Below are 288,358 nucleotides of genomic sequence, written 5' to 3' on the forward strand. Positions count from 1 at the left end.
GGTACCTCTGCTGCCGCCCAAATAGAGTTGCTCTTTTTGCCGGAGAACCAGGGGCGCATAATGTCCGCAAGGAAGTCCATGGACTCTTGTCTGTCAGCCCTACAGGCTGCTGATCTGGGAAATGCTACCCAGCTGGCCAGTCTCCAGCAGGAGCTGGGCCAGCAGCGTGACACTCAGGCCCATATTCTAACCTAAATGGCCTCTGTCAACAATCGTTTGGTGGCTCTCCAGTCTGCCGCCGCGGCATCTACTTCATCTCCTGACTCCGTTTCTTTCCCATCCCCTCACCTCGCCAAGCCACCACGGTTCAATGGCGACCCCAAACTCTGCAGGGGGTTCTTAAACCAGTGTAGCCTCCACTTTGAATTGCAACCTCAGCAATATCCCTCCGATAGGGCCAAAGTGGCCTTTATTATGTCCCATCTGGAGGGGGAGGCCCTGTCTTAGCTAAACCCTCTCTGGGAACGGGACGATCCCGTGGTTTTGAACCTTCCGGTCTTTCTGGATATCTTTCGTAGGGTCTTTGACAAGCCTGGCCGGTTAGCCTTTCTTACCGAGTCCCTTTTTTAGGCAAACCATTATTTCTTATATTTAGAGACTCTATAGCGATGGGGTCCACAGACTGGCGCATAGCAAATGTGGTACCAATATTCAAAAAGGGCTCTAAAAATGAACCTGGAAATTATAGGCCAGTAAGTCTAACCTCTATTCTTGGTAAAATATTTGAAGGGTTTCTGAGGGATGTTATTCTGGATTATCTCAATGAGAATAACTGTTTAACACCATACCAGCATGGGTTTATGAGGAATCGCTCCTGTCAAACCAATCTAATCAGTTTTTATGAAGAGGTAAGCTATAGAATGGACCAAGGTGAGTCATTGGATGTGGTATATCTTGATTTTTCCAAAGCGTTTGATACCGTGCCACACAAGAGGTTGGTACACAAAATGAGAATGCTGGGTCTGGGGGAAAATGTGTGTAAATGGGTAAGTAACTGGCTTAGTGATAGAAAGCAGAGGGTGGTTATAAATGGTATATTCTCTAACTGGGTCGCTGTGATCAGTGGGGTACCGCAGGGGTCGGTGTTGGGACCTATTCTCTTCAACATATTTATTAACGATCTGGTAGAAGGTTTCCACAGTAAAATATCGATATTTGCAGATGATACAAAACTATGTAAAGCAGTCAATAAAAGAGAAGATAGTATTCTGCTACAGATGGATCTGGATAAGTTGGGAACTTGGGCCGAAAGGTGGCAGATGCAGATTAACAATGATAAATGTAAGGTTATACACATGGGAAGAAGGAATAAATATCACCATTACACCCTGAATGGTAAACCACTGGGTAAATCTGACATGGAGAAGGACTTGGGGATCCTAGTTAATGATAAACTTACCTGGAGCAGCCAGTGCCAGGCAGCGGCTGCCAAGGCAAACAGGATCATGGGGTGCATTAAAAGAGGTCTGGATACACATGATGAGAGCATTATACTGCCTCTGTACAAATCTCTGGTTAGACCGCACATGGAATACTGTGTACAGTTTTGGGCACCAGTGCTCAGGAAAGATATAATGGAACTACAGCGGGTACAAAGGAGGGCAACAAAATTAATAAAGGGGATGGGGGAACTACAATACCCAAAGAGATTAGCAAAATTAGGATTATTTAGTCTAGAAAAAAGACGACTGAGGGGCAATCTAATAACCATGTATAAGTATATAAGGGGACAATACAATTATCTCTCCGAGGATCTGTTTATACCATGGAAGGTGACGGTCACAAGGGGGCATTCTCTGTGTCTGGAGGAGAAAAAGTTTTTCCACTAACATAGAAGAAGATTCTTTACTGTTAGGGCAGTGAGAATCTGGAATTTCCTTCCTGAGGAGGTGGTAATGGCAAACTCAGTCGAAGGGTTCAAGAGAGGCCTGGATGTCTTCCTGGAGTGTAACAATACTGTATCTTACAGTTATTGTTAGGTTCTTTAGAAGGACGTAGATCTGGGGATTTATTCTGACAGAATTTTGTAGGCTGAACTGGATGGACTAATGTCTTTTTTCGGCCTTACTAACTATGTAACTATGTAACTATATGTAATTTTCAACCTCCACCAGGGCGCCCTCACTGTCGGACAGTATGCTATCTGTTTACGCACGCTTTCTTCTGAACTGGGTTGGAATAATGCGGCACTGGTAGGGGCATTCTGGCATGGTCTCTCGGGCAGGATAAAAGATGAGCTGGCAGGTCAGGAGGACCTTATCTCCCTGATAGATCTACGGTTCCAGGAACGTGCCCGGGAGTCGGCTAGAGACAGGAGGCCCACTAGACCAGTCCTTTCTGCCAATCGGCCCTCTAGTCTACGCCCAGCCGGGGCTCCTTATACTCCTCCTTCCACACCCATGCAGGTTCATCGTGTCAAGTTGGCTGAGTTACGTCAGAAGGAGAGGTGGGCGCAAGGTCTATGTCTCTATTGTGGAGAAGTTCCTTATTTCATCCTTTCCTGTCCTGAGACACCGGGAAACTCTTCCACCTAGGCCAGGTAAGAGAGGCCTTCCCAGGTCTCAATGATTCCTCTCAACCTCTTACGATGTCTGCTCATTTGGTTTCGGGGCAGAGACGTGGCTCTGAGGTGGTCTATGTGGATTCGAGGTCAGCAGGTAACTTCATCCGGCGTGAAAATGTGGACAAGTACCAAATTTCCATGGTCACCCTAAAGAATCCTCGGCTAATTGCTTCAGTGGATGGCAGACCGCTAAAGGAATCCGTGACTATGGTCACCGAGGAGGTAGAGTTGCAAGTCTGTGCCTTACACCGTGAAAAAATGGCCTTCTACGTGCTGCCTAATCTTTCCCATGCGATTCTACTTGGACTTCCGTGGCTACGGACACACCAGCCAGTCCTCGACTGGTCTTCTGGGGAGGTACTTCGCTGGGGACACTCGTGCCATGACCGGTGCCTGAACCCTATTCGTCTTGCTGCCTCCTCACACCCACCTTTTGATCTCTCGGGGCTTCCCTCTGCCTACTGGTCCTACGCAGACGTCTTTGATAAGAAGGAAGCAGAGATCCTTCCCCTGCACCGGCCTTTTGACTGTCCGATCGAACTAATCCCCGGTTCCACCCCTCCTAGGGGTAGGCTATACCCACTATCTCCCACAGAAACCTTAGCGTTGTCCGAGTACGTCTGGGAGAACCTTGCCAAAGGTTTCATATGGAAATCCTCCTCACCGGCAGGAGCCGTTTTTTTCTTCTTCAAAAAGAAAGACGGTTCTCTGCGGTCGTGCATTGACTATAGGGGCTTGAACGACATCACCATCAAGAATAGGTACCCCCTTCCACTCATTCCGGAGTTGTTTGATCGCCCCAGAGGGGTGCAGATTTTCTCCAAGTTAGATCTCAATGGAGCCTACAATCTGATCCGTATCTGCACAGGCGATGAGTGGAAGACCGCCTTTAACACTCGAGATGGCCATTATGAGTACCTAGTCATGCCGTTTGGTCTGTGCAATGCCCCCGCCGTGTTTCAAGAATTCGTCAATGAGATCTTCCGGGACCTCTTGTACTCCTGTGTAGTAGTGTACTTGGATGACATTCTTATATTCTCGCCAGACCTTTCGTCCCATAGAAGGAGTGTCCACCTGGGTCTTCAGCGTCTTCGAGAGAATCGCTTGTACGCAAAGATTGAGAAATGTCTGTTTGAACAGACATCGTTGCCGTTTCTGGGCTACATCATCTCCGACGCTGGATTGAAGATGGATCCTGAGAAACTGTCTGCCATTCTCAAATGGCCCCGTCCCGTCGGAGTAAGAGATATCCAACGGTTTCTCGGATTTGCCAATTACTACAGGCAATTTATTCCTCATTTTTCTTCAATCGTCAAGTCTATTTCCGCCCTCACCCGAAAGGGGACGAGTCCCAATTCTTGGACCACGGAAGTTGAAGAGGCCTTTCTGACACTAAAACGGACATTTTCCACGGCTCCAGTGTTGTCCCGTCCCGATAGCAGCAAACCCTTCGTGCTTGAGGTGGATGCCTCCTCCACAGGAGCTGGGGCAGTACTGTCCCAGAAAACCCTCTCCGGTCGACTGCGCCCCTGTGGATTCTTTTCCAAGGCCTTTTCTCCATCTGAGAGCAATTACTCGATCGGCGACCGTGAACTGTTAGCCATAAAATTGGCCTTGGAGGAGTGGTGTCATCTTCTGGAGGGGGCTGTCCATCCTTTTGTGATTTACTCAGACCACAAAATCTTGGCCCACCTCCAGTCCGCCCAGAGACTCAATCCTCGACACGCTAGGTGGTCCTTGTTTTTCGCTCGCTTTGATTTTGAGCTCCATTTTCGCCCTGGTGACAAGAACACCAAAGCCAATGCCTAATCCAGAGCCTTACAGCCGTCTGAGATTGGGGAGGAATCCTCTCACATTAGTGAACCCACAAAAATTATCACCGTGGCTCCCGTCAATCTGCTTTCTCCACCCCAAGGCAAGACTCTCGTGCCCGAGGATGCCAAAAGAAAAGTCCTACTTTGGGGTCATTCCTCCAGACTGGCGGGCTATGTCGGAGCTAAGAAGACTCTCGCTCTCATTTCTCGGCACTACTGGTGGCCGACTCTCCGCCAAGACGTGGCTGATTTCGGTGCCTCTTGTCCTTAATGCGCAAAAAAACAAAGTACCACGACAGCCTCCGTCCAGCTTGCTGCTTCCACTGACGGTTCCTATGGTACCTTGGGAACACATCTCCATGGATTTTATCACTGACTTACCCCGTTTATCCAGTTGTACAGTGGTTCTAGTGGTAGTGGATCGCTTTTCCAAAATGGCACATTTTATCCCTGTGACCGGACTCCCCAAAGCCCCTGAACTAGCCAAAATCTTCATGCATCAGATTTTCAGACTTCATGGTCTACCTCGACGTATTGTGTCTGACCGAGAAGTCCAGTTTACTTCCAGGTTTTGGAGGGCACTTTGTAAACTCATGGATATATCCCTGGATTTTTCATCCGCCTACCATCCACAGACCAACGGGCAAGTGGAGCGAACTAACCAGACGTTGACTGGGTATATACGTCATTTTTCCAACGTCCACCAAAACGACTGGGTTGACCTACTCCCCTGGGCGGAGTTCGCCTACAACAATCATACCGGTGAATCCTCAACCAAGTCTCCGTTTTTTTATGGTGTTTGGCAGACATCCCGGTGTTCTTCTCCCTGTAGACCCTGCTTCCGAGGTACCTGTTGCCAGCTCCTTGTCCCTTGAATTTTCCGAGATCTGGGCCAAGACCAACACAGCACTCGTGAACCAGTGAGCGGATGAAGAATCACGCTGACAAGAGGAGATTGGATCCTCCACCGTATCGCATCGGGGATAAAGTCAGGCTCTCATCCAAGTATATCCAGCTAAAATTACCCTCATACAAGTTGAGCCCCCGGTACATCGGTCCTTTTGAGAACCTTGAACATGTCAATGAAGTCGCCTACAAGTTGAGGTTGCCTGCTTTGCTCCGAGTCCTGAACACCTTCCACATTTCTCTCCTGAAACTTGTGGTACTAAATCAGTTTCACTCCTCACCCTGTTCCGTTCCTCGGCCGGTTGGTACCGACAATACCTTCGAGGTAAGAGATATTCTTGCTAAGAAAAGGGTTAGGGGGAGGTCCTTTTTTCTTATTGACTGGAAGGGTTTTGGTCCCGAGGAGAGGTCCTGGGAACCCTGGGAGAACATCAACGCTCCCCGCATTCTCAGGGGATTTTTTGCCAATCGCAGTGGGGGGCGGCTTAAGGGTAGGGGTATTGTCACGGCCACGTCTCGCCCGTATCTACTCACCTGCTCGCTCCCGCACCACAGCCTCTCTCCTCCCATCAGCCGCGGCGCTCCCCTCTGACTGGCCGCGTCTCCCTCCACCTCCTTGTGCTCCGGCGGTGCCCTGACCCCGAAGCACCGCCGGACCAATGGGGGGCTGTCCAGGGGTATTTCAGGCCATCCTCCTATAATGGAGGTGCCTGATCGTAGTGTTTAACCTGCATACTAGGCCTTCCCCTGTGCCCTGTGCTCTGTGCCCTGTGCTCACCTCTCTCCTGTGCTTTCTTCCATGCAGTCCCTGCTCCGTCCTGCTGTCTGTGCCTGTTTCCTGCCGTCTTACTCCGGTCCTGTGCCCTTGCTCCGTCCTGCTGTCCGTGCCCGTTTCCTGCCGTCCTACTCTGGCCCTGTGCCTTTGCTCCATCCTGCTGTCCATGCCTGTTCCTGCCATCCTACTCCGGTCCTGTGCCCTTGCTCCGTCCTGCTGCCCCTGTCTACCTCCTGCTATCCAACTCCGGTCCTGTGCCCCTGCTCTGTCCTGCTATCCGTGTCTATCTCCTGCTGTCATACTCCGGTCTCGTCACCTGAATCCTACTTTGTCCTGTGCTCGTGGTACCTCGCACTTAGTCCTACTCCAGTCCATCCCGAGCCACCCCTCTTGGTACCGACTTCCGTGGTATTCGAACCTCTGGGCCTGCTCCTAACGATCCCTCCATAGGGGTCGGCTCCACCTGGTTGCTCGCCCAGGGACCCCTCGGTGCCACGGTCCAGAGGTTCCACTCCTGGAGTCTTGCCTCACCAAGCTAGGACGCTAACAGTGTGCCTCTTCATCCTTCCACATGCTCTGTTGAGCGCCCCCCTTGACGTCCTCCCAAATCTTAGAGAATTCCAAGGATAGAGAATCAGCTGCGGGTACCCCCGAGGCTAGAAAAACTGGAAGGAGCATCTACGGATGTTGTCCAAAGACAATGAAGAAAGGTGTCTTGGCAGAGGACTCGCTTGAATGATTATTGTTAGCAAATTCCGCCCAAGGAAGCAGACTTACCCAACCGTCTTGATGAGCGTTAGTGAAGTGCCGGAGATAGGAAGCTAAGACATGATTAGTACCCTCCACCTGACCGTTGGACTGAGGGTGGTAGGCCGAAGAGAAGTCCAAAGTCACCTTCATAATTTGACAAAGAGCCCTCCAGAATCGGGACGTAAATTGAACCCCCCTATCGGATACGATGTGCCGAGGAAACCCGTGAAGCCTGAAGATATGAGCAATGCAAAATCTTTGCCAGCTCAGGGGCTGAGGGTAGGCCTGGCAAAGTGACAAAATGAGCCATCTTAGAGAAGTGATCCACAACCACAAAAATAACAGTACAGCCAGAGGAATTCAGAAGTTTGGTAATGAAATCCATCGCAATATGCCGCCAAGTTGAGGGAATGGGGAGAGGAAGCAGAGGTCCCTGAGGCAGTTGTCTAGGAACCTTGTGTCTGGCACAGGATGGACACAAGGCGCAGGGTAAGCCATCAATAATAGCAGGAGATGAGGAGAAATGTCTTCTTTACACCGGCATTTCCGGCCTATTTGGATGAATGTCCACAGAGTAGCACTCTCCTTCTGTCACCCTCCACTACAAAAGTCTTACCAGGCGGCGGAATGGTCAAACTTAAGGGAACCACGGTGATGATTTTAGAAAAGTCCATAATATGTGCCGGTTCCTCCTCCATGTCACCAGACTGAAGAGACCTAAACAGCGCATCCGCCTTGACATTCTTCTTGCCTGGCTGGAAGTGAAGTTCAAAATCAAAATGGGCGAAGAACAGGGACCATATGGCCTGTCGAGGGTTGTCTTTGTGCGGATCGGAGATACGCCAGATTCTTATGGTCAGTGATGATTACAAACGGATGCACAGCCCCCTTGAGAAGATATAGCCATTCCTCCAGAGCCATCTTTATGGCCAGTAATTCACAGTCTCCAATGGTATAGTTGCGCTCTGATGCAGAAAATTCTTTGGAGAAAAAGTCACAGGGAACCAACTTCCCTGCAGAGGTTTTCTTGTGATAGCACGGCTCCGGCTCCTGTGGAGGAGGCGTCCACCTCGGGAATGAAGGGTCTGTTGGTCTCCGGATGATGTAGTACTGTAGCTGCGGAAAAGGCTTGTTTCAGGGCTAAGAAGGCGCTCTCCGCCTCCGGAATTCAAATATTGGGACTTGCTCCTTTCCGGGTGAGGTACAAGATAGGTTTAGTCAGTGAGGAAAAATGAGGAACAAACTGCCTGTAATAATTGGCGAATCCGAGGAACCGTTGAATGGCTCTTACCCCACGGGGTCGCGGCCAGTTCATAATGGCCAACACTAGAGTTGAGCGAAACGGGTCGAAAAAATTCAAAAGTCGAAGACTTTTGGCAAAGTCGGGTTTCATGAAACGAAACCCGACCCTAGGATGAGGTCGGCCACGAGGTCGGCGACTTACGCGCCAAAGTCGAGTTTCAAAAGTTTGTTTTGCGCTCTTTTTCAGCCAATCAGGATCCACGGACACTGTGGGCAACGTGATGACATAGGCACGGGTCACCACCATCTTTCAGAAGGGCATGCAAGTGATTGGTTTGCTTTGGTGGGCGTCACAGGGGGTATAAAAGGGCGTGCACGCCGACCGCCATCTTACTTCTGCCGATCTTAGTATAGGGAGAGGTTGCTGCTGATTCTGTAGGGAGAGCGTTAAGCAGGGAAGAAGACAAAAAAACTGCTTCTGCTGCTAGCGATTTGGCCTGCACAACACACAAGTCACTGTGTGTGCAGTGCAAGGGGAGGCTATATTGTGGTGTATCAGTGGTGTTGGTTGTTGGGCTGCCTTCTAAGGCTTCCTGACACGCTGGCATTGCTGTTTACCCACTGCTCCGCAAACTGCTTTTTTAAAAGCAATCCAATCTCCCTTATCCTCTCGTCACTTTGGTCACAGGCAGCTGTGCCATCGAGCGTGTCACATAGCGCTCAGATATCAGTGGGCCGCACACAATCCACAAGTGTCCAGTGTCCAAAAGTGTACGCAGAGATTCAAAATCTCCATTATCCTCTCGTCACTTTGGTCACAGGCAGCTGTGCCATCGAGCGTGTCACATAGCGCTCAGATATCAGTGGGCCGCACACAATCCACAAGTGTCCAGTGTCCAAAAGTGTACGCAGAGATTCAAAATCTCCATTATCCTCTCGTCACTTTGGTCACAGGCAGCTGTGCCATCGAGCGTGTCACATAGTGCTCAGATATCAGTGGGCCGCACACAATCCACAAGTGTCCAGTGTCCAAAAGTGTACGCAGAGATTCAAAATCTCCATTATCCTCTCGTCACTTTGGTCACAGGCAGCTGTGCCATCGAGCGTGTCACATAGCGCTCAGATATCAGTGGGCCGCACACAATCCACAAGTGTCCACTGTCCACAAGTGTACGCAGAGATTCAAAATCTCCATTATCCTCTCGTCACTTTGGTCACAGGCAGCTGTGCCATCGAGCGTGTCACATAGCGCTCAGATATCAGTGGGCCGCGCACAATCCACAAGTGTCCACTGTCCACAAGTGTACGCAGAGATTCAAAATCTCCATTATCCTCTCGTCACTTTGGTCACAGGCAGCTGTGCCATCGAGCGTGTCACATAGCGCTCAGATATCAGTGGGCCGCACACAATCCACAAGTGTCCAGTGTCCAAAAGTGTACGCAGAGATTCAAAATCTCCATTATCCTCTCGTCACTTTGGTCACAGGCAGCTGTGCCATCGAGCGTGTCACATAGCGCTCAGATATCAGTGGGCCGCACACAATCCACAAGTGTCCACTGTCCACAAGTGTACGCAGAGATTCAAAATCTCCATTATCCTCTCGTCACTTTGGTCACAGGCAGCTGTGCCATCGAGCGTGTCACATAGCGCTCAGATATCAGTGGGCCGCACACAATCCACAAGTGTCCACTGTCCACAAGTGTACGCAGAGATTCAAAATCTCCATTATCCTCTCGTCACTTTGGTCACAGGCAGCTGTGCCATCGAGCGTGTCACATAGCGCTCAGATATCAGTGGGCCGCACACAATCCACAAGTGTCCACTGTCCACAAGTGTACGCAGAGATTCAAAATCTCCATTATCCTCTCGTCACTTTGGTCACAGGCAGCTGTGCCATCGAGCGTGTCACATAGCGCTCAGATATCAGTGGGCCGCACACAATCCACAAGTGTCCACTGTCCACAAGTGTACGCAGAGATTCAAAATCTCCATTATCCTCTCGTCACTTTGGTCACAGGCAGCTGTGCCATCGAGCGTGTCACATAGCGCTCAGATATCAGTGGGCCGCACACAATCCACAAGTGTCCACTGTCCACAAGTGTGTGCAGAAATTCTAAAACTCCCCTGTCCTATAGACACCTTGTACCTTGTTTTACATTACTATATAGTTTGTTGGATTTTGTCTACATTTCTACCAAAAATGAGGAAGGCTGGTGGAAGAGGCCGTGGAATTGGGCGGGGGTTGGCAGCTGGTAATGATGGTGTTGGTGGTGGATCTGATGGTAGTGGCAAGAGCAAAATAGGACCAAATGCAGGAGGTGCTGACCCTGCGTCATCGTCTGTCTACATAAGGCCTCGAACGCTTAGTTTTCTAGGAGTTGGCAAACCGCTTTTAAAGGCAGAGCATCAGGAAAAAGTTTTGTCTTACATTGCTGACTCAGCCTCCAGCTCTATCGCCTCCTCTTCTTCAGTTGTAAAAAGTAAAAGCACTGAGTCGTCATTGGAGGCTCATGTTCATGAACCACACCTTTCCTTGTGTCCTTCACCCCAACCAAGATTGAAGGATGACGCAGGCCATACTACTGATTACTCCATGGAGCTGTTTTCACATACCATGCCTGGACTATCAAGTCAAATGGTGAATTACCCTGGCCAAGATGAATCTGACATGGAGTGCACTGATGCACAGCCGCTGATGGATGATTCTGCTGGTACATTCACTCAGAGCACTACATTGTCCTCGCAGTGTACAGAGCCAGATTTTGACCCTGATGAGACTCAGGTGCCCCTTCCCGCACACTATACCACCATACACGGTGACACAGAGAAAGGTGCACATGACATAGAAGAGGAGGTGATGGATGACCCAGTTGTTGACCCAGTTTGGCATCCATTGGGGGAAGAGGGTGCTGCTTCCAATAGCTCAGATGAGGAGCATCCACAGCAGACATCGACATCGCAACAGCTGTTATCTGGCAGGCCCGGAGCACTCCAAAGACAGGTTCCAAACATCAAAAGAGTTGCTGGACAGCTTGTCCAGAGGGTCAAAAGATCACAGCGTGCTAGGCCGCAAAATGTCTGCCAAAGTAGGAAGAGTGCAGTGTGGCAGTTTTTTGAACAAAATCCTCATGATCAGGCCAAGGTTATCTGTAAGAAGTGCGCAAAGACCTTTAGCCGAGGGAAAAATCTGAAAAATTTGAATACCAGTTGCATGCTTAGACATTTAACCAGCATGCACTTGCAAGCGTGGACACAACACCAAACCTCAAGTGCCACATGTGCAACTGATCACAACGAAGGTAGTCAGCAACGCTACATTGTTTCCCCCACTGTAAGCACACCGGTTAGCACAGCAGCAAATGTTGAGGTGTCGTTGCAAGGCCACAGCAGTCAGGGAATCCCACTGTTATATCAACGAAAGACTGATTCTAGGCCATCAGAAAGAACACCAACTCCATCACCATCATCAACCCTCTCTCAGTCCGCCCTGTCCACCGCTACTTCCACCATATGCAGCTCTCAAGTCCAGCTCACCCTCCCAGACACTATGAGTAGGTCAAGAAAGTACTCAGTCTCTCATCCGCGTACACTGGGTTTGAACGCCCACATTGCCAAACTAATCTCGTTTGAGATGATGCCCTTTCGGTTGGTGGAAAGCACAGCTTTCCGCGAACTCATGGCCTATGCAGTACCACGCTATGACCTACCCAGTCGCCACTTCTTCTCTCGCAAAGCCATCCCAGCCCTCCACCATCATGTGAAAGACCACATTGTCCATACACTCAAGCAGTCAGTGAGCGGAAAGGTGCACCTCACAACTGATGCATGGTCCAGTCGGCATGGCCAGGGCCGTTACGTGTCCATCACTGCGCACTGGGTTAATGTGGTGGATGCAGGGTCCACAGGGGACAGCGGTGGTGGGACAGTGCTGCCTAGCCCACGGTCTAGGAAACAGTTGGCTGTAGGCGTTCGACCCTCCTCCTCCTCCTCCAGAAGCGACAGCTCGTCCACAGAGCGCAGTCGTACGAGCACTCCATCTGCAGCTGCCACTGTTGCACACGATGTGTCCCCCTATCGAGCAGCTAGTGGAAAGCGTCAGCAGGCTGTGTTGCAGATGATGTGTTTGGGCGACAGACACACCGCCGAGGTGCTGGCCGAGTACTTGAAGCGACAAACTGAGTCATGGCTGGGCAGTGTACATCTTGAGGCAGGCAAGGTAGTTAGTGATAACGGCCGTAATTTTGTGGCAGCCATAGCCCTTTCAAAACTCAGCCACATACCTTGCTTGGCTCACACCTTGAACCTGGTGGTGCAGTGCTTCCTCAAAAATTATCCGGAGTTAACAGCCCTGCTCCAGAAGGTGCGAAGACTGTGCTCGCACATCCGCCGGTCGCCTGTACACTCCGTTCGTATGCAGAAGCTGCAGCGATTGCTCCACCTTCCCAACCACCGCCTCATTATCGACATTGCAACAAGGTGGAACTCCACCCTGCACATGGTGGAGCGGCTGTGCGAGCAGAGGCAGGCCACAATGCATTTGTGGGAGGATACACGGCCAGGCACTTTGAGAGCAGACATGGAGTTGACAGGCGTGCAGTGGTCGAAGCTGAAAGACCTTTGTAAAGTCCTTCAGTGTTTTGAGGAATGCACACGGCTGGTAAGCGCAGACGACGCCATCCTAAGCATGAGCATCCCACTTATGCGTCTGCTCATGCAAACTTTGACGCACCTTAAGGAGAAGGCGTCTGCAGCCAATGTTGATGAGGAGGAAGAGGAGGAGGGAATCCTTGATGACATTCAGCCATTGTCTGCTCAGGGACCTCTCCTCGACGAGGTGGAGGAAGAAGAGGAGGAGGAGGAGGAGGATGATGGGGATGATTACTTAGGGGAGGAGGATGCATCTCGTGGGGCAAGTGAAAATGTTGGCGTGGCAAGGTCTGGTACAGGGTTTGTGCGTGACTGGAGGGATGTGGATTTGCCAGAAAATGCTCCTCCACCCAGCACTCGCAGTGCATCATTGACACCGGGAACATTGGCCCACATGTCAGATTATGCCTTGCGGATCCTAAAAAGGGACACCCGCATTGCCAAAATGATGAACGATGACGACTACTGGTTGGCCAGCATCCTGGATCCACGCTATAAAGGCAAATTACAAAACATCATGCCACAGGAGAACCTTGACCTAATATTGGCTAATAAACAAGCAACTCTGGTAAATCGGTTGCTTGAGGCATTCCCAGCACACAGCAGCGGTGATGGTTCTCACACGAGCCGTACGGGCCGGGGGCAGCTTGGCAGAGGTGTTCGTGGTGCACACAGCAGAAGTGGCGTTGGAGACAGGGGTTTCATGACAATGTTGTGGACTGATTTTTCAAATACCGCTCACACAACTGGTAATACTGCATCGATGGAAAGTGACAGGAGACAGCAGTTGTCAACTATGGTTACAAACTACTTTTCCTCCCATATCGATGTTCTCCCACACAGGTCATTCCCCTTTGACTATTGGGCCGCTAAACTGGACACCTGGCCTGAATTGGCCCAATATGCCTTACAGGAGCTCGCTTGCCAAGCTGCAAGTGTGCTATCGGAAAGAGTCTTCAGTGCAGCTGGATCAATCCTGACAGAAAAAAGGACCCGTCTGTCAACCCAAAATGTGGATGATCTAACCTTCATTAAAATGAACCACGCATGGGTTTCCAAGGATTTTGTCCCACCTTCCCCTGATGACACATAGGGTGACAGAAAAATGGCTTGCTTTGGTCCACCTCTTCCTGGTACTTCACCTATTTCGCCTTTTGCATCAGTTGAATGTCCAACATCAACATATGCCACTTTCTAAAACTCCCTAACTGTGCTGCCTCCCCCCCCATGGCCGGGGTCACCACCTAGCGCACGACACCGTGCGAGTGCCGTTGCCCTGGACAGGTGGGTAGGCCGACTCTTGGGCGCGGGCACTGGCACAGGGTCCCTCATAGTGCAATCAAGTGTCTCTGACGGTGGTGGTGCACACCCGCCGTCAGACACACCGCTGTACTATGAGGGGCCCAGTGCCAGTACCGACGCCCACGAGTGGGCCCCCCTTGCTTGGCCAGGGCCCCAGCATTTGCAATCTTTACCTCTCCCTGCTCCTCCGCTGTGTAATCTGGGCCGTCAAATCCATACTGTGCCTGACACCGTCTGAGCCTGCCTCCTGATGTATAGACATATATTTTGAATGTGTACGCTATCCATACATGTTATCCGGGGATACGTTACACCTTCTAAACTTTGTGCAATGACGTGCAATCCATACTGGGCCTAACACCGTCTGAGCCTGCCTCATGCTGTATAGACATATATTTTGAATGTGTACGCTATCCATACATGTTATCCGGGGATACGGTACCCCTTCTAACCTTTGTGCAATGACGTGCAATCCATACTGGGCCTAACACCATCTGAGCCTGCCTCATGCTGTATAGACATATATTTTGAATGTGTACGCTATCCATACATGTTATCCAGGGATACGGTACCCTTTCTAACCTTTGTGCAATGACGTGCAATCCATACTGGGCCTAACACCGTCTGAGCCTGCCTCATGCTGTATAGACATATATTTTGAATGTGTACGCTATCCATACATGTTATCCGGGGATACGGTACCCCTTCTAACCTTTGTGCAATGACGTGCAGTCCATACTGGGCCTAACACCGTCTGAGCCTGCCTCATGCTGTATAGACATATATTTTGAATGTGTATGCTATCCATACATGTTATCCAGGGATACGGTACCCTTTCTAACCTTTGTGCAATGACGTGCAATCCATACTGGGCCTAACACCGTCTGAGCCTGCCTCATGCTGTATAGACATATATTTTGAATGTGTACGCTATCCATACATGTTATCCGGGGATACGGTACCCCTTCTAACCTTTGTGCAATGACGTGCAATCCATACTGGGCCTAACACCGTCTGAGCCTGCCTCATGCTGTATAGACATATATTTTGAATGTGTACGCTATCCATACATGTTATCCGGGGATACGGTACCCCTTCTAACCTTTGTGCAATGACGTGCAATCCATACTGGGCCTAACACCGTCTGAGCCTGCCTCATGCTGTATAGACATATATTTTGAATGTGTACGCTATCCATACATGTTATCCGGGGATACGGTACCCCTTCTAACCTTTGTGCAATGACGTGCAATCCATACTGGGCCTAACACCGTCTGAGCCTGCCTCATGCTGTATAGACATATATTATGAATGTGTACGCTATCCATACATGTTATCCAGGGATACGGTACCCTTTCTAACCTTTGTGCAATCACGTGCAATCCATACTGGGCGTGAGAACGGCTGGCGAGCTGTTAAGCAAGCTACAGCACCTGTCCAGACAAGTACAGGGATTCCCTAGCGAGGAGACTTATTTGATTGTTTTCTATGTTGGGACAGCAATTTTTGGGGAGCACTATACTCTGGAGAATGATAGATGGGGCCTACCATACACTGGAACATTCCAAAGGTGGACATCAGACACTGGAGCAGCATTTACAGGGCCCATTATACACTAGAGCATTAGAAATGGGGCCCATTATGTTTGGAGCATTATTTGGGCCCATAAGACAGTGGAGCTTCATCCATGGGGACCAACATATACTGTAGCATTATGTGGAGCTCATCATATACTGTTTCAAACATTATATGGGACCAATGATTTTGTATGGAGAAATAGATGGGCCTCGTCATGAGATGTAAAAAGTGAGGTATTTTTCATTGTACTATACCGCTATTTCTCTGCCGTATCGGAGCATGATGAGTTGTGGTATGTGTTAAAGGGGCGCTCTTTCGCCCAGGGCACATGAAAACCTGCAGCCAGCCCTCCCCCCCCACAAATTTAGCCAAATAACCCCCATTTTTCAGTGCGTAACTTGTATTATGAAGTTAATTAAGGTTGACAAGCTTAAGTAAGAAGAATTGATGCTTTTGGCATTCAAATGGGCACTGTAGGTGTGTTTCCTGTCCTCCTCTCACTGCCGACTTTTATTCCCCATTGACTTACATTGGGTTTCGTGTTTCTGGACGACCCCGACTTTTCCCTATAATCGGACGATCTTGCTCGACCCGACTTTTGGAAAAGTCGGGTTTCACGAAACGAAACGCGACCCTAAAAAAGCAAAAGTCGCTCAACTCTAGTAAAGAGGTCTGCTCAAAGACACATTTTTCGAGCTTGGCATATAGATGATTCTCCCTCAAACACTGCAGACCAGACAGACACTCCCTCTGTGGGTCGGAAGATCTGGAGAAAAGAAAAGGATGTCATCCGGGTACACCACGACACAAGAATATAGGAGATCCCGGAAAATATCATTAACAAATTCTTGGAACACTGCAGAGGCCGCACGACATGACCAAATACTCATAATGGCCGTCCCGAGTGTTAAAAACGGTCTTCCACTCATCTCCGGAGCGAATAGGGATCAAGTTATAGGCGCCCCGAAGATCGAGTTTAGTGAAAATCCGGGCCCCCCTTAGACGATCAAAGAGCTCTGGGACAACTGGCAATGAGTACCTGTTCTTGACTGTGATGTCATTCAGGCCTCTGTAGTCTATACAGGGACGAAGAGAACCGTCCTTTTTAACAAAGAAAAATCCCGCACCTGTGGGGGGAGGAAGATTTCTGAATGAATCCCTTGGCCAGGTTCTCCTGGATATATTCAGACATGGCCTGGGTCTCAGCAGGAGACAACGGAGAGATCCTACGCCTAGGCGGTGTGGAGCCGGGAATGAGCTCAATCGAGTAGTCATATGGACTATGTGGGGGAATATTCTCAGCCTCCTTCTTGTTGAAAACGTCAGCAAAGGACCAATAGACCGAAGGTAATCCAGCAGGAACAGAGGAATGTTGTGGAGAGTTAACCGGATGAACAGACTGCTGACACCGTTCCTGGCAGGAGTGTCCACAACGAAGCATGTCACACGTGCACCAATCTAGAGTAGGCTCATGCGCCCGGAGCCAGGGTAGACCAAGTAAAAACGCATGAGAGAGGTGCGGCAGCACGTGCAAGGCAATCTTCTCCTGATGTAGAACCCCAATTTGCAGCTCCACCTCTTCAGTCACCATAGTGATGACCTCTTGTAGTGGTCTACAGTCCACCGAAGCAATCAAACGTGGTCTCTCCGGGCTAAGGACCGGAATTCGGAGCCTCCTAACAGGCTAATCAGAGAGCCGTCTCTGATTGAAAATTACCAGAACAGTAAAGGTCAGGGGTAGAGAGGAATCGGGAACACCTAGGGAGGCCTCTCTTACCTGTCCTAGGTGGAGGAGTTTCCCGGTCTCTCCGGACAAGCGCGTAGTAGATGGGAAGCACTTCCGCAGTAAAAGCAAAGACATGGAGCCAGTCTCTCCCTGCGGTGCTGCTCCGCCATGTTGAGCCGATCAACTTCCATCGGTTCGGGTACGAAAGCAGAAGCAGATACCGTTGGTCACGGGCTGGATGCCCTGTGAGCAGATGCGATAGATTAAATGGGTCTTCTCTCTCTAGCAGACTTGCGGGATCTATGCGCGTGGCAAGGGAGATTAGATCCTTTAGGGAAGTCGGAGTATCTCGTCCTGCGAGCTCATCCTTAATTCTGCCCGACAGTCCTCACCAAAAGGCGCTAACTAGTGCCTCATTATTCCATACCAGCTCGGAGGACAAGGTCCGGAAGCGGATGGCATACTGGCCTACCGACAGGGAACCCTGGTGAAGGTGAAAAAGAGACTCAGTCATGGAGGCCAACCGTCCAGGCTCATCGAAGACCATGCGAAAGGTCTCCAGAAAAATTGACAATTGAGACACTATGGGGTCACCAGTCCCCACAAAGGATTTACCCAAGCCAGGGCCTCTCCCTCTAAATGGCATACTACAAAAGCCACTTTGGCCCAGTCGGGATATTGGGATATTGCAGAGGAAGGAGTTCAAAATGAAAGAGGCACTGGTTCAACAATCCTCTGCAAAGTTTGGGATCCCCATTATACTTGGGAGGCTTGCCAAGATGAGGCAGGGGATGAGGCACGTGAGCAGAACCAGAGTCACTGGGTGCTACCTGAACAGGAACCGTGGCAGCGGACTGCAGATTGTACAAGCTGTTGTCCACAGAGGCCATGTAGCTCAGCATGCGAGCCTGCATTTCCTGCTGTTGGGAGAGCTCCTGCTGGAGGCTGGCAAGCTGAGTGGCATTGACTGGATCTGAGGCCTGCAATGAAGTCAGACGAGACTCCATAGATTGCATAAAGGTCATAATGTGCTGTTGATAGTCGCGCAAATGTGCCAGATCCTTCTGAGCGGAGAACGTGTTACCGGCGGAGTCCATGGCCTGATTATACTATAACGCTTCCAGAGAGCGAGCTACCTGGAGTGGACCCTCTGTACTGTGGAACTGGCCTACCCCTGGGCGAGCTGGCCTGGTGAGGACTGACCCCAATACAGGGACCATTAGGGGCAAGCCCAGAGGTCTCGGAAACCATAGTTGCCTATACCAAGAGGGGCGTCTCAGGAGGCAAACAGATAAGGAGACAGGGAGGGACCGAAGGAAGGCGGGAGACCATACAGGTACCAGGGACAAGGATCCAGGCAGGCAGGGAAGACTGGACCCGGGACGGTCGAGGGACCAGGGACGAGACTCCTAGAGGGCAGCCAGGACAGGACTCTGGACGGAAGACAGCAGGAGGCACCGTGACAGAACTCCGGACAGCCGGTAGCCGAAAGAACTATGGAGGGAAACAAAATTATACGTGTGTGCGGTATTGCTGGCAGCGCAGTGCACAGAGACACACAGGGGCCTGGGACAAATAGGCAGAACCTATAAGATAATCAGGCGCCTCCAATAAGAGGAGGCAGCCTAAAATACCCTAACCCTACCCCTGATTGGCCAGAAGGATTTCTGGGTCAGGACACCTAGTGTCTTTAAAAGGCAGATGCTGCGCGCCAGCGCTCTAACTGATCCAGGGCGCATGCGCAGGTGCCGGGAGTCCATCGCAGAGCGTGCACCCGGAAGCCAAGTAGAGGTGCGGCGGGGCCGCACAGAGACAGCGCTCCAGGACACAGCAGCGGCGGGAAGGCGGGCGGTAGCAGCGGAGGACCAGGCAGCGGCGGTGGATGACCCGGCAACAGCAGGGACCCTGGCAGCGGTAGTGGCAGCGGAGATAACAGATTCTGCTTGTGCTACCACATTTTTAGCCATGGAATGGGATTTTTTACTTTTACGCTACCCCATGTTTTGGTATTGGCACTTTTTCTTTTACCCTACATTTTTTACAACACAATAATCAAATAAATTGTCAAACTTTTCAAGCACAATAATTCCACCCTTGCCAAAATTGATGTAACAAGAAATGTAAGTTAGGTGGGTACACTTTCAAAAGGCCAGAAACTGCAGCAGGCTGCTCTATTGCTGTCGGATGTATGTGTCATGATCCAGTCCTGAGTTTGCTTTACGCTGTCTTCTCTCTGGACAGGTCATGTGTGGGTTAATCTCCTCTGCCTCGTTTTGGAGCTGGCGGGGCTATTTCAGTCCTCTGCAGCCTGCGGGCCAATGTCAGCTATAGTTCATGCTTCCTGGCTAGAACCTCTGACCCTACTGTATACTGGTGATCCTTTTGCCTCTGACTTCCTGACTTGTGTATGACTTGGCCTGATCTCTGGACTCTGCCTCTTGTTTTCCATCTCTGATACCACGCTCTCTGACTGGTTTTCACTCTGGTTTGTACTCCGATTACGTCTTGCGTCTCACGTTTTTGACACTACTTTCCCGGTAGGTTCTGACTTCGGCTTTTCTGACCACTCTTTCATTACCTGTGACACCTGTGCTGCTGCTCTGTGTTACTACTTTATGTGTACGACCTCTCTTCCTTCACCAGCACCCCTTGGTAGAGGTTGCGCTATACTGCACTGCAGCAGCACATTACAGTACGGTTACCAAATTTAACTAGTAAAACAAATGTGCAACAAAAGACATTCATAGTCAAATGTATGTGATTTTAAAAAAAATTTTTGGTTATTTATTTATTTATTTATTTATTTTTTTATAAAATCCTTCCCATTTTCCCCCTTTTCCTAAAAAGGACATAGAAAGAAATGCTAGGCAGGCATTAGGTAGGTGCGCTTCCAGAAAGCCAAATGCACCAATAGTGTACTGGAGTGATATGTATGGGTGTCAAAATGGACTAGTAAAAAACCATAGGTCTGCAAAAACACACTTGCAAAATTAGAGGTCTGGCTTATTAAAAAATAATTATTCCTACCTTTCGAAAAGATGAGAAAGGCAAGGTAGGTGAGTATGTGGCGCCCCCATTAGTATGGTCGCCACAGTGGCTTTGCCTTCCTCCAGGGGAGGGTAATGCCAGGCTTGGAGACAATGATGGGTCTCTCTCGCAGTCAACCCATACATGCAACACAGTTCCACTCCAGGCCAGCAGGGGGAACTCTGAACCAGGATTAAGGGGAGGAGTGCCATCTGAGGGCCAAGAGGAAGGAGTGGTCAGTTAGTCGGCGGATGGTAAAGTGTGCAGACGTGGAGAGAGAAGCTGGAGGTTGAGCTGGGAAAGGAGAGCTCCCTCACAGTGAGCGCATGAACTGGAGCCTGGTCTCCACGGTTGTACGGATACTAACGGTCCTACAACAGATACCAGAGGAGTAGGAGGCTGTAAATGCCCTACTCCCATCTAAGACTTGAGGCACATCAGCAGCTTGGATAGAGAGCCGGGACTCAGGAGAGAGGAGTCCCAGAGTGAGGCTACAGCTGTCTGCCATGCAAGTAAGGGTCTTGGGAACATCTGACAGGAGGAACTTCAGTGTAACTCAGTACTTGGAGTACTTCATTCAAACAAGCGCTAGGAAGGAGACAGCACAGCCCGTCTGCTGAGAGAGAATCCCTGAGTTGCTTCCAGGCTAGCCTGCTCCGTTACCATCTGTAATCCGGACCCTTGCCTGCAGTTATCAAGTAAAGGTACAGAAATTGCACCCCGCTGTGTCTTGTCTGCTTCCTACCCTTACGGCACTGCTATATCCCCGTGCCAACCACCTCTACACTGCCCTGGGACTATAGCTTCACCTGTGGGGAGCTTTTACACCCTTGCTGCACCCTACCATCAGTCCCAGCGAATCTGTCTGCAGCGTCGGCTTAACACCTCCCTTGCCGAACACTACAGGTGGCGTCACAAACTATTCCATTACATTAACTACATTCCCCCATTGCTTGGGCGCCCAGGGCCACGGACCGAGTCACCGCTGCTGTGACACATTCCCCTGACACCGGTCCGGTACCGAGTACCCCACAGCCCTGGGAGGGCGACCCAAATACACGTTCAAAATACCAGCAAATTCAACAGGCCGCTGTATGTATTGGTGTGGCCGGTACAGATGTGAAATTTGACTAGCAAAACAGGTGTGCAAAAAAATGGTTTATGACATGCATTTGTGAGGTAGACAGTTAAACATCTGTTGTTTTTTTAATTATTTTTTTAGTTGTATTTTTAATAGACTTTTATTCCCCCAATTCACAAAAAAGATTGCACAACAAATTCAAAACTCATCACAGTTTCAGGTGACAAGCAAGAATGCCACCTCTAGCTGACGCTGACTTCAGGGTTTCTTTTTAGTTTAAAAAATATTGTGCTGACTTGCTGCTTTCTAGTGCATAAAGAGTAAAAAAAAACATTTAATTCAAATGCAGCAGGACAGATGCCAGCCCAGCTACACCATATTACTGATCAATCACGCTGACACCTCTCCTATCATTGTCTCTCCCAATTAATTAAATCTCTGTATTATTCACAAATTACTACACTCATCTACTTCACAGCTGCAGTTGTACAACATGTTACTGCCTGGAGTTTTTGTCCAAAGTATTCTCTTCCTACATCTATTGCTGACTTGTGACATTCCTCTCACTACATGGAATCACCCTAGAATGCCTGCTGCATTCTCTGCCTCAGCTTTTATACAGGCTCTGAAAGTCTTTTCAGATTGGATGTGCTATGCCATTTGATATGATGGTTGCAACACACAAAGCATTCACTGCACACTGGAGACTCCAGATGCGGCGTGACTTATGCTATCACACTTTCCCCTTTCTCATTCATCTGCCAACCCAGCAACTATAGTGAAAAAGACCCGGGAGGTTCGAAATGCTAAACACTATTCTGGTTGCTAATGGCAGAGATCCTACTGAAGTGTGGCACTATCTGTGTGCTGAAATAAATAACTATTCAACTATTTACATCAAGTATGAGAATGTGTAGTGAATCCTTCATGTCTTCTGACATTGGGGATTATATACCACACTTCATTTAAAGAGTATCATGTTTATTCCATAGACGTGTTCCTCTCCTTTGCATACTAGCTTCCTGTTTGCCAGGGGGCAAGGAACTCCTGAAGATTGGCAGTTCAGGCCGATGGCATGGCTGAGCTGCTGGCCCGAACTGTGTGCTCGCCCATACTGCTATCACTGGCAGCTTTTACTTTGAAGCATCGGAGATGCTCTAGAGCTTTGAAGCTAGCAGCCGCAGAACAGCGCTTGCAAGCTCCTTGGCGAGGAAAACAGCCACTGCATAGCTAACCGCTAACCTAGACATCTGTCCGTTTTTGACAATGGAGAAGATTTTTAATAAGAAGTCAATTGCAAAGTTGCTTGCTTTTACAAGCACTTTGCAATTTCCACCATTTACAAACATGAGACAATGAATGCCTTTAACCTTAAAGATTTGTTCCAAAAGTTATATCTTTCAAGAAGAAAAAGTTGATAAAGTTATCATTCCAAAGGGGTATTTCTATCATAAAAACTGATGATATATCACTTACATATGCCATCACATGGACGTGGGACCCCATCTAATCTTAGAAATGAAGGGTCTGCAGCTCCTCTATCAATTGACTTATAGATGTATTGTCAACAGTCAAGCAGGGGCGTAATGATCGTAGTTGCCAGCGCTGCTTATACTGTAGTTGAATGTGCGTCCTCGAACAACACGTTCAACTGAAATGTTTTGCAGTGCAGAGAGCTGCTGGCTCCGTGCACCACAATCGCTGTACAAACTGCTGGCCAATCAGAGACCATCTATCTTAGGCGGTGCATGACATCACTGCCATGCGCTACCCTGCCCCCATGTCTAAGTAGAAGTCAGAGATCCGGAGAGTTTACATCCTTCAGTAAGATTAACATTTCTCCTAAAGTCCCATCTGCCAAATAAGTTTTAGAAAAAAATGTGCAAAATTTGTTTATTTCATTAGAAGTAAAATAAAAAAAAAAACGAAAACAGAAAAGTCGAGTTTTTTGTTTGCAGAAAGAGCTCGTCTTTTCATTGCGGTGAGCCCCGAGCACAACAGCCGATAATACCTATGGCAATTACAGTCATTAGACCAGGACGTGATTAGTTTTGTTTCCCCAATTACTGGAGTAGAACTGGGATTATTGGCTATTCATCCCTCCAAGAAATATTTACAGGGTTTTAATCTGTTTTTATGACTATGGTGTTTAATCTCCGCTTCCTAACGGCGGGGTGTTTTGTGTGTTTTCTGATTGTCTCTTTTCTGTAGAGAGTGAATGGGATAATCTTCCAGTCTAATAGTGACACTGAGTTCAATTTTTCATTCACTTACTGGATAACAAAGACGTCTCTTGCAAAATATTCTGTAAACTATCATTTGGACATAGACGTTTTATCTGAAAGAAGCAGTAACTTACCGTAAATCTAAAAGTTGTTGAAAAGTCATCAACTGGGGAAAAACGTTTATGGATATTTTACTTGCATGTAGGAGTATGGTGTAGTGTAAAATTAGCCACATCTGAAATTAAATCTCTAGAATAGAAGATATTGAAAAAAGACCCCGGCTTTGGAGCTAGAGCAAAAACAACCGCAAAGGCAACCTAAAGCTCCACCGAAAAACACCTAGTGGAAAAAAGGGCAGCACAGATCACTTTTATCAATCCGCTCCAATCTGGGCACAGTGAAGTAAGAAGGTTGGTAAAAAAAAACTTTTCTGTATATAAAAAAAAAAAACTTTCCAAAAGGCTTCAGGAAATGGAAACTTGAAAAACGCCTCAAAAGTCTCTTCAAAGTGGAGCGTTTCTTGACAAAGTTTCTACTGGAAAACACGTTGTTTTTGACTTCCTCAAAAAAAACCGTTAAGGCACAAAGCCTCGCTCAGCTCCATCGAAGGAAAAATAAAAAAATGATGTGTTTCGGAAAATGGTGACACAAACAACATTTTATTCCATTTATTTTTTCAATATAAAACTATACAAGATTGGTAAAAAAAAACTTTAAAAAATTGAGTACGCTCATAAATTCTAAATGCAGTGAAAAAGTGAAAATAAAACACACGTCCTTCAATGCAGGCGCATAACTAGAGTTGGTTGGGCCCTGATTTTCAAAATTTGGACCAGGGCCCCCAACATGTTGGTCAGATGTATGGGGTCCTTGTAATGTTCTAAATATGAAAAGGACATATGTTTTGCAACCCGTCCCCCATGATATAGTAATGTCCCTCATCCAGGCCCCGCTTTATAAAAACCCAGCCTCCTCTAACCTTGTGCCAAAAACAATAGCCATGGGGTCTTCTAAGCAGTAGCCTAGCACTCTGAAAATGAAAATGGTGGAGGCCCACAGAGCAGGAGAAGGCTATAAGAAGACAGTAAAGTGGTTTCAAGTTGCCCTTTCCTCAGTTCAAAATGTAATTAAGAAATTACAGTTATCAGGAACAGTGGAGGTCAAGATAAGGTCTGGAAGACCAAGCAAAATTTCAGTGAGAGCTGCTCGTAAGATTGCTAGAGGCAAACCAGAACCCCCACTTGACTGCAAAAGACTTTCAGAAAGCTTTAGCAGACTCTGGAGTTGTGATACATTGTTCTACTGTTCAGAGACACCTGCATAAATATGACCTTCATGAAAGAATCATCAGAAGAAAACCTCTCCTGCGTCCTCACCATAAAATTCAGAGTCAGAAGTTGCAAAAGAACATCTATACAAGCCTGATGCATTTTTTAAACAAGTCCTGTGGACTGATGAGGTTAAAATAGAAGTACAGGGTGGGCCATTTATAATAATAATCTTAATCTTTATATAACGCTAACATATTCCGCAGTGCTTTATAGTTTGCACACATTATCATCACTGTCTCCGTTGTGGCTCACAATCTAAATTCCCTATCAGTATGTCTTTGGAATGTGGGAGTACCCGGAGGAAACCCACGCAAACACGGGGAGAACATACAAACTCCTTGCAGATGTTGTCCTTGGTGGGATATGGCAGCCATTTTCAAGTCGGCCATTTTGGATCCAACTTTATTTTTTTCAGTGGGAAGAGGGTCATGTGACATATCAAGCTTATTGAGAATTTCACAAGACAAACAAGGGTGTGCTTGGTTTTAACGTAACTTTTATCTTTTATGAGTTACTAGCTGAAGAGCCCGACGTTGCCCGGGCCTAGTAACTAACTACGGTTATAACAAATTATAATGATTATATCTATATATATATAAAGCTGAGTGTAGAGCCCCGCCCACTCCGCATAGCCACATTCACTATAATATCCCACATCATCCCGTCAGCCAGAGCCACCGGACTACTACCACTAATATCCCACATCATCCCGTCAGAGCCACCGGACTACTACCCCTAATATCCCACATCATCCCATCAGCCAGAGCCACCGGACTACTACCCCTAATATCACACATCATTCCGACAGCCAGAGCCACCAGACAACTACCACTAATATCCCACATCATCCCGTCACTGCCGCCGGTCTATTACCCATAATATCCCAAATCATTTCGTCAGAGCCACCGGAATACTACCCCTAATATCCCACAACATCCCATCAGCCTGGGGTCAGAACCAGAGGGCTGAGTGGAATGGTTCTAACTTCCATACCGGGGATCCCTTTAAGAGAGGCCTGGCATCAGAACCAGGGCGCTGAGTGGATTTGCCCTGACTTCCATACCAATGATCCCATTAATAGAAGCCCGGGGTAAGAATGAGAGCTCTGAGGGATTTACCGTAACCTCCATACCGGATATCCCTTTAAGAGAGGCCTGGGGTCAGTACCAAAGCACAGAGTGGATTTGCCCTCACTTCCATACCGGGGATCCCTTTAAGAGGGGCCTGGGGTCAGAACCAGAGCATTTGAAGGCAATTGCCCTGACTTCCAAACCGGGGATCCCTTTAAGAGAGCCTGGGGTCAGAACCAGATTGCTGAGTGGAATTGCCCTCACTTCCATACCGGAGATCCATTTACTGTAAGAGAGGCCTGGGGTCAGAACCAAAGGGAGGATGGATTTACCCTTACTTCAATACCAATGATCCCTTTAACCCGTTCACTACCAAGGGTGGTTTGCACGTTAACTCCCGGGCCAATTTTTACAATTCTGAACACTGTCCTTTTATGAGGCCATAACTCTGGAACACTTCCATGGATCCCGGTGATTCTGACAATGTTTTCTCATGACATATTGTACTTCATGTTAGTGGTAAAATTTCATTCATATAACTTGCGTTTATTTGTGAAAAAAATGGAAATTTGGCGAAAATGTTGAAAATTTCACAATTTTCCAACTTTGAATTTTTATGCCCTTAAATCACAGAGATACGGCACACAAAAAACTTAATAAGTAACATTTCCCACATGTTTACTTTACATCAGCACAATTTTGGAACCAAAATTTTTTTTTGTTAGGAAGTTATAAGGGTTAAAAGTTGACCAGCGATTTCTCATTTTTGCAACACCATTTTATTTTTACGGACCACATCACATTTGAAGTCACTTTAAAGGGTCTATATGATAGAAAATACCCAAAAGTGACACCATTCTAAAAACTGCACCCCTTAAGGTGCTCAAAACCACATTCAAGGAGTTTATTAACCCTTCAAGTGCTTCACAGGAATTTTTTGAATATTTAAAAAAAATTAACATTTAACTTTTTTTCACAAAAAAAATACTTCAGGTTCAATTTTTTTTTATTTTACCAAGGGTAACAGGAGAAATTGGACTGCAAAAATTATTGTGCAATTTGTCCTGAGTACGTTGATACCTGATATGTGGGGAGAACCACTGTTTCGGCGCATGGCAGAGCTCAGAAGGGAAGGAGCGCCGTTTGACTTTTACAATGCAAAATTGGCTGGCATTCAGATCGGATGCCATGTCACGTTTGGAGAGCCCCTGATGTACCTAAACAGTGGAAACCCCCCACAAGTGACCCCATTTTGGAAACTAGACCCCCCAAGGAACTTATCTACATATGTAGTGAGAACTTTGAACCCACAAGGGCTTCACAGAAGTTTATAACGTACAGCGGTACAATTAAAAAATCATATTTTTTCCACAAAATGATCTTTTCACCCCCAATTTTTATTTTCCCAAGGGTAACAGGACCCTAAAAGTTATTGCGCAATTTGTCCTGAGTACGCTGATACCTCACATGTGGGGGTAAACCACTATTTGGGCGCATGGCAGAGCTCGGAAGGGAAGCAGCGCCATTTGACTTTTTTGTCTGGAATTGAGATCGGACAAAATGTCGCGTTTGCAAAGCCCCTGATGTACCAAAACAGTGGAAACCCCCCACAAATGACACCATTTTAGAAACTAGACCTCCGAAGGAACTTATCTAGATGTGTGGTGAGAACTTTGAACTCCCAAGTGCTTCACAGAAGTTTATAACGCCCAGGCATGAAAATAAATCATATTTTTTTTCCACAAAAATGATATTTTTGCTCCCAATTTTTTATTTTCCTAAGGGTAACAGGAGAAATAGGACCCCAAAAGTTGTTTAGCAAATTGTCCTGAGTAGGCTGATACCCTACATGTGGGGGTAAAACACTGTTTGGGTGCATGACAGAGCGTGGAAGGGAAGGAGCACCATTTGACTTTTTCAACGCAAAATTGGCTGGAATTGAGATCAGACGCCATGTTGCGTTTGGAGAGCACCTGATGTGCCCAAATAGTGGAAACCCCCAATTCTAACTCCAACCCTAACCCCAACACACCCCTAGCCCTTACCCTAACCCTAGCCCTAATGGGAAAATGGAAATAAATACATTTTTTTAATTTTATTATTTTTCCCTAACTAAGGGGGTGATAACGGGGGGTTTGATTTACTATTTATGGCGGTTTTTATTTTTGGCAGCTGTCGCACGCTAAAAGACGCTTTTAATTGTAAAAATAGTTCTTGCATCACCACATATTGAGAGCTATAATTTTTCCATATTTTGACCCACCGAGTCATATGAGGTCTTATTTTTTGAGGGACGAGTTGACGTTTTTATTGGTACCATGTTCGGGCATGTGACATTTTTTGATCGTTTTTTATTTTGCTTTTTGGGACGCCAAATTTACAAAAACCAGCGTTTCATGAATTTCTTTTGGGTGGTGCATTTACGCCGCTTTCTTCTTCGGGTCAGTACGGTTACAGCGATACCTCATTTAGGTCGTTTTTTTATGTTTTGTCGGTTTTATGCAATGAAAACAATTTTATATAAAAAATAATTATTTTTGCATCTCTTTATTCTGCGAGCTATAACTGTTTTATTTTTTCGCTGATGATGCTGTGTGGCGGCTCGTTTTTTGCGGGACAAGATGATTTTTTCAGCCTTACCATAGATATTTATATACGTCTTTTTGATCGCGCGTTATTGTACTTTTTGTTCGGCGGTATGATAATAAGTCATTATCTTTTGCTTCGTTTTTTATTTTTAAAGGGGTTCGTTTAAGGGGTTAACTAATGGGATAGTTTTATAGGGCGGGTTGTTATGGACGCGGCGATACCAAATATGTGTACTTTTATTGTTTTTTTCTTTTTTATTTCCAAAAAATGAATTTATTGGGGAATATTTTTTTTTTTTTAAATTTATTTAGTGATTGTTTTAAAATTATTTTTACACTTTTTTTTTTTTTTACTTCATTACAATGTCCCAGGGGGGACATAACTGTCATGTGACAGATCGCTGATCTGTCACATCACAGATCGCTGTGACAGATCAGCGATCTGTCACAGGCACTGCTGCAGGCTTCCTCATGCCTGCGCTCTGCAGCAGTGAGGAAGCCAGCTTCCTGCAGGCCCCCGGAGGTCCCCGCCGCCATATTGGATCCGGGGACCTGCAGGAAAGGAGCCCCCCGCAGCAGCGCTGCACATTGCGCTGCCGTGGGGGGCTCAGGGAAGCACGGAGGGAGCCCCCTCCCTGCCGATGCTTCCCCTTAACCCCCGGTACACCGCGATCGTGTTTGATCGCAGTGTGCAAGGGGTTAACGTGTCGGGGGCGGTCCGTGATAATCAGCTGACACCCGGCCACGATCAGCGGCGCTCACCACGTGGGCACCGCTGATCGCACTAGACGTACTATTCCGTCCTTGGGACTTAGGTCCCAGGTCACATGGACGGAATAGTACGTCCATTGTAGGAAAGGGGTTAATATAAGCCTGGGGTGAGAATCAGAGCACTGAGGGATTTACCCTAACTTCCATACTGGAGATCCCTTTAAGAGAGGCCTGAGGTCAGTACCAAAGCGCAGAGTGGATCTGCCCTCACTTCCACACCGGGGATCCCTTTAAGAGAGCCCTGGGTTCAGAACCAGAGCACTTAGTGGAATTGCCCTAACTTCCATACCAATGATCCCTTTACGGACCCTGGGGTCAGAACCACAGCGCTGAACGGAATGGTCCTAACTTCCATACCAGGGATCACTTTAAGAGAGGCCTGGGGTCAAAACCAAAGCATTGGGTGGATTTGCCCTGACATCCATACCAATGATGCCTTTAATAGAAGCCTGGGGTCAGAATCAGAGCGCTGAGGGATTTGCCCTAACTTCCATACCAGAGATCCCTTTAAGAGGGAAGATGTGCCTATGGGATGGAGGATGTGTGATGGGGATATGGGCACGGGAAGACGTGATTCATTTCTGTCATGTGCTCTGTGCTCCTTTCTGGGTGGCAATCAATGGCTGGGAGCCTATGTTCCCGGGGATGCTGGATTTTTCCCACCCCGTCAGTGTCTGCTGAGGTGTTGTGGAGTGGGAAAACTGTTGCTCATAGCTCCACACACACAGTGCCTCTCAGGGCAGTCTCTCTTCTCTTCTGGAAGCTTCCCTTACAGCTCTAGATAGTCGACACTAGGCCCCACCCCAGCACACACAAAGTCCCAGGCACTCGCAGCACCTGCTCTTAGCTGGTGTAATCACAGCTCACCCTCTTACACCAATGCTCACATGCTCTCCAATGGTCCTGTTCCTCTGTGTGTCTTCAATGGCACATGGCAATTGCTTTCTTGAAAAACAACCACAAAGATGCAGCAACATTGCACTTAGCGCTTGACATGGGGCTGCAGCATTTTTAAAATTGCTTTTGCCTTGTAGTCACAGCCGCGTGCATTGATTGCAACTTTTTGGGAGATGCACACTAACATTGTCTTTCACATCATACATGTGGGGGAACTCACTGCCTCCATCTTGTTTTCTCACTCCTGTCTGTACACATGCAAACAATGTTTAAGTGGCTCTTAAAATGCAACGCCAGGATAAAATGAAAGGTCATGGACCTTAAGTGAGAGAAGTCCACGAACCGTGTATCATACATTGAGGCTAACAATGCCCTTACCTATTCGGATTGATTATCACTGAAAATGATTATTTTATATGTAAATATTATACATGAGTCAATCTGCAAATACATTACCGATCCTGAGTTACCTCCTATATTATCCTCCAGAGCTGCACTCACTATTCTGCTGGTGCAGTCACTGTGTACATACATTACATTACTGATCCTGAGTTACATCCTATATTATACTCCAGAGCTGCACTCACTATTCTGCTGGTGCAGTCACTGTGTACATACATTACTGATCCTGAGTTATATCCTGTATTATACCCCAGAGCTGCACTCACTATTCTGCTGGTGCAGTCACTGTGTACATACATTACTGATCCTGAGTTACATCCTGTATTATACCCCAGAGCTGCACTCACTATTCTGCTGGTGCAGTCACTGTGTACATACATTATATTACTGATCCTGAGTAACATCCTGTATTATACCCCAGAGCTGCACTCACTATTCTGCTGGTACAGTCACTGTACATACATTACTGATCCTGAGTTACATCCTGTATTATACTCCAGAGCTGCACTCACTATTCTGCAGGTGCAGTCACTGTGTACATACATTACATTACTGATCCTGAGTTACATCCTGTATTATACTCCAGAGCTGCACTCACTATTCTGCTGGTGCAGTCACTGTGTACATACATTACTGATCCTGAGTTACTTCCTGTATTATACCCCAGAGCTGCACTCACTATTCTGCTGGTGCAGTCACTGTGTGCATACGTTACATTACTGATCCTGAGTTACATCCTGTATTATACTCCAGAGCTGCACTCACTATTCTGCTGGTGCAGTCACTGTGTACATACATTACATTACTGATCCTGAGTTACTTCCTGTATTATACCCCAGAGCTGCACTCACTATTCTGCTGGTGCAGTCACTGTGTACATACATTACATTACCGATCCTGAGTTACATCCTGTATTATACCCCAGAGCTGCACTCACTGTTCTGTTGCTGGGTCCATGTTTGTATGTTTGCAGTGAGGACAGTGAGATCTCATTAGCAGTCTATCAATATATCTGTGCTCATGTTTACAGGTTATGGACTCAATATTGTATGTTACAGGGTTAGCTGTGCTGCGTCCCATTGTACAGGAACACACACCGGACATGGAATGCTTTTCCACCTGAAGAGGCTGTAAATCTGGGATGTCAGATACTTGATACAGATCACAACGCTGGCCTCATCAAATCATGAAGGATGAATATATATATATATATATATATATATATATATATATATATAATTCTATACAGAACTCCTGTGTCATCCATACATTGATGGTTGTCAATCCTGGGAGCTGGGAAGACGCTGTGGGACATACTGGGAGTACATTCATTGACAGGCCCGATATTTATTGTACTGGGAGGAATGAGTAGTATTGATGGTTGAGCTATGGATAGAAGGGCTTTAAATTATGTCCTGTAGGATGGGAATACATTATTGACTGGTGGGGGGGTGGACATACTCTGTATGGGGGAAGTGGTCATTGTATAGTTACAAATGCATTGTATTGTGGGGGCTGGGATTACATTGTATTGGCATACAGGATAATGACACTGACACTCGGGGTGTAGGATAATGACACTGACACTCGGGGTGTAGGATAATGACACTGACACTCAGGGTACAGGATAATGACACTGACACTCGGGGTACAGGATAATGACACTGACACTCGGGGTACAGGATAATGACACTGACACTCGGGGTACAGGATAATGACACTGACACTCGGGGTGTAGGATAATGACACTGACACTCAGGGTACAGGATAATGACACTGACACTCGGGGTACAGGATAATGACACTGACACTCGGGGTACAGGATAATGACACTGACACTCGGGGTACAGGATAATGACACTGACACTCGGGGTACAGGATAATGACACTGACACTCGGGGTACAGGATGATGACACTGACACTTGGGGTACAGGATAATGACACTGACACTTGGGGAACAGTATAATGAAGCTGACACTTGGGGTACATGATAATGACACTGACACTTGGGGTACAGGATAATGACGCTGACACTTGGGATAAAGGATAGTGACACTGACACTTGGGGTACAGGATGATGACACTGACACTTGGGGTACAGGATAATGACGCTGACACTTGGGATAAAGGATAGTGACACTGACACTTGGGGTACAGGATGATGACACTGAAACTTGGGGGACAGGATAATGACACTGACACTTGGGGTACATGATGACACTGACACTCAGGGTACAGGATAATGATACTGACACTTGGGGTACAGGATGATGACACTGACACTTGGGGGACAGGATAATGACACTGACACTTGGGGTACAGGATAATGACGCTCACCCTCGGGGTACAGGATAATGATACTGACACTTGGGGTACAGGATAATGATACTGACACTCGGGGTACAGGATAATGACGCTGACGCTCGGGGTACAGGATAATGATACTGCCACTTGGGGTACAAGATAATGACGCTGACTCTCGGGGTACAGGATAATGACACTGACACTTGGGGTACAGGATAATGACACTGACACTTGGGGTACAGGATAATGACGCTGACACTTGGGGTACAGGATAATGACACTGACACTCGGGGTACAGGATAATGACGCTCACCCTCGGGGTACACGATAATGATACTGACACTTGGGGGACAGGATAAAGACACTGACACTTGGGTACAGGATAATGACACTGACACTTGGGGGACAGGATAAAGACACTGACACTTGGGTACAGGATAATGACGCTCACCCTCGGGGTACACGATAATGACACTGACACTTGGGGTACAGGATAATGACACTGACACTTGGGGTACAGGATAATGACGCTGACACTTGGGGTACAGGATAATGACACTGACACTTGGGGTACAGGATAATGATACTGACACTCGGGGTACAGGATAATGACGCTCATCCTCGGGGTACACAATAATGATGCTGACACTTGGGGGACAGGATAAAGACACTGACACTTGGGTACAGGATAATGACACTGACACTTGGGGGACAGGATAAAGACACTGACACTTGGGTACAGGATAATGACGCTCACCCTCGGGGTACACGATAATGATACTGACACTCGGGGTACAGGATAATGACACTGACACTTGGGGTACAGGATAATGATACTGACACTCGGGGTACAGGATAATGACACACTCGGGGTACAGGATAATGACACTGACACTCGGGGTACAGGATAATGACGCTCACCCTCGGGGTACAGGATAATGACACTGACACTCAGGGTACAGGATAATGACACTGACACTCGGGGTACAGGATAATTACAATGACACTCGGGGTACAGGATAATGACACTGACATTCGGGGTACACGATAATGATACTGACACTCGGGGTACACGATAATGATACTGACACTCGGGGTACAGGACAACGATACACATTACTATGGTGTGACAACTGGTTCTAGATGTCACCACTGTATAAGTTCCCTTTTGTGCAGTATGGACATTGATTGTCAGCTCCTCTGCAGAAATTCTTCATGGTTCTTCTATAATTGAATATAATAGCTGTACATGGACGCTCTTGTATATAGTCAATAATGTAGCAAATTTCCCTTCGCTATATACTCTACATGTTTTATAGCACATCTGCCTATTGCATGTTTCTGGTTTCCTGGCTCCGTCCCCCTCCTCCGCTATAAAACATCGGCAGATGTTCCAGGTACATGATTAAAATTGTTCTATCAAACCATGTACATTGACCTATATACCCACACGCCTCACCCCCTGCACCCGGGGCACCGTCATCATCAGCAATACACATTAGACACAGCATCTGACGCCTGTGTTCTACAGATCACTGTTTTCATCTACAAAGCCAAAAGGGGGAATAGACATTTCTAACGTATTATTTGCTTTATTTATTTATTTTTTATTTTTTTAAGCTAAATACGTTGCACGGATTGCTGCAGGCAGAATCCACCATATGTTATGACATAGCAGCGCAATATCATTTGCATGGCATAACCTAATCAAAATACAGGAGCATTTACCCGTAAATAAATCCTTACATCCCAAAAAAACCCCTTTTGTTATGTTTTTATTGTTAATCTTTTCAGCATGATTTTTAAATGTTTACCTTTTACATTTTCAATATGAATTTTGTTCATATTTTTTATTTTAAAATAATGGAACTCTTATTTGTCATAATTTGACAATGCATTATTATCATTATTGTTGTTTTTGCTATGATTATTAATTACAAACATTTTAATTATTATTTTAATTAACCTCTTCGCAATAATCTTTTTTTTATACTTTTATTGCAGACATTTTTATTTTTTTTACCTTTTTTATTGTTCATCATAATTTTTTCATTATTTTTTAAGGTTCGTTATTATTATTGTTATTTTTATTCTGATTTCTCTTTTTATTTATTTATTTTTATTATTTTGATTCTTAGCTAAAATGCTTTTTTTCGCAGGATATAAAAATTTTAAAAAATAATTAATATTAAACAGATAAAATTAAAAAAAAAATAAATGAAAGGCATAAAATTGCTGCTTTGGGATAAATTTAATATAACAGATCTGTTCTAGTGATCGACACACTAGGAATATCGCCGGGTTCTTTGTTAAACCTGGAAGCCTTAGATGGCATATTAATATGCATGTAGTCGATTTGTCACCCCCCTACCCCCCCCACCATATCTCAATAATGGACTCAGATTTCTAGTGTAAAAACAATCACAACAATATTAATAAAGGGTAACAATGGCGCTGTGATTCAGTCGCTGTTTGTTGTTAATGTCATTGTCGCCGCCGTCTCCGGATGTTGTGACACATGGGACAGAGCTGAAGGCATCTCGAATACGTTTGTTTGTGAAGGTTGTATCACAAGCAGCAGCGTTTTTGCACAAAGGATGCCACATCTATTGTTTGCGTGACATCCCCCTGATCTTCTATTCTTTTATCTGATTTAACGCTTCAGCTTCTGGAAGAGCTTCTCTAGAATCACTGTCCTCTCGGGAATCATTTTTCAATCTGTGGCTGGTTTCACACTTGCGTTTTTTTGCGCTGTATTTTAGCGCTAAAAAACGCATGCGCTTTTTTTCCCTATATTTTGCATGGGATGCGCTTATGTGCGCATACACATGCGTTTGTATGTGTTTTTACGCGCATGCGTTTTTTGGTGGTGTGCGCTCGGGCGCACAAAATGCATCCTGTTGCATTTTTTGGGCATCCGACTTGCCTCAAAAAAACGCACGTGCGCGCAATGCGTTTTTTTACAGCAAGACACCCATTATAAGTCTATGGGTGAGCATATGTGCGTATTGGCATGCTCATGTATGCGTTTTTTTGCACATGCGTTTTTTTGTTGACCATTGGTTAGACAATGGAAATTAGGGGTTTGGGTTAGAGTTAGGGTTAGTTAAGGGGGTTTAGGGTTAGGGTCAGGGTTAGGGTTTGGGTTAGGGTTAGTATGGTTTGGTTAAGGGATAGGGTTTAGGGTTAGTTAGGGTTTAGGGTTAGGGTTAGCGTTTGGGTTAGGGTTAGTAGGGTTTGGTTAAGGGTTAGGGTTAGGGTTAGTATGGATTGGTTAAGGGTTAGGGTTAGGGTTAGGGTCAGGGTTAGGGTTAGGGTTAGTAAAGTCATGGTTTGGGTTAGTGTGAGGGGCCAACTAATGTTGGAAAAAAACGCAAACGCGGTAAAAACGCACTAAAAACGCATACAAACGCATAAAGACGCTGCGTTTTTTCATGCATGCTCATAAAAATGCTTGAAAAAACCGCAGCATTTGTATGCGTTTTTTCCATGCGTTTTTTTGTGGGAAAAACGCGCTGCAAAACAAAGCAAGTGTGAAAGTAGCCTGTGACACACATTTGGGCCTATAGTGTTGAAAATATGGGGCCTAGTGTAACATAATGGTCTACTACTAAGACTGCTGCCCATAGCAACCAATCAGAACACAGCTTTCATTTCTTAAACTGCTATGGAAAACTGAAAGCTGAGCATTGATTGGTTGCTAGGGGTTACAAGGACAGTCTTAGTAGTAAACAGCGATGGCCTCAATATTTTATTTCCATGGGGAAAATAGTTTATCTGATTTAATGCTTCAGCATCTAAAAGCTTAACCCTGTATTCCTATACGTCATTTTTCAGTCTATAACACAGATTTGGCCCAATAGTATTAGATATACGGGGCCTAGTATATCACAATGGTCCACTACTAAGACTGTTACCCATAGCAACCAATCAGAATGCAGCTTTCATTCTTTAAACTGCTCTGGATAAATGAAAGCTGAGCTCTGATTGGTAGATAGGGGTTACAAGGAAAGTGTTTCTTTGCACTAAGTAGTAAGCCTATGTTGTTGTTTTTTTACCTTTGGGTCAATTTTTGAGCTAGGATTAGGATTATGCTGTTTCCTAAAGGGATTTTACCTCTAAACACAATTATTACCTATCCAATTCAGAATCGAGGTCACTGCTGAGCGAATAATTGAAGAGGACCTCCGCTCCATTCACATCTATGGGATTGATGGAGAAAGGTCCCCTATAGAAGCCTCACCAAAATCACAAAGTTCAGTAATGTCTTTAACCCCTTAAGGACCGGACGATTTTTCATTTTTGCGCTTTCGTTTTTTTTTTTTTGCCGCCATTTATTCCAAGAGCCATAACTTTTTTATTTTTCTGTCCTCAAAGCCGGGGCTTGTTTCTTTGCAGGACAAGTTGAACTTTTTGAATTATACCATCCATTTTATCATGTGATGTGATGTACTGGAAAGCAGGAAAAAAAATTCCAAGTGTTGGAGTAGATGTGATGTTTCAGTCGCTTCTTATTACATTTTTTGTGTTGTTGTGGTAGCTGAAAAGAAAAAACGCAATTGAGGCATTTTGATTTTCTTCTCGTTACGCTAGTTACTCATCGGATTAATTAATTTATTTTAGCTTTTGATAGACCAGACTTTTATGAACGCAGTGATACCAAATATGTGTAATTTTTTTATTTCTTAATTTTTAATGGGGGAAAAAAGGGGGTGATTTGAACTTTATATATATATTTTTTTTTCTATTTTTTTTTACTTTTCACAGCATTTGTCCCCTTAGGGGACTTGAACCTACAATCGTCTGATCGCTTCTACTATATACAGCAATAGAATCATAGAATCGTAGAGTTGGAAGGGACCTCCTGGGCCATCTGGTCCAACCCCCTGCTCAAAGCAGGATTTGCTAAATCATCCCAGTCAGATGTCTGTCCAGTCTCTGTTTGTAGACTTCCATTGAAGGAGAACTCACCACTTCTCGTGGCAGCCTGTTCCACTCATTGGTCACTCTAACTGTCAAAAAGTTTTTTTTAATATCTAATCTGTGTCTCCTCCCTTTCAGTTTCATTCCATTGCTTCTAGTCTTTCCTTGTGCAAATGAGAAAGTTGATTCTTCTACAATGTGACAGCCCTTTAGATATTTGTAGACAGCTATTAAGTCTCCTCTCAGTCTTCTCTTTTGCAGGCTAAACATTCCCAAATCCTGCATCCTTTCCTCATAAGACAGGGTTTGCAGACCGGTCACCATTCTGGTTGCTCTTTTCTGAACTTGCTCCAGTTTGTTGATGTCTTTTTTAAAATGTGGTGCCCAAAACTGGACACAATATTCCAGATGAGGTCTGACCAAAGAGGAGTAGAGGGAAATAATGACTTCACGTGATCTAGACTGTATGCTTCTGTTAATACATCCTAGAATTGCATTTGCCTTTTTTGCTGCTGCATCACACTGTTGACTCATATTCAGTTTGTGATCTATTAGTATACCCAAGTATTTTTCACATGTGCTGTTGCTTAGCCCTATTCCTCCCATTCTGTATATGCTTTTTCATTTTTATTGCCCAGATGTAGTACTTTGCATTTTTCCCTGCCATAGTATCATATAGCAAAAATCACTATCTCCTATGAACGCGAGCCAGGGGCAAGCTTTCACTGAAGTACCGTCATGACAGACGCAAGGGTCTGCAACAACTGTCATGGTAGCATATCGGCGCCCCGCAATCACGTCAGTGGTGTGCCCCCTGACTGCTCGTCAATGCCCATGTCACAGATCGACAGAGGCATCTTACTGACCTGAAAAAAAATCACGTTACCGGGTGATTCACATTGTAAAAATAAAATCCCCAAATCAGTGAAACAACTGAGTTTTCTTTTCACTGTTTTACCAAACTAATAATTCACTACTTACATTAAAGAGCATAAGGTCGGTTATTTTTTAATTGTAAGTTTTTACCCCACTAGTTTTCATAGCTTTTTACCCTAGTGCCCATTTATGTACAGAATATATTACCTGGTGGTGAGAAGTAATTTAATCTTCTGTACTTGTTTTATTGATTTTATGCAACCTTTTGATGGTTTTCTTTGTAACTTTCCTAATTTTATATATTTTTAATTATTATTCATCAAGATAATAATATTAATACTTTTTGTCATTTAGTATAATATTCCAGCGTTGGACACAGCAGCCATTTTCCACCTTTCCTATAGGTGATTGGATATTTATAGGTTGTCAGTACATAATATGATGAAATGAATGGTGACATCTCATCTCACAAGAAACAAACCCTCTTACCGCTATGTCAAGAGAAAAATATAAAAGTTATGGCTCTCAGAGGAAGGGAAGAAAAAAACAAAAGAGCAAAAATGAAAATTGGGGTAAAAGAACAGTTATTAATGGATTATTCTTCTAGTATGACTTCAAATATAGCCATGGGTGGGTGTGAAATCCCCGTATTTTTCGCTTTGTAAGACGCACTTTTTTCCCCCAACTTTGGGGGGAAAATAGGGGTGCATCTTACAATGTGAATATACCTTTTTTTGTGCTGCCGCTGCGGGTGTCCGGTGCTTGCGCCGCCGCGCTCTGTCCCCCGGTGCGGCCGGGTGCTGCCGCCGCACTCTGTCCCCCGGGGCTTGTCGCTGCTGCCGCGCTCTGTCCCGTGCTGCATGGGGGCTCTGCCGTTCCATCCATGTACAGAGCGTGGCGCAGCGCCAGGGGACAGAGCGGGCGGCAGCACCGGGGGACAGAGCGGCTGGCAGCACCCGGCAGCACCAGGTACAGAGCGCAGCGGCAACAACGGGGGGCAGAGCGGGCGGCAGCACCAGGTACAGAGCGCGGTGACGGCAACACTGGGGACATAGCACAGCGGCAGCATCGGACACCCGCACATCAAAACACCCCCTCATTCTAGCAGCAACGTTCCACTCCTGCCTCTTCCAGCAGCAACCCTGGGACCCCACTTCCCACCACCCCCGGTAAGCAATAAGACGCCTGGATTATAAGAATCACAACCATTTTATTAAAAAAAAATTTTTTTCTCCTCAAAATTTGGGGTGCGTTTTATAATCCGGAGCATCTTATAAATATGAAAAATACGATAAATGCTAAATTCCCACAACCCAAAAGTTTGAACCCATCTTTTACTATCTCAGGTCCTTTAGTGGAAGTTTAGGGAGACTTTTTTTTTTTTAATTATTATTCTTTAATTAAATATATTTAATTTACAGATACATAGTTTTTCAGTTTAGAGATATTTAGAAGAGTCTTTAGTAAGTGGCTGCTTACACATTTCTTAAATAAGATAGACAGCCACATACTAGTGACAGGTACTCTTTAAATGACCCCCAGTGAAGACTTGTGACGTATTTTCGGTCCGAGAGCGATCCAGCAAAACATTGGATCGCACTGGGACCAATTTTTATTCCTTGGGGCCATGATTTTTTACAAGAACCGAGCCAGTCCAATGAAAAAAGTCTGCATGCCTGAGTTTGATCCGATATTCAGATAGCTGTTGTGAGTTCATTTTTCCCTTCACCATTGAGGTCTGATGAACTCCCTCCTCTGGTGAAGGAAGGTAGTGAGGCTGATTACCAAACACATGGTCAGCTAGATGATGACTGGGTGGCTGGAATTGAGGACTGGATATAAGGCTGCCGACGCCCTTCTTCCTCGCTGGTGATTTTCCTGCTGGATTCTTGGAGACCAGTCTGATTCCTGCATCTCAAAGCTAAGTTTTTCTGCTCTGCTTTGTACTCTTCAGTTTTGTTTTTGTTTTGCCTTGTTTTTTGGGAGTTCTGCCATCCCCGGCCGGGGGGTGAGCTGAATTCCATTTTTGTCTCTAATCTGTTGATCTTTTGCTCTGTTTTCAGAATATACCTGAGTGCTGATATGGTCTTTTGAAGCCTAGCGACTTCAGGGCCTGTTTTTCCTATCAGTCGGTTGGCTCATTTTGATAGGGGTTTTGCGGATGGCAGACAGCAGCTTTCCTATCCTGTCCTATGTAGTTAGCTTGGGCCCCATCATTTGCTCAACCTATCTTTCTATCTGTGTTAGTGTTTTCATCTTGCTTCACCGTCATTATATGTTGGGGGCTGCCTATTGCTTTGGGGTCTGCTCTGGGGCAGTTTAGTTTTTCCCCTTTCTGTCTTTAGGCTATGTAGTTCTCCGGCTGTGATCGAGGGGTCTAGGGCACCGTAGGAACCTACCACGGCTACTGCTAGTTGTTGTGGATAGGTTCAGGGGTCTGCAATCCGATAGCTGCCAACCTCTCTGGTTTTTCTGGACTTAGCTGGTATTTTGTTTTTTCCTCCTTCGGTGACTCATCATAACAGATAGCACTTGGTCATGCAAGTCAATGGAAACCATTGGACTGCACTTGGATGACATCACAAAATGGAGAAGGTAAAGACATTTTTTCTCCATCTTCTCCAAGAGAATGAGATCGCACTATGATCAGAGCGAGACTTGCATAATCGACCCCATTCTCTCCAACGAGAGAATCTATAGCCATTTCCACCTGCCTGTAAACTGCATATCTGTATTTATCCATATATAAAAAGAAAGATAGGCAGCACTCCAATAATTTGGTAAAATAAAAAGTGGACTTTAATTAGCCCATGTAGCAACAGTTTGGCTCATAATTTTTTTTCAAGACTGGTATACAGTACATAGCAGTGTTACGCCATCACATCATCATAATCTCATTGACATTTTAGCAAAAAAATAATGTAGACATTTTAATAAAGTGTAATTATATAACACATCTATAGATATAGCCTTTCATGTGGTTTCATCGCAAATATAAACATTTGATTGATATATGATACAAAAGATAAAGTGCATTGTGCCATAATAATTGATAATTGTGCATAACTGGAGAAACATCTCAATAGCAACATTTTTTTTTTTTAATTATTATTTATTTATAAAGCACCATTGGTTCCATGGTGCTGTACATGAGAAGGGGTTACATACAAATTACAGATATCACTTACAGTAAGCAAACTAACGATGACAGACTGATACAGAGGGGAGAGGACCCTGCCCTTGCGGGCTTACATGCTACAGGATGGTGGGGAAGGAGACAGTAGGTTGGGGGGTTGCGGCAGCTCCAGTGATGGTGAGGCGGTAACTCCAGTAGTAGTGAGGAGGCAGCAGGCTGTAGGCTTTCCTGAAGAGGTGGGTTTTCAGGTTTCGTCTGAAGGATCCGAGTGTGGTTGATAGTCTGACATGTTGGGGCAGGGAATTCCAGTGGATGGGGGCTATTCTTGGAGGTGGTTGGGTGAGGAGCGAATAAGTGTGGAGGAGAGAAGAGGTCTTGGGAGGACAGGAGATTACGTGAGAGAAGGTATCGGGAGATTAGTTCAGAGATGTATGGAGGAGACAGGTTGTAGATGGCATTGTAGGTCAGTATTAGTAATTTGAATTGGATACGCTGAGGGAATGGGAGCCAGTGAAGAGATTTGCAGAGGGGAGAAGCGGAGGAGTAGCGAGGAGAGAGATGAATTAGTCGAGAGGCAGAGTTGAGGATGGACTGGAGAGGTGCAAGGGTGTTAGCAAGGAGGCCACAGAAAAGGATGTTGCAGTATTCGAGGCGGGAGATGATGAGGGCATGCCTAAGTAGTTTAGTAGATTGAGGGTTGAGGAAGGGACGAATTCTGGAAATATTTTTGAGCTGGAGGCGACAGGAGGTGGAGAGAGCTTGGATGTGCGGTTCGAAGGACAGGGCAGAGTCAAGGGTTACTCCGAGGCAGCGGTCCTCCGGTACGGGGGAAAGCGTGATGTTGTCAATTGTTATAGAAAGGTCGGGTAAGGCTGAGTGCACACGTACTTTTTTGCCCTGCGGATTTTTCCGCGCAGAATTGAAGAAATCCGCAGGTCAAATGACCTGCATTTTTCCTGCGGATTTCTTCAATTTTTACTGTGGTTTTCTTGCGGTTTTCCACTGCGGTTTTCCCCCTGTGGATTTGAAGACTGGGGAGGTGGAAAACCGCACAAAAGAAGTGACATGCTGCGGATTTTGTACCGCAGGAAAACCGCACGGAAAAATCCGCAGCGTCTGCACAGCGTTTTTTTTTTCATTGATTTAAATGCTACTGTACATCAGACCGCAGATATGCAATGTTTCTGCGCGGTAAAATCCGCTGCGGATCCGCTGGATATCTGGATGGGGGAAAGATGATTAGTTCAGATTTGTCCACATTGAGCTTGAGGAAGCGAGAGGAGAAGAAGGAAGATATGGCTGATAGACACTCTGGGATTCTGGAGAGCAGAGAGGTGACATCTGGGCCAGAGAGGTAGATCTGAGTGTCATCGGCATAAAGGTGGTAGTGGAATCCGTGGGACTTTATGATTTGCCCCAGGCCATTTATATCAGTTACTTTAGAATTAGTTAGATCGCTAGTCTCGGTGTCCTGTGTATTCTTCTACACCTGTCTGGACGCATCGCGACAATCCAGATGGTAGAGGAATAAAGTAACATCATAAGAATGATTGGCGCAAGCGCACAGAAGATTGAACAGTTGTAGGCGCCATCTTTGATGCGGGAATGTTCCCATACACAGAGCTCGTTGCGCGCATGCGTCAGATGACAAAAAGCTTCATGTTTAGATTGAGAGTTAATGTAAAAAGCCCAAAAGCTGTATTATAAAAGGACGTGTAATAAAGATTAAGCAAATGGACATTGCATATAAGGAGGTATTGGGATTATCACCATAATAAATCATTCATATCAACAACCTTCACCTTAGGTCACAGGTCCTGGTTCCATCCACCCACCAGCATGAAACTCAGATACGTGGACCCAAGTAGCAGTGATAAAGTCTGTGTTTTCAACCCATAAAAATAAATAATACACATCCAAATATAAATTTGACAGAAAGACACGGCAATAAAATAATTTTCTAAGTAATACCGTACTTCTAATTAATACAGTCATATAGTTATCAAGTAACAAATATTGTCTTACTATTACTGAACAAAGTCCACTATACCAAGACCAATATACCAATAATGTCGCCATACCCGGCAAAATAAAGTTGCCATATCATGACCATATATTACCACCAATTCTTTCAGTGTTTTTGCTGCAGATTTCACCCATACTAATGTGTGGTGAAAAATCTGAACCACAAACGCTTCAGAAACGCACCTATTTTACACAGCTTTTTTCCTGCCAAGATATGCAGAAATTATGAAGAAATTCTTAATGTGTGCACATACCCTTATACTACCTTTATACAGTACAATGACCATATAGTGAAATGTACCTGTACAGTTACTCACTAGAGTTGAGCGACTTTTGTTTTTTTAGGGTCGCGTTTCGTTTCGTGAAACCCGACTTTTCCAAAAGTCGGGTCGAGCAAGATCGTCCGATTATAGGGAAAAGTCGGGGTCGTCCAGAAACACGAAACCCAATGTAAGTCAATGGGGAATAAAAGTCGGCAGTGAGAGGAGGACAGGAAACACACCTACAGTGCCCATTTGAATGCCAAAAGCATCAATTCTTCTTACTTAAGCTTGTCAACCTTAATTAACTTTATAATACAAGTTACGCACTGAAAAATGGGGGTTATTTGGCTAAAGTTGTGGGGGGGGAGGGCTGGCTGCAGGTTTTCATGTGCCCTGGGCGAAAGAGCGCCCCTTTAACACATACCACAACTCATCATGCTCCGATACGGCAGAGAAATAGCGGTATAGTACAATGAAAAATACCTCACTTTTTACATCTCATGACGAGGCCCATCTATTTCTCCATACAGAATCATTGGTCCCATATAATGTTTGAAACAGTATATGATGAGCTCCACATAATGCTACAGTATATGTTGGTCCCCATGGATGAAGCTCCACTGTCTTATGGGCCCAAATAATGCTCCAAACATAATGGGCCCCATTTCTAATGCTCTAGTGTATAATGGGCCCTGTAAATGCTGCTCCAGTGTCTGATGTCCACCTTTGGAATGTTCCAGTGTATGGTGGGCCCCATCTATCATTTTCCAGAGTATAGTGCTCCCCAAAAATTGCTGTCCCAACATTGAAAACAATCAAATAAGTCTCCTCGCTAGGGAATCCCTGTACTTGTCTGGATTCCTCGTCGTCCCCATCTTCCATCTCACTGCACAGTATTTCAACTTTGCAAGTGCTGTGATCCTGAGCAAGCAGGGGGGGCCCACTCGTTGGCAACGGCACTGGCACAGGGCCCCTGATAGTACGGTGGTGTGTCTGATGGCGGGTGGGCCGAACCTGCACTTTCATCTGCAGCTTCCTCTTTGTCACCGTGTAAGATGGAACTGTATATGGGAAGGGTAACCTGAGTTTCATCAGGGTCAGATTCAGGCCATGTAGCGTGCGAGGGGAATGTAGTGGTCTGGGTCAATGTACCAGCAGATTCATCGAGCAGTGGCTGGGCATCAGTGCACTTGTGTCGCCCCCAGGAGTACGGTCGCCACAGTGGCATTACCTTCTTCCTAGAGAGTGTGATGTCATGCTTGGGAGCAACGAACGATCTCTCTAGCAGGTTAACTGATTGGGCGGCGTTATTCCCACGAGTCATGACCCTCCAAACAGCGTTCATGAAGGCAAAGTGTTTGTTTTACGTGGGCAGTATGGTTGCAAAGCTGAACCTTAAAGGAATGTCCAGAAGGGCACCACCAGGAGTGGAGCCTACGGTTAAATTCGACTCCACCTGGGAAACCTCAACCATGCCAGCTACAGAACAGATGCACACATTGCAAGCTTAATTCCGTTAACGAACGAGACTCCGTCATGCCCCGCGGTCCGAGTCCGGCTTACTAGAGGGACACGTGAGGCTCTGGCACATGAGATTGGCCAATAACTGGTGTGTCATGCCCTTACATGTCCGTGGCTGCATGTGCGCTACACTGAAAAGGCCAGCGTTTGTCGCTTACAGGTGCAGATAACCTGCTGAACAACGTTAGTGATGGGGATCACTGATTACAATTATTACCCGCGAACAATGATTTCCCAGTAAGTGCAGGTCAACCGCAGTTCCGGAATTAGGCCTAACCGTCATTCCTGAAAAAATGAAAAACTTACGTGTGCAAACCACAGGTGCTGTAGCTTGCTTAACAGCTCGCCAGCCATTCTCACGCCCAGTATGGATTACACGTGATTGCACAAAGGTGAGAAAGGGTACCGTATCCCCAGATAACATGTATGGATAGCGTACACATTCAAAATATATGTCTATACATCAGGAGGCAGGCTCAGACGGTGTTAGGCCCAGTATGGATTGCACGTGATTGCACAAAGGTTAGAAAGGGTACCGTATCCCCGGATAACATGTATGGATAGCGTACACATTCAAAATATATGTCTATACATCATGAGGCAGGCTCAGACGGTGTTAGGCCCAGTATGGATTGCACGTGATTGCACAAAGGTTAGAAAGGGTACCGTATCCCCAGATAACATGTATGGATAGCGTACACATTCAAAATATATGTCTATACATCAGGAGGCAGGCTCAGACGGTGTTAGGCCCAGTATGGATTGCACGTGATTGCACAAAGGTTAGAAAGGGTACCGTATCCCCGGATAACATGTATGGATAGCGTACACATTCAAAATATATGTCTATACATCAGGAGGCAGGCTCAGACGGTGTTAGGCCCAGTATGGATTGCACGTGATTGCACAAAGGTTAGAAAGGGTACCGTTTCCCCGGATAACATGTATGGATAGCGTACACATTCAAAATATATGTCTATACATCAGGAGGCAGGCTCAGACGGTTTTAGGCCCAGTATGGATTGCACGTGATTGCACAAAGGTTAGAAAGGGTACCGTATCCCCGGATAACATGTATGGATAGCGTACACATTCAAAATATATGTCTATACATCAGGAGGCAGGCTCAGACGGTGTTAGGCCCAGTATGGATTGCACGTGATTGCACAAAGGTTAGAAAGGGTACCGTATCCCCAGATAACATGTATGGATAGCGTACACATTCAAAATATATGTCTATACATCAGGAGGCAGGCTCAGACGGTGTTAGGCCCAGTATGGATTGCACGTGATTGCACAAAGGTTAGAAAGGGTACCGTTTCCCCGGATAACATGTATGGATAGCGTACACATTCAAAATATATGTCTATACATCAGGAGGCAGGCTCAGACGGTGTTAGGCCCAGTATGGATTGCACGTGATTGCACAAAGGTTAGAAAGGGTACCGTATCCCCGGATAACATGTATGGATAGCGTACACATTCAAAATATATGTCTATACATCAGGAGGCAGGCTCAGACGGTGTTAGGCCCAGTATGGATTGCACGTGATTGCACAAAGGTTAGAAAGGGTACCGTATCCCCAGATAACATGTATGGATAGCGTACACATTCAAAATATATGTCTATACATCATGAGGCAGGCTCAGACGGTGTTAGGCCCAGTATGGATTGCACGTGATTGCACAAAGGTTAGAAAGGGTACCGTATCCCCAGATAACATGTATGGATAGCGTACACATTCAAAATATATGTCTATACATCAGGAGGCAGGCTCAGACGGTGTTAGGCCCAGTATGGATTGCACGTGATTGCACAAAGGTTAGAAAGGGTACCGTTTCCCCGGATAACATGTATGGATAGCGTACACATTCAAAAGATATGTCTATACATCAGGAGGCAGGCTCAGACGGTGTTAGGCCCAGTATGGATTGCACGTGATTGCACAAAGGTTAGAAAGGGTACCGTATCCCCGGATAACATGTATGGATAGCGTACACATTCAAAATATATGTCTATACATCAGGAGGCAGGCTCAGACGGTGTTAGGCCCAGTATGGATTGCACGTGATTGCACAAAGGTTAGAAAGGGTACCGTATCCCCAGATAACATGTATGGATAGCGTACACATTCAAAATATATGTCTATACATCAGGAGGCAGGCTCAGACGGTGTTAGGCCCAGTATGGATTGCACGTGATTGCACAAAGGTTAGAAAGGGTACCGTATCCCCAGATAACATGTATGGATAGCGTACACATTCAAAATATATGTCTATACATCAGGAGGCAGGCTCAGACGGTGTTAGGCCCAGTATGGATTGCACGTGATTGCACAAAGGTTAGAAAGGGTACCGTTTCCCCGGATAACATGTATGGATAGCGTACACATTCAAAAGATATGTCTATACATCAGGAGGCAGGCTCAGACGGTGTTAGGCCCAGTATGGATTGCACGTGATTGCACAAAGGTTAGAAAGGGTACCGTATCCCCGGATAACATGTATGGATAGCGTACACATTCAAAATATATGTCTATACATCAGGAGGCAGGCTCAGACGGTGTTAGGCCCAGTATGGATTGCACGTGATTGCACAAAGGTTAGAAAGGGTACCGTATCCCCAGATAACATGTATGGATAGCGTACACATTCAAAATATATGTCTATACATCAGGAGGCAGGCTCAGACGGTGTCAGGCACAGTATGGATTTGACGGCCCAGACTACACAGCGGAGGAGCAGGGAGAGGTAAAGATTGCAAATGCTGGGGCCCTGCCCAAGCAAGGGGGGCCCACTCGTGGGTGTCGGTACTGGCACTGGGCCCCTCATAGTACGGCGGTGTGTCTGACGGCGGGTGTGCACCACCACCGTCAGAGACACTTGATTGCACTATGAAGGACCCTGTACCAGTGCCCGCGCCCAAGAGTCGGCCTACCCACCTGTCCAGGGCAACGGCACTCGCACGGTGTTGTGCGCTAGGTGGTGACCCCGGCCATGGGGGGGGAGGCAGCACAGATAGGGAGTTTTAGAAAGTGGCATATGTTGATGTTGGACATTCAGCTGATGCAAAAGGTGAAATAGGTCAAGTCCCAGGAAGAGGTGGACCAAAGCAAGCCATTTTTCTGTCACCCTATGTGTCATCAGAGGAAGGTGGGACAAAATCCTTGGAAACCCATGCGTGGTTCATTTTAATGAAGGTTAGATCATCCACATTTTGGGTTGACAGACGGGTCCTTTTTTCTGTCAGGATTGATCCAGCTGCACTGAAGACTCTTTCCGATAGCACACTTGCAGCTGGGCAAGCGAGCTCCTGTAAGGCATATTGTGCCAATTCAGGCCAGGTGTCCAGTTTAGCGGCCCAATAGTCAAAGGGGAATGACCTGTGCGGGAGAACATCGATATGGGAGGAAAAGTAGTTAGTAACCATAGTTGACAACTGCTGTCTCCTGTCACTTTCCATCGATGCAGTATTACCAGTTGTGTGAGCGGTACTTGAAAAATCAGTCCACAACATTGTCATGAAACCCCTGTCTCCAACTCCACTTCTGCTGTGTGCACCACGAACACCTCTGCCAAGCTGCCCCCGGCCCGTACGGCTCGTGTGAGAACCATCACCGCTGCTGTGTGCTGGGAATGCCTCAAGCAACCGATTTACCAGAGTTGCTTGTTTATTAGCCAATATTAGGTCAAGGTTCTCCTGTGGCATGATGTTTTGTAATTTGCCTTTATAGCGTGGATCCAGGATGCTGGCCAACCAGTAGTCGTCATCGTTCATCATTTTGGCAATGCGTGGGTACCTTTTTAGGATCTGCAAGGCATAATCTGACATGTGGGCCAATGTTCCCGGTGTCAATGATGCACTGCGAGTGCTGGTTGGAGGAGCACTTTCTGGCAAATCCACATCCCTCCAGTCACGCACAAACCCTGTACCAGACCTTGCCACGCCAACATTTTCACTTGCCCCACGAGATGCATCCTCCTCCCCTAAGTAATCATCCCCATCATCCTCCTCCTCCTCTTCTTCCTCCACCTCGTCCAGGAGATGTCCCTGAACAGACAATGGCTGAATGTCATCAAGGATTCCCTCCTCCTCTTCCTCCTCATCAACATTGGCTGCAGACGCCTGCTCCTTAAGGTGCGTCAAAGTTTGCATGAGCAGACGCATAAGTGGGATGCTCATGCTTAGGATGGCGTCGTCTGCGCTTACCAGCTGTGTGCATTCCTCAAAACATTGAAGGACTTTACAGAGGTCTTTCAGCTTCGACCACTGCACACCTGTCAACTCCATGTCTGCTCTCAAAGTGCCTGGCCGTGTATCCTCCCACAAATGCATTATGGCCTGCCTCTGCTCGCACAGCCGCTCCACCATGTGCAGGGTGGAGTTCCACCTTGTTGCAATGTCGATAATGAGGCGGTGGTTGGGAAGGTGGAGCAATCGCTGCAGCTTCTGCATACGAACGGAGTGTACAGGCAACCGGCGGATGTGCGCGCACAGTCTTCGCACCTTCTGGAGCAGGGCTGTTAACTCCGGATAATTTTTGAGGAAGCACTGCACCACCAGGTTCAAGGTGTGAGCCAAGCAAGGTATATGGCTGAGTTTTGAAAGGGCTATGGCTGCCACAAAATTACGGCCGTTATCACTAACTACCTTGCCTGCCTCAAGATGTACACTGCCCAGCCATGACTCAGTTTGTCGCTTCAAGTACTCGGCCAGCACCTCGGCGGTGTGTCTGTTGCCCAAACACATCATCTGCAACACAGCCTGCTGACGCTTTCCACTAGCTGCTCGATAGGGGGACACATCGTGTGCAACAATGGCAGCTGCAGATGGAGTGCTCGTACGACTGCGCTCTGTGGACGAGCTTTCGCTTCTGGAGGAGGAGGGTCGAACGCCTACAGCCAACTGTTTCCTATACCGTGGGCTAGGCAGCACTGTCCCACCACCGCTGTCCCCTGTGGACCCTGCATCCACCACATTAACCCAGTGCGCAGTGATGGACACGTAACGGCCCTGGCCATGCCGACTGGCCCATGCATCAGTTGTGAGGTGCACCTTTCCGCTCACTGACTGCTTGAGTGCATGGACAATGCGGTCTTTCACATGATCTTGGAGGGCTGGGATGGCTTTGCGAGAGAAGAAGTGGCGACTGGGTAGGTCATAGCGTGGTACTGCATAGGCCATGAGTTCGCGGAAAGCTGTGCTTTCCACCAACTGAAAGGGCATCATCTCAAACGAGATTAGTTTGGCAATGTGGGCGTTCAAACCCAGTGTACGCGGATGAGAGACTGAGTACTTTCTTGACCTACTCATAGTGTCTGGGAGGGTGAGCTGGACTTGAGAGCTGCATATGGTGGAAGTAGCGGTGGACAGGGCGGACTGAGAGAGGGTTGATGATGGTGATGGAGTTGGTGTTGTTTCTGATGGCCTAGAATCAGTCTTTCGTTGATATAACAGTGGGATTCCCTGACTGCTGTGGCCTTGCAACGACACCTCAACATTTGCTGCTGTGCTAACCGGTGGGCTTACAGTGGGGGAAACAATGTAGCGTTGCTGACTACCTTCGTTGTGATCAGTTGCACATGTGGCACTTGAGGTTTGGTGTTGTGTCCACGCTTGCAAGTGCATGCTGGTTAAATGTCTAAGCATGCAACTGGTATTCAAATTTTTTAGATTTTTCCCTCGGCTAAAGGTCTTTGCGCACTTCTTACAGATAACCTTGGCCTGATCATGAGGATTTTGGTCAAAAAAGTGCCACACTGCACTCTTCCTACTTTGGCAGACATTTTGCGGCCTAGCACGCTGTGATCTTTTGACCCTCTGGACAAGCTGTCCAGCAACTCTTATGATGTTTGGAACCTGTCTTTGGAGTGCTCCGGGCCTGCCAGATAACAGCTGTTGCGATGTCGATGTCTGCTGTGGATGCTCCTCATCTGAGCTATTGGAAGCAGCACCCTCTTCCCCCAATGGATGCCAATCTGGGTCAACAACTGGGTCATCCATCACCTCCTCTTCTATGTCATGTGCACCTTCCTCTGTGTCACCGTGTATGGTGGTATAGTGTGCGGGAAGGGTCACCTGTGTCTCATCAGGGTCAGAATCTGGCTCTGTACACTGCGAGGACAATGTAGTGCTCTGAGTGAATGTACCAGCAGAATCATCCATCAGCGGCTGTGCATCAGTGCACTCCATGTCAGATTCATCTTGGCCTGGGTAATTCACCATTTGACTTGATAATCCAGGCATGGTATGTGAAAACAGCTCCATGGAGTAATCAGTAGTATGGCCTGCGTCATCCTTCAATCTTGGTTGGGGTGAAGGACACAAGGAAAGGTGTGGTTCATGAACATGAGCCTCCAATGACGACTCAGTGCTTTTACTTTTTACAACTGAAGAAGAGGAGGCGATAGAGCTGGAGGCTGAGTCAGCAATGTAAGACAAAACTTTTTCCTGATGCTCTGGCTTTAAAAGCGGTTTGCCAACTCCTAGAAAACTAAGCGTTCGAGGCCTTATGTAGCCAGACGATGACGCAGGCTCAACACCTCCTGCATTCGGTCCTATTTTGCTCTTGCCTCTACCATCAGATCCACCACCAACACCATCATTACCAGCTGCCAACCCCCGCCCAATTCCACGGCCTCTTCCACCAGCCTTCCTCATTTTTGGTAGAAATGTAGACAAAATCCAACAAACTATATAGTAATGTGAAACAAGGTACAAGGTGTCTATAGGACAGGGGAGATTTTGAATTTCTGCAGACACTTGTGGACACTGGACACTTTTGGATTGTGTGAGGCCCAATGAATATCTAAGCGCTATGTGACAGGCTCGATGGCACAGCTGTGACCAAAGTGACGAGAGGATAAGGGAGATTTTGAATTTCTGCACACACTTGTGGACACTGGACACTTTTGGATTGTGTGAGGCCCAATGAATATCTAAGCGCTATGTGACAGGCTCGATGGCACAGCTGTGACCAAAGTGACTAGAGGATAAGGGAGATTTTGAATTTCTGCACACACTTGTGGACACTGGACACTTTTGGATTGTGTGAGGCCCAATGAATATCTGAGCGCTATGTGACAGGCTCGATGGCACAGCTGTGACCAAAGTGACTAGAGGATAAGGGAGATTTTGAATTTCTGCACACACTTGTGGACACTGGACACTTTTGGATTGTGTGAGGCCCAATGAATATCTGAGCGCTATGTGACAGGCTCGATGGCACAGCTGTGACCAAAGTGACTAGAGGATAAGGGAGATTTTGAATTTCTGCACACACTTGTGGACACTGGACACTTTTGGATTGTGTGAGGCCCAATGAATATCTGAGCGCTATGTGACAGGCTCGATGGCACAGCTGTGACCAAAGTGACTAAAGGATAAGGGAGATTTTGAATTTCTGCACACACTTGTGGACACTGGACACTTTTGGATTGTGTGAGGCCCAATGAATATCTGAGCGCTATGTGACAGGCTCGATGGCACAGCTGTGACCAAAGTGACTAGAGGATAAGGGAGATTTTGAATTTCTGCACACACTTGTGGACACTGGACACTTTTGGATTGTGTGAGGCCCAATGAATATCTGAGCGCTATATGACAGGCTCGATGGCACAGCTGTGACCAAAGTGACTAGAGGATAAGGGAGATTTTGAATTTCTGCACACACTTGTGGACACTGGACATTTTTGGATTGTGTGAGGCCCATTGAATATCTGAGCGCTATGTGACAGGCTCGATGGCACAGCTGTGACCAAAGTGACTAGAGGATAAGGGAGATTTTGAATTTCTGCACACACTTGTGGACACTGGACACTTTTGGATTGTGTGAGGCCCAATGAATATCTGAGCGCTATGTGACAGGCTCGATGGCACAGCTGTGACCAAAGTGACTAGAGGATAAGGGAGATTTTGAATTTCTGCACACACTTGTGGACACTGGACACTTTTGGATTGTGTGAGGCCCAATGAATATCTGAGCGCTATGTGACAGGCTCGATGGCACAGCTGTGACCAAAGTGACTAGAGGATAAGGGAGATTTTGAATTTCTGCAGACACTTGTGGACACTGGACACTTTTGGATTGTGTGAGGGCCACTGATATCTGAGCGCTATGTCACAGGCTCGATGGCACAGCTGTGACAAAAGTGACGAGAGGATAAGGGAGATTTTGAATTTCTGCAGACACTTGTGGACACTGGACACTTTTGGATTGTGTGAGGCCCACTGATATCTGAGCGCTATGTCACAGGCTCGATGGCACAGCTGTGACAAAAGTGACTAGAGGATAAGGGAGATTGGATTGCTTTTAAAAAAGCAGTTTGCGGAGCAGTGGGTAAACAGCAATGCAGGAATGTCAGGAAGCCTTAGAAGGCAGCCCAACAACCAACACCACTGATACACCACTATATAGCCTCCCCTTGCACTGCACACACAGTGACTGGTGTGTTGTGCAGGCCAAATCGCTAGCAGCAGAAGCAGTTTTTTTGTCTTCTTCCCTGCTTAACGCTCTCCCTACAGAATCAGCAGCAACCTCTCCCTATACTGAGATCGGCAGAAGTAAGATGGCGGTCGGCGTGCACGCCCTTTTATACCCCCTGTGACGCCCACCAAAGCAAGCCAATCACTTGCATGCCCTTCTGAAAGATGGTGGTGACCCCTGCCTATGTCATCACGTTGCCCACAGTGTCCGTGGATCCTGATTGGCTGAAAAAGAGCGCAAAACAAACTTTTGAAACGCGACTTTGGCGCGTAAGTCGCCAACCTCGTGGCCGACCTCATCCTAGGGTCGGGTTTCGTTTCATGAAACCCGACTTTGCCAAAAGTCGGCGACTTTTGAAATTTTTCGACCCGTTTCGCTCAACTCTATTACTCACAAGTGATGCCTCCAATTAAAGTCAGATCATTATGAATTATTCCAGCCAGGACTTATTTCGGTAAGACTTAACAGGCAGACATCTATGGCTTTTCACCAATTCTACAGTAACCGTATCCCTAAAAATAGTTTATGCTGATTTTTGGTCTACCATCACTACAGTAGTAGAACTGTAAAGTTTGGGGTTCGTAGCGGACACCTAGGGTTCTGTGCTGAACTCCAAACACAGACTTTTCCTGGAAGTCCGTTTTACAATCCGGGGAGGAGAGCGAAAAAGAGAGAGAAGGGAGGAAAAACGGAGAAAGAGGGAGGAGAAAGAGAGAGAAGAGGAGAGAGAGAGAAAGAAAGGGGAGGGGAAAACAGAGAGGGGAAGAGAGAGGAAGAGAGAGACAGAGAGGAGAAGAGAAAGAGAGGTCAGAAGAGAGAGGAGGCAAGAGAAAGAGAGGGGAGGAGAGAGGGGGAGGAGAGATGTGGAGCCCCTGAGGCTCAGTCGCCACAGAGGTACTGCACCTCCTCCTGAGGTGTGGTGCCCCACCATCCAGGTAAGTTGGAGGCTCCTGACCACGCTCCAACACTCACACCCCACACAACAGAGTAGTTCAGCAAAGCCACATTGCGGCTCCTTGCTTAGAGAGTAGCAGAGCACTTTTGGTGGTTCCCTGCTTGGAACACGAAACGTGCTGGGAGGCGGGTGGAGTTGAGAATACATAAAAGAGCGGGAAGGTTTAGAATTACAGGTCAGTCTAGGAGAGGAAGCCACTCAGAGACGAGTGAGGAAAGAAGATCCCTGAGAGAGGGATGGAGGAAGGAGGTGCTGCAGCAGACCTGAGTGACCTGGGTCTGCTGGCATGGGAAAGGAAAGAAGGAGAAAGACATTGAACTGAAACCTGATCTTCCATAAGAGAGAGAGATTAGAATGGAACGAAGGAGTAAAAGGGAACAGAGAGGACGTGGGTTAGAGGAAGAACTCTGCCTAGAAGTTCTAAGCGCAAGGCCAGGGCCCGGTCCCCGAGGTTGTATGGACACTAATGGTTCTGCAGCAGACACCGGTGGAGTAGTGGGCTGTAAATGCACTACTCCTATTTAAGACTTGGGGGCACAACAGCAACTTAGATAGTGAGCCAGGACTCAGGAGTAGGGAGTCCCCGAAGTAGGCTACAGCTGTCTGCCATACAAGTTGAGTTCTTGGGAACATCTATCAGGAGGCACTCCAGTTTAACTCAGTACTGGGAGTACTTCACACATAAAGGCGCTATAGAGGAGACGTTCAGAAAGGCACGTGTTGGCGGAGCGTTGGAAGGGAGCATTCCATCTTGCCTGGAGGTTGACTGAGTCCCTGACCCGGAGGACACGGAATGGAGGCAGGCACCTGTGTGTACTACAGACAGTGAGTAAAGCTTTGGAACTGCAAGCCCTGGTGTCCTCCATTCATTCTTGCGCCAACGCATCTAGCCCCGCTACATCTTGGCACCAGCTTCTACACCGCTTGTGCCTCTCCTCTTCCCCCACATCTACACTGCCCTGGGGCTACAGCTCCACCTGTGGGGAGCTTCACCATCTTGGCTGCAACACGCCACCAGCCCCAGAGGATCTGCATGCGTCGGCCTAACATCTCACTTGCCGAACACCACAGGTGGCGTCACAAACTATTCATTCAAATCATAACATTACCCCATTACTTGGGCGCCCAGGGCCACGGACCGGGTCCCCGCTGCTGTGACACATCCCGCTGATACCGGCCCGGTACCCACCACCTCACAGCCCAGGGAGGGTGACCCAGAGACAGAGAGTGAAGTAGAGAGGGAAGGACAGAGAGGGGAGGATAGAGAGGGGAGGGGAGGAGAGAGAAGGAGAGGGTAATAGAGAGGAGAGAGCAAGAGAGACAGGAGGAGAGAGAGAGACAAAAGGAGAGAGAGGAGGGGAGGGGAGAGAGGAGGAGAGAGAGGGGAATAGAGTGCGAAAGAGACAGGAGAGAGGCGAGAGGAGAAAAAGAGAGAAAGGGGAGAAGAAAAAGAAAGAGAGGGGAGGGGAAAGAGAACAAGAGAGAGAGGGGAGGAGAGAGAAGGGGAGGGGAGGAGAGAGAAGGTAGGAGAGATAAAGAGGGGAGGAGAGAGAGAGGGGAAGAGAGAGGGTAGGAGAAAGATAGAGAGAGAAAGGAGAGGAGGGGAGGAGAGAAAGAGGAGGGGAGAGAGAGGGGAGGAGAGCGAGGAGGAGAGAAAGCGAGTGGAGGGGAGGAGATAGTGATGGGCAGTCCGGCTCTTTTTGGTGATCTGGCTCTCATGGCTCCGCTCGCCAAAAAGAGCTGGTTTCTTTTTGGATCCTAAATGGATCCTTATCGCATACTTGTTCAGACTTCCAAAACTCCGCCCACCTACTGAATAACCCCACCCACTTGCTAGGAACCAATTAAATTGCTGAGTGTGTGGAGTTTTGTTCTGGTGGGCGGAGTAACGTCTGCCGAACACTGGGATTTTATGCCCAGTGAGAGCCATTCATGGATTTTATTGTCTCTCACTGGGGTTCCGGCTCCCATCGTTTACAGCAGGGAGCCAGCTCTTTGTGTCGGATCGTTTGCGAGCGACACATAACTAGGAGGAGAGAGGCGCGGAAAGAGGTGGAAAGAGAGGAGGATAGAGAAGGAGAGGGGAGGAGAAAGAGGGATGTAGAGAGAGTGGAGGAGAGAGGGGAGCAGAGAGATAAAGGTGCAGAAGAGAGTGAGAGACAGGAGAGAGAGGAGAGAACAGGAGAAGAGTGACCAGTGGAGAGAGTTAGAAAAGAGGAGGAGAAAGAGAGAGAGGGGAGGAGAGAGAAAGAAAGGGGAGGGGAAAAACAGAGAGGGGAAGAGAGAGACAGAGAGGAGAAGAGAGAAGAGAGAGAAAGAGAGGGCAGAAGAGAGAGGAGGCAAGAGAAAGAGAGGGGAGGGGAGGAGAGATGGGGAGGAGAGACAGAGAGTGAAGCAGAGAGGGCAGGACAGAGAGGGGAGGAGAGAGGGGAGTGGAGGAGAGAGGAGAGAGTGAGAGAGAGGAGGAGAGAGAGCAAGAGAGACAGGAGGAGAGAGAGGAAAGGAGAGAGAGGGGAGAGAGAAGAAAAGAGAGGGGAATAGAGGGTGAAAGAGACAGGAGAGAGAGGAGAGAGAGGAGAAAAAGAGAGAAAGGGGAGAAGAAAAAGAAAGAGGAAAGAAAGAGGGGAGGGGAAAGCGAACAAGAGAGAGAGAGGGGAGGAGAGAGAAGGGGAGGGGAGGAGAGAGAAGGTAGGAGAGATAAAGAGGGGAGGAGAGAGAGGGGAAGAGAGAGGGGAAGAGAGAGGGGAAGAGAAAGCAAGGGAGAGAAAGGAGAGGAGTAAGGGGAGGAGAGAAAGAGTAGGGGAGGAGAGCGAGGAGGAGAGAAAGAGAGTGGAGGGGAAGAGAGAGGGGCAGAACGAGGTCAAAAGAGAGGGAAGGAGAGAGGAGGAGAGAGAAGGAGAGGGGAGGAGAAAGAGGGATGGAGGGAGAGTGGAGGAGACGGGAGCAGAGCGAGAAAGGGGGAGGAGAGAGTGAGAGAGTCAGGAGAGAGAGGAGAGGAGAGCACATGAGAAGAGTGAGCAGTGGAGAGAGTTAGAAAAGGGGAGGAGAAAGAGAGAGAGGGGAGGAAAGAGACAGGAGGAGAGAGTGAGAGAGGGGAGGAGAGAGAGGAGGAGTGATAGGGGAAGAGAGCAAGAGAGATGGGAGGAGAGAGAGGAGGAGAGAAAGGCAGGAGAAAAAGAGAGAAAGAGGGGAGGAGAGAAAGAAAGGAGAGGGGAGAGACAGTGGATGAGAGAGAGGAGGAGAGAGGAGGAAGGAGAACTAGATTAGAGGGTAGGAGAGAGAGGGGGAGGAAAGAGAAAGAGGAAAGGAGAGAGATGGGAGAAGAGAGGAGAGAGAGGGAGCAGAGAGAGGAGGAGAGAGAGGGAGGAGAAAGAGAAAGGGGAGGCGAGAGAGAAAGGAAGAGATAGGGGGAGGAGGGAGAGACAAGGGAGGAGAGAGAGAGGAGAGAAAGATAGAGGGGAGAGAGGGGAGGAGAGAGAGGGAACAAGAGAAAGGAAGAGTGTATTGCCAACTGTTCAGCAATAAGGTTCGGATACGGCTTTAAAGAAGGCTACTACTTGGATATAACACAATTTTATTATACAATGATTATAAAACACCAAATTAATGGAATGTATGCTAATGATATCGAAATAGAAAATAGTATGATATTGCGTATACTTATATATTCAAATTACAAAGGTTTTGGTACATATACTTACATCAGAAAGAAGAAAAGAAAAGGATCTTCACTAGGGGCATTTACGTCTGTCTGGAAAATATTGCAGCTGGAGGAGTGGTCAGCGAAGACAGAAATGCGCCCTAGGACCCACATTGTGAAGAGCGTCCTCTCACACAGGTCCACAAAGCTCCTGTCTCTTCTGGCTGCCTCTCAGCTTTTATATGCTTTAAACAAAGGCTTACTCAATATAATATTGGGTAAACATGAAAATACACAAGTTAGTTGTCTGATGTTCCAATCACATGACAGTGGCCACCTATCATGAATAAATAACATCAAACAAGACTTGCCTCTTCGGACTATTTACTTTTGCCCTGATATTTACATATGATAAGAACAAAGTTTCCAACAACTTTCTATGACTAGCGCCCTAGCACAAAATATATTTCAGACTACGGTTAAAGAGATCTCTAAGATTGAATATACTATAATGGTTTCAGATCGCCAACTATATTTCTGGTTTTACATCAGGCTTCCCCAACTATATTTCTATAGCTTTATGTAAAAGAATCTGCAATTGTCTATGCTATGGTCTATGCCTAGTCCACTTTTAACCCCCATATGACACAAATATCAGGTAATACTTTGTCAATATACTCCCACCATTCACTACTCTTGAAATTCAAGTAAGTCAACAGCGTACACAAAGGTTAATCCTTTCCAGTAATCCAGATTAAACATACTGTCTCAACAAGCATTGTCTTTCAGTATACTCAACACACAGGCTGCATTTCAAAAGCCATTGCAGGTCTGACCTCATGAACTCTGGTACTGGATATGGGGCCTTCTAATGCTGACATTACAGGTTAATTTCAATATGGACTAATCAATATATTACAATATGTAGGCTATAAGATATCCATATTTTTATTAGCACCACAAAAGAGGTGAGGAGAGAGAGAAAAATTTCCAGCTCTAAAGTTCGGGTTCCCTTTGACTTTGGACTAAAGTTCAGTCGAACCTGAACTTCTACGGGTCCGCTCATCCTTAATCAATAGATATAAAAAACCTTCTTACCTTAATTTTCCTCAGTGTCTGCAAAACTTCCACTCCCAAGAGGCGCTGAGAGCCCTAACCTGTCATAGTGCGCTGTGAGTGGTACTTCAGTCCAACCTGGGAAGCACCGCCTTACCGGCAGCATATCCTACAATGATCCTACAATGATCCTACACTTCTTTATACAATTGTAAAAGAAGTGTTGTTGTTTTTTTGCCACTGGAACATATTGTATATATTATGCTGTTTCACTTCTATCTAGCTAATATAATGACTAAAACTCTCAAACTTTCCATAATGTCATGCATTTGTCGGCTTCTCCAAGATATGACCATGAACGTCTCAAACTAGATCCGGTCAACATTTCAGAGAAAGTATTTCCAAAAAATAGGTACAATAAAGTATGTCAGAAAAACTAGAAAATCATGTTTGTTATCCTTATGTTTCTATTCAGCACAAATTACATTCTTTATCAGCTGCAAGCAAACACTGTCCTATAGAAATGTGGAACATGGGTTATTACAGTTTGATGGTGCTGCATTTCTTTACCAGAATATATTTGTGCAGTCCCATATGTGTATGAATATGTATAAGAATATAGCTACTATAATACTGCTCCTATATATAAGAATATAACTACTATAATACTGCTCCTATGTACAAGAATATTACTATAATACTGCCCCTATGCACAAGAATATAACTACTATAATACTGCCTCTATGTACAAGAATATAACTACTATAATACTGCCCCTATGTACAGGAATATAACTACTATAATACTGCTCCTATGTACAAGAATATAACTACTATAATACTGCCTCCTATGTACAAGAATATAACTACTATAATACTGCCTCCTATGTACAAGAATATAACTACTATAATACTGCCCCTATGTACAAGAATATAACTATTATAATACTGGCCCTATGTTCAAGAATATAACTACTATAATACTGCCCACTATATACAAGAATATAACTACTATAATACTGCCCCTATGTACAAGAATATAACTATTATAATACTGCCCATATGTACAAGAATATAACTACTATAATACTGCCTCCTATGTGGAAGAATATAACTACTATAATACTGCTCCTATGTACAAGAATATAACTACTATAATACTGCTCCCTATGTTCAAGAATATAACTACTATAATACTGCCCCTATATACAAGAATATAACTACTATAATACTGCTCCTATGTTTAAGAATATAACTACTATAATAGTGCTCCTATGTTCAAGAATATAACTACAATAATACTGCCCCTATATACAAGAATATAACTACTATAATACTGCTCCTATGTACAAGAATGTAACTACTATAATACTGCTCCTATGTACAAGAATATAACTACTATAATACTGCTCCCTATGTTCAAGAATATAACTACTATAATACTGCCCCTATGTATAGGAATATAACAACTATAATACTGCCCCTATGTACAGGAATATAACTACTATAATACTGCCCCTATGTACAAGAATATAACTACTATAATACTGCCCCTATGTACAAGAATATAAATATTATAATACTGCCCCAATGTTCAAGAATATAACTACTATAATACTGCTCCTATGTACAAGAATATGACTACTATAATACTGCTCCTATGTACAAGAATATAGCTACTATAATACTGCCTCCTATGTACAGGAATATAACTACTATAATACTGCTCCTATGTACAAGAATATAGCTACTATAATACTGCCTCCTATGTACAGGAATATAACTACTATAATACTGCTCCTATGTACAAGAATATAACTACTATAATACTGCTCCTATGTTTAAGAATATAACTACTATAATACTGCTCCTATGTACAAGAATATAACTACTATAATACTGCCCCTATGTACAAGAATATAACTACTATAATACTGCCCCTATGTACAAGAATATAACTACTATAATACTGCCCCTATGTACAAGAATATAACTACTATAATACTGCTCCTATGTACAAGAATATAACTACTATAATACTGCTCCTATGTACAAGAATATACTGTAGCTACTATAATACTGCCTCCTAGCTGTGAGGTTGTGTGTCAGTGGTTCTCCTGATGTCTGGAGCAAGCCCAGGGAGGGGCCACCCTGGGCGGGGAAGCTCCCCTGGCAAGGCCTAGGCTTCCAGGCCTACACTGGGACTAACCTCCCAGGCTTCTACTAATGGGAATGTTAATCCCAAAGCCACTGTGAGTCCAGTGAATGCAGCGAGTCAAAGCTGCAGCAGTTCGGTGAAGGAGGAAAAGGCTTTGACTAAAATTTTGGGAGGAAAACCTCCAGTTCCAGCAAAGAACCAAGAAGGAAAAGTGTCAGTGAGTGATGGAAACCAGCAGAATGTGAAGTCTTGTAGCTCCCCAGTCAGTAAGCAGCTCCTGCCAGGTGCACAGGTGAGATCGGCCCCAGCTGTGCAGACCAGCTCTGCTGCTTCCAGACAGAGACGGACGTCTTTGGAAAGGCAGACAATGCAGGAAAACCTACAGCAGCATGGCAGTATGGCGCGGTCAGGACGCACACAGTCGCAATCGGGTGGCAGCAATAACCCTGCTGCGGAGCCTGCATCCAGCCAAGGGGCCACAAAACCATCCATGGTGGACCCGCACAAGACTGTGTTCAAAACCCCTGTACCCGTGGTCAAGACTAAACCTGTGGGGCCGGCGCGTGCACCCGAGCTGCAGCTAGCAAAAAAAAGCGCTGCAAATGGAGGTAGACTTCATCTATAGTCTAAAGACCACTAATCCTGCCAGTAATGACGCCTATGACCTGAGACTGAACACACTGGGTGTACAGCTGGCGAGTGTTGTGCAGGACACTGAATCTGTGCTGGAGAGCATGGGGCCCCTGGCAGAGACCTACAGGAACCGCGAGCGGTTCGCCTCCTACAAGCAGGGCTGTGCTCTAGAGGCCAGGACCCCTGATGTTCAGGACGGGACCCCCCAGCAGCGGACACGGCCAGTGTTACAGGCTGCCCGCTTCTGCTTCCAGGAGGGAAAACAACTCCAGCAGCCGGCAGCTCAGTGTGAACAGGAGCACACACTTCAGACTGCAGCAGAGGCACCACAGGTCCCAGAATGCCCCACACAGGAGCAGGACAGTATATGTGAGACTGTTTGTGCTGATGAGGCCGAGGCTGAAGCACAGACTGTGGCTGGGGATGCTGTGTCCATGGGGTCGGGGGTTGGAGGGGTTTCACATTCTGTAATGGACGTCGCACTGTCTGATGATAATGATGCTGCTCATGATAATGTGCATGATATGTGTGATTATCCCCCTTTGCCATCTAATCCACAAGGTGTGACAGCCCCCCCTGCTGCAGGCCCTCTCCCTGTCAGTCAGCCCAGTGTGACCCGGCAGGTGCCCCCCAGGAATGCCTGGAGCCGCGGCGCCCCATCCTTCACTTCCAGCGCCAGGTATACCGGCCAGACATTCAAACGCATTAATGTGGTGCGGTTTAAATACATAGGTGCCAAGGAGGATCTGCCACAACGCAGGTATGTGGTGAGAGAGCTGCTCTGCGGCCAGATGGGGTTTGTGGCAAATGAGATACTGGCAGTGTCTAATCTTCAGGACAGGCAGGGCTACGAGGTCAGCTTCAAGCTCATGTCTGACCTGGACAGATTCTGGGCTAATTACCCCAAGTTCAGAGATGCTGAGGGCTGGAATAAGTTTGTGTTGGTTCCTATCTCCAGGCCGGACACTGTCACAGTGAATATCACGTTCTGGAACGAGGCCGTTCCTCCACAGGACATCGAGGTGTGGCTCCGGAGACACTGTGACCTCGTCTCTGGACTCACCAAGGTCAGAGATGAGGATGGTATCTGGACAATGGGGTGGCGGGTCTTGGTAAAATTGCAGCAATATAATAACATCACTGACCACTTACCCAACTCCTTCTTCATTGGGAGGGAGAAGGGAAGGTGCTATTATCCCGGGCAACCCAGAAAGTGTTTCAAATGTGGTGGGAAAGGTCATCTGGCTAACGCCTGTACTGTGGTGAAGTGCAGTCTGTGTGGAGCAATTCGCCATGTCGCTGCAGACTGCCGGGACGTCAGGTGCAACCTCTGTGGTAGGATGGGCCACCCTCACAGGGACTGTCCAGACGCCTGGCACAACATCTGCAGAGTCTTCCCTGATGAGTTAGTGATGGCAGGGGCAGAGGCTCAGGAGGATGAGGATGTGGTGGCAGGGACCCATGAGGAGGAGTATTTAATGTCAGGAGAGATGTTGACCAACTCAGATGCCCACCAGGAGTCCACTCAGGCAGCACCAGAGAAGCAGGGTGCAGAAGGGAACATGGAGGTCGTCCATCAGGTCCAGCAGCCTCAGATACCCCCCCTTCAGCATCGCTGTCTGTATCTGATGACTGGAACCTTAATAATAATAAAAGGAAGAAAAAGAACACATCCTCCCGTAAACCTGAGGCAGAATATGACACTGGTCAGACTGCTAGTAAGAAGGTTCAGAATTCTGCAGGAGTGATGGTCGTGTCCAACAAGTATGGAGTTTTATCTGACTCCAATGGTGACGATTATGAGGAAGAGTTGAGGAAAGTTGATGCTGAGTGTGACAGGGACATAGAGGACCATCCCCCGCCAAAGCGGAAGCCCTTATCTGTGGACCCTCAGGTAGAGTCTGACATGGACACCAGTGGTGGACAGAACATCTCTGACTCATGATGATGGCTGTTACTCTGCTCCTTCTATATTGTGTTGTGATGGCGGGGTTCTCATTGACAGTGACTTCGAGCAATGTGAATAGCATTAAGCTGAGGAGAACTAGACACGTGGTGTATGAACATCTCAAATATCTGGACACAGATGTCATCTTCCTGCAGGAGACACGACTGACATCTCTGGGGCTTATGAGAGAGGCTGAGAGGGAATGGCGGTCCGGTCCTTCTTTCTGGTCACTGGCTGTGGAGCCTTACGCCGGGGTCGCTGTCCTGTTTAACACCAATTATGTGACTGTGCATAGGATGACGGAGGTGGTCATGGGAAGATGTCTGGTCCTGGAAGTCACTATCCATGGGAGGCGACTCCGACTTATTAACATCTATGGGCCACAGACAGTGACTGACAGGATCCAGCTGTTTAATGACGTCAAGCCTTACCTCTTCACTTCTCTTCCAGTGGTGATGGCGGGGGACTTTAATGCCATAATGACATCAGGTGACAGCTCCTCAGGCAGGGCAGTGACCAGGGACGGTAAGGTCCTGCATAACGTCATAATGCAGGCAGGACTGACTGACGTTTTCACGCAGGGTGGGCGACAGCCAAAATTCACATATTCATGTTCCAACAGGAGCAGTAGGATAGATTTTGCTTTTGTCAGTCCTACTGAGGCTGTCGGCGCCCTGAGTGAGAAGGTCATCCCTTACTCTGATCACCTCGCCTTGTGCTTCTCTTTGGGTTCCTCTAACCGTCCGGACATTGGTAGAGGGTTGTGGAAGCTCAATTCCAGTCTCCTGGATGATGCCTATGTTCAGAGCCGTGTTTACTCCCTTATCCAGCTTCATCTAGACAGGGTTGACTTCTATGACAACATGACCGACTGGTGGGAGGACGTCAGGGAGGATATCAGATCCCTCTTAAAGAGACTGTCAGTTAATAAAGGGAGGAATAAGTACAGCCAGTACCTAAAGCTGCGCAAAGAATCTGAGTCACTGTATTCGGCGGGCGGGGATGACAAAGTGAAGATCGACCGGCTGAAATCTGTGATAAAGCAGTATCAGTATAGCAGGTATACCTCCCTGGTTCTTGAACGGGATTATGGGTCCTTAGGGGCCCCTGATCCCTTTGAGAATTGCAGGGAGAGGGTGGCCAAAAAAATAGTCACGGGTCTCACCGACTCCCAGGGTGTATTGCAGGATTCACGGGAGGGTATCCTGGAGGTGTTGAGATCTTACTATGCTGACTTGTTTCAGAGGAAAGTTTTGGATGAAGATAAGATGGCTCAATTCTTGGAGGCAACTCCAGTGCCTGATACTAATGATCTGGACTTTTCTCCTTTGACAGCAGAATTAACGGTGGAGGAAGTTAAGGAGGCTATTGATAAGTTATATCTGAAGAAGGCACCAGGTCCAGATGGTATAACAGTAGAATTTTATAAGAAATTCAGAGACCTCCTGGCTCCAATTCTCGTGGATGTGTATAGAAATTGTCTAGAAAATCACCTGATGTCTCCATCCATGAGAGTGTCCTCGTTAATTCTGCTGTCTAAAGGTAAAGAGCCGAGCGACATCAAGAACTGGAGGCCGATTGCCCTCTTGAATGTGGACAGGAAGATTCTAGCAAAGATCCTATTTTCTAGATTAGTCTGTTTGTCCCCGGCACTGTTGGCAGGCTCTCAGTTTGGCACAGTAAAAGGGCGGAACATCTCTGGAGCAGTCATCTCGATACGAGAGATGTTTGAGAGATGTAAAGCTCTGCGGTGTGGGAGATATGTTGTTAGTCTGGACCAGGCTAAAGCCTTTGACAGGGTTGATCATGACTATCTGTGGGCCACTTTGTCAAAGTACGGTATTCCGGGACAATTTGTGGATTGGCTGAAGACGTTGTACAGAGAGGCGGTGAGCTTTCCTCTGATTAATGGTTGGCAGGGTGACACTTTTGGAGTTGGGGCGGGGGTGAGACAGGGCTGCCCAATGAGTCCGCTCCTGTATGTTTTTGCCATAGACCCGTTTCTGAGGTCACTGCAGTAGTGCGATTTTCAGGGGGTGCCGGTCCCCCACTGCCCGCCTCTGAATGTTGTTGCCTATGCGGATGATGTGACGCTGGTGATCTCCAATCCTCGTGAGGTGCAGATGTTATCTGCGTCCATCAGAAGCTACTCAGAGGCCTCCGGGTCTCTGGTTAACCTTGAAAAGAGCCAAGCTCTGTGGACATTAGATACTGAGCCCAGATTTGATCTGCCGCAGTTTTCCAAAGCCTCCACCCATATTAAGATCCTAGGGGTTAAATTTGAGAGGGATGATAATGCCATGCTAAATTGGGAGGAGAAATTGGAAACCGGAAATGCAAAGGTTCAGCGATGGAAGAACTGGAGGCTGACCTACAGAGAAAGGGTCACAATGTTGAAGACGTACCTGGTCCCCATTTTCTTGTATGTCTCTGTCGCTTTCCCTTTGCCAGAATCTTTCTCAGCGAGGCTCTTCAGCCTGTTCTTCCAGCTCTTGTGGGGGAATAGGTTGAACCTAATAAAGAGGGGAATAACGTACCTACGGCGGAGAGAGGGTGGGCTGGATATGTTGAATCCAAGGGTTTTCTTTGACTCCTTGTTTCTAAAGGTGAATTTTGGGAACATGGACTCAAACAGTAGCTCCCTGTGGGTAAATAGTATCAGGTACTGGATATTGCCTTTTGCAGAATCTTGGGTGCGAGGCGGCAGTCTCAAGAGGAGGAGATGGACAGGTGACCACCTCCCCCAGTATCTGGACTATGGTCTGAAGTGTGTTAGGAGGTGGGGACTGGAGAAGTCTTACATTGAGAGCAGTATGAGAAGAGACCTGTATGCTCATGTATGTAGGACTTTCTTCTACTCTCCACTGGCCCTGAGAGATTGTGTCACCACCACCCTGCAGGAAAGCCTTAGGTTCCTAAACGGGAAACGGCTACCTCCTAAACTGTTTGATGTCACTTGGCTTTCACTGCATAGTCGGCTCTTTGTCAGAGGGAACCTGAAACATCTGTGTGTCTCTGATCGGAATTGTCCCCTTGGTTGTCAGCAGGAGGAAACTATGGAGCACTTTATATGTGATTGCTGGGGAGGGAGGAAGATCTGGGAGGAAGTGTCAGATAATCTAAAAATCCCCAGACTGCGGACCCTAAAGTATCCCGACATAATCTATGGTGTCCCCTCCACTGTTAGTAACATCAACAGAGAGACGATGTACATTATAATCAGTGTCATCAAATATTATCACTGGCACATGAGAACCCGGGTGTCACTGCACAATGAGCCGTTCGATCACACCGCTGCCGCCAATCAGGTTATGTCAGAACTCCGGTGGATAAAATCACTGGAAGTTGGAAGGAGTCCGAGAAACATAACGTTATGGAGAAACGTAAAATTCAGTTAGAAAAATATGATTTTTTTTTTTTTTTTTCCTAACTTTCTTTTTCCATCCCCAGGTGTGAACACTTTAATTTATTTATGAATATGATGTGATTATGTAGTGCTGTGTATATATTACCTAAGTGGTTTGTGTTTTGTAATACTGGATGATTTTTGTTTTATTATAATTGTATTTATGTTAGGTTTATAATAAAAATTGCCCCTATGCACAAGAATATAACTACTATAATACTGCCCCTATGTACAAGAATATAACTACTATAATACTGCTCCTATGTACAAGAATATAACTACTATAATACTGCCCACTATGTACAAGAATATAATTACTATAATACTGTCCCTATGAACAAGAATATAACTACTATAATACTGCCTTCTATGTACAAGAATATAACTACTATAATACTGCTCCTAAGTACAAGAACATAACTACTATAATACTGCTCCTATGTACAAGAATATAACTACTATAATACTGCTCCTATGTACAAGAATATAACTACTATAATACTACCCCTATGTACAAGAATATAACTACTATAATACTGCCCACTATGTACAAGAATATAACTACTATAATACTTCCTCCTATGTACAAGAATATAACTACTATAATACTGCCCCTATGTGCAAGAATATAACTACTATAATACTGCTCCTATGTACAAGAATATAACTACTATAATACTTCCTCCTATGTACAAGAATATAACTACTATAATACTGCCCCTATGTACAAGAATATAACTACTATAATACTGCTCCTATGTACAAGAATATAACTACTATAATACTGCCCACTATGTACAAGAATATAACTGCTATAATACTGCCCACTATGTACAAGAATATAACTACTATAATACTGCCCCTGTGTACAAGAATATAACTACTATAATACTGCCCCTATGTACAAGAATATAACTACTATAACACTGCTATGTACAAGAATATAACTACTATAATACTGCCCACTATGTACAAGAATATAACTACTATAATACTGCCCACTATGTACAAGAATATAACTACTATAATACTGCCCCTATGTGCAAGAATATAACTACTATAATACTGCTCCTATGTACAAGAATATAACTACTATAATACTTCCTCCTATGTACAAGAATATAACTACTATAATACTGCCCCTGTGTACAAGAATATAACTACTATAATACTGCCCCTATGTACAAGAATATAACTACTATAACACTGCTATGTACAAGAATATAACTACTATAATACTGCTCCTATGTACAAGAATATAACTACTATAATACTGCCCACTATGTACAAGAATATAACTACTATAATACTGTCCCTATGAACAAGAATATAACTACTATAATACTGCCTCCTATGTACAAGAATATAACTACTATAATACTGCTCCTATGTACAAGAACATAACTACTATAATACTGCTCCTATGTACAAGAATATAACTACTATAATACTGCTCCTATGTACAAGAATATAACTACTATAATACTGCTCCTATGTACAAGAATATAACTACTATAATACTGCCCACTATGTACAAGAATATAACTACTATAATACTTCCTCCTATGTACAAGAATATAACTACTATAATACTGCCCCTATGTACAAGAATATAACTACTATAATACTGCTCCTATGTACAAGAATATAACTACTATAATACTTCCTCCTATGTACAAGAATATAACTACTATAATACTGTCCCTATGAACAAGAATATAACTACTATAATACTGCCCCTATGTACAAGAATATAACTACTATAATACTGCTCCTATGTACAAGAATATAACTATATAATACTTCCTCCTATGTACAAGAATATAACTACTATAATACTGCCCCTGTGTACAAGAATATAACTACTATAATACTGCCCCTATGTACAAGAATATAACTACTATAACACTGCCCCTATGTACAAGAATATAACTACTATAATACTGCTCCTATGTACAAGAATATAACTATTATAATACTTCCTCCTATGTACAAGAATATAACTACTATAATACTACCCACTATGTACAAGAATATAACTACTATAATACTGCCCACTATGTACAAGAATATAACTACTATAATACTGCCTCCTATGTACAAGAATATAACTACTATAATACTGCCCACTATGTACAAGAATATAACTACTATAATACTGTCCATATGTACAAGAATATAACTACTATAATACTGCCCTTATGTACAAGAATATAACTACTATAATACTGCTCCTATGTACAAGAATATAACTACTACAATACTACCCACTATGTACAAGAATATAACTACTATAATACTGTCCCTATGTACTAGAATATAACTACTATAATACTGCCCCTATGTACAAGAATATAACTACTATAATACTGCTCCTATGTACAAGGATTTAACTACTATAATACTGCCCACTGTGTACAAGAATATAGCTACTATAATACTGTCCCTATGTACAAGAATATAACTACTATAATACTGCTCCTATGTACAAGAATATAACTATTATAATACTGCCCCTATGCACAAGAATATAACTATTATAATACTGACCCTATGCACAAGAATATAACTACTATAATACTGCCCCTCTGTACAAGAATATAACTACTATAATACTGCCCCTATGTACAAGAATATAGCTACTGTAATACTGCCCCTGTTATGAGCTCATTTTCTCGTTCACCTTTGATGTCCGATGAACTCCCTCTGCTGGTGAAAGGAGGTGGTGAAACTGATTTGGATGTGAGAAACCTGTCACCTGAACAGGTGGATTGCGATTGGACATCCGGAATCTCTGAGTGGATATAAGGCAGCCGACGCCCTGTAGGGTTGCTGGTGATTTCTCTGCTCTGAGCTCTGGCCTCCAGTTCAGTTCCTGTCTTCTAAAGCTAAGTTTTTGCTCTGTTATTGTTCCATGAGATTTTGTCTGATTTGCTTAGTTTTGTGTTCAGCCAGCCTCGGCTGGGGCTTTGCTGAATTTCCATTTTTGTCCCTGATCGGTTAATTCTCTTTTGCTCTGTCTTCAGAATATATCGGAGTGCTGATATAGGGATTTTGAAGTCTAGTGACTTCAGGGCTGTTTTTCCTATCAGACGTGTTGGGACATTTTTGGTAGGGTTTTTGCGGATTGCAGCCAGCATCTTTTCTGTCCTTTCCTATCTAGTTAGTTGGGCCCCATCGTTTGCTCTGCCTGTCTTTCTGTCTATGTTTGTGTTTTCATCTGTTTTCACCGTCAATACATGTTGGGGGCTGTCTATTGCTTTGGGGTCTGCTCTGGGGCAGTTTAGATTTCCCCTTTCTTTCTTTAGGCTTATTTAGTTCTCCGGCTGTGACGAGGCGTCTAGGACCACCGTAGGAACGCTCCACGGCTACTGTCAGTTGTTGTGAATAGGATCAGGGGTCTGCAATCCGCTAGCTACCAACCTCTCCGGCTTTCTGGACTTAGCTTGTATTTTTGTTTTTTCCTCCTCCGGTGACTCATTCATAACATGCCCCTATGTACAAGAATATAACTACTATAATACTGCCCCTATGTACAAGAATATAACTACTATAATACTGCCCATATGTACAAGAATATAACTACTATAATACTGCCCCTATGAACAAGAATATAACTTCTATAATACTGCTCCTATGTACAAGAATATAACTACTATAATACTGCTCCTATGTACAAGAATATAACTACTATTATACTGCCCATATGTACAAGAATGTAACTACTATAATACTGCCCATATGTACAAGAATATAACTACTGTAATCCTGTCCCTATGTACAAGAATATAACTACTATAATACTGCCCATATGTACAAGAATATAACTACTATAATACTGCCCCTATGTACAAGAATATATCTACTATAATACTGCTCCTATGTACAAGAATATAACTACTATAATACTGCCCCTATGTAGAAGAATATAACTACTATAATACTGCTCCTATGTACAAGAATATTTCTACTATAATACTGCTCCTATGTACAAGAATATAACTACTATAATACTGCTCCTATGTACAAGAATATAATTACTATAATACTGCCCCTATGTACAAGAATATAACTACTGTAATACTGCCCCTATGTGCAAGAATATAACTACTATAATACTGCCCCCTATGTACAAGAATATAACTACTATAATACTGCCCCCTATGTACAAGAATATAACTACTATAATACTGCTCCTAAAAGCAGAACTCAAAAAGTATCTAAAATAAATCACTCTGTTTTCTCACTTTTTTCTCAGTATCTTTGATATTATTTCCTATGTTTTGATCTAGGAAGCTTTTTTTTTGTTACTGTAAGGTGATGTGCGCCCCCTTTGGGTCAGTTTGTTTTCTCCTTTTCTAATAACACAGATTATTGGTAATCTTTAATACATTCTGTTCATGGGAATCATCTGGCTCGAGGTAGAAAGTTCTGGATGATTTCACTTCTGTCCGACCTTTGCAGGTAATGTATATGTTTATATGGACATCACCCTCTTGCTGCTGGCTCTACTTGTCAAAGCCGTGTGTAATCATTTTCAGTACTTTTATTTTCCAAAATGTCAAATCAGAGTGTTCTGTCCGGTGTTTTGTCATAACTTTGGCAATGGCGATCTTATTTCAGGACATAATACGGAAATTATAGGAAAGCTTGTTTTCTAGATCAAAATGTCATGTGTTGGGAATGGGGGCTGCACTCAGCACAGAAGACTTCATAAACCTCCTGTATTTGTATCCTGACAGCTACGATAGCCATGATTCCCATAGGGATAAGCCACTTCTGAACACTTAGGCTGTGTGCACATGTTGCATTCCTGATGCCGGCAAAGTGAATGAGACTCATAAAGTCTCGTCCACACCTTGCTTATTTTTGACAAGAGATGCTCCAGTTCTGGTGCTTCTCCTTCGCTCTTCCGGATGCCCTGGTGCATTAGCAATTGGAGTAATAAGGCTTGGGGTTGATGGCGGCTGTGAAGTGGTCAAGAACACAACTGGAACCAAGCCCTGGTGTTAGTGTGCTGCACTGTGTGAGACCCAGCGACTCTGATAAGAGGTGACGTCACAGAGTTACTCACGTCACCGCTCTCTAGATTCGCCGTATCCCGTAAGTGGCTGTTTGCAAAAACTATAGAGCGTCAGAATAAGGCTGGACCAATCCACCAGGGTAATTGGGAAGAGATGGGTATAGCGCCAGAATTGTAGGAACATCATGTGATGTGCCATTCCTGGGATGGCTGAGGGCTGGTGTCACGATCCATTTTTGGATGCGTCGCAGCTCTGGTTCCACTATGATTTTTTTTGCTTTCAGGCCAGCAGGGGTTAATGTCAGTTTTCCTTGATGCAGCTGCAGAGTTGATAGGTCAGCTGATGTGGGTGGTAACCACTCCCACCATCCTTTAAATAGTCACCTGATGCATCAGCTGACTGTCGGTGATAGAGCAATCTATGTTGACCAAGCCGGGAGTAAGGAGCTCTCTGGTTGCAGTGGTGAATCTGCTGGTTTCGTGGAGTCCGTGGTCCTGGTGCCTTTCTTCTGTTGTGCGGTGCTTTGCAGCAGAGAAAGTTGTTAAGCTATGTGCTGTGTTTTCACCTTTTCTGTCTCTTGTTTGTCTCTATCCCCTGTATTGCACTATCAGCAGTGGTGACCCTTGCGAAATTGCCAGCCAGTGCACTAGCCAGGGCAGTGTGAGGTGACAGTGGGGGACAAGGTTTGTGATGATGGCAGGGGAAGGTCCTACTTAGGGCATTAGGGGAGTGCAGGGACAGGCTCAGGTTCGAGCTCAGGAGGTGTCCATCCCTCATTCCCTGTTGGTAGGGCCTTCCTTTCTCCTGTACCATCCCGTTGTGTGTGTGTGTTATGCGTCTGCTGTACCGACCCCTGTTGAGTCATCACATATCGTAACAGCTGGCATTTTTAGGCTGGGAAGGGCCCAATAACCATGGACCTTTTCAGCCTGATAATATAAGCTCTCAGCTGTCTGCTTTACCTTGGCTGGTTACATAAAATGGGGCGGGGACCCCATGTCATTTCTTTCATTTATTTCAGAGAAGTGGCAGCATTCACCATCCCTTTAAAAGCAATCCTTTATTTTGAAGTCACATAAAACAGCAGAGGCAGGAGGGAACGATGTGGACAGAACGTCAGGACGACGGCCGTTTCGCACAGGTGTGCGCTTCTACGGGTTCTACTGGTGAGACAAACAGGCACCATTTTACAATGTGAACGACACCCAGGCGTAGAAATATGGTGAACAGCCATTCCGCTCAACTCTTTAGCTGTTCACAATAAACCCAGCGCTGTCATGGCCAATTGGATACCTCTCAGTACTATGCAGCTGAGCGCTCCGGTCCCAAGTGCCGGCGGCAGTGCCGAGTATTAAGATGCAAGACTCGTGCGAGTTTCTCGCAAGACTGACCCTGGCCTAACAGACATTATCACAATGCATCCACTGCCCGCTTTATGGCCAAGCATTCCTTTCCTACAATGGAATAATTTTCATACTCAGGTAGAGAAACAAGGAGCTCCTCTCCGTGTAACTTCTGAGAAATGACCACTCCTAATATGACTTCTGAGGCATCCGTAAAAATTCCTTCTTAAAGTCGGGGTAATCAGGACTGGCTGCTTACACAGAGCCACTTTTCGTTCCTGAAAGGCCGTTTCAGCATCCAACATCCATGTGGCTATGACCGATTTTATTTCTTAAAAGAAGTTAATCAGGATTGTGGCCACCATAGGCAAACCAGAACTATAATATGGACTTTTTGATTTATTTCAATTAATGCCAGACAAGGGCTGTATTTAAGTTTTCCTGTGATGTGGTTTGAGGACTGAAATAAACCATCTGGATTTTTAAGCAGAAACGGTTCTTGTGATGACTCATATCGCTCCCAAATGAATAGCGTTGTTACACCAAGTTAAAGAGGTAATCCAGGACAATTTACATGTTATTACTATGAGCCTAAGAACTAACAAGCAAGTCGTTGCTAACTACCTGGCTGTTGTGCCTGGCACCATTCTCTACCGACATAGAGGAGTCATTGACTGATTCTGCAGCTTCCACTGATGTCACATCGACAGAGCAGTGGCTTCTCTTCCGCTCTGCTCTGTTGACGGGGCGTGACTGCAGACATCATGCTGATTGGCAGCTGGCTCCCTGCTGCCTAAATGTGGGGAGCCAGCGGGCAATCAGCATGACGTCGGCAGTCACGCCACATCAAAAGAACAGAGTGGAAGAAGAGCTGCTTGGTTGACATGGAGTGGCTGATATACTTGCAGGAGCAGTCGGTGACCAATCAGAGCCAGTGCTGGTTAGAGCAGTTATCAACTACCTGGCTGTTAGTTTTTAGGCCCATAATAAAATAGTTGTGAATGACCCCTTTAAGCTTTTTTTTTTATTTGATAACAACATATTTGATACTTGCTGCTGCAAAACTACAGCTCCGAACATGTGCAAAAGTCTAATAGCTTTTTTTTTCGGTACTAGAAAAACGGACGGATTTTCATCACTGTTTTTGGACAGATTTTCGTCAGATTTTTAATCAGAGCTTAGTGCAAGTTTCATCATTTTTACTCGGATGAGAAATAATAAAAAACAGACGTCTGAACGAACCCTTAGGGCCGAGTGCTGGATCCAAATTGGCAATGCAAGTCTATGGGTCCGTGAAATAATCGGACGCCATCCAGGTGCTAGATAGAAAACGATGGAGACACTTTTATTTTTCTCATGGGAGAAAAACTGATTAAACTTGGAGCGAACACTGATTTTAAAAACTGACACTGACTAAAGTCTGATGAAACTGCAGAAAAAAAAAAGTCACTGCTGAAACTGGGACCAATGTTCTCGAACGAGAAAATTACTGACGTGTGAATGAGCCCTTAGTCATTTCACGAGAGCGAAAAGGTTATAGACAGCCAATGTTTATACATCCCCATATTGAGCTAAGGCCGTGTTTGTTATGCCATGGCTCTCCAGCTATTGAAAAACTACAACTCCCAGCATTCCCATACTAAGGGTTGTAGTTTTACAAACAACTTGTTTTTTGCTGGGTTTTTGCAGCGTTTTTATTTTTCTTGTCTCTTGTGCATGTTGATAAAGTTTAGTGGCTCAGAAAAAAAAAAGGCTGACCGAAGTTCCTTAGGTTTTTGCAACAAAAACGCAGCAAAAACTGATACCTGCGTTTTTTGCTGCATTTTTGCACATTGTTTCCTACGAGTGAGAAAACGTGGCAAATGCGCAGAATAAGTGTTGAAAGAAGTGACGCACTGCAGTTTGCAAAAAAACGTAGCCGTTCGGTCAGGAGAATAAATCTAATGTGTGTGCATGAAATTTCTGTAATCGCATACATTTTGCCATTACTGTAAAAAAAAAGAGCTGAAAATTTACATAAAAAGGCAGCAAAAAAAAAAAAGCTGCAAAAACGCAACGTGTGAACATAGCCTTATTGTTATTTATTAATGGACACACGTGAAAAGTCAGTGTGATGAACACGCAAGTTAATGGTTGACAACATCTCTGCTTGCTGTCAATCTATAGGAACCTTTTATTGCTTACTCAAATAGAAATCTGTCCCGGGGATGTGATGGACACACAGGTGTACTACGGTCATCATGATCTCTGCTTGCTGTCATTTAGTAGAAATCTATGTTGTTTAGTTTCACTGGATACACTTATGAATATCAAAGACTAACCGTTACTTCCAAAACAGAGAACAGGTGTGAACAGGTGCGTACTAAGTGTAGCCGTCTCTATATATAATTTACAAAGTTGCCCTCTGTAGTGCGATAGCATGCAAACATCAAATATATGAAATTGCATTACTGCTCTAGAAAGTAGGAAAAGACAAAGATACTTAGTGCATAAATTGGCAAATTTGTGTTTGCCCAACAGCCATGACAAGGTGACTTTCTTTGCTGGGAACCTAATCTATAGGCCCCGTCACACACAGAGAGATCGCCAGTGAGATCGCTGTGTGCAACATGTATCAGTGACCGCCCCCCCCCCCGCCGGGTATCGCTGATCTCGCTCGAACGTCCTGCGCCATTTTTTTATCATTGGTCTCCCGCTGGCCAGCGCGCATCACTACGTGTGACAGCGAGAGACCAACGATCAGCGACGCTGGGACCTGGTTTCCAATGTAAACAGCGGGTATCTAAGAGCCACCCTCTGTTTACCTTGGATAGCAGCTTGCTCACTGGTTCTGATCGCTGGTGGGTCTGTCTATGTGACAGCTCACCAGCGATCAGCCTAACGATGTCCCAGCGATCCCATCCACGTCGGATCGTTGGTGGGATCGCTGGGACATTGATGCGTGTAACGGGGCCTTAATGTGAGTCCTCTCCTGGGCTGAAGCCTACTATTTTAGAGGAAGATAGGATCCTGCTGTGATAAAAACTGCCACAGGCTGATGGGTGGGAAGCTCAGTAAGACAGCCTATATGTACAAATATCAAAGAAGATCACCTTGTCGTGGCTGCTGGGCACATGTGAATTGGCCAATTTATGCGCTAAGTATCTTTGTTTTTTTCCTATTTTCTAGAGAAGTAATGCAATCTCAGTTTCATATATTTCATGTTTCAGTGCTATAGTGCTACTTTGCTAGTTGGATACAGTTATGTACTGGACACATGATGGACGCACAGGTGCATGGTTATTGAAATCTCTGCTTGCTGTCATTCAATGGGATCCTTATTCCTGTCCGCACAGGTGAATAACCCATAACATAACCAGGACAGATTACACCAACAATGAAAGCTCCTAGTGAATGACAGCAAGCAGAGATCCTGACCACCTGCGTGTCCATCAGGTGACCAGGACAGATCATCCCCACTGGAAATAAACCATAAAGGTTCTTACTGAATAACAGCAAGCAGAGATCCTGACCACCTGCGTGTCCATCAGGTGACCAGGACAGATCATCCCCACTGGAAATAAACCATAAAGGTTCTTACTGAATAACAGCAAGCAGAGATCCTGTGCTGAAACGACACAAGAAGCAGATTGTAAATCTTTCAAGGATATTTTTGGTAATGCCGGAATATTCCTTTACCGGGTGCCATTGTGTTCGCTGCCGGGCCGGATTATCTGACGGTCTGGTACTAAAACGCCCCTCTCTATTCTGACCTTTTGTTGTACAATCGTCCCTCTCCCCCATTACCCCCCATTAATGTCAGGACCCCGCATTGGATATTTTCTTATTTCCGTCGTGTTACTAAGTAACAGTCTTTGTTAATGGGAACGTTTAATTAACCGCAGGACACGTGACCAAGAAAATGCACTTAGGGTAAAAAGTGTGACCCCCTCCTCCTACTGCTGCTATATGGGGGGAGAACAAAGAGCCGCCTTACAGTACATTACACGCAGAGGGCGGACCCTCCTCGTATACAATGGATCCACGCCAGGGAGAAGCCGCATCACTCATCCTGTCACCGGGTCCTTAGCTGCTCCCATTCATTACCCCGATAACCTTTCCTATTTATTTCCTATTTACCCCTCTAAATGAATGAACTCATTGAGAATCCGAGGATAAAACACACAGCAGACACCAGATCTGAAATTTCTGCTAAAATACTCTGTGCTGCTGGGACTCTGCAGTCTGCGACCACTGGCAGAAGAGTCTCGCCCTAAAGCGTTCAGTGACAGAATTTTTGAAAAAATGGCGTACGAGCTTCACGATTTTGGCACAAAGTAAAAAAAAAAGAAAAAAAATTGTCTTTATTTTTGTCTTTAACGCTTTTTTTTTTTTTGCAACTTTTTTAGTGAAACGTTTAACAAAATATCCAGCGTGTGTAAAACTACTCCAGGAGAGACTGGAGCACAGTTACAACAAAGTTCACGATTTTTTTTTGTTTTTTAAAAAGATGCAAATAATGAATTAGGAGAAAATATCTGGGAGCCGAAAACTCTATAAAAAAAAAAATAGGCGGACACATATCATAGGCTTCAAAAAAGGCAGAAAGGGAAAAATGAATATGGAGAAAACAAAAAAAGGCGCAAAACGCGAAAAATTCTGCAAAAAAAAAAAAACTGGCGCAAATGCAGCAATGAATCCGGCTGAAAGAGCAAATTTTCATTACGGGGAAAAAAACCTCTGAAAATCCTCTGTGCTGCAGGGTTCACGCTCCTTCCAATGTCAGTCTTCACCTCCTGGGACAACATTCCTATCCTGAAATCCTCTGTGCTGCAGGGTTCTCGCTCCTTCCAATGTCAGTCTTCACCTCCTAGGACCACATTCGTATCCTGAAATCCTCTGTGCTTCTGGAGACCCTGATTTTCTGCTATATAACCCACTTTTCTCCTGAAACACTCAGTGCTGCTGTGAGCCCCATCTCTATCTATTCATCGATCTGTGACTTCTTACTGATGGATCCTTGTAATACTGTATATTGTGCAGCCAAGACCCTGCTTAATCCACTGCCTCCCATAAGACCCTTTCCATTGTCTCCTGAAAGGCTCTGTGCTGCTGGAAAGCCTAATTTTTCTTTGTAACTGTTGGCCGCCATATTGGCACACTCCATACCTGAAATACTCTGTGCTACTGGGTCTCCCACCCACCTGATATTCATTTGCTGCCTCCCATAATGTCTGCACATTTCTCACCTGAAATACTCTGTGCTGCTGTTTTCCTAGATCTCTTCTACTATCGGTCTGCTCAGTCCTGTCATATCTGAAAATCACACGGTCTGCTCTATTTGCCTTCTGTCCGTGACCTCCTGTAGGAGCAGGACACCTCTGTCCTGAAATACTCTGTGCTGCTAACTCCGTCTATACATTTAGGACCTGATTCAATAAGACGGGCCAACTCGTTCCATTCAGACCATCCTCCTGTTAAATTCCACTCCCCCCCATAACAAATTCCTCCACTCCTAACACTAGCCCGTGTTCCCCTTTGTACTGCCCCACCATATTTTCTAATGGTTGAATGCCCTAACTCCATTTCAAAATACCCTTTTTCTCCAGGCCCAGTCACAGTCATATGGGCCTTTGCCCAAGTACAGCTTCAGCCCCATCTTATGTAAGAGGAACAACTGCAAATAAGTCTGAGAAATACGGATTTTATCTTCCATCACACTGTATACCTTTACAAATGAAAGATCATTAAACCCATATTCTTCATTTAGGCTGTGTGCACACGGTGCGGATCCTCCCACGGATTTTTCCGCGCGGATTTTACTAAATCCGTAGGTCAAATGACCTGCATTTTTCCTGCGGATTTAGTGCATTTTTTGTGCGGTTTTACTGCCGTTTTTGTGCGGTTTTCCACCTGCGGATTTATAGAATGGAGCAGGTGGAAAACTGCAGCAAAACCGTACAAAAGAAGTGACATGCTGCTTCTTTCATTCCGCACGAAATCCGCGTGGAAAAATCCGCAGCATGTGCACAGCGGGTTTTTTTTTTTTTACATAGGCTATAATGCTCCTGTACATCACCTGCAGTTCTGCTGCGGATCCGCACCGTGTGCACACAGCCTTAAGATGCTTAATCAATGGATTTTTATACTTTGTTAACAATATTATAGTAGATCTGTTCTTGTACAGTGGGAAAAATAAGTATTTGATACACTGTCGATTTTGCAAGTTTTCCCACCTACAAAGAATGGAGAGGTCTGGAATTATTATCGTAGGAACACTTCACCTGTGAGAGACAGAATCGATTTATATAATTGCCTTGTAATGTTTTCACTTCCTGTTCTGTCCAGATGTCACCGTATCCCAGAATTCCGAGGAAGTTCGCCGACCGCCATATTGGGACACCCAAGTGATGGGTGTCTCAATATGGGAACTGCTGCTGGTACCAACCTATTGCGCGGCACCACCAGCAGAACACCGTCGCACCACACACACACTCTAGCCGTACGCACCACACTCACACACACTCACACACTAACACACTCTCACACTCACTCACACTCTCTCAGTCACACGAATGCACACACACTGACACACTCAAAATGACACAATCACACACTCACGCAGCCTCTTGCGCGGTACCACCAGCGAAACACCATCGCAATGCGCATGCACAAATTCCGCGCAAGCGTAGTGAATCATTCAGCTGATCCCTGCGGCAGATGCGCGACGTGTCTACAGGCAGAGGAAGCCGGTCACATTAAATGGGGTTTTCAGACAAACGAAAGTTCATTTTAAAAATTGTCTGTGTCTGACCATGTACGGAGCACACCACATCTCCTGGGCAGGGGAGGAAGCAAAAGACAATACTGACATTACAGCAGGGGATCACAGAGGATTCATTTTGTGAGGTAAAATATTTCACTGACTGATTTTAAACAATATTTTATCTCACAAAATGTATCGTCTGCGATCTCCTGCTGTAATGTCACTATTGGCTTTTGCTTCCTCCCCTGCCCAGGAGCTGTGGTATGTTCTGTACACGGTCAGACACAGGGGTGGGAGAGACAGAGCACAGGGGTGAGACAGCTCAAACAGGACAGCACATGAGGGGAGAACACCGCACAGGAAGGAGAGAGACAGCAGACAAGGGGGATAGCACATTGGGCAGACAGGTCAAAGAAGAGAGCACAGATGGGACAAGTCACCACATGGGAAAAGAGAGAGTGGATAGGTGGGTGAGCACATGGGGGGAGAGATTCTCAATGCTGCAAAGCCTGCCCCCATCGTGACATTACCGTCCTCCCAATGCGATAGCATCCCGCCTCCATCTAGTCTAAAAATAAAATCCAGAAAATCACGTTGTAAGATTTTTACATAATTATTTTGCATTTTATTGCATGACATAAGTATTTGATACACTAGAAAAACAGAATTTAATATTTGATCCAGAAACCTTTGTTTGTAATTACAGAGATCAGACGTTTCCTGTAGTTCTTAAACAGGTTTGCACACACTGCAGCAGGGATTTTGGACCCCTCCTTCTCTCAGATCTTTCAGGTTTTCGGGGCTGTCACTGGGCAACACTGAATTTCAGCTTCCTCCAAGGATTTTCTGTTGGGTTCAGGTCTGGAGACAGGCTAGGTGACTCCAGGATACTGAAATGCTTCTTATGGAGTCACTCCTTAGTTGTCCTGGCTGTGTGTTTCGGGCCATTGTCATGCTGGAAGACCTAGACACAACCCATCTTCAATGCTCTTACTGAAGGAAGGAGGTTGTTGGCCAAAATCTTGCAATACTTGACCCCATACATCCTCCCTTCAATGTATTGCAGTCGTACTGTCCCCTTTGCGGAAAATCACCCCCAAAATATGTTTCCCCCACCATGCTTCATGGTTGGGACGGTGTTCTTGTGTTTGTACTCATCCTTCTTCTTCCTCCAAAGACGGCGAGTGGAGTTGATACCAAAAAGTTCTATTTTGGTCTCATCTGACCACACAACCTTCTCCCATGCCTACTCTGGATAATCCAGATGGTCATTGGTATACTTCAAATGGGCCTGGACATGTGAAGGTGTGAGCAGGGGAACTTTGCATGCCATGCAGTATTTTAATCCGTGAAGGTGTAGTGTGTACCTAACAGTAATGTTTGAAACTGCTGTCATGGCTCTTGCATGGAGTCTCAGACCGAATAAGATTGACGGTTCTCATGTGTTACTTCCATTTTCTGATAATTGTGCCAAAGTTGTTGCCTTCTCACCAAGCTTTTTGCCTGTTGTCCTGTAGCCCATCCCAACCTTGTGCAGGTCTTCAATTTTGTCCCTGGTGTCCTTAGACAGCTCTTTGGTCTTGGCCATGGTGGAGGGTTTGGAGTGTGATTGAGTGTATGGACAGGTGTCTTTTATACAGGTAACAAGCTCAAACAGGTGCAATTAATACAAATAATGAGTGCAGAGTACAGAAAAATAACAGGTCTATGTGAGAGAGAATTCTTGATGGTTGGTCAGTGATCAAATTTCATGAAATAAAATGCAAATTAATTATGTAAAAATCATATAATGTGATTTTCTGGATTTTATTTTTACATTCTGTCTCTCACAGTTGAAGTGTATCTACAATAAAAATTACTGACCTCTCCAATCTTTGTAGGTGGGAAAAATTGTCAGCGTATTCAATACTTATTTTCCCCACTGTACATAGGTCACAGTATTATAGTAGTTATATTCTTGTATATAGGAGCAGCATTATAGTAGTTATATTCTTGTACATAGGGGCAGTATTATAGTAGTTATATTCTTGTACATAGGGGGCAGTATTAAAGTAGTTACATTCTTGTACATAGGAGCAGTATTATAGTAATTATATTCTTGTACATAGGGGCAGTATTAAAGTAGTTACATTCTTGTACATAGGGGCAGTATTATAGTAGTTATTTTCTTGTACATAGGGGGCAGTATTAAAGTAGTTACATTCTTGTACATAGGAGCAGTATTATAGTAGTTAAATTCTTGTACATAGGAGCAGTATTATAGTAGTTATATTCTTGTACATAGGAGCAGTATTATAGTAGTTATATTCTTGTTCATAGGGAGCAGTATTATAGTAGTTATATTCTTGTATATAGGGAGCAGTATTATAGTAGTTATATTCTTGTATATAGGGGCAGTATTATAGTAGTTATATTCTTGTACATAGGGGCAGTATTATAGTAGTTATATTCTTGTACATAGGAGCAGTATTATAGTAGTTATATTCTTGTTCATAGGGAGCAGTATTATAGTAGTTATATTCTTGTATATAGGGGCAGTATTATAGTAGTTATATTCTTGTACATAGGGGCAGTATTATAGTAGTTATATTCTTGTACATAGGGGCAGTATTATAGTAGTTGTAGTCTTGTACATAGGCGCAGTATTATAGTAGTTATATTCGTCTGCATAGGGAGCATTATTATAGTAGTTATATTCTTGTACATAGGGGGCAGTATTATAGTAGTTATATTCTTGTACATAGGGGCAGTATTATAGTAGTTATATTCTTGTTCATAGGGAGCAGTATTATAGTAGTTTTATTCTTGTATATAGGGGCAGTATTATAGTAGTTATATTCTTGTACATAGGGGCAGTATTATAGTAGTTATATTCTTGTACATAGGGGCAGTATTATAGTCGTTATATTCTTGTATATAGGGGGAAGTATTATAGTAGTTATATTCTTGTACATAGCGGGCAGTATTATAGTAGTTATAATCTTGTACATAGGGGCAGTATTATAGTAGTTATATTCTTGTACATAGGGGGCAGTATTATAGTAGTTATATTCTTGTACATAGGGGCAGTATTATAGTAGTTATATTCTTGTACATAGAGAGGAGTATTATAGTAGCTGTATTCTTGTACATAAGGGCAGTATTATAGTAGTTATATTCTTGTACATAGGGGCAGTATTATAGTAGTTATATTCTTGTACATAGGGAGCAGTATTATAGTAGTTATATTCTTGTACATAGTAGCAGTGTTATAGTAGTTATAGTCTTGTACATAGGGGCAGTATTATAGTAGTTATATTCTTGTACATAGGGGCAGTATTATAGTGGTTATATTCTTGTACATAGGAGGCAGTATTATAGTAGTTATATTCTTGTACATAGTAGCAGTGTTATAGTAGTTATAGTCTTGTACATAGGGGCAGTATTATAGTAGTTATATTCTTGTACATAGGGACAGTATTATAGTGGTTATATTCTTGTACATAGGGGGCAGTATTATAGTAGTTATATTCTTGTACATAGGAGCAGTATTTTAATGATTACTATAGGCCGAATAGACACCCATTACTGGTAACTTTGAGCCTCATGAAGGGGGCAGCGTTGTTTGTACTGTTGAAACCAGAAGTTTCCATACACTATATAAAGAGACACATCTCCATGTTTTTCTCATTATCTTACATGAAATCAGAATAAACCTTTCCTGTTTTTGGTCCATTAGGATTACCATAATTATTAATATGTGCCAAATGCCAGAATAATGAGAGAGGAGAATGTTTTAAGGCATTTTTATTACTTACTTACAGTACTTAGTATTTGGTACCATTATCCTTAAACTGAATGACTTGGGTCACATGCTTGGAATTTTCTTCCACAAGCTTCTCACAATAGTTGGTTGGAATTTGGGCCCATTCCTCCTGAAAAAACTGGTGTATCTGATCCAGGTTTAAAGGTTGCCTTGCTCGCACCGGCCTTTTCAGCTTTGCCTATAAATTATCCATAGGATTGAGATCAGGGCTTTGTGATGGCCACTCCATACCATTAACTTTGTTGTCCCTAAGCCACATTGTTACCACTTTGGCAGTATGCTTCGGGTCATTGTCCATTTGGAAGATCCATTTCCCCCAAGCTTTAACTTCCTGGCTGATGTCTTGAGATGTTGATTCAATATTGCCACATAAACTTCTTTTGTCATGATGCCATCTATTTTGTGAAGTGCAGCAGTCCCTCCTGCAGCAACATAACCTCTTAACATGATGCTACCACCCCCATGTTTCACAGTGGGGATGTTGTTCTTAGGCTTCCAAGCTTCTCCTTTTTTGCTCAAACGTAACAATGGTCTTTATGCCCAAAAAGTTCAATTTTAGTTACATCAGACCACAGGACATGTCTCCAAAAAGTAAAAATGGCTTCTCTCTTTTTTTGTTACATATTGGTTTGTGGTTGACCACCACTGTTGCCGTGCACGCTGGGTTACGTTCACCATTTTTGCTGTGTTCATTGTGATGGATCTAGGCTGCTGTGCACACACACAGCAGCCCCGCCCTGCCCCAGGCTTTATTTAATTTGTGCATCTGTGTCTGAGCCTGCATCGCCCTTCATCTGTGTTTGCTGGTTAGGCAATGTGTGGAGGTCAAACCTGAGATGTCTATGTTTAGACCTGGTTCCCTTTATCTGCACTTGCTTCATCTGGCTGCACGGGAGTGATGCAGATATGCCCCAGGTACGGATTACATTTGATATGGTCTTGCTTTTAAAATATCTAGGAGGCCGTAATGGCACAGTGAATAATAATAATGTAGATTAGGACCCCCCACATGAGATTGCCTTGGCGCGGCGGGGTGGCTCAATTTATTGATCAATATTTTGCCAAATGTCTCATTTCGAATACAGTTAGATGTTAATATGTGCATGTGCACCTCATGTTATGCGTTCTAACCACAAGCAGCGCTGGCTTCTCTCTTTTTTTGTTCCAAAAATTAAGGTCTGTGTTCCTGTGTGCATTTTCAAACATTAATCTGGCTTTTTTATGTTTCTTTTGGAGTAATGGTTTCTTCTTGGCAGAGTGGCCCTTCAGCCCATGTTGATATAGTACTCATTTCACGGTGGATAATGACACAATCATACCAGCTTCCGCCATCAATTTCACAAGGTATTTGGGTTGATATGCATGTCAGACCAAAGCACGTTCATCTCTGGGACACAGAACCCATCTCCTTCCTGAGTAGTATGATGGCTGGACATTCCCGTCTTGTTTGTACTTGCGTATAATTATTTGTATAGATGAACGAGGCACCTCCAGGTATGTTGAAATTGTACCCAAGGATGAGCCAGATTTGTGCAAGTCCACAATTCTCTTCCTGATATCTTGGCTGATTCCTTGAGACTCTTCCATGATGTTACACAAATAAGCAGTGTTTTTCAGGTGTGTATTAAAATACATCCACAAGTGTGTCTGTAATTAACTCAGATGTTGCCAAAAGCTATCAGAAGCTTCCAAACACATGACATCATCATATGGGCTGTCCAGAATTGTTTACAGGCATAGTAATCTTACTATATGTAAACTTTTGACTTTGCACTAAGTAATAAAAATTCCTTAAAACATTTTCTCTCCCATTATTCTAACATTTGGCAAATATTAATATTTATGGTAATCCTAATTTGACCTAAAACGGGAAATGATTTTTCTGACTTCATGTCAGATATTGAGAAAAAACATGCAGATGTGTCTTTTTATATAGTAGATGGGAACTTCTGGTTTCAACTGTGTTCAGTTTCAATGAGGTTTCTCCTGTTTTTGACCTTTGTTATCATCCTTGCGTTGCTTTTTGGAGCTTTGAATAAATACCGAGTGTCCTGTATGTTTATGGAACTGTCTGCGTCCTGGTTCTTACTTACCTATCGTATCTTTAGTTGCCTTGGTATCTTTCACACTCAGTAAGACCCTAGCACATATCTTCATGCCAACGCACGGTGACGTGGACATTGATGCATGTTTTCTGATACCCCGTCTGCACTCAGGTGGTGCTCGAGTGTTCTACCGTCTCAGCACTGAAACACTGGGCGGCACATGCCAAAAAAATAGTAAAATACTCAAGATATTGGTAGAAGCTGCATGTAACCTTGGAGATATACACGGCTGTGCTGTATACATAGACTAGCTGCTGTATTTAGGCTGATTATATCAAAACTTTGTTATCTCTCCCTACAGCCGGAATCCTATCCTGCCACTCCTCCTGTGTAAGGAACTATTCATCGGAAGTCTCCAGAATAATCAGATGTCCCTGAGAGTGCCGAGTCCTCTCCAGAAGAGATCCGGATTCTTTCTGGAGCAGAACCAAATATCACAGATGTTCTGTCACATCTATGGGGTCGCATGCAGCAGTCTGTTCTGTTGTGATTCTCTGGGGCTGAAAAAAGGCAGAAGAAGCAACGTCTGCGAGCAACGCCGATGTTCCCCTGCGGCGCAATTCTTCCCATCACCTACATCCCCAGCTGCCAGAAGCCGCCATACACAACACTGTGCAATGAAACAAGAAATAAACATATGGCCAAGACAAGAGGCTTGTTTTATTCTCCTCCATGTTTTGGCGCTTATGTGCTGACGTCAGTACAACTCCCAACAAATCTCTAAAAGGACATCGAATTTCTGATCATTCAAAAAGAAGTCAAGTCAGCAATAAGACGGTGTCTCATGCACTACTGTCATGCACTACTGTGATAATAATTGTGAAATATTTATTTATTGTGTTATCAACTGCTATAGTATAAGCATTATATCTGTATCCTTATGACAAGATTTCCAATAAAAAAATAAAGATTCCAGCCTACCCATATTATTCTACAAAGGGTGCAGTATTATAGTAGTTATATTCTTATACATAGAGGCAGTATTATAGTAGTTATATTCTTGTACATAGGGGAAGTATTATAGTAGTTATATTCTTGTACATAGGAGCAGTATTATAGTAGTCATATTCTTGTACATAGGGGGCAGTATTATAGTAGTTATATTCTTGTACATAGGGAGCAATATTATAGTAGTTATATTCTTGTACATAGGGGCAGTATTATAGTAGTTATATTCTTGTACATAGGGGGCAGTATTATAGTAGTTATATTCTTGTACATAGGGGGCAGTATTATAGTAGTTATATTCTTGTACATAGGGGAAGTATTATAGTAGTTATATTCTTGTACATAGGAGCAGTATTATAGTAGTTATATTCTTGTACATAGGGTATTATAGTAGTTATATTCTTGTACATAGGGGGCAGTATTATAGTAGTTATATTCTTGTACATAGGGAGCAATATTATGGTAGTTATATTCTTGTACATAGGGGCAGTATTATAGTAGTTATATTCTTGTACATAGGGGGCAGTATTATAGTAGTTATATTCTTGTACATAGGGGGCAGTATTATAGTAGTTATATTCTTGAACATAGGGGCAGTATTATAGTAGTTATATTCTTGTACATAGGGGCAGTATTATAGTAGTTATATTCTTGTACATAGGGGCAGTATTATAGTAGTTATATTCTTGAACATAGGGGCAGTATTATAGTAGTTATATTCTTGTACATAGGGGCAGTATTATAGTAGTTATATTCTTGTACATAGGGGCAGTATTATAGTAGTTATATTCTTGTACATAGGGGCAGTATTATAGTAGTTATATTCTTGTACATAGGGGCAGTATTATAGTAGTTATATTCTTGTACATAGGGGCAGTATTATAGTAGTTATATTCTTGTACATAGGGAGCAATATTATAGTAGATATATTCTTGTACATAGGGGCAGTATTATAGTAGTTATATTCTTGTACATAGGGGGCAGTATTATAGTAGTTATATTCTTGTACATAGGGGCAGTATTATAGTAGTTATATTCTTGTACATAGGGGCAGTATTATAGTAGTTATATTCTTGCACATAGGGGCAGTATTATAGTAGTTATATTCTTGTACATAGGGTCAGTATTATAGTAGTTATATTCTTGTACATAGGGGCAGTATCATAGTAGTTATATTCTTGTACATAGGGGCAATTTTTATTGTATAAAAACCAACAAATACAATTAAAAGAAACAGAATTCTTCCTCAATACAAAACATAAATTCTCATGAATGCATCAGACAATAATTATAGAACTAAATTAATACATTAGGAATAAAGGTAACTTAGAGTTCACTCCTGTGGAAGGAAGAATATGAAATAAACACTTTTAGTAACATGATCATGTTATTATCCCACAGACACATTCCTCCATAGTTTCTCATTACTCTGACTTTTCTTTATCTCTATCGCTCTTATCCATCTGAGCTCGGACAGTATCTTTGTGGCTGCGGTGACGGGATGGAAGGGCTCGCTGTGGAGGGACACTCGGGTTCTCATGTGCCAGTGGTAATACTTAATGGTGGTAATGATCAGGTACATTGTCCCCCTGTCGATGTTACCGTCAGTGGATGGGACACCATAGATAATGTCAGGGTAATTCAGGGACAGCAGTCTGGGGATTTTCAGCTTGGTCGATACTTCCGTCCATATTTCCCTACCTCCCCAGCAATCACAAATAAAATGCTCCATGGTTTCCTCCTGCTGCCAACCAAGGGGACAGTTCCGATCCGAAACACTTAAATATTTTAAGTTCCCCCTCACAAAGAGCTTCCCATGTAGCGACAGCCAAGCAATGTCAAAAAACTTTGCTGGAAGTCGCCTCCCGTTGAGGAATCGGAGACTGTCCTGAAGGGTCCTGGTGGCACAATCTCTTAGGGCCAGTGGAGAGTAAAAGAAACTCCTACATATATGAGCACACAGATCTTTCCTCGTATTACTCTCAATGTAGGACTTCTCCAGTCCCCACTTCCTGACACACTTCAGACCATATTCCAGATACTGGGGGAGGTGGTCACCTGTCCATCTCTTCCTCTTGAGACTGCCGCCTCGCACCCAAGATTCCGCAAAAGGCAATATCCAATACCTGATACTATTCGCCCACAGGGAGCCACTGTTTGAATCCATGCTCCCAAAATTTACTTTCAGAAACAAGGAGTCAAAGAAAACCCTTGGATTTAACATATCCAGCCCGCCCTCACTCCGCTGTAGGTACGTTATACCCCTCTTTATCCGGTTCATCCTGTTCCCCCACAAGAGCTGGAAGAACAGGCTGAGGAGCCTCGCCGAGAAGGATCCTGGCAAAGGAAAAACGTCAGAGACATACAAAAAGACGGGGACCAGGTAAGTCTTCAACATAGCAACCCTTTCTCTGTAAGTCAGCCTCCAGTTCTTCCATCGCTGAACCTTTGCATTTCCGGTCTCCAATTTTTCCTCCCAATTTAGGCTGGCATTATCGTCCCTCCCAAATTTAACCCCTAAGATCTTAATATGGGTGGAGGCCTTAACAAACTGCGGCAGATCAAAGTCTGGGTCAGATTGCAATGTCCACAGAGCTTGACTCTTCTCAAGGTTGACCAGAGACCCGGAGGCCTCTGAGTAACTTCTGATGGCCGCAGACAACATCTGCACCTCATGAGGATTAGATATCACCAGCGTCACATCATCCACGTAGGCAACCACCTTCAGAGGCAAGCAGTGGGGGACCGGCACCCCCCAAAAGTTACACTCCTGCAGTGACCTAAAAAACGGGTCTATGGCAAAAACATACAGGAGTGGACTCAGCGGGCAGCCCTGTCTCACCCCCGCCTCAACTCCAAAAGTGCCACCCTGCCAACCATTAATCAGAGGAAAGCTCACCGCCTCTCTGTACAAAGTCTTCAGCCAATCCACAAATTGTCCTGGAATACCGTACTTTGACAAAGTGGCCCACAGATAGTCATGATCAACTCTGTCAAAGGCTTTAGCCTGGTCCAGACTGACAACATATCTCCCACACCGCAGAGCTTTACATCTCTCAAACATCTCCCGTATCGAGATGACTGCTCCAGAAATGTTCCGCCCTTTTACTGTGCCAAACTGAGAGCCTACCAACAGTGCCGGGGACAAACAGACTAACCTAGAAAACAGGATCTTTGCCAGAATCTTCCTGTCAACATTCAAGAGGGCAATTGGCCTCCAGTTCTTGATGTCGCTCGGCTCCTTACCTTTAGACAGCAAAATTAATGAGGACACTCTCATGGATGGAGGCATCAGGTGATTTTCTAGACAATTTTTGTAAACATCCACAAGAATTGGAGCCAGGAGGTCTTTGAATTTCTTATAAAATTCTGCTGTTATACCATCCGGACCTGGTGCCTTCTTCAGATGTAACTTATCAATGGCCTCCTTAACCTCCTCCACCGTTAATTCTGCTGTCAAAGGAGAAAAGTCCAGATCATTAATATCAGGTGTTGGAGTTGCCTCCAAGAATTGAGTCATTTTATGTTTATCCAAAGCCTTCCTCTGAAACAAGTCAGTATAATAAGATTTCACAACCCCCAGGATACCCTCCCGAGATTCCTGCAATACACCCTGGGAGTCAATGAGACCTGTGACCAATTTATTGGCCACCCGCTCCCGGCAATTCTCAAAGGGATCAGGTGCCCCCAAGACCCCATAATCCCGTTCGAGAACCAGGGAGGTATACCTGCTGTACTGATACTGCCTTATCTCAGATTTCAACCGGTCGATCTTCTCTTTGTTACCCCCGCCCTCCGAATAGAGTGACTCCAATTCTTTGCGCAGCCTTAGGTACTGGCTATACTTACTCCTGCCTTTCTTAACTGACAGTCTCTTCAAGAGGTATCTGATATCATCCTTGACATCCTCCCACCAGTCGGCCATGTTGTCATAGAAGTCCACTCTCTGTAGATGACCCTGCAAAAGGGAATGGACACAACTCTGGACAGAGACATCATGGAGGAGGCTAGAATTGAGTCTCCATAACCCCCTACCTACATCAGCTCGCTTAGTGGCCCCCAGGCAGAAATATAGGGCAAGATGGTCTGAGTATGGGACGACTCTCTCACTCATGGCACCAATGACTTCCATGGGACTTACAAAAGCCAGATCTATTCTACTGCTTCTATTGGAGCAGGAATAGGTTAATTTTGGCTTTCGTCCTCCCCGTTTAAAGACGTCCCCTAATCCGGCCTGCAGGACTATGTTATTCAAGATCCTACCATCCCTCGTCACGGTTCTACCTGAGGAGCTGTCACCTGATGTCAGTATGGCATTAAAGTCCCCCGCCATTATCACTGGAAGAGAGGTGAACAGATAAGGCTTGACATCATTAAATAACTGTATCCTGTCAGTCACCGTCTGTGGCCCATAGATGTTAATAAGCCGGAGACGCCTCCCATGGACAGTGACTTCCAGGACCAGACACCTTCCCATTACCACCTCCGTCATCCTATGTACTGTCACATGCCCGGTGTTAAACAGAATGGCGACCCCGGCGTACGGCTCCACAGCCAGTGACCAAAAAGAGGGACCAGACCGCCATTCCCTTTCAGCCTCCCTCATGAGTCCCTGAGTTGTCAGCCGCGTCTCCTGCAGAAAGATGACATCTGCGTCCAGGTATCGGAGATGGTCATAGACAGCGTGCCTCGTCCTCCTCACCTTAATGCTGTTCACATTACTGGATGTTACTTTTAATGAGAAATCTGCCATCACAATACCACAACAGAGGAGCAGAGATGCAAAAGCCGCCATCATAAGTCTAGGTCACAGATGTTCTGACTACCACCGGTCTCCATGTCAGACTGTATCTCAGTGTCAGCAGGTACGGGCTTCCGTTTTGTAGGGGGATGGTCCGCTACGTCCCTGTCATACTCAGTCTCTATTCTTTTTATCTCTTCCTCCAAGTCCCCATCAGACTCAGACAAAACATCAAACTTATTGGACACAACCATCACACCTGCCAAACTCTGGACTTTTTTCCTGCCACCCTGGCTAGTGACATACTCCTCCTCAGGTTTACGGGAGGCCTTGTCCTTTTTTTCCTTTTAACCTGATTACAGCCACTTTCTTCAGCTAGAGATGGTGATACTGAAGTGGCTACATGTGGCTGCTGGACCTGAGGGACGACCTCCATGCTCCCCTCTGTACAAAGCTGCTCTGATGTTACCTGAGCGGACCCCTGGTGGACCTCTGACCTGGTCAGTACTGTCCCTGACATTAAAGCCTCCTCCTCCTGAGCCTCTGTCCCTGTCACTAACTCCTCATCAGGAAGGAGCTTGCATATATTGTGCCAGGCATCAGGACAGTCCCTGTGAGGGTGGCCGACCTCCCCACAGAGGTTTCACCTGATGTTCTGGCAATCTGCCGCTAAGTGGCCAACTTCCCCGCACAGGCTGCACTTTACCACGGTACAGGTGTTTGCCAGGTGACCCACTTTACCACACTTAAAACACTTTCGTGGCTGCCCAGGGTAGAAGCAAACTCCCTTCTCCCTCCCGATAAAGAAGGAGTTGGGTAAGTGAGCCGTGATATTGTTGTGCTGGCGCAATTTCACCAGCACCTTCCATCCACCGATCCATATACCGTCCTCATCCCTGTTTTTGGTGAGGTCGGAGACAAGGTCACAATGCCTCCGGAGCCACACCACAATGTCCTGCGGGGGAACAGCCTCATTCCAAAAGATGATATTAACCGTGGCGGTATCCGGCTTAGATATTGGAATGAAGCTGAACTTGTTCCAGCCATCAGCGTCCCTGAACTTGGGGAAATTGGCCCAGAATCTGTCCAGATCAGACATAAGCTTAAAGCTGGTGTCATAGCCCTGTCTGTCTGGCAGATTGATGACCGCCAAGATATTAACCGGCGCAAACCCCATCTGGCGGAACAGAAGCTCCCTGACTACCAGCCTCCTGTCCGGCAGGTCCTCCTTGGCCCCTCTGTGCCTGAACCGCACCACATTCCTCCTTTTGAAAGCCTGCCCAGTGTAATTGGCGCCAGAGGTAAAGGACGGAGCGCCGCGGCTCCAAACATTACTGGGAGGGACCTGTGGGGCCACACTGGGCTGACTGACAGGGCGAGGGTCTGCAGCGGAGGGGCCTGTTACACCTTGTGTGCTGGAAACCAAAGGGGGGAAATCACAAACATTTTGCACATTATTATCATCAATCTCAATAACATCATCAGGATGCGCAATGTCCACCACAGTCTCTGTACCCCCTTCAGCCCCCAACCCCACATGAACAGTATCAATATCCCCAGAATTAGTGCTCTCCTGGACACCAACAATAGATGCAGTCTCATGTCCACTGTCTTGCTGTTGTGCTGGGCATGCTGGGATTTGTGGTACCGCTGGGATCTGAGCCTCTTGCTCCTGCTTGGGGTCTGCCGCAGGTAGTTACGGCTGCTGGTGCAGTATCTGACCCTCCTTAAAACAGAAGCTAGCGGGCTGCTGCACCGGCCGTACCTGCTGCCGGGTCCCCCCTGGGACAATGTCTGTGCGGGAACCAGCAGAGTCCTGCGTGTAGGACCTAAACCGCTCTTGGTTCCTATATGTCTCTGCCAGGGGCCCCATCCTCGCCAGCACACGGTCTATGTCCCACACCACAGTCGCCAGCTCTACCCCCAGTGCATTCAGTCTCTGGTTATATACAGAGTGATCCCCTGGATTCGCAGCCTTCAACTTGTAAATGCAGTCAATTTCCATTTGCAGAAGATTCCTCTGCTGCTGCAACTCACCCATCCTCCTGACCAGTCCTGGTATCTCCTCTGCCAGCTGTAGCTCCGGGGCACGCGGCGGCTCCTTCTGGGGTCTTGCTTTAGGGGTAGACACATTGGTTTTTAATGTCGCTGGTTTTGTGACTCCAGTCTCCATAACACTTTTACCGCTGCCACCAGCCTGCAATCTCGTGCGTCCAGAGCTCGCCATGCTGGTCACCACATGTCCCAGCTGAAGGTTCTCCTGGAGTGTTTGCTTCTCCAGAGATGTCCGTCTGTGTCTGCCTGGAGTGAGCTGCACACCTGAGGCTGATGATGGACTCTGCCTCACCTTCTGTGCAGCCACCTGCCCTCCAGCACTCAGGTTCTCAGCAGAAGATGCCTTCTGGGATTTCCTTCCAGGCTCCGGACACTGTTTGCCTTGACTGGCCGACTGTTTAACAGAAACATCCTTGCACACAGACAAAACTTTCTCTTGTTTCTTTACTGTGCTGAACTTCAACACAGGATCTTTCTCCATGCTGCTGGAACTTCCATTCTGAGGTTTATTTCCTGCAGAGGCAACTCTGGGATTTCCATCCACATGAGAAGGATGGGAGTTTCCTCCCAGTGTAGGCCGGGAAGCCTGGGCCTTGCTTGGGGAGCTTCCCCGCCCAGGGTGGCCCCTCCCTGGGCTTGCTCCAGACATGAGGAGAACCACAGACACACAACCTCACAGCTAGGAGGCAGTATTATAGTAGTTATATTCTTGTACATAGGGAGCAATATTATAGTAGTTATATTCTTGTATATAGGAGCAGTATTATAGTAGTTATATTTTTATACATAGGAGCAGTATTATAGTAGTTATATTCTTGTACATAGGAGCAGTATTATAGAAGTTATATTCTTGTACATAAGGAGCAGTATTATAGTAGTTATATTTTTGTACATAGGAGCAGTATTATAGTAGTTACATTCTTGTACATAGGGAGCAATATTATAGTAGTTATATTCTTGTACATAGGAGCAGTATTATAGTAGTTATATTCTTGTATATAGGAGCAGTATTATAGTAGTTATATTCTTGTACATAGGGAGCAGTATTATAGTAGTTATATTCTTGTATATAGGAGCAGTATTATAGTAGTTATATTCTTGTACATAGGAGCAGTATTATAGTAGTTACATTCTTGTACATAGGGAGCAATATTATAGTAGTTATATTCTTGTACATAGGAGCAGTATTATAGTAGTTATATTCTTGTACATAGGGAGCAATATTATAGTAGTTATATTTTTGTACATAGGAGCAGTATTATAGTAGATATATTCTTGTACATAGGGAGCAGTATTATAGTAGTTATATTCTTGTATATAGGAGCAGTATTATAGTAGTTATATTCTTGTACATAGGAGCAGTATTATAGTAGTTATATTCTTGTACATACGGAGCAATATTATAGTAGTTATATTCTTGTACATAGGCGCAGTATTATAGTAGTTATATTCTTGTACATAGGGTCAGTATTATAGTAGTTATATTCTTGTACATAGGGGCAGTATCATAGTAGTTATATTCTTGTACATAGGGGCAGTATTATAGTAGTTACAATATATTCTTGTACATAGGGGAAGTATTATAGTAGTTATATTCTTGTACATAGGGGCAGTATTATAGCAGTTATATTCTTGTACATAGGGAGCAATATTATAGTAGTTATATTCTTGTACATAGGAGCAGTATTATAGAAGTTATATTCTTGTACAAAGGAGCAGTATTATAGTAGTTATATTCTTGTACATAGGGAGCAGTATTATAGTAGTTATATTCTTGTACATAGGGAGCAGTATTATAGTAGTTATATTCTTGTATATAGGAGCAGTATTATAGTAGTTATATTATTGTACATAGGAGCAGTATTATAGTAGTTATATTCTTGTACATAGGAGCAGTATTATAGTAGTTATATTCTTGTACATAGGAGCAGTGTTATAGTAGTTATATTTTTGTACATAGGAGCAGTATTATAGTAGTTATATTCTTGTACATACGGAGCAATATTATAGTAGTTATATTCTTGTACATACAGTAGGAGCAGTATTATAGTAGTTATATTCTTGTACATAGGGGGCAGTATTATAGTAGTTATATTCTTGTACATAGGGTGCAGTATTATAGTAGTTATATTCTTGTACATAAGGGGCAGTATTATAGTAGTTATATTCTTGTACATAGGAGCAGTATTACAGTAGTTATATTCTTGTACATAGGGTGCAGTATTATAGTAGTTATATTTTTGTACATAGGGGCAGTATTATAGTAGTTATATTCTTGTATATAGGGGCAGTATTAAAGTAGTTATATTCTTGTACATAGGGGGCAGTATTATAGTAGTTATATTCTTGTTTTTTAGAGCTGTATTATAGTAGTTATATTCTTGTACATAGGGGGCAGTATTATAGTAGTTATATTCTTGTACATAGGAGCAGTATTATAGTAGTTATATTCTTGTACATAGGGGGCAGTATTATGGTACTTATATTCTTGTACCTAGGGAGCAGTATTATAGTAGTTATATTCTTGTACATAGGGAGCAGTATTATAGTAGTTATATTCTTGTACATAGGGGCAGTATTATAGTAGTTATATTCTTGTACATAGGAGCAGTATTATAGTAGTTATATTCTTGTACATAGGGAGCAGTACTATAGTAGTTATATTCTAGTACATAGGGAGCAGTATTACAGTAGTTATATTCTTGTACATAGGAGCAGTATTATAGTAGTTATATTCTTGTACATAGGGAGCAGTACTATAGTAGTTATCTTCTAGTACATAGGGAGCAGTATTATAGTCGCCATATTCCTGTACATAGGAGTGGTATTTTAGTGGTTATTACAGGCCTCACGAGGCTTCAGGGGTGCGGTTTATAAAGCCAGATGAACAAAGTTGTTACATTTTGTAGATTAAATCCAACAATGAGGCAGTGGTTATAGAAATGTACAAGAGATAATACAAAGGGGACAAGATAATACAGAATCTACAGTCATATCAAAATGAAATGGTTAAACAAAAGACAATTTAATACATGATCTAGATTAGGGAACTGAAGGTAAACTGATCAAATTTGCAGATGATACAAAGCTAGGAGGGATAGTTAACACTAGAGAAGACAGAGAAAGGATTCAGAAGGATCTAGATAAGCTTGAACAATGGGCAGCGACTAGTAGAATGTTAGTTAACAGGGAGAAATGCAAAATTCTACACTTGGGCAAGAAAAACAAAAATTGCATCTACAAAATTGGAGCAATAGTACTAAGCAACAGCATTTGTGAAAAAGACTTGGGTATACTAATAGATCACAGACTGCACATGAGTCAACAGTGTGATGCAGCAGCAAAAAATGCAAACACAGTTCTAGAATGTATTAGGAAAAGCAAAGAGTCTAGATCACGTGAAGTAATTATCCCCCCTAATCCTTCCTGGTCAGGCTTCTTCTGGAATATTATGTCCAGTCCTGAGCACCACATTTTAAAAAAGATATTGAAAAACTGGAGCAAGTTCAGAGAAAAGCTACCAGGATGGAGTGTGGACTACAAAGTATGTCCTACAAGGAACGGTTAAAGGATCTGGGAATGTTTAACTGCAAAAAAGAAGAATAAGAGAAGACATAATAGCTGTCTACAGTTATTTGAAGGATCATCCTTATTCTCATTTGCACATGGAAACATGAGAAGCTGAAACTGAAAGTGAGAAGATACAACTTTTTGACAGTGAGGGTTGTTGTGAGTTCATTTTCCCCTCCGTCACTGAGGCCTGGTGAACTCCCTATTCTAGTGAAGGAAGGTAGTGAGCCTGATTATCAGGCACCTGGGACTAATGAAGACGATTGGCTGAGTGGAGTCACTGACTGGATTTAAGGCAGCCTACGCCCTTTCTGCCCTGCGGGTGATTTCTCTGTGGACTCTTGGACACCAGTCTGATTCCTGCTCTCCTAAAGCTAAGTTTTCTGTTTTGCCTTTTGCATCTAAGATTTGTTTTTGTTTTTCTTGCTTTTTGGATTCTGCCACTCCCTGCTGGAGTGTGCAGTGTTCCGTGAGCTCTGTCTTCTGAAAGTACCTGAGTGCTGATTTAGTTTTTGAAGCTTAGTTGTTTCAGGGCCATTTTTATATCAGCTTGTTGGCTTTTGTCTCTGATAGGGTTTTGGCAGATTGCAGACAGCAGCCTTCCTATCCGTTCCTATCTAGGTAGTTTTTGGGCCCCGTCTTTGCTCAGCCTGTCTTTCTGTCTGTGTAAGTGTTTTCATCTTGCTTCACCGTCATTATATGTGGGGGGCTGCCTATTGCTTTGGGGTCTGCTCTGGGGCAGTTAGATTTCCCCTTTCCTTCTTTAGGCCTATGTATCTCTCCGGCTGTGATCGAGGGGTCTAGGTCATCGTAGGAACCCCCCACGGCTACTGCTAGTTGTGTTGATAGGTTCAGGGGTCTGCAATCTGATAGTTGCCAACTTCTCTGGTTTTCAGGACTTAGCTAGCATTTCTGTTTTTGCCTCCTACGGTGACTCAATCATAACAGAATCACCCGCCAAGACCGCAGATCCTGGGGTACTCAATAGCAGGAAAGAATTGTGTTTAAAAAAAAAAAAGTGTGTGTATATTCTTTCCTCTATATCTCTGAGGCCGTAGGGGGAATTTTTTTTTCTCTCAATGGAGATAAAGCAAGTGTCTGATCGTGTGGAGCAGCTCCCTGCTGAAGTGCGAGGAATTTCCGCCTATCTTGCTCATTCACATGCTGTTGAACCAAAGATCCCCACACCTGATGTATTTTTTGGGGATCGATCTAAATTTTTGAGTTTCAAAAATAATTGTAAATTATTTTTTGCTTTGAAGCCTAACTCGTCAGGGAGCCCCGCGCAGCAGGTTAAAATTGTCATCTCTTGGATTGGGCGTTTTCTTTGAAACCAGATGACCATATTCTGACTAATGTGAATGCATTTTTTCAAGCCTTGGGGTTGCTGTACGACGAACCTAATGCTATTGATCAGGCTGAAAAGACCCTGTTAGCATTGAACCAGGGTCGAGAATCTGCAGAGTTGTACTGTCAAAAGTTCCGAAAGTGGGCGGTCCTTACTACCTGGAATGATAGTGCCTTGGCTGCTCTCTTTCGGGAGGGTTTGTCAGAAGCCGTAAAAGATACTATGGTGGGATTTCTTGTTCCCTCTGGTCTGGACGATTCTATGTCTTTAGCCATTCAGGTTGATCGGCGTTTACGTGAACGCAGGATTACACGAGAGGTGTTGCCACCGGTTGAACAGACGTCTGAGCCTATGCAATGTGATAGAGTTTTGTCTAGGGCGCAACGTCAGGAATTCAGAAGGCATAATAAGCTGTGTTTTTTCTGTGGAGATGCCTCACATGTTATTTCTGTTTGTCCTAAACGTGAGAAACGCTTTGCACACACGTTTTCTGTTGGTGGGGTTCAGCCTAAGTTTCTTTTGGCGATTACTCTGATCTGTTCCCTGTCCACATTTTCCTCCAAGGCTTTTGTGGATTCGGGAGCAGCGTTAAACCTAATGGACTTGGATTTTGCTAAACGTTGTGGATTTCCGTTGACACCTCTGCAGACGCCTATCCCTTTGAGGGGGATTGATGCTACCCCTCCTGCTAAAAATAAACCTCAGTTTTGGACCCAGTTGGTCATGCGGGTCGCCCCAGACCACCAAGAAAATTGCAGATTTTTGGTGTTGCATGGTCTGCATGATGCCGTTGTTCTGGGGTTTCCCTGGTTGCAGATTCATAATCCAGTTTTGGATTGGAAGTCTGTGTCTGTGGTGAGTTGGGGTTGCCGGTGTACCTTTAGTGAGGCTCCGGTTTTTTCCACCTCTCCTCAGTCGCATGAGGTTCCTGACTATTTGGCGGACTACTATGATGTATTTAGTGAGAATGAGTCTGCGTCCTTGCCTCCTCATAGGAGTTATGACTGTGCAATTGAACTAAACCCGGGGTGTAAATTTCCTAAGGGTCGGCTCTTCAATTTATCTGTACCCGAGCACGAGGCTATGCGGTCCTATATTAAGGAGGCGTTGGAGAAGGGTCATATTAGACCATCCTCTTCACCCTTAGGTGCCGGTTTTTTTTTGTGGCCAAGAAGGATGGTTCTTTAAGGCCTTGTATTGATTATCGTGCCCTCAATAAAATTACTATTAAATATCAGTATCCGTTACCCCTGATTTCGGATCTATTCTCTAGAGTCAGAGGTGCTTGCTGGTTTACCAAGCTTGACCTCAGGGGGGCGTATAATCTTATCCGCATTAAGCAGGGGGATGAATGGAAGACGGCGTTTAATACTCCGGAGGGACATTTTGAGTACCTGGTGATGCCTTTTGGGCTCACTAATGCCCCTTCTGTCTTCCAGTGCTTCATGAACGATATTTTCCGAGACTTTGTCGATAAATTTTTGATTATCTATCTGGATGATATTTTGATCTTCTCCAAGGATTGGGATTCTCATGTGGAACATATTCGGACTGTGTTCCGGATCTTGAGAGAGAATTCTATGTATGTCAAAGGATCAAAATGCCTCTTTGGAGTACAGAGAATTTCTTTTTTGGGATTTATTTTGTCTCCGTCAACTATTGAAATGGACCCGGCCAAGGTACAGGCCATTTATGATTGGGTTCAGCCCACTTCTTTGAAGGCCCTCCAGAAGTTTTTGGGTTTTGCTAATTTTTATCGGAAATTTATAGCAAAATTTTCTAGTATTGCCAAACCATTGACTGACCTGACCAGGAAGGGTGCTGATGTGTTGAATTGGTCTCCGGAGGCGGTTGCTTCCCTTCAGGAGCTGAAGCGTAGATTTACCTCCGCCCCGGTTCTGCGGCAACCTGATGTCTCACTCCCGTTCCAGGTAGAGGTGGATACTTCTGAGATTGGTGCAGGAGCGATGTTGTCCCAAAAGGATCCGGTAACATCTAAAATGAATCCCTGTGCTTACTTTTCCCGTAAGTTCTCTTCATCTGAACGTAACTATGATGTGGGTAATCGGGAACTGTTGGCCATGAAATGGGCATTTGAGGAGTGGAGACATTGGTTGGAGGGAGCCAAACATCAAGTTGTGGTCCTCACTGACCACAAAAATTTGATTTACCTAGAGTCGGCTAAACGCTTGAACCCTAGACAGGCTAGGTGGGCCTTGTTTTTTACACGTTTTGATTTTGTGGTCTCTTTCCTTCCTGGAACTAAGAATGTCAAGGCAGACGCCCTCTCTAGGAGTTTCTTTGCTGATTCTCCTGTGGTGACCAAGACTTCCACCATCTTAGGTGAAGGGGTAGTTCTTTCTGCCATCTCGCCCGATTTGAGACTTGCTCTGCAAGAGTTCCAGGAGGACAAACCTGAGCGTTGCCCCAGTGGAAAGTTGTATGTTCCTGACCAGTGGAAGAAGAGAGTGATGTCTGAAGTTCATTGCTCTGCATTGGCTGGTCATCCGGGTATTTTTGGTACTAGAGATCTGGTGAGTCGCTCTTTTTGGTGGCCCACCTTGTCTCATGATGTCAGGAATTTTGTGCAGTCCTGTGGGACTTGCTCCCGGTCTAAATCTTGTTCTCACTCTAGCGGGTTGTTGATGCCTTTGCCGGTCCCCAGGAGGCCATGGACCCATATTTCAATGAATTTCATCTCTGATATGCCGGTCTCTCAGAGAATGACTGTTATTTGGGTGATTTGTGATAGGTTCTCCAAGATGGTTCATCTTGTACCACTCCCTAAGTTGCCATCTTCCTCTGAGTTGGTGCCTCTGTTTTTGCAACAGGTGGTTCGCTTGCACGGGATTCCTGAGAACATTGTATCTGACAGAGGAGTTCAATTTGTGTCTAAATTTTGGAGGACGTTCTGTTCCAAGTTGGGAATTCAGTTGTCCTTCTCCTCTGCTTTTCACCCTCAGACCAATGGGCAGACAGAGAGAACAATCCAGACCTTGGAGTCGTATTTGAGATGTTTTATTTCCGCTGATCAGGATGATTGGGTTTCATTTTTGCCCTTGGCCGAATTTGCTTTAAATAATAGAGCTAGTTCTGCCACTTTGATGTCACCTTTTTATTGTAACTTTGGTTTTCACCCTCGATTTTCTTCAGGGCAGGTGGAGCCTTCTGCCTGCCCAGGTGTTGACACTGTGGTGGAGAGAATGCACCAGATCTGGGACCAAGTGGTGGATAAGTTATCTCTCTCCCAGGAAAAGGCCCAACGGTTTTCCAATCGACATAGGACCATTGGTCCCCAGTTTAAGATTGGTGATATGGTGTGGTTATCATCAAAAAATATTGCTATGAAGGTGGCTTCTCCAAAGTTTAAGCCTAGATTTATTGGACCTTACAAGATTTTGGAGATTATTAATCCGGTCTCTTTTCGTTTGGCTCTTCCTGTCACATTTAAGATCCATAATGTGTTCCATAAGTCCTTGTTGAAGAGGTTTGTTGAGCCAGTTGTGCCTGAGGTGGCACCTCCGGACCCTGTATTGGTTGAAGGTAACTTGGAATATGAGGTAGAGAAAATTCTGGATTCCCGTCTGGCTAGACGGAGACTCCAGTATTTGGTTAAGTGGAAGGGTTATGGTCAGGAGGATAATTCCTGGGTCTCTGCCTCTGATATTCATGCCAAAAGATTGGTGCGTGCCTTTCATCGGGCTCACCCTGATCGCCCTGGTAGCGTTGTTGAGGGTTCGGTGACCCCTCCTCAAGGGGGGGTACTGTTGTGAGTTCATTTTCCCCTCCGTCACTGAGGCCTGGTGAACTCCCTATTCTAGTGAAGGAAGGTAGTGAGCCTGATTATCAGGCACCTGGGACTAATGAAGACGATTGGCTGAGTGGAGTCACTGACTGGATTTAAGGCAGCCTACGCCCTTTCTGCCCTGCGGGTGATTTCTCTGTGGACTCTTGGACACCAGTCTGATTCCTGCTCTCCTAAAGCTAAGTTTTCTGTTTTGCCTTTTGCATCTAAGATTTGTTTTTGTTTTTCTTGCTTTTTGGATTCTGCCACTCCCTGCTGGAGTGTGCAGTGTTCCGTGAGCTCTGTCTTCTGAAAGTACCTGAGTGCTGATTTAGTTTTTGAAGCTTAGTTGCTTCAGGGCCATTTTTATATCAGCTTGTTGGCTTTTGTCTCTGATAGGGTTTTGGCAGATTGCAGACAGCAGCCTTCCTATCCGTTCCTATCTAGGTAGTTTTTGGGCCCCGTCTTTGCTCAGCCTGTCTTTCTGTCTGTGTAAGTGTTTTCATCTTGCTTCACCGTCATTATATGTGGGGGGCTGCCTATTGCTTTGGGGTCTGCTCTGGGGCAGTTAGATTTCCCCTTTCCTTCTTTAGGCCTATGTATCTCTCCGGCTGTGATCGAGGGGCCTAGGACATCGTAGGAACCCCCCACGGCTACTGCTAGTTGTGTTGATAGGTTCAGGGGTCTGCAATCTGATAGTTGCCAACTTCTCTGGTTTTCAGGACTTAGCTAGCATTTCTGTTTTTGCCTCCTACGGTGACTCAATCATAACAGAGGGTGATCAACGAGTGGAACCACGAGAGGTGGTGAGTTCTCCTTCAATGGAAGTCTTCAAACAGAGGCTGGGGTGGTTTAGTGAATCCAGCATTGAGCAGGGGGTTGGACACGTTGACCCTGGAGGCCCCTTCCAATGCTAACATTCCTAGATTCTATCATAATTACTAGTAGGTATAGAGATGTTCTTGCAAAAGGGAGCATTCCATTGAGAAAATGGTTAGTCCTTTCAGCAAGCTGTATCTCACAGCACTGAACATGGGTTCTAGGCTAGAACCTGCTTTTATCAGGCAACTCAATTCTTATGGAACTTATTTTTGGATGTCCATGTCATCCCCTGAGGAAGAAGTAGTTCTTACTTCGAAACGCATTGGGAATAAATTATTAATCTTCTATTATAACTGCAATCGTCTATTATGTCAAGCAGCGCATGGAAGTCCAAAAATAAGTTCCATAAGAATTGATATATCAGCGGTCACTTATTTGACCATTGGACTTGCAGCAGCTGACTACCAATTTTATATGCGTGATCTCTCCTATAGCAGGTGAGTGGATTTCTTATATTTCTTAATATTATCTTCGGATAAGACCCTATTTGCGCTTTTCTGTTCCTATAGTGCATTATACTTTATCAGGTAACTGCCATCCTCATCTACCTTCCCTGGTGAACTCAGATGGGGACTGCTAAATAAGACGTGAGCTGTAGTACCAGAAATGATGAGATCACTGATCTTATGGATATCTGCCCCCCTGGAGGTCCCAGGTGGAAGATATTAACACCATATTTCCTATAACAATTTTCTATATGAATGAGACTTTGCATATACATCTTTATCCTTCTGGCCGATATTAATTCTTTAATAAACACACTTAGTCATAAAGATAATTACGTAAACCTTCAAGATAATGGTCAACAATACTACACGGGTTACTAAATCTCATGACAAGAAGGCAAATATGCTATACATGTATTTAAAATATTCATTATTATAGATCCATCTAATATATAAAGCTCAAGTGTGTGTATGTATGTATGTATGGGTGTGTGTATGTATGTGTGTATGTCCGGGATTGGCATCCGCACCGTCGCAGCTACAGCCACAAAATTTGGCACAGTCACACGTCTGGACCCCGAGAGTGTCCTAGGCTATGTTGTTAGGTGAAATTTTAACCCCGCGCATTCCAATTCACCAAACAATTTTGCCCCTATCTACATAATGGGGAAAAAGTGTGTGTGTATCAAGCCCCGCCCCTTATTATGATGTCATAATGGTTGCCATGGCGACGCTGATGTCATCATAGGTTGCAAGCCCCGCCGCTCATTATGATGTCATAATGGTTGACTATGGGATGGAGGATGTGTGATAGGTATATGGGCACTGGACTATGGGGTGGAGGATATGTATGACGGGTATATGGCCACAGGACTATGGGATGGAGGATGTGTGATGGGTATATGGGCATTGGACTATGGGATGGAGGATATGTATGACAGGTATATGGGCACGGGACTATGGGATGGTGGATATGTATGATGGGTATAAGGGCATGGGACTATGGGATGGAGGATATGTATGATGGGTATATGGGCATGGGACTATGAGATGAAGGATGTGTGATGGGTATATGGGCACTCGACTATGGGAAGGCGAATATGTATGATGGGTATATGGGCATGGGACTATGGGATGGAGGATGTGTGATGGGTATATGGGCATGGGACTATGGGATGGAGGATATGTATGATGGGTATATGGGCACTCGACTATGGGATGGCGAATATGTATGATGGGTATATGGGCATGGGACTATGGGATGGAGGATGTGTGATGAGTATATGGGCACGGGCCTATGGGATGGAGGATATGTATGATGGGTATATGGGCACGGGCCTATGGGATCGTGGATATGTATGATGAGTATATGGGCACTGGACTATGGGATGGAGGATAATTATAATTTGCTACAACTAACCATAGTTAGTTACTATGCCCTGGCAGCGCCGGGCTCTTCAGCTAGTATAAAATAAAGTTAAAAACAAGCAAGGATTTCCCAAATTTAGCAAACTAATATCATGCAGACCTTTACATAGCAATGTATGCACAGTAGACCAGAAAAATGCACAAACATGAGTTTTACAGATAAGAATATCACTAGCGATGAAAAGTAAGGTGATCACTGCAGAACTATATGCAGTTGTAAAGTAAAGTGCAAGTGCCTCCATACTCAAGAGAAGTTCCACTATCTAGAGCTAATTTTCATCAGTGATTCACATTGAGATAAATAGCATGATCTATTAAAGGTGCATAGTCTCTCTAAGGTGCTATGTGTTTTTACTTACAGTCATAGACTGAAGAGTCTGCATGTATCAGGGTTACCACCCTTGCACTTGCACTTTACTTTACAACTTCATATAGTTCTGCAGTGAGCACCTTATTTTTCTTGCATTTTTATTGCATGATATTAGTTTGCTACATTTGGGAAATCCCTGCTTGTTTTTTAACTCTATTTTATATAGATTTGCAATAAATAATGAGTATTTTAAATCCATACAGGTGCTTCTTGCAAATTAGAATATCATCAAAAAGTTAATTTATTTCAGTTCTTCAATATAAAGAATGAATCTCCTATGTTCTATAGAGTCATTACACACAGAGTGATCTTTTTCACGTGTTTATTTCTGGTAATGTTGATGATTGTGGCTTACAGCCAATGAAAACCCAAAAGTCATTATCTCAGTAAATAAGAATACTTTATAACACCAGCTTGGAAAATGATTTTAAAATCCAAAATGTTGGCCTACTGCAATGTATGATCAGTAAATGCACTCAATACTTGGTCCTGGCTCCTTTTGCATCAATTACTGCATCAATGCGGCGTGGCATGGAGGCGATCAGCCTATGGCACTGCTGAGGGGTTATGGAAGCCCAGGTTGCTTTGATAGCAGCCTTCAGCTCGTCTGCATTGTTGGGTCTGGCGTTTCTCATCTTCCTCTTGACAATACCCTATAGATTCCCTTACATGTCAATGACTCCCCAGCTTCAATCTCAGACAAGTCAAGGGAATTACCATAGAGGACACGTGGCAGGCGCTGGTCATGCCCAGGGATAGGATAATATTCTCTGTATCATTATGGATGGGTTCAGCGGATTATTCGATGCCGGTTTCTTCCTTAGCAGCAGTGGCTTTCTGAAATCAAACAACCTTTTATTAAAGTAAGAAGAAGGTGAAGAAAAAAGCCGCAGGTTTCACATTTTTACGCCTCCACTCTGCCGCACACAAAAGCGACAGAAAATTGCAAAAACAAATAAGACTAAAATTTGGGGTTGAATGCAGGCGGCCGGCCACAATGGCGCCATTGTGAGAGGCACGTCGAGATCTTGCCTCAGTAAAATGACTCCCATTACTCGCTTAATTTTTTTTTTTCATTTTCAATATTACAGACCATCAATTATAGTTGAACGGTAATCAGCCGAGGCGGCGTGGTAAGGCAGCAGTGTGTGCGACCAGGATTACTCATTATTAAAAGTGGACCTAATTGATTCTGAACTAATATAGGAGGAGATGAAACTGTCCATTTTTATTCACTTTGCCCTTCATATAAATGCACAATACATTTCAAATATCAGAATATTCCCATGTTATACCAGTATACTATAATAAGAAGATGTAGAACTTATACCAGTAGGATATAAATAATTATATACAGGAGATGCCCAGGTTATACCGGCTGTACATATATAATTATATACAGAAGATGCCCAGGTTATACCAGCTGTACATATATAATTATATACAGGAGATGCCCAGGTTATACCAGCCGTACATATATAATTATATACAGAAGATGCCCAGGTTATACCAGCTGTACATATATAATTATATACAGGAGATGCCCAGGTTATACCAGCCGTACATATATAATTATATACAGAAGATGCCCAGGTTATACCAGCTGTACATATAATTATATACAGGAGATGCCCAGGTTATACCAGCTGTACATATATAATTATATACAGAAGATGCCCAGGTTATACCAGCTGTACATATATAATTATATACAGGAGATGCCCAGGTTATACCAGCCGTACATATATAATTATATACAGAAGATGCCCAGGTTATACCAGCTGTACATATATAATTATATACAGGAGATGCCCAGGTTATACCAGCCGTACATATATAATTATATACAGAAGATGCCCAGGTTATACCAGCTGTACATGTATAATTATATACAGAAGATGCCCAGGTTATACCAGCCGTACATATATAATTATATACAGAAGATGCCCAGGTTATATCAGCTGTACATATATAATTATATACAGAAGATGCCCAAATTATACCAGCTGTACATATATAATTATATACAGGAGATACCCAGGTTATACAAGCTGTACATATATAATTATATACAGAAGATGCCCAGGTTATACCAGCTGTACATATATAATTATATACAGAAGATGCCCAGGTTATACCAGCTGTACATATATAATTATATACAGAATATGCCCAGGTTATACCAGCCGTACATATATAATTATATACAGAAGATGCCCAGGTTATACCAGCTGTACATATATAATTATATACAGAAGATGCCCAGGTTATACCAGCTGTACATGTATAATTATATACAGAAGATGCCCAGGTTATACCAGCCGTACATATATAATTATATACAGAAGATGCCCAGGTTATATCAGCTGTACATATATAATTATATACAGGAGATGCCCAAATTATACCAGCTGTACATATATAATTATATACAGGCGATGCCCAGGTTATACCAGCTGTACATATATAATTATATACAGGACATGCCCAGGTTATACCAGCTGTACATATATAATTATATACAGGAGATGTCCAGGTTATACCAGCTGTACATATATAATTATATACCGGACATGCCCAGGTTATACCAGCTGTACATATATAATTATATACAGGAGATGCCCAGGTTATACCAGCCGTACATATATAATTATATACAGAAGATGCCCAGGTTATATCAGCTGTACATATATAATTATATACAGGAGATGCCCAAATTATACCAGCTGTACATATATAATTATATACAGGAGATGCTCAGCTATTCATATATAATTATATACAGGAGATGCCCAGGTTATACCAGCTGTACATATATAATTATATACAGGAGATACCCAGGTTATACCAGCTATACATATATAATTATATACAGGAGATGCCCAGGTTATACCAGCTGTACATATATAATTATATACAGGAGATGCCCAGGTTATACCAGCTGTACATATATAATTATATACAGGAGATACCCAGGTTATACCAGCTGTGCATATATAATTATATACAGGAGATGTCCAGGTTATACCAGCTGTTCATATATAATTATATACAGGAGATACCCAGGTTATACCAGCTGTGCATATATAATTATATACAGGAGATGCCCAGGTTATACCAGCTGTTAATATATATATATAATTATATACAGGAGATGCCCAGGTTATACCAGCTGTACATATATAATTATAAACAGGAGATTCCCAGGTTATACCAGCTGTACATATATAATTATAAACAGGAGATGCCCAGGTTATAGCAGTTGTACATATATAATTATATACAGGAGATACCCAGGTTATAGCAGCTGTACATATATAATTATATACAGGAGATGCCCAGGTTATAGCAGCTGTACATATATAATTATATACAGGAGATACCCAGGTTATACCAGCTGTACATATATAATTATATACAGGAGATGCCCAGGTTATACCAGCTATACATACTGTATATAATTATATACAGGAGATGCCCAGGTTATAGCAGCTGTACATAAATAATTATATGCAGAAGATACCCAGGTTATACCAGCTGTACCTACATAATTATATACAGTGGGTATGGAAAGTATTCAGACCCCTTAAAATTTTTCACTCTTTGTTTCATTGCAGCCTTTTGGTAAATTCAAAAAAGTTTATGCACCCCATGAAAACCTCTTCCAGAGTTCTCTGGACCCCAGACTTGGCCGAAGGTTCACCTTCCAACAAGACAATGACCCTAAGCACACAGCTAAAATAACAAAGGAGTGGCTTCAGAACAACTCTGTGACCATTCTTGACTGGCCCAGCCAGAGCCCTGACCTAAACCCAATTGAGTGTCTCTGGAGAGACCTGAAAATGGCTGTCCACCAACGTTCACCATCCAACCTGATGGAACTGGAGAGGATCTGCAAGGATAAATGGCAGAAGATCCCCAAATCCAGGGGTGAAAAACTTGTGGCATCATTCCCAAGAAGACTCATGGCTGTACTAGCTCAAAAGGTGCGTCTACTCAATACTGAGCAAAGGGGCTGAAGACTTATGACCATGCGAGATTTCAGTTTTCTATTTTAATAAATTTGCAAAAATTTCTGTTTTTTCAGTCAAGATGGGGTGCAGAGTGTACACTAATGAGAAAAAAATGAACTTTTTGGGATGCAGTGACGGACAGGAGGCAGTGCAGGGGTTAACAGTTTTACTTAACAGGGGAATACTCCACGCAGGGAGGCAAACAGTTAAAGTGAGGACAAAAACAGTTCAGTTGCAAAAAGATGTGAAGAGTCAATGAAAACAAGGGAAAAGATTGTGGCAGTTCGTGTTAGATCAACTTAGCCTGTCAGTCGTCGTCCAGGCAGTGGCAATTACGGAGCAGGCGATAACGCCAACAACGGCTGGCGCGGGGTCAGCGTCGGACTGGCCCACCGGGGAACCGGAGGATTCTCAGGTGGGCCCTGGCATCTGGTGGGCCCTGGCACCTGCTGGCATACAGGGCCAGCAGTTGCCTAGGGCCCCCGCTGCTCCAGGGGCCCCCAGCCAGTGGTGTGTCGCACACCATGCAGCTGCTATGGGGGCCCCTGCCAGTGGAGCAGCAGCGGGTGACAGGAGGCAGAAGTCCCTGTCCCCGCTGCTAAAGAGAAATGAATATTCACTGCGAAGCAGGTCTCCACCCCCAGAGGCCCCGCCCCCAGCCCAGTAAGCCGCTCTGCATCAGGGCCGGCGCCGCCCTCAGTCCTCTCTGCTCCTGGCTCACAGCCAGTGCGCGATGACGTCACTACATCGCGCATCCGCTGTGTGTCTGGCAGAGGGGGCAGCTCCTGACACTGAGGCCGGGATCAGCGTGGGAGCGAGGAGGAGAGGTGAGTATTGTGTTTTGTTTGTTTTTTTATATCTCTCTCGCTCTCTCTATCTGTCTCTATCTATCTATCTATCTATCTCTATTTCTCTATATATATATCTCTCTCTCTCTATCTCTCTTATATCTATCTATCTATCTATCTCTATTTCTCTATATCTCTCTCTCTCTATCTCTCTTATATCTATCTATCTTTCTATCTCTATCTATTATCTATATCTATCTCTATATCTCTATCTATTTCTATATCTATCTCTATCGCTCTATCTTTATATCCATCTTTCTATCTCTACATCTATCTCTATATCTATCTATCTATCTCTATATCTTTCTATATATATCTCTATATCTATCTATTATGTCTATCTATCTCTATATCTATCTATCTTACTCTATCTATCTCTATATCTATTATCTCTATATTTATTATCTATCTAGCTACCATCTATATCTATCTATCTTTATCTATATATATCTCTATCTAATATCTATATCTATCTATCTCTATACCTATCTATCTATTTATCTATCCGTTATCTTTCTCTATATCTTTTCTCTGTATCTATCTATCTATCTCTATATCTATATCTCTCGCTATCTATCGCTCTATCTCTATATCTATCTCTATATCTATATATCTATCTCTATCTATCTCTATATCTATCTCTATTTCTCTCTATATCTATCTCTATATCTCTATAGCTATATCTATCTATATATCTCTATCTATCTCTATATCTATCTCTCTGTATATCTATCTATCGCTCTATCTCTATATCTATCTATCTTTATCTATTTATCTCTATATCTTTTCTCTGTATCTATCTCTCTCTATATCTATATCTATCCATCTCTATATATATCTATTATCTCTATATCTATATCTATTTCTCTCTAGTCTCTATATCTCTCTCTATATCTATCTATCTATTTATCTCTATCTCTATATCTATATATCTATCTATCTTTATCTATTTATCTCTATATCTTTTCTCTGTATCTATCTCTCTCTATATCTATATCTATCTATCTCTATATATATCTATTATCTCTATATCTATATCTATTTCTCTCTATATCTCTCTCTATATCTATCTATCTATTTATCTCTATCTCTATATCTATCTCTCTGTATATCTATCTATCTATCTTTCTATCTCTATATCTATCTCTATATCTATCTTTCTCTATCTATCTATCTATTTATCTCTATCTATTATCTATATCTATCTCTATCTATCGCTCTATCTCTATATCTATCTTTCTATCTCTACATCTATCTCTATATCTATCTTTCTATCTATATCTATCTATATCTATATCTATCTATCTACTAGCTATCTCTATTATCTATATCTACCTATCTCTATATCTTTCTATCTTACTCTATCTCTATCTGTTATCTCTATATTTATTATCTATCTTTATCTATCTATCTCTATCTATTATCTATATCTATCTCTCTATTTATCTATCTCTGTATCTATCTCTCTCTATATCTATCTCTCTCTATCTACCGCTCTCTCTATCTATCTTTATATCTATATCTATCTATCTCTATATCTATTATCTCTATATCTATCTACCTATCTATCTCTATATCTATCTCTATATATATATCTGTTTCTCTCTATATCTATCTCTATATCTCTATAGCTATCTCTATATTATCTCTATATCTATCTATCTATCTATATATTATCTCTATATCTATCTATCTCTATATCTATCTATCTCTATATCTCTATATCTGTTATCTCTATATCCATATCTATCTCTATATCCATATCTATCTCTATATCTATCTATCTCTATATCTATCTTTCTATCTAACACTATATCTCTATATCTATCTCTATATCTCATTATCTATCAATCTCTATCTCTATCTCTCTCTCTTTATCTATCTATTGATCTATCCATCTATCTCTATATCTATCTCTATATCTATCTATTATCTCTATTATCTATCTATCCATCTATCTAGCTATCTCTATCTATCTCTATATCTCTCTATATCTATCTTTCTAACTCTATATCTATCTATCTCTATACATATCTCTATATATAGCTATTATCTCTATATCTATCTTTCTATATCTATCTGTCTCTATATCTATCTCTATATCTATCTATCTATCTCTATATCTATTATCTCTATATCTATCTATCTCTATATATCTCTATATCTATTTTTATTTATAGCCATCTATCTATATATATTTATCTCTATATCTATCTATATATGTCTATATTATTATTATATCTGTATATCTCTATCTATTATCTATCTCTATCTATTCTCTATATCTATCTCTATATCTAGCTATCTATCTATCTATCCATTATCTATTTTCTATCTATCTCTATATCTATCTACCTATCTATCTATCTATCTATCTATCTATCTATCTATCTATCTATCTATATTTCTTTCTATATCTATCTTTATATCTATCTCTATGAATCTTTCTATCTATATCTATCCATTATCTACTTTCTATCCATTATCTACTATCTATCTCTATATCTATCTATTTCTACATCTATCTTTCTTTCTATATCTATCTAACTCTATATCTATATATCTATATAGCATTATACCCTATGAGGGGGGCATTATTATACCCTATGAGGAGGCAGCTTTATACCCTATGAGGGGGTGCATTATTCCCTATGAGGGGGGCAGTATTATACCCTATGAGGGGGTGCATTATTCCCTATGAGGGGGGCAGTATTATACCCTATGAGGGGGGCAGCATTATTCCCTATGAGGGGGGCAGTATTATACCCTATGAGGGGGGCAGTATTATACCCTATGAGGGGGCAGCATTATACCCTATGAGGGGGTGCATTATTCCCTATGAGGGGGGCAGTATTATACCCTATGAGGAGGCAGCATTATTCCCTATGAGGGGGGCAGTATTATACCCTATGAGGGGGGCAGTATTATACCCTATGAGGGGGGCAGTATTATATTCTATGAGATGGCTGCATTATACTATGTGAGGGGGCTGCTTTATATTCTATGAGGGGGCTACCCCAACTCCTGCTACATAATTAAGATATGTACAACCTTATATTATACCCAGATATTAGCGTGTTTTACCGCATAATTGGTGGTCTGGTATTTAACTCTATGCAGCTACATAGTGGGCCCCAAGAATGATTTTCTCTGGTGGGCCCAAGGTGTTCCAGTCCGACGCTGCGCGGGGTTGTTCCAGTGCGGTTCTGTAGTAACGATGGTCTGTCTTCTGGTGGCAGCGGTCAGTCTCCAGTACCTTTCGCTGAGCCCCTAGTCCATATGATGCAGTGGCTGACAAGGGCGGGGGCCACAGTCCTGTACGAGCCCAACGTGGCTCGGCAAATATACACCGGCAGAGTCAGGGTGCAAGTGTCTGTCCCGTACCCAGTCACTCTTATGAGGCACGTGCACTTTACTAACGGACATGGAGCGGACGGCGCCTTGCTCTCTGGTAGTCACCGGGCACGTCTTCCTCTCTCTAGTCCTCGCTGTTGGCGGCGGGAGACAGTGGACGCTGGCCCAGATGGAGCACTCCTCTCTCTGGCTGCTGCTCAACGCACGGATTCACTCAGCACAGCGGTCCCTCTGTAGACGGCAGGGGACCCTCTCAATGCGGCCTGTCGCGGCGCCGGTAGAGGAGGAGCAGAGCGTGCCGCTCACCTGACTGCGCACTGCCCCGGGTTGGCGCCAAACTGCGCTGCTGCACGCACTTTTTCCTTATATCCCCCGTCCCCCTCGGTCAGGAGGAAGGTCCAGCTTGCTATTGCTTCCCCCAGACAACAGAGGATGCAGCCTCAACAGTTCTGGACCCGGCACACAGGTACCCACGGTACGGTCGTCCCCCTTACAGCTGCAATAAAACAAAGAGTGAACAACTTAAGGGGCCTGAATACTTTTTGTACCCACTGTACTTTAGTTTGTGGTGCCACTGTATGACAGAAGTCTTAGCCTGTTATTATCCTCCTAAGTCCTCTATAATCAATGTTACTGTACCTGCAACCAGGTTTTCACAATACCCCAGTGCCCTCAATCAGTCCTTATACCATGGCCATGAACTGCTGAGCGTTCTCAGCAGCTCTCATTATATTTTTATAATAGTTTTGAGAAATTTCTCTTACAGATTGCATCAAGAGTTTTATCTTTTGAGCACAAACTTCTATTTAAAAAAAAATGTCAACCTAAGACCCATTATACACGTGAATACAGCTGCAGATGATGTTACCAAGGGTGCTATACTAAAGAATCACTGATCCCTAATTTTGTGTACTGTGACATCACTGTTTATTATCCCTGTACTGTGACATCACTGTTTAGTATCCCTGTACTGTGACATCACTGTGTTTATCATCTCTGTACTGTGACATCACTGTGTGTATTATCCCTGCAAAGTGACATCACTGTGTGTATTATCTCTGTACTGTGACATCACTGTGTTTATTATCTCTGTATTGTGACATCATTATGTTTATTAACTCTGTACTGTGACATCACTGTTTATTATCTCTGTACTGTGACATCACTGTGTGTATTATCCCTATAAAGTGACATAGCTGTGTTTATTATCTCTGTACTGTGACATCACTGTGTTTATCATCTCTGTACTGTGACATTACTGTGTGTATTATCTTTGTACTTTGACATCACTGTGTTTATTATCTCTGTACTGTGACATCACTGTGTTTATTATCTATGTACTGTGACAACACTGTTATCCATGTACTGTGACATCACTGTGTGTATTATCCTTGTACACTGACATCACTGTGTTTATTATCTATGTACTGTGACATCACTATGTGCATTATACATGTACTGTGACATCACAGTTTATTATCTCTGTACTGTGACATCACTGGGCTTATTATCTCTGTACTGTGACATCACTGTGTGTATTATCCCTGTACTGTGACATCACTGTGTGTATTATCCTTGTGCTTTGACATCATTGTGTTTATTGTCTCTGTACTGTGACATCACTGTGTTTATTGTCTGTACTATGAGATCACGGGTTAGTTTCCCTGTACTGTGCCATCACCTTGTTTGCTAGCTCTGTACTGTGACATCACCTTGTTTATTATTCCTGTACTGTGACATCACTGTGTTTATTATCTCTGTACTGTGACATCACTGTGTTGATTATCCCTGTACTGTGACATCACTCTGTTTATTATTCCTGTACTGTGACATCACTGTGTATATTATCTCTGTACTGTGACATCACTGTGTTTATTATCTCTGAACTGTGACATCACTGTGTGTATTATCTCTGTACTGTGGCATCACCTTGTTTGTTATTTCTGTACTGTGACATCACTCTGTTTATTATCTCTGTACTGTGACATCATTATGTTTATTATCCCTGTACTGTGACATCACTGTGTTTATTATCTTTATACTGTGATATCACTGTGTTTATTATCTCTATACTGTGACATCACTGTGTTTATTATCTCTTTACTGTGACATCACTGTGTGTATTATCTCTGTACTGTGGCATCACCTTGTTTGTTATTTCTGTACTGTGACATCACTCTGTTTATTATTCCTGTACTGTGACATCACTGTTTATTATCTCTGTACTGTGACATCATTATGTTTATTATCCCTGTACTGTGACATCACTGTGTTTATTATCTCTGTACTGTGACATCACTGTTTATTATCTCTGTACTGTGACATCACTGTTTATTATCTCTGTACTGTGACATCACTGTGTTGCACACTTAAAACTCATTGAGTAACAGATTTTGAATAATCAATTGTTACTGAAGAGGACACATACAATCAGCTGCACATTATCCTGCTGTGGCCACTGATGAAAACAAGAGTCCGTTAAATTTATTGATTAACTGAAGTAATGTACGTCTTGCTGATTCCTCCAGAGCTGCGGTTCCTGGAGGCTTTCTGCTTTGGTAATATAGTAGAGACTTGAATGGGATGTTCCACTGCCGCGATAGACCATATGGACAGCCGTTCTAGTACCTTCTTCATTAGAGACCTGCTTCCCGAGAGGAGAACTCCCCTTCATAAACTCTATATGCCCTAATTGGGTCTACGGAGAAAAGTTTCCACATTTGGTACAAATTAGGAATGAAGAACTCTATCAATGTCCCTCCAGCTTGGCCGCTCTGGGTATCCGCTGCCAGTAATCAACTATAAATGGGGATCTATTGTATGTGGGAAAAGTTGAAGAGACTTAATTTCCAAAACAGACGCTCTCGTCCACAAGGAAACAGCCAATAATGAAGCCGAATACTTAACATACTAATGACTCAGATGAGCAGATTGATTTTCTCCTTTCCTATGGAACAACATTGACACATTAACGTGGATAATTTGCATCTCTTGTAAAATGCTTTTATTTCTTCCCTTGCCTCTTTTCTCTGTTTCCCGTGCTTTCTGCCTCCTCAATTGTGCTATAAGTATTAAAACTATGCTACCTTGATGCATTTTTTTTTTTATCTTTATGGAGGATGGAATCTTCTTTATGCATAAAATTATTATTGTTTTTATTATCTTAAAGGAATTTTGGTATAAAATATTCATCTTTTTTCTATGAAGGTTTCCTACTAAACCAAGTCTTTGGAATACCCAATATTTATTCACCTCTACTTTTAACAGACTTGGATCCTAACACATTACTTTATTATATATAATCATCCAATATATAATTACCTTGTAATCGGATCCCAGAATTCCAAGCGGCGGAAGTTCACCGACCGCCATATTGGGACACCCAAGTGATGGGTGTCTCAATATGGAAACTGCTGGTGGTACCAGCCCCTTGCACGGCACCACCAGCGGAACACTGTCGCGCCACACACACACACACACTGTATACGCCGTAAGCACCACACAAACACACTGTATACGCCGTACGCACCACACACACACACACTCTGTATATGCTGTACGCACCACACACTGTATACACTGTACGCAGGCTCTTGCGCGGTACCACCAGCGAAACACCATCGTGAACACGCCGACGACCGGGATCAGCCGAATGATTCACTGCCCGCCGCCATCTTTGTACAGGAGGATCGCATGCACAGTTTTAATGTGACCGCCACTATCTGTCTTCACAAAGATGGCGGCGGTCTGATTTACCGCGCCTTCACGAATTCTGTGCGAGTGCAGTAAATCATTCGGCTGATCCCGGCAGCAGATGCATGACGTGTCTACAGGCAGAGGAAGACGGTCACATTAAAGGGGTTTTTCACACGAATAAAAGTTCATTTTAAAAATTGTCTGTGTCTGACCTTGTACGGAGCATACCACAGCTCCTGGGCAGGGGAGGAAGCAAAAGACAATACTGACATTACAGCAGGGGATCACAGAGGATACATTTTGTGAGATAAAATATTTCACTGACTGTTTTTAAACAATATTTTACCTCACAAAATGTTATGTTTACCTACTTTGCTTTCATTTTAACACAGGGGGAGGTGTGAGTGCACATGGGAAAGAGGACACACGGGGAGACAGCTCAAACGAGAGAACACATGAGGGAAGAAGACAGCACAGTGGAGAGAGAGCAGACAAAGGGGAGAGCACATGGGGTACACAGGTCAAAGAAGAGATGACATGAGAGGAGAATAGAGCAGATGGGGGAGAGAGAAAGGGCACAGGGGTGAGAGAGACAGAGCACAGGGGGGAGACAGCTCAAACGGGACAGCACATGAGGGGAGAACACAGCACAGGAAGGAGAGAGACAGCAGACAAGGGGGATGGCACATGGGGTAGACAGGTCAAAGAAGAGAGCACAGACGGGAGAAGTCAACACATGGGGAAAGAGAGAGTGGATAGGTGGGTGAGCACATGGGGGGGAGAGATTCTCAACGCTGCAAAGCCTACCCCCATTGTGACATTACCGCCCTCCCGATGCGATAGCATCCCGCCTCCATCTAGTACATGATAAATATCACACTATTATGTTGGAACCTGATTATTGCGCACATATGTGCATCAGCATATTGGTGCTCCCCATCTTTTCCCCAAAAGTTGTCTATTATGGATCACTTTTGTAATAGTTTCCTTTTTCTGTGACAATCATTGATTGACTTATGTAGTTCTTCTCTCTTTAAATTACAAGGAGATTTATAAAGTTTGAATATGTAGACGTGTTTATTTCTTTCTTTGATTTGTGAACATGTGTAGGGTTGAGCAGGTTCGCAGGATGCAGTGACGAAACACTAGACGGATGGTGGTTTGCGAAATAACTTTTATCTAACTGTAGCCACTGGGCTTGGCTGAACAAACATAAATTAAGGACAAAACAAACAGTCCACGCAGGGACTCAACAATCTAAACAAGACTGCTCGTTTCATGAACGTGGCCGCTGTGGTGTAGTTACCACTATGTCAGCTAGGGGGCGCTGCGTGGGTGTCCCAGGACGGGTGTACAGGCACATTCAGTGTGGTAACAGGAGCAGGGTCCTAAATGACCATTATGGGTCTCAAGGTGGGTGGCCTTGGGATGCAGGCTCCAGGGTGTATTGATCAGCAGAGGTACTGCTGATCTTTCTGTTACACTGTGTCAGGGAAGCCTGTGTGTGTCTATACAACGTTTAGTGATGTCATAGTCATGTGATCACATGTGGGTGTGGTTACAGGGCTATGTAATTGAGATGTTTGGCACATGTGAGAGAGTGTGGAGGGAGTCTGTCTGAGTGTGGACAGACTTCCATGTGTCCAGGTGGGACACTACAGAGAGTGTATATGGGGAGGACTACAGCTCCCAGCATGTGCTGAGACTCTCAGTCCGAGTCTGAAGCCACGGACATTTCTGTTCCTTTGCCTGAAGTGAAGGTTACATTTCAGTGTTATGCTGTCTATGGTTTATGGAGTAATAAACCTGGTGGAATTTTAAAGGAACGTGCCTCATGTTTGTCTCCCGCTGCACCTAAGCGAGTCACATCCCTACAATTGGTGAGGCGTGTGTTGGGCAGTCTCAGGTGGAGACGGATGTCCTGAAGAGCACTCGCTGAGCCCCTGGACCTGGTGAGAACGGTGTGTTGGGAAACCCTGGGAGGAGGGCTGCTCCCTGAATAGCACCCGGTGTGCGCCTGTGTGTTGGACGGTCTCAGGCGGAGACGGTACGTCCTGAACAGCACACGGACAGGACATGAGAGACTGTGCATGTGTTTTTGTTTTTTTTTTCTTTTCCTCTGCAAAACCTGAAGGTGCTTGCTGTGGCTCAGTGGGGTCACGAAGGTCTCGCAGCACAGGGACCTGGTGTTTTTCCTTTTTTGGGATCTGCCCTGGGAGCATTGGTAGCAGACGCTGTCTGTCTACACCATCCTGCTGCAGCTTTATTGCATGTGACTAAGCGGATACAGTAGTTGTGGCTTTACACAACTATTAAGGGTGAGTACCCTGTATCATTGCTTCATAACCCATTATACCTGCACTGGTAAGGCCCTATGGGTGCACTTTTGTGGTTTTTATCTTAGAGGGTGACAAGCGGTTTCCGGTAACCCGGCGGGGTTAAGAAGGGGACAAGCGGCTTCTGGTGGATCGGTGGGTCCACGAAGACTGCGCAGCAGGAGCTGCAGTGACACCAGCCGCTGTGTATGTGTGTGAACAACAGCCGGAGGTGCCGGTGACCAGTGACAGCAGGAGCTGTGGTGGTGCCAACAAAGACTTGTGTGGTATCGTTAAAAGACAAACTGTACTGTGTGAACTGTGGCATAAGAAGTTCTGCAGAACGGACATGGGGAAATCCCAAAAGGGGGCGGTGACCCAAAAGGGAGTGGTAACCAAAAAAGGGGTGGAGTCCCAAAAGGGGGCGGTGACACAAATTGGAGTGGTAACCCAAAAAGGGGTGGAGTCACAAAAGGGGGCGGTGACCCAAATTGGAGTGTAACTCAAAAAGGGGTGGGGTCCCAAAAGGGGGCGGTGACCCAAATTGGAGTGGCAACCCAAAGTGGGGTGTTGGTCCAGAAAGTGGCCAAGTGTGAAGAAGTGACAGCACTGGGTGACTCAGTAGGTATGTCTGGAGTACCGCAGTGTATGTGCAGGTCTTTTTCAGAATGTGGAATATCCTTTCCGGGTAGTAATGATGGGCCACAGATGTGTACAGTGATGCTGCACCGGGAAGGAGCCTTTGGTCGGCTGGACCCAGAGAGTCAGGTGACTCTGACAGGAACGCCTCTCGTTTTCTCTCTGACCGAGAAAAACGTCAGGGTTCGCTGTAAACACGGGGTCACAGTGAAATACGCAGTAGACACAGTAGTGTTTGAGGGGACCAAAGGTGGTGAGTGCCAAGGTAGAGGGATACCACGGGACTTAGTCTATGCCTGGGAGAGGGGCCGGGACTTTCTTTTGTTTGATGACGTTTGGTTGGACGGTGGAGATGCTTCGACTGTGGGGCAAGCAGACACTGAAACAGTGACGGCTCCTGACATGGACAGGTCAGAGGTAGAACTGACCAGAGGAAGAAGTACATCTGCCCAACTGACGGACCTGACGTCTCGTGATAAGACAGATGGTGGGCTGGGAGATGAGACTACTGGACTAGACACATTGGTGCTGGACGGTAACTGGAGGGTTCACTCGACTGGGGTGACTGACCCAGTGGTACCCTTTAACGATAAAATTAAAGAGGTAGTGGTGCGACACGTGATGGACAAAAGAGAACAAGATCGTGAGATACAGCTGATAAAGGAGACTGTAACAGAACATGTCGAACGGGAAAGAGTCCTAAGGCAAGCAGCTGAGCACAGAGTGGATGAGCTGGAGAAGGAAGTCTCTGAGCTCAGAGGTCACCTGTCTGCTTGTAAAACCATGAACAAGACCCTGTTGGAAGATATGGAGGGGCTCAGAGAGGCCCAAGAGAAGCATCAACAGGAGATTCTCAGGAGAGAGGATGAGCGTCGCTACCTGGCAGAGGAGTGAGATAAAGTTCTGCAAGAACTCAGTGGAGTAATAAAAGGTCTTCTACAGGAGAAGAAGTGGATGGGCAAAGACGTACAGCGGCCTTGCCCGACTGATAGCAAGGCAGAACTGCCAAAGCCCATCTTGGAAAAGGGTCCTGAAGACTGTAAATCTCAGGAAGATGGTGAGCCAAGAGCTGCACAAGACAGTCACCCGGTCTTGGCAGATACCTTGAGGGAAGTGTCCGTGGGGAACCCAGAGCCATCTGTCCAGGATGAGAGCAAGTCCATGACCTTCAAGTGCGTGATGGAGGTACCCGAAGACGTGCGAGAAGCGTGTGCCAGCGAAGGTGTGCATGAGACCTTTAAAAAGGCAGTAAAGGCCTATAGTGTGAGCTGGGCACCAGAAACAGACCAGTTGGTGATACTGGCAGAAATGGAAGACACAGAGAGAAGGGTGGCTGTCCTGAAGGAGATGCACCTACAATGTCTCCGCACGAAACAGATGCTCGTGGAGCGTAATTGGAAAGCCGCTCGACGTCTGGAGCTTGCAAGGGAAGCGCAAAGTCGGCTGGGCTTTGTGGAAGACATAATTCCGGTACCCAAAAATCTGGTGGGGAAAGTTGTTGGCAGACTTGGAAAGGTAATGCAGGAGATGGTGAATCGATCCAGTGTGAAGAGAGTGAGGATCCCACCTGCTGCTGAAATCCAAGTCGCTGTTGAAGATGACATGGTTCCTGTCATTGTGGTTGGTTCGGTGGAAAGCATTGGGAAGCTTCGCATGCTCCTGGAATATCGGGTAGCGTACCTGAAGGAGATTGAGCAGCTAAGACAGGATCGACTGCAGGTGAATAAGCAGATACAGAATGTCAGGTGGCGTCCCCCTCCAACCCAAGGTGTAAGGACCCGAAGGGATCCTCCAAGGAATGAAAGGACAGGTAGTCGAAGGCAAGAACGTCGAGAGTCCGCAAGAGGCCATTCTAATCTTAGTAACAGAGGCACTAGACTCGATGGTGAACATAGCGACAGAGGGTCAGACTCAGACCAGCCAGTTGGCCCAGCTGGACGTGGGACTCATGACCGTGCGAACTGGGAGAGCCAGCCAGTGAGAGAAAGGTCGCGTGATGAAGCACACTGCAGACAGGTGGAGACTAAAGAGTGTCTGGTCACACTGACGGACGTTGACGGGAAGGCCAAAGCCCAAGGCCGAGATACTGACCGCTGGGGGCAGGGGAGGCCTAACGTAAATATGCAGTATGACTACCGAAACAGACGGAGATGGTCCTCCCGACTGGTAGGGCAAGGTGACATGGGTGCCAGGTCTCAAGATCCCTGGGTGATGTCATGTGTTCAACCCCACAAGTTTGAACAGAGGGGGGAGGTATATGTGGTTTATTACCACTATGTCAGCTAGGGGGCGCTGCGTGGGTGTCCCAGGACGGGTGTACAGGCACATTCAGTGTGGTAACAGGAGCAGGGTCCTAAATGACCATTATGGGTCTCAAGGTGGGTGGCCTTGGGATGCAGGCTCCAGGGTGTATTGATCAGCAGAGGTACTGCTGATCTTTCTGTTACACTGTGTCAGGGAAGCCTGTGTGTGTCTATACAACGTTTAGTGATGTCATAGTCATGTGATCACCTGTGGGTGTGGTTACAGGGCTATGTAATTGAGGTGTTTGGCACATGTGAGAGAGTGTGGAGGGAGTCTGTCTGAGTGTGGACAGACTTCCATGTGTCCAGGTGGGACACTACAGAGAGTGTATATGGGGAGGACTACAGCTCCCAGCATGTGCTGAGACTCTCAGTCCGAGTCTGAAGCCACGGACATTTCTGTTCCTTTGCCTGAAGTGAAGCTTACATTTCAGTGTTATGCTGTCTATGGTTTATGGAGTAATAAACCTGGTGGAATTTTAAAGGAACGTGCCTCATGTTTGTCTCCCGCTGCACCTAAGCGAGTCACATCCCTACACCGCGTAGAGGTCGCTGAGGCGGCTGTCCTGAGGCCTCGCTACTTCGGGAAGGAATGGGCTCAACAGGCCCTGAAGAAAGCGATTCGATGGGGCGCAACAGGCCCTGAAGAAAGCGATGCCGATGGGGCGCAACAGGCCCTGAAGAAAGCGATGCCGATGGGGTGCAACAGGCCCTGAAGAAAGCGATGCCGTTGGGGCGCAACAGGCCCTGAAGTAAGCGATGCCGGTGGGGCGCAACAGGCCCTGAAGTAAGCGATGCCGGTGGGGCGCAACAGGCACTGAAGTAAGCGATGCCGGTGGGGCGCAACAGGCCCTGAAGAAAACGATGCCGGTGGAGCGCAACAGGCCCTGAAGAAAACGATGCCGGTGGGGCGCAACAGGCACTGAAGTAAGCGATGCTGGTGGGGCGCAACAGGCCCTGAAGAAAACGATGCCGGTGGGGCGCAACAGGCCCTGAAGAAAACGATGATGGTGGCGCGCGGTGATGACTCAGTTCCCCAGATGACCTGTAGCCGTCCTTTAGCGAGGAGTCTTTCCCAAAGCCGGGGTAGTGGGCCTTTTATCTCGCTTGTGACGAGGTGGCGTATCTTCAGGCCGGTGACAGCCGGGTCGGCGTAATGGGGGAAGGCTGGGGGGAAGTGTCCAGGCCTCTGTGGCCTGGTTACGTGTACTCACGGCCACAACCTGAGGTAAAGCTCCTCTCCCACCAGGGCGGGGGGCAGCGGGGATGATTCTATCAGAACGGGGTCGGGGAGCAGTCTCTGGTAACAGTCTCTCACGTCTCTCTTGTCAGTCAATGCGCAGCTTTCTACTCTCAGGCTCCTCTCGGTGCCCCAGCAAGTCACCCTGCCTCCTGCCTTTTCTCTCTCTCCCAACTGCCACCGCAGCACGCCCCCTGCTCATTTTACCCTAGCCCCGCCCCCTGTTGCCCTGACAACTTCAGTCGCATGTCTCCCTGTGTAATTCTCCTGATGTGGTTCCTTCAACAACCCTGATGGCGGTCCCCCTGGCTCCGGCCCAACCACTACACGGGGGCCCTCCTCCCCACACATGTACAGTGGCATGTAAAAGTTTGGGCACGCCTCGTCAAAATTACTGTTATTGTGAACATTTAAGCAAGTTGTGACGACTCCTGGAGTGGACCCTCTGGGTCGTGGCACCAACCTTCCCAGGGCGAGCTGGCCTAGTAAGGACCACCCCCTATACAGGGAGTGTCAGGGGCAAGCCCCAGGGGGTATGGTACCACGACTGCTGGCACCAGGTGGCCGGCTCTTTGGAGACACGAGTGAGTGTGTTTAGGAACTGGGGGTGTGCAGAGTGCCAGAGTGCAAAGCGTGGGCACAGGGACTCGCAGCGTAAACAGGATGAGTGTACGGGAGCACAAAAAGTACAGAACAATACTAGGAGTGTACACAGGAGTGCGCTGGATGCTAGGTGAGTACACGAGAGCACGTATGGCGTGTACAGGCAAGCATGCCCGGGTGAGAGCAACGCAGGGTGCGTGCAAAGGTGCACGCCACAGTACAGCGTCAGAGAGTGCGCAAAGAGCGTGCCGAAGTGCAGAGTTAGACAGAACACAGAGCAGAGTGTATGCACGGAGCATGTGCTGGGAAGTATGGCTGGGCAGAGTATAGGAACAGCGCACAAGGCACAGTCTAGGAACAGAGGAAAAGGCAGAGGACCTGAATACAGAGCACAGCCAGGCAAGGACTAACAAGACCTAGCCAGGAAGCACAACAATAAACAGACACCTCCCATAGGAAGAGGTAGCCTGATATTGCACATGAGTACAAGGACTTCCGGGTCAAGGCCTCCAGTATCACAGAGAGGACAAGACCGAAGACAGAGCTGGGCAGAGTGCGCGTGCGCACTGGAACATAGCGTAACCATGGAGCTAGGAGTGAGAGGTGCGCATCCGACGAGACCCTCGGAGCGGCCGCGGCAGCGGAAGTGGTGACGATGGGCCCGGGGTCCCGCCCCCAGGTGGGAGCGGCGTGACAGGTGGTGTGACACAAGTTGAAGATCATTTCATTCTCAACTTGCTTAACTGTTCACAATAACAGTACTTTTGACCAGGGGTGGCCAAACTTTTACATGCCACTGTAGTTTAATGTATATATCTTAATACTGTCATATTAATTCACTGGATGTATCTGTTTTTGTTGAAAATAGGAAGCATTTACTAGGAAGTGAGTCCTGTGTGGCTGAGGTCTCATGGTATGCAGAGGCCAGTTAGAACCTGGCCAAGGGGCATGGAGCAGTTGTTGCTGGTGAGTAGTTTCTTCCTGTGCATCTTGAGGTCTGCTGTCTCCTACCTGATCCTGCATTTTTCAGTTAAGTTGTTCAATTGCTAATCCTTTGCATCTGATCTGGTTTTGCCTCTTTCTGCTTTGCTGTGAGGGTTCAGCGTGCTCCCTGCTGGGGCTGTGCTGGACCCCGCTCCATATGTTACAGCTTGTGTCAGTTTGTTCAGTCCCCTGTTATATTAGTTTTGCTTTGCTGCTAGTTCACACCAGAATACTGATATAGTGGGGGAGAGGTCGTGTGACCTCAGTGTTTTTTGTACATCAGATGTGTTGAATTTTTTAGGGTTTTTGCATGATTGCAGACAGTGTCTTTCCTTTAATGACCTATCTAGACAGTTTGAGCCCCATCATTTGCTCAGTCTATTCTCTGCCTGTGCTTGTGCCTCATCTTGTCTCACCGAATATATTTGTTTGGGGGCTATCTATTTCTTTGGGGTTCTACTCCAGGGCAGTTTAGATTTCACCTTTCTTGCTTTAGGCTTAATTAGTTCTCCGTCTTTGCCGAGGCGTCTAGGGCATCGTAGGTACGCTCCACTGCTACTGTTAGTTGTGTTGCTAGGATTAGGGGTCTGCAATCCGCTAAGTGACCAACCTTTCTGGTTTCCTGGTGGCCTGGCCTATTCCTGCCATCCTCCTCGGTGACCTATTCATAACACTTCACTCAAATGAGCTGATTGACTTTTCTCCTTTTCTTGGGACACCTCTGAGACATGCCTAAGAAGATTATTGTACAGAAAGGTAACCTATATGATTAAGGAATGTGTTTATATCATGCATGATGTGTTGTATTTTCAATATTGTGCACTATTGGTCCCTTGCTAGTCATGGACAGGTAGGTTTTGCTATTCGGTGCTGCCATGTCCCGTCTACAGCAGGAGGTCTGTCAAACTCTATATTAGCTTGATGCTGATGTATGTGGGGAAAAAAGTGGAGTAACTTTGGCACAAAGGAAATGAGTAGAGGAGTGATTGGTACTCATGTGGTAGAGTTGGTGTAATTAGCAGGCTTGAACTTGCCCATCTGTATCATCTTGGTGGGTTGAATTGGTCTTCTTCAGCGCAAAAGAGTTAATCAACTGATCCAGAAAAGGTTGTCATGTGCCTGTGGACATACGCCATACTAAGTCATCTAGTTTGCTTTTGGAGACCCATAACCAATCACATCAGGTGGCTCCTTGTATGGCTTTCAAGAAGGTTTCAGTGAGCTGACACTGGGGAAACAGTGGTGTGAGAGAGCATCTAAACTCTTTGACGGCCGAAGAAAATAAGTTTATATTAAGAGCTGTTACCAGGAAATGGGTCACTGTGTGGAGGTGTGGTGGAGAGAAAGTAAGCTAGAAGACCTTCAGAAAAACATTGAGACACGTCTAAGGAGATGAAGGATTATGCAACAGAAAGATGATAAATGTGAGTAGGGAATGTGTATATGATTTTGTGGGAAAATGTTTGCTGATTTTTGTGATGCAGCTGTGTTGTGGATGCTCCATGTGTGTATGATATACAGTATGTGTTGTGTGGTACTATTTCAGTGCATCTTTTCAAACTTAGTCATGGACTGGCGGCTTTGATACTCACTGCCATGTCTTGTCTACACTCAAGGGTGGCAACAACAACAAGGGCCATGTTGGAGCTTTGTGCTGATACACAGAGGCTTGCACCCCACTAAAGTCAGTACTTTGTAGAGCCTCATTTTGCGGCAATTTAAGCTGCAAATCGCTATGGATAAGTCTCTATGAGCTTTCCACATCTTGCCACTGGGATTTGTGCCTATTCCTCAAGGCAAAACTACTCCAGCTCCTTCAAGTTAGATAGTTTCCTCTGGTGAACAGCGATCTTCACAACTGACCACAGATTCTAACTTGGATTAAGGAGTGGGCTTTGACTGGGCCACTCCAGAACATTTAAACACTTCACCTTACACCACTCAAATGTTGCGTTATCAGTAAGCTTTGGGTTATTGTCTTGTTGAAAGGTGAATCTCCGTCCCAGTCTCACATCACTGAAAGACTGAAACAGGTTTTGCACAAAAGTATTCCTGTATTTCTCACCACCCATCTTCCCCTCAACTCAGACCATTTTACCTCTTGCTGTTTCAGAAAAACATCCCTACAGGATGGTACAGCCACAACCATGTTACACTGTGGGGATGGTGTTCTTGGGGTGATGAGCTGTGTTGGTTTGGTGCCAGACATACCCTTTACCTTGGTGGCCAAAAAGTTCAATTTTGATCTCATCTGACCACAGCACCTTCCTCCATACATTTAGGTAGTCTCCCACATGTCTTTTGGCAAACTCAAAATGAGTGTTACAGTTTTTGTGTGTAAGCAAAAGCTTTTTTCTGCCCACTCTTCCATAGAGGCCTCCTCTACGGAGTGTACGGCTCATTGTGATTGTATGGTCAGATACTCCAGCTTCTGCTTGGTAACTCTGAAGCTCCTGCATTGTTATTTTTGGTCTCTGCTGCTTTTCCGATTAATGCCCTACTTGCCCAGGCTGAGAGCTTTGGAGGGTGGCCCTCTCTTGGCAGGTTTGTTGTGGTGCCATGTTCTTTCCCTCTGATGATAATAGATTTGAAGTTGCTGCAGGGAAACATCAGAGATTAGACGACTTCTTTATAACCCAACCCTGACTTCTACTTCTCAACAACTTTGTCCCTGACTTGTTTAGAGATGTTAGTCTTCATGGTATTGTTTGGCAATCTCCTTGGTCTTCATGGTTTTTGGAGATCTCCTTGGTCTTCATGGTGATGTTTTGAGATCTCCTTGGTCCTCCTGTTGTTGTTTGGAGATCTCCTTGGTCTTCAGGGTTTTGTTTGGAGATTTCATTGGTCTTCATGGTATTGATTGGAGATCTCCTTGGTCTTCATGGTGGTGTTTGTACATCTCCTTGGTCTTCATGGTATTGATTGGAGATCTCCTTGGTCTTCATGGTGTTGCTTGGTTAGATTGCACACAGGGGGACATCATTTCACTAAGCATGTGACGTATGAAGAGAATTGCTTGCACATGAGATTTTTAAGGGATTCATAGCAAAAGGGATGACTACATGTGCCATTAGTATTTCAAAGAAGGAATGCTATCACGCGCAAAACGGCCGTAGTCCATTTTCTCTTTCTCTGCATGCCTCCTTAATCTTAATGTGTGACACACTGTCCAAGCCGCACATGGTGAAATAAAGGACATTGGAATTTTTGCTCAACTTGATGAGTGCCGCATTCTTTCTATGAACTCATGATACATTTGTGTTTTTTTCATGCCGAGCACTGCATACCAGTTGATGGTTTCTGCCCTGCCTCAGTAAAATGGGATCAATCATCTCCATGAGTGTTTTGCATGTTCCACTGGTGCCGTTCACTTTTTTCTTTGTTTGAAAAATGACTACATAGACACATGCCAATATTTAGTTATTTGATGCCACAAAAATTCAGTTTAGGCCAATATTTTTTGTACTTCACCAACTTAGGCTATTTAGGTCAGATGCATCACATGCAAATTTGTTAGACCATAAAATTCCCCAGTGAGCTGAATAGTTTAACCTGAGGAGGGGGAGTAAAGCACAGCCAGGGATGAATGGGCTTTCTGAAACTGGAAAAACCCTTTAAGTCTGTTTTAGTATTCATCCAAGACATAACGCCATGGATGATCTGCAGAATCAAATCCAATATGTAGTGTCAGTGTTGGGGTTCCTGTGGAGGAACGCACACAGACCCGTTCCTCCCACGTCACCACCGTGACGTAACTACACAGGCACAGCTCTCTGGCGCCCCCTTTGTCTCAGGTCAGTAAGGGAACTGCACCTAGAGCAAATGGTCGCTGGGGAGGAGGTCCTGTTACCCGCTGGGGGTTCTAAGATTCGTGATCAGAGTAAAAGCATCAGCCCAAGATTAAGTTTATAGTTTAATTGCCTTAAGGGCGCACTAGATAATTACAGAAATATACAGTAAATTTGCAGTCAGAGAAAAGATATAACAATAAGGGTACAAGACTTAAGATATTAAGCTGGAGGTCAATTTACCAGATTGTAGAGTGCATGCGGTTGCCGGGGAGCTCTGCAGTCCACAGGTACAAGAATCTTAGTTGCCAGACAGACCCCCAAAGCATGGGCCGCTGCTCCCCTCGGCAGGTCTGTCCTCAGGTCCTTCTTAGATCGTCATCGTCCGGATCTTCTGTGTGAAGGAATGCATCTCTGCCAGAGGCTGCTAGTCCTTAAACACGCTAGGTTCCTCCCCCTGTGTCAGAGGGTGGGCTAATAATCCATGCTCCTAGGATGGAGCCAAAGCATCTGGGACACACAAAGGACGTATATTCCTGCGTCTGCTAGCAGGTACATTCTAATTGAAGCCCTATGCTTTTTTCCGGCCCCCTGCTGGCACGGCTCCGTACCTGAGCTTTGAAGCTCTGTTTTGGGCCTATCCTCATTATCACACCAATGGCCCTGGCTATTTAGCATTGGAACACTAAATCCTGCTTGTATTTACTAAGTACACAGCACCTGGGAGTATAGAAGCCGTTAGCTGCCTGTAATCCCTGAACTTAGACCAAAATGGATGCCAAGCTCAGACATGTGGCCCCATATCTAAGATGGCGGCTGCTCCTTCATCACAGTTCCTAAGGTCCATAAGAGAAAAGTCCACTCGTACTTTGGTGGCCCCGACAAACTCCCTGATATATATTGCAGGACCTAAAGACTGCTGTTCTCTCTTCACGCGGAGACCACGGTTATTTCACAATAAATAATCCTGCAGAAGATTTGTATAAAATAGTTGATCATTTCTTTCTGCTGAAACGTTTGGATTCACTGTAAACTCTATGAATATATAGCAAACATTGATCCTACACCCCGAGGGGTCTCATCTATGCCTGACAGGCGAACCCTGTGTCTGCATTTACAGACCTTTTCTTAATTCACTTTTTGGAATGATTAGTTTTGCTCCTGATGCAACAGATACAGACTGATCTCTGCACATAACAGATGGTCCTGAAGGAGCGCGAAGAGGATTCTTCACAGGCCGCTCACGCCAGTATCGATTATACATCCATAATAATTATATTAAAGGCTACGGAGCTGCAGGGCACACAGTATATATATATATATATTGTCACAGAGTCTTTCTCCGGTATCACACAATCAACAGAGCAAGGGAAGAACAAACAATCCTAAGACCTTTATTTTAGGCAAAGAAAACGAAAGGTCCATATACAATGCACCACACAAAGGATAAGATAGTCCAGAACCTGAATGCAGTTCAGTAACAGGATAAAAGTCCTGGGAAATAAGAGTCCAACAATCCAGCAGACAGAGGATAACATAGTCCATATACTCTCTGATCTCTTGTCTCTCCTTGTTGATATTTTAAAAGTCCCTCTCCTCATTCACAGGTCAGGGGGAAGGTCACAGGGGCTCATGTTTCATCAAGCTAGGTCAATATGTCATGACTTATGGATATGGGACAGACCCCCACTCCATCTTAAAACCACCATAACTACAGTAAACCTAGGCACTAGAATAAATACACAACACATTATTTTGGTTGTCAAAATGGCCACAGCTTTATTTAAATCACAGGATTAAAACAATCACAGTAGGAGTCAGGTGAAGTGCTAGTACATTGGGATTCACAAGTACTGTGATATCCCCAGCTGTCTGACATACAGAACCAGGACAGACAGCCAGAAAGGGGCGGCACGCACTGGCTTGCCATTCAAGCAGAGCCAGTAAACTTTCAGGGCACCAATGACCCTATTATCCTCACTCCTGTGCTTAACCACTGTGCCCGCCCCTGATTGACGTTACCATTACAGCGTCCTTGAGGCTGGCCACCAAAGCCGAGCCTGTTCACCACCATGAGGTTTTACATCCTCTATTAGTTAAAATGAGTCCACCTTAACTTGTCCGCAACTTCCACCTGACTCCTAAACCGCAAAGCTGTGACGGGTTATAAATTCACATTTGACACCTTTTTTTTTAATAAATCACTTTAGTAAACTTATAAACTAGAAGTCCCTGCAAAAGCATTAAGGGGACTAACTTGGCAAACCTCCGACTCACAAAGAGTCATCCTACAGCACTCAGGAGAGGAAAAACCCCTGTGGAGGAAACCTCTAGGGAACCATAGATGAATGATTGCCCTTCCCTTGGGCTTAGAAGGTTAATGCTGTTAACTCTTTATAGCCATGATAAAATTGAACCTGGAACAAAATATACAATGGTAAGTTCAAAAATAAAATAAAGCATTCATCATACAAGCAATAATTAAACGTTTTAGGACAATGATTATAAACAGGGCGGGTGGGCGGGAAATGCTTCCTCCTGTTCATCCTGTGCAAGAAAGAGGGAGAGACACAGATTTCCTGCTCTATATAATCCCACCCTCCTCACAGTAACCCCCCAGGCACAGACATACTGGGCTTCTTACTAATAAAGCAACATCCCTCGTGCTTAAAAATCTACACGACTATACCAAAAAAGCTGCAGGAGTAAAGGTCCACCCATCCCCAAGTCATGTCCTCCTCCGCCTATGGCTCCAGTGGTTTCTTTAGCAAATTAGCAAAGAGCATTATTCACTGACACTTTGGAAAGATAACAGTACAGTACTGTGGGGGCTGATATCAGATGGTAACAACAGCCATTCATCAATTAGCAAATAACAACTCACCCTACAAGAGAACACCATGAAAATCAGTAAAATATTAATACAAACAAAAGCTGACTTTGTGGAACTTTCTCCCATCTCCCTACGGCATCTGTGGAGCTCAGCCACAGTGATCTTGGGGTTCTTCTTTACCTCTCGCACCAAGGCTCTTCTCCCACGATTGCTCAGTTTGGCTGGACGGCCAGGTCTAGGAAGACTTCTGGTGGTCCCAAACTTCTTCCATTTAAGGATTATGGAGGCCACTTTGCTCTTAGGAACCTTCAGTACTGCAGAAATTCTCTTGTAACCTTGGCCAGATCTGTGCCTTGCCACAATTCTGTCTCTGAGCTCCTTGGCCAGTTCCTTTGACCTCATGATTCTCATTTGGCCTGACATGCACTGTGAGCTGTGAGGTCTTATATAGACAGGTGTGTGCCTTTACAAATTAAGTCCTATCAGTTTAATTACACACAGCTGGAAGGAGTAGAATCATCTCAAGGAGGATCACAAGGAAATGGACAGCATGTGACATAAATATGAGTGTCTGAGCAAAGGGTCTGAATACTTCTGACCATGTGATATTTCAGTTTTTCTTTTTTAATAAATTTGCAAAAATGTCTATATTTCTGTTTTTTCAGTCAAGATGGAGTGCAGAGTGTACATTAATGAGAAAAAAATGAACTTTTTTGAATTTACCAAATGGCTGCAATGAAACAAAGAGTGAAAAATTTAAAGTGGTCTGAATATTTTCTTTACCCGTACCCACTATATATATATAATATGTAAAGCTCAAGTGTGTGTATGTATGTGTGTATGTCCGGGATTGGCATCTGCACCGTCGCAGCTACAGCCACAAAATTTGGCACAGTCACACGTCTGGACCCCGAGAGTGTCCGATATTGTGAGGGGAAATTTTAACCACGTGCGTTCCAATTCACCAAACAATTTTGCCCCTATCTACATAATGGGGAAAAAGTGTGTGTGCATCAAGCCCCGCCCCTCATTATGAGGGCACAATTGTTGCCATGGCGACGCTGATTCATCATAGGTTGCAATGGTGACGGTTATGTCATAACAGTTGCCATGGTGATGATAATGTCATAATGGGTATATGGGCATGGGACTATGGGATGGAGGATATGTGTGATGGGTATAAGGGCACGGGACTATGGGATGGAGGATGTGTGATGGGTGTATGGGCATGGGACTATGGGATGGCGAATATGTATGATGGGTATATGGGCACGGGACTATGGGATGGAGGATGTGTGATGGGTATAAGGGCACGGGACTATGGGATGGCGAATATGTATGATGGGTATATGGGCACGGGACTATGGGATGGAGGATGTGTGATGGGTGTATGGGCACTCGACTATGGGATGGAGGATGTGTAATGGGTATATGGGCACGGGACTATGGGATGGAGGATAATTATAATTTGCTGTAACTAACCACAGTTAGTTTCTATGCCTGGGCAGCACCGGGCTCTTCAGCTAGTATATATATATATATATGTCAGACTGAAAATTTGCCAAAAAATCTTTACTTTTAAAGTTTATTATTTTGACTTGTTGTCTTGCTTCTATTCAATAGTCATCTATATACAGTGTGTCTGTAAAGTCATGGTGCACTTTTATAGTTTACATTTTGGCCCATTCTCTGGCCCAATCATATCAGACCTGTTCATGAGGAGGAATAACAGGAACCAATCAAACAACACAAACTCATTTAAGCTGTTGCTGAGCCCCCAGTCAGATTAACCCCTGATAAACTGAACTCTGATTAATACAGTGCCAGGTCTGTGACATCATGCAACCACAAGTTTAAATGTATACATATATGATAATGCCCAGTATCAGAGAACGAGACAAGGCGGTGACCATGGTCCAAAAACGCCTTGTGCATGGATTACCACTCCATATGCTAATCTTAAAAAGGAGAAAACGGAGTAACGGATACAAAATATATGCAAAAGTATAAATTTTATTAATACTCACATCAAGTGCTGACAAGTATACAAGTTGACTAAAATAGGGGGGATAAGCCCCAATGATACAACAATCAGGACAGACAAGGACAGGGTAAATAAAATGATACCAGTGCTCGAAATCTACATGGCACAACGTTCAGTCAGCCCATGGGCATTGCACATAACAGACATGTGTCTAATGGTAAAAGATAGTCAAATATGGCATACTCAATTAAATGTGTATTGTACATAGTTGTACATGTCTAGAGCGCCAAAAAGGGACTCCCTTGATAAAGCGCCTGTGGCGGGCGCGAAACGTACGTCGGGTGTCGTTGCATGGGCCTTCACCTCCTCTGCTCCCCGGTAAGCAGCCTGCCTTTACTTGTTTCCACACTTCGGTCATTTGGACCGCTGGGCGGGTCGTCTCCTGGGTTCTCTCTGGCACAATTGCGCAGTTTTGATATGCTGATACATATGTTATTTACTATGTAAGAATCCTTCCACATGTCATTGATTCATTTATGTTCAGTGTCCATTGGACTTGCACATTGACCCCTCTGGATGGTTTTTTTTTTTTTTTTTGGCGCTCTAGACATGTACAACTATGTACAATACACATTTAATTGAGTATGCCATATTTGACTATCTTTTACCATTAGACACATGTCTGTTATGTGCAATGCCCATGGGCTGACTGAACGTTGTGCCATGTAGATTTCGAGCACTGGTATCATTTTATTTACCCTGTCCTTGTCTGTCCTGATTGTTGTATCATTGGGGCTTATCCCCCCTATTTCAGTCAACTTGTATACTTGTCAGCACTTGATGTGAGTATTAATAAAATTTATACTTTTGCATATATTTTGTATCCGTTACTCCGTTTTCTCCTTTTTAAGAAGTTTAAATGTATGTAGGGCAACAAATGGAGCCCACATCGACCAGCACTAAATTTGTATGAAACTGGGAGAGTTTTTCTTTTATTTGGAGCACATTTCACATTTCTATCGTCTTTTCTTGCTTTCCAGTGACTGGTCAAAAGTGCACCATGACTTTACGGACACACTGTATTAATAATGTATCTAAATATAATGCATTTTTTAACGTGTTTGTTTTTTCTCTCCCTTTCTTCCCAGAGCCATACATTTTTTACTTTTCCATCAATATGACCATATGAGGTCTTACATTTTGTGGGACAAGTTGTACTTTTGAATGACACCAATGATTTTACCATATAATGTACTGGAGATATATCTATTCTAATACTGCCCCTATGTACAAGAATATAACTACTATAATACTGCTCCTATATACAAGAATATAACTACTATAATACTGCCCCTATGTACAAGAATATAACTACTATAATACTGCCCCTATGTACAAGAATATAACTACTATAATACTGCCCCTATATACAAGAATATAACTACTATAATACTGCCCCCTATGTACAAGAATATAACTACTATAATACTGCCCCTATGTACAAGAATATAACTTGTTGTGAGTTCATTTTTCCCCTCACCATTGAGGTCTGATGAACTCCCTCCTCTAGTGAAAGAAGGTAGTGAGACTGATTACCAAACACCTGGGCAGCTGGATGATGACTGGGTGGCTGGAATTGAGGACTAGATATAAGGCTGCCGACGCCCTTCTTCCTGGCTGGTGATTTTCCTGCTGGATTCCTGGAGACCAGTCTGATTCCTGCATCTGAAAGCTAAGTTTTTCTGCTCTGCTTTGTACTCTTCAGTTTTGTTTTTGTTTTGCCTTGCTTTTTGGAAGTTCTGCCATCCCCGGCCGGGGGTGAGCTGGATTCCATTTTTGTCTCTGATCTGTTGATATTTTGCTCTGTCTTCAGAATATACCTGAGTGCTGATATAGTCTTTTGAAGCCTAGCGACTTCAGGGCCTGTTTTTCCTATCAGTCTGTTGGCTGTTGTGAGATCATTTTCCCCTCCGTCACTGAGGCCTGGTGAACTCCCTATTCTAGTGAAGGAAGGTAGTGAGCCTGATTATCAGGCACCTGGGACTAATGAAGACGATTGGCTGAGTGGAGTCACTGACTGGATTTAAGGCAGCCTACGCCCTTTCTGCCCTGCGGGTGATTTCTCTGTGGACTCTTGGACACCAGTCTGATTCCTGCTCTCCTAAAGCTAAGTTTTCTGTTTTGCCTTTTTGCATCTAAGATTTGTTTTTTGTTTTTCTTGCTTTTGGGATTCTGCCTCTCCCTGCTGGAGTGTGCAGTGTTCCTTGAGCTCTGTCTTCTGAAAGTACCTGAGTGCTGATTTAGTTTTTGAAGCTTAGTTGCTTCAGGGCCATTTTTATATCAGCTTGTTGGCTTTTGTCTCTGATAGGGTTTTGGCAGATTGCAGACAGCAGCCTTCCTATCCGTTCCTATCTAGGTAGTTTTTGGGCCCCGTCTTTGCTCAGCCTGTCTTTCTGTCTGTGTAAGTGTTTTCATCTTGCTTCACCGTCATTATATGTGGGGGGCTGCCTATTGCTTTGGGGTCTGCTCTGGGGCAGTTAGATTTCCCCTTTCCTTCTTTAGGCCTATGTATCTCTCCGGCTGTGATCAAGGGGTCTAGGTCATCGTAGGAACCCCCCACGGCTACTGCTAGTTGTGTTGATAGGTTCAGGGGTCTGCAATCTGATAGTTGCCAACTTCCCTGGTTTTCAGGACTTAGCTAGCATTTCTGGTTTTGCCTCCTACGGTGACTCAATCATAACAGAATCACCCGCCAAACCGCAGATCCTGGGGTACTCAATAGCAGGAAAGAATTGTGTTTAAAAAAAAAAAAAAAAAGGTGTGTGTATATTCTTTCCTCTATATCTCTGAGGCCGTAGGGGGATTTTTTTTTTCTCTCAATGGAGATAAAGCAAGTGTCTGATCGTGTGGAGCAGCTCGCTGCTGAAGTGCGAGGAATTTCCGCCTATCTTGCTCGTTCACATGCTGTTGAACCAAAGATCCCCACACCTGATGTATTTTTTGGGGATCGATCTAAATTTTTGAGTTTCAAAAATAATTGTAAATTATTTTTTGCTTTGAAGCCTAACTCGTCAGGGAGCCCCGCGCAGCAGGTTAAAATTGTCATCTCTTTGCTGCGCGGCGATCCCCAGGATTGGGCGTTTTCTTTGAAACCAGATGACCCTATTCTGACTAACGTGAACGCATTTTTTCAAGCCTTGGGGTTGCTGTACGACGAACCTAATGCTATTGATCAGGCTGAAAAGACCATGTTAGCATTGAACCAGGGTCGAGAATCTGCAGAGTTGTACTGTCAAAAGTTCCGAAAGTGGGCGGTCCTTACTACCTGGAATGATAGTGCCTTGGCTTCTCTCTTTCGGAAGGGTTTGTCAGAAGCCGTAAAAGATACTATGGTGGGATTTCCTGTTCCCTCTTGTCTGGACGATTCTATGTCTTTAGCCATTCAGGTTGATCGGCGTTTACGTGAACGCAGGATTACACGAGAGGTGTTGCCACCGGTTGAACAGACGTCTGAACCTATGCAATGTGATAGAGTTTTGTCTAAGGCGCAACATCAGGAATTCAGAAGGCGTAATAAGCTGTGTTTTTTCTGTGGAGATGCCTCACATGTTATTTCTGTTTGTCCTAAACGCGAGAAACGCTTTGCACACACGTTTTCTGTTGGTGGGGTTCAGCCTAAGTTTCTTTTGGCGATTACTCTGATCTGTTCCCTGTCCACATTTTCCTCCAAGGCTTTTGTGGATTCGGGAGCAGCGCTAAACCTAATGGACTTGGATTTTGCTAAACGTTGTGGACTTCCATTGACAACTCTGCAGACGCCTATCCCTTTGAGGGGGATTGATGCTACCCCTCTGGCTAAAAATAAACCTCAGTTTTGGACCCAGTTGGTCATGCGGGTCGCCCCAGACCACCAAGAAAATTGCAGATTTTTGGTGTTGCATGGTCTGCATGATGCCGTTGTTCTGGGGTTTCCCTGGTTGCAGATTCATAATCCAGTTTTGGATTGGAAGTCTGTGTCTGTGGTGAGTTGGGGTTGCCGGTGTACCTTTAGTGAGGCTCCGGTTTTTTCCACCTCTCCTCAGTCGCATGAGGTTCCTGACTATTTGGCGGACTACTATGATGTATTTAGTGAGAATGAGTCTGCGTCCTTGCCTCCTCATAGGAGTTATGACTGTGCAATTGAACTAAACCCGGGGTGTAAATTTCCTAAGGGTCGGCTCTTCAATTTATCTGTACCCGAGCACGAGGCTATGCGGTCCTATATTAAGGAGGCGTTGGAGAAGGGTCATATTAGACCATCCTCTTCACCCTTAGGTGCCGGTTTTTTTTTTGTGGCCAAGAAGGATGGTTCTTTAAGGCCTTGTATTGATTATCGTGCCCTCAATAAAATTACTATTAAATATCAGTATCCATTACCCCTGATTTCGGATCTATTCTCTAGAGTCAGAGGTGCTTGCTGATTTACCAAGCTTGACCTCAGGGGGGCGTATAATCTTATCTGCATTAAGCAGGGGGATGAATGGAACACGGCGTTTAATACTCCGGAGGGACATTTTGAGTACCTAGTGATGCCTTTTGGGCTCACTAATGCCCCTTCTGTCTTCCTGTGCTTCATGAACGATATTTTCCGAGACTTTGTCGATAAATTTTTGATTATCTATCTGGATGATATTTTGATCTTCTCCAAGGATTGGGATTCTCATGTGGAACATATTCGGACTGTGTTCCGGATCTTGAGAGAGAATTCTCTGTATGTCAAAGGATCAAAATGCCTTTTTGGAGTACAGAGAATTTCTTTTTTGGGATTTATTTTGTCTCCGTCAACTATTGAAATGGACCAGGCCAAGGTACAGGCCATTTATGATTGGGTTCAGCCCACTTCTTTGAAGGCCCTCCAGAAGTTTTTGGGTTTTGCTAATTTTTATCGGAAATTTATAGCAAAATTTTCTAGTATTGCCAAACCATTGACTGACCTGACCAGGAAAGGTGCGGATGTGTTGAATTGGTCTCCGGAGGCGGTTGCTTCCTTTCAGGAGCTGAAGCGTAGATTTACCTCCGCCCCGGTTCTGCGGCAACCTGATGTCTCACTCCCGTTCCAGGTAGAGGTGGATATTTCTGAGATTGGTGCAGGAGCGGTGTTGTCCCAAAAGGATCCGGTAACATCTAAAATGAATCCCTGTGCTTTCTTTTCCCGTAAGTTCTCTTCATCTAAACGTAACTATGATGTGGGGAATCGGGAACTGGCCATGAAATGGGCATTTGAGGAGTGGAGACATTGGTTGGAGGGAGCCAAACTTCAAGTTGTGGTCCTCACTGACCACAAAAATTTGATTTACCTAGAGTCGGCTAAACGCTTGAACCCTAGACAGGCTAGGTGGGCCTTGTTTTTTACACGTTTTGATTTTGTGGTCTCTTTCCTTCCTGGAACTAAGAATGTCAAGGCAGACGCCCTCTCTAGGAGTTTCTTTGCTGATTCTCCTGTGGTGACCAAGCCTGCCACCATCTTAGGCGAAGGGGTAGTTCTTTCTGCCATCTCACCAGATTTGAGACTTGCTCTGCAAGAGTTCCAGGAGGACAAACCTGAGCGTTGCCCCAGTGGAAAGTTGTATGTTCCTGACCAGTGGAAGAAGAGAGTGATGTCTGAAGTTCATTGCTCTGCATTGGCTGGTCATCCAGGTATTTTTGGTACTAGAGATCTGGTGAGTCGCTCTTTTTGGTGGCCCACCTTGTCTCATGATGTCAGGAATTTTGTGCAGTCCTGTGGGACTTGCTCCCGGTCTAAATCTTGTTCTCGCTCTAGTGGGTTGTTGATGCCTTTGCCGGTCCCCAGGAGGCCATGGACCCATATTTCAATGGATTTCATTTCTGATATGCCGGTCTCTCAAAGAATGACTGTTATTTGGGTGATTTGTGATAGGTTCTCTAAGATGGTTCATCTTGTACCACTCCCTAAGTTGCCATCTTCCTCTGAGTTGGTGCCTCTGTTTTTGCAACAGGTGGTTCGCTTGCACGGGATTCCTGAGAACATTGTATCTGACAGAGGAGTTCAATTTGTGTCTAAATTTTGGAGGATGTTCTGTTCCAAGTTGGGAATTCAGTTGTCCTTCTCCTCTGCTTTTCACCCTCAGACCAATGGGCAGACAGAGAGAACAAACCAGACCTTGGAGTCGTATTTGAGATGTTTTATTTCCGCTGATCAGGATGATTGGGTTTCATTTTTGCCCTTGGCCGAATTTGCTTTAAATAATAGAGCTAGTTCTGCCACTTTGATGTCACCTTTTTTTTGTAACTTTGGTTTTCACCCTCGATTTTCTTCAGGGCAGGTGGAGCCTTCTGCCTGCCCAGGTGTTGACACTGTGGTGGAGAGAATGCACCAGATCTGGGACCAAGTGGTGGATAAGTTATCTCTCTCCCAGGAAAAGGCCCAGCGGTTTTCCAATCGACATAGGACCATTGGTCCCCAGTTTAAGATTGGTGATATGGTGTGGTTATTATCAAAAAATATTGCTATGAAGGTGGCTTCTCCTAAGTTTAAGCCTAGATTTATTGGACCTTACAAGATTTTGGAGATTATTAATCCGGTCTCTTTTCGTTTGGCTCTTCCTGTCACATTTAAGATCCATAATGTGTTCCATAAGTCCTTGTTGAAGAGGTTTGTTGAGCCAGTTGTGCCCGAGGTGGCACCTCCGGACCCTGTATTGGTTGAAGGTAACTTGGAATATGAGGTAGAGAAAATTGTGGATTCCCGTCTGGCTAGACGGAGACTCCAGTATTTGGTTAAGTGGAAGGGTTATGGTCAGGAGGATAATTCCTGGGTCTCTGCCTCTGATATTCATGCCAAAAGATTGGTGCGTGCCTTTCATCGGGCTCACCCTGATCGCCCTGGTAGCATTGTTGAGGGTTCGGTGACCCCTCCTCAAGGGGGGGGTACTGTTGTGAGTTCATTTTCCCCTCCGTCACTGAGGCCTGGTGAACTCCCTATTCTAGTGAAGGAAGGTAGTGAGCCTGATTATCAGGCACCTGGGACTAATGAAGACGATTGGCTGAGTGGAGTCACTGACTGCATTTAAGGCAGCCTACGCCCTTTCTGCCCTGCGGGAGATTTCTCTGTGGACTCTTGGACACCAGTCTGATTCCTGCTCTCCTAAAGCTAAGTTTTCTGTTTTGCCTTTTTGCATCTAAGATTTGTTTTTTGTTTTTCTTGCTTTTGGGATTCTGCCTCTCCCTGCTGAAGTGTGCAGTGTTCCTTGAGCTCTGTCTTCTGAAAGTACCTGAGTGCTGATTTAGTTTTTGAAGCTTAGTTGCTTCAGGGCCATTTTTATATCAGCTTGTTGGCTTTTGTCTCTGATAGGGTTTTGGCAGATTGCAGACAGCAGCCTTCCTATCCGTTCCTATCTAGGTAGTTTTTGGGCCCCGTCTTTGCTCAGCCTGTCTTTCTGTCTGTGTAAGTGTTTTCATCTTGCTTCACCGTCATTATATGTGGGGGGCTGCCTATTGCTTTGGGGTCTGCTCTGGGGCAGTTAGATTTCCCCTTTCCTTCTTTAGGCCTATGTATCTCTCCGGCTGTGATCGAGGAGTCTAGGTCATCGTAGGAACCCCCCACGGCTACTGCTAGTTGTGTTGATAGGTTCAAGGGTCTGCAATCTGATAGTTGCCAACTTCTCTGGTTTTCAGGACTTAGCTAGCATTTCTGTTTTTGCCTCCTACGATGACTCAATCATAACAGTTGGCTCATTTTGATAGGGTTTTTGCGGATGGCAGACAGCAGCTTTCCTATCCTGTCCTATGTAGTTAGCTTGGGCCCCATCATTTGCTCAACCTATCTTTCTATCTGTGTTAGTGTTTTCATCTTGCTTCACCGTCATTATATGTTGGGGGCTGCCTATTGCTTTGGGGTCTGCTCTGGGGCAGTTTAGTTTTTCCCCTTTCTGTCTTTAGGCTATATAGTTCTCCGGCTGTGATCGAGGGGTCTAGGGCACCGTAGGAACCCCCCACGGCTACTGCTAGTTGTTGTGGATGGGTTCAGGGGTCTGCTATCTGATAGCTGCCAACCTCTTTGGTTTTTCTGGACTTAGCTGGTATTTTGTTTTTTCCTCCTTCGGTGACTCAACATAACAGAATCACCAGCCATACCGCAGATCCTAGGGTACTCAATAGCAGGAGAGAATTGTAAAAAAAAAAAAAAAAAGTGTCAGAATTTATTTTTTTTTGTGTGTGCATATTTTTTCCTCTATATCTCTGAGGCTGTGGGGGGAATTTTTTTCTCAATTGAGATGAAGCAATTGTCTGATCGTGTGGAGCAGCTCGCTGCTGAAGTGCGGGGAATTTCCGCCTATCTTGCTCATTCACATGCTGCTGAACCAAAGATTTCTTCTCCTGATGTATTTTTGGGGGATCGGTCTAAATTCTTGAATTTCAAGAATAATTGTATTTTATTTTTTGCCTTGAAGTCTAACTCGTCGGGGAACTCCGCGCAGCAGGTTAAAATTGTCATCTCTTTGCTGCGCGGCGATACCCAGGAGTGGGCGTTTTCTTTGAAGCCTGATGATCCTATTCTGAATAATGTGAACGCAGTTTTTCAAGCCTTGGGGTTGTTGTATGATGAACCTAATGCTGTTGATCAGGTTGAAAAGACCCTGTTGGCATTAAGCCAGGGTCGGGATTCGGCAGAGTTGTACTGTCAAAAATTCCAAAAGTGGGCGGTCCTTACTACCTGGAATGATGGTGCCTTGGCAGCCCTCTTTCGGAAGGGTTTGTCAGAAACTGTAAAAGATACTATGGTGGGATTTCCTGTTCCCTCTGGTCTTGACGATTCTATGTCATTAGCCATTCAGGTGGATCGGCGTTTACATGAACGCAAAACTACACGAGAGATGTTACCACCTGTTGAACAAATGTCTGAACCTATGCAATGTGATAGAGTTTTGTCTAGGGCGCAACGTCAGGAGTTCAGAAGGCGTAATAAGCTGTGTTTTTTTTGTGGAGATGCCTCGCATATTATTTCTGTCTGCCCTAAACGAGAGAAACGTTGTGCACACACGTTTTCTGTGGGTGGTGTTCAACCTAAGTTTCTTCTGGCAATTACTCTGATCTGCTCCCTGTCCACATTTTCCGCCAAGGCTTTTGTGGATTCAGGAGCAGCTCTGAACCTGATGGACTTGGATTTTGCTAAACGTTGTGGATTTCCTATGACACCTCTGTGGACGCCTATCCCTTTGAGGGGTATTGATGCTACTCCTTTGGCGAAGAATAAACCTCAGTTTTGGACCCAGGTGGTAATGCGGGTCGCCCCAGACCATCAAGAAAATTGCAGATTTTTGGTGTTGCATAATTTGCATGATACCATTGTTCTGGGGTTTCCCTGGTTGCAAATCCATAATCCAGTTCTGGATTGGAAATCTTTGTCTGTGGTGAGTTGGGGTTGTCGGTGTGCCCTTAGTGATGCTCCTGTTTTCTCCACCTCTCCCCAGTCACATGATGTTCGTGACTATTTGGCTGACTTTTATGATGTATTTAGTGAGAATGAGTCTGCGTCTTTGCCTCCTCATAGGAGTTATGACTGTGCTATTGAGCTGAACCCGGGGTGTAAATTCCCCAAGGGTCGGCTTTTCAATTTATCTGTACCCGAGCACGAGGCTATGTGATCCTATATTAAGGAGGCATTGGAGAAGGGTCATATTAGACCATCCTCTTCACCCTTAGGTGCTGGGTTTTTTTTCGTGGCTAAAAAGGATGGATCATTAAGGCCTTGTATTGACTATCGTGCCCTCAACAAAATTACTGTTAAATATCAGTATCCGTTACCCCTGATTTCTGATCTATTCTCCAGAGTTAAAGGTGCTTGCTGGTTTACCAAACTTGACCTCAGGGGGGCGTATAATCTTATTCGCATTAAGCATGGGGATGAATGGAAGACGGCGTTTAATACTCCAGAGGGACATTTTGAGTACCTGGTGATGCCTTTTGGGCTCACTAATGCCCCTTCTGTCTTCCAGTGCTTCATGAACGATATATTCCGAGACTTTGTGGATACATTTTTGATTATCTATCTGGATGATATTTTGATCTTCTCCAAGAATTGGGACTCTCATGTGGAACATGTTCGGACTGTGTTCCGGATTTTGAGGGAGAATTCCCTGTATGTCAAGGGATCGAAATGCCTTTTTGGGGTACAGAGGATTTCATTTTTGGGATTTATTTTGTCTCCGTCAACTATTGAAATGGACCCGGCCAAGGTACAGGCCATTTATGATTGGGTTCAGCCCACTTCTTTGAAGGCCCTCCAGAAGTTTTTGGGTTTTGCTAATTTTTATCGGAAATTTATAGCTAATTTTTCTGGTATTGCCAAGCCATTGATGGATTTGACTAGGAAGGGTGCTGATGTGCTAAATTGGTCTCCGGAGGCTGTTTCTTCCTTTCAGGAGCTGAAGCGAAGATTCACTTCTGCTCCGGTTTTGCGGCAACCTGATGTCTCACTCCCATTTCAGGTGGAGGTGGACGCTTCTGAGATTGGTGCAGGAGCGGTGTTGTCCCAAAAAGATCCTGTGACATCTAAAATGAATCCTTGTGCTTTCTTTTCCCGAAAGTTCTCCCCATCCGAACATAACTATGATGCGGGGAATCGGGAACTGTTGGCCATGAAATGGGCATTTGAGGAGTGGAGACATTGGTTGGAGGTAGCCAAACACCAGGTCGTGGTCCTTACTGACCACAAAAATTTGATTTACCTGGAGTCGGCCAGGCGCTTGAATCCTAGACAGGCTAGGTGGGCCTTGTTTTTCACACAGTTTGATTTTGTGGTCTCTTTTCTTCCGGGCACTAAGAATGTCAAGGCAGACGCCCTCTCTAGGAGTTTCCTTGCTGATTCTCCTGTTGTGACTAAGCCTGCTACCATCTTAGGCGAGGGGGTAGTTCTTTCTGCCATCTCGCCCGATTTGAGACGTGCTCTGGAAGAGTTTCAGGAGGACAAACCTGAGCGTTGTCCCAGTGGAAAGTTGTATGTTCCTGACCAGTGGAGGAAGAGAGTGATGTCTGAAGTTCATTGCTCTGCATTGGCTGGTCATCCAGGTATTTTTGGTACTAGAGATCTGGTGAATGGATCTTTTTGGTGGCCCGCCTTGTCTCATGATGTCAGGAATTTTGTGCAGTCCTGTGGGACTTGCTCCCGGTCTAAACCTTGTTCTCGCTCTAGTGGCTTGTTGATGCCTTTGCCGGTGCCCAGGAGGCCATGGACCCATATTTCAATGGATTTTATCTCTGATATGCCTGTCTCTCAGAGAATGACTGTTATTTGGGTGATTTGTGATAGATTCTCTAAGATGGTCCATCTTGTACCACTCCCTAAGTTGCCATCTTCCTCTGAGTTGGTGCCCTTGTTTTTGCAACAGGTGGTTCGCTTGCACGGGATTCCTGAGAACATTGTATCTGACAGAGGAGTTCAGTTTGTGTCTAGATTTTGGAGGACTTTCTCTTCCAAGCTGGGAATTCAGTTGTCCTTCTCCTCTGCGTTTCACCCTCAGACCAATTGGCAGACGGAGAGAACAAACCAGACTTTGGAGTCATATTTGAGATGTTTTATTTCTGCCGATCAGGATGATTGGGTTTCATTTTTGCCCTTGGCCGAATTTGCTTTAAATAATAGAACTAGTTCTGCCACTTTGATGTCACCTTTTTTTTGTAACTTTGGTTTTCACCCTCGATTTTCTTCAGGGCAGGTGGAGCCTTCTGCCTGCCCAGGTGTTGACACTGTGGTGGAGAGAATGCACCAGGTCTGGGACCAAGTAGTGGATAAGTTGTCTCTCTCCCAGGAAAAGGCCCAGCGGTTTTCCAACCGGCGTAGGACCGTTGGTCCCCAGTTTAAGGTGGGTGATATGGTTTGGTTGTCATCAAAAAATATCGCTATGAAGGTGGCTTCTCCTAAGTTTAAGCCTAGATTTATTGGACCTTACAAGATTTTGGAGATTATTAATCCGGTCTCTTTTCGGTTGGCTCTTCCTGTCACATTTAAAATTCATAATGTGTTTCATAAGTCCTTGTTGAAGAGGTTTGTTGAACCAGTAGTTCCTGTGGTGGCACCTCCTGACCCTACATTGGTTCAAGGTAACATGGAATATGAGGTAGAGAAGATACTGGATTCCCGTCTGGCTAGACGGAGACTCCAGTATTTGGTTAAGTGGAAGGGTTATGGTCAGGAGGATAATTCCTGGGTCTCTGCCTCTGATATTCATGCCGAAAAATTGGTGGGTGCCTTTCATCGGGATCACCCGGATCGCCCTGGTGGCATGGATGAGGGTTCGGTGACCCTTCCTCAAGGGGGAGGTACTGTTGTGAGTTCATTTTTCCCCTCACCATTGAGGTCTGATGAACTCCCTCCTCTACCAAACACCTGGGCAGCTGGATGATGACTGGAATTGAGGACTAGATATAAGGCTGCCGACGCCCTACTTCCTGGCTGGTGATTTTCCTGCTGGATTCCTGGAGACCAGTCTGATTCCTGCATCTCAAAGCTAAGTTTTTCTGCTCTGCTTTGTACTCTTCAGTTTTGTTTTTGTTTTGCCTTGTTTTTTGGGAGTTCTGCCATCCCCGGCCGGGGGTGAGCTGGATTCCATTTTTGTCTCTGATCTGTTGATATTTTGCTCTGTCTTCAGAATATACCTGAGTGCTGATATAGTCTTTTGAAGCCTAGCGACTTCAGGGCCTGTTTTTCCTATCAGTCGGTAGGCTCATTTTGATAGGGTTTTTGCGGATGGCATACAGCAGCTTTCCTTTCCTGTCCTATGTAGTTAGCTTGGGCCCCATCATTTGCTCAACCTATCTTTCTATCTGTGTTAGTGTTTTCATCTTGCTTCACCGTCATTATATGTTGGGGGCTGCCTATTGCTTTGGGGTCTGCTCTGGGGCAGTTTAGTTTTTCCCCTTTCTGTCTTTAGGCTATATAGTTCTCCGGCTGTGATCGAGGCGTCTAGGGCACCGTAGGAACCCCCCACGGCTACTGCTAGTTGTTGTGGATGGGTTCAGGGGTCTGCAATCCGATAGCTGCCAACCTTTTTGGTTTTTCTGGACTTAGCTGGTATTTTGTTTTTTCCTCCTTCGGTGACTCATCATAACAATAACTACTATAATACTGCCCCTATGTAAAAGAATATAATTACTATAATACTGTCCCTATGGACAAGAATATAACTACTATAATACTGCTCCTATGTACAAGAATATAACTATTATAATACTGCTCCTATAAACAAGAATTTAACTACTATAATACTTCCCCTATGTACAAGAATATAACTACTATAATACTGCCCCTATGTACAGGAATATAACTACTATAATGCTGCCCTTATGTATAGGAATATAACTACTATAATACTTCCCCTATGTACAAGAATATAACTACTATAATACTGCCCCTATGTACAAAAATATAACTACTATAATACTGCTCCTATGTACAAGAAAATAACTACTATAATACTGCCCCTATGTACAAGAATATAACTACTATAATATTACCTCTATGTACAAGAATATAACTACTATAATACTGCCCCTATGTACAAGAATATAACTACTATAATACTGCCCCTATGTAGAAGATTATAACTACTATAATACTGCCCCCTATGTACAAGAATATAACTACTATAATACAGCCCCTATGTACAAGAATATAACTACTATAATACTGCCCCTATGCCCCTATGTACAAGAATATAACTACTATAATACTGCCCCTATGTACAAGAATATAACTACTATAATACTGCCCGTATGTACAAGAATATAACTACTATAATACTGCCCCCTATGCACAAGAATATAACTACTATAATACTGCTCCCTATGTACAAGAATATAACTACTATAATACTGCCCCTATGTACAAGAATATAACTACTATAATACTGCTCCCTATGTACAAGAATATAACTACTATAATACTGCCCCCTATGTACAAGAATATAACTACTATAATACTGCTCCTATGTACAAGAATATAACTACTATAATACTGCTCCTTTGTACAAGAATATAACTACTATAATACTGCCCCTATGTACAAGAATATAACTACTATAATACTGCTCCCTATGTGCAAGAATATAACTACTATAATACTGCCCCCTATGTACAAGAATATAACTACTATAATACTGCTCCTATATACAAGAATATAACTACTATAATAATGCTCCTATGTACAAGAATATAACTACTATAATACTGCCCTTATGTACAAAAATATAACTACTATAATACTGCCCCCTATGTACAATAATATAACTACTATAATACTGCCCCTATGTACAAGAATATAACTACTATAATACTGCCCCTATGTACAAGAATATAACTACTATAATACTGCCCCTATGTACAAGAATATAACTACTATAATGCTGCCCCTATATACAAGAATATAACTACTATAATACTGCTCCTATGTACAAGAATATAACTACTATAATACTGCCCTTATTTACAAAAATATAACTACTATAATACTGCCCCCTATGTACAATAATATAACTACTATAATACTGCCCCTATGTACAAGAATATAACTACTATAATACTGCCCCTATGTACAAGAATATAACTACTATAATACTGCCCCTATGTACAAGAATATAACTACTATAATGCTGCCCCTATATACAAGAATATAACTACTATAATACTGCTCCTATGTACAAGAATATAACTACTATAAGGCTGTGTGCACACGCTGCGGATTAGGTGCGGATTCATCCGTGCGGATTTTGTAAAATCCGCAGGTGAAACCGCAGGTCAAAAGACCTGCGGTTTTACCTGCGGATTGCTCTGCGGTTTTGCCCTGCGGTTTTTCATCTCCTCAAATGGAGGAGATGTCAAACCGCAGGGGAATCCGCAGAAAGAATTGACATGTCAATTCTTTCTGCGGATTGAAAACCGCAGATAATCCGCGCGGAAAATTCCGCACCGTCTGCACTGCGGTTTTTGATTCCCATAGGGAATCATGGTACTGTACACCGCAGCAAAATCCGCAGCGTGTGCACACAGCCTAATACTGCTCCTATGTACATGAATATAACTACTATAATACTGCTCCTATATACAAGAATATAACTACTATAATACTGCCCCTATGTACAAGAATTTAACTACTATAATACTGCCCCTATGTACAAGAATATAACTACTATAATACTGTCCCTATGGACACGAATATAACTACTATAATACTGCTCCTATGTACAAGAATATAACTACTATATTACTGCCCCCTATGTACAATAATATAACTACTATAATACAGTCCCTTATGTACAAGAATATAACTACTATAATACTGCTCCTATATACAAGAATATAACTACTATAATACTTCCCCTATGTACAAGAATATAACTACTATAATACTGCCCCTATGTACAGGAATATAACTACTATAATGCTGCCCCTTATGTATAGGAATATAACTACTATAATACTGCTCCTATATACAAGAATATAACTACTATAATACTTCCCCTATGTACAAGAATATAACTTCTATAATACTGCCCCTATGTACAAGAATGTAACTACTATAATACTGCCCCCTATGTACAAGAATATAACTACTATAATACTGCTCCTATGTACAAGAATATAACTACTATATTACTGCCCCCTATGTACAATAATATAACTACTATAATACTGCCCCCTATGTACAAGAATATAACTACTATAATACTGCTCCCTATGTACAAGAATATAACTACTATAATAATATCCCTATGTACAAGAATATAACTACTATAATACTGCTCCTATGTACAAGAATATAACTACTATAATACTGCCCCCTATGTACAAGAATATAACTACTATAATACTGCTCCTATATGCAAGAATATAACTACTATGATACTGATCCTATGTACAAGAATATAACTACTATAATACTGCTCCTATGTACAAGAATATAACTACTATAATACTGCTTCCTAGCTGTGAGGTTGTGTGTTTGTAGCTCTCCTGATGTCTGGAGCAAGCCCAGGGGGAGGCCACCCTGGGTGGGGTAACTCCCCAAGCAAGGCCCAGGCTTCCAGGCCTACACTTGGAAGTAACGCTCAAGTTGTGTCTAAGGCAGATGCAAGTCCCAAAGTTGTTTCTGAGGGAAAGAAAGCTCAGAATGGAAGTAGCAGCAGCAAGAAAGATGAAGCTGTGAAAGTGCAAAAAGTAACGGAACAAGGAAAAGCCATGGCTGTGGGTAAGAAAGTTCCAGTTAAGCAGTCGGCCAGCCAAGGCAAGCAGAGTGAAGGACAACTAGGAGAAATCCAAAAGAAATCTACTGGTGAGAAGCTGAATGGAGGAAAGCAGCCTGCAGCTCAGGAGGTGCCATCACCGGCTTCAGGTGTGCAGCTGACTCCCAGCAGACAGAGGAGAACCTCACTGGAGAGACAGACGCTCCAGGAGAACCTGCAGCAGAAGCATGTGGTGGCCAGCATGGCGAGCTCTGGGCGCACAAGGTCGCAGTCAGGTGGCATAGTCAAAGTGCTGTGGAGCCAGGAACCACGAAACCAGCGGTGGTGAAAGTTAAGGAGACGTGTGGTTTCAAGCATCCAGGGACATTGCTGAAAGCAGGATCCCAGGAGGAGACGCCATGTGCACCTGAGCTTCAGGTCGCAGAGGAGATCCCAGGACTGGTCGAGAGGCTCGGTGAGTTACAGCAGCACAAAGACTTGCTGCAGAACTAAATAGAAATGGGCTATAAGGTAAAGGCTGCTAATCCTGGTGGGGATCACACCTTTTGTGATCAGACTCTGAACATGCTTGGTATACAGCTGGCAAAAGTGGTGACGGACATGGACTGTGTCCTAGAGAAGTTGGGGCCCCTGGCAGAGTCTTATAGGAACCAGGAACTGTTTATGTCACACAAGCAGGACTCTGCAGGTTCCAGCTCAGACATTGTCCCAGGTGAGCCCCAGAAGCCGGTGCGGCCAGTGCTGCAGCCTGCAAGTTTCTGCTTCCAAAAGGGTCAAATACTGCAGCAGCCTGCGGCAGACCCCAAGCAGCAGCATGTTATGCAGATTCCAGCAGGTGTACCACAAGTCTCAGAATGCCCAGCACAGCAGCCTGCAGCAGATTCCAAGAAGCAGCATGGACTGCACTTTCCAGCAGAGGGACTACAAGTCTCAGAATGCCAAGCACAACAGTTGGGCAGTGGACATGTGCCGGTCATTACTGATGGTGCCCAGCAGGGCTCTGATGCTGGGGATAACCGCACTGTATCTGGGGGGTTGGGGGCTTGGGGGAGCACAGTATCTTTGGTGGACGCTGCACAGTTTGATAATGACATTGATGCTGATGATAACAATGTGCATGATAATGTCTGTGATTTCCCTACTTTAATTTCAAGCACACAAGGTGTGGCTGCCCCTCCTGCTGCAGACCTTCACCCCGTCAGTCAACCCAATGTGACCCCGCACGGTCCCCCCAGTAATGCCTGGAGTCGTGGTGCTCCGTCCTTTACCTCTGGTACCAATTATACAGGCCAGGCGTTTAAACGGAGAAACGTCGTGCGTTTCCGGCACAGAGGTGCCAAGGAGGACCTGCCAGACAGGAGGTTTGTCGTCAGGGAGCTCTTGTGCCACCAGATGGGGTTTGTGCCAGTCAGCATCCTGGCAGTGATTAATCTTCCAGACAGGCAGGGCTATGATGTCAGCTTTAAGCTCATGTCTGACCTGGACAGATTCTGGTCTAGTTTCCCCAAGTTTAGAGACACGGAGGGCTGGAGTAAGTTCAGCTTTATTCCTATCTCTAAGCCAGATACTGTCACTGTAAATGTCATCTTCTGGAATGAGTCTGTTCCCCCGCAGGACATTGTGGTGTGGCTCCGGAGGCATTGTGACCTGGTCTCTGACCTCACCAAAAGCAGAGACAGTGATGGTATCTGGACGGGAGGGTGGTGGGTTTTGGTGAAACTGCGCCAATGCAATAACATCACTGCCCATTTACCCAACTCCTTCTTTATTGGGAGGGAGAGGGGTGTGTGTTTCTATCCTGGGCAGCCTCGTAAGTGCTTTAAATGTGGCAAGGCAGGTCACCTGGCAAAAACCTGTACTGTGGTGAAGTGCAGCCTGTGTGGGGAGGTCGGCCATCCAGCTGCAGACTGCCAGAACATCAGGTGCAACCTCTGTGGGAAGATCGGTCACCCTCACAGGGACTGTCCAGACGCCTGGCACAATATCTGTAAGGACTTTCCTGACGAGGACTTGGTGGCAGGGGCAGAGATTCTGGAGGAGGCAGCTTTACTGTCAGGGGAAATACTGACCAGACCAGAGGTCCGCCAGGGGTCTACTCAGCTAACACCAGAGCAGCAGGGTTCAGAGAGAGAACAGGGGAGTATGGAGGTTGTACCTCAGGGGCAGCAGTCTCAGGAAGGCATTACTTCAGTGCTACCATCTGTGTCTGAAGAGTATAGCAATAATCAGAAAAGGAAGAAAAAGGACAAGGCCTCCCGTAAACCTGAGGAGTATGACACTGGCCAAGGAGCCGGGAAGAAATTCCAGAGTTCTGCAGGTGTAATGGTCGTATCTAACAGGTTTGATGTTCTGTCTGAGTCTGACTGCGATTTTGAAGATGACCTTAAGAGAATTGACGGAGAGTGTGATAGGGACGTAGAGGACTGTCCTCCGCCAAAGCGGAAGCCCTTACCTGAGGGCACTCGGGTAGAGTCTGAGATGGAGACCGGTGGTGAACAGAATAACTCCGACTCAGATCTGTGACGCTGTCAACCAGATAATGTCCAAACTCAGATAGGGAAAATCATTAGGAGAAATTAGGAAATGTTAAGATAGTGAAGGATGAGTCACTGGGTAGGAACATGATGAGCTCTGTTTGCAAAGTGTTTTTTTTTTTTTTTTCTTTTCTTTTTTTTCTCTCCTCAAACTAGGAGTATGGACTCTAAGTTAATTTGACATATATAAACTGGATATGTAATGAATGTATGTACAATCCTAGTGAATTCAGTTTTGTATTATTGGAGGAATGTTATTTGTATTTGTTTGGTTTTTACAATAAAAATTGCCCCTATGTACAAGAATATAACTATTATAATACTGCTCCTATGCACAAGAATATAACTACTATAATACTGCCCCTATGTACAAGAATATAACTACTATAATACTGCTCCCTATGTACAAGAATATAACTACTATAATACTGCCCCCTATGTACAAGAATATAACTACTATAATACTCCTCCTATATACAAGAATATAACTACTATAATACTGCTCCTATGCACAAGAATATAACTACTATAATACTGCCCCTATGTACAAGAATATAACTACTATAATACTGCTCCCTATGTACAAGAATATAACTACTATAATACTGCCCCCTATGTACAAGAATATAACTACTATAATACTGCTCCTATGCACAAGAATATAACTACTATAATACTGCCCCTATGCACAAGAATATAACTACTATAATACTGCCCCTATGTACAAGAATATAACTACTATAATACTGCTCCCTATGTACAAGAATATAACTACTATAATACTGCCCCCTATGTACAAGAATATAACTACTATAATACTGCTCCTATATACAAGAATATAACTACTATAATACTGCTCCTATGTACAAGAATATAACTACTATAATACTGCCCCTATGTACAAGAATATAACTACTATAATACTGCCCCTATGTACAAGAACATAACTACTATAGGGCTGTGTTCGCACACAGCGGTTTTTTTTTCACGTTTTTCCCACGGATTTACCAAAATATCCACTCAAAAAACGCTTAAAAGAAGCTTCCCATTCATTTTGATGCAGTTTGCACTTTTTGTGCATATTGATGCATTTTTTACAGTGAAAAAAAAACTTTGCGGTAAAAAACACAGCATGCTCATTAATTTTGCGGTAAATTCTGCATTTCTGGCTATTTTCTATGTGTCTGGGACACGCGGCAAAAACGCGCGTTTTCTGGGAAGGAGTCCTGTTTTTATGCAGAAATTTTCTGCATACGTGTGCACATAGCCTAATACTGCCCCTATGTACAGGAATATAGCTACTATAATGTTTATATTCTTCTACATAGGGGCAGTACTATAGTAGTAATATAATTTATGCCTGTATTTTTCTCACATCACTAACTTAGACGATTTAGTGCTGATACATCAGATAGAAATAAGATTACAAAAATATTTACACGCAGGTTGTAATGTAACAAAATAGGTAAAAAGACAAGGGGGTGAATACTTTCACAAGCCACTGTACATTACAACTACTATACCACTTTTACTTGCTGGCTTTTATGCCAAGTTTTCTTGCTTCCACTGGATCCTGATGACATAGTAGTTTATGTGTTTCACAGATTACCTGTCGCTCACTGCTGTGTTTTATTAGGAAATAACTACAAGTTGTTCTGATTTCTTTTAGATTATTCATTTTTTGTCCTCGGACTTGATGGAAATGGCGTCTGCTGGCAGTATTGGTTCATCCATCTTGGTCACTGCTTTGCTGCCAAGCTTTTTAATTGGTTCTGGTTGAGTTCCCTGATAACAGTAAAAAGATTGTGAACAAATGAAGGTGAAAGAGAAGAGAAAAAGAAACGATCATAATAAATTTATATATTACAGAGAACATCTGAACTCTGCATTACTACAGACGCGGAGCAACTAAACGCAAATATTTCCCTCATCTATAATGAACATAGATCATATTGACACATTTATTGGGTAAATAGATTCTGATACAGAAGTATTGTACCTGTAACACAGATGGAACAAAATAATTGTAGTTATATTCTTGTACATTCGGGCAGTATTATAGTAGTTATATTCTTGTACATAGGGGCAGTATTATAGTAGTTATATTCTTGTACATAGGGGTAGTATTATACTAGTTATATTCTTGTACATAGGAGCAGTATTAAAGTAGTTATATTCTTGTACATAGGGAGCAGTATTATAGTAGTTATATTCTTGTACATAGGAGCAGTATTATAGTAGTTATATTCTTGTACATAGAGGGTGTGATGGTGTGATATGCTATGTGGATGTCATTTTTTGTGATGTCATTCCTATTTTTAACAATTCCAGTTATTTTCATAGTGTTTTTCTTATTACATTGTAAGTCTACAGCCTCACTGTATCTGTCTCTTGATGACCCCCTGTAGTGCATTAATCCCTAAGGCCTTTTGTTCTCCTCTGGGAGGCAACTTGTTGGACTACCCCTGGACAAGGAAGGGGGTGGGGGGGAAGAACGGCAGCTGGACAGGTCTGTTCCGGTATAGACATGATGGTGAAAAGGCTGCATTTCAGAGAGAAGGATCCATTTTTATCCTCTGAATGCTAGAGTTGTGGAATCTCTTTTCCCTGGATATTTTATCCTGATACTGGACTGCATTCTTATTCTGGACTATCTTATCCTTTGTGTGGTGGACTGAATGTGGACCTTTTCGTATTTTTGCCTGAATAAAAGGTCTTGGAATTGTTCACTCTTCGCTTGCTCTGTTGATTGTGTGATACCAGAGAAGGACCCCGTGACAACTTGGTGGCAGCAGTGGGATCAACAGAGCGTAACCCAATGGAGAACCACCCACAGAGTGAGTACAGAAATTGTTGGACTGTATGCAGTTTACAGGAGAGAGCCAGAGACCTGGGCCTGAACTACCAGGGACTGACTAAAGAGGCCTTAATCGATCTACTGGTGGGCGCTAGCCCGGCCACCTCCTCCCAGATGTCTGAAGGACAAGCACTGGAGACCGGGATCCCCATCCAGAAAAGCCAGTGGTTGGTGTGGTATGAAGAAGAGATGGCGGTTCTGGGCCCCGGCATCTCTCAGGAGTACAAGGAGGAGGCTGCCCGCCGGGCACAGCAGAGACAGGAAGCAATGGAGCTTTAAAAAGGGAGTAACGCAATGTGGAGTGTAACCCCAACAATCCAGGAGCCTGTACGGATCACCCGGACAGAGTTTAAGCCATTTGATGAGGCTTCTGGAGATGTGGAGGGGTTCTTCAAAGACTTTGAGCAGCAGTGTGCTGTGATGGAGGTGCCCCACTCTAGCTGGATGCGTTTGTTAGTGGGGCTCCTGAACGGAAGCTTGGCGGAGGATTACCGAACCATTGATACACTGCGGAATCGGGATTATAACATTGTAAAGCGGACTATCCTGGATTACCATGCTATCACCCCAGACTCATATAGGGCCAAGTTCCGAGACCTCCCATGCACCACGGGGGGATCGTTTAGGATGTATGCACATAAGATGTCCGAGGCATGTCGGATATGGCTGGAAGCAGAAAACTCCTTTACTGTGGAAGATGTTATACAGGCGTTCCTTATAGAACAATTTCTTGCCAAGTACCCTGCAGAGGTACGGGAATGGGTCCGGGAGCGCACGCCGTGTACCGTGGATAGAGCTGCAGCCCTGGCCGATGAAGCCCTTACTATCTGGCCGCAATGGAGGAGGCTTCTGGACAATGAACCACGGCCTGCTCCCGCGCCCCGTCCCCCTCCAATTATATCTGCCCTTCCACCTAGTCGCAAGCCGATGACAATCACGGCTCACAATCCTAGGCCCCAACAGTTCCGACCACGACCTGGGGGTATCACAGAGAGGAGGTGTTATGGGTGTGGGCAACCTGGACATTTGCAGTCTGGCTGCCCCTCCAAGATTCGGAGGGAGCCCCACGCAGCCCCACCTCGTCCAGTGCATCTTATGCACTCCACCCCGCCTGAGGAAGAGCTACCACCACCCCCACCAGAGTGGACCACCGACCACGGCACCATAGATACCCCTCCACGGAGTGTACGGACTCCGGCCTCTGTCCTTTAGCTACTCAGAGCAACGGCAACGCCACCTGCAGGATGTCTTTATTGATGGATACAAAGTGTCAGGATTTAGAGACACGGGGACATTCTTGACTATCGCTGACCCCTGTGTGGTTCGACCCGAGGCAATTTACCAGGGTCCGGGAATTCCCATTGTCCTGGCGGGCGGTGCCCGCAAATATATACAGCGAGCTTCTGTGCGTTTAGATTATGGTTGTGGAGAAAAACTGTGTTGGATTGGAGTTATGGGAGGACTTCCTGCAGATACCCTCCTTGGGAACGACATTGGGGAGTTACAGTGCCAATTTGTGGGAGCAGTCACCCGACTACAGGCCCTTCAAGCACTACGTCATCCGGACCCCACCGGGGAGCAACCACCACAAACCGCATCAGAGTCGGTAAGCAATACTTTCACTGCTACTACATTGGGAGAGTCTTGGGACAGAGAGGAGTTTAGGAGAGAAATAGAAGGTGACACTACCTTAGCAGCCCTTAGGCGAAAGGCAGAAACTGGGCACATGGGAGATAATGGGGATGGCTTCACTCGAGAAAATGGACTGTATTATCGTGTAACAAAGGGCAGTGACCAGGGCAACCCTGACGCAACGACCAGGCAACTCATTGTCCCTCAGAAGTACAGGGCACAGCTACTTCAACTGGCCCATGACATCCCCTTGGCTGGGCATCAAGGGAGAAAAAGGACTGATAAGAGACTCACCCAAAGTTTTTACTGGCCTGGCGTCTCGCAGTCTGTAGCCCATTATTGCCGCACCTGTGATGTGTGCCAGCGAATGCGGCATCCAGGAGCTCGACATAAGGTACCCCTGCAATTCATGCCCATAATTGAGGAACCATTTCAACGTGTAGCCGTCGACATCATAGGTCCTCTGGCCCACCCCAGCAGGTCGGGGAAAAAATATATCCTGACCGTGGTGGACAATGCCACTAGGTATCCTGAAGCTGTGGCCCTGTCCAGTATTACAGCAGTAAAGGTAGCCGAGGCCCTTGTTACCATCTTTACCCGGGTAGGGTTTCCTAGTGAAATATTGTCAGATCAAGGCACTCAGTTCATGTCAGATCTGGTCCAGTCCCTATGGCATACCTGTGGTGTTCGAGCCATTCGCACCACCCCATACCACCCGCAGACCAACGGACAATGTGAACGCTTTAATGGAACCCTAAAAAATATGCTGAGGGCTTTTGTTGACGTTGAAAAAGACTGGGAAAAGTACCTGCCACATCTCCTCTTCGCCTATTGGGAGGTTCCCCAAGAGTCCACAGGGTTCTCTCCCTTCGAACTACTGTTTAGCCGGAAAGGTCCGTGGGCCTCTCACTCTTCTGAAAGAACATTTGGAGGGAGACATCTCAGATACCGGAATGCCCATCGTTCCCTATGTTCTAGAGCTCAGAGACCGTCTCGCCCAGCTAGCTACCTTCGCTAAAGAACATCAGCGAATGGCCCAGTCCAGACAAAAAACCTGGTATGACCGTAATGCCAGGAACCGGGAATTTATGGAAGGACAGCAAGTGCTCATGATTACTGCTTCCCCTGCCAACAAGCTTCAAGCAGTGTGGGAAGGCCCTTACCAGGTTGTCAAGAAACTTAATGACACTAACTATGTTAAATGCCCTGGACTCTAGTGGTCGACGACAGAAAACAGTCCACATTAACATGCTGAAAGACTACCACGACCGATCTCTGCCTGTTCTAGCTGTCTGCCACCCCCCTAGTGATACCGCCGCCGCCGAGTATCTCCCAGATCTCCTCCAGGTTGCCCAAGCAGGAGGATCACTGGAACAAGTGCCCCTGGGCTCCCATTTATTGGATATACAAAAGGACGATATTGTCGCCGTACTAAGGCCGAGGGCTGCTGCTTTCTCCTCAAAGCCGGGGAAGACTACTCTCACCAGTCACCATGTGGAAACCCCCGGACAACGCCCCATCCAGCAGGCTGCCTACCTGGTTCCAGAGGCTGTTCAAGGCATGATAAAGAACGAACTAGAGGAGATGAAACAACTGGGAGTTATTCAGCCATCTCACAGTTCTTGGGCTTCTCCTGTCGTCCTGGTCCCTAAGAAGGATGGTACAACACGATTCTGTGTTGATTACAGACGACTAAATGATGCCACCAAGAGTGATGCTTATCCCATGCCCAGGATTGATGATCTATTGGATCGTCTGGCCAGTGCCCAATTTGTGACCACGTTAGACTTGAGCAAGGGGTACTGGCAGATACCCCTAACGGAGGACGCTCGGGAGCGCTCAGCCTTCATTACTCCATTTGGGCTTTATGAGTTCCTGGGAATGCCCTTTGGGATGAAAACTGCCCCCGCTACTTTCCAGAGACTGGTGGATCGACTGTTACAACAATGTCAGGACTTTGCCTGTGCTTACTTAGATGACATCGCCATTTTTAGCACAACCTGGGAGAAACATCTTAAACACTTGGGCATAGTGCTGGACTGTTTCCTTACTGCAGGACTGACCATTCACCCTGATAAGTGCCAAATAGGGATGGCTGAGGTGCAGTACCTCAGGCATAGAGTAGGGGGTGGGACACTAAGGCCTGAGCATGCCAAGGTGGAAGCCATTAGCAACTGGTGTAGACCCCAGACTAAAAAGCAGGTACTTGCGTTTTTAGGAACTGCTGGTTACTATCGCAAATTTGTTTCTAACTTCAGCACCTTGGCCAAGCCCCTAACCGACCTGACCCGCAAGAACATGCCTAGGAATGTGACGTGGACGACGGCATGCGAGGATGCCTTTTCAGCGTTAAAGACTGCCCTCGTCACTGCTCCTGTCTTGGCTGCCCCGGATTATAAACGCAGGTTCCTCGTGCAGACAGATGCATCCACCTTTGGGATTGGGGCAGTACTTAGCCAAGTGAACGCCACCGGAGAAGAACATCCTGTTGCTTTTGCCAGTCGGAAACTACTGGATCGAGAAGTTGCCTATGCCACTATTGAAAAGGAGTGCCTTGCCATCGTATGGGCGCTAAAAAAATTGCAGCCCTACTTGTATGGCAGAGACTTCACAATTGTTACAGACCACAACCCCCTCACATGGCTGAACCGCGTATCAGGGGACAATGGAAGATTGCTGCGGTGGAGCTTGTCCTTACAACCCTACAGCTTCTCCATCCAATACAAGCAGGGAAGCCAACACCAGAACGCCGATGGACTGTCTCGACAAGAAGAACCATAGGCTCCCCAGGCCGACCTACCCCTGCCACTGTACAAGGAACTATAAATAACTGAGCAATATGGACTAAAGTGAGCAGGCCAGAGGTCTGTGTAGACTTCATGGCGTGCTCACTTATTATGGGGGGGGGTTGTGATGGTGAGATATGCTATGTGGATGTCATTTTTTGTATATTCCTATTTTTAACAATTCCAGTTATTTTCATAGTGTTTTTCTTATTACATTGTAAGTCTACAGCCTCACTGTATCTGTCTCTTGATGACCTTCTGTAGTGCATTAATCCCTAAGGCCTTTTGTTCTCCTCTGGGAGGCAACTTGTTGGACTACCCCTGGACAAGGAAGGGGGTGGGGGGAAGAACGGCAGCTGGACAGGTCAGTTCCGGTATAGACATGATGGTGAAAAGGCTGCATTTCAGAGAGAAGGATCCATTTTTATCCTCTGAATGCTAGAGTTGTGGAATCTCTTTTCCCTGGATATTTTATCCTGATACTGGACTGCATTCTTATTCTGGACTATCTTATCCTTTGTGTGGTGGACTGAATGTGGACCTTTTCGTATTTTTGCCTGAATAAAAGGTCTTGGAATTGTTCACTCTTCGCTTGCTCTGTTGATTGTGTGATACCAGAGAAGGACCCCGTGACAACTTGGTGGCAGCAGTGGGATCAACAGAGCGTAACCCAATGGAGAACCACCCACAGAGTGAGTACAGAAATTGTTGGACTGTATGCAGTTTACAGGAGAGAGCCAGAGACCTGGGCCTGCACTACCAGGGACTGACTAAAGAGGCCTTAATCGATCTACTGGTGGGCGCTAGCCCGGCCACCTCCTCCCAGATGTCTGAAGGACAAGCACTGGAGACCGGGATCCCCATCCAGAAAAGCCAGTGGTTGGTGTGGTATGAAGAAGAGATGGCGGTTCTGGGCCCCGGCGTCTCACAGGAGTACAAGGAGGAGGCTGCCCGCCGGGCACAGCAGAGACAGGAAGCAATGGAGCTTTAAAAAGGGAGTAACGCAATGTGGAGTGTAACCCCAACAATCCAGGAGCCTGTACGGATCACCCGGACAGAGTTTAAGCCATTTGATGAGGCTTCTGGAGATGTGGAGGGGTTCTTCAAAGACTTTGAGCAGCAGTGTGCTGTGATGGAGGTGCCCCACTCTAGCTGGATGCGTTTGTTAGTGGGGCTCCTGAACGGAAGCTTGGCGGAGGATTACCGAACCATTGATACACTGCGGAATCGGGATTATAACATTGTAAAGCGGACTATCCTGGATTACCATGCTATCACCCCAGACTCATATAGGGCCAAGTTCCGAGACCTCCCATGCACCACGGGGGGATCGTTTAGGATGTATGCACATAAGATGTCCGAGGCATGTCGGATATGGCTGGAAGCAGAAAACTCCTTTACTGTGGAAGATGTTATACAGGCGTTCCTTATAGAACAATTTCTTGCCAAGTACCCTGCAGAGGTACGGGAATGGGTCCGGGAGCGCACGCCGTGTACCGTGGATAGAGCTGCAGCCCTGGCCGATGAAGCCCTTACTATCCGGCCGCAATGGAGGAGGCTTCTGGACAATGAACCACGGCCTGCTCCCGCGCCCCGTCCCCCTCCAATTATATCTGCTCTTCCACCTAGTCGCAAGCCGATGACAATCACGGCTCACAATCCTAGGCCCCAACAGTTCCGACCACGACCTGGGGGTATCACAGAGAGGAGGTGTTATGGGTGTGGGCAACCTGGACATTTGCAGTCTGGCTGCCCCTCCAAGATTCGGAGGGAGCCCCACGCAGCCCCACCTCGTCCAGTGCATCTTATGCACTCCACCCCGCCTGAGGAAGAGCTACCACCAACCCCACCAGAGTGGACCACCGACCACGGCACCATAGATACCCCTCCACGGAGTGTACGGACTCCGGCCTCTGTCCTTTAGCTACTCAGAGCAACGGCAACGCCACCTGCAGGATGTCTTTATTGATGGATACAAAGTGTCAGGATTTAGAGACACGGGGACATTCTTGACTATCGCTGACCCCTGTGTGGTTCGACCCGAGGCAATTTACCAGGGTCCGGGAATTCCCATTGTCCTGGCGGGCGGTGCCCGCAAATATATACAGCGAGCTTCTGTGCGTTTGGATTATGGTTGTGGAGAAAAACTGTGTTGAATTGGAGTTATGGGAGGACTTCCTGCAGATATCCTGCTTGGGAACGACATTGGGGAGTTACAGTGCCAATTTGTGGGAGCAGTCACCCGACTACAGGCCCTTCAAGCACTACGTCATCCGGACCCCACCGGGGAGCAACCACCACAAACCGCATCAGAGTCGGTAAGCAATACTTTCGCTGCTACTACATTGGGAGAGTCTTGGGACAGAGAGGAGTTTAGGAGAGAAATAGAGGGTGACACTACCTTAGCAGCCCTTAGGCGAAAGGCAGAAACTGGGCACATGGGAGATAATGGGGATGGCTTCACTCGAGAAAATGGACTGTATTATCGTGTAACAAAGGGCAGTGACCAGGGCAACCCTGACGCAACGACCAGGCAACTCATTGTCCCTCAGAAGTACAGGGCACAGCTACTTCAACTGGCCCATGACATCCCCTTGGCTGGGCATCAAGGGAGAAAAAGGACTGAAAAGAGACTCACCCAAAGTTTTTACTGGCCTGGCGTCTCGCAGTCTGTAGCCCATTATTGCCGCACCTGTGATGTGTGCCAGCGAATGCGGCATCCAGGAGCTCGACATAAGGTACCCCTGCAATTCATGCCCATAATTGAGGAACCATTTCAACGTGTAGCCGTCGACATCATAGGTCCTCTGGCCCACCCCAGCAGGTCGGGGAAAAAATATATCCTGACCGTGGTGGACAATGCCACTAGGTATCCTGAAGCTGTGGCCCTGTCCAGTATTACAGCAGTAAAGGTAGCCGAGGCCCTTGTTACCATCTTTACCCGGGTAGGGTTTCCTAGTGAAATATTGTCAGATCAAGGCACTCAGTTCATGTCAGATCTGGTCCAGTCCCTATGGCATACCTGTGGTGTTCGAGCCATTCGCACCACCCCATACCACCCGCAGACCAACGGACTATGTGAACGCTTTAATGGAACCCTAAAAAATATGCTGAGGGCTTTTGTTGACGTTGAAAAAGACTGGGAAAAGTACCTGCCACATCTCCTCTTCGCCTATCGGGAGGTTCCCCAAGAGTCCACAGGGTTCTCTCCCTTCGAACTACTGTTTAGCCGGAAGGTCCGTGGGCCTCTCACTCTTCTGAAAGAACATTTGGAGGGAGACATCTCAGATACCGGAATGCCCATCGTTCCCTATGTTCTAGAGCTCAGAGACCGTCTCGCCCAGCTAGCTACCTTCGCTAAAGAACATCAGCGAATGGCCCAGTCCAGACAAAAAACCTGGTATGACCGTAATGCCAGGAACCGGGAATTTATGGAAGGACAGCAAGTGCTCATGATTACTGCTTCCCCTGCCAACAAGCTTCAAGCAGTGTGGGAAGGCCCTTACCAGGTTGTCAAGAAACTTAATGACACTAACTATGTTAAATGCCCTGGACTCTAGTGGTCGACGACAGAAAACAGTCCACATTAACATGCTGAAAGACTACCACGACCGATCTCTGCCTGTTCTAGCTGTCTGCCACCCCCCTAGTGATACCGCCGCCGCCGAGTATCTCCCAGATCTCCTCCAGGTTGCCCAAGCAGGAGGATCACTGGAACAAGTGCCCCTGGGCTCCCATTTATTGGATATACAAAAGGACGATATTGTCGCCGTACTAAGGCCGAGGGCTGCTGCTTTCTCCTCAAAGCCGGGGAAGACTACTCTCACCAGTCACCATGTGGAAACCCCCGGACAACGCCCCATCCAGCAGGCTGCCTACCGGGTTCCAGAGGCTGTTCAAGGCATGATAAAGAATGAACTGGAGGAGATGAAACAACTGGGAGTTATTCAGCCATCTCACAGTTCTTGGGCTTCTCCTGTCGTCCTGGTCCCTAAGAAGGATGGTACAACACGATTCTGTGTTGATTACAGACGACTAAATGATGCCACCAAGAGTGATGCTTATCCCATGCCCAGGATTGATGATCTATTGGATCGTCTGGCCAGTGCCCAATTTGTGACCACGTTAGACTTGAGCAAGGGGTACTGGCAGATACCCCTAACGGAGGACGCTCGGGAGCGCTCAGCCTTCATTACTCCATTTGGGCTTTATGAGTTCCTGGGAATGCCCTTTGGGATGAAAACTGCCCCCGCTACTTTCCAGAGACTGGTGGATCGACTGTTACAACAATGTCAGGACTTTGCCTGTGCTTACTTAGATGACATCGCCATTTTTAGCACAACCTGGGAGGAACATCTTAAACACTTGGGCATAGTGCTGGACTGTATCCTTACTGCAGGACTGACCATTCGCCCTGATAAGTGCCAAATAGGGATGGCTGAGGTGCAGTACCTCAGGCATAGAGTAGGGGGTGGGACACTAAGGCCTGAGCATGCCAAGGTGGAAGCCATTAGCAACTGGTGTAGACCCCAGACTAAAAAGCAGGTACTTGCGTTTTTAGGAACTGCTGGTTACTATCGCAAATTTGTTTCTAACTTCAGCACCTTGACCAAGCCCCTAACCGACCTGACCCGCAAGAACATGCCTAGGAATGTGACGTGGACGACGGCATGCGAGGATGCCTTTTCAGCGTTAAAGACTGCCCTCGTCACTGCTCCTGTCTTGGCTGCCCCGGATTATAAACGCAGGTTCCTCGTGCAGACAGATGCATCCACCTTTGGGATTGGGGCAGTACTTAGCCAAGTGAACGCCGCCGGAGAAGAACATCCTGTTGCTTTTGCCAGTCGGAAACTACTGGATCGGGAAGTTGCCTATGCCACTATTGAAAAGGAGTGCCTTGCCATCGTATGGGCGCTAAAAAAATTGCAGCCCTACTTGTATGGCAGAGACTTCACAATTGTTACAGACCACAACCCCCTCACATGGCTGAACCGCGTATCAGGGGACAATGGAAGATTGCTGCGGTGGAGCTTGTCCTTACAACCCTACAGCTTCTCCATCCAATACAAGCAGGGAAGCCAACACCAGAACGCCGATGGACTGTCTCGACAAGAAGAACCATAGGCTCCCCAGGCCGACCTACCCCTGCCACTGTACAAGGAACTATAAATAACTGAGCAATATGGACTAAAGTGAGCAGGCCAGAGGTCTGTGTAGACTTCATGGCGTGCTCACTTATTATGGGGGGGGGGTTGTGATGGTGAGATATGCTATGTGGATGTCATTTTTTGTATATTCCTATTTTTAACAATTCCAGTTATTTTCATAGTGTTTTTCTTATTACATTGTAAGTCTACAGCCTCACTGTATCTGTCTCTTGATGACCTTCTGTAGTGCATTAATCCCTAAGGCCTTTTGTTCTCCTCTGGGAGGCAACTTGTTGGACTACCCCTGGACAAGGAAGGGGGTGGGGGGAAGAACGGCAGCTGGACAGGTCAGTTCCGGTATAGATATGATGGTGAAAAGGCTGCATTTCAGAGAGAAGGATCCATTTTTATCCTCTGAATGCTAGAGTTGTGGAATCTCGTTTCCCTGGACATTTTATCCTGATACTGGACTGCATTCTTATTCTGGACTATCTTATCCTTTGTGTGGTGGACTGAATATGGGCCTTTTCGTATTTTTGCCTGAATAAAGGTCTTGGAATTGTTCACTCTTCGCTTGCTCTGTTGATTGTGTGATACCAGAGAAGGATCCCGTGACAGAGGGCAGTATTATAGTAGTTATATTCTTGTACATAGGGGCAGTATTATAGTAGTCATATTCTTGTACATAGGGGGCAGTATTATAGTAGTTATAGTCTTGTACATAGGAAGCATTATTATAGTAGTTATATTTTTGTACATAGGAGCAGTATTATAGTAGTTATATTCTTGTACATAGGGGGCAGTATTATAGTAGTTATATTCTAGTACATAGGGGCAGTATTATAGTAGTTATATTCTTGTGCATAGGGGGCAGTATTATAGTAGTTATATTCTTGTGCATAGGGGGCAGTATTATAGTAGTTATATTCTTGTACATAGGGGCAGTATTACAGTAGTTATATTCTTGTACATAGGGGACAGTATTATAGTAGTTATATTCTTGTACATAGGAGCAGTATTATAGTAGTTATATACTTGTACATAGGGGCAATTTTTATTGTATAAAACCAACAAATACAATTAAAATAAACAGAATTCTTCCTTAATTCAAAACATAAATTCTCATGAATGCATCAGACAATAATTATAGAACTAAATTAATACATTAGGAATAAAGGTAACTTAGAGTTCACTCCTGTGGAAGGAAGAATATGAAATAAATACTTTTAGTAACACGATCATGTTATTATCCCACAGACACATTCCTCCATAGTCTCTCATTACTCTGACTTTTCTTTATCTCTAACGCTCTTATCCATCTGAGCTCGGACAGTATCTTTGTGGCTGCGGTGACGGGATGGAAGGGCTCGCTGTGGAGGGACACTCGGGTTCTCATGTGCCAGTGGTAATACTTAATGGTGGTAATGATCAGGTACATTGTCCCCCTGTCGATGTTACCGTCAGTGGATGGGACACCATAGACAATGTCAGGGTAATTCAGGGACAGCAGTCTGGGGATTTTCAGCTTGGTCGATACTTCCGTCCATATTTCCCTACCTCCCCAGCAATCACAAATAAAATGCTCCATAGTTTCCTCCTGCTGACAACCAAGGGGACAGTTACGATCCGAAACACTTAAATATTTTAAGTTCCCCCTCACAAAGAGCTTCCCATGTAGCGACAGCCAAGCAATGTCAAAAAACTTTGCTGGAAGTCGCCTCCCGTTGAGGAATCGGAGACTGTCCTGAAGAGTCCTGGTGGCACAATCTCTTAGGGCCAGTGGAGAGTAGAAGAAAGTCCTACATGTATGAGCACACAGATCTTTCCTCGTATTACTCTCAATGTAGGACTTCTCCAGTCCCCACTTCCTGACACACTTCAGACCATATTCCAGATACTGGGGAAGGTGGTCGCCTGTCCATCTCCTCCTCTTGAGACTGCCGCCTCGAACCTAAGATTCCTCAAAAGGCAATATCCAATACCTGATACTATTCGCCCACAGGGAGCTACTGTTTGAATCCATGCTCCCAAAATTTACTTTCAGAAACAAGGAGTCAAAGAAAACCCTTGGATTTAACATATCCAGCCCTCCCTCACTCCGCTGTAGGTACGTTATTCCCCTCTTTATCAGGTTCATCCTGTTCCCCCACAAGAGGTGGAAGAACAGGCTGAGGAGCCTTGCCGAGAAGGATTCTGGCAAAGGAAAAACGACAGAGACATACAAGAAGACGGGGACCAGGTAAGTCTTCAACATAGCAACACTTTCTCTGTAAGTCAGACTCCAGTTCTTCCATCGCTGAACCTTTGCATTTCCGGTCTCCAATTTTTCCTCCCAATTTAGGCTGTCATAGAATCATAGAATCGTAGAGTTGGAAGGGACCTCCTGGGCCATCTGGTCCAACCCCCTGCTCAAAGCAGGATTCGCTAAATCATCCCAGTCAGATGTCTGTCCAGCCTCTGTTTGAAGACTTCCATTGAAGGAGAACTCACCACTTCTCGTGGCAGCTTGTTCCACTCATTGATCACTCTAACTGTCAAAAAGATTTTTCTAATATCTAATCTGTGTCTCCTCCCATTCAGTTTCATCCCATTGCTTCTAGTCTTTCCTTGTGCAAATGAGAATAAAGTTGATCCTTCTACAATGTGACAACCCTTTAGATATTTGTAGACAGCTATTAAGTCTCCTCTCAGTCTTCTCTTTTGCAAACTAAACATTCCCAAATCCTGCAACCTTTCCTCATAAGACAGGGTTTGCAGACCGGTCACCATTCTGGTTGCTCTTTTCTGATCTTGCTCCAGTTTGTTGATGTCTTTTTTAAAATGTGGTGCCCAAAACTGGACACAATATTCCAGATGAGGTCTGACCAAAGAGGAGTAGAGGGAAATAATGACTTCACGTGATCTAGACTGTATGCTTCTGTTAATACATCCTAGAATTGCATTTGCCTTTTTTGCTGCTGCATCACACTGTTGACTCATATTCAGTCTGTGATCTATTAGTATACCCAAGTCTTTTTCACATTTGCTGTTGCTTAGCCCTATTCCTCCCATTCTGTATATGCTTTTTTCATTTTTATTGCCCAGATGTAGTACTTTGCATTTTTCCCTGTTAAAAACCATTCTGTTAGTTGCTGCCCACTTCTCCAGTTTATTTATATCTTTTTGAATCCTCTCTCTTCTCTAGTATTAGCTATCCCTCCTAGCTTTGTGTCATCAGCAAATTTAATCAGTTTACCCGCAATTCCTTCATCTAAATCATTGATAAAGATGTTGAACAATACAGGGCCCAGGACAGAGCCCTGTGGTACCCCACTTGAGACATTCTTCCAACTGGATGTGCAGCCATTTACGACAACTCTTTGGGTCCGATCACTAAGCCAGTTATGAATCCACCTAACAGTTGCCTTGTCCATTCCATACTTAGTCATTTTTTCAATAAGGATTGTATGAGATACTTTGTCAAATGCTTTGCTGAAGTCAAGATATACTATATCTACAGCATTTCCTTGATCCACCCAATCAGTGATTCCGTCATAGAAGGAAATTAAGTTAGTCTGACATGACTTATTAGTTACAAACCCATGCTGACTCTGTTTAATCACTTCATTCTTATCCAGGTACTGACATACATGTTGTTTAATAATTTGTTCAAAGATCTTTCCTGGTATAGAAGTCAGACTCACCGGCCTATAGTTGCCTGGGTCCACCTTCTTCCCATTTTTGAAGATAGGAACAACATTTGCTCTTCTCTAGTCTTCTGGGACTTCTCCTGTTCTCCAAGAATTTTCAAAGATTATGGAGAGGGGTTCAAAAATTTCTTCTGCTATCTCCTTCAGTACTCTGGGGTGTAATTCATCTGGACCTGGAGACTTGAATTCATTTAGGTTAGCTAAGTGTTTCCGCACTATCTTTCTGTTTATAGATATCCTGGATTCTTCTATACCCTTAATAGGACAGTGAAGAACAGTTGATGTTACATTTCCTTTCTGAGAGAAAACAGATGCAAAATAGGAATTTAAAAGTTCGGCCTTCTCAACATCCTGTCTTACCATTTCATCATTTTCATCCTGTAAAAATCCTATAGCATCTTTGACTTTTCTTTTACTTTTGACATATCCCCAAAATCCTTTATTATTGCTTTTGACATCTCTTGCAAGCCTCAATTCATTTTCAGCTTTAGCTAATCTGATTTGTGCCCTGCAGGTTCTGCAGACAGCATTATATTCTTCTTTAGATATGCCTCCCTCTTTCCATTTTATAAACATTTTTTTCTTCCTTATTAGCATGTGCTTAAGGTCTGTGTTCATCCATCCTGGTTTCCTTAAATGCTTCCTATTCTTCCCTCTTTTCGGAATTGTTAACAATTGTGTTTTGAGAATTTCATTTTTCAAGATTTCCCATCCTTCCTGGACATTTTTGTCTTTAAGGATATCCAGCCATTGGATCCCTCCAATTCTCTTTCTGAATCCCTTAAAATCTACCTTTCTGAAATCTAACCTTGACGTCTGAGTCTTCACAGGTCTTCCTCCTCTAGTTATCCAAAATTCTAAAATAGCATGGTCGCTACCTCCTAGGGTCCCAGCCACTTTTACCTCCTCAACCATTTCCTCCCTGTTTATAAGGATTAGATCCAAGGTAGCAGTTCCCCTTGTTTTCTCCCTTACCTTTTGGAAGATAAAGTTGTCAGCAAGAGAGGATAAGAATTTCCTTGGCCTGTTAGTTATGCCTGAGAGAGATTCCCAACAAATGTCTGGATAGTTGAAATCTCCCATAACAACTATATCATATTTTTTGGAGAACTTGGCCATTTGATGCATAAAGAGTTCATCCATATCTTCAGCTTGCACAGGCGGCCTGTAGTAAATGCCTACAATGGTGTCCTTTCCATTGTTCTGTCCTTGTATTCTTACCCAAACAGTTTCCACAGAACTCCCAGTCTCTGAAGCTTCAATCTCTGTGCAGATATACGCGTTTCTAACATACAATGCGACACCCCCTCCTCGTTTATCAAGTCTGTTTCTTGCAAATAAGTTGTATCCTTCTAGTCTTGTATTCCAGTCATGTGTATTGTCCCACCAAGTTTCAGTGATTCCAATGACATCATATTTCTTTTCCTGTGTTAGTAGTTCCAATTCTCCTTGTTTGTTGCCCATGCTTTGTGCATTAGTATAGAAACATTTTAGTTTGTGATTGGTTTCTCTTTCTCCAATTTTTTTATTAATTAGCCCCTTCACCCCCAAGGGTGGTTTGCACGTTCATGACCGGGCCAATTTTTACAATTCTGACCACTGTACCTTTATGAGGTCATAACTCTGGAACGCTTCCATGGATCCCGGTGATTCTGACATTGTTTTCTCGTGACATATTGTACTTCATGTTAGTAGTAAAATTTCATTCAAATAACTTGCGTTTATTTGTGAGAAAAACGGAAATTTGGCAAAAATTTTGAAAATTTCGCAATTTTCCAACTTTGAATTTTTATGCCCTTAAATCACAGAGATACGGCACACAAAAAACTTGATAAGTAACATTTCCCACATGTTTACTTTACATCAGCACAATTTTGGAACCAAAATTTTTTTTGTTAGGAAGTTATAAGGGTTAAAAGTTGACCAGCGATTTCTCATTTTTACAACACCATTTTATTTTTAGGACCACATCACATTTGAAGCCACTTTGAGGGGTCTATATGATAGAAAATACCCAAAAGTGACACCATTCTAAAAACTGCACCCCTTAAAGTGCTCAAAACCACATTCAAGAAGTTTATTAACCCTTTAGGTGCGTCACAGGAATTTTTTTGAATATTTAAAAAAAAATGAACATCTAACTTTTTTTCATAAAAAAAATACTTCAGGTTCAATTTTTTTTATTTTACCAAGGGTAACAGGAGAAATTGGACTGCAAAAGTTATTGTGCAATTTGTCCTGAGTACGCAGATACCTGATATGTGGGGGGGAACCACTGTTTCGGTGCATGGCAGAGCTCAGAATGGAAGGAGCGCCGTTTGACTTTTTCAATGCAAAATTGGCTGGAATTCAGATTGGACGCCATGTCACGTTTGGAGAGTCCCTGATGTACCTTAACAGTGGAAACCCCCTACAAGTGACCCCATTTTGGAAACTAGACCCCCCAAGGAACTTATCTAGATATGTGGTGAGAACTTTGAACCCACAAGGGCTTTACAGAAGTTTATAACGTACAGCGGTACAATTAAAAAATCATATTTTTTCCACAAAAATGATCTTTTCACCCCAATTTTTATTTTCCCAAGGGTAACAGGACCCTAAAAGTTATTGTGCAATTTGTCCTGAGTACGCTGATACCCCACATGTGGGGGTAAACCACTATTTGGGCGCATGGCAGAGCTCGGAAGGGAAGCAGCGCCATTTGACGTTTTTGGCTGGAATTGAGATCGGACACCATGTCGCGTTTGGAAAACCCCTGATGTACCAAAACAGTGGAAACCCCCCACAAATGACACCATTTTGGAAACTAAACCCCCTAAGGAACTTATCTAGATGTGTGGTGAGAACTTTGAACCCCCATGGGCTTCACAGAAGTTTATAACATAAAGCCATACAATTAAAAAATCATATTTTTTCCACAAAAATGATCTTTTCACCCTCAATTCTTATTTTTCCAAGGGTAACAGGACCCTAAAAGTTATTGTGCAATTTGTCCTGAGTACGCTGATACCCCACATGTGGGGGTAAACCACTATTTGGGCGCATGGCAGAGCTCGGAAGGGAAGCAGCGCCATTTGACGTTTTTGGCTGGAATTGAGATCGGACACCATGTTGTGTTTGGAAAACCCCTGATGTACCTAAACAGTGGAAACCCCCCACAAATGACACCATTTTGTAAACTAGACCCCCCAAGGAACTTATCTAGATGTGTGGTGAGCACTTTGAACCCCCCAGTGCTTCACAGAAGTTTATAACGCCCGGGCGTGAAAATAAAAAATTCGTATTTTTTCCACAAACATGATCTTTTAGTCACCATTTTTTTTTTCCCAAGGGTACCAGGAGAAATTGGACCCCAAAAGTTGTTGTCCAATTTGTCCTGAGTATGCTGATACCCCATATGTGGGAGAAAACTACTGTATGGGCACACGTCGGGGCTCGGAAGGGAAGTAGTGACGTTTTGGAATGCAGACTTTGATGGAATGGTCTGCGGGTGTCATGAGCGTTTGGAGAACCCCTGATGTACCTAAACTATTGAAACTCCCCACAAGTGACCCCATTTTGGACACTAGACCCCCCACAGAACTTATCTAGATGTGTGGTGAGCACTTTGAACCCCCAAGTGCTTCACAGAAGTTTATAACACTCGGATGTGAAAATAAAAAAATCATTTTTTTCCACAAAAATGATATTTTTGCCCCCAATTTTTTATTTTCCTAAGGGTAACAGGAGAAATTGGACCCCAAAAATTGTTTTGCAATTTGTCCTGAGTAGGTTGATACCCTACATGTGGGGTAAAACACTGTTTGGGCGCATGGCAGAGCTTGGAAGGGAAGGAGCAACATTTGACTTTTTCAACTCAGAATTGGCTGGAATTGAGATCAGACGCCATGTTGCATTTGGAGAGCCCCTGATGTGCCCAAACAGTGGAAACCCCCCAATTATAACTCCATCCCTAACCCCAACACACCCCTAACCCTAATCTGAGCCCTAACCCTAACCCTAGCCCTAACCCTAGCCCTAACGGGAAAATGGAGATAAATACTTTTTTTTTAATTTTATTATTTTTCCCTAACTAAGGGGGTGATAACGGGGGGTTTAATTTACTATTTATGGTGGTTTTTATATTTGGCAGCTGTCGCACGCTAAAAGACGCTTTTTATTGTAAAAATAGTTTTTGCATCACCACATATTGAGAGCTATAATTTTTCCGTATATTGACCCACCGAGTCATGTGAGGTCTTATTTTTTGCGGGACGAGTTGACGTTTTTATTGGTACCATTTTCGGTCACGTGACATTTTTTGATCGCTTTTTACTCCTATTTTTGGGACACAGAATGAACAAAAACCAGCGTTTCATGAATTTCTTTTGGGGGGGTGCGTTTACACCGTTCCGCGTGCGGTAAAATTGATAAAGCGGTTTTATTCTTCGGGTCAGTACGGTTACAGCGATACCTCATTTATGTCATTTTTTTATGTTTTTGTCGGTTTTATGCAATGAAAACTATTTTATATAAAAAATAATTATTTTTGCATCGCTTTATTCTGCGAGCTATAACTTTTTTATTTTTTCGCTGATGATGCTGTGTGGCAGCTCGTTTTTTGTGGGACAAGATGACGTTTTCAGCGGTACCATGGATATTTATATGCGTCTTTTTGATCGCGCGTTATTACACTTTTTGTTTGGCGGTATGATAATAAATCATTATTTTTTGCTTCGTTTTTTATTTTTATTTTTTAAGGGGTTCGCTAAAGGGGTTAACTAATGGGACAGTTTTATAGGGCGGGTCATTACGGACGCGGCGATACCTAATATGTGTACTTTTATTGTTTTTTTTTTATTATTTCCAAAAAATGGATTTATTGGGGGAATTTTTTTTTTTTTTTTTAAATTATTTTAACACTTTTTTTAATTTTTTTTTTTACTTTATTAAATAGTCCCAGGTGGGACATCACTGTCCTGTGACAGATCGCTGATCTGTCACATCACAGATCACTGTGACAGATCAGCGATCTGACACAGGCACTGCAGAAGGCTTCCTCATGCCTGCGCTTTGCAGGCACTGAGGAAGTCAGCTTCCTCAGGCCCCCGAAGGCCCCCCGTCGCCATCTTGGATTCGGGGGCCTGGAGGAAAGGAGCCCCCCGCAGCAGTGCTGCACATTGCGCTGCCGTGGGGGGATCAGGGAAGCACGGAGGGAGCCCCCTCCCTGCCGATGCTTCCCTTTAACCCCCGGTACACCGCGATCATGTTTGATCGCGGTGTGCAAGGGGTTAACGTGTCGGGGGCGGTCCGTGACCGCCCCTGACACATTGTGCCGGGTGTCAGCTGTGATAATCAGCTGACACCCGGCCGCGATCAGTGGCGCTCACCACGTGGGCGCCGCTGATCGCGCTAGACATACTATCCCGTCCATGGGCATAGGGGCCCAGGTCCCATGGACGGGATAGTACGTCTCATGTCAGGAAGGGGTTGGATTCTTTTGTCTTTGTTCTTCCTTTCCACTTCTAATAGCAGAGTTCTCAATAGCATTTGTCATGTGTATGGCTTTTTCTGGTCTTTTGCTTCCCTTCCCATGTTGTTCTAGTTTAAAGCTCTCCTTACAAGTGTAGCAAGGCGACTTCCAAATACATGTTTTCCAGTCTTCGTAAGGTGCACCCCATCTCTAGCAAGCAGTCCATTGTAAAGGTAATTCACTCCGTGATCCATGAATCCAAATCGTTGCTGACGGCACCATCGACGTAGCCAGTTGTTCACCTGCAGAATCTTATTCCACCTCCTTGTCATTATCTTCCCTCCCAAATTTAACCCCTAAGATCTTAATATGGGTGGAGGCCTTAACAAACTGCGGCAGATCAAAGTCTGGGTCAGATTGCAATGTCCACAAAGCTTGACTCTTCTCAAAGTTGACCAGAGACCCGGAGGCCCCTGAGTAACTTCTGATGGCCGCGGACAACATCTGCACCTCATGAGGATTAGATATCACCAGCGTCACATCATCCGCGTAGGCAACTACTTTCAGAGGCAAGCAGTGGGGGACCAGCACCCCCCAAAAGTTACACTCCTGCAGTGACCTCAAAAACGGGTCTATGGCAAAAACATACAGGAGTGGACTCAATGGACAGCCCTGTCTCACTCCCGCCTCAACTCCAAAAGTACCACACTGCCAACCATTAATCAGAGGAAAACTCACCGCCTCTCTGTACAATGTCTTCAACCAATCCACAAATTGTCCCGGAATACCGTACTTTGACAAAGTGGCCCACAGATAATCATGATCAACTCTGTCAAAGGCTGTAGCTTGGTACAGACTAACAACATATCTCCCACACTGCAGAGCTTTACATCTCTCAAACATCTCCCGTATCGAGATGACCGCTCCAGAGATGTTCCACCCTTTTACCCTGCCAAACTGAGAGCCTACCAACAGTGCCGGGGACAAACAGACTAACCTAGAAAACAGGATCTTTGCCAGAATCTTCCTGTCAACATTCAAGAGGGCAATCGGCCTAAAGTTCTTGATGTCGCTCGGCTCCTTACCTTTAGACAGCAGAATTAATGAGGACACTCTCATGGATGGAGGCATCAGGTGATTTTCCAGACAATTTATGTAAACATCCACAAGAATTGGAGCCAGAAGGTCTCTGAACTTCTTATAAAATTCTGCTGTTATGCCATCCGGACCTGGTGCCTTCTTCAGATGTAACTTATCAATGGCCTCCTTTACCTCCTCCACCGTTAATTCTGCTGTCAAAGGAGAAAAGTCCAGACCATTAGTATCAGGTGTTGGAGTTGCCTCCAAGAATTGAATCATTTTACATTTATCCAAAGCCTTCCTCTGAAACAAGTCAGTATAATAAGATTTCACAACCCCCAGGATACCCTCCCGAGATTCCTGCAATACACCCTGGGAGTCAATGAGACCTGTGTCCGATTTATTGGCCACCCGCTCCCAGCAATTCTCAAAGGGATCAGGTGCCCCTAAGACCCCATAATCCTGTTCGAGAACCAAGGAGGTATACCTGCTGTACTGATACTGCCTCATCTCAGATTTCAGCCGGTTGATCTTCTCTTTGTTACCCCTGCTCTCAGAATAGAGTGACTCCAATTCTTTGCGCAGCCTTAGGTACTGTCTATACTTACTCCTGCCTTTCTTAACTAACAGTCTCTTCAAGAGGTATCTGATATCATCCTTGACGTCCTCCCACCAGTCGGCCATGTTGTCATAGAAGTCCACTCTCTGTAGATGACCCTGCAAAAGGGAGTGGACACAACTCTGGACAGAGACATCATGGAGGAGGCTGGAATTGAGTCTCCAAAACCCCCTACCAACATCAGCTCGCTTAGCGGCCCCATGGCAGAAATATAGGGCAAGATCGTCTGAGTATGAGACGACTCTCTCACTCATGGCACCAATGACTTCCATGGGACTTACAAAAGCCAGATTTGTTCTACTGCCTCTATTAGAGCAGGAATAGGTTAATTTTGGCTTTCGACCTCCCCGTTTAAAGACGTCACCTAATCCGGCCTGCAGGACTATGTTATTCAAGATCCTACCATCCCTTGTCACGGTTCTACCTGAGGAGCTGTCACCTGATGTCAGTATGGCATTAAAGTCCCCCGCCATTATCACTGGAAGAGAGGTGAACAGATAAGGCTTGACATCATTAAATAACTGTATCCTGTCAGTCACCGCCAGTGGCCCATAGATGTTAATAAGCCGGAGTCGCCTCCCATGGACAGTGACTTCCAGGACCAGACACCTTAACCATAACCACCTCCGTCTTCCTATGTACTGTCACATCCCTGGTGTTGAACAGAATGGCGACCCCGGCGTACGGCTCCACAGCCAGCGACCAAAAGGAGGGACCAGACCGCCATTCCCTCTCAGCCTCCCTCATGAGCCCCTGAGTCGTCAGCTGCGTCTCCTGCAGAAAGATGACATCTGCGTCCAGGTATCGGAGATGGTCATAGACAGCGTGCCTCGTCCTCCTAACCTTAATGCTGTTCACATTACTGGATGTTATTTTTAAAGAGAAATCCGCCATCACAATACCACAACAGAGGAGCAGAGATGCGAAAGCCGCCATCATAAGTCTGGGTCACAGATGTTCTGACTACCACCGGTCTCCATGTCAGACTGTATCTCAGTGTCAGCAGGTACGGGCTTCCGTTTTGTAGGGGGATAGTCCGCTACGTCCCTGTCATACTCAGTCTCTATTCTTTTTATCTCTTCCTCCAAGTCCCCATCAGACTCAGACAAGACATCAAACTTATTGGACACGACCATCACACCTGCCAAACTGGACTTTTTTCCTGCCACCCTGGCTAGTGACATACTCCTCCTCAGGTTTACGGGAAGCCTTGTCCTTTTTTTTCCTTTTTACCTGATTACAGCCACTTTCTTCAGCTAGAGATGGTGATACTGAAGTGGTGGCTACATGTGGCTGCTGGACCTGAGGGACGACCTCCATGCTCCCATCTGTACCCTCTGTGTAAAGCTGCTCTGATGTTACCTAAGTGGACCCCTGGTGGACTTCTGACCTGGTCAGTACTGTCCCTGACATTAAAGCCTCCTCCTCCTGAACCTCTGTCCCTGTCACTAACTCCTCATCAGGAAGGAGCTTGCATATATTGTGCCTGGCATCTGGACAGTCCCTGTGAGGGTGGCCGATCTCCCCACAGAGGTTGCACTTGATGTTCTGGCAATCTGCCGCTAAGTGGCCGACTTCCCCGCACAGGCTGCACTTTACCACGGTACAGGTGTTTGCCAGGTGACCCACTTTTAAGTGTGGTAAACACTTTCGTGGCTGCCCAGGGTAGAAGCAAACCCCCTTCTCCCTCCCGATAAAGAAGGAGTTGGGTAAGTGAGCCGTGATATTGTTGTGCTGGCGCAGTTTCACCAGCACCTTCCATCCACCGGTCCATATACCGTCCTCATCCCTGTTTTTGGTGAGGTCGGAGACAAGGTCACAATGCCTCCGGAGCCACACCACAATGTCCTGCGGGGGAACAGCCTCATTACAAAAGATGATATTAACCGTGGCGGTATCTGGCTTAGATATTGGAATGAAGCTAAACTTATTCCAGCCATCAGCGTCCCTGAACTTGGGGAAATTGGCCCAGAATCTGTCCAGATCAGACATGAGCTTAAAACTGATGTCATAGCCCTGTCTGTCTGGCAGATTGATGACCGCCAAGATATTAACTGGCGCAAACCCCATCTGGCGGCACAGGAGCTCCCTGACCACCAGCCTCCTGTCCGGCAGGTCCTCCTTGGCACCTCTGTGCCTGAACCGCACCACATTCCTCCTTTTGAAAGCCTGCCCGGTGTAATTGGCGCCTGAGGTAAAGGACGGAGCGCCGCGGCTCCAAACATTTCTGGGAGGGACCTGTGGGGCTGCACTGGGCTGACTGACAGGGCGAGGGTCTGCAGCGGAGGGGCCTGTTGCACCTTGTGTGCTGGAAACCAAAGAGGGGAAATCACAGACATTTTGCACATTATTATTATCATGATAATCATCATCAATCTCAACAGCGTCATCAGGATGCGCAATGTCCATCACAGACTCTGTACCCCCTTCAGCCCCCAACCCCACATGAACAGTATCAATATACCCAGAATTAGTGCTCTCCCTGACACCAACAGTAGATGTAGTCTCATGTCCACTGTCTTGCTGTTGTGCTGGGCATGCTGGGACTTGTGGAACTGCTGGGATGTGAGCCTCTTGCTCCTGCTTGGAGTCTGCCGCAGGTAGTTGCAGCTGCTGGTGCAGTATCTGACCCTCCTTGAAACAGAAGCTAGCAGGCTGCAGCACCAGCCGTACCTGCTGCCGGGTCCCACCTGGGACAATGTCTGTGCGGGAGCAAGCAAATGCAGTCAATTTCTATTTGCAGAAGATTCCTCTGCTGCTGCAACCTACCCATCCTCGTGACCAGTCCTGGTATCTCCTCTGCCAGCTGTAGCTCCAGGGCACGCGGCGGCTCCTTCTGGGGTCTTGCTTTAGGGGATGACACCTTGGTTTTTAATATCGCTGGTTTTGTGGCTCCAGCCTCCGCAACACTTTTACCGCTGCCGCCAGCCTGCAATCTCATGCGTCCAGAGCTCACCATGCTGGTCACCACATGTCTCAGCTGAAGGTTCTCCTGGAGTGTTTGCTTCTCCAGAGATGTCCGTCTCTGTCTGCCTGGAGTGAGCTGCACACCTGAAGCTGGTGATGGACTCTGCCTCACCTTCTGTGCAGCCACCTGCCCTCCAGCACTCAGGTTCTCAGCAGAAGATGCCTTCTGGGATTTCCTTCCAGGCTCTGGACACTGTTTTCCTTGACCAGCCGACTGTTTAACTGCAACATCCTTGCACACAAACAAAGCTTTCTCCTGTTTCTTTCCTGTACTGAGCTTCAACACATGATCTTTCTCCATGCTGCCGGAACTTCCATTCTGAGGTTTATTTTCCCCGGAGGCAACTCTAGGATTTCCATCCACATGAGAAGGATGGGAGTTTCCTCCCAGTGTAGGCCTGGAAGCCTAGGCCTTACTTGGGGAGCTTCCCCGCCCAGGGTGGCCCCTCCCTGGGCTTTCTCCAGACATGAGGAGAACCACAGACACACAACCTCACAGCTAGGAGGCAGTATTATAGTAGTTATATTCTTGTACATAGGAGCAGTATTATAGTAGATATATTCTTGTACATAGGAGCAGTATTATAGTAGTTATATTCTTGTACATGGAGCAGTATTATAGTAGATATATTCTTGTACATAGGGGCAGTATTATAGTAGTTATATTCTTGTACATAGGAGCAGTATTATAGTAGTTATATTCTTGTACATAGGGGAAGTATTATAGTAGTTATATTCTTGTACATAGGGGGCAGTATTATAGTAGTTATATTCTTGTACATAGGGGCAGTATTATAGTAGTTATATTCTTGTACATAGGGGAAGTATTATAGTAGTTATATTCTTGTACATAGGGGGCTGTTATGATTGAGTCACCGTAGGAGGCAAAAACAGAAATGCTAGCTAAGTCCAGAAAACCAGAGAGGTTGGCAGCTATCGGATTGCAGACCCCTGAACCTATCAACACAACTAGCAGTAGCCGTGGGGGGTTCCTACGATGCCCTAGACCCCTCAATCACAGCCAGAGAATTAAATAGCCTAAAGACAGAAAGGGAAATCTAAACAGCCCCAGAGCAGACCCCAAAGCAAAAGGCAGCCCCCCACATATAATGACGGTGAAGCAAGAAGAAAGAACACAACACAGACAGAAAGATAGACTGAGCAAAGACGGCCCCCAAGCTAACTAGATACGAAAGGACAGGAAGGCTGCTGTCTGCAATCCGTGAAAAACCCTATGAAAATAAGAGCCAACAGACTGACAGTGAAAAAGGCCCTGAAGATGCTAGGCTTCAAAAAGACTATGTCAGTACTCAGGAAAATTCTGAAGACAGAGCAACAGGCAAAAGAAGAATCAGCTCACCCCAGCAGGGAATGGCAGAATCCAGAAAAGCAAGGCAAACAAAAACAAAACACAAATGCTAATAAGCAAAGCAGAAAACTTAGCTTTAAAGGAGCAGGAATCAGACTGGTTTCCTAGAAGTCCACAGAGAAATCACCCGCAGGGCAGAAGGGCGTCGGCAGCCTTATATCCAGTCCGTGACTCCACTCAGCCAGTCATCATCATTAGACTCAGGTGCCTGATAATCAGGCTCATTACCTTCCTTTACCAGAATAGGGAGTTCACCAGACCTCAGTGACGAAGGGGAAAATGAACTCACAACAGTACCTCCCCCTTGAGGAGGGGTCACCGAACCCTCAACCACGCCACCAGGACCATCAGGGTGAGCCTGATGAAAGGCACTCACCAATCTTTTGGCATGAATATCAGAGGCAGAGACCCAGGAATTATCCTCCTGACCATAACCCTTCCACTTAACCAAATACTGGAGTCTCCGTCTAGCCAGACGGGAATCCAGTATTTTCTCTACCTCATATTCCATGTTACCTTCAACCAATACAGGGTTCGGAGGCGCCACCCCAGGAACAACTGGTTCAACAAACCTCTTCAACAAGGACTTATGGAACACATTATGGATTTTAAATGTGACAGGGAGAGCCAAACGAAAAGAGACCGGATTAATAATCTCCAAAATCTTGTAAGGTCCAATAAATCTAGGCTTAAACTTAGGAGAAGCCACCTTCATAGCAATATTTTTTGATGATAACCACACCATATCACCAATCTTAAACTGGGGACCAATGGTCCTATGTCGATTGGAAAACCGCTGGGCCTTTTCCTGGGAGAGAGATAACTTATCCACCACTTGGTCCCAGATTTGGTGCATTCTCTCCACCACTGTGTCAACACCTGGGCAGGCAGAAGGCTGCACCTGCCCTGAAGAAAATCGAGGATGAAACCCAAAGATACAAAAAAAAGGTGACATCAAAGTGGCAGAACTAGCTCTATTATTTAAAGCAAATTCGGCCAAGGGCAAAAATGAAACCCAATCATCCTGATCAGTGGAAATAAAACATCTCAAATACGACTCCAAGGTCTGGTTTGTTCTCTCTGTCTGCCCATTGGTCTGAGGGTGAAAAGCAGAGGAGAAGGACAACTGAATTCCCAGCTTGGAACAGAAAGTCCTCCAAAATCTAGACACAAACCGAACTCCTCTGTCAGATACAATGTTCTCAGGAATTCCGTGCAAGCGAACCACCTGTTGCAAAAACAGGGGCACCAACTCAGAGGAAGACGGCAACTTAGGGAGTGGTACAAGATGAAACATCTTAGAGAACCTATCACAAATCACCCAAATAACAGTCATTCTTTGAGAGACCGGCATATCAGAGATGAAATCCATTGAAATATGGGTCCATGGCCTCCTGGGGACCGGCAAAGGCGTCAACAACCCACTAGAGCGAGAACAAGATTTAGACCGGGAGCAAGTCCCACAGGACTGCACAAAATTCCTGACATCATGAGACAAGGTGGGCCACCAAAAAGAGCGACTCACCAGATCTCTAGTACCAAAAATACCTGGATGACCAGCCAATGCAGAGCAATGAACTTCAGACATCACTCTCTTCTTCCACTGGTCAGGAACATACAACTTTCCACTGGGACAACGCTCAGGTTTGTCCTCCTGGAACTCTTGCAGAGCAAGTCTCAAATCAGGCGGGATGGCAGAAAGAACTACCCCTTCGCCTAAGATGGTAGCAGGCTTGGTCACCACAGGAGAATCAGCAAAGAAGCTCCTAGAGAGGGCGTCTGCCTTGACATTCTTAGTTCCAGGAAGAAAAGAGACCACAAAATCAAAACGTGTAAAAAAACAAGGTCCACCTAGCCTGTCTAGGGTTCAAGCGTTTAGCCGACTCTAGGTAAATCAAATTCTTGTGGTCAGTGAGGACCACAACTTGATGTTTAGCTCCCTCAAACCAATGTCTCCACTCCTCAAATGCCCATTTCATGGTCAACAGTTCCCGATTCCCCACATCATAGTTACGTTCAGATGGAGAGAACTTTCGGGAAAAGAAAGCACAGGGATTCATTTTAGATGTTACAGGATCCTTTTGGGACAAAACAGCTCCTGCACCAATCTCAGAAGCATCCACCTCTACCTGGAACGGGAGTGAGACATCAGGTTGCCGCAAAACTGGGGTCGGAGGTAAATCTTCGCTTCAGCTCCTGAAAGGAAGCAACAGCCTCCGGACACCAATTCAACACATCAGCACCCTTCTTAGTCAGATCAGTCAATGGCTTGGCAATACTAGAAAATTTTGCTATAAATTTCCGATAAAAATTAGCAAAACCCAAAAACTTCTGGTGGGCCTTCAAAGAAGTGGCCTGAACCCAATCATAAATGGCCTGTACCTTGGCCGGGTCCATTTCAATAGTTAATGGAGACAAAATAAATCCCAAAAATGAAATCCTTTTTATTCCAAAAAGGCATTTCGATCCTTTGACATACAGGGAATTCTCCCTCAAGATCTGGAACACAGTCCGAATATGTTCCACATGAGAATCCCAATCCTTGGAGAAGATCAAAATATCATCCAGATAGATAATCAAAAATTTATCGACAAAGTCTCGGAAAATTTCGTTCATGAAGCACTGGAAGACAGAAGGGGCATTAGTGAGCCCAAAAGGCATCACCAGGTACTCAAAATGTCCCTCCGAAGTATTAAACGCTGTCTTCCATTTATCCCCCTGCTTAATGCGGATAAGATTATACGCCCCCCTGAGGTCAAGCTTGGTAAACCAGCAAGCACCTCTAACTCTAGAGAATAGATCCGAAATCAGGGGTAACGGATACTGATATTTAATAGTAATTTTGTTGAGGGCACAATAATCAATACAAGGCCTTAAAGAACCATCCTTTTTGGCCACAAAAAAAAAACGGCACCTAAGGGTGAAGAGGATGGTCTAATATGACCCTTCTCCAATGCCTCCTTAATATAGGACCGCATAGCCTCGTGCTCAGGTACAGATAAATTGAAGAGCCGACCCTTGGGAAATTTACACCCCGGGCTCAGTTCAATTGCACAGTCATAACTCCTATGAGGAGGCAAGGACGCAGACTCATTCTCACTAAATACATCATAAAAGTCCGCCAAATAGTCAGGAACATCATGCGACTGAGGAGAGGTGGAAAAAAACGGAGCCTCACTACAGGCACACCGACAACCCCAACTCACCACAGACACAGATTTCCAATCCAAAACTGGATTATGAATTTGCAACCAGGGAAACCCCAGAACAACGGCATCATGCAGACCATGTAACACCAAAAATCTGCAATTTTCTTGATGGTCTGGGGCGACCCGCATGACCACCTGGGTCCAAAACTGAGGTTTATTTTTCGCCAAAGGAGTAGCATCAATCCCCCTCAAAGGGATAGGGGTCTGCAGAGGTGTCATAGGAAATCCACAACGTTTAGCAAAATCCAAGTCCATTAGGTTTAGCGCTGCTCCCGAATCCACAAAAGCCTTGGCGGAAAATGTGGACAGGGAGAAGATCAGAGTAATTGCCAGAAGAATCTTAGGTTGAACACCACCAACAGAAAACGTGTGTGCAAAGCGTTTCTCTCGTTTAGGACAAACAGAAATAATATGCGAGGCATCTCCACAGAAAAAACACAGCTTATTACGCCTTCTGAACTCCTGACGTTGCGCCTTAGACAAAACTCTATCACATTGCATAGGTTCAGACGTCTGTTCTACCGGTGGCAACACCTCTCATGCAATCCTGCGTTCACGTAAACGCCGGTCAACCTGAATGGCTAATGACATAGAATCTTCCAGACCAGAGGGAGCAGGAAATCCCACCATAGTATCTTTTACGGCTTCTGAAAAACCCTTCCGAAAGAGAGCAGCCAAGGCATTATCATTCCAGGTAGTAAGTACTGCCCACTTTCGGAACTTTTGACAGTACAACTCTGCAGAATCTCGACCCTGGTTCAATGCCAACAGGGTCTTTTCAGCCTGATCAATAGCATTAGGTTCGTCATACAACAACCCCAAGGCTTGAAAGAATGCGTTCACATTAGTCAGAATAGGATCATCTGGTTTCAAAGAAAACGCCCAATCCTGGGGATCGCCACGCAGCAAAGAGATGACAATTTTAACCTGCTGTGCGGAGCTCCCTGATGAGTTAGGCTTCAAGGCAAAAAATAATTTACAATTATTTTTGAAACTCAAAAATTTAGATCGATCCCCAAAAAATACATCAGGTGTAGGGATCTTTGGTTCAACAGCATGCGAACGAGCAAGGTAGGCGGAAATTCCCCGCACTTCCGCAGCGAGCTGCTCCACACGATCAGGCAATTGCTTTATCTCCATTGAGAGAAAAAAAATTTCCCCCTACGGCCTCAGAGATATAGAGGAAAGAATATACACACTTTCTTTTTTTTTTTTAAACACAATTCTTTCCTGTTATTGAGTACCCTAGGATCTGCGGTATGGTGGGTGATTCTGTTATGATTGAGTCACTGTAGGAGGCAAAAACAGAAATGCTAGCTAAGTCCAGAAAACCAGAGAGGTTGGCAGCTATCGGATTGCAGACCCCTGAACCTATCAACACAACTAGCAGTAGCTGTGGGGGGTTCCTACGATGCCCTAGACCCCTCAATCACAGCTGGAGAATTAAATAGCCTAAAGACAGAAAGGGAAATCTAAGCTGCCCCAGAGCAGACCCCAAAGCAAAAGGCAGCCTGTTGTGAGTTCATTTTCCCCTTCACTACTGAGGCCCGAGGAACTCCCTCTTCTGGTGAAGAAAGGTAGTGAGCCTGATTGTCAAACACCTGGGGCTGATGATGATGACTGGCTGAGTGGAGTTAATGACTGGATATAAGGCTGCCAACGCCCTTCTGGCCTGCGGGTGATTTCTATGTGGACTTCTAGGAAACCAGTCTGATTCCTGCTCATCTAAAGCTAAGATTTCTGCTTTGCCTTTTTGCATTAGTGTTTTGTTTTCCTTGCTTTTCTGGATTCTGCCATTCCCTGCTGGGGTGAGCTGAATCTCCTTTTGCCTGTTGCTCTGTCTTCAGAATATTCCTGAGTACTGACATAGCTTTTTTGAAGCCTAGCGTCTTCAGGGCCTTTTTTACTGTCAGTTTGTTGGCTCTTATTTTCATAGGGTTTTTCATGGATTGCAGACAGCAGCCTTCCTGTCCTTTCCTATTTAAGCTAGCGTGGGCCCCATCTTTGCTCAGTCTATCTTTCTGTCTGTGTTTTGTTCTTTCTTCTTGCTTCACCGTCATTATATGTGGGGGGCTGCCTTTTGCTTTGGGGTCTGCTCTGGGGCAGTTTAGATTTCCCTTTCTGTCTTTAGGCTATGTAGTCCTCCGGCTGTGATCGAGGGGCCTAGGGCATCGTAGGAGCCCCCCACGGCTACTGCTAGTTGTGTTGATAGGTTCAGGGGTCTGCAATCCGATAGCTGCCAACTTCTCTGGTTTTCTGGACTTAGCTAGCATTTCTATTTTTGCCTCCTACGGTGACTCAATCATAACAGCAGCCCCCCACATATAATGACGGTGAAGCAAGAAGAAAGAACACAACACAGACAGAAAGATAGACTGAGCAAAGACGGGGCCCAAGCTAACTAGATAGGAAAGGACAGGAAGGCTGCTGTCTGCAATCCACGAAAAACCCTATGAAAATAAGAGCCGACAGACTGACAGTGAAAAAGGCCCTGAAGACGCTAGGCTTCAAAAAGACTATGTCAGTACTCAGGAAAATTCTGAAGACAGAGCAACAGGCAAAAGAAGAATCAGCTCACCCCAGCAGGGAATGGCAGAATCCAGAAAAGCAAGGCAAACAAAAACAAAACACAAATGCTAAAAAGCAAAGCAGAAAACTTAGCTTTAGAGGAGCAGGAATCAGACTGGTTTCCTAGAAGTCCACAAAGAAATCAACCGCAGGGCAGAAGGGCGTCTGCAGCCTTATATCCAGTCCGTGACTCCACTCAGCCAGACATCATCATTAGACTCAGGTGCCTGATAATCAGGCTCATTACCTTCCTTTACCAGAATAGGGAGTTCACCAGACCTCAGTGACGAAGGGGAAAATGAACTCACAACAGGGGGCAGTATTATAGTAGTTATATTCTTGTACATAGGGGCAGTATTATAGTAGTTATATTCTTGTACATATGAGCAGTATTATAGTAGTTATATTCTTGTACATATGGGGCAGTATTATAGTAGTTATATTCTTGTACATATGGGGCAGTATTAAAGTAGTTACATTCTTGTATATATGAGCAGTATTATAGTAGTTATATTCTTGTACATAGGGGGCAGTATTATAGTAGTTATATTCTTGTACATAGGGGCAGTATTATAGTAGATATATTCTTGTACAAAGGGACAGTATTATAGTAGTTATATTCTTGTACATAGGAGCAGTATTATAGTAGTTATATTCCTGTACAAAGGGGCAGTATTATAGTAGTTATATTCCTGTACATAGGAGCAGTATTATTGTAGTTATATTCTTGTACATTGGGGCAGTGTGACGAGCGTCAACTTACGCTGAGTCGTTTCTTCTTTGAATGAGTGGACCCTCTGGGCCGTGGCACCCATCCACCTAGGGCGAGCTAACCTAGTAAGAACCACCCCCTATACAGGGAGTGTGAGGGGCAAGACCAAGGGGGTGAGCCACAACGGCAGCTGGACCAGACGACCGGCTCAGGGAACAAGACAAGGCGAGACGAGACGTTAGTTCAAAGAAACTTAATTTAAGGAAGGCTTCAGGGATAACATCAGGTACAAAAATAACCAGAACAAGGACAGCATAGCAAGGTGCGTGCAAGGGCACGCCAAAGTCCAAGCATGGTACGTGCAGATGGTAGGCGGAGGCACGATGACATCAGACTCCGGACAGCAAGCGAAGATCAACCGGGACATCAGGTTCTGAAGCTCTGTAGGCAATCATCAGGATCCGGACATCCGAAAGTCAGCCAGGGTTCCATGCAAGGAAACAAGACAGGGTCAACGACATGATGCGTGTCAACGGACACGTCAGGTTTGGGTTCACAGGACGGAGGCCTGCGCATGCCAAGGGGCATGCCAGGGACGGGTACAAAGACGGAGACCAGCGCATGCGAGGGCACGCCAGGGACGGGTTCAATGGCATCGGAATCCAGGGTGCTGGCATCGACCGACAGGGTCCAGGAATCAGGCTACGGACATAAGCTCCGGACATCAGGCCGCAGTCATCTAGGTACGGACCTCTGGCAGTGGTCGGCAGGTTACGGAATCCGGCAGGCAAACTAGGGTTCAGAGCAGAGCAAAGAGAGCAAAAGACTTTGTGCAAGAGTAGCACGGAAAGGCACAGTGCGAGACCCAGCGTGCGTGCAAGGGAGCACGGAGACCACAGCTGGGGGCACCGGCAGGTGGTACCGACGATGGCATAAGCAAGCGGGCACGACTAGAGGCGGCACCGCTGCGGCCACGCAGCCGGAAAACACTATAGCACTGGACGGGGGCACGGCTGAGGCACACAGGCGAGCATGGCTAGAGGCGGCACGGCTGAGGCACACCAGGCAGGCACAGGCGACCAGGCACGTGCACGGAGGCAAGGAGCCACAAGGCAGGGCTAGGCAAAGATACAGGACAGAGACGCGTGCAGAGAGCACGGCAAAGCCTAGTACGAAAAGTGCAAGAGCGCACGAAACATCAGAGGCGAGGCATAGAGTAGTAGACAGGACCCTGCGCATGCAAAGGACATGCCAGGGGCAAAGTACAAGGCGAGGCCTGCGCGTACTGAGGGGCACGCCAGGGACAGGGCACAGAACGGAGGCCTGCACGTGTAGACAGACACGTCAGGGACAGAGTCTAGCAGCGGAGCATAGACCGAAGCCCAGAGCCGGGCCAAGGGAGAACCTTGGGAGTAGACAGGGTACAGAGCAGAGGTCTGCATGTGCAGAGAGGCACGCCAGGGACAGGGTACAGAGACGAGGCCTGCACGTGTAGTGAGACACGTCAGGGACAGGGTACAGAGAGGGGTACCTGAAGCTACAAAGCAAAGCGAGACAGGAAACATGGAAAGAAACACGGAACAGAATTAGAGCAAACAAGGACTACAAGGCAAAGCAGGGCAAGGCTAGGGACGGAACAAGGCATAGCGAAAACAGGCAAGGCAGGGAACATAGAAAGTACTACAAGACAAAGCAAGGCACGGACAAACATGGCACGAAGGACAAACACTAGACAAGACACAAGAGACGGAATACGAGCACGGAGCGTGTGCAGAGACGCACTACAGAGCAGAGTGCAAGGGCACAGAATAGAGGGAGCGCCCCACAGACCAAACAGCCATGCAGGGACACAACACAATACTCAGGCCCTGAGCATAGGAAGGGGCGGTCTGATATAGGGCATAGCACCACCACTTCCGGGTCAGGATCAGGGAAAAGCTTCCAGTTCAGTTCCTCTAGGATCACAGAGCGCGGTCACATGATCAGGACTTCAGACCTGCAGAGATAATTGCAGAACCGGACAGTGCAGGATCCTAGGAAAGGTCACATGATCAGGGTTTCAGACATGCAGAGACGAATGCAGAACCATCTTATGCTAGAACATAGGAAGGACACATGATCAGGGATTCTAGACATGATGAGATGATCACAGAAGGCAGAGCAGAAACGCAGGCATCCTGCAGCTCAACAGACATGAGGTGAGTGTGTACACAGCTCTAGGGAACATGCAGGATAGCAGACACGAGATGCACGTGCACACCGCTCCAGGGGTTCTTGAGGCAAAACAGACAAGGCAGACATGGCAGACATGACAGGCAGTATTACAGTAGTTATATTCTTGTATATAGGGGCAGTATTATAGTAGTTATATTCTTGTACATAGGAGCAGTATTATAGTAGTTATATTCTTGTACATAGGAGCAGTATTATAGTAGTTATATTCTTGTACATAGGAGCAGTATTATAGTAGTTATATTCTTGTACATAGGTGCAGTATTATAGTAGTTATATTCTTGTACATAGGAGCAGTATTATAGTAGTTATATTCTTGTACATAGGAGCAGTATTATAGTAGTTATATTCTTATACATAGGGAGCAGTATTATAGTAGTTATGTTCTTGTACATAGCAGCAGTATTATAGTAGTTATATTCTTATACTTAGGGGCAGTATTATAGTAGTTATATTCTTATACATAAGGGCAGTATTATAGTAGTTATATTCTTGTACATAGGAGCAGTATTATAGTAGTTATATTCTTGTACATAGGAGCAGTATTATAGTAGCTATATTCTTATACATAGGGAGCAGTATTATAGTAGTTATATTCTTGTACATAGGGGGCAGTATTATAGTAGTTATATTCTTGTACATAGGGAGCAGTATTATAGTAGTTATATTCTTGTACATAGGAGCAGTATTATAGTAGCTATATTCTAATTGTGATAAAACACTCCGGGATCGCCTTTGCTGGGGTCAAAGGTCACGTGCATTCAGCATGAAACTCAGGCGCAGAGCTGGGATTCGGGTGTAACTGACCATGGGTCAGATTTATTAACGGTGAAAGCAATGCAAAAGGAAATAAAACATAAAACAAATCCTTGCCTGTCCGGCACTAACTAAACAATGGACAACCTAACTACCAACTGGCGGGCTTCTCCCGTCCAGCCAAACCACAGTTGCAGTGGGCACTGCTTCCACTCACGTGTGTCTCTCACACAGACAGGCTCTCTGTGTTCCCAGGCTGAGACACTCACACAACCACCTTGCATCCTTTTATATCCACCTCCCATTATCCATTAGTAAGCAGGTGCGATACTGACCAGACTAGGCCACATAGGAAAGGAATCTGGGCAAGATATACCTGCCCTCATCCACTATTCCCACATGATTCTCACATATCCCCCCCTTCTGCTCAGACCACTCCGGTCGAGCAATGACACCCGCCAAACAGTGCACTCGGGACAGGGCATCTGCATTTCCCATCTGTACCCCTGGGCGGTGCTCCACCGTAAAAGTGTAGGCCTGCAGAACAAGGAACCACCGGGTCACCCGGCTATTCCGTTCCTTGTTCAAGTGCATCCACTTGAGAGGGGCATGGTCAGTGATCAGCGTGAACTCTCAGCCCACCAGGTAATATTTGAGGGCCTCTAGAGCCCACTTAATGGCGAGGCACTCTTTTTCTACGACTGCATACCTTTGCTCGTGTTTATTCAGCTTCCTGCTGAGATAGAGGACTGGGTGTTCCACTCCGTCCCTCACTTGTGAGAGTACAGCCCCGATACCGGTATCAGAGGCATCCGTTTGTACCACAAACTCACTGCGGAAGTCCGGAGTCACCAGTACGGGCTGAGAGCAAAGTGCCCATTTTAGGCTATAGAAGGCTTCTTCAGCCGCTAAACTCCATTTAATCATGACGGAGTCTTTCCCTTTTGTAAGATCCGTCAGGGGGGTAGCGATGGCTGCAAAATTGGGTATGAACCGGCGATAATAACCGGCGATCCCCAGGAAGGCTTGCACCTGCTTCTTGTTGACAGGTTGTGGCCAGTCCTGAACTGCCTGAATCTTATCAACCTGGGGTTTAACAACACCCCTCCCAATTACATACCCCAAATACCGGGCTTCTTCTAGCCCGATGTGACATTTCTTGGGGTTCGCAGTTAGACCTGCCTCCCACAGGTCGTCAATCACAGCTTGTACTTTCTGGAGATGAGTCTCCCAGTCCAAGCTGTAAATGACAATGTCATCCAAATAGGCCGAAGCGTACCGCCTATGTGGCCTCAAGACTCGATCCATCAGTCTCTGGAAGGTCGCCGGTGCCCCGTGCAGTCCAAACGGCATATACACATACTGAAATAAACCTTCCGGCGTAGCAAATGCCGTCTTTTCTCTGGCAGCCTCAGCCAGAGGGATCTGCCAATACCCCTTTGTTAGATCTAGGGTCGTAATATACCGGGCTTTTCCTAACCGATCTATTAACTCGTCGACCCGGGGCATAGGATAGGCATCAAATTTTGAGACCGCATTCAGTTTCCTGAAGTCATTGCAGAACCGGATGGTGCCGTCCGGTTTAGGAATTAGCACAATCGGGCTGGACCACGCACTGTGCGATTCCTCAATGACTCCTAACTCTAACATTGCCTTCACTTCCCGGGAAACGGCTTCACGGCGCGCTTCCGGGATTCGGTAGGGCTTTACGTGAACTGTGACACCAGGTTCCGTTACGATGTCATGTTTCATTAGCATAGTCTGCCCGGGTTTTTCTGAGAAAACTTTTGGTTGTGAAGTAGAAACTGCCTGACCTCAGTCTTTTGCCGCTCCGAGAGAGTCTCTGCAACCCGTACCTCTGGTACGGTATGCGAGCAGACAGGACGGGCCAGCTCCGCTGACAAGGCAGACCGATCCTTCCAGGGCTTTATCAGATTTACATGATAAATCTGTTCAGGTTTCCGTTTACCTGCCTGGTATACTTTGTGGTTTACTTCACCAACTCTTTCCTTGATCTCAAAGGGGCCCTGCCACTTTGCCAGGAACTTACTGTCCACCGTGGGGACCAGGATCAACACCCTATCTCCGGGTGCAAACGTACGGATCTTGGCGCCCCTATCATAGATTCTTTTTTGGGCTCCTTGAGCCTGTATCATGTGTTCTTTGACGATAGGCATAACAGCCGCAATACGGTCCTGCATTTGTGTGACGTGATCTATCACTGTTTTAAACGGAGTGACCTGACCCTCCCAGGTTTCTTTTGCAACGTCTAACAGTCCGCGAGGACGTCGGGCGTACAATAACTCGAAAGGCGAGAATCCCGTGGAAGACTGGGGTACTTCCCTGATGGCAAAAAGCAAATACGGAAGTAAATAGTCCCAGTTCTTCCCATCCTTGTCTATCACCTTTCTCAGCATCTCCTTCAGAGTTTTATTGAACCGTTCGACCAACCCGTCTGTTTGAGGGTGATACACGGATGTGCGTAACGGTTCAATTTGTAACAATCGGCAGAGCTCCTTCATTACCCTGGACATAAAGGAGGTCCCCTGGTCGGTGAGTATCTGTTTTGGTAAACCGACCCGACTAAACACATGCACCAGTTCCTTGGCAATCGTCTTGGTGGCCGTGTTACGCAAAGGGATGGCCTCCGGGTAACGAGTGGCATAATCCAAGATGACCAGGATATGTTGGTGTCCACGTGCAGACCGTGGAAGGGGCCCAACTAAATCCATCCCAATCCTCTCAAACGGGACTTCAATAATAGGTAGGGGTACCAAAGGGCTACAGAACCGGGGCTTAGGTGCAGAGGCTTGGCAGTCAGGACAAGACTCACAATATACTCGAATATCGTGATGCATGCCTGGCCAAACAAAACAGCGTAATATCCTTTCGGTGGTTTTCTGGACTCCCAGGTGACCTCCCATCACATGTCCGTGGGCCAGGTCCAGCACCTGCCGCCGGTAGGTTTTTGGCATGACTAATAGTTGCACCGTATCTTCCCCCTTTTTCTCTATCTGATAGAGTAAATCATTCTCCAGAACCATGTAAGGATATGCCAGCCTAGAGCCAGGTTCAACGGGTACCCCATTTATCACTTTTACATTTGTCCTAGCCTGAGAAAGGGTAGGATCCTTTATTTGCTCGCTTTGGAAGTCATCTTTCTGAACTTCCAAATCCGGCAAACGGGGAGGTGGACGGCTGTCGGCCTCCTCCTCTTCCCCGGTCTCCTCCGTATCACCCGCCATGACTGAAAACGGGAACTGTAGGTCATTTCCAGCAGACTCTTCCCCCGAGTCTTCCGGGGAGACCTCTTCCAGGGGTTCGGGACCCACACGCGCCCTGGGAGAAGAATCATGTACACTATTACCCGAGGGCATCAACTGATTCTCCCACAATTGCCAGAAGTGGAGAAAATCCCGGCCCAGGATAACATCATGCAATAACGCCGGGACGAGTCCAACTTTATGTTGCACAGACCCATAGGAAGTAGTAATGCATATGACCGCGGTGAGGTACGGTGAGGTGTCTCCATGCACACACGTTACAGAAAATTTGTCTGATGGTCCAGTCGGGGCTGACACCAGACTGGCCTTCACCAGAGTCACCACACTTCCCGAATCTAACAATGCCACCACATTTTTGCCATCAACAGTTAAATCACACAAATGTTTTTCCACATCTTTTTGACCGGCATTCACACTCACTACCCGTGCCACCATAGACATGCGGTTTTTAGAGTCTGTGACGTCGCCCTGCATGGGTTCAGTAGTGACCGGACAGTTCGTAGCAATATGTCCCATCTCTTGGCAGCGGAAACACCTAACGGGCCCCTTGCTTAGACCATAGTTCGTTACTCTCGGCCTCGCAGTGCGGGCAGTCCCGTTTTCCTCCCCCACTGTCTTAGGGATTTTTCCATCTCCCCTACTCCCTGGAACAGTCTTACCGGTTCCCCGTGGAGATGATGAAGAATGAGGTGGGGTAGCGTCGTCTTGGAGTCCTTCCGCCACGGAGTAACGTTCAACCAGATCCACCAGTTGATCTGCCGTCGTAGGATTTCCATGGCTTACACACTTCCTCAGGGCTGGCGGTAGAGCTCTCAGGTACTTGTCCATGACGACTCTCTGAATTATCTCTGGCGCTGTCAGCACCTCAGGTTGTAGCCACTTCTTCGTCACGTGGATCAGGTCGAACATCTGTGACCGCGGTGGTTTATCCGGCTGATAAGTCCTTTTGATGCACTCTCTGTGCACGGACAGCGGTCGTCACTCCCAGCCGGGCCAAGATCTCGGATTTCAATTTGTCAAAGTCCTGCGCGGCTTCAGGCTCTAAATCATAATAAGCCTTTTGGGCCTCACCGGAAAGAAACGGGGCAATCAGGCCGGCCCATCGTGCCTTCGGCCATTTTTCTCGCACCGCCGTCCGTTCAAACGTGGTCAGGTATGCCTCGACGTCATCTTCGGTCGTCATCTTCTGCCAGTACCGACTCACGTGAATCACTCTCGACTCGGCTTCCAGGTTAACCTCCTGTAGGCTTGCCAGGCGCTGTGTCACCTGCTGGAGAAGTGAACGATCGGTAGCTGTCATGTCCACCAACTCCTTCAGCTGGGCCATCATCACCCGATTAGCTTCTTGCTGGACGGCGGTGGACTGTACCAGCGCTTTCACCACGTCCTCCATGCTCATGCTTGCAACGTGATGCCCGCGTTCTCCACCACAATGTGATAAAACACTCCGGGATCGGCTTTGCTGGGGTCAAAGGCAGGGCCGGACTGGGACTAAAATTCAGCCCTGGCATTTGAAGTTACACAGGCCCACTAGTCACATGGTGACTATATAATATCTTTGTACACTTGTAGTTTACAAGAAGTGAGAGGAGATTAACACGACTATATAACATGTAGTCACAGCTGTGCCCAGTATTTCAGCTCAGTCCTATTTATTGCTTTTAGGTACAGTATTCCTCCCAAAGCTCTGTCCCCTTTTGTATGCATGATTACAGAATTCCTGGCAGAACTGCTCTCTATTGGGCAACCAGACTCCCTGGTCATAGCCGCCCCTATCATACCTCCCAACTTTTGAAGAAGGGAAAGATGGACAAAGACTGTGGCGCGCACAGCGCGCCGCTGCAAATTTTGGCCACGCCCAGCCACACCCATTTCACAACTAGTCACACCCATGTCCACACCTAATCGCACCCATTTAGCACTGCTGATCACACTGACTGGTACTGAGGGCACAGTGGCTGGCATTATGGGCACACTGACTGGCACTAAGGAAGAGAGAAAACAGAGAGAGAGAGAAAAAAGAAAACAGAGAGCGAGAAAGAAAGGGGAAAGAAAGAAAGAACAGTGAGAGACAAAGAAAGAACAGTGAGAGACAGAGAAAGAACAGAGAGAAAGAAAGAGGGGAAAGAAAGAAAGAACAGAGAGAGACAGAGAAAGAACAGAGAGAGAAAGAAAGAAGTAAAGAAAAGAAAGAAAGAAAGAACAGCGAGAAAGAGAGGAAAGAAAAAGAAAGAAAGAGGGGAAGAAAGAACAGAGAGAGAAAGAAAGAACAGAGAGAGAAAGAAAATGAGGGAAAGACAGAACAGAGAATGAAAGAACAGAGAAAGAACGAAAAAGAGAGAAAGAAATAAAGAAAGATTCTATAAAGATACTATAGCAGCCCGGCTCCCATTGTAGTGCCCACCTGAGCCTCCCGGTGCAGGACCTATCATGATCCGCTCACATGGCCGGCATCCCCGATTCCAAGGCGATCCTGCTGTCTGCGCTGTCGGAGGAGGACACGGTGATGGATCTGAAGCATTCCTGGTTCCGTCACAATCTCCTCAAGAAATTATCTCATTTCCGGTCAGCTTCCAGCACGTCACTTCCGGTGGAACGTCATGTGTGTGTTTTAAAATGCTCCTCGGGGCGCCGCCGTGTACTCCCGTGTCCGTGGGAAAAGTCCGCTTTGTATGCTTTGTACACACTTGGCTCCGCTCCGTACATCCCGTACACATATGGCTCCACTCCGCACACACACGGCTCCACTCCGTCCACCTCGTACACGCGTGGCTCCTCTCCGTACACCTCGTACACGCGCGGCTCCTCTCCGTACACCTCGTACACGCGCGGCTCCTCTCCGTACACCTCGTACACGCGCGGCTCCTCTCCGTACACCTCGTACACGCGCGGCTCCTCTCCATACACCTCGTACACGCGCGGCTCCTCTCCGTACACCTCGTACACGCGCGGCTCCTCTCCGTACACCTCGTACACACGGCTCTGCTCCGTACACCTCGTACATACGCGGCTCCTCTCCGTACACCTCGTACACACACGGCTCCGCTCCGTACACCTCGTACACACGGCTCCGCACCGTACACCACGTACACACGGCTCCGCTCCGTACACCTCGTACACACGGCTCCGCTCCGTACACCTCGTACACACGGCTCCGCTCCGTACAACTCGTACACGCGCGGCTCCTCTCTGTACACCTCGTACACACGGCTCCGCTCCCCACACCTCATACACGCGCAGTTCCGCTCCGTACACCTCGTACACGCGCAGCTCCTCTCTGTACACCTCGTACACACGGCTCCTCTCCGTACACCTCGTACACACGGCTCCTCTCCGTACACCTCGTACACACTGCTCCGCTCCGTACACCTCATACACACGACTCCGCTCCCCACACCTCATACACGCGCAGCTCCGCTCCGTACACCTCGTACACGCGCGGCTCCTCTCTGTACACCTCGTACACACGGCTCCTCTCCGTACACCTCGTACACACTGCTCCGCTCCGTACACCTCGTACACACACGGCTCCGCTCCGTACACCTCATACACACACAGCTCTGCTACATCCACACTGTAAATCCTGACCCCACACATACTTACCTCAACCAGCACCATGACAACAGCAAAGCAGAGTCTTGAAGACGGTAAAGGCAAGGCTGAGCGCACAGGACCTGTGATGAGGTCACAGGAGGGGCGGAGTCAGGGGTGACATGAACGGGGGTCTGGACAAAGGCTCCTGATCATGTGACCCCCTTGACTCCTCCCCTCCTGTGACCTCATCACAGGTCCTGCGAACAGAGCGAGCAGGCAAGCGAGTGCGACGCTGTGAGTGGCGGGGGGGGTCTCATGCTACGGCGAGGATGGGGTGCGTGGGGGGGCGTGGCGGTTTATCTCACAGCAGTGCGGGAGGAACTTGAAACTATCACCGCCATGCCCGCAGAGGGCCGGCGGCAGGAGCAACAGTGGCCGCAGCAGCTGGCAAGCGGCCAGATGCCCGCGGCCCACGTGACAGCGGCCCAGCAGGAAAATGCCCGGTTGGTTATATTGCCAATCCGGGCCTAGTCAAAGGTCACGTGCATTCAGCATGAAACTCAGGCGCAGAGCTGGGATTCGGGTGTAACTGACCCTGGGTCAGGTTTATTAACGGTGAAAGCAATGCAAAAGGAAATAAAACATAAAACAAATCCTTGCCTGTCCGGCACTAACTAAACAATGGACAACCTAACTACCAACTGGCGGGCTTCTCCCGTCCAGCCAAACCACAGTTGCAGTGGGCACTGCTTCCACTTACGTGTGTCTCTCACACAGACAGGCTCTCTGTGTCCCCAGGCTGAGACACTCACACAACCACCTGGCATCCTTTTATATCCACCTCCCATTATTCATTAGCAAGCAGGTGCGATACTGACCAGACTAGGCCACATTGGAAAGGAATCTGGGCGAGATATACCTGCCCTCATCCACTATTCCCACATGATTCTCACATTATACATAGGGGCAGTATTATAGTAGTTATATTCTTGTACATAGGGGGCAGTATTATAGTAGTTATATTCTTGTACATAGGGGCAGCATTATAGTAGTTATATTCTTGTACATAGGAGCAGTATTATAGTAGTTATATTCTTGTACATAGGGGCAGTATTATAGTAGCTATATTCTTGTACATAGCAGCAGTATTATAGTAGTTATATTCTTATACATAGGGGTAGTATTATAGTAGTTATATTCTTGTACATAGCAGCAGTATTATAGTAGTTATATTCTTATACGTAGGGGCAGTATTATAGTAGTTATATTCTTGTACATAGGGGCAGTATTATAGTAGTTATATTCTTGTACATAGGGGCAGTATTATAGCAGTTATGTTCTTGTACATAGGGGGGCAGTATTATAGTAGTTGTATTCTTGTACATAGGGGCAGTATTATAGTAGTTATATTCTTGTACATAGCAGCAGTATTATAGTAGTTATATTCTTGTACATAGGAGCAGTATTATAGTAGTTATATTCTTGTACATAGGAGCAGTATTATAGTAGTTATATTCTTATACATAGGGGCAGTATTATAGTAGTTATATTCTTGTACATAGGGGGCAGTATTATAGTAGTTATATTCTTGTACATAGGGGCAGTATTATAGTAGTTATATTCTTGTACATAGGGGCAGTATTATAGTAGTTATATTCTTGTACATAGGAGCAGTATTATAGTAGTTATATTCTTGTACATAGGGGCAGTATTATAGTAGTTATATTCTTGTACATAGGGGGCAGTATTATAGTAGTTCTATTCTTGTACATAGGAGCAGTATTATAGTAGTTATATTCTTGTACATAGGGGCAGTATTATAGTAGTTCTATTCTTGTACATAGGAGCAGTATTATAGTAGTTATATTCTTGTACATAGGGAGCAGTATTATAGTAGTTATATTGTTGTACATAGGAGCAGTATTATAAGAGTTATATTCTTGTACATAGGGGGCAGTATTATAGTAGTTATATTCTTGTACATAGGGGAAGTATTATAGTACTTATATTCTTGTACATAGGAGCAGTATTATAATAGTTATATTCTTGTACATAGGGGACAGTATTATAGTAGTTATATTCTTGCACATAGGAGGCAGTATAATAGTAGTTATATTTATGTACATAAGAGCAGTATTATAGTAGTTATATTCTTGCACATAGGGAGCAGTATTATAGTAGTTATATTCTTGTACATAGGAGCAGTATTATAATAGTTATATTCTTGTACATAGGGGGCAGTATTATAGTAGTTATATTCTTGTACATAGGAGCAGTATTATAGTAGTTATAGTCTTGTACATAGGGAGCAGTATTATAGTAGTTATATTGTTGTACATAGGAGCAGTATTATAAGAGTTATATTCTTGTACATAGGGGGCAGTATTATAGTAGTTATATTCTTGTACATAGGGGAAGTATTATAGTACTTATATTCTTGTACATAGGAGCAGTATTATAATAGTTATATTCTTGTACATAGGGGACAGTATTATAGTAGTTATATTCTTGCACATAGGAGGCAGTATAATAGTAGTTATATTTATGTACATAAGAGCAGTATTATAGTAGTTATATTCTTGCACATAGGGAGCAGTATTATAGTAGTTATATTCTTGTACATAGGAGCAGTATTATAATAGTTATATTCTTGTACATAGGGGGCAGTATTATAGTAGTTATATTCTTGTACATAGGGGAAGTATTATAGTAGTTATATTCTTGTACATAGGGGCAGTATTATAGTAGTTATATTCTTGTACATAGGGGCAGTATTATAGTAGTTATATTCTTGTACATAGGAGCAGTATTATAGTAGTTATATTCTTGTACATAGGGGCAGTATTATAGTAGTTATATTCTTGTACATAGGGGGCAGTATTATAGTAGTTCTATTCTTGTACATAGGAGCAGTATTATAGTAGTTATATTCTTGTACATAGGGGCAGTATTATAGTAGTTCTATTCTTGTACATAGGAGCAGTATTATAGTAGTTATATTCTTGTACATAGGGAGCAGTATTATAGTAGTTATATTGTTGTAAATAGGAGCAGTATTATAATAGTTATATTCTTGTACATAGGGGGCAGTATTATAGTAGTTATATTCTTGTACATAGGGGAAGTATTATAGTACTTATATTCTTGTACATAGGAGCAGTATTATAATAGTTATATTCTTGTACATAGGGGACAGTATTATAGTAGTTATATTCTTGCACATAGGAGGCAGTATAATAGTAGTTATATTTATGTACATAGGAGCAGTATTATAGTAGTTATATTCTTGCACATAGGGAGCAGTATTATAGTAGTTATATTCTTGTACATAGGAGCAGTATTATAATAGTTATATTCTTGTACATAGGGGGCAGTATTATAGTAGTTATATTCTTGTACATAGGAGCAGTATTATAGTAGTTATAGTCTTGTACATAGGGAGCAGTATTATAGTAGTTATATTCTTGTACATAGGAGCAGTATTATAATAGTTATATTCTTGTACATAGGGGGCAGTATTATAGTAGTTATATTCTTGTACATAGGGGAAGTATTATAGTAGTTATATTCTTGTACATAGGAGCAGTATTATAATAGTTATATTCTTGTACATAGGGGGCAGTATTATAGTATTTATATTCTTGTACATAGGGGGCAGTATTATAGTAGTTATATTCTTGTACATAGGGGCAGTATTATAGTAGTTATATTCTTGTACATAGGAGCAGTATTATAGTAGTTATATTCTTGTACAAAGTACAAATATTTTCCATGCAGTCTCTTGATTTGTGTTACTTTTAATTGGTATTTACTTTTATTATATTTTGGATGAATTCTAAACAGGGTGATGAAACTGTGTAAATGTCAATGAATTAAACATACTGGGTTGATCTAGGATAGAACAACTCATGAGTTTCTTTGCTCTATAAATAAGAATCCTGATGACTTTCTGTTATGATAATGGCAGAAAAGAATAATGTGTTGTCTCATTAAATAATTCTTGCATTAATTCAAATTAGAGGAGTCACCTGGAGGTGGCAGTGTTGAGAGCGCATTGTGGAACCAGTTTCCATTTCTGAGGATTTGTAAAATGCAAATATTTTGGTCTATCAGTTTTAATTTAGCTTTTTGTAATCGTAAATGTTATGACTGTTTGCTATGTAGGATTATTTTTCGGAAGTGCTGTAACAAATCGTGAAATATGCATTCATGGATCTTTGAAGTGTATACAATATTTAGAGCGGTGATAATAAGGAATAAAAAAATCAATTAAAATAATTTTAATCATAAATTAAGATAAAATAAGAGTAAAAAATAATTAAGAAAAAATAATAGAATAATCTAATATATAAAGCTCAATGTATGTATGTAAGTATGTGTGTGTGTATGTTTGTATGTCCGGGTTTGGCATCCGCACCGTCGCAGCTACAGCCACAAAATTTGGCACAGTCACACGTCTGGACCCCGAGAGTGTCCTAGGCTATGTTGTGAGGCGAAATTTTAACCCCACGCGTTCCAATTCACCGAACAATTTTGCCCCTATCTACATAATGGGGAAAAAGTGTGTGTGCATCAAGCCCCGCCCCTCATTATGATGTCATAATGGTTGCCATGGTCACGGTTGTCATAATGGGTTTATGGGCACGGGACTATGGGATGGAAGATATGTATGATGGGTATATGGGCACGGGACTTTGGGATGGAGGATGTGTGATGGGTATATGGGCACGGGACTATGGGATGGAGGATAATTATAATTTGCTATAACCACAGTTAGTTACCATGGCCGGGCAGCGCCGGGCTCTTCAGCTAGTAATATAATAAATTGCAACTAATAATGATGTAATAATTTTATTAAAAAAAATATTATAAACAATATCGTCATGTAATAATTCAAGATGGTATTACACCTACATTTTAGAATAACTGTGTTTTAAAAATTGACAAATAAAACTTCCCACCTCCCCCAAATTCAGTTTCAACAACAAGTGTCCAAATGTGGCAATAAAAACTGATTTTTTTTTCCTTTTTCTAAAGGTTAATCGTAATTGCACCCACAGCTCTGTGTATGTGCTCCATGTAAGCATTCATGACCAAAATGTCACACTTCAAGGCCGGCACCTCTAATGACTAATGGGCTGAAGGTGCAGATTTCCATGGAAACATCTAGGACTGGGGCTAGGGTCATTGTTCACAAGGTTTAGATACAATGCGAAATACATAGTATAATAAAATGTTTATAGTGTTTGCAACTGTTTGCACGACGTGTGAGTCAATTTACAAGTACAGTTTTTAAAATCAAAATAATAACAATAATGTAACTACAGTGATGTCATCACTGGTCTGTCCCTATTATGATGTCACTGTGCTGATGTCATCACTGGTGTGTCCCTATTATGATGTCACTGTGCTGATGCCATCACTGGTCTGTCCCTATTATGATGTCACTGTGCGAATGTCATCACTGGTCTGTCCCTATTATGATGTCACTATGCTGATGTCAACACTGGTCTCTCCCTCTAATGATGTCACTGTGCTGATGTCATCACTGGTCTGTCCCTATTATGATGTCACTGTGCTGATGTCATCACTGGTCTGTCCCTCTTATGATGTCACTATACTGATTTCGTCACTGGTCTGTCCCTATTATGATGTCACTGTACTGATGTCATCACTGGTCTGTCCCTATTAAGATGTCACTATACTGATGTCATCACTGGTCTGTCCCTATTATGATGTCACTGTGCTGATGTCATCACTGGTCTGTCCCTATTATGATGTCACTATAATGATGTCAACACTGGTCTCTCCCTCTTATGATGTCACTGTGCTGATGTCATCACTGGTGTGTCCCTATTATGATGTCACTGTGCTGATGTCATCACTGGTCTGTCCCTATTATGATGTCACTGTGCGAATGTCATCACTGGACTGTCTCTATTATGATGTCACTATACCGATGTCATCACTGGTCTGTCCCTATTATAATGTCACTATACTGATGTCAACACTGGTCTGTCCCTCTTATGATGTCACTATACTGATGTCAACACTGGTCTCTCCCTCTAATGATGTCACTGTGCTGATGTCATCACTGGTCTGTCCCTATTATGATGTCACTGTGCTGATGTCATCACTGGTCTGTCCCTATTATGATGTCACTGTGCTGATGTCATCACTGGTCTGTCCCTCTTATGATGTCACTATACTGATGTCGTCACTGGTCTGTCCCTATTATGATGTCACTGTACTGATGTCATCACTGGTCTGTCCCTATTAAGATGTCACTATACTGATGTCATCACTGGTCTGTCCCTATTATGATGTCGCTGTGCTGATGTCATCACTGGTCTGTCCCTATTATGATATCACTGTGCGAATGTCATCACTGGACTGTCTCTATTATGATGTCACTATGCTGATGTCATCACTGGTCTGTCCCTATTATGATGTCACTATACTGATGTCAACACTGGTCTGTCCCTCTTATGATGTCACTATACTGATGTCAACACTGGTCTCTCCCTCTTATGTTGTCACTGTGCTGATGTCATCACTGGTCAGTCCCTATTATGATGTCACTGTGCTGATGTCATCACTGGTCTGTCCCTATTATGATGTCACTGTGCTGATGTCATCACTGGTCTGTCCCTCTTATGATGTCACTATACTGATGTCGTCACTGGTCTGTCCCTATTATGATGTCACTGTGCTGATGTCATCACTGGTCTGTCCCTCTTATGATGTCACTATACTGATGTCGTCACTGGTCTGTCCCTATTATGATGTCACTGTGCTGATGTCATCACTGGTCTGTCCCTATTATGATGTCACTATACTGATGTCACCACTGGTCTGTCCCTATTATGATTTCACGATACTGATGTCATCACTGGTCTGTCCCTATTATGATATCACTGTGCGAATGTCATCACTGGACTGTCTCTATTATGATGTCACTATACTGATGTCATCACTGCTCTGTCCCTCTTAAGATGTCACTATACTGATGTCAACACTGGTCTGTCCCTCTTATGATGTCACTATACTGATTTCATCACTGGTCTGTCCCTATTATGATGTCACTGTGCTGATGTCATCACTGGTCTGTCACTATTATGATGTCACTGTACTGATGTCATCACTGGTCTGTCCCTATTATGATGTCACTATACTGATGTCAACACTGGTCTGTCTCTATTATGATGTCACTATACTGATGTCATCACTGGTCTGTCTCTAATATGATGTCACTGTACTGATGTCATCACTGGTCTGTCCCTATTAGATGTCACTATGCTGATGTCAACACTGGTCTGTCCCTCTTATGATGTCACTGTACTGATGTCATCACTGGTCTGTCTCTATTATGATATCACTGTGCGAATGTCATCACTGGACTGTCTCTAATATGATGTCACTATACTGATGTCATCACTGGTCTGTCCCTATTATGATGTCACAGTGCTGATGTCATCACTGGTCTGTCCCTCTTATGATGTCACAATACTGATGTCATCACTGGTCTATCCCTCTTATGATGTCACTATACTGATGTCATCACTGGTCTGTCCCTATTATGATGTCACTGTGCTGATGTCATCACTGGTCTGTCCCTTTTATAATATCACTGTGCGAATGTCATCACTGGACTGTCTCTATTATGATGTCACTATAGTGATATCATCACTGGTCTGTCCCTATTATGATGTCACTATACTGATGTCATCACTGGTCTGTCCCTATTATGATGTCACTGTGCTGATGTCATCACTGGTCTGTCCCTATTATGATATCACTGTGCGAATGTCATCACAGGACTGTCTCTATTATGATGTCACTATACTGATGTCATCACTGGTCTGTCCCTATTATGATGTCACTATACTGATGTCAACACTGGTCTGTCCCTCTTATGATGTCACTGTGCTGATGTCATCACTGGTCTGTCCCTATTATGATATCACTGTGCAAATGTCATCAATGGACTGTCTCTGTTATGATGTCACTATACTGATGTCATCACTGGTCTGTCCCTATTATGATGTCACTATACTGATGTCAACACTGGTCTCTCCCTCTTATGATGTCACTGTGCTGATGTCATCACTGGTCTGTCCCTATTATGATGTCTCTGTGCTGATGTCATCACTGGTCTGTCCCTATTATGATGTCACTGTGCTGATGTCATCACTGGTCTGTCCCTATTATGATGTCACTATACTGATGTCGTCACTGGTCTGTCCCTATTATGATGTCACTGTGCTGATGTCATCACTGGTCTGTCCCTATTATGATGTCACTATACTGATGTCATCACTGGTCTGTCCCTATTATGATGTCACTGTGCTGATGTCATCACTGGTCTGTCCCTATTTTGAAGTCACTATACTGATGTCCTCACAGGTGTGTACCTATTATGATGCTACTATACTGATGTCATCACTGGTCTGTCCCTATTATGATGTCACTATACTGATGTCATCACTGGTCTGTCCCTATTATGATGTCACTGTGCTGATGTCATCACTGGTCTTTCCCTTTAATGATGTCACAATACTGATATCATCACTGGTCTGTCCCTATTATGATGTCACTGTGCTGATGACATCACTGGTCTGTCCCTATTATGATGTCACTATACTGATGTCATCACTGGTCTGTCTCTATTATGATGTCACTGTACTGATGTCATCACTGGTCTGTCTCTATTATGATGTCACTATACTGATGTCAACACTGGTCTGTCCCTCTTATGAAGTCACTATACTGATGTCATCACTGGTCTGTCCCTATTATGATGTGACTGTGCTGATGTCATCACTGGTCTTTCCCTATTATGATGTCACTGTGCTGATGTCATCACTGGTCTGTCCCTATTATGATGTCACTGTATTGATGTCATCACTGGTCTGTCCCTATTATGATGTCACTGTGCTGATGTCATCACTGGTCTGTCCCTATTATGATGTCACTGTACTGATGTCATCACTGTTCTGTCCCTATTATGATGTCACTGTGCGAATGTCATCACTGGTCTGTCCCTATTATGATGTCACTATGCTGATGTCATCACTGGTCTGTCCCTATTATGATGTCACTGTACTGATGTCATAACTGGTCTGTCCCTATTATGATATCACTGTGCGAATGTCATCACTGGTCTGTCCCTATTATGATGTCACTGTGCGAATGTCATCACTGGTCTGTCCCTATTATGATGTCACTGTGCCAATGTCATCACTGGTCTGTCCCTATTATGATGTCACTGTACTGATGTCATCACTGGTCTGTCCCTATTATGATGTCACTGTGCGAATGTCATCACTGGTCTGTCTCTATTATGATGTCACTATACTGATGTCATCACTGGTCTGCCTCTATTATGATGTCACTGTGCTGATGTCATCACTGGTCTGTCCCTATTATGATGTCACTGTGCTGATGTCATCACTGGTCTGTCCCTATTATGATGTCACTGTGCTGATGTCATCACTTGTCTGTCCCTATTATGATGTCACTATACTGATGTCAACACTGGTCTCTCCCTCTTATGATGTCACTGTGCTGATCTCATCACTGGTGTGTCCCTATTATGATGTCACTGTGCTGATGCCATCACTGGTCTGTCCCTATTATGATGTCACTGTGCGAATGTCATCACTGGACTGTCTCTATTATGATGTCACTATACCGATGTCATCACTGGTCTGTCCCTATTATAATGTCACTATACTGATGTCAACACTGGTCTGTCCCTCTTATGATGTCACTATGCTGATGTCAACACTGGTCTCTCCCTCTAATGATGTCACTGTGCTGATGTCATCACTGGTCTGTCCCTATTATGATGTCACTGTGCTGATGTCATCACTGGTCTGTCCCTATTATGATGTCACTGTGCTGATGTCATCACTGGTCTGTCCCTCTTATGATGTCACTATACTGATTTCGTCACTGGTCTGTCCCTATTATGATGTCACTGTACTGATGTCATCACTGGTCTGTCCCTATTAAGATGTCACTATACTGATGTCATCACTGGTCTGTCCCTATTATGATGTCACTGTGCTGATGTCATCACTGGTCTGTCCCTATTATGATATCACTGTGCGAATGTCATCACTGGACTGTCTCTATTATGATGTCACTGTGCTGATGTCATCACTGGTCTGTCCCTATTATGATGTCACTATAATGATGTCAACACTGGTCTCTCCCTCTTATGATGTCACTGTGCTGATGTCATCACTGGTGTGTCCCTATTATGATGTCACTGTGCTGATGTCATCACTGGTCTGTCCCTATTATGATGTCACTGTGCGAATGTCATCACTGGACTGTCTCTATTATGATGTCACTATACCGATGTCATCACTGGTCTGTCCCTATTATAATGTCACTATACTGATGTCAACACTGGTCTGTCCCTCTTATGATGTCACTATACTGATGTCAACACTGGTCTCTCCCTCTAATGATGTCACTGTGCTGATGTCATCACTGGTCTGTCCCTATTATGATGTCACTGTGCTGATGTCATCACTGGTCTGTCCCTATTATGATGTCACTGTGCTGATGTCATCACTGGTCTGTCCCTCTTATGATGTCACTATACTGATGTCGTCACTGGTCTGTCCCTATTATGATGTCACTGTACTGATGTCATCACTGGTCTGTCCCTATTAAGATGTCACTATACTGATGTCATCACTGGTCTGTCCCTATTATGATGTCACTGTGCTGATGTCATCACTGGTCTGTCCCTATTATGATATCACTGTGCGAATGTCATCACTGGACTGTCTCTATTATGATGTCACTATGCTGATGTCATCACTGGTCTGTCCCTATTATGATGTCACTATACTGATGTCAACACTGGTCTGTCCCTCTTATGATGTCACTATACTGATGTCAACACTGGTCTCTCCCTCTTATGTTGTCACTGTGCTGATGTCATCACTGGTCAGTCCCTATTATGATGTCACTGTGCTGATGTCATCACTGGTCTGTCCCTATTATGATGTCACTGTGCTGATGTCATCACTGGTCTGTCCCTCATATGATGTCACTATACTGATGTCGTCACTGGTCTGTCCCTATTATGATGTCACTGTGCTGATGTCATCACTGGTCTGTCCCTCTTATGATGTCACTATACTGATGTCGTCACTGGTCTGTCCCTATTATGATGTCACTCTGCTGATGTCATCACTGGTCTGTCCCTATTATGATGTCACTATACTGATGTCACCACTGGTCTGTCCCTATTATGATTTCACGATACTGATGTCATCACTGGTCTGTCCCTATTATGATATCACTGTGCGAATGTCATCACTGGACTGTCTCTATTATGATGTCACTATACTGATGTCATCACTGGTCTGTCCCTCTTAAGATGTCACTATACTGATGTCAACACTGGTCTGTCCCTCTTATGATGTCACTATACTGATTTCATCACTGGTCTGTCCCTATTATGATGTCACTGTGCTGATGTCATCACTGGTCTGTCCCTATTATGATGTCACTGTACTGATGTCATCACTGGTCTGTCCCTATTATGATGTCACTATACTGATGTCAACACTGGTCTGTCTCTATTATGATGTCACTATACTGATGTCATCACTGGTCTGTCTCTAATATGATGTCACTGTACTGATGTCATCACTGGTCTGTCCCTATTAGATGTCACTATGCTGATGTCAACACTGGTCTGTCCCTCTTATGATGTCACTGTACTGATGTCATCACTGGTCTGTCTCTATTATGATATCACTGTGCGAATGTCATCACTGGACTGTCTCTAATATGATGTCACTATACTGATGTCATCACTGGTCTGTCCCTATTATGATGTCACAGTGCTGATGTCATCACTGGTCTGTCCCTCTTATGATGTCACAATACTGATGTCATCACTGGTCTATCCCTCTTATGATGTCACTATACTGATGTCATCACTGGTCTGTCCCTATTATGATGTCACTGTGCTGATGTCATCACTGTTCTGTCCCTTTTATGATATCACTGTGCGAATGTCATCACTGGACTGTCTCTATTATGATGTCACTATAGTGATATCATCACTGGTCTGTCCCTATTATGATGTCACTATACTGATGTCATCACTGGTCTGTCCCTATTATGATGTCACTGTGCTGATGTCATCACTGGTCTGTCCCTATTATGATATCACTGTGCGAATGTCATCACAGGACTGTCTCTATTATGATGTCACTATACTGATGTCATCACTGGTCTGTCCCTATTATGATGTCACTATACTGATGTCAACACTGGTCTGTCCCTCTTATGATGTCACTGTGCTGATGTCATCACTGGTCTGTCCCTATTATGATATCACTGTGCAAATGTCATCAATGGACTGTCTCTGTTATGATGTCACTATACTGATGTCATCACTGGTCTGTCCCTATTATGATGTCACTATACTGATGTCAACACTGGTCTCTCCCTCTTATGATGTCACTGTGCTGATGTCATCACTGGTCTGTCCCTATTATGATGTCTCTGTGCTGATGTCATCACTGGTCTGTCCCTATTATGATGTCACTGTGCTGATGTCATCACTGGTCTGTCCCTATTATGATGTCACTATACTGATGTCGTCACTGGTCTGTCCCTATTATGATGTCACTGTGCTGATGTCATCACTGGTCTGTCCCTATTATGATGTCACTATACTGATGTCATCACTGGTCTGTCCCTATTATGATGTCACTGTGCTGATGTCATCACTGGTCTGTCCCTATTTTGAAGTCACTATACTGATGTCATCTCAGGTCTGTCCCTATTATGATGCTACTATACTGATGTCATCACTGGTCTGTCCCTATTATGATGTCACTATACTGATGTCATCACTGGTCTGTCCCTATTATGATGTCACTGTGCTGATGTCATAACTGGTCTGTCCCTCTTATGATGTCACTGTCCTAATGTCATCAATTGTCTGTCCCTATTATGATGTCACTATACTGATGTCATCACTGGTCTGTCCCTATTATGATGTCACAGTGCTGATGTCATCACTGGTCTGTCCCTCTTATGATGTCACAATACTGATGTCATCACTGGTCTATCCCTCTTATGATGTCATTATACTGATGTCATCACTGGTCTGTCCCTATTATGATGTCACTGTGCTGATGTCATCACTGGTCTGTTCCTTTTATGATATCACTGTGCGAATGTCATCACTGGACTGTCTCTATTATGATGTCACTATAGTGATGTCATCACTGGTCTGTCCCTATTATGATGTCACTATACTGATGTCATCACTGGTCTGTCCCTATTATGATGTCACTGTGCTGATGTCATCACTGGTCTGTCCCTATTATGATATCACTGTGTGAATGTCATCACAGGACTGTCTCTATTATGATGTCACTATACTGATGTCATCACTGGTCTGTCCCTATTATGATGTCACTGTGCTGATGTCATCACTGGTCTGTCCCTATTATGATGTCACTATACTGATGTCGTCACTGGTCTGTCCCTATTATGATGTCACTGTGCTGATGTCATCACTGGTCTGTCCCTATTATGATGTCACTATACTGATGTCATCACTGGTCTGTCCCTATTATGATGTCACTGTGCTGATGTCATCACTGGTCTGTCCCTATTTTGAAGTCACTATACTGATGTCATCACAGGTCTGTCCCTATTATGATGCTACTATACTGATGTCATCACTGGTCTGTCCCTATTATGATGTCACTATACTGATGTCATCACTGGTCTGTCCCTATTATGATGTCACTGTGCTGATGTCATAACTGGTCTGTCCCTCTTATGATGTCACTGTCCTAATGTCATCAATTGTCTGTCCCTATTATGATGTCACTATACTGATGTCATCACTGGTCTGTCCCTATTATGATGTCACAGTGCTGATGTCATCACTGGTCTGTCCCTCTTATGATGTCACAATACTGATGTCATCACTGGTCTATCCCTCTTATGATGTCACTATACTGATGTCATCACTGGTCTGTCCCTATTATGATGTCGCTGTGCTGATGTCATCACTGGTCTGTCCCTATTATGATATCACTGTGCGAATGTCATCACTGGACTGTCTCTATTATGATGTCACTATGCTGATGTCATCACTGGTCTGTCCCTATTATGATGTCACTATACTGATGTCAACACTGGTCTGTCCCTCTTATGATGTCACTATACTGATGTCAACACTGGTCTCTCCCTCTTATGTTGTCACTGTGCTGATGTCATCACTGGTCAGTCCCTATTATGATGTCACTGTGCTGATGTCATCACTGGTCTGTCCCTATTATGATGTCACTGTGCTGATGTCATCACTGGTCTGTCCCTCTTATGATGTCACTATACTGATGTCGTCACTGGTCTGTCCCTATTATGATGTCACTGTGCTGATGTCATCACTGGTCTGTCCCTCTTATGATGTCACTATACTGATGTCGTCACTGGTCTGTCCCTATTATGATGTCACTGTGCTGATGTCATCACTGGTCTGTCCCTATTATGATGTCACTATACTGATGTCACCACTGGTCTGTCCCTATTATGATTTCACGATACTGATGTCATCACTGGTCTGTCCCTATTATGATATCACTGTGCGAATGTCATCACTGGACTGTCTCTATTATGATGTCACTATACTGATGTCATCACTGCTCTGTCCCTCTTAAGATGTCACTATACTGATGTCAACACTGGTCTGTCCCTCTTATGATGTCACTATACTGATTTCATCACTGGTCTGTCCCTATTATGATGTCACTGTGCTGATGTCATCACTGGTCTGTCACTATTATGATGTCACTGTACTGATGTCATCACTGGTCTGTCCCTATTATGATGTCACTATACTGATGTCAACACTGGTCTGTCTCTATTATGATGTCACTATACTGATGTCATCACTGGTCTGTCTCTAATATGATGTCACTGTACTGATGTCATCACTGGTCTGTCCCTATTAGATGTCACTATGCTGATGTCAACACTGGTCTGTCCCTCTTATGATGTCACTGTACTGATGTCATCACTGGTCTGTCTCTATTATGATATCACTGTGCGAATGTCATCACTGGACTGTCTCTAATATGATGTCACTATACTGATGTCATCACTGGTCTGTCCCTATTATGATGTCACAGTGCTGATGTCATCACTGGTCTGTCCCTCTTATGATGTCACAATACTGATGTCATCACTGGTCTATCCCTCTTATGATGTCACTATACTGATGTCATCACTGGTCTGTCCCTATTATGATGTCACTGTGCTGATGTCATCACTGGTCTGTCCCTTTTATAATATCACTGTGCGAATGTCATCACTGGACTGTCTCTATTATGATGTCACTATAGTGATATCATCACTGGTCTGTCCCTATTATGATGTCACTATACTGATGTCATCACTGGTCTGTCCCTATTATGATGTCACTGTGCTGATGTCATCACTGGTCTGTCCCTATTATGATATCACTGTGCGAATGTCATCACAGGACTGTCTCTATTATGATGTCACTATACTGATGTCATCACTGGTCTGTCCCTATTATGATGTCACTATACTGATGTCAACACTGGTCTGTCCCTCTTATGATGTCACTGTGCTGATGTCATCACTGGTCTGTCCCTATTATGATATCACTGTGCAAATGTCATCAATGGACTGTCTCTGTTATGATGTCACTATACTGATGTCATCACTGGTCTGTCCCTATTATGATGTCACTATACTGATGTCAACACTGGTCTCTCCCTCTTATGATGTCACTGTGCTGATGTCATCACTGGTCTGTCCCTATTATGATGTCTCTGTGCTGATGTCATCACTGGTCTGTCCCTATTATGATGTCACTGTGCTGATGTCATCACTGGTCTGTCCCTATTATGATGTCACTATACTGATGTCGTCACTGGTCTGTCCCTATTATGATGTCACTGTGCTGATGTCATCACTGGTCTGTCCCTATTATGATGTCACTATACTGATGTCATCACTGGTCTGTCCCTATTATGATGTCACTGTGCTGATGTCATCACTGGTCTGTCCCTATTTTGAAGTCACTATACTGATGTCCTCACAGGTGTGTACCTATTATGATGCTACTATACTGATGTCATCACTGGTCTGTCCCTATTATGATGTCACTATACTGATGTCATCACTGGTCTGTCCCTATTATGATGTCACTGTGCTGATGTCATCACTGGTCTTTCCCTTTAATGATGTCACAATACTGATATCATCACTGGTCTGTCCCTATTATGATGTCACTGTGCTGATGACATCACTGGTCTGTCCCTATTATGATGTCACTATACTGATGTCATCACTGGTCTGTCTCTATTATGATGTCACTGTACTGATGTCATCACTGGTCTGTCTCTATTATGATGTCACTATACTGATGTCAACACTGGTCTGTCCCTCTTATGAAGTCACTATACTGATGTCATCACTGGTCTGTCCCTATTATGATGTGACTGTGCTGATGTCATCACTGGTCTTTCCCTATTATGATGTCACTGTGCTGATGTCATCACTGGTCTGTCCCTATTATGATGTCACTGTATTGATGTCATCACTGGTCTGTCCCTATTATGATGTCACTGTGCTGATGTCATCACTGGTCTGTCCCTATTATGATGTCACTGTACTGATGTCATCACTGTTCTGTCCCTATTATGATGTCACTGTGCGAATGTCATCACTGGTCTGTCCCTATTATGATGTCACTATGCTGATGTCATCACTGGTCTGTCCCTATTATGATGTCACTGTACTGATGTCATAACTGGTCTGTCCCTATTATGATATCACTGTGCGAATGTCATCACTGGTCTGTCCCTATTATGATGTCACTGTGCGAATGTCATCACTGGTCTGTCCCTATTATGATGTCACTGTGCCAATGTCATCACTGGTCTGTCCCTATTATGATGTCACTGTACTGATGTCATCACTGGTCTGTCCCTATTATGATGTCACTGTGCGAATGTCATCACTGGTCTGTCTCTATTATGATGTCACTATACTGATGTCATCACTGGTCTGCCTCTATTATGATGTCACTGTGCTGATGTCATCACTGGTCTGTCCCTATTATGATGTCACTGTGCTGATGTCATCACTGGTCTGTCCCTATTATGATGTCACTGTGCTGATGTCATCACTTGTCTGTCCCTATTATGATGTCACTATACTGATGTCAACACTGGTCTCTCCCTCTTATGATGTCACTGTGCTGATCTCATCACTGGTGTGTCCCTATTATGATGTCACTGTGCTGATGCCATCACTGGTCTGTCCCTATTATGATGTCACTGTGCGAATGTCATCACTGGACTGTCTCTATTATGATGTCACTATACCGATGTCATCACTGGTCTGTCCCTATTATAATGTCACTATACTGATGTCAACACTGGTCTGTCCCTCTTATGATGTCACTATGCTGATGTCAACACTGGTCTCTCCCTCTAATGATGTCACTGTGCTGATGTCATCACTGGTCTGTCCCTATTATGATGTCACTGTGCTGATGTCATCACTGGTCTGTCCCTATTATGATGTCACTGTGCTGATGTCATCACTGGTCTGTCCCTCTTATGATGTCACTATACTGATTTCGTCACTGGTCTGTCCCTATTATGATGTCACTGTACTGATGTCATCACTGGTCTGTCCCTATTAAGATGTCACTATACTGATGTCATCACTGGTCTGTCCCTATTATGATGTCACTGTGCTGATGTCATCACTGGTCTGTCCCTATTATGATATCACTGTGCGAATGTCATCACTGGACTGTCTCTATTATGATGTCACTGTGCTGATGTCATCACTGGTCTGTCCCTATTATGATGTCACTATAATGATGTCAACACTGGTCTCTCCCTCTTATGATGTCACTGTGCTGATGTCATCACTGGTGTGTCCCTATTATGATGTCACTGTGCTGATGTCATCACTGGTCTGTCCCTATTATGATGTCACTGTGCGAATGTCATCACTGGACTGTCTCTATTATGATGTCACTATACCGATGTCATCACTGGTCTGTCCCTATTATAATGTCACTATACTGATGTCAACACTGGTCTGTCCCTCTTATGATGTCACTATACTGATGTCAACACTGGTCTCTCCCTCTAATGATGTCACTGTGCTGATGTCATCACTGGTCTGTCCCTATTATGATGTCACTGTGCTGATGTCATCACTGGTCTGTCCCTATTATGATGTCACTGTGCTGATGTCATCACTGGTCTGTCCCTCTTATGATGTCACTATACTGATGTCGTCACTGGTCTGTCCCTATTATGATGTCACTGTACTGATGTCATCACTGGTCTGTCCCTATTAAGATGTCACTATACTGATGTCATCACTGGTCTGTCCCTATTATGATGTCACTGTGCTGATGTCATCACTGGTCTGTCCCTATTATGATATCACTGTGCGAATGTCATCACTGGACTGTCTCTATTATGATGTCACTATGCTGATGTCATCACTGGTCTGTCCCTATTATGATGTCACTATACTGATGTCAACACTGGTCTGTCCCTCTTATGATGTCACTATACTGATGTCAACACTGGTCTCTCCCTCTTATGTTGTCACTGTGCTGATGTCATCACTGGTCAGTCCCTATTATGATGTCACTGTGCTGATGTCATCACTGGTCTGTCCCTATTATGATGTCACTGTGCTGATGTCATCACTGGTCTGTCCCTCATATGATGTCACTATACTGATGTCGTCACTGGTCTGTCCCTATTATGATGTCACTGTGCTGATGTCATCACTGGTCTGTCCCTCTTATGATGTCACTATACTGATGTCGTCACTGGTCTGTCCCTATTATGATGTCACTCTGCTGATGTCATCACTGGTCTGTCCCTATTATGATGTCACTATACTGATGTCACCACTGGTCTGTCCCTATTATGATTTCACGATACTGATGTCATCACTGGTCTGTCCCTATTATGATATCACTGTGCGAATGTCATCACTGGACTGTCTCTATTATGATGTCACTATACTGATGTCATCACTGGTCTGTCCCTCTTAAGATGTCACTATACTGATGTCAACACTGGTCTGTCCCTCTTATGATGTCACTATACTGATTTCATCACTGGTCTGTCCCTATTATGATGTCACTGTGCTGATGTCATCACTGGTCTGTCCCTATTATGATGTCACTGTACTGATGTCATCACTGGTCTGTCCCTATTATGATGTCACTATACTGATGTCAACACTGGTCTGTCTCTATTATGATGTCACTATACTGATGTCATCACTGGTCTGTCTCTAATATGATGTCACTGTACTGATGTCATCACTGGTCTGTCCCTATTAGATGTCACTATGCTGATGTCAACACTGGTCTGTCCCTCTTATGATGTCACTGTACTGATGTCATCACTGGTCTGTCTCTATTATGATATCACTGTGCGAATGTCATCACTGGACTGTCTCTAATATGATGTCACTATACTGATGTCATCACTGGTCTGTCCCTATTATGATGTCACAGTGCTGATGTCATCACTGGTCTGTCCCTCTTATGATGTCACAATACTGATGTCATCACTGGTCTATCCCTCTTATGATGTCACTATACTGATGTCATCACTGGTCTGTCCCTATTATGATGTCACTGTGCTGATGTCATCACTGGTCTGTCCCTTTTATGATATCACTGTGCGAATGTCATCACTGGACTGTCTCTATTATGATGTCACTATAGTGATATCATCACTGGTCTGTCCCTATTATGATGTCACTATACTGATGTCATCACTGGTCTGTCCCTATTATGATGTCACTGTGCTGATGTCATCACTGGTCTGTCCCTATTATGATATCACTGTGCGAATGTCATCACAGGACTGTCTCTATTATGATGTCACTATACTGATGTCATCACTGGTCTGTCCCTATTATGATGTCACTATACTGATGTCAACACTGGTCTGTCCCTCTTATGATGTCACTGTGCTGATGTCATCACTGGTCTGTCCCTATTATGATATCACTGTGCAAATGTCATCAATGGACTGTCTCTGTTATGATGTCACTATACTGATGTCATCACTGGTCTGTCCCTATTATGATGTCACTATACTGATGTCAACACTGGTCTCTCCCTCTTATGATGTCACTGTGCTGATGTCATCACTGGTCTGTCCCTATTATGATGTCTCTGTGCTGATGTCATCACTGGTCTGTCCCTATTATGATGTCACTGTGCTGATGTCATCACTGGTCTGTCCCTATTATGATGTCACTATACTGATGTCGTCACTGGTCTGTCCCTATTATGATGTCACTGTGCTGATGTCATCACTGGTCTGTCCCTATTATGATGTCACTATACTGATGTCATCACTGGTCTGTCCCTATTATGATGTCACTGTGCTGATGTCATCACTGGTCTGTCCCTATTTTGAAGTCACTATACTGATGTCATCTCAGGTCTGTCCCTATTATGATGCTACTATACTGATGTCATCACTGGTCTGTCCCTATTATGATGTCACTATACTGATGTCATCACTGGTCTGTCCCTATTATGATGTCACTGTGCTGATGTCATAACTGGTCTGTCCCTCTTATGATGTCACTGTCCTAATGTCATCAATTGTCTGTCCCTATTATGATGTCACTATACTGATGTCATCACTGGTCTGTCCCTATTATGATGTCACAGTGCTGATGTCATCACTGGTCTGTCCCTCTTATGATGTCACAATACTGATGTCATCACTGGTCTATCCCTCTTATGATGTCATTATACTGATGTCATCACTGGTCTGTCCCTATTATGATGTCACTGTGCTGATGTCATCACTGGTCTGTTCCTTTTATGATATCACTGTGCGAATGTCATCACTGGACTGTCTCTATTATGATGTCACTATAGTGATGTCATCACTGGTCTGTCCCTATTATGATGTCACTATACTGATGTCATCACTGGTCTGTCCCTATTATGATGTCACTGTGCTGATGTCATCACTGGTCTGTCCCTATTATGATATCACTGTGTGAATGTCATCACAGGACTGTCTCTATTATGATGTCACTATACTGATGTCATCACTGGTCTGTCCCTATTATGATGTCACTGTGCTGATGTCATCACTGGTCTGTCCCTATTATGATGTCACTATACTGATGTCGTCACTGGTCTGTCCCTATTATGATGTCACTGTGCTGATGTCATCACTGGTCTGTCCCTATTATGATGTCACTATACTGATGTCATCACTGGTCTGTCCCTATTATGATGTCACTGTGCTGATGTCATCACTGGTCTGTCCCTATTTTGAAGTCACTATACTGATGTCATCACAGGTCTGTCCCTATTATGATGCTACTATACTGATGTCATCACTGGTCTGTCCCTATTATGATGTCACTATACTGATGTCATCACTGGTCTGTCCCTATTATGATGTCACTGTGCTGATGTCATAACTGGTCTGTCCCTCTTATGATGTCACTGTCCTAATGTCATCAATTGTCTGTCCCTATTATGATGTCACTATACTGATGTCATCACTGGTCTGTCCCTATTATGATGTCACAGTGCTGATGTCATCACTGGTCTGTCCCTCTTATGATGTCACAATACTGATGTCATCACTGGTCTATCCCTCTTATGATGTCACTATACTGATGTCATCACTGGTCTGTCCCTATTATGATGTCACTGTGCTGATGTCATCACTGGTCTGTTCCTTTTATGATATCACTGTGCGAATGTCATCACTGGACTGTCTCTATTATGATGTCACTATAGTGATGTCATCACTGGTCTGTCCCTATTATGATGTCACTATACTGATGTCATCACTGGTCTGTCCCTATTATGATGTCACTGTGCTGATGTCATCACTGGTCTGTCCCTATTATGATATCACTGTGTGAATGTCATCACAGGACTGTCTCTATTATGATGTCACTATACTGATGTCATCACTGGTCTGTCCCTCTTATGATGTCACTGTGCTGATGTCAACACTGGTCTGTCCCTATTATGATATCACTGTGCAAATGTCATCACTGTACTGTCTCTATTATGATGTCACTATACTGATGTCATCACTGGTCTGTCCCTATTGTGATGTCACTATACTGATGTCAACACTGGTCTCTCCCTCTTATGATGTCACTGTGCTGATGTCATCACTGGTCTGTCCCTATTATGATGTCACTGTGCTGATGTCATCACTGGTCTGTCCCTATTATGATGTCACTGTGCTGATGTCATCACTGGTCTGTCCCTCTTATGATGTCACTATACTGATGTCGTCACTGGTCTGTCCCTATTATGATGTCACTGTGCTGATGTCATCACTGGTCTGTCCCTATTATGATGTCACTATACTGATGTCATCACTGGTCTGTCCCTATTATGATGTCACTGTGCTGATGTCATCACTGGTCTGTCCCTATTATGATGTCACTATACTGATGTCGTCACTGGTCTGTCCCTATTATGATGTCACTGTGCTGATGTCATCACTGGTCTGTCCCTATTATGATGTCACTATACTGATGTCATCACTGGTCTGTCCCTATTATGATGTCACTGTGCTGATGTCATCACTGGTCTGTCCCTATTTTGAAGTCACTATACTGATGTCATCACAGGTCTGTCCCTATTATGATGCTACTATACTGATGTCATCACTGGTCTGTCCCTATTATGATGTCACTATACTGATGTCATCACTGGTCTGTCCCTATTATGATGTCACTGTGCTGATGTCATAACTGGTCTGTCCCTCTTATGATGTCACTGTCCTAATGTCATCAATTGTCTGTCCCTATTATGATGTCACTATACTGATGTCATCACTGGTCTGTCCCTATTATGATGTCACAGTGCTGATGTCATCACTGGTCTGTCCCTCTTATGATGTCACAATACTGATGTCATCACTGGTCTATCCCTCTTATGATGTCACTATACTGATGTCATCACTGGTCTGTCCCTATTATGATGTCACTGTGCTGATGTCATCACTGGTCTGTTCCTTTTATGATATCACTGTGCGAATGTCATCACTGGACTGTCTCTATTATGATGTCACTATAGTGATGTCATCACTGGTCTGTCCCTATTATGATGTCACTATACTGATGTCATCACTGGTCTGTCCCTATTATGATGTCACTGTGCTGATGTCATCACTGGTCTGTCCCTATTATGATATCACTGTGTGAATGTCATCACAGGACTGTCTCTATTATGATGTCACTATACTGATGTCATCACTGGTCTGTCCCTCTTATGATGTCACTTTGCTGATGTCATCACTGGTCTGTCCCTATTATGATATCACTGTGCAAATGTCATCACTGTACTGTCTCTATTATGATGTCACTATACTGATGTCATCACTGGTCTGTCCCTATTGTGATGTCACTATACTGATGTCAACACTGGTCTCTCCCTCTTATGATGTCACTGTGCTGATGTCATCACTGGTCTGTCCCTATTATGATGTCACTGTGCTGATGTCATCACTGGTCTGTCCCTATTATGATGTCACTATGCTGATGTCATCACTGGTCTGTCCCTCTTATGATGTCACTATACTGATGTCGTCACTGGTCTGTCCCTATTATGATGTCACTGTGCTGATGTCATCACTGGTCTGTCCCTATTATGATGTCACTATACTGATGTCATCACTGGTCTGTCCCTATTATGATGTCACTGTGCTGATGTCATCACTGGTCTGTCCCTATTTTGATGTCACTATACTGATGTCATCACTGGTCTGTCCCTATTATGATGTCACTATACTGATGTCATCACTGTTCTGTCCCTATTATGATGTCACTATACTGATGTCATCACTGGTCTGTCCCTCTTATGATGTCACTATACTGATGTCATCACTGGTCTGTCCCTATTATGATGTCACTGTGCTGATGTCATCGCTGGTCTGTCCCTCTTATGATGTCACTGTCCTGATGTCATCAATTGTCTGTCCCTATTATGATGTCACTATACTGATGTCATCACTGGTCTGTCCCTATTATGATATCACTGTGCGAATGTCATCACTGGACTGTCTCTATTATGATGTCACTGTGCTGATGTCATCACTGGTCTGTCCCTCTTATGATGTCACTATACTGATGTCATCACTGGTCTGTCCCTATTATGATGTCACTATACTGATGTCAACACTGGTCTCTCCCTCTTATGATGTCACTGTGCTGATGTCATCACTGGTCTGTCCCTATTATGATGTCACTGTGCTGATGTCATCACTGGTCTGTCCCTATTATGATGTCACTGTGCTGATGTCATCACTGGTCTGTCACTCTTATGATGTCACTATACTGATGTCGTCACTGGTCTGTCCCTATTATGATGTCACTGTACTGATGTCATCACTGGTCTGTCCCTATTATGATGTCACTATACTGATGTCATCACTGGTCTGTCCCTATTATGATGTCACTGTGCTGATGTCATCACTGGTCTGTCCCTATTATGATGTCACTATACTGATGTCATCACTGGTCTGTCCCTATTATGATGTCACTGTGCTGATGTCATCACTGGTCTGTCCATATTTTGAAGTCACTATACTGATGTCATCACAGGTCTGTCCCTATTATGATGCTACTATACTGATGTCATCACTGGTCTGTCCCTATTATGATGTCACTATACTGATGTCATCACTGGTCTGTCCCTATTATGATGTCACTGTGCTGATGTCATAACTGGTCTGTCCCTCTTATGATGTCACTGTCCTAATGTCATCAATTGTCTGTCCCTATTATGATGTCACTATACTGATGTCATCACTGGTCTGTCCCTATTATGATGTCACAGTGCTGATGTCATCACTGGTCTGTCCCTCTTATGATGTCACAATACTGATGTCATCACTGGTCTATCCCTCTTATGATGTCACTATACTGATGTCATCACTGGTCTGTCCCTATTATGATGTCACTGTGCTGATGTCATCACTGGTCTGTTCCTTTTATGATATCACTGTGCGAATGTCATCACTGGACTGTCTCTATTATGATGTCACTATAGTGATGTCATCACTGGTCTGTCCCTATTATGATGTCACTATACTGATGTCATCACTGGTCTGTCCCTATTATGATGTCACTGTGCTGATGTCATCACTGGTCTGTCCCTATTATGATATCACTGTGTGAATGTCATCACAGGACTGTCTCTATTATGATGTCACTATACTGATGTCATCACTGGTCTGTCCCTCTTATGATGTCACTGTGCTGATGTCATCACTGGTCTGTCCCTATTATGATATCACTGTGCAAATGTCATCACTGTACTGTCTCTATTATGATGTCACTATACTGATGTCATCACTGGTCTGTCCCTATTGTGATGTCACTATACTGATGTCAACACTGGTCTCTCCCTCTTATGATGTCACTGTGCTGATGTCATCACTGGTCTGTCCCTATTATGATGTCACTGTGCTGATGTCATCACTGGTCTGTCCCTATTATGATGTCACTGTGCTGATGTCATCACTGGTCTGTCCCTCTTATGATGTCACTATACTGATGTCGTCACTGGTCTGTCCCTATTATGATGTCACTGTGCTGATGTCATCACTGGTCTGTCCCTATTATGATGTCACTATACTGATGTCATCACTGGTCTGTCCCTATTATGATGTCACTGTGCTGATGTCATCACTGGTCTGTCCCTATTTTGATGTCACTATACTGATGTCATCACTGGTCTATCCCTATTATGATGTCACTATACTGATGTCATCACTGTTCTGTCCCTATTATGATGTCACTATACTGATGTCATCACTGGTCTGTCCCTCTTATGATGTCACTATACTGATGTCATCACTGGTCTGTCCCTATTATGATGTCACTGTGCTGATGTCATCGCTGGTCTGTCCCTCTTATGATGTCACTGTCCTGATGTCATCAATTGTCTGTCCCTATTATGATGTCACTATACTGATGTCATCACTGGTCTGTCCCTATTATGATATCACTGTGCGAATGTCATCACTGGACTGTCTCTATTATGATGTCACTGTGCTGATGTCATCACTGGTCTGTCCCTCTTATGATGTCACTATACTGATGTCATCACTGGTCTGTCCCTATTATGATGTCACTATACTGATGTCAACACTGGTCTCTCCCTCTTATGATGTCACTGTGCTGATGTCATCACTGGTCTGTCCCTATTATGATGTCACTGTGCTGATGTCATCACTGGTCTGTCCCTCTTATGATGTCACTGTGCTGATGTCATCACTGGTCTGTCACTCTTATGATGTCACTATACTGATGTCGTCACTGGTCTGTCCCTATTATGATGTCACTGTACTGATGTCATCACTGGTCTGTCCCTATTATGATGTCACTGTGCTGATGTCATCACTGGTCTGTCCCTATTTTGATGTCACTGTACTGATGTCATCACTGGTCTGTCCCTATTTTGATATCACTGTGCGAATGTCATCACTGGACTGTCTCTATTATGATGTCACTATACTGATGTCATCACTGGTCTGTCCCTATTATGGTCCCTATTATGATGTCACTGTGCTGATGTCATCACTGGTCTGTCCCTCTTAAGATGTCACTATACTGATGTCATCACTGGTCTGTCCCTCTTATGATGTCACTATACTGATGTCATCACTGGTCTGTCCCTATTGTGATGTCACTGTGCTGATATCATCACTGGTCTGTCCCTATTATGATATCACTGTGCGAATGTCATCACTGGACTGTCTCTATTATGATGTCACTATACTGATGTCATCACTGGTCTGTCGCTATTATGATGTCACTATACTGATGTCATCACTGGTCTGCCCCTATTATGATGTCACTGTGCTGATGTCATCACTGGTCTGTCCCTATTATGATATCACTGTGCGAATGTCATCACTGGACTGTCTCTATTATGAAGTCACTATACTGATGTCATCACTGGTCTGTCCCTATTATGATGTCACTATACTGATGTAAACATTGGTCTGTCCCTCTTATGATGTCACTGTGCTGATGTCATCACTGGTCTGTCCCTATTATGATGTCACTGTGCTGATGTCATCACTGGTCTGTCCCTCTTATGATGTCACTATACTGATGTCGTCACTGGTCTGTCCCTATGATGATGTCACTGTGCTGATGTCATCACTGGTCTGTCCCTATTATGATGTCACTATACTGATGTCATCACTGGTCTGTCCCGATATGATGTTACTATACTGATGTCATCACTGGTCTGTCCCTCATATGATGTCACTATACTGATATCATCACTGGTCTGTCCCTATTATGATATCACTGTGCGAATGTCATCACTGGACTGTCTCTATTATGATGTCACTATACTGATGTCAACACTGGTCTGTCCCTCTTATGATGTCACTATACTGATGTCAACACTGGTCTGTCCCTCTTATGATGTCACTATACTGATGTCATCACTGGTCTGTCCCTATTATGATGTCACTGTGCTGATGTCATCACTGGTCTGTCCGTATTATGATGTCACTGTACTGATGTCATCACTGGACTGTCCCTATTATGATGTCACTATACTGATGTCAACACTGGTCTGTCTCTATTATGATGTCACTATACTGATGTCATCACTGGTCTGTCTCTATTATGATGTCACTGTACTGATGTCATCACTGGTCTGTCCCTATTATGATGTCACTATACTGATGTCAACACTGGTCTGTCTCTATTATGATGTCATTATTCTGATGTCATCACTGGTCTGTCTCTATTATGTTGTCATTATACTGATGTCAACACTGGTCTGTCCCTATTATGATGTCACTATACTGATGTCATCACTGGTCTGTCCCTATTATGATGTCACTGTGCTGATGTCATCACTGGTCTGTCCCTATTATGATGTCACTATGCTGATGTCAACACTGGTCTGTCCCTCTTATGATGTCACTATACTGATGTTATCACTGGTATGTCCCTATTACGATATCACTGTGCAAATGTCATCACTGGAATGTCTCTATTATGATGTCACTGTACTGATGTCATAACTGGTCTCTCCCTCTTATGATGTCACTGTGCTGATGTCATCACTGGTCTGTCCCTATTATGATGTCACTGTGCTGATGTCATCACTGGTCTGTCCCTATTATGATGTCACTGTGCTGATGTCATCACTGCTCTGTCCCTCTTATGATGTCACTTTACTGATGTCGTCACTGATCTGTCCCTATTATGATGTCACTGTGCTGATGTCATCACTGGTCTGTCCCTATTATGATGTCACTATACTGATGTCATCACTCGTCTGTCCCTATTATGATGTCACTGTGCTGATGTCATCACTGTTCTGTCCCTATTTTGATGTCACTATACTGATGTCATCACTGGTCTGTCCCTATTATGATGCTACTATACTGATGTCATCACTGGTCTGTCCCTATTATGATGTCACTATACTGATGTCATCACTGGTATGTCCCTATTATGATGTCACTGTGCTGATGTCATCACTGGTCTGTCCCTCTTATGATGTCACTGTCCTGATGTCATCAATTGTCTGTCCCTATTATGATGTCACTATACTGATGTCATCACTGGTCTGTCCCTATTATGATGTCACAGTGCTGATGTCATCACTGGTCTGTCCCTCTTATGATGTCACAATACTGATGTCATCACTGGTCTATCCCTCTTATGATGTCACTATACTGATGTCATCACTGGTCTGTCCCTATTATGATGTCACTGTGCTGATGTCATCACTGGTCTGTCCCTTTTATGATATCACTGTGCGAATGTCATCACTGGACTGTCTCTATTATGATGTCACTATAGTGATGTCATCACTGATCTATCCCTCTTATGATGTCACTATACCGATGTCATCACTGGTCTGTCCCTCTTAAGATGTCACTGTGCTGATGTCATCACTCGTCTGTCCCTATTATGATATCACTGTGCAAATGTCATCACTGGACTGTCTCTATTATGATGTCACTATACTGATGTCATCACTGGTCTGTCCCTATTATGATGTCACTATACTGATGTCAACACTGGTCTCTCCCTCTTATGATGTCACTGTGCTGATGTCATCACTGGTCTGTCCCTATTATGATGTCACTGTGCTGATGTCATCACTGGTCTGTCCCTCTTATGATGTCACTATACTGATGTCGTTACTGGTCTGTCCCTATTATGATGTCACTGTGCTGATGTCATCACTGGTCTGTTCCTATTATGATGTCACTATACTGATGTCATCACTGGTCTGTCCCTATTATGATGTCACTGTGCTGATGTCATCACTGGTCTGTCCCTATTTTGATGTCACTATACTGATGTCATCACTGGTCTGTCCCTATTATGATGTTACTATACTAATGTCATAACTGGTCTGTCCCTATTATGATATCACTGTGCGAATGTCATCACTGGTCTGTCCCTATTATGATGTCACTGTGCGAATGTCATCACTGGTCTGTCCCTATTATGATGTCACTGTGCGAATGTCATCACTGGTCTGTCCCTATGATGATGTCACTGTACTGATATCATCACTGGTCTGTCCCTATTATGATGTCACTGCAAATGTCATCACTGGTCTGTCTCTATTATGATGTCACTATACTGATGTCATCACTGGTCTGCCTCTATTATGATGTTACTGTGCTGATGTCATCACTGGTCTGTCCCTATTATGATGTCACTGTGCTGATGTCATCACTGGTCTGTCCCTATTATGATGTCACTGTGCTGATGTCATCACTGGTCTGTCCCTATTATGATGTCACTATACTGATGTCAACACTGGTCTTTCCCTCTTATGATGTCACTGTGCTGATGTCATCACTGGTCTGTCCCTATTATGATGTCACTGTGCTGATGTCATCACTGGTCTGTCCCTATTATGATGTCACTGTGCGAATGTCATCACTGGACTGTCTCTATTGTGATGTCACTATACTGATGTCATCACTGGTCTGTCCCTATTATAATGTCACTATACTGATGTCAACACTGGTCTGTCCCTCTTATTATGTCACTATACTGATGTCAACACTTGTCTCTCCCTCTAATGATGTCACTGTGCTGATGTCATCACTGGTCTGTCCCTATTATGATGTCACTGTGCTGATGTCATCACTGGTCTGTCCCTCTTATGATGTCACTATACTGATGTTGTCACTGGTCTGTCCCTATTATGATGTCACTGTGCTGATGTCATCACTGGTCTGTCCCTATTAAGATGTCACTATACTGATGTCAACACTGGTCTTTCCCTCTTATGATGTCACTGTGCTGATGTCATCACTGGTCTGTCCCTATTATGATGTCACTGTGCTGATGTCATCACTGTTCTGTCCCTATTATGATATCACTGTGCGAATGTCATCACTGGACTGTCTCTATTATGATGTCACTATGCTGATGTCATCACTGGTCTGTCCCTATTATGATGTCACTATACTGATGTCAACACTGGTCTGTCCCTCTTATGATGTCACTATACTGATGTCAACACTGGTCTCTCCCTCTTATGTTGTCACTGTGCTGATGTCATCACTGTTCAGTCCCTATTACGATGTCACTGTGCTGATGTCATCACTGGTCTGTCCCTATTATGATGTCACTGTGCTGATGTCATCACTGGTCTGTCCCTTTTATGATATCACTGTGCGAATGTCATCACTGGACTGTCTCTATTATGATGTCACTATAGTGATGTCATCACTGATCTATCCCTCTTATGATGTCACTATACCGATGTCATCACTGGTCTGTCCCTCTTAAGATGTCACTGTGCTGATGTCATCACTCGTCTGTCCCTATTATGATATCACTGTGCAAATGTCATCACTGGACTGTCTCTATTATGATGTCACTATACTGATGTCATCACTGGTCTGTCCCTATTATGATGTCACTATACTGATGTCAACACTGGTCTCTCCCTCTTATGATGTCACTGTGCTGATGTCATCACTGGTCTGTCCCTATTATGATGTCACTGTGCTGATGTCATCACTGGTCTGTCCCTCTTATGATGTCACTATACTGATGTCGTCACTGGTCTGTCCCTATTATGATGTCACTGTGCTGATGTCATCACTGGTCTGTTCCTATTATGATGTCACTATACTGATGTCATCACTGGTCTGTCCCTATTATGATGTCACTGTGCTGATGTCATCACTGGTCTGTCCCTATTTTGATGTCACTATACTGATGTCATCACTGGTCTGTCCCTATTATGATGTTACTATACTAATGTCATAACTGGTCTGTCCCTATTATGATATCACTGTGCGAATGTCATCACTGGTCTGTCCCTATTATGATGTCACTGTGCGAATGTCATCACTGGTCTGTCCCTATTATGATGTCACTGTGCGAATGTCATCACTGGTCTGTCCCTATGATGATGTCACTGTACTGATATCATCACTGGTCTGTCCCTATTATGATGTCACTGCAAATGTCATCACTGGTCTGTCTCTATTATGATGTCACTATACTGATGTCATCACTGGTCTGCCTCTATTATGATGTTACTGTGCTGATGTCATCACTGGTCTGTCCCTATTATGATGTCACTGTGCTGATGTCATCACTGGTCTGTCCCTATTATGATGTCACTGTGCTGATGTCATCACTGGTCTGTCCCTATTATGATGTCACTATACTGATGTCAACACTGGTCTTTCCCTCTTATGATGTCACTGTGCTGATGTCATCACTGGTCTGTCCCTATTATGATGTCACTGTGCTGATGTCATCACTGGTCTGTCCCTATTATGATGTCACTGTGCGAATGTCATCACTGGACTGTCTCTATTGTGATGTCACTATACTGATGTCATCACTGGTCTGTCCCTATTATAATGTCACTATACTGATGTCAACACTGGTCTGTCCCTCTTATTATGTCACTATACTGATGTCAACACTTGTCTCTCCCTCTAATGATGTCACTGTGCTGATGTCATCACTGGTCTGTCCCTATTATGATGTCACTGTGCTGATGTCATCACTGGTCTGTCCCTCTTATGATGTCACTATACTGATGTTGTCACTGGTCTGTCCCTATTATGATGTCACTGTGCTGATGTCATCACTGGTCTGTCCCTATTAAGATGTCACTATACTGATGTCAACACTGGTCTTTCCCTCTTATGATGTCACTGTGCTGATGTCATCACTGGTCTGTCCCTATTATGATGTCACTGTGCTGATGTCATCACTGTTCTGTCCCTATTATGATATCACTGTGCGAATGTCATCACTGGACTGTCTCTATTATGATGTCACTATGCTGATGTCATCACTGGTCTGTCCCTATTATGATGTCACTATACTGATGTCAACACTGGTCTGTCCCTCTTATGATGTCACTATACTGATGTCAACACTGGTCTCTCCCTCTTATGTTGTCACTGTGCTGATGTCATCACTGTTCAGTCCCTATTACGATGTCACTGTGCTGATGTCATCACTGGTCTGTCCCTATTATGATGTCACTGTGCTGATGTCATCACTGGTCTGTCCCTCTTATGATGTCACTATACTGTTGTCGTCACTGGTCTGTCCCTATTATGATGTCACTGTGCTGATGTCATCACTGGTCTGTCCCTATTATGATGTCACTATACTGATGTCAACACTGGTCTCTCCCTCTTATGATGTCACTGTGCTGATGTCATCACTGGTGTGTCCCTATTATGATGTCACTGTGCTGATGTCATCACTGGTCTGTCCCTATTATGATGTCACTGTGCGAATGTCATCACTGGACTGTCTCTATTATGATGTCACTACACCGATGTCATCACTGGTCTGTCCCTATTATAATGTCACTATACTGATGTCAACACTGGTCTGTCCCTCTTATGATGTCACTATACTGATGTCAACACTGGTCTCTCCCTCTAATGATGTCACTGTGCTGATGTCATCACTGGTCTGTCCCTATTATGATGTCACTGTGCTGATGTCATCACTGGTCTGTCCCTATTATGATGTCACTGTGCTGATGTCATCACTGGTCTGTCCCTCTTATGATGTCACTATACTGATGTCGTCACTGGTCTGTCCCTATTATGATGTCACTGTACTGATGTCATCACTGGTCTGTCCCTATTAAGATGTCACTATACTGATGTCATCACTGGTCTGTCCCTATTATGATGTCACTGTGCTGATGTCATCACTGGTCTGTCCCTATTATGATAACACTGTGCGAATGTCATCACTGGACTGTCTCTATTATGATGTCACTATGCTGATGTCATCACTGGTCTGTCCCTATTATGATGTCACTATACTGATGTCAACACTGGTCTGTCCCTCTTATGATGTCACTATACTGATGTCAACACTGGTCTCTCCCTCTTATGTTGTCACTGTGCTGATGTCATCACTGGTCAGTCCCTATTATGATGTCACTGTGCTGATGTCATCACTGGTCTGTCCCTCTTATGATGTCACTATACTGATGTCGTCACTGGTCTGTCCCTATTATGATGTCACTGTGCTGATGTCATCACTTGTCTGTCCCTCTTATGATGTCACTATACTGATGTCGTCACTGGTCTGTCCCTATTATGATGTCACTGTGCTGATGTCATCACTGTTCTGTCCCTATTATGATGTCACTATACTGATGTCACCACTGGTCTGTCCCTATTATGATGTCACGATACTGATGTCATCACTGGTCTGTCCCTATTATGATATCACTGTGCGAATGTCATCACTGGACTGTCTCTTTTATGATGTCACTATACTGGTGTCAACACTGGTCTGTCCCTCTTATGATGTCACTATACTGATGTCAACACTGGTCTGTCCCTATTATGATGTCACTATGCTGATGTCAACACTGGTCTGTCCCTCTTATGATGTCACTATACTGATGTCATCACTGGTCTGTCCCTATTATGATATCACTGTGCGAATGTCATCACTGGACTGTCTCTATTATGATGTCACTATACTGATGTCATCACTGGTCTGTCCCTATTATGATGTCACTATACTGATGTCAACACTGGTCTGTCCCTCTTAAGATGTCACTATACTGATGTCAACACTGGTCTGTCCCTCTTATAATGTCACTATACTGATTTCATCACTGGTCTGTCCCTATTATGATGTCACTGTGCTGATGTCATCACTGGTCTGTCCCTATTATGATGTCACTGTACTGATGTCATCACTGGTCTGTCCCTATTATGATGTCACTATACTGATGTCAACACTGGTCTGTCTCTATTATGATGTCACTATACTGATGTCATCACTGGTCTGTCTCTATTATGATGTCACTGTACTGATGTCATCACTGGTCTGTCCCTATTAGATGTCACTATGCTGATGTCAACACTGGTCTGTCCCTCTTATGATGTCACAATACTGATGTCATCACTGGTCTATCCCTCTTATGATGTCACTATACTGATGTCATCACTGGTCTGTCCCTATTATGATGTCACTGTGCTGATGTCATCACTGGTCTGTCCCTTTTATGATATCACTGTGCGAATGTCATCACTGGACTGTCTCTATTATGATGTCACTATAGTGATATCATCACTGGTCTGTCCCTATTATGATGTCACTATACTGATGTCATCACTGGTCTGTCCCTATTATGATGTCACTGTGCTGATGTCATCACTGGTCTGTCCCTATTATGATATCACTGTGCGAATGTCATCACAGGACTGTCTCTATTATGATGTCACTATACTGATGTCATCACTGGTCTGTCCCTATTATGATGTCACTATACTGATGTCAACACTGGTCTGTCCCTCTTATGATGTCACTGTGCTGATGTCATCACTAGTCTGTCCCTATTAAGATATCACTGTGCAAATGTCATCACTGGACTGTCTCTGTTATGATGTCACTATACTGATGTCATCACTGGTCTGTCCCTATTATGATGTCACTGTGCTGATGTCATCACTGGTCTGTCCCTATTATGATATCACTGTGCGAATGTCATCACAGGACTGTCTCTATTATGATGTCACTATACTGATGTCATCACTGGTCTGTCCCTATTATGATGTCACTATACTGATGTCAACACTGTTCTCTCCCACTTATGATGTCACTGTGCTGATGTCATCACTGGTCTGTCCCTATTATGATGTCACTGTGCTGATGTCATCACTGGTCTGTCCCTATTATGATGTCACTGTGCTGATGTCATCACTGGTTTGTCCCTCTTATGATGTCACTATACTGATGTCGTCACTGGTCTGTCCCTATTATGATGTCACTGTGTTGATGTCATCACTGGTCTGTCCCTATTATGATGTCACTATACTGATGTCATCACTGGTCTGTCCCTATTATGATGTCACTGTGCTGATGTCATCACTGGTCTGTCCCTATTTTGATGTCACTATACTGATGTCATCACTGGTCTGTCCCTATTATGATGCTACTATACTGATGTCATCACTGGTCTGTCCCTATTATGATGTCACTATACTGATGTCATCACTGGTCTGTCCCTATTATGATGTCACTGTGCTGATGTCATAACTGGTCTGTCCCTCTTATGATGTCACTGTCCTAATGTCATCAATTGTCTGTCCCTATTATGATGTCACTATACTGATGTCATCACTGGTCTGTCCCTATTATGATGTCACAGTGCTGATGTCATCACTGGTCTGTCCCTCTTATGATGTCACAATACTGATGTCATCACTGGTCTATCCCTCTTATGATGTCACTATACTGATGTCATCACTGGTCTGTCCCTATTATGATGTCACTGTGCTGATGTCATCACTGGTCTGTCCCTATTTTGATGTCACTATACTGATGTCATCACTGGTCTGTCCCTATTATGATGTTACTATACTGATGTCATCACTGGTCTGTCCCTATTATGATGTCACTATACTGATGTCATCACTGTTCTGTCCCTATTATGATGTCACTGTGCTGATGTCATCACTGGTCTGTCCCTATTATGATGTCACTGTACTGATGTCATCACTGTTCTGTCCCTATTATGATGTCACTGTGCGAATGTCATCACTGGTCTGTCCCTATTATGATGTCACTGTACTGATGTCATAACTGGTCTGTCCCTATTATGATATCACTGTGCGAATGTCATCACTGGTCTGTCCCTATTATGATGTCACTGTGCGAATGTCATCACTGGTCTGTCCCTATTATGATGTCACTGTGCCAATGTCATCACTGGTCTGTCCCTATTATGATGTCACTGTACTGATGTCATCACTGGTCTGTCCCTATTATGATGTCACTGTGTGAATGTCATCACTGGTCTGTCCCTATTATGATGTCACTATACTGATGTCAACACTGGTCTCTCCCTCTTATGATGTCACTGTGCTGATGTCATCACTGGTGTGTCCCTATTATGATGTCACTGTGCTGATGCCATCACTGGTCTGTCCCTATTATGATGTCACTGTGCGAATGTCATCACTGGACTGTCTCTATTATGATGTCACTATACCGATGTCATCACTGGTCTGTCCCTATTATAATGTCACTATACTGATGTCAACACTGGTCTGTCCCTCTTATGATGTCACTATACTGATGTCAACACTGGTCTCTCCCTCTAATGATGTCACTGTGCTGATGTCATCACTGGTCTGTCCCTATTATGATGTCACTGTGCTGATGTCATCACTGGTCTGTCCCTATTATGATGTCACTGTGCTGATGTCATCACTGGTCTGTCCCTCTTATGATGTCACTATACTGATGTCGTCACTGGTCTGTCCCTATTATGATGTCACTGTACTGATGTCATCACTGGTCTGTCCCTATTAAGATGTCACTATACTGATGTCATCACTGGTCTGTCCCTATTATGATGTCACTGTGCTGATGTCATCACTGGTCTGTCCCTATTATGATATCACTGTGCGAATGTCATCACTGGACTGTCTCTATTATGATGTCACTATGCTGATGTCATCACTGGTCTGTCCCTATTATGATGTCACTATACTGATGTCAACACTGGTCTGTCCCTCTTATGATGTCACTATACTGATGTCAACACTGGTCTCTCCCTCTTATGTTGTCACTGTGCTGATGTCATCACTGGTCAGTCCCTATTATGATGTCACTGTGCTGATGTCATCACTGGTCTGTCCCTATTATGATGTCACTGTGCTGATGTCATCACTGGTCTGTCCCTCTTATGATGTCACTATACTGATGTCGTCACTGGTCTGTCCCTATTATGATGTCACTGTGCTGATGTCATCACTGGTCTGTCCCTCTTATGATGTCACTATACTGATGTCGTCACTGGTCTGTCCCTATTATGATGTCACTGTGCTGATGTCATCACTGGTCTGTCCCTATTATGATGTCACTATACTGATGTCACCACTGGTCTGTCCCTATTATGATTTCACGATACTGATGTCATCACTGGTCTGTCCCTATTATGATATCACTGTGCGAATGTCATCACTGGACTGTCTCTATTATGATGTCACTATACTGATGTCATCACTGGTCTGTCCCTCTTAAGATGTCACTATACTGATGTCAACACTGGTCTGTCCCTCTTATGATGTCACTATACTGATTTCATCACTGGTCTGTCCCTATTATGATGTCACTGTGCTGATGTCATCACTGGTCTGTCCCTATTATGATGTCACTGTACTGATGTCATCACTGGTCTGTCCCTATTATGATGTCACTATACTGATGTCAACACTGGTCTGTCTCTATTATGATGTCACTATACTGATGTCATCACTGGTCTGTCTCTAATATGATGTCACTGTACTGATGTCATCACTGGTCTGTCCCTATTAGATGTCACTATGCTGATGTCAACACTGGTCTGTCCCTCTTATGATGTCACTGTACTGATGTCATCACTGGTCTGTCTCTATTATGATATCACTGTGCGAATGTCATCACTGGACTGTCTCTAATATGATGTCACTATACTGATGTCATCACTGGTCTGTCCCTATTATGATGTCACAGTGCTGATGTCATCACTGGTCTGTCCCTCTTATGATGTCACAATACTGATGTCATCACTGGTCTATCCCTCTTATGATGTCACTATACTGATGTCATCACTGGTCTGTCCCTATTATGATGTCACTGTGCTGATGTCATCACTGGTCTGTCCCTTTTATGATATCACTGTGCGAATGTCATCACTGGACTGTCTCTATTATGATGTCACTATAGTGATATCATCACTGGTCTGTCCCTATTATGATGTCACTATACTGATGTCATCACTGGTCTGTCCCTATTATGATGTCACTGTGCTGATGTCATCACTGGTCTGTCCCTATTATGATATCACTGTGCGAATGTCATCACAGGACTGTCTCTATTACGATGTCACTATACTGATGTCATCACTGGTCTGTCCCTATTATGATGTCACTATACTGATGTCAACACTGGTCTGTCCCTCTTATGATGTCACTGTGCTGATGTCATCACTGGTCTGTCCCTATTATGATATCACTGTGCAAATGTCATCAATGGACTGTCTCTGTTATGATGTCACTATACTGATGTCATCACTGGTCTGTCCCTATTATGATGTCACTATACTGATGTCAACACTGGTCTCTCCCTCTTATGATGTCACTGTGCTGATGTCATCACTGGTCTGTCCCTATTATGATGTCTCTGTGCTGATGTCATCACTGGTCTGTCCCTATTATGATGTCACTGTGCTGATGTCATCACTGGTCTGTCCCTATTATGATGTCACCATACTGATGTCGTCACTGGTCTGTCCCTATTATGATGTCACTGTGCTGATGTCATCACTGGTCTGTCCCTATTATGATGTCACTATACTGATGTCATCACTGGTCTGTCCCTATTATGATGTCACTGTGCTGATGTCATCACTGGTCTGTCCCTATTTTGAAGTCACTATACTGATGTCATCACAGGTGTGTACCTATTATGATGCTACTATACTGATGTCATCACTGGTCTGTCCCTATTATGATGTCACTATACTGATGTCATCACTGGTCTGTCCCTATTATGATGTCACTGTGCTGATGTCATCACTGGTCTTTCCCTTTAATGATGTCACAATACTGATATCATCACTGGTCTGTCCCTATTATGATGTCACTGTGCTGATGACATCACTGGTCTGTCCCTATTATGATGTCACTATACTGATGTCATCACTGGTCTGTCCCTATTATGATGTGACTGTGCTGATGTCATCACTGGTCTTTCCCTATTATGATGTCACTGTGCTGATGTCATCACTGGTCTGTCCCTATTATGATGTCACTGTATTGATGTCATCACTGGTCTGTCCCTATTATGATGTCACTGTGCTGATGTCATCACTGGTCTGTCCCTATTATGATGTCACTGTACTGATGTCATCACTGTTCTGTCCCTATTATGATGTCACTGTGCGAATGTCATCACTGGTCTGTCCCTATTATGATGTCACTGTACTGATGTCATAACTGGTCTGTCCCTATTATGATATCACTGTGCGAATGTCATCACTGGTCTGTCCCTATTATGATGACACTGTGCGAATGTCATCACTGGTCTGTCCCTATTATGATGTCAGTGTGCCAATGTCATCACTGGTCTGTCCCTATTATGATGTCACTGTACTGATGTCATCACTGGTCTGTCCCTATTATGATGTCACTGTGCGAATGTCATCACTGGTCTGTCTCTATTATGATGTCACTATACTGATGTCATCACTGGTCTGCCTCTATTATGATGTCACTGTGCTGATGTCATCACTGGTCTGTCCCATTATGATGTCACTGTGCTGATGTCATCACTGGTCTGTCCCTATTATGATGTCACTATACTGATGTCAACACTGGTCTCTCCCTCTTATGATGTCACTGTGCTGATCTCATCACTGGTGTGTCCCTATTATGATGTCACTGTGCTGATGCCATCACTGGTCTGTCCCTATTATGATGTCACTGTGCGAATGTCATCACTGGACTGTCTCTATTATGATGTCACTATACCGATGTCATCACTGGTCTGTCCCTATTATAATGTCACTATACTGATGTCAACACTGGTCTGTCCCTCTTATGATGTCACTATGCTGATGTCAACACTGGTCTCTCCCTCTAATGATGTCACTGTGCTGATGTCATCACTGGTCTGTCCCTATTATGATGTCACTGTGCTGATGTCATCACTGGTCTGTCCCTATTATGATGTCACTGTGCTGATGTCATCACTGGTCTGTCCCTCTTATGATGTCACTATACTGATTTCGTCACTGGTCTGTCCCTATTATGATGTCACTGTACTGATGTCATCACTGGTCTGTCCCTATTAAGATGTCACTATACTGATGTCATCACTGGTCTGTCCCTATTATGATGTCACTGTGCTGATGTCATCACTGGTCTGTCCCTATTATGATATCACTGTGCGAATGTCATCACTGGACTGTCTCTATTATGATGTCACTGTGCTGATGTCATCACTGGTCTGTCCCTATTATGATGTCACTATAATGATGTCAACACTGGTCTCTCCCTCTTATGATGTCACTGTGCTGATGTCATCTCTGGTGTGTCCCTATTATGATGTCACTGTGCTGATGTCATCACTGGTCTGTCCCTATTATGATGTCACTGTGCGAATGTCATCACTGGACTGTCTCTATTATGATGTCACTATACCGATGTCATCACTGGTCTGTCCCTATTATAATGTCACTATACTGATGTCAACACTGGTCTGTCCCTCTTATGATGTCACTATACTGATGTCAACACTGGTCTCTCCCTCTAATGATGTCACTGTGCTGATGTCATCACTGGTCTGTCCCTATTATGATGTCACTGTGCTGATGTCATCACTGGTCTGTCCCTATTATGATGTCACTGTGCTGATGTCATCACTGGTCTGTCCCTCTTATGATGTCACTATACTGATGTCGTCACTGGTCTGTCCCTATTATGATGTCACTGTACTGATGTCATCACTGGTCTGTCCCTATTAAGATGTCACTATACTGATGTCATCACTGGTCTGTCCCTATTATGATGTCACTGTGCTGATGTCATCACTGGTCTGTCCCTATTATGATATCACTGTGCGAATGTCATCACTGGACTGTCTCTATTATGATGTCACTATGCTGATGTCATCACTGGTCTGTCCCTATTATGATGTCACTATACTGATGTCAACACTGGTCTGTCCCTCTTATGATGTCACTATACTGATGTCAACACTGGTCTCTCCCTCTTATGTTGTCACTGTGCTGATGTCATCACTGGTCAGTCCCTATTATGATGTCACTGTGCTGATGTCATCACTGGTCTGTCCCTATTATGATGTCACTGTGCTGATGTCATCACTGGTCTGTCCCTCTTATGATGTCACTATACTGATGTCGTCACTGGTCTGTCCCTATTATGATGTCACTCTGCTGATGTCATCACTGGTCTGTCCCTCTTATGATGTCACTATACTGATGTCGTCACTGGTCTGTCCCTATTATGATGTCACTGTGCTGATGTCATCACTGGTCTGTCCCTATTATGATGTCACTATACTGATGTCACCACTGGTCTGTCCCTATTATGATTTCACGATACTGATGTCATCACTGGTCTGTCCCTATTATGATATCACTGTGCGAATGTCATCACTGGACTGTCTCTATTATGATGTCACTATACTGATGTCATCACTGGTCTGTCCCTCTTAAGATGTCACTATACTGATGTCAACACTGGTCTGTCCCTCTTATGATGTCACTATACTGATTTCATCACTGGTCTGTCCCTATTATGATGTCACTGTGCTGATGTCATCACTGGTCTGTCCCTATTATGATGTCACTGTACTGATGTCATCACTGGTCTGTCCCTATTATGATGTCACTATACTGATGTCAACACTGGTCTGTCTCTATTATGATGTCACTATACTGATGTCATCACTGGTCTGTCTCTAATATGATGTCACTGTACTGATGTCATCACTGGTCTGTCCCTATTAGATGTCACTATGCTGATGTCAACACTGGTCTGTCCCTCTTATGATGTCACTGTACTGATGTCATCACTGGTCTGTCTCTATTATGATATCACTGTGCGAATGTCATCACTGGACTGTCTCTAATATGATGTCACTATACTGATGTCATCACTGGTCTGTCCCTATTATGATGTCACAGTGCTGATGTCATCACTGGTCTGTCCCTCTTATGATGTCACAATACTGATGTCATCACTGGTCTATCCCTCTTATGATGTCACTATACTGATGTCATCACTGGTCTGTCCCTATTATGATGTCACTGTGCTGATGTCATCACTGGTCTGTCCCTTTTATGATATCACTGTGCGAATGTCATCACTGGACTGTCTCTATTATGATGTCACTATAGTGATATCATCACTGGTCTGTCCCTATTATGATGTCACTATACTGATGTCATCACTGGTCTGTCCCTATTATGATGTCACTGTGCTGATGTCATCAATGGTCTGTCCCTATTATGATATCACTGTGCGAATGTCATCACAGGACTGTCTCTATTATGATGTCACTATACTGATGTCATCACTGGTCTGTCCCTATTATGATGTCACTATACTGATGTCAACACTGGTCTGTCCCTCTTATGATGTCACTGTGCTGATGTCATCACTGGTCTGTCCCTATTATGATATCACTGTGCAAATGTCATCAATGGACTGTCTCTGTTATGATGTCACTATACTGATGTCATCACTGGTCTGTCCCTATTATGATGTCACTATACTGATGTCAACACTGGTCTCTCCCTCTTATGATGTCACTGTGCTGATGTCATCACTGGTCTGTCCCTATTATGATGTCTCTGTGCTGATGTCATCACTGGTCTGTCCCTATTATGATGTCACTGTGCTGATGTCATCACTGGTCTGTCCCTATTATGATGTCACTATACTGATGTCGTCACTGGTCTGTCCCTATTATGATGTCACTGTGCTGATGTCATCACTGGTCTGTCCCTATTATGATGTCACTATACTGATGTCATCACTGGTCTGTCCCTATTATGATGTCACTGTGCTGATGTCATCACTGGTCTGTCCCTATTTTGAAGTCACTATACTGATGTCATCACAGGTCTGTCCCTATTATGATGCTACTATACTGATGTCATCACTGGTCTGTCCCTATTATGATGTCACTATACTGATGTCATCACTGGTCTGTCCCTATTATGATGTCACTGTGCTGATGTCATAACTGGTCTGTCCCTCTTATGATGTCACTGTCCTAATGTCATCAATTGTCTGTCCCTATTATGATGTCACTATACTGATGTCATCACTGGTCTGTCCCTATTATGATGTCACAGTGCTGATGTCATCACTGGTCTGTGCCTCTTATGATGTCACAATACTGATGTCATCACTGGTCTATCCCTCTTATGATGTCACTATACTGATGTCATCACTGGTCTGTCCCTATTATGATGTCACTGTGCTGATGTCATCACTGGTCTGTTCCTTCTATGATATCACTGTGCGAATGTCATCACAGGACTGTCTCTATTATGATGTCACTATAGTGATGTCATCACTGGTCTGTCCCTATTATGATGTCACTATACTGATGTCATCACTGGTCTGTCCCTATTATGATGTCACTGTGCTGATGTCATCACTGGTCTGTCCCTATTATGATATCACTGTGTGAATGTCATCACAGGACTGTCTCTATTATGATGTCACTATACTGATGTCATCACTGGTCTGTACCTATTATGATGTCACTGTGCTGATGTCATCACTGGTCTGTCCCTATTATGATGTCACTATACTGATGTCGTCACTGGTCTGTCCCTATTATGATGTCACTGTGCTGATGTCATCACTGGTCTGTCCCTATTATGATGTCACTATACTGATGTCATCACTGGTCTGTCCCTATTATGATGTCACTGTGCTGATGTCATCACTGGTCTGTCCCTATTTTGAAGTCACTATACTGATGTCATCACAGGTCTGTCCCTATTATGATGCTACTATACTGATGTCATCACTGGTCTGTGCCTATTATGATGTCACTATACTGATGTCATCACTGGTCTGTCCCTATTATGATGTCACTGTGCTGATGTCATAACTGGTCTGTCCCTCTTATGATGTCACTGTCCTAATGTCATCAATTGTCTGTCCCTATTATGATGTCACTATACTGATGTCATCACTGGTCTGTCCCTATTATGATGTCACAGTGCTGATGTCATCACTGGTCTGTCCCTCTTATGATGTCACAATACTGATGTCATCACTGGTCTATCCCTCTTATGATGTCACTATACTGATGTCATCACTGGTCTGTCCCTATTATGATGTCACTGTGCTGATGTCATCACTGGTCTGTTCCTTTTATGATATCACTGTGCGAATGTCATCACTGGACTGTCTCTATTATGATGTCACTATAGTGATGTCATCACTGGTCTGTCCCTATTATGATGTCACTATACTGATGTCATCACTGGTCTGTCCCTATTATGATGTCACTGTGCTGATGTCATCACTGGTCTGTCCCTATTATGATATCACTGTGTGAATGTCATCACAGGACTGTCTCTATTATGATGTCACTATACTGATGTCATCACTGGTCTGTCCCTATTATGATATCACTATACTGATGTCAACACTGGTCTGTCCCTCTTATGATGTCACTGTGCTGATGTCATCACTGGTCGGTCCCTATTATGATATCACTGTGCAAATGTCATCACTGTACTGTCTCTATTATGATGTCACTATACTGATGTCATCACTGGTCTGTCCCTATTGTGATGTCACTATACTGATGTCAACACTGGTCTCTCCCTCTTATGATGTCACTGTGCTGATGTCATCACTGGTCTGTCCCTATTATGATGTCACTGTGCTGATGTCATCACTGGTCTGTCCCTATTATGATGTCACTGTGCTGATGTCATCACTGGTCTGTCCCTCTTATGATGTCACTATACTGATGTCGTCACTGGTCTGTCCCTATTATGATGTCACTGTGCTGATGTCATCACTGGTCTGTCCCTATTATGATGTCACTATACTGATGTCATCACTGGTCTGTCCCTATTATGATGTCACTGTGCTGATGTCATCACTGGTCTGTCCCTATTTTGATGTCACTATACTGATGTCATCACTGGTCTATCCCTATTATGATGTCACTATACTGATGTCATCACTGTTCTTTCCCTATTATGATGTCACTATACTGATGTCATCACTGGTCTGTCCCTCTTATGATGTCACTATACTGATGTCATCACTGGTCTGTCCCTATTATGATGTCACTGTGCTGATGTCATCGCTGGTCTGTCCCTCTTATGATGTCACTGTCCTGATGTCATCAATTGTCTGTCCCTATTATGATGTCACTATACTGATGTCATCACTGGTCTGTCCCTATTATGATATCACTGTGCGAATGTCATCACTGGACTGTCTCTATTATGATGTCACTGTGCTGATGTCATCACTGGTCTGTCCCTCTTATGATGTCACTATACTGATGTCATCACTGGTCTGTCCCTATTATGATGTCACTATACTGATGTCAACACTGGTCTCTCCCTCTTATGATGTCACTGTGCTGATGTCATCACTGGTCTGTCCCTATTATGATGTCACTATACTGATGTCAACACTGGTCTGTCTCTATTATGATGTCACTATACTGATGTCATCACTGGTCTGTCTCTAATATGATGTCACTGTACTGATGTCATCACTTGTCTGTCCCTATTAGATGTCACTATGCTGATGTCAACACTGGTCTGTCCCTCTTATGATGTCACTGTACTGATGTCATCACTGGTCTGTCTCTATTATGATATCACTGTGCGAATGTCATCACTGGACTGTCTCTAATATGATGTCACTATACTGATGTCATCACTGGTCTGTCCCTATTATGATGTCACAGTGCTGATGTCATCACTGGTCTGTCCCTCTTATGATGTCACAATACTGATGTCATCACTGGTCTATCCCTCTTATGATGTCACTATACTGATGTCATCACTGGTCTGTCCCTATTATGATGTCACTGTGTTGATGTCATCACTGGTCTGTCCCTTTTATGATATCACTGTGCGAATGTCATCACTGGACTGTCTCTATTATGATGTCACTATAGTGATATCATCACTGGTCTGTCCCTATTATGATGTCACTATACTGATGTCATCACTGGTCTGTCCCTATTATGATGTCACTGTGCTGATGTCATCAATGGTCTGTCCCTATTATGATATCACTGTGCGAATGTCATCACAGGACTGTCTCTATTATGATGTCACTATACTGATGTCATCACTGGTCTGTCCCTATTATGATGTCACTATACTGATGTCAACACTGGTCTGTCCCTCTTATGATGTCACTGTGCTGATGTCATCACTGGTCTGTCCCTATTATGATATCACTGTGCAAATGTCATCAATGGACTGTCTCTGTTATGATGTCACTATACTGATGTCATCACTGGTCTGTCCCTATTATGATGTCACTATACTGATGTCAACACTGGTCTCTCCCTCTTATGATGTCACTGTGCTGATGTCATCACTGGTCTGTCCCTATTATGATGTCTCTGTGCTGATGTCATCACTGGTCTGTCCCTATTATGATGTCACTGTGCTGATGTCATCACTGGTCTGTCCCTATTATGATGTCACTATACTGATGTCGTCACTGGTCTGTCCCTATTATGATGTCACTGTGCTGATGTCATCACTGGTCTGTCCCTATTATGATGTCACTATACTGATGTCATCACTGGTCTGTCCCTATTATGATGTCACTGTGCTGATGTCATCACTGGTCTGTCCCTATTTTGAAGTCACTATACTGATGTCATCACAGGTCTGTCCCTATTATGATGCTACTATACTGATGTCATCACTGGTCTGTCCCTATTATGATGTCACTATACTGATGTCATCACTGGTCTGTCCCTATTATGATGTCACTGTGCTGATGTCATAACTGGTCTGTCCCTCTTATGATGTCACTGTCCTAATGTCATCAATTGTCTGTCCCTATTATGATGTCACTATACTGATGTCATCACTGGTCTGTCCCTATTATGATGTCACAGTGCTGATGTCATCACTGGTCTGTCCCTCTTATGATGTCACAATACTGATGTCATCACTGGTCTATCCCTCTTATGATGTCACTATACTGATGTCATCACTGGTCTGTCCCTATTATGATGTCACTGTGCTGATGTCATCACTGGTCTGTTCCTTTTATGATATCACTGTGCGAATGTCATCACTGGACTGTCTCTATTATGATGTCACTATAGTGATGTCATCACTGGTCTGTCCCTATTATGATGTCACTATACTGATGTCATCACTGGTCTGTCCCTATTATGATGTCACTGTGCTGATGTCATCACTGGTCTGTCCCTATTATGATATCACTGTGTGAATGTCATCACAGGACTGTCTCTATTATGATGTCACTATACTGATGTCATCACTGGTCTGTCCCTATTATGATGTCACTGTGCTGATGTCATCACTGGTCTGTCCCTATTATGATGTCACTATACTGATGTCGTCACTGGTCTGTCCCTATTATGATGTCACTGTGCTGATGTCATCACTGGTCTGTCCCTATTATGATGTCACTATACTGATGTCATCACTGGTCTGTCCCTATTATGATGTCACTGTGCTGATGTCATCACTGGTCTGTCCCTATTTTGAAGTCACTATACTGATGTCATCACAGGTCTGTCCCTATTATGATGCTACTATACTGATGTCATCACTGGTCTGTCCCTATTATGATGTCACTATACTGATGTCATCACTGGTCTGTCCCTATTATGATGTCACTGTGCTGATGTCATAACTGGTCTGTCCCTCTTATGATGTCACTGTCCTAATGTCATCAATTGTCTGTCCCTATTATGATGTCACTATACTGATGTCATCACTGGTCTGTCCCTATTATGATGTCACAGTGCTGATGTCATCACTGGTCTGTCCCTCTTATGATGTCACAATACTGATGTCATCACTGGTCTATCCCTCTTATGATGTCACTATACTGATGTCATCACTGGTCTGTCCCTATTATGATGTCACTGTGCTGATGTCATCACTGGTCTGTTCCTTTTATGATATCACTGTGCGAATGTCATCACTGGACTGTCTCTATTATGATGTCACTATAGTGATGTCATCACTGGTCTGTCCCTATTATGATGTCACTATACTGATGTCATCACTGGTCTGTCCCTATTATGATGTCACTGTGCTGATGTCATCACTGGTCTGTCCCTATTATGATATCACTGTGTGAATGTCATCACAGGACTGTCTCTATTATGATGTCACTATACTGATGTCATCACTGGTCTGTCCCTATTATGATATCACTATACTGATGTCAACACTGGTCTGTCCCTCTTATGATGTCACTGTGCTGATGTCATCACTGGTCGGTCCCTATTATGATATCACTGTGCAAATGTCATCACTGTACTGTCTCTATTATGATGTCACTATACTGATGTCATCACTGGTCTGTCCCTATTGTGATGTCACTATACTGATGTCAACACTGGTCTCTCCCTCTTATGATGTCACTGTGCTGATGTCATCACTGGTCTGTCCCTATTATGATGTCACTGTGCTGATGTCATCACTGGTCTGTCCCTATTATGATGTCACTGTGCTGATGTCATCACTGGTCTGTCCCTCTTATGATGTCACTATACTGATGTCGTCACTGGTCTGTCCCTATTATGATGTCACTGTGCTGATGTCATCACTGGTCTGTCCCTATTATGATGTCACTATACTGATGTCATCACTGGTCTGTCCCTATTATGATGTCACTGTGCTGATGTCATCACTGGTCTGTCCCTATTTTGATGTCACTATACTGATGTCATCACTGGTCTATCCCTATTATGATGTCACTATACTGATGTCATCACTGTTCTGTCCCTATTATGATGTCACTATACTGATGTCATCACTGGTCTGTCCCTCTTATGATGTCACTATACTGATGTCATCACTGGTCTGTCCCTATTATGATGTCACTGTGCTGATGTCATCGCTGGTCTGTCCCTCTTATGATGTCACTGTCCTGATGTCATCAATTGTCTGTCCCTATTATGATGTCACTATACTGATGTCATCACTGGTCTGTCCCTATTATGATATCACTGTGCGAATGTCATCACTGGACTGTCTCTATTATGATGTCACTGTGCTGATGTCATCACTGGTCTGTCCCTCTTATGATGTCACTATACTGATGTCATCACTGGTCTGTCCCTATTATGATGTCACTATACTGATGTCAACACTGGTCTCTCCCTCTTATGATGTCACTGTGCTGATGTCATCACTGGTCTGTCCCTATTATGATGTCACTGTGCTGATGTCATCACTGGTCTGTCCCTATTATGATGTCACTGTGCTGATGTCATCACTGGTCTGTCCCTCTTATGATGTCACTATACTGATGTCGTCACTGGTCTGTCCCTATTATGATGTCACTGTACTGATGTCATCACTGGTCTGTCCCTATTATGATGTCACTATACTGATGTCATCACTGGTCTGTCCCTATTATGATGTCACTGTGCTGATGTCATCACTGGTCTGTCCCTATTTTGATGTCACTGTACTGATGTCATCACTGGTCTGTCCCTATTTTGATATCACTGTGCGAATGTCATCACTGGACTGTCTCTATTATGATGTCACTATACTGATGTCATCACTGGTCTGTCCCTATTATGGTCCCTATTATGATGTCACTGTGCTGATGTCATCACTGGTCTGTCCCTCTTAAGATGTCACTATACTGATGTCATCACTGGTCTGTCCCTCTTATGATGTCACTATACTGATGTCATCACTGGTCTGTCCCTATTATGATGTCACTGTGCTGATATCATCACTGGTCTGTCCCTATTATGATATCACTGTGCGAATGTCATCACTGGACTGTCTCTATTATGATGTCACTATACTGATGTCATCACTGGTCTGTCGCTATTATGATGTCACTATACTGATGTCATCACTGGTCTGCCCCTATTATGATGTCACTGTGCTGATGTCATCACTGGTCTGTCCCTATTATGATATCACTGTGCGAATGTCATCACTGGACTGTCTCTATTATGAAGTCACTATACTGATGTCATCACTGGTCTGTCCCTATTATGATGTCACTGTACTGATGTAAACATTGGTCTGTCCCTCTTATGATGTCACTGTGCTGATGTCATCACTGGTCTGTCCCTATTATGATGTCACTGTGCTGATGTCATCACTGGTCTGTCCCTCTTATGATGTCACTATACTGATGTCATCACTGGTCTGTCCCTATTATGATGTCACTATACTGATGTCATCACTGTTCTGTCCCGATATGATGTTACTATACTGATGTCATCACTGGTCTGTCCCTATTATGATGACACTATACTGATGTCATCACTGGTCTGTCCCTCATATGATGTCACTATACTGATATCATCACTGGTCTGTCCCTATTATGATATCACTGTGCGAATGTCATCACTGGACTGTCTCTATTATGATGTCACTATACTGATGTCAACACTGGTCTGTCCCTCTTATGATGTCACTATACTGATGTCAACACTGGTCTGTCCCTCTTATGATGTCACTATACTGATGTCATCACTGGTCTGTCCCTATTATGATGTCACTGTGCTGATGTCATCACTGGTCTGTCCGTATTATGATGTCACTGTACTGATGTCATCACTGGACTGTCCCTATTATGATGTCACTATACTGATGTCAACACTGGTCTGTCTCTATTATGATGTCACTATACTGATGTCATCACTGGTCTGTCTCTATTATGATGTCACTGTACTGATGTCATCACTGGTCTGTCCCTATTATGATGTCACTATACTGATGTCAACACTGGTCTGTCTCTATTATGATGTCATTATACTGATGTCATCACTGGTCTGTCTCTATTATGTTGTCATTATACTGATGTCAACACTGGTCTGTCCCTATTATGATGTCACTATACTGATGTCATCACTGGTCTGTCCCTATTATGATGTCACTGTGCTGATGTCATCACTGGTCTGTCCCTATTGTGATGTCATTATGCTGATGTCAACACTGGTCTGTCCCTCTTATGATGTCACTATACTGATGTTATCACTGGTATGTCCCTATTACGATATCACTGTGCAAATGTCATCACTGGAATGTCTCTATTATGATGTCACTGTACTGATGTCATCACTGGTCTCTCCCTCTTATGATGTCACTGTGCTGATGTCATCACTGGTCTGTCCCTATTATGATGTCACTGTGCTGATGTCATCACTGGTCTGTCCCTATTATGATGTCACTGTGCTGATGTCATCACTGCTCTGTCCCTCTTATGATGTCACTTTACTGATGTCGTCACTGATCTGTCCCTATTATGATGTCACTGTGCTGATGTCATCACTGGTCTGTCCCTATTATGATGTCACTATACTGATGTCATCACTCGTCTGTCCCTATTATGATGTCACTGTGCTGATGTCATCACTGGTCTGTCCCTATTTTGATGTCACTATACTGATGTCATCACTGGTCTGTCCCTATTATGATGCTACTATACTGATGTCATCACTGGTCTGTCCCTATTATGATGTCACTATACTGATGTCATCACTGGTATGTCCCTATTATGATGTCACTGTGCTGATGTCATCACTGGTCTGTCCCTCTTATGATGTCACTGTCCTGATGTCATCAATTGTCTGTCCCTATTATGATGTCACTATACTGATGTCATCACTGGTCTGTCCCTATTATGATGTCACAGTGCTGATGTCATCACTGGTCTGTCCCTCTTATGATGTCACAATACTGATGTCATCACTGGTCTATCCCTCTTATGATGTCACTATACTGATGTCATCACTGGTCTGTCCCTATTATGATGTCACTGTGCTGATGTCATCACTTGTCTGTCCCTTTTATGATATCACTGTGCGTATGTCATCACTGGACTGTCTCTATTATGATGTCACTATAGTGATGTCATCACTGATCTATCCCTCTTATGATGTCACTATACTGATGTCATCACTGGTCTGTCCCTCTTAAGATGTCACTGTGCTGATGTCTTCACTGGTCTGTCCCTATTATGATATCACTGTGCAAATGTCATCACTGGACTGTCTCTATTATGATGTCACTATACTGATGTCATCACTGGTCTGTCCCTATTATGATGTCACTATACTGATGTCAACACTGGTCTCTCCCTCTTATGATGTCACTGTGCTGATGTCATCACTGGTCTGTCCCTATTATGATGTCACTGTGCTGATGTCATCACTGGTCTGTCCCTCTTATGATGTCACTATACTGATGTCGTCACTGGTCTGTCCCTATTATGATGTCACTGTGCTGATGTCATCACTGGTCTGTTCCTATTATGATGTCACTATACTGATGTCATCACTGGTCTGTCCCTATTATGATGTCACTGTGCTGATGTCATCACTGGTCTGTCCCTATTTTGATGTCACTATACTGATGTCATCACTGGTCTGTCCCTATTATGATGTCACTGTGCTGATGTCATCACTGGTCTGTCCCTCTTATGATGTCACTATACTGATGTCGTCACTGGTCTGTCCCTATTATGATGTCACTGTGCTGATGTCATCACTGGTCTGTTCCTATTATGATGTCACTATACTGATGTCATCACTGGTCTGTCCCTATTATGATATCACTGTGCGAATGTCATCACTGGTCTGTCCCTATTATGATGTCACTGTGCGAATGTCATCACTGGTCTGTCCCTATTATGATGTCACTGTGCGAATGTCATCACTGGTCTGTCCCTATGATGATGTCACTGTACTGATGTCATCACTGGTCTGTCCCTATTATGATGTCACTGCAAATGTCATCACTGGTCTGTCTCTATTATGATGTCACTATACTGATGTCATCACTGGTCTGCCTCTATTATGATGTTACTGTGCTGATGTCATCACTGGTCTGTCCCTATTATGATGTCACTGTGCTGATGTCATCACTGGTCTGTCCCTATTATGATGTCACTGTGCTGATGTCATCACTGGTCTGTCCCTATTATGATGTCACTATACTGATGTCAACACTGGTCTTTCCCTCTTATGATGTCACTGTGCTGATGTCATCACTGGTCTGTCCCTATTATGATGTCACTGTGCTGATGTCATCACTGGTCTGTCCCTATTATGATGTCACTGTGCGAATGTCATCACTGGACTGTCTCTATTGTGATGTCACTATACTGATGTCATCACTGGTCTGTCCCTATTATAATGTCACTATACTGATGTCAACACTGGTCTGTCCCTCTTATTATGTCACTATACTGATGTCAACACTTGTCTCTCCCTCTAATGATGTCACTGTGCTGATGTCATCACTGGTCTGTCCCTATTATGATGTCACTGTGCTGATGTCATCACTGGTCTGTCCCTCTTATGATGTCACTATACTGATGTTGTCACTGGTCTGTCCCTATTATGATGTCACAGTGCTGATGTCATCACTGGTCTGTCCCTATTAAGATGTCACTATACTGATGTCATCACTGGTCTGTCCCTATTATGATGTCACTGTGCTGATGTCATCACTGTTCTGTCCCTATTATGATATCACTGTGCGAATGTCATCACTGGACTGTCTCTATTATGATGTCACTATGCTGATGTCATCACTGGTCTGTCCCTATTATGATGTCACTATACTGATGTCAACACTGGTCTGTCCCTCTTATGATGTCACTATACTGATGTCAACACTGGTCTCTCCCTCTTATGTTGTCACTGTGCTGATGTCATCACTGTTCAGTCCCTATTACGATGTCACTGTGCTGATGTCATCACTGGTCTGTCCCTATTATGATGTCACTGTGCTGATGTCATCACTGGTCTGTCCCTCTTATGATGTCACTATACTGTTGTCGTCACTGGTCTGTCCCTATTATGATGTCACTGTGCTGATGTCATCACTGGTCTGTCCCTATTATGATGTCACTATACTGATGTCAACACTGGTCTCTCCCTCTTATGATGTCACTGTGCTGATGTCATCACTGGTGTGTCCCTATTATGATGTCACTGTGCTGATGTCATCACTGGTCTGTCCCTATTATGATGTCACTGTGCGAATGTCATCACTGGACTGTCTCTATTATGATGTCACTACACCGATGTCATCACTGGTCTGTCCCTATTATAATGTCACTATACTGATGTCAACACTGGTCTGTCCCTCTTATGATGTCACTATACTGATGTCAACACTGGTCTCTCCCTCTAATGATGTCACTGTGCTGATGTCATCACTGGTCTGTCCCTACTATGATGTCACTGTGCTGATGTCATCACTGGTCTGTCCCTATTATGATGTCACTGTGCTGATGTCATCACTGGTCTGTCCCTCTTATGATGTCACTATACTGATGTCGTCACTGGTCTGTCCCTATTATGATGTCACTGTACTGATGTCATCACTGGTCTGTCCCTATTAAGATGTCACTATACTGATGTCATCACTGGTCTGTCCCTATTATGATGTCACTGTGCTGATGTCATCACTGGTCTGTCCCTATTATGATAACACTGTGCGAATGTCATCACTGGACTGTCTCTATTATGATGTCACTATGCTGATGTCATCACTGGTCTGTCCCTATTATGATGTCACTATACTGATGTCAACACTGGTCTGTCCCTCTTATGATGTCACTATACTGATGTCAACACTGGTCTCTCCCTCTTATGTTGTCACTGTGCTGATGTCATCACTGGTCAGTCCCTATTATGATGTCACTGTGCTGATGTCATCACTGGTCTGTCCCTCTTATGATGTCACTATACTGATGTCGTCACTGGTCTGTCCCTATTATGATGTCACTGTGCTGATGTCATCACTTGTCTGTCCCTCTTATGATGTCACTATACTGATGTCGTCACTGGTCTGTCCCTATTATGATGTCACTGTGCTGATGTCATCACTGGTCTGTCCCTATTATGATGTCACTATACTGATGTCACCACTGGTCTGTCCCTATTATGATGTCACGATACTGATGTCATCACTGGTCTGTCCCTATTATGATATCACTGTGCGAATGTCATCACTGGACTGTCTCTTTTATGATGTCACTATACTGGTGTCAACACTGGTCTGTCCCTCTTATGATGTCACTATACTGATGTCAACACTGGTCTGTCCCTATTATGATGTCACTATGCTGATGTCAACACTGGTCTGTCCCTCTTATGATGTCACTATACTGATGTCATCACTGGTCTGTCCCTATTATGATATCACTGTGCGAATGTCATCACTGGACTGTCTCTATTATGATGTCACTATACTGATGTCATCACTGGTCTGTCCCTATTATGATGTCACTATACTGATGTCAACACTGGTCTGTCCCTCTTAAGATGTCACTATACTGATGTCAACACTGGTCTGTCCCTCTTATGATGTCACTATACTGATTTCATCACTGGTCTGTCCCTATTATGATGTCACTGTGCTGATGTCATCACTGGTCTGTCCCTATTATGATGTCACTGTACTGATGTCATCACTGGTCTGTCCCTATTATGATGTCACTATACTGATGTCAACACTGGTCTGTCTCTATTATGATGTCACTATACTGATGTCATCACTGGTCTGTCTCTATTATGATGTCACTGTACTGATGTCATCACTGGTCTGTCCCTATTAGATGTCACTATGCTGATGTCAACACTGGTCTGTCCCTCTTATGATGTCACTGTACTGATGTCATCACTGGTCTGTCTCTATTATGATATCACTGTGCGAATGTCATCACTGGACTGTCTCTAATATGATGTCACTATACTGATGTCATCACTGGTCTGTCCCTATTATGATGTCACAGTGCTGATGTCATCACTGGTCTGTCCCTCTTATGATGTCACAATACTGATGTCATCACTGGTCTATCCCTCTTATGATGTCACTATACTGATGTCATCACTGGTCTGTCCCTATTATGATGTCACTGTGCTGATGTCATCACTGGTCTGTAACTTTTATGATATCACTGTGCGAATGTCATCACTGGACTGTCTCTATTATGATGTCACTATAGTGATATCATCACTGGTCTGTCCCTATTATGATGTCACTATACTGATGTCATCACTGGTCTGTCCCTATTATGATGTCACTGTGCTGATGTCATCACTGGTCTGTCCCTATTATGATATCACTGTGCGAATGTCATCACAGGACTGTCTCTATTATGATGTCACTATACTGATGTCATCACTGGTCTGTCCCTATTATGATGTCACTATACTGATGTCAACACTGGTCTGTCCCTCTTATGATGTCACTGTGCTGATGTCATCACTGGTCTGTCCCTATTAAGATATCACTGTGCAAATGTCATCACTGGACTGTCTCTATTATGATGTCACTATACTGATGTCATCACTGGTCTGTCCCTATTATGATGTCACTGTGCTGATGTCATCACTGGTCTGTCCCTATTATGATATCACTGTGCGAATGTCATCACAGGACTGTCTCTATTATGATGTCACTATACTGATGTCATCACTGGTCTGTCCCTATTATGATGTCACTATACTGATGTCAACACTGTTCTCTCCCACTTATGATGTCACTGTGCTGATGTCATCACTGGTGTGTCCCTATTATGATGTCACTGTGCTGATGTCATCACTGGTCTGTCCCTATTATGATGTCACTGTGCTGATGTCATCACTGGTCTGTCCCTCTTATGATGTCACTATACTGATGTCGTCACTGGTCTGTCCCTATTATGATGTCACTGTGTTGATGTCATCACTGGTCTGTCCCTATTATGATGTCACTATACTGATGTCATCACTGGTCTGTCCCTATTATGATGTCACTGTGCTGATGTCATCACTGATCTGTCCCTATTTTGATGTCACTATACTGATGTCATCACTGGTCTGTCCCTATTATGATGCTACTATACTGATGTCATCACTGGTCTGTCCCTATTATGATGTCACTATACTGATGTCATCACTGGTCTGTCCCTATTATGATGTCACTGTGCTGATGTCATAACTGGTCTGTCCCTCTTATGATGTCACTGTCCTAATGTCATCAATTGTCTGTCCCTATTATGATGTCACTATACTGATGTCATCACTGGTCTGTCCCTATTATGATGTCACAGTGCTGATGTCATCACTGGTCTGTCCCTCTTATGATGTCACAATACTGATGTCATCACTGGTCTATCCCTCTTATGATGTCACTATACTGATGTCATCACTGGTCTGTCCCTATTATGATGTCACTGTGCTGATGTCATCACTGGTCTGTCCCTATTTTGATGTCACTATACTGATGTCATCACTGGTCTGTCCCTATTATGATGTTACTATACTGATGTCATCACTGGTCTGTCCCTATTATGATGTCACTATACTGATGTCATCACTGTTCTGTCCCTATTATGATGTCACTATACTGATGTCATCACTGGTCTGTCCCTCTTATGATGTCACTATACTGATGTCATCACTGGTCTGTCCCTATTATGATGTCACTGTGCTGATGTCATCACTGGTCTGTCCCTCTTATGATGTCACTGTCCTGATGTCATCAATTGTCTGTCCCTATTATGATGTCACTATACTGATGTCATCACTGGTCTGTCCCTATTATGATATCACTGTGCGAATGTCATCACTGGACTCTCTCTATTATGATGTCACTGTGCTGATGTCATCACTGGTCTGTCCCTCTTATGATGTCACTATACTGATGTCATCACTGATCTGTCCCTATTATGATGTCACTATACTGATGTCAACACTGGTCTGTCCCTATTATGATGTCACTGTGCTGATGTCATCACTGGTCTGTCCCTATTATGATGTCACTGTGCTGATGTCATCACAGGTCTGTCCCTCTTATGATGTCACTATACTGATGTCGTCACTGGTCTGTCCCTATTATGATGTCACTGTGCTGATGTCATCACTGGTCTGTCCCTATTATGATGTCACTATACTGATGTCATCACTGGTCTGTCCCTATTATGATGTCACTGTGCTGATGTCATCACTGGTCTGTCCCTATTTTGATGTCACTGTACTGATGTCATCACTGGTCTGTCCCTATTTTGATATCACTGTGCGAATGTCATCACTGGACTGTCTCTATTATGATGTCACTATACTGATGTCATCACTGGTCTGTCCCTATTATGGTCCCTATTATGATGTCACTGTGCTGATGTCATCACTGGTCTGTCCCTCTTAAGATGTCACTATACTGATGTCATCACTGGTCTGTCCCTCTTATGATGTCACTATACTGATGTCATCACTGGTCTGTCCCTATTATGATGTCACTGTGCTGATGTCATCACTGGTCTGTCCCTATTATGATATCACTGTGCGAATGTCATCACTGGACTGTCTCTATTATGATGTCACTATACTGATGTCATCACTGGTCTGTCGCTATTATGATGTGACTATACTGATGTCATCACTGGTCAGTTCCTATTATGATGTCACTGTGCTGATGTCATCACTGGTCTGTCCCTCTTATGATGTCACTTTACTGATGTAATCACTGGTCTGTCCCTCTTATGATGTCACTATACTGATGTCATCACTGGTCTGTCCCTATTATGATGTCACTGTGCTGATGTCATCACTGGTCTGTCCCTATTATATCACTGTGCGAATGTCATCATTGGACTGTCTCTATTATGATGTCACTATACTGATGTCATCACTGGTCTGTCGCTATTATGATGTCACTATACTGATGTCATCACTGGTCTGCCCCTATTATGATGTCACTGTGCTGATGTCATCACTGGTCTGTCCCTATTATGATATCACTGTGCGAATGTCATCACTGGACTGTCTCTATTATGAAGTCACTATACTGATGTCATCACTGGTCTGTCCCTATTATGATGTCACTATACTGATGTCAACACTGGTCTGTCCCTCTTATGATGTCACTGTGCTGATGTCATCACTGGTCTGTCCCTATTATGATGTCACTGTGCTGATGTCATCACTGGTCTGTCCCTCTTATGATGTCACTATACTGATGTCGTCACTGGTCTGTCCCTATGATGATGTCACTGTGCTGATGTCATCACTGTACTGTCCCTATTATGATGTCACTATACTGATGTCATCACTGGTCTGTCCCTATTATGATGTCACTATACTGATGTCATCACTGGTCTGTCCCGATATGATGTTACTATACTGATGTCATCACTGGTCTGTCCCTATTATGATGACACTATACTGATGTCATCACTGGTCTGTCCCTCATATGATGTCACTATACTGATGTCATCACTGGTCTGTCCCTATTATGATATCACTGTGCGAATGTCATCACCGGACTGTCTCTATTATGATGTCACTATACTGATGTCAACACTGGTCTGTCCCTCTTATGATGTCACTATACTGATGTTATCACTGGTATGTCCCTATTACGATATCACTGTGCGAATGTCATCACTGGAATGTCTCTATTATGATGTCACTGTACTGATGTCATCACTGGTCTCTCCCTCTTATGATGTCACTGTGCTGATGTCATCACTGGTCTGTCCCTATTATGATGTCACTGTACTGATGTCATCACTGGACTGTCCCTATTATGATGTCACTATACTGATGTCAACACTGGTCTGTCTCTATTATGATGTCACTATACTGATGTCATCACTGGTCTGTCTCTATTATGATGTCACTGTACTGATGTCATCACTGGTCTGTCCCTATTATGATGTCACTATACTGATGTCAACACTGGTCTGTCTCTATTATGATGTCATTATACTGATGTCATCACTGGTCTGTCTCTATTATGTTGTCATTATACTGATGTCAACACTGGTCTGTCCCTATTATGATGTCACTATACTGATGTCATCACTGGTCTGTCCCTATTATGATGTCACTGTGCTGATGTCATCACTGGTCTGTCCCTATTATGATGTCACTATGCTGATGTCAACACTGGTCTGTCCCTCTTATGATGTCACTATACTGATGTTATCACTGGTATGTCCCTATTACGATATCACTGTGCAAATGTCATCACTGGAATGTCTCTATTATGATGTCACTGTACTGATGTCATCACTGGTCTCTCCCTCTTATGATGTCACTGTGCTGATGTCATCACTGGTCTGTCCCTATTATGATGTCACTGTGCTGATGTCATCACTGGTCTGTCCCTATTATGATGTCACTGTGCTGATGTCATCACTGCTCTGTCCCTCTTATGATGTCACTTTACTGATGTCGTCACTGATCTGTCCCTATTATGATGTCACTGTGCTGATGTCATCACTGGTCTGTCCCTATTATGATGTCACTATACTGATGTCATCACTCGTCTGTCCCTATTATGATGTCACTGTGCTGATGTCATCACTGGTCTGTCCCTATTTTGATGTCACTATACTGATGTCATCACTGGTTTGTCCCTATTATGATGCTACTATACTGATGTCATCACTGGTCTGTCCCTATTATGATGTCACTATACTGATGTCATCACTGGTATGTCCCTATTATGATGTCACTGTGCTGATGTCATCACTGGTCTGTCCCTCTTATGATGTCACTGTCTTGATGTCATCAATTGTCTGTCCCTATTATGATGTCACTATACTGATGTCATCACTGGTCTGTCCCTATTATGATGTCACAGTGCTGATGTCATCACTGGTCTGTCCCTCTTATGATGTCACAATACTGATGTCATCACTGGTCTATCCCTCTTATGATGTCACTATACTGATGTCATCACTGGTCTGTCCCTATTATGATGTCACTGTGCTGATGTCATCACTTGTCTGTCCCTTTTATGATATCACTGTGCGTATGTCATCACTGGACTGTCTCTATTATGATGTCACTATAGTGATGTCATCACTGATCTATCCCTCTTATGATGTCACTATACTGATGTCATCACTGGTCTGTCCCTCTTAAGATGTCACTGTGCTGATGTCATCACTGGTCTGTCCCTATTATGATATCACTGTGCAAATGTCATCACTGGACTGTCTCTATTATGATGTCACTATACTGATGTCATCACTGGTCTGTCCCTATTATGATGTCACTATACTGATGTCAACACTGGTCTCTCCCTCTTATGATGTCACTGTGCTGATGTCATCACTGGTCTGTCCCTATTATGATGTCACTGTGCTGATGTCATCACTGGTCTGTCTCTCTTATGATGTCACTATACTGATGTCGTCACTGGTCTGTCCCTATTATGATGTCACTGTGCTGATGTCATCACTGGTCTGTTCCTATTATGATGTCACTATACTGATGTCATCACTGGTCTGTCCCTATTATGATGTCACTGTGCTGATGTCATCACTGGTCTGTCCCTATTTTGATGTCACTATACTGATGTCATCACTGGTCTGTCCCTATTATGATGTCACTGTGCTGATGTCATCACTGGTCTGTCCCTCTTATGATGTCACTATACTGATGTCGTCACTGGTCTGTCCCTATTATGATGTCACTGTGCTGATGTCATCACTGGTCTGTTCCTATTATGATGTCACTATACTGATGTCATCACTGGTCTGTCCCTATTATGATATCACTGTGCGAATGTCATCACTGGTCTGTCCCTATTATGATGTCACTGTGCGAATGTCATCACTGGTCTGTCCCTATTATGATGTCACTGTGCGAATGTCATCACTGGTCTGTCCCTATGATGATGTCACTGTACTGATGTCATCACTGGTCTGTCCCTATTATGATGTCACTGCAAATGTCATCACTGGTCTGTCTCTATTATGATGTCACTATACTGATGTCATCACTGGTCTGCCTCTATTATGATGTTACTGTGCTGATGTCATCACTGGTCTGTCCCTATTATGATGTCACTGTGCTGATGTCATCACTGGTCTGTCCCTATTATGATGTCACTGTGCTGATGTCATCACTGGTCTGTCCCTATTATGATGTCACTATACTGATGTCAACACTGGTCTTTCCCTCTTATGATGTCACTGTGCTGATGTCATCACTGGTCTGTCCCTATTATGATGTCACTGTGCTGATGTCATCACTGGTCTGTCCCTATTATGATGTCACTGTGCGAATGTCATCACTGGACTGTCTCTATTGTGATGTCACTATACTGATGTCATCACTGGTCTGTCCCTATTATAATGTCACTATACTGATGTCAACACTGGTCTGTCCCTCTTATTATGTCACTATACTGATGTCAACACTTGTCTCTCCCTCTAATGATGTCACTGTGCTGATGTCATCACTGGTCTGTCCCTATTATGATGTCACTGTGCTGATGTCATCACTGGTCTGTCCCTCTTATGATGTCACTATACTGATGTTGTCACTGGTCTGTCCCTATTATGATGTCACTGTGCTGATGTCATCACTGGTCTGTCCCTATTAAGATGTCACTATACTGATGTCATCACTGGTCTGTCCCTATTATGATGTCACTGTGCTGATGTCATCACTGTTCTGTCCCTATTATGATATCACTGTGCGAATGTCATCACTGGACTGTCTCTATTATGATGTCACTATGCTGATGTCATCACTGGTCTGTCCCTATTATGATGTCACTATACTGATGTCAACACTGGTCTGTCCCACTTATGATGTCACTATACTGATGTCAACACTGGTCTCTCCCTCTTATGTTGTCACTGTGCTGATGTCATCACTGTTCAGTCCCTATTACGATGTCATTGTGCTGATGTCATCACTGGTCTGTCCCTATTATGATGTCACTGTGCTGATGTCATCACTGGTCTGTCCCTCTTATGATGTCACTATACTGTTGTCGTCACTGGTCTGTCCCTATTATGATGTCACTGTGCTGATGTCATCACTGGTCTGTCCCTATTATGATGTCACTATACTGATGTCAACACTGGTCTCTCCCTCTTATGATGTCACTGTGCTGATGTCATCACTGGTGTGTCCCTATTATGATGTCACTGTGCTGATGTCATCACTGGTCTGTCCCTATTATGATGTCACTGTGCGAATGTCATCACTGGACTGTCTCTATTATGATGTCACTACACCGATGTCATCACTGGTCTGTCCCTATTATAATGTCACTATACTGATGTCAACACTGGTCTGTCCCTCTTATGATGTCACTATACTGATGTCAACACTGGTCTCTCCCTCTAATGATGTCACTGTGCTGATGTCATCACTGGTCTGTCCCTATTATGATGTCACTGTGCTGATGTCATCACTGGTCTGTCCCTATTATGATGTCACTGTGCTGATGTCATCACTGGTCTGTCCCTCTTATGATGTCACTATACTGATGTCGTCACTGGTCTGTCCCTATTATGATGTCACTGTACTGATGTCATCACTGGTCTGTCCCTATTAAGATGTCACTATACTGATGTCATCACTGGTCTGTCCCTATTATGATGTCACTGTGCTGATGTCATCACTGGTCTGTCCCTATTATGATAACACTGTGCGAATGTCATCACTGGACTGTCTCTATTATGATGTCACTATGCTGATGTCATCACTGGTCTGTCCCTATTATGATGTCACTATACTGATGTCAACACTGGTCTGTCCCTCTTATGATGTCACTATACTGATGTCAACACTGGTCTCTCCCTCTTATGTTGTCACTGTGCTGATGTCATCACTGGTCAGTCCCTATTATGATGTCACTGTGCTGATGTCATCACTGGTCTGTCCCTCTTATGATGTCACTATACTGATGTCGTCACTGGTCTGTCCCTATTATGATGTCACTGTGCTGATGTCATCACTTGTCTGTCCCTCTTATGATGTCACTATACTGATGTCGTCACTGGTCTGTCCCTATTATGATGTCACTGTGCTGATGTCATCACTGGTCTGTCCCTATTATGATGTCACTATACTGATGTCACCACTGGTCTGTCCCTATTATGATGTCACAATACTGATGTCATCACTGGTCTGTCCCTATTATGATATCACTGTGCGAATGTCATCACTGGACTGTCTCTTTTATGATGTCACTATACTGGTGTCAACACTGGTCTGTCCCTCTTATGATGTCACTATACTGATGTCAACACTGGTCTGTCCCTATTATGATGTCACTATGCTGATGTCAACACTGGTCTGTCCCACTTATGATGTCACTATACTGATGTCATCACTGGTCTGTCCCTATTATGATATCACTGTGCGAATGTCATCACTGGACTGTCTCTATTATGATGTCACTATACTGATGTCATCACTGGTCTGTCCCTATTATGATGTCACTATACTGATGTCAACACTGGTCTGTCCCTCTTAAGATGTCACTATACTGATGTCAACACTGGTCTGTCCCTCTTACGATGTCACTATACTGATTTCATCACTGGTCTGTCCCTATTATGATGTCACTGTGCTGATGTCATCACTGGTCTGTCCCTATTATGATGTCACTGTACTGATGTCATCACTGGTCTGTCCCTATTATGATGTCACTATACTGATGTCAACACTGGTCTGTCTCTATTATGATGTCACTATACTGATGTCATCACTGGTCTGTCTCTATTATGATGTCACTGTACTGATGTCATCACTGGTCTGTCCCTATTAGATGTCACTATGCTGATGTCAACACTGGTCTGTCCCTCTTATGATGTCACTGTACTGATGTCATCACTGGTCTGTCTCTATTATGATATCACTGTGCGAATGTCATCACTGGACTGTCTCTAATATGATGTCACTATACTGATGTCATCACTGGTCTGTCCCTATTATGATGTCACAGTGCTGATGTCATCACTGGTCTGTCCCTCTTATGATGTCACAATACTGATGTCATCACTGGTCTATCCCTCTTATGATGTCATTATACTGATGTCATCACTGGTCTGTCCCTATTATGATGTCACTGTGCTGATGTCATCACTGGTCTGTCCCTTTTATGATATCACTGTGCGAATGTCATCACTGGACTGTCTCTATTATGATGTCACTATAGTGATATCATCACTGGTCTGTCCCTATTATGATGTCACTATACTGATGTCATCACTGGTCTGTCCCTATTATGATGTCACTGTGCTGATGTCATCACTGGTCTGTCCCTATTATGATATCACTGTGCGAATGTCATCACAGGACTGTCTCTATTATGATGTCACTATACTGATGTCATCACTGGTCTGTCCCTATTATGATGTCACTATACTGATGTCAACACTGGTCTGTCCCTCTTATGATGTCATTGTGCTGATGTCATCACTGGTCTGTCCCTATTATGATATCACTGTGCGAATGTCATCACAGGACTGTCTCTATTATGATGTCACTATACTGATGTCATCACTGGTCTGTCCCTATTATGATGTCACTATACTGATGTCAACACTGTTCTCTCCCACTTATGATGTCACTGTGCTGATGTCATCACTGGTGTGTCCCTATTATGATGTCACTGTGCTGATGTCATCACTGGTCTGTCCCTATTATGATGTCACTGTGCTGATGTCATCACTGGTCTGTCCCTCTTATGATGTCACTATACTGATGTCGTCACTGGTCTGTCCCTATTATGATGTCACTGTGTTGATGTCATCACTGGTCTGTCCCTATTATGATGTCACTATACTGATGTCATCACTGGTCTGTCCCTATTATGATGTCACTGTGCTGATGTCATCACTGGTCTGTCCCTATTTTGATGTCACTATACTGATGTCATCACTGGTCTGTCCCTATTATGATGCTACTATACTGATGTCATCACTGGTCTGTCCCTATTATGATGTCACTATACTGATGTCATCACTGGTCTGTCCCTATTATGATGTCACTGTGCTGATGTCATAACTGGTCTGTCCCTCTTATGATGTCACTGTCCTAATGTCATCAATTGTCTGTCCCTATTATGATGTCACTATACTGATGTCATCACTGGTCTGTCCCTATTATGATGTCACAGTGCTGATGTCATCACTGGTCTGTCCCTCTTATGATGTTACAATACTGATGTCATCACTGGTCTGTCCCTCTTATGATGTCACTATACTGATGTCGTCACTGGTCTGTCCCTATTATGATGTCACTGTACTGATGTCATCACTGGTCTGTCCCTATTAAGATGTCACTATACTGATGTCAACACTGGTCTGTCCCTCTTATGATGTCACTATACTGATTTCATCACTGGTCTGTCCCTATTATGATGTCACTGTGCTGATGTCATCACTGGTCTGTCCCTCTTATGATGTCACTATACTGATGTCGTCACTGGTCTGTCCCTATTATGATGTCACTGTACTGATGTCATCACTGGTCTGTCCCTATTAAGATGTCACTATACTGATGTCATCACTGGTCTGTCCCTATTATGATGTCACTGTGCTGATGTCATCACTGGTCTGTCCCTATTATGATAACACTGTGCGAATGTCATCACTGGACTGTCTCTATTATGATGTCACTATGCTGATGTCATCACTGGTCTGTCCCTATTATGATGTCACTATACTGATGTCAACACTGGTCTGTCCCTCTTATGATGTCACTATACTGATGTCAACACTGGTCTCTCCCTCTTATGTTGTCACTGTGCTGATGTCATCACTGGTCAGTCCCTATTATGATGTCACTGTGCTGATGTCATCACTGGTCTGTCCCTCTTATGATGTCACTATACTGATGTCGTCACTGGTCTGTCCCTATTATGATGTCACTGTGCTGATGTCATCACTTGTCTGTCCCTCTTATGATGTCACTATACTGATGTCGTCACTGGTCTGTCCCTATTATGATGTCACTGTGCTGATGTCATCACTGGTCTGTCCCTATTATGATGTCACTATACTGATGTCACCACTGGTCTGTCCCTATTATGATGTCACGATACTGATGTCATCACTGGTCTGTCCCTATTATGATATCACTGTGCGAATGTCATCACTGGACTGTCTCTTTTATGATGTCACTATACTGGTGTCAACACTGGTCTGTCCCTCTTATGATGTCACTATACTGATGTCAACACTGGTCTGTCCCTATTATGATGTCACTATGCTGATGTCAACACTGGTCTGTCCCTCTTATGATGTCACTATACTGATGTCATCACTGGTCTGTCCCTATTATGATATCACTGTGCGAATGTCATCACTGGACTGTCTCTATTATGATGTCACTATACTGATGTCATCACTGGTCTGTCCCTATTATGATGTCACTATACTGATGTCAACACTGGTCTGTCCCTCTTAAGATGTCACTATACTGATGTCAACACTGGTCTGTCCCTCTTATGATGTCACTATACTGATTTCATCACTGGTCTGTCCCTATTATGATGTCACTGTGCTGATGTCATCACTGGTTTGTCCCTATTATGATGTCACTGTACTGATGTCATCACTGGTCTGTCCCTATTATGATGTCACTATACTGATGTCAACACTGGTCTGTCTCTATTATGATGTCACTATACTGATGTCATCACTGGTCTGTCTCTATTATGATGTCACTGTACTGATGTCATCACTGGTCTGTCCCTATTAGATGTCACTATGCTGATGTCAACACTGGTCTGTCCCTCTTATGATGTCACTGTACTGATGTCATCACTGGTCTGTCTCTATTATGATATCACTGTGCGAATGTCATCACTGGACTGTCTCTAATATGATGTCACTATACTGATGTCATCACTGGTCTGTCCCTATTATGATGTCACAGTGCTGATGTCATCACTGGTCTGTCCCTCTTATGATGTCACAATACTGATGTCATCACTGGTCTATCCCTCTTATGATGTCACTATACTGATGTCATCACTGGTCTGTCCCTATTATGATGTCACTGTGCTGATGTCATCACTGGTCTGTCCCTTTTATGATATCACTGTGCGAATGTCATCACTGGACTGTCTCTATTATGATGTCACTATAGTGATATCATCACTGGTCTGTCCCTATTATGATGTCACTATACTGATGTCATCACTGGTCTGTCCCTATTATGATGTCACTGTGCTGATGTCATCACTGGTCTGTCCCTATTATGATATCACTGTGCGAATGTCATCACAGGACTGTCTCTATTATGATGTCACTATACTGATGTCATCACTGGTCTGTCCCTATTATGATGTCACTATACTGATGTCAACACTGGTCTGTCCCTCTTATGATGTCACTGTGCTGATGTCATCACTGGTCTGTCCCTATTAAGATATCACTGTGCAAATGTCATCACTGGACTGTCTCTATTATGATGTCACTATACTGATGTCATCACTGGTCTGTCCCTATTATGATGTCACTGTGCTGATGTCATCACTGGTCTGTCCCTATTATGATATCACTGTGCGAATGTCATCACAGGACTGTCTCTATTATGATGTCACTATACTGATGTCATCACTGGTCTGTCCCTATTATGATGTCACTATACTGATGTCAACACTGTTCTCTCCCACTTATGATGTCACTGTGCTGATGTCATCACTGGTGTGTCCCTATTATGATGTCACTGTGCTGATGTCATCACTGGTCTGTCCCTATTATGATGTCACTGTGCTGATGTCATCACTGGTCTGTCCCTCTTATGATGTCACTATACTGATGTCGTCACTGGTCTGTCCCTATTATGATGTCACTGTGTTGATGTCATCACTGGTCTGTCCCTATTATGATGTCACTATACTGATGTCATCACTGGTCTGTCCCTATTATGATGTCACTGTGCTGATGTCATCACTGGTCTGTCCCTATTTTGATGTCACTATACTGATGTCATCACTGGTCTGTCCCTATTATGATGCTACTATACTGATGTCATCACTGGTCTGTCCCTATTATGATGTCACTATACTGATGTCATCACTGGTCTGTCCCTATTATGATGTCACTGTGCTGATGTCATAACTGGTCTGTCCCTCTTATGATGTCACTGTCCTAATGTCATCAATTGTCTGTCCCTATTATGATGTCACTATACTGATGTCATCACTGGTCTGTCCCTATTATGATGTCACAGTGCTGATGTCATCACTGGTCTGTCCCTCTTATGATGTCACAATACTGATGTCATCACTGGTCTATCCCTCTTATGATGTCACTATACTGATGTCATCACTGGTCTGTCCCTATTATGATGTCACTGTGCTGATGTCATCACTGGTCTGTCCCTATTTTGATGTCACTATACTGATGTCATCACTGGTCTGTCCCTATTATGATGTTACTATACTGATGTCATCACTGGTCTGTCCCTATTATGATGTCACTATACTGATGTCATCACTGTTCTGTCCCTATTATGATGTCACTATACTGATGTCATCACTGGTCTGTCCCTCTTATGATGTCACTATACTGATGTCATCACTGGTCTGTCCCTATTATGATGTCACTGTGCTGATGTCATCACTGGTCTGTCCCTCTTATGATGTCACTGTCCTGATGTCATCAATTGTCTGTCCCTATTATGATGTCACTATACTGATGTCATCACTGGTCTGTCCCTATTATGATATCACTGTGCGAATGTCATCACTGGACTCTCTCTATTATGATGTCACTGTGCTGATGTCATCACTGGTCTGTCCCTCTTACGATGTCACTATACTGATGTCATCACTGATCTGTCCCTATTATGATGTCACTATACTGATGTCAACACTGGTCTGTCCCTATTATGATGTCACTGTGCTGATGTCATCACTGGTCTGTCCCTATTATGATGTCACTGTGCTGATGTCATCACTGGTCTGTCCCTCTTATGATGTCACTATACTGATGTCGTCACTGGTCTGTCCCTATTATGATGTCACTGTGCTGATGTCATCACTGGTCTGTCCCTATTATGATGTCACTATACTGATGTCATCACTGGTCTGTCCCTATTATGATGTCACTGTGCTGATGTCATCACTGGTCTGTCCCTATTTTGATGTCACTGTACTGATGTCATCACTGGTCTGTCCCTATTTTGATATCACTGTGCGAATGTCATCACTGGACTGTCTCTATTATGATGTCACTATACTGATGTCATCACTGGTCTGTCCCTATTATGGTCCCTATTATGATGTCACTGTGCTGATGTCATCACTGGTCTGTCCCTCTTAAGATGTCACTATACTGATGTCATCACTGGTCTGTCCCTCTTATGATGTCACTATACTGATGTCATCACTGGTCTGTCCCTATTATGATGTCACTGTGCTGATGTCATCACTGGTCTGTCCCTATTATGATATCACTGTGCGAATGTCATCACTGGACTGTCTCTATTATGATGTCACTATACTGATGTCATCACTGGTCTGTCGCTATTATGATGTGACTATACTGATGTCATCACTGGTCAGTTCCTATTATGATGTCACTGTGCTGATGTCATCACTGGTCTGTCCCTCTTATGATGTCACTTTACTGATGTAATCACTGGTCTGTCCCTCTTATGATGTCACTATACTGATGTCATCACTGGTCTGTCCCTATTATGATGTCACTGTGCTGATGTCATCACTGGTCTGTCCCTATTATATCACTGTGCGAATGTCATCATTGGACTGTCTCTATTATGATGTCACTATACTGATGTCATCACTGGTCTGTCGCTATTATGATGTCACTATACTGATGTCATCACTGGTCTGCCCCTATTATGATGTCACTGTGCTGATGTCATCACTGGTCTGTCCCTATTATGATATCACTGTGCGAATGTCATCACTGGACTGTCTCTATTATGAAGTCACTATACTGATGTCATCACTGGTCTGTCCCTATTATGATGTCACTATACTGATGTCAACACTGGTCTGTCCCTCTTATGATGTCACTGTGCTGATGTCATCACTGGTCTGTCCCTATTATGATGTCACTGTGCTGATGTCATCACTGGTCTGTCCCTCTTATGATGTCACTATACTGATGTCGTCACTGGTCTGTCCCTATGATGATGTCACTGTGCTGATGTCATCACTGTACTGTCCCTATTATGATGTCACTATACTGATGTCATCACTGGTCTGTCCCTATTATGATGTCACTATACTGATGTCATCACTGGTCTGTCCCGATATGATGTTACTATACTGATGTCATCACTGGTCTGTCCCTATTATGATGACACTATACTGATGTCATCACTGGTCTGTCCCTCATATGATGTCACTATACTGATGTCATCACTGGTCTGTCCCTATTATGATATCACTGTGCGAATGTCATCACCGGACTGTCTCTATTATGATGTCACTATACTGATGTCAACACTGGTCTGTCCCTCTTATGATGTCACTATACTGATGTTATCACTGGTATGTCCCTATTACGATATCACTGTGCGAATGTCATCACTGGAATGTCTCTATTATGATGTCACTGTACTGATGTCATCACTGGTCTCTCCCTCTTATGATGTCACTGTGCTGATGTCATCACTGGTCTGTCCCTATTATGATGTCACTGTGCTGATGTCATCACTGGTCTGTCCCTATTATGATGTCACTGTGCTGATGTCATCACTGCTCTGTCCCTCTTATGATGTCACTTTACTGATGTCGTCACTGATCTGTCCCTATTATGATGTCACTGTGCTGATGTCATCACTGGTCTGTCCCTATTATGATGTCACTATACTGATGTCATCACTGGTCTGTCCCTATTATGATGTCACTGTGCTGATGTCATCACTGGTCTGTCCCTATTTTGATGTCACTATACTGATGTCATCACTGGTCTGTCCCTATTATGATGCTACTATACTGATGTCATCACTGGTCTGTCCCTATTATGATGTCACTATACTGATGTCATCACTGGTCTGTCCCTATTATGATGTCACTGTGCTGATGTCATCACTGGTCTGTCCCTCTTATGATGTCACTGCCCTGATGTCATCAATTGTCTGTCCCTATTATGATGTCAATATACTGATGTCATCACTGGTCTGTCCCTATTATGATGTCACAGTGCTGATGTCATCACTGGTCTGTCCCTCTTATGATGTCACAATACTGATGTCATCTCTGGTCTATCCCTCTTATGATGTCACTATACTGATGTCATCACTGGTCTGTCCCTATTATGATGTCACTGTGCTGATGTCATCACTGGTCTGTCCCTTTTATGATATCACTGTGCGAATGTCATCACTGGACTGTCTCTATTATGATGTCACTATAGTGATGTCATCACTGATCTATCCCTCTTATGATGTCACTATACTGATGTCATCACTGGTCTGTCCCTCTTATGATGTCACTGTGCTGATGTCATCACTGGTCTGTCCCTATTATGATATCACTGTGCAAATGTCATCACTGTACTGTCTCTATTATGATGTCACTATACTGATGTCATCACTGGTCTGTCCCTATTATGATGTCACTATACTGATGTCAACACTGGTCTCTCCCTCTTATGATGTCACTGTGCTGATGTCATCACTCGTCTGTCCCTATTATGATGTCACTGTGCTGATGTCATCACTGGTCTGTCCCTCTTATGATGTCACTATACTGATGTCGTCACTGGTCTGTCCCTATTATGATGTCACTGTGCTTTTGTCATCACTGGTCTATTCCTATTATGATGTCACTATACTGATGTCATCACTGGTCTGTCCCTATTATGATGTCACTGTGCTGATGTCATCACTGGTCTGTCCCTATTTTGATGTCACTATACTGATGTCATCACTGGTCTGTCCCTATTATGATGTTACTATACTAATGTCATAACTGGTCTGTCCCTATTATGATATCACTGTGCGAATGTCATCACTGGTCTGTCCCTATTATGATGTCACTGTGCGAATGTCATCACTGGTCTGTCCCTATTATGATGTCACTGTGCGAATGTCATCACTGGTCTGTCCCTATTATGATGTCACTGTACTGATGTCATCACTGGTCTGTCCCTATTATGATGTCACTGCAAATGTCATCACTGGTCTGTCTCTATTATGATGTCACTATACTGATGTCATCACTGGTCTGCCTCTATTATGATGTTACTGTGCTGATGTCATCACTGGTCTGTCCCTATTATGATGTCACTGTGCTGATGTCATCACTGGTCTGTCCCTATTATGATGTCACTGTGCTGATGTCATCACTGGTCTGTCCCTATTATGATGTCACTATACTGATGTCAACACTGGTCTCTCCCTCTTATGATGTCACTGTGCTGATGTCATCACTGGTCTGTCCCTATTATGATGTCACTGTGCTGATGTCATCACTGGTCTGTCCCTATTATGATGTCACTGTGCGAATGTCATCACTGGACTGTCTCTATTATGATGTCACTATACTGATGTCATCACTGGTCTGTCCCTATTATAATGTCACTATACTGATGTCAACACTGGTCTGTCCCTCTTATTATGTCACTATACTGATGTCAACACTTGTCTCTCCCTCTAATGATGTCACTGTGCTGATGTCATCACTGGTCTGTCCCTATTATGATGTCACTGTGCTGATGTCATCACTGGTCTGTCCCTCTTATGATGTCACTTTACTGATGTCGTCACTGGTCTGTCCCTATTATGTTGTCACTATACTGATGTCATCACTGGTTTGTCCCTATTATGATGTCACTGTGCTGATGTCATCACTGGTCTGTCCCTCTTATGATGTCACTTTACTGATGTCATCACTGGTCTGTCCCTATTAAGATGTCACTATACTGATGTCATCACTGGTCTGTCCCTATTATGATGTCACTGTGCTGATGTCATCACTGGTCTGTCCCTATTATGATATCACTGTGCGAATGTCATCACTGGACTGTCTCTATTATGATGTCACTATGCTGATGTCATCACTGGTCTGTCCCTATTATGATGTCACTATACTGATGTCAACACTGGTCTGTCCCTCTTATGATGTCACTATACTGATGTCAACACTGGTCTCTCCCTCTTATGTTGTCACTGTGCTGATGTCATCACTGTTCAGTCCCTATTACGATGTCACTGTGCTGATGTCATCACTGGTCTGTCCCTATTATGATGTCACTGTGCTGATGTCATCACTGGTCTGTCCCTCTTATGATGTCACTATACTGTTGTCGTCACTGTTCTGTCCCTATTATGATGTCACTGTGCTGATGTCATCACTGGTCTGTCCCTATTATGATGTCACTATACTGATGTCAACACTGGTCTCTCCCTCTTATGATGTCACTGTGCTGATGTCATCACTGGTGTGTCCCTATTATGATGTCACTGTGCTGATGTCATCACTGGTCTGTCCCTATTATGATGTCACTGTGCGAATGTCATCACTGGACTGTCTCTATTATGATGTCACTATACCGATGTCATCACTGGTCTGTCCCTATTATATTGTCACTATACTGATGTCAACACTGGTCTGTCCCTCTTATGATGTCACTATACTGATGTCAACACTGGTCTGTCCCTATTATGATACTGCACTGATGTCATCACTGGTCTGTCCCTATTATGATGTCACTGTTCGAATGTCATCACTGGACTGTCTCTAATATGATGTCACTATACTGATGTCATCACTGGTCTGTCCCTATTATGATGTCACAGTGCTGATGTCATCACTGGTCTGTTCCTCTTATGATGTCACAATACTGATGTCATCACTGGTCTATCCCTCTTATGATGTCACTATACTGATGTCATCACTGGTCTGTCCCTATTATGATGTCACTGTGCTGATGTCATCACTGGTCTGTCCCTTTTATGATATCACTGTGCGAATGTCATCACTGGACTGTCTCTATTATGATGTCACTATACTGATGTCATCACTGGTCTGTCCCTATTATGATGTCACTATACTGATGTCATCACTGGTCTGTCCCTATTATGATATCACTGTGCTGATGTCATCACTGGTCTGTCCCTATTATGATGTCACTGTGCGAATGTCATCACTGGACTGTCTCTATTATGATGTCACTATACTGATGTCATCACTGGTCTGTCCCTATTATAATGTCACTATACTGATGTCAACACTGGTCTGTCCCTCTTATGATGTCACTATACTGATGTCAACACTGGTCTCTCCCTCTAATGATGTCACTGTGCTGATGTCATCACTGGTCTGTCCCTATTATGATGTCACTGTGCTGATGTCATCACTGGTCTGTCCCTATTATGATGTCACTGTGCTGATGTCATCACTGGTCTGTCCCTCTTATGATGTCACTATACTGATGTCGTCACTGGTCTGTCCCTATTATGATGTCACTATGCTGATGTCATCACTGGTCTGTCCCTATTAAGATGTCACTATACTGATGTCATCACTGGTCTGTCCCTATTATGATGTCACTGTGCTGATGTCATCATTGGTCTGTCCCTATTATGATATCACTGTGCGAATGTCATCACTGGACTGTCTCTATTATGATGTCACTATGCTGATGTCATCACTGTTCTGTCCCTATTATGATGTCACTATACTGATGTCAACACTGGTCTCTCCCTCTTATGTTGTCACTGTGCTGATGTCATCACTGTTCAGTCCCTATTATGATGTCACTGTGCTGATGTCATCACTGGTCTGTCCCTATTATGATGTCACTGTGCTGATGTCATCACTGGTCTGTCCCTCTTATGATGTCACTATACTGTTGTCGTCACTGGTCTGTCCCTATTATGATGTCACTGTGCTGATGTCATCACTGGTCTGTCCCTCTTATGATGTCACTATACTGATGTCGTCACTGGTCTGTCCCTATTATGATGTCACTGTGCTGATGTCATCACTGGTCTGTCCCTATTATGATGTCACTATACTGATGTCATCACTGGTCTGTCCCTATTATGATGTCACTGCGCTGATGTCATCACTGGTCTGTCCCTATTATGATGTCACTATACTGATGTCATCACTGGTCTGTCCCTATTATGATGTCACGATACTGATGTCATCACTGGTCTGTCCCTATTATGATATCACTGTGCGAATGTCATCACTGGACTGTCTCTATTATGATGTCACTATACTGGTGTCAACACTGGTCTGTCCCTCTTATGATGTCACTATACTGATGTCAACACTGGTCTGTCCCTATTATGATGTCACTGTGCTGATGTCATCATTGGTCTGTCCCTCTTATGATGTCACTGTCCTGATGTCATTAATTGTCTGTCCCTATTATGATGTCACTATACTGATGTCATCACTGGTCTGTCCCTATTATGATGTCACAGTGCTGATGTCATCACTGGTCTGTTCCTCTTATGATGTCACAATACTGATGTCATCACTGGTCTATCCCTCTTATGATGTCACTATACTGATGTCATCACTGGTCTGTCCCTATTATGATGTCACTGTGCTGATGTCATCACTGGTCTGTCCCTTTTATGATATCACTGTGCGAATGTCATCACTGGACTGTCTCTATTATGATGTCACTATACTGATGTCATCACTGGTCTGTCCCTATTATGATGTCACTATACTGATGTCATCACTGGTCTGTCCCTATTATGATATCACTGTGCTGATGTCATCACTGGTCTGTCCCTATTATGATGTCACTGTGCGAATGTCATCACTGGACTGTCTCTATTATGATGTCACTATACTGATGTCATCACTGGTCTGTCCCTATTATAATGTCACTATACTGATGTCAACACTGGTCTGTCCCTCTTATGATGTCACTATACTGATGTCAACACTGGTCTCTCCCTCTAATGATGTCACTGTGCTGATGTCATCACTGGTCTGTCCCTATTATGATGTCACTGTGCTGATGTCATCACTGGTCTGTCCCTATTATGATGTCACTGTGCTGATGTCATCACTGGTCTGTCCCTCTTATGATGTCACTATACTGATGTCGTCACTGGTCTGTCCCTATTATGATGTCACTATGCTGATGTCATCACTGGTCTGTCCCTATTAAGATGTCACTATACTGATGTCATCACTGGTCTGTCCCTATTATGATGTCACTGTGCTGATGTCATCACTGGTCTGTCCCTATTATGATATCACTGTGCGAATGTCATCACTGGACTGTCTCTATTATGATGTCACTATGCTGATGTCATCACTGTTCTGTCCCTATTATGATGTCACTATACTGATGTCAACACTGGTCTCTCCCTCTTATGTTGTCACTGTGCTGATGTCATCACTGTTCAGTCCCTATTATGATGTCACTGTGCTGATGTCATCACTGGTCTGTCCCTATTATGATGTCACTGTGCTGATGTCATCACTGGTCTGTCCCTCTTATGATGTCACTATACTGTTGTCGTCACTGGTCTGTCCCTATTATGATGTCACTGTGCTGATGTCATCACTGGTCTGTCCCTCTTATGATGTCACTATACTGATGTCGTCACTGGTCTGTCCCTATTATGATGTCACTGTGCTGATGTCATCACTGGTCTGTCCCTATTATGATGTCACTATACTGATGTCATCACTGGTCTGTCCCTATTATGATGTCACTGCGCTGATGTCATCACTGGTCTGTCCCTATTATGATGTCACTATACTGATGTCATCACTGGTCTGTCCCTATTATGATGTCACGATACTGATGTCATCACTGGTCTGTCCCTATTATGATATCACTGTGCGAATGTCATCACTGGACTGTCTCTATTATGATGTCACTATACTGGTGTCAACACTGGTCTGTCCCTCTTATGATGTCACTATACTGATGTCAACACTGGTCTGTCCCTATTATGATGTCACTGTGCTGATGTCATCATTGGTCTGTCCCTCTTATGATGTCACTGTCCTGATGTCATTAATTGTCTGTCCCTATTATGATGTCACTATACTGATGTCATCACTGGTCTGTCCCTATTATGATGTCACAGTGCTGATGTCATCACTGGTCTGTCCCTCTTATGATGTCACAATACTGATGTCATCACTGGTCTATCCCTCTTATGATGTCACTATACTGATGTCATCACTGGTCTGTCCCTATTATGATGTCACTGTGCTGATGTCATCACTGGTCTGTCCCTTTTATGATATCACTGTGCGAATGTCATCACTGGACTGTCTCTATTATGATGTCACTATAGTGATGTCATCACTGGTCTATCCCTCTTATGATGTCACTATACTGATGTCATCACTGGTCTGTCCCTCTTATGATGTCACTGTGCTGATGTCATCACTGGTCTGTCCCTATTATGATATCACTGTGCAAATGTCATCACTGAACGGTCTCTATTATGATGTCACTATACTGATGTCATCACTGGTCTGTCCCTATTATGATGTCACTATACTGATGTCATCACTGGTCTGTCCCTATTATGATATCACTGTGCTGATGTCATCACTGGTCTGTCCCTATTATGATGTCACTGTGCGAATGTCATCACTGGACTGTCTCTATTATGATGTCACTATACTGATGTCATCACTGGTCTGTCCCTATTATAATGTCACTATACTGATGTCAACACTGGTCTGTCCCTCTTATGATGTCACTATACTGATGTCAACACTGGTCTCTCCCTCTAATGATGTCACTGTGCTGATGTCATCACTGGTCTGTCCCTATTATGATGTCACTGTGCTGATGTCATCACTGGTCTGTCCCTATTATGATGTCACTGTGCTGATGTCATCACTGGTCTGTCCCTCTTATGATGTCACTATACTGATGTCGTCACTGGTCTGTCCCTATTATGATGTCACTATGCTGATGTCATCACTGGTCTGTCCCTATTAAGATGTCACTATACTGATGTCATCACTGGTCTGTCCCTATTATGATGTCACTGTGCTGATGTCATCACTGGTCTGTCCCTATTATGATATCACTGTGCGAATGTCATCACTGGACTGTCTCTATTATGATGTCACTATGCTGATGTCATCACTGTTCTGTCCCTATTATGATGTCACTATACTGATGTCAACACTGGTCTCTCCCTCTTATGTTGTCACTGTGCTGATGTCATCACTGTTCAGTCCCTATTATGATGTCACTGTGCTGATGTCATCACTGGTCTGTCCCTATTATGATGTCACTGTGCTGATGTCATCACTGGTCTGTCCCTCTTATGATGTCACTATACTGTTGTCGTCACTGGTCTGTCCCTATTATGATGTCACTGTGCTGATGTCATCACTGGTCTGTCCCTCTTATGATGTCACTATACTGATGTCGTCACTGGTCTGTCCCTATTATGATGTCACTGTGCTGATGTCATCACTGGTCTGTCCCTATTATGATGTCACTATACTGATGTCATCACTGGTCTGTCCCTATTATGATGTCACTGCGCTGATGTCATCACTGGTCTGTCCCTATTATGATGTCACTATACTGATGTCATCACTGGTCTGTCCCTATTATGATGTCACGATACTGATGTCATCACTGGTCTGTCCCTATTATGATATCACTGTGCGAATGTCATCACTGGACTGTCTCTATTATGATGTCACTATACTGGTGTCAACACTGGTCTGTCCCTCTTATGATGTCACTATACTGATGTCAACACTGGTCTGTCCCTATTATGATGTCACTGTGCTGATGTCATCATTGGTCTGTCCCTCTTATGATGTCACTGTCCTGATGTCATTAATTGTCTGTCCCTATTATGATGTCACTATACTGATGTCATCACTGGTCTGTCCCTATTATGATGTCACAGTGCTGATGTCATCACTGGTCTGTCCCTCTTATGATGTCACAATACTGATGTCATCACTGGTCTATCCCTCTTATGATGTCACTATACTGATGTCATCACTGGTCTGTCCCTATTATGATGTCACTGTGCTGATGTCATCACTGGTCTGTCCCTTTTATGATATCACTGTGCGAATGTCATCACTGGACTGTCTCTATTATGATGTCACTATAGTGATGTCATCACTGGTCTATCCCTCTTATGATGTCACTATACTGATGTCATCACTGGTCTGTCCCTCTTATGATGTCACTGTGCTGATGTCATCACTGGTCTGTCCCTATTATGATATCACTGTGCAAATGTCATCACTGAACGGTCTCTATTATGATGTCACTATACTGATGTCATCACTGGTCTGTCCCTATTATGATGTCACTATACTGATGTCATCACTGGTCTGTCCCTATTATGATATCACTGTGCTGATGTCATCACTGGTCTGTCCCTATTATGATGTCACTGTGCGAATGTCATCACTGGACTGTCTCTATTATGATGTCACTATACTGATGTCATCACTGGTCTGTCCCTATTATAATGTCACTATACTGATGTCAACACTGGTCTGTCCCTCTTATGATGTCACTATACTGATGTCAACACTGGTCTCTCCCTCTAATGATGTCACTGTGCTGATGTCATCACTGGTCTGTCCCTATTATGATGTCACTGTGCTGATGTCATCACTGGTCTGTCCCTATTATGATGTCACTGTGCTGATGTCATCACTGGTCTGTCCCTCTTATGATGTCACTATACTGATGTCGTCACTGGTCTGTCCCTATTATGATGTCACTATGCTGATGTCATCACTGGTCTGTCCCTATTAAGATGTCACTATACTGATGTCATCACTGGTCTGTCCCTATTATGATGTCACTGTGCTGATGTCATCACTGGTCTGTCCCTATTATGATATCACTGTGCGAATGTCATCACTGGACTGTCTCTATTATGATGTCACTATGCTGATGTCATCACTGTTCTGTCCCTATTATGATGTCACTATACTGATGTCAACACTGGTCTCTCCCTCTTATGTTGTCACTGTGCTGATGTCATCACTGTTCAGTCCCTATTATGATGTCACTGTGCTGATGTCATCACTGGTCTGTCCCTATTATGATGTCACTGTGCTGATGTCATCACTGGTCTGTCCCTCGTATGATGTCACTATACTGTTGTCGTCACTGGTCTGTCCCTATTATGATGTCACTGTGCTGATGTCATCACTGGTCTGTCCCTCTTATGATGTCACTATACTGATGTCGTCACTGGTCTGTCCCTATTATGATGTCACTGTGCTGATGTCATCACTGGTCTGTCCCTATTATGATGTCACTATACTGATGTCATCACTGGTCTGTCCCTATTATGATGTCACTGCGCTGATGTCATCACTGGTCTGTCCCTATTATGATGTCACTATACTGATGTCATCACTGGTCTGTCCCTATTATGATGTCACGATACTGATGTCATCACTGGTCTGTCCCTATTATGATATCACTGTGCGAATGTCATCACTGGACTGTCTCTATTATGATGTCACTATACTGGTGTCAACACTGGTCTGTCCCTCTTATGATGTCACTATACTGATGTCAACACTGGTCTGTCCCTATTATGATGTCACTGTGCTGATGTCATCATTGGTCTGTCCCTCTTATGATGTCACTGTCCTGATGTCATTAGTTGTCTGTCCCTATTATGATGTCACTATACTGATGTCATCACTGGTCTGTCCCTATTATGATGTCACAGTGCTGATGTCATCACTGGTCTGTCCCTCTTATGATGTCACAATACTGATGTCATCACTGGTCTATCCCTCTTATGATGTCACTATACTGATGTCATCATTGGTCTGTCCCTCTTATGATGTCACTGTCCTGATGTCATTAATTGTCTGTCCCTCTTATGATGTCACTATACTGATGTCAACACTGGTCTGTCCCTATTATGATGTCACTGTGCTGATGTCATCATTGGTCTGTCCCTCTTATGATGTCACTGTCCTGATGTCATTAATTGTCTGTCCCTATTATGATGTCACTATACTGATGTCATCACTGGTCTGTCCCTATTATGATGTCACAGTGCTGATGTCATCACTGGTCTGTCCCTATTATGATGTCACTGTGCTGATGTCATCACTGGTCTGTCCCTTTTATGATATCACTGTGCGAATGTCATCACTGGACTGTCTCTATTATGATGTCACTATAGTGATGTCATCACTGGTCTATCCCTCTTATGATGTCACTATACTGATGTCATCACTGGTCTGTCCCTCTTATGATGTCACTGTGCTGATGTCATCACTGGTCTGTCCCTATTATGATATCACTGTGCAAATGTCATCACTGAACGGTCTCTATTATGATGTCACTATACTGATGTCATCACTGGTCTGTCCCTATTATGATGTCACTATACTGATGTCAACACTGGTCTCTCCCTCTTATGATGTCACTGTGCTGAAGTCATCACTGGTCTGTCATTATTATGATGTCACTGTGCTGATGTCATCACTGGTCTGTCCCTCTTATGATGTCACTATACTGATGTCGTCACTGGTCTGTCCCTATTATGATGTCACTGTGCTGATGTCATCACTGGTCTGTCCCTATTATGATGTCACTATACTGATGTCATCACTGGTCTGTCCCTATTATGATGTCACTGTGCTGATGTCATCACTGGTCTGTCCCTATTTTGATGTCACTATACTGATGTCATCACTGGTCTGTCCCTATTATGATGTTACTATACTAATGTCATAACTGGTCTGTCCCTATTATGACATCACTGTGTGAATGTCAACACTGGTCTGTCCCTATTATGATGTCACTGTGCGAATGTCATCACTGGTCTGTCCCTATTATGATGTCACTGTGCGAATGTCATCACTGGTCTGTCCCTATTATGATGTCACTGTACTGATGTCATCACAGGTCTGTCCCCATTATGATGTCACTGTGCGAATGTCATCACTGGTCTATCCCTCTTATGATGTCACTATACTGATGTCATCACTGGTCTGTCCCTCTTATGATGTCACTGTGCTGATGTCATCACTGGTCTGTCCCTATTATGATATCACTGTGCAAATGTCATCACTGGACTGTCTCTATTATGATGTCACTATACTGATGTCATCACTGGTCTGTCCCTATTATGATGTCACTATACTGATGTCAACACTGGTCTCTCCCTCTTATGATGTCACTGTGCTGATGTCATCACTGTTCTGTCCCTATTATGATGTCACTGTGCTGATGTCATCACTCGTCTGTCGCTCTTATGATGTCACTATACTGATGTCTTCACTGGTCTGTCCCTATTATGATGTCACTGTGCTGATGTCATCACTGGTCTGTCCTTATTATGATGTCACTATACTGATGTCATCACTGGTCTGTCCCTATTATGATGTAACTGTGCTGATGTCATCACTGGTCTGTCCCTATTTTGATGTCACTATACTGATGTCATCACTGGTCTGTCCCTATTATGATGTTACTATACTAATGTCATAACTGGTCTGTCCCTATTATGATATCATTGTGCGAATGTCATCACTGGTCTGTCCCTATTATGATGTCACTGTGCGAATGTCATCACTGGTCTGTCCCTATTATGATGTCACTGTGCGAATGTCATCACTGGTCTGTCCCTATTATGATGTCACTGTGCTGATGTCATCACTGGTCTGTCCCTATTATGATGTCACTGTGCGAATGTCATCACTGGTCTGTCTCTATTATGATGTCACTATACTGATGTCATCACTGGTCTGCCTCTATTATGATGTCACTGTGCTGATGTCATCACTGGTCTGTCACTATTATGATGTCACTGTGCTGATGTCATCACTGGTCTGTCCCTATTATGATGTCACTGTGCTGATGTCATCACTGGTCTGTCCCTATTATGATGTCACTATACTGATGTCAACACTGGTCTCTCCCTCTTATGATGTCACTGTGCTGATGTCATCACTGGTCTGTCCCTATTATGATGTCACTGTGCTGATGTCATCACTGGTCTGTCCCTATTATGATGTCACTGTGCGAATGTCATCACTGGACTGTCTCTATTATGATGTCACTATACTGATGTCATCACTGGTCTGTCCCTATTATAATGTCACTATACTGATGTCAACACTGGTCTGTCCCTCTTATGATGTCACTATACTGATGTCAACACTGGTCTTTCCCTCTAATGATGTCACTGTGCTGATGTCATCACTGGTCTGTCCCTATTATGATGTCACTGTGCTGATGTCATCACTGGTCTGTCCCTATTATGATGTCACTGTGCTGATGTCATCACTGGTCTGTCCCTCTTATGATGTCACTATACTGATGTCGTCACTGGTCTGTCCTTATTATGATGTCACTGTGCTGATGTCATCACTGGTCTGTCCCTATTAAGATGTCACTATACTAATGTCATCACTGGTCTGTCCCTATTATGATGTCACTGTGCTGATGTCATCACTGGTCTGTCCCTATTATGATATCACTGTGCGAATGTCATCACTGGACTGTCTCTATTATGATGTCACTATGCTGATGTCATCACTGGTCTGTCCCTATTATGATGTCACTATACCGATGTCAACAATGGTCTGTCCCTCTTATGATGTCACTATACTGATGTCAACACTGGTCTGTCCCTATTATGATGTCACTGTGCTGATGTCATCACTGGTCTGTCCCTATTATGATGTCACTATACTGTTGTCGTCACTGGTCTGTCCCTATTATGATGTCACTGTGCTGATGTCATCACTGGTCTGTCCCTCTTATGATGTCACTATACTGATGTCGTCACTGGTCTGTCCCTATTATGATGTCACTGTGCTGATGTCATCACTGGTCTGTCCCTATTATGATGTTACTATACTGATGACATCACTGGTCTGTCCCTATTATGATGTCACTATGCTGATGTCATCACTGGTCTGTCCCTATTATGATGTCACTATACTGATGTCATCACTGGTCTGTCCCTATTATGATGTCACGGTACTGATGTCATCACTGGTCTGTCCCTATTATGATATCACTGTGCGAATGTCATCACTGGACTGTCTCTATTATGATGTCACTATACTGGTGTCAACACTGGTCTGTCCCTCTTATGATGTCACTATACTGATGTCAACACTGGTCTGTCCCTATTATGATGTCACTGTGCTGATGTCATCATTGGTCTGTCCCTCTTATGATGTCACTGTCCTGATGTCATCAATTGTCTGTCCCTATTATGATGTCACTATACTGATGTCATCACTGGTCTGTCGCTATTATGATGTCACAGTGCTGATGTCATCACTGGTCTGTCCCTCTTATGATGTCACAATACTGATGTCATCACTGGTCTCTCCCTCTTATGATGTCACTATACTGATGTCATCACTGGTCTGTCCCTATTATGATGTCACTGTGCTGATGTCATCACTGGTCTGTCCCTTTTATGATATCACTGTGCGAATGTCATCACTGGACTGTCTCTATTATGATGTCACTATAGTGATGTCATCACTGGTCTATCCCTCTTATGATGTCACTATACTGATGTCATCACTGGTCTGTCCCTCTTATGATGTCACTGTGCTGATGTCATCACTGGTCTGTCCCTATTATGATATCACTGTGCAAATGTCATCACTGGACGGTCTCTATTATGATGTCACTATACTGATGTCCTCACTGGTCTGTCCCTATTATGATGTCACTATACTGATGTCAACACTGGTCTCTCCCTCTTATGATGTCACTGTGCTGAAGTCATCACTGGTCTGTCATTATTATGATGTCACTGTGCTGATGTCATCACTGTTCTGTCCCTCTTATGATGTCACTATACTGATGTCGTCACTGGTCTGTCCCTATTATGATGTCACTGTGCTGATGTCATCACTGGTCTGTCCCTATTATTATGTCACTATACTGATGTCATCACTGGTCTGTCCCTATTTTGATGTCACTATACTGATGTCATCACTGGTCTGTCCCTATTATGATGTTACTATACTAATGTCATAACTGGTCTGTCCCTATTATGATATCACTGTGCGAATGTCATCACTGGTCTGTCCCTATTATGATGTCACTGTGCGAATGTCATCACTGGTCTGTCCCTATTATGATGTCACTGTACTGATGTCATCACTGGTCTGTCCCTATTATGATGTCACTGTGCGAATGTCATCACTGGTCTGTCTCTATTATGATGTCACTATACTGATGTCATCACTGGTCTGTCTCTATTATGTTGTCACTATACTGATGTCAACACTGGTCTGTCCCTATTATGATGTCACTATAAAGGTGTCATCACTGGTCTGTCCCTATTATGATGTCACTGTGCTGATGTCATCACTGGTCTGTCCCTATTATGATGTCACTATGCTGATGTCAACACTGGTCTGTCCCTCTTATGATGTCACTATACTGATGTTATCACTGGTATGTCCCTATTATGATATCACTGTGCGAATGTCATCACTGGACTGTCTCTATTATGATGTCACTGTACTGATGTCATCACTGGTCTCTCCCTCTTATGATGTCACTGTGCTGATGTCATCACTGGTCTGTCCCTATTATGATGTCACTGTGCTGATGTCATCACTGGTCTGTACCTATTATGATGTCACTGTGCTGATGTCATCACTGCTCTGTCACTCTTATGATGTCACTATACTGATGTCGTCACTGATCTGTCCTTATTATGATGTCACTGTGCTGATGTCATCACTGGTCTGTCCCTATTATGATGTCACTATACTGATGTCATCACTGGTCTGTCCCTATTATCATGTCACTGTGCTGATGTCATCACTGGTCTGTCCCTATTTTGATGTCACTATACTGATGTCATCACTGGTCTGTCCCTATTATGATGCTACTATACTGATGTCATCACTGGTCTGTCCCTATTATGATGTCACTGTGCTGATGTCATCACTGGTCTGTCCCTCTTATGATGTCACTCTCCTGATGTCATCAATTGTCTGTCCCTGTTATGATGTCACTATACTGATGTCATCACTGGTCTGTCCCTATTATGATGTCACAGTGCTGATGTCATCACTGGTCTGTCCCTATTTTGATGTCACTATACTGATGTCATCACTGGTCTGTCCCTATTATGATGTTACTATACTAATGTCATAACTGGTCTGTCCCTATTATGATATCACTGTGCGAATGTCATCACTGGTCTGTCCCTATTATGGTGTCACTGTGCTGATGTCATCACTCGTCTGTCCCTATTTTGATGTCACTATACTGATGTCATCACTGGTCTGTCCCTATTATGATGTTACTATACTAATGTCATAACTGGTCTGTCCCTATTATGATATCACTGTGCGAATGTCATCACTGGTCTGTCCCTATTATGATGTCACTGTGCGAATGTCATCACTGGTCTGTCCCTATTATGATGTCACTGTGCGAATGTCATCACTGGTCTGTCCCTATTATGATGTCACTGTACTGATGTCATCACTGGTCTGTCCCTATTATGATGTCACTGTGCGAATGTCATCACTGGTCTGTCTCTATTATGATGTCACTATACTGATGTCATCACTGGTCTGTCTCTATTATGTTGTCACTATACTGATGTCAACACTGGTCTGTCCCTATTATGATGTCACTATAAAGGTGTCATCACTGGTCTGTCCCTATTATGATGTCACTGTGCTGATGTCATCACTGGTCTGTCCCTATTATGATGTCACTATGCTGATGTCAACACTGGTCTGTCCCTCTTATGATGTCACTATACTGATGTTATCACTGGTATGTCCCTATTATGATATCACTGTGCGAATGTCATCACTGGACTGTCTCTATTATGATGTCACTGTTCTGATGTCATCACTGGTCTCTCCCTCTTATGATGTCACTGTGCTGATGTCATCACTGGTCTGTCCCTATTATGATGTCACTGTGCTGATGTCATCACTGGTCTGTCCCTATTATGATGTCACTGTGCTGATGTCATCACTGCTCTGTCACTCTTATGATGTCACTATACTGATGTCGTCACTGATCTGTCCTTATTATGATGTCACTGTGCTGATGTCATCACTGGTCTGTCCCTATTTTGATGTCACTATACTGATGTCATCACTGGTCTGTCCCTATTATCATGTCACTGTGCTGATGTCATCACTGGTCTGTCCCTATTTTGATGTCACTATACTGATGTCATCACTGGTCTGTCCCTATTATGATGCTACTATACTGATGTCATCACTGGTCTGTCCCTATTATGATGTCACTGTGCTGATGTCATCACTGGTCTGTCCCTCTTATGATGTCACTCTCCTGATGTCATCAATTGTCTGTCCCTGTTATGATGTCACTATATTGATGTCATCACTGGACTGTCCCTATTATGATGTCACAGTGCTGATGGCATCACTGGTCTGTCCCTCTTATGATGTCACTATACTGATGTCATCACTGGTCTGTCCCTATTATGATGTCACTGTGCTGATGTCATCACTGGTCTGTCCCTTTCATGATATCACTGTGCTAATGTCATCACTGGACTGTCTCTATTATGATGTCACTATAGTGATGTCATCACTGGTCTATCCCTCTTATGATGTCACTATACTGATGTCATCACTGGTCTGTCCCTATTATGATGTCACTGTGCTGATGTCATCACTGGTCTGTCCCTATTATGATATCACTGTGCAAATGTCATCACTGGACTGTCTCTATTATGATGTCACTATACTGATGTCATCACTGGTCTGTCCCTATTATGATGTCACTATACTGATGTCAACACTGGTCTCTCCCTCTTATGATGTCACTGTGCTGATGTCATCACTGTTCTGTCCCCATTATGATGTCACTGTGCTGATGTCATCACTCGTCTGTCCCTCTTATGATGTCACTATACTGATGTCTTCACTGGTCTGTCCCTATTATGATGTCACTGTGCTGATGTCATCACTGGTCTGTCCCTATTATGATGTCACTATACTGATGTCATCACTGGTCTGTCCCTATTATGATGTAACTGTGCTGATGTCATCACTGGTCTGTCCCTATTTTGATGTCACTATACTGATGTCATCACTGGTCTGTCCCTATTATGATGTTACTATACTAATGTCATCACTGGTCTGTCCCTATTATGATGTCACTGTGTGAATGTCATCACTGGTCTGTCCCTATTATGATGTCACTGTGCGAATGTCATCACTGGTCTTTCCCTATTATGATGTCACTGTGCGAATGTCATCACTGGTCTGTCTCTATTATGATGTTACAATACTGATGTCATCACTGGTCTGCCTCTATTATGATGTCACTGTGCTGATGTCATCACTGGTCTGTCCCTATTATGATGTCACTGTGCTGATGTCATCACTGGTCTGTCCCTATTATGATTTCACTGTGCTTATGTCATCACTGGTCTGTCCCTATTATGATGTCATTATACTGATGTCAACACTGGTCTCTCCCTCTTATGATGTCACTGTGCTGATGTCATCACTGGTCTGTCCCTATTATGATGTCACTGTGCTGATGTCATCACTGGTCTGTCCCTATTATGATGTCACTGTGCGAATGTCATCACTGGACTGTCTCTATTATGATGTCACTATACTGATGTCATCACTGGTCTGTCCCTATTATAATGTCACTATACTGATGTCAACACTGGTGTTTCCCTCTTATGATGTCACTATACTGATGTCAACACTGGTCTCTCCCTCTAATGATGTCACTGTGCTGATGTCATCACTGGTCTGTCCCTATTATGATGTCACTGTGCTGATGTCATCACTGGTCTGTCCCTATTATGATGACACTGTGCTGATGTCATCACTGGTCTGTCCCTCTTATGATGTCACTATACTGATGTCGTCACTGGTCTGTCCCTATTATGATGTCACAGTGCTGATGTCATCACTGGTCTGTCGCTATTAAGATGTCACTATACTGATGTCATCACTGGTCTGTCTCTATTATGATGTCACTGTGCTGATGTCATCACTGGTCTGTCCCTATTATGATATCACTGTGCGAATGTCATCACTGGACTGTCTCTATTATGATGTCACTATGCTGATGTCATCACTGGTCTGTCCCTATTATGATGTCACTATACTGATGTCAACACTGGTCTGTCCCTCTTATGATGTCACTATACTGATGTCAACACTGGTCTCTCCCTCTTATGTTGTCACTGTGCTGATGTCATCACTGTTCAGTCCCTATTATGATGTCACTGTGCTGATGTCATCACTGGTCTGTCCCTATTATGATGTCACTGTGCTGATGTCATCACTGGTCTGTCCCTCTTATGATGTCACTATACTGTTGTCGTCACTGGTCTGTCCCTATTATGATGTCACTGTGCTGATGTCATCACTGGTCTGTCCCTCTTATGATGTCACTATACTG

The sequence above is a fragment of the Dendrobates tinctorius genome, unplaced genomic scaffold (assembly GCF_039654945.1).
Source record: "Dendrobates tinctorius isolate UK_male_01 unplaced genomic scaffold, ASM3965494v1 ptg000093l, whole genome shotgun sequence".
Lineage (NCBI taxonomy): Eukaryota > Metazoa > Chordata > Amphibia > Anura > Dendrobatidae > Dendrobates > Dendrobates tinctorius.